This window comes from Ranitomeya variabilis, chromosome 1 (assembly GCF_051348905.1).
Source record: "Ranitomeya variabilis isolate aRanVar5 chromosome 1, aRanVar5.hap1, whole genome shotgun sequence".
Lineage (NCBI taxonomy): Eukaryota > Metazoa > Chordata > Amphibia > Anura > Dendrobatidae > Ranitomeya > Ranitomeya variabilis.
In genome coordinates, this window is record NC_135232.1 from 746,263,274 (window position 1) to 746,499,621 (window position 236,348).

The following is a 236,348-nucleotide window of genomic DNA, read 5'->3' on the forward strand; positions in this document are numbered from 1 at the left end:
CACAATCTGCGACGGATCCGGTTTTTCGACATTCGACGGATTGTGACTGATGGCAAAAAACTGATGTGTGAAAGCAGCCTAAGCCAGATAAGAATGACAAAACTCTCCCTCCAGAATGAGTTCACTGAAGGATTCTCAGATAACTCATTCTGCAGCCAGCAATAAACACTGATTTACATGAATACATCTATTTAAGTGAAAAAAAAAGTCCCTAAAGGTTGATTTCCTCTTTCAGCAAATACTTGTTATTCTCTGCGTAACATTTCGTTATACTTTTTTTTATTAATCTCAAGATCTCTGATTGCTGTCTTAGAATGTGAACATTCATGGATTATTTCAAGAAGATAATATGATGGACATTACGGTAAGGAGTTCTGCTCTCAGGACTAAACAATGAAGATTCCTCTTGTGTGACAGCAAGCAGAGATCTTGATCATGCATCTTTTAGTGGCAAATTTTTTTTTCTGATTTACAAGTTGCATTTGCTTTTTTTTTAGACTCCAAATCCTCTACTTCGATTCATACATCAAAACAGTTAAAGGGGTTGTCCAGCAACATAAAAGGTGGTTTTGGATGAGTTTAACCCCTTCATGACCTTGGGATTTTCCGTTTTTGCATTTCCGTTTTTTCCTTCCCTTCTTCCCAGAGCCATAACTTTTTTATTTTTCCATCAATATGGCCACGTGATGTCTTGTTTTGTTTGCAGGACTAGTTGTACTTTTGAACTGCACTATTGATTCTATCATATCACAGTGTCCTGGAAAACAGGGGCAAAAAAATTCAAATTGCAGTGAAATTGCAAAAAAAAAAGTGCAAATCCAGAATAGTTTTTTATTTTTTTTACCATGTTCACTAAATGCTAAAACTGACCTGACAATATGATTCTCCTACCAAACATGTATAGGCACTTTTGGATTTATGTGGTGAAAAAAATTCCAAAGTTTGTATAAAAAAAAACTTGTCACCATTTTCTGAGACCCGTAACATCTCAATTTTTCCTGATCTGGGTCTGGCCTTACTGTTTGCACGCCAAGCTGATGTTTTTATTTATACCATTTTGGGGTGAATACAATATTTTGATTTCCTATTATTAAATTTTATTGCAATGCTGCGGCGACCAAAAAAACGTAATTCTGGAGTTTTGATTTTTTTTCTCGTTACGCCGTTTACCGATCGCATTGATTCTTTTAGATTTTAGTAGATTGGGTGTTTCTGAAAATATGTGCATTTTTTATTGTTTTATTTTCAATGGGGCAAAAGGGTGATGATTTGAACTTTGATATTTTTTTAATATTTAAAAAAAAATCTACTTTTTACTTGCTTCAATAGTCCTCTTAGGAGACTTGAAGCTACAATCGTCTGATCGCTTGTGCTACAATGACTCCACCGTTTCCACAATCTCATTTCTTGTTTTGAGTCCTAACACAAATGAGCGTTTCCTTCCTCCTCCCTGAGTTAGTGCATGGCCAAAAATGAGTATAAAGGGGGCTGGCTGATGGGCTTCATCTATATATTTTTTTTCCCATTATCACTTATTCAGATAGAAAGAAAGGGGGCTTGCTTAGTTATTGGTAGTCAGCCTGCTTCAGGCATAGCATTGTTCACGTCAGGGCTGCCACTAGGAATTTCGGGGCCCCATACTGGCAAAATATTCGGGGCCCCCTTGAGACTCCGCCCAGGCACCACCCCAGCCCTGCCTCCACCCCTCGAACCTTCCACTGTCCACTCATAGAAAAACTCCACATCTGCACCACGTTCTCACTAATCACACATTAACAGTTCCCATCACCAGATCACATACATAGCCAGCAGCTTTTGTTTTGGCCAAAAGATGTTTTAAGCTGCCACCACAACAAGGTAGACTCTTTTGGGCGGGCCCTACTCTACTCTAACCTATTAAACATTTGTTAAAATATGCAATACAATTTAGTTATATTTTTATTTATTTTTCAATTTTTAAAATGACCAATAATATCACATACAAGGAACAAATACCACCACACCATGACCAGATCACATATTACCACCACAGTGACCGGATAATATCACATACAAGGGACAAATACCACCGCACCATGACCAGACCACATATTACCACCACAGTGACCAAATAACAGCACATACAAGGAATACCACCACACCATGTCCGGACAACATATTACCACCACATAGGGACCAAATAACAGCACATACAAGGAACAAATACTGCCACACTATGGCTGGACAACATATTACCACCACATAGTGACTGAATACTACAATACTGATGAAAAAACACAATACTAATATCACCATAAGTGCCATTATACACAGGAGATCTGTACTTAGTATGCAGTGTCCTGGTACAGGTAATACAGTGATTACTGGTGACATTATACACAGGAGCTCTGTATACAGTATCAGTGTACAGGTTATACAGTGATCAATGACATTATACACAGGAGATCTGCATATAGTGTCAATGTAAAGGCAATACAGTGATCACTGGTGACATTGTATACAGGACCTCTGTATATAGTGTCAGTGTACAGGTAATACAGTGATCACCAGTGACATTGTACACAGGACCTCTGTATATAGTATACAGTGTATAGTACAGGAAGTCCTTCATCTTCACTTTTCATCTTCATCCAGCACAGACCACCATCATTTCTTCCAGCCAGGGTCTCTGCAGGAAATAACACAGTTATCTAGAGCACCGCTTGCAGAACACATTACTTAATTTTTTCCCAACTTCTACACTACACCAGATAAAGAAAAAAAGGCGACATAGTGTCGCTCAGCACAGTAAAAGGACCACCCCCGCCCCAGTTAAAACAGTATCCTCAAAAAATAAAACAAATACGTCACAGCAGTAATAACATCCCTTAATTAGCCCCTATGATAATAATATACCCCATCCTGGCCCCCATGTGTCTCGTTCCTGGCTCCAGCCATATGTTGTCCCATCCTGCCCCCATGTGATGTCCCATCCTGCCCCATCTGTCCCATGATCCTGACCCATCTGTCCCAAGATCCTGCCCCATGATCCTGCCTCATCTGTCTCCATCGTATCCATCCTGCCCCATAATCCAGCACCATGTATCTCCATCCTGCCCCGTGTCTCCATCCTGACCCCGTGTCTCCATTCTACCCCGTGTTTCCCATCCTGCCCAATGTCTCCTTCCCCCGTGTCTCTATTCTGTCCAGTGTCCTCATCCTGCCCTGTGTCTCCATCCTGCCACCTGTGTCTCCATTCTGCCCCATGTTTCCCACCGTGCCCCATGTCTCCATCCTCTCCCGTGTCCCCATCCTGCCCCGTGTTTAAATCCTGCCCACTGGGTCTCTATCCTGCCCCGTGTCTCCATTCTGCCACATGTTTACCACCCTGCTCCATGTCTCCATCCTGTCCCGTGTCCCCATCCTGCCCCGTGTCTCCATCCTGCCCACTGTCTCCCAACTTGCCCCATATCTCTATCCTGCCCCGTGTGTCTCTATCCTGCCCCCTGTGTCTCCATCCTTCCCCGTGTCTCCATTCTGCCACGTTTCCCATCCTGCTTTGTCTCCATCCTGCCCACTGTGTCTCCACCCTGCCCCGTGTTTCCCATCCTGCCCCATGTCTCCATTCTTTCCGTCTCCATCCTGCCCCCGTGTCCCACATCCTACCCTCATGTCTCCCATCCTGCCCCTGTGTCTCCCATCCTGCCCTCATGTCTCCATCCTGCCTCCTGTGTCTCCACCCTGCCCCGTGTCTCCACCCTGCCCCGTGTCTCCATCCTGCCTCCTGTGTCTCCATCCTGCCTCCATTCTGCCCCATCTCTCCATTTTGCCCCCGTGTCTCCATTCTTCTCCCTGTGTCTCCATCCTGCCCCAGGTTTCCCATCCTGCCCCAGGTTTCCCATCCTGCCCCATGTCTCCATTTTGCCCTCGTGTCTCCATTCTTCCCATGTGTATCCATTCTGCCCCAGTGTCTCCCATCCTGCCTGTCTCCCATCCTGCCCTCATGTTTCCATTCTGCCTCCATGTCTCCTATCCTGCCCCGTGTCTCCATCCTGCCCCATGTCTCCCATTCTGCCCCCGTGTTTCCCATCCTGCCCCCATGTCTCCATTCTGCCCTGGGCTTGCTGCTTTCAATAAGAATAAAATATAACTTTTTCCTTACCAGGTCGCGGTCCAGCACCGGACATCCACCCCAGGCATTTCAAGCGCATACTCGCTGGCGAATGACAATAGCGTCATTCGCCGGTGATGTGTGCGCTGACGTCAACTGTCAGCCTCTGATTGGCTGGCAGCTTTTAACTATTGCCGTGCGGGCCCACAGGGCAATTGAGTTTAACTGAACTTGCGTCTTGGACACAGGTTCAGTTACCGTTCCTGCAGAAGCCTGCCGCTGGGCCCGAAGAGCAGATGCATCTGTAGCACCCCAGGAGTTCAGGCACTTCAGTGGTATTGCCTTCCTCACGGGGAGGGTGATGCCATGCCTGGAAACAGGAGGGTCCCTTTGACAGGTAACCTGTACATTCAACATGTTGTGACTCCAGGCCAGAAGGGGGAGCTCTAAACCTGGTTTCAGGGGAGCTTCCCTAGGTAGATATACATTCTGGTCTGGAGGAAGAGTTAGTCTGGAGCAAAGAAGGAACAGTGAAGGAGCCCAGGAGAAGTCAGGAGCTAGAGGAGAGCTGCGAGTGAGCTCCCTGTAAGCTGAGGCGCAAAAACCGGGCACCGGGAGCCCAAGGCTGTGTGGATCTACAGGTCCCACGGCAGAACTGGAGGACAGGAAATTGAAAGTGACTTACCCACATTACACCCTGAGGTAAAGCAACATCCAGAGCCCGGAGTCACCGTGAATATAGACCCCAATGAAACATCTCGCGTTGCCTACCATGCAGGAACTGTCCCAGGACAGGGAGTAAGAGAGGACCTTGACAGAAGCCACAGGCAGTAAGGGACTATTAGCGCAGAGGTGTCAAACTGCATTCCTCGAGGGCCGCAAACCATGAGTGTTTTCAAGATTTCCTTAGCATTCCACAAGGTGCTGGAATCATTCTGTGCAGGTGATTAAATTATCACCTGTGCAATACAAGGAAATCCTGAAAACATGACCTGTTTGCTGCCCTCGAGGAATGCAGTTTGACACCTCTGATCTAGCGCATAGTGGAAGGCTCCCAATCTGACCTGGCAAAGGGAATCCCACTCATTTTCAGGCTGCCTGGACTCCATCGACACCTGTTGCTGGTACCCTGGACAGAGGCTGTCTACATCAGCAAACCAGGTAAAGAGACTGCAACCCTGTGTCCAAACACATCGGGAGCCCTGGGGACTGAGCTTCACCTGTGGGAAGCCATACCATCCCTGCTGCCATAATACCACCCCAGAGGACCCCTTTAAGCAGCATCGGTCACTCCTAACCGAGTACCACAGGTGGCGTCACAAACTTTTATTATTTCACAGACCCCTTTAAAGACTGTCCCTTTTACTTGGGTGCCCAGGGCCACAGACCAGATCACCGCCGCCATGACACATCCCTTTAACTACTGGACCCGGTACCGAGTACCACACATCCCTGGCGGGCGTTCCAACTTGGCGTCATGAACAGGATTCGTGCCCTGGCATCGCTGGGTACTGTGTGCCATAGACTGCGTTGAATTTGTATGTGAGCCACCATTGCCATGCCGCGTGGAGCGCGAGGAGAAGAAGCGTACCTTCATGGGCGGAGCCAAAAAAGAGCGCGTAGAGGAAGCGGACGCCATGCAGAGAAATCCGCAAGTGAAGAAGCCGGAAGCCTCGGAAGGAGAACCAGGAGAAGCACCGTACCGAGCGCAGGAGGAACCGCTGCAGACTCCGGTAGTGAGACGTCAGGCCTGATTGAGGTTAGCACGGGGGGAAGGGGATATGTCCGACCCGGGAGGAGATTTGGCAGCGGTCACAGCCGCAGCCCCCACGATGCCCCTAGGCCCAGCGGTGGACGCAGCCGCAGGCCCCATGATGCCACCAGGCCCCGCGGTGGACGCAGCTGCAGGCCTCATGATCCCACCAGGCCCCGCCGTGGCTGCCGCTCTTGTAAATCGGCCGGACCATGCTGCAGCTACAGCTCCCATAATGCCGCTATCTCCATGCCCTATATACCGGAAGCGGCCTGGCTGCCACAATATTCAGGGGAGTCCCACACGCTGAGTGACTTTAAATAAATACTCTGCAGCCTATTTGACGTATACCCCCTGACGGAACATCAAAAGGTCAACATTCTAACTGGTCATCTAATTGGCGCAGCACAAAGGAAGGTAAAATCCTGGCTGGACATTGAAAAAGGAACTGTGTAGCAGATATTAGCCAAATTGAAAAATACTTATGACACCTGGACGGCTGCAAAAATTAAGATGAGGTTTTTCGGATGCAAACAAAGAGCACAGGATAGCATACAGGACTATGCCCTTAATCTCCAGGAGGCACTGCGGGCCATTAAACAGGTTGACCCGAACAGCGTGCAGGATGGGGACAAGTTAGTAAAGGAACAGTTTATTGATGGACTCCTGTCCAGCACCCACAGGACACAGCTGTTTATCCTGTCCTTGCAAAACCCTGACCTGGACTTTACACACTTCAAAGACAGGGCCATCCGCCTGCTACATGAACCACAGCCCAGCCGCGCAGCGTCCCCTAGGCGTCCAGCATTCACGTACCACCAGGAGGTGGCATCCTTTCATCAGGCCCCTTTTGAGGGCGACGCACAGATCCTGGACGATGATTTCTTAACAGAACTGTGCCTCCAGGCCCAGGAACTGACTAAAAGCGTAGCTGCACTAGCCAGAACCATGCAGTCCCTGCAGGAATCCCCAAAGAAAATCCAGCTGGCTTCCAGTCCATATGACGTCTCCTGGCGACGAGAGAAGAGGATCCCACCAATCAGAGGAAGAGACAATGACCTCTATCATCAGGATGGACGACTCATTTGTCGCCGCTGCAACCAGGCGGGACACATTGCAAGGTTCTGCGATTTAAAGCAGCGACCCCTGGGGCAGAGGGCCAACCCCAAGGAGTAGGATGACCTGGCCCACAAAACTGGGGAGCCAAGTACATCGGAGGACGACCTGTCCTCCCCATTGTGATCAACGGCATCCCGATTAACGCTTTACTGGACATCGGCTCTCAGGTGACTATGCCTTACATTCATTACAAACAGTACTGGGCTGACTCTGATATTACCCGTGGCCCAGACAGTGATTTGACAATAGTAGCCAGTAATGGTCAGCCTTTTCCACAGGTGGGGTACAAGGAGGTAACCATTAAGGTAGAGCGGGTAGAATTAAAGGCCCAATGACTGGTGATTGTCAATATTGACCGGCGAGAATGTAACCCCATGATGACCTTAGGTACTAATGTCATAGAAAACTGTCTTGCCGAGGTTATTGTCTTGTTACAACAGGTGGCCGAAACTGCTGGTTCCAGTGAGAATTGTGTCCTGCAAAAAGACAACAGGTAGAATTGTCTGGTGGAGAAGTTGACCGTGTCTGTTGTGAATTCCGCTCTTGGGCTCCCTCCGGTGGTTGTAAGTGGCACTTTTGTGAGTTCTGCACTTGGGCTCCCTCCGGTGGATTTAAGTGGAACTGCTGCTCCTTGGATTTAGCAGTCAGCAGCTGCTTCCACTGATCGTCTATTCTGGCTCGGCTATTTATCCTGGCTCTATCCTTCAGCTAGTGCCAGTATTCAATGGTTCCTGCTTGGATTCACATCTCTCTTGGATTTCCCTGATGTTCTGACCAGTTCAGCAAAGTTAAGTCCTTGCTTTGTTCTTTGCAGTCCACATTTAGTGGACTTTATCGTTCAGCACTTTCTATGTTTTTTCTTGTCCAGCTTGTCAGTATGGGTTTATTCAGTTAAGCTGGAAGCTCTGGGAAGCAGATTTACCCTCCACACCTTTAGTCAGGTGTGGAGATTTTTGTAAACTCTGTGGTGGATTTTTCTAGTTTTTAATACTGACCGCATAGTATTCTGTCCTATTCTATCTATCTAGCTAGAGTGGCCTCCTTTGCTTCATCCTGGTTTCATTCTGTGTATGTCATTTCCCTCTCCACTCACAGTCAATATTTGTGGGGGGCTGTCTTCCTTTCGGGTTTCTCTGAGGCAAGATAGCTTTCCTGTTTCTATCTTTAGGGGTAATTAGTCCTCCGGCTGTGATGAGGTGTCTAGGGAGTGACAGGAACATCCCACGGCTACTTCTAGTGTTGTGTTAAGATCAGGAACTGCGGTCAGTACAGGTACCACCTCCTCCAGAGCTCATCCCATGTTGCTCCTAAACCACCAGTTCATAACACGTGTCACAGTGAGTGATCCAATCCCCATTGCAATACCCCCCGAGGAGTGAAATGTTAATCTGGTGTCGGGCAGCAATAGGCATCAGAGGTAAAGACTACCAGGCCCTAATAGAACCTGTATATTCAGATAGTAGGCCCACCATCCTGACAGCCAGAGGGGTGGTTGATGTCCACAAGGGGAGGGTACCAGTACGTGTCCTTAATTGTGGAGAGAAAGAGGTCCACTTACCCAGATATGCCACAATTGCTAAACTGTTCACTGTTAAAGGGAACCTGTCACCCCCAAAATCGAAGGTGAGCTAAGCCCACCGGCATCAGGGGCTTATCTACAGCATTCTGCAATGCTGTAGATAAGCCCCCGATGTAACCTGAAAGATGAGAAAAAGAGGTTAGATTATACTCACCCAGGGGCGTTCCCGCTGCAGTCCGGTCCGATACAGGATACATCGGGGGCTTATCTACAGCATTCCAGAATGCTGTAGATAAGCCCCTGATGCCGGTGGGCTTAGCTCACCTTCGATTTTGGGGGTGACAGGTTCCCTTTAATGATAATGCAATACAAGCAACAGAACCCTTGGTCCCATCCAACCAGGCGGAGGACAATGGCTCTTCAGGACAGTTGGAAGATTGGTGCCAGAAGTTACATGTGGGCACTGACTCTACCCCTTCACACCAAAAACAGGGGGCTTACCGGGTGGTCAATGAGTATGAGCAGGTATTCAGTAAACACCCACTAGATTTCGGGCAGGTAAAAGGGGTTCAACATCATATCCCCACTGCAGGTCATCCACCCATCAAAGAGAGGTACCGGCCTGTACCTCCAGCTCACTACCAATGTGCCAAAAGTATGTTACAAGAGATGAAGGAGCCTGGGGTAATCAGAGACAGTTGTAGCCCCTGGGCAGCTCCATTAGTCCTCGTTAGAAAGAGGGATGGCACAATGAGGATGTGTATTGACTACAGGCAGATAAACCGTTATACACACAAGGATACCTACCCATTGCTCCACCATGGATGGGCAGAAACGCAGGATAGCGACCCAGCAGTCCGACTGGTAAAAGTACTGTTGACACAGGCTGATTCACACCCTGGTCCAGATGCTCCACAGGAGACTCAGCAGTTATAGAAGGAGAAGGGCAAATTGTTTATCTATGATGGTAAGCTGTGTCGGAGAAATATCGACCCACGCACTCACAAGCTAGTCTGGCAGGTGGTAGTCCCGAGACAAGGTGCGCCAATTGTCTTGGAAGCGTACCACGATGGAGCAGGACACTTCGGATGGAAGAAGTTAGAAGTCCTAATTCGTGGGAGGTTTTACTGGATTGGCATGAGAAGAGCCATTGAAAAGTGGTGCAGAGAGTGTGGCCCATGTAACCTGCGCAGAAAGGACCGTGACAGCCAGAGGGCTCCCCTACAGCCCATAGTCACCAAACAGCCACTTGAACTGGTAGCTTTGGATCATGTGAAGCTAACTTCAAGCTGGGCAGGCTATGTCTATGCTTTGAAGATAGTGGACCATTACTCCAGATTCCTTTGAGTCGTGTGTGTCTAGGATCAGACAGCGAAGACGGCAGCCAAGCCATTCTAACAACACTTTCGTCGACCACATGGTTACCCTGAAAAGGTACTCACCGACCAAGGCCCAGCCTTTGAAGCGGAAGTGTTCCAGGAGTTCTGTCACCTGTATGGATGTAAAAAGATCAAGACAACATCATATCACCCACAGACAAATGGCATGTGTGAGAAGATGAAGCAGGTGGTAATTGACTTACTGAAGACCTTGCCTTTGGAGGAGAGAAACTTATGGCCAGAGAAGTAGCCGGACTTGGTTGATCTGTACAATCATAACCCGGTGAATTCCACCAACTGCACTCCAGCCTACATAAGGAGAGGAAGACCTAGTAAATTACCTGTTGACCTTGATATGGGAGTCCTAACACCAGAAACAACCTCACCAGATGCAGATTGGGATACTGAGCGACAGCAGAAATACCGCCAAGTACAAGAATGTGTGGAAAGAAGCTTGTCCCAGGCAAGACAAAGACAAGAAAGAAACTCTTATCAATGTGCCCCTGCAATTCCCCTGTCACGAGGTGAACAAGTTCTAAAGCGGATGCACAAACTTGACGACCAGTGGGAAGCAGAACCATATACCATCAAACTTCGATAACACTAAAGTATGTCTCATAAGCAAAGATGGAGGAAAAACCTCAACTGCGGTATCAAGGGATCATCTTAAAATGTGCCCTGACCAACTAAGAGAAAGACCCAGGCACTTCTCAACCCACGGCAGAAGAGGAAAAGAGAATCCATACCGTTCTTGGAGACTTTCCCCAGTCATGGACTCAGGTATATCAAGCGATAGTGGTGCTTGTTTTGACCTTTCCCCAGTCGTAAATACCAGCAAGAGATGTGACTCAAAACCGTCCTGAAACAGAAGAGTCTCTACACCATCGGGCTCAAGCAGCAGACGTCACACCAGCAGTGGAGCAAGAGAATCCACCCCACCCCACACTATCTGTGAATCTGTCATGCCCACAGTGAGCAGAAGTACTCTTAGGAGATCAGGTACACCTGTGCTACCTAGAATCCCCAGTAGCGTAGCCGTGAAAGAGCGCATAACCCCAGTGATAGCAAGCCTAGTGAATCTGGTGAGATCACCCTTAATGCCTGTGCTGCGTAGATATACCCCGTAGTACCAGGATTAAGATCCCAGCCCATTACAGGGACTGAAAATGTAAAAATGTCAACAATTTGGTGTTACCTGTTTAAAAAATATTTGCTCATACTTATTGAAAATCATAGGTGGACAATAGGGTAATGGAGATGAATTGCTCAAAAACTTTACTGTAAATAGTTGGCACCTTCAAGGTGCACCTTTGGTTCTACCCACATTGCCAGCGTGGGTAGGGCCTTGTTTGTCCCTAGACCAAAGAAAAACCAAAGGCCAGGTCTGGATGTATGCCTTGCAGCCCGCCCAAGACCTACGTTGGGGGTTTATAACGGGTCCCCTGCATCAATACTGTTGTTCATTGACAAGGACACCCTGGTTTAAGACCACTCGTACTTATATAAATTAAGTTTTGCAATGTTAAAGCTAAAAGTGCCTCCCGTAAGGGAAGAAAAAGTTTGCACCTGTTTACCCTGTTTATATGCATTTCAAAAACCTTTGCACATTTCCTAACCGGTTTTGTTTATGTTTCCGTTTTCCCAGTCTGGGAGTACTGGATTTAACGGAGGGGTGGGGAATGTGGCACGCCAGGAGTTCAGGTACCACAGTAGTATTGCCTTCCTCTCGGGGAGGGTGATGCCATGCCTGGAAATGAGAAGGATCCCTTTGACAGGTAACCTGTACATTCAACATGTTCTGACTCCAGGCCAGAAGGGGGAGCTCTAAACCTGGTTTCAGGGGAGCTTCCCTAGGTAGATATACATTCTGGTCTGGAGGAGCTAGTTAGTCTGGAGCAGACAAGGAACAGTGAAGGAGCACAGGAGAAGTCAGGAGCTAGAGGAGAGCTGCGAGTGAGCTCCCTCTAAGCTGAGGCGCAGAAAATGGGGAATGGGAGCCTGAGGCTGTGTGGAACTACAGGTCCCACGGCAGAACCAGAGGGCAGGAAATTGAAAGTGACTTGCCCAAATTACCCCCTGAGGTACAGCAACATCCAGTTCCCTTACTCAGTCTCCGTCTGGCAGCCAGTAGGTTCCCTTATTCAGTCTCCTTCTGGCAGTCAGTAAATTTCTTTATTTAGCCTTCTTCTGGCAGCCATTATATTCCCTTATTCATTCTTCTAGCAACCACTAAGTTCCCTTATTCAGTCTCCTTCTGTCAGCCAGTAAGTTACCTTAGGCTAGGTTCAGATTGCGTTAGGGCAATCCGTTTAGCGCTAAGCGCTAGCGGATTGCGCTAATGCAATGTCTTTTTAGGGGTCGCGTTAAACGTCCCCGCTAGCGCAGATCCCCGATCTGCCAGAGCGGGGAACGGACCTCGGGCGCGCCACAAAAGAACGGCACATCGCTAGCGCGTGCCGAAAATGGCACGCGCTACCAATGCGATTTAACATTGCTGGCAATGGGAGCGCTAACGGACGCGTTGCGCGGCGTTAATTTCGCCGTTCAACGCTGTCCGTTAGCGCTCACACTAAAACGAAATGAGAACGTAGCCTAATTCAGCCTTCTTCTAGCAGACAGTGAGTTCCCATATTCAGTCTCCTTCTGGCAGCCAGTAGGTTCCCTTATTCAGTCTTCTTTTGTCAGCCAGTAAGTTTCTTTATTCAGTCTTTTTCTAACAGTCAGTAAATTCCCTTATTCAGTCTTCTTCTGTCAGCCAATAAGTTTCCTTATTCAGTCGCCTTCTGTCAGTCAGTAAGTTCACTTATTCAGTCTTCTGGCAGCGAGCAAGTTCCCTTATTCATTCTTCTTCTGTCAGTCAGTAAGTTAATTTATTCAGTCCTCTGGCAGCCATTAAGTTCTCTTATTCACTCTCCTTCTGACAGCCAGTAAGTTTCTTTATTCAGTCTTCTTCTGTCAGCCAGTAAGTTCCCTTATTCAGTCTACTTCTGGCAGCCAATAAGTTTCCTATTCAGTCTCCTTGTGGCAGCCAGTAAGTTCCCTTATTCAGTCTTATTCTGGCAGCCAGTAAGTTCCCTAAGTCAGTTTCCTTTGTCAGCCAGTATGTTTCCTTATTCAGTTTTATTCTCTGTTAGTAAGTTCCCTTATTTAGTCTACTTCTGACAGCAAGCAAGTTCCCATATTTAGTCTCCTCCTTGTGGCAGTCAGTAAGTTCTCTTATTCAGTGTCCATCTCCTTCTGGCAGCCAGCAAGTTCCCTTATTCTGTCTCCATCTGTCAGCCAGTAAGTTTCTTTATTCAGTCTTTTTCTGGCAGCCAGTAAGTTTCCTTATTCAGTCTCATTCTGGCAGACAGTAAGTTCCCTTACTCAGTCTCCTTCTGGCAGCCAGTAAGTTATCTTATTCAGTCTCCTTCTGGCAGCCAGTAAGTTATCTTATTCAGTCTCCTTCTGGCAGCCAGTAGGTTCCCTTATTTAGTCTTCTTCTGTCATCCAGCAAGTTTCTTCATTCAGTCTTTTTCTGATAGCCAGTAAGTTCCCTTATTCAGTCTCCTTCTGTCAGCCAGTAAGTTTCTTTATTCAGTCTTTTTTTCTGGCAGCCACTAAGTTCCCTTATTCAGTCTCCTTCTGTCAGCCAGTAAGTTTCTTTATTCAGTCTTTTTCTGGCAGCCAGTAAGTTTCCTTATTCAGTCTCATTCTGGCAGACAGTAAGTTCCCTTACTCAGTCTCCTTCTGGCAGCCAGTAAGTTATCTTATTCAGTCTCCTTCTGGCAGCCAGTAAGTTCCCTTATTCAGTCTCCTGGCAGCCAGTAAGTTCCCTTATTCAGTCTCCTTCTGGCAGACAGTAAGTTCCCTTATTCAGTCTACTTCTGGTAGCCAGTAAGTTCTCTTATTCAGTCTCCTTCTGGCAGCCAGTAGCTTCCCTTACTTAGTCTACTTTTGTCTGCCAGTAAGTTCCCTTATTCAGTCTCCTTCTGGCAGCCAGTAAGTTCCCTTATTCAGTCTCCTTCTGGCAGCCAGTAAGTTTCCTTATTAAGTCTTCTTCTGTCAGCCAGGAAGTTTCTTTATTCCCTCACTTTCTGGCAGCCTGTAAGTTCCCTTATTCAGTCTCCTTCTGGCAGCCAGTAGGTTCGATAATTCAGTCTTCTTTTGTCAGCCAGGAAGTATCTTTATTCATCTCCTTCTGTCAGCCAGTAAGTTCCCTTATTCAGTCTCCTTCTGGCAGCCTGTAAGTTCCCTTATTCAGTCTTCTTCTGTCAGCCAGTAAGTTTCCTTATGCAGTCACCTTCTGTCAGTCAGTAAGTTCCCTTACTCCGTATCTGTCAGCCGGTAAGTTCCCTTATTTAGTCTCCTTCTGTCTTCCAGTAAGTTTCCTTATTAAGTCTTCTTCTGTCAGCCAGTAAGTTTCTTTATTCAGTCTTCTGGCAGCCAGTAAGTTCCATTTTTCAGTATCCTTCTGGCAGCCAGTAACTTCCCTTTTATTCAGTGTCCTTTTGGCAGCCATTAAGTTTCTTTATTCAGTCTTCTGGCAGCCAGTAAGTTCCATTATTCAGTCTCCATGTTGCAGCCAGTAGGTTCCCTTAATCATTCTTCCTTCAGCCAATAAATTCCCTTATTCATTCTTCTGGCAGTCAATTAGTTTCTTTATTCAGTCTCCTTCTGGCAGCCAGTAAGTTCCCTTATTCAGTTTTCTTGCAGCCAGTAAGTTCCCTTAGTCAGTCTCCTTCTGTCAGCCAGTAAGTTCCCTTATTCAGTTTTCTTCTTTCAGCCAGTAAGTTCCCTTATCCACTTTTCTTCTTGCAGCCAGTAAGTTCCCTTATTCAGTTTTCTTCTAGCATATAATGTTCTCTTATTCAGTCTCCTTCTGGCAGCCAGTAAGTTCTCTTATTCAGTCTCCTCCTGGCAGCCAGTAATTTCCCTTATATGGTCTCCTTCTGGCAGCCAGCAAGTTCCCATATTCAGTCTCCTTCTCCTTGTGGCAGCCAGTGGGTTCCCTTATTCAGTCTCCTTTTGCCAGCCAGTAAGTTCTCTTATTCAGACTCCTTCTCCTTCTTGCAGCCAGTCAGTACCCTTGCAGATATTGTAGTTAGATAATAAATGAACCTTGGAATCTGCCACACTAAAGAGAGGCACTAGGTGTAGGCTGCTGTTTACTGAACAGAAAATGACCACATGGAGAATAGTAATAACACTGGATAGACTCAGATCAGTAGATGAACCTGCACCTTGCTGTACAATTGGGACACCGGATGGCCCTATACTATGTCAGTAAATCTTTAGTGGATATTTTTAATACAAATCAATGGAAAGTATTGTTAATGTGTCATGATCTGTACAAACATTATCTTTACAGATGAAAAGTCTCTTTTAAATTCGGTGGAAGATGTATAGGTCTTCGTGCAGGGAGCGCCCCCTTATGGCTTCTGTACATAAGCCGAATTATATCATTTTAATCAACAATAGTGAACTAGAAGACATAAAGGTTATTTTAAAAGGACCTTATCAGCACATAATGACTGCTCCAACTAAGCACAGGAGCTTGGTGCTGCCAAACAGCTCAGTGCATCTTACCACCTTCTTGTTTTCCCTCTTTTTTGATTGACAGCCCTTGATTTAAAGAGCCATCGAAAAGCAGAGAGAGCTGGGAAACCATCATGTGGAACGTGCACCGAGTGGTTTGGCAGCGGCATGAAGCACTGAGCACCTGTGCTTGGTTTGATCAGTCATACTGTGCTGACAGACTCCCTTTAAAGGGGTCTCTACCAGAAACAACAACACATTAAAACGAATGGTGCTGGACTACCATACTTTACACAATGTGGTTTCCGAAAGAAAGCATCCTTCTTTTTCTAATCCTGAGAAGTCCCTTTAAATTAATCTTTTATGCTGGACATTAGTCATGCGTCCATGTAAGGCTACGTTCACATTAGCGTTGCGTCAGGCGCAGCCGCAGTTACGCATGCGTCATGCGCCCCTATATTTAACATGGGGGGTGCATGGACATGCGTTGCACTTGCGTTTTGTGACGCATGCGTCACTGTGGTGCATGCGTCAGGGCGCAGAGGACGCTGCATGATGCAGTTTTTTCTGCGCCAAAAACCATGCAAAAGTGGACGCATGCGTCACAAAACACTGCGTTGTGCATGCGTTTACATTTGCGTTGTGCGTTGCGTCGCCGACGCTGCACCGCACAACGCAAATGTGAACGTAGCCTAATGGCGACTCGTTACATTTGTATTCGTCTGTTACATACATGATCAGATCAAGGTGAAGCACAGTGAGGATGAATGACAGATCTGTCCATGGTGCTGAACCCACCAGCCATCTTCTCCATCAATCGCTCAATGGATCGATCTCTCACATATCTACTATGTATAGATCTCTCACGTCCCTCTGTATTAATCATCCATTGATTTCTGTATCAGATCTGATCTTCTCTTTCACATGACTTCTATTTATTTTGCATCTATCGCCATTTATTTATCTTCCATCGTGCTGTGCAGCTATCAAACAGATCCGGGCATTTCCCAGCCCGGCTATAGGAGCTTGCAATCAGATGCCCAAACAACCTATCGAGGGTTTGTTAGTAAAGCTCCAACTGCTGAACTTCCACCTTGTACATCACTGACTGATGACTGTCTGCAGGGAGATGTCACTTAATGACGTGCGAGATAAAACGTATGATTGAAGCATCGGACGCTATATTTACTACACCCCCCTTCCTATTCAGCTTGGGCTTCGTGTTACAGAATTGGGGATTTTTACTCACACAATTGCATGGAAAGCAATTTCATAATCAGTATCTATTATTAGCCAGCAGGTGGTGCAGTTCCAGTGAATGTTTATAAGCAATATAATTGATTGCACAAACGAGTGTGGAAATGTAGCAGAGCCAGGGAGCGCAGCAGAGTCGGGGAGTACAGCAGAGCCGGATTTGCTTTTTTTGTGCACTGTGGTAATGTTAGCCCTCCCCCGTCCATAATTTTACATTATAGGGGGGGTCTCATGGCCTCACAGGCCCTGAAGGAAATGTATTATATAGTTTTTGGCTGAGGTAATGCTTTGGCTGGTTTGTCAAGAGCAGGTTTCATCTGGTTTGTCTTTGATTTTGGCGGTTAAATTTAAAGGAATTTCATTGGTGGTTATGGTCTTGGCGGGCTTTTTCCGTTGATATAAAAGGCCCTTCAGTTTGAATTCTCCTCAGTCAGCGGTTATTTTGAAGAAACCGATGATCGAGGAATGGATGACCTTTTGCAACAGCTGTTGCTGAGAGCCGGTAAAGAAGACGGAGAAAGATGGTTAAGAAGCTGCTTGGCCTCGGAGCCTTTACCTTCGTCAGTAGTTGCCGGTCCCCCTTCCACGGAGCCAAATTCTGAGTAACAGCCTCCGGTCCAGGCTATTGCTACGGCCGCTGTGACTCGCGCTCCGGGTCGTTCCAGTAAGAAGACGCCCCGGAGATCATTGTCCTCGTCACTTACGTCGACAAGCCCCGCCGACCGGAGGCCGGATGTAAGTAAGAAGCGGCGCCGTCCATCAAGTGTCTCCCGCAGTATCCCGCGAGAACCTCCCGTCCAGCATCAGGAAGCGCCTTCTACCTCATCTTTAAGCGCCACCTTCCTGCTCGCCGCTGGCAGCCGTAAAAGCGCTGCAGCGGCGTCTTTCACCCAGGCGGAGGTGGCGCTGTTATCCCGGGACTCCAGCCATCAGACTCCGGTGTCGGCCAGCAGGATACCGTCAGATGTCCAGGTCGGCTCTCGGTCTTCTTCTACCTCAAGAAACCCACAGCTGTGCTCGCTTTCCCTGCAAAGCTCGAGCGCTGGCTGCCAGCCTGACCAGATACCCAGAGGAAGTCCAGTTACAAGGGGTGAGGCAATTAATGTACCCCTGTCTGTTTACCCTGACCAACTGAGGGACATTATAAAAAGTGTTTTGGCAGAGTCCTTAGGGGATGTTGTTACTATATCCTCTAATCCTTCACCATCCCCGACTCCTGATTTTAACTTGTTACCTCAGAATACTTTCAAGGAGGCTTTGACGTGTGAGCTCTCACCACTTGGTTTTCACCTGAGCTCATCTGTCAAAGATCTTATTTGGAGTAATAGTTATGTGGACTTATTCTCTTTCGATTTCCCTTGCATTTCTGAAAGACCTTTGTTTATCCCTTCAGGAAGTTTGTACCAATTCATTCGAAACCGCTTTATTTTCTTCGGCTTTTTCTTTAGCGTATTTCGGGGCTTTACGGGTCGGGGAATTGGTTTCGGCAAAAAAAGGTAACCCTTTCGGGTTTAATGGTTTCAGACGTGTCAGTTATGGACTCGCATTTGTTTTTATTTGTTAGGCGCTCTAAAACTGACCAGTTGGGTAGAGGAGTTAGACTGAGAATCGAAGCTAAACCTGATTCAGCCTTCTGCCCACTAATTAATACTAACAATTGGCTTCGCATTAGACCTTCCCTTCCTGGTCCTTTATTTGTCCATTTAGATGGCTCTCCCGCGACGATTTTCCAATTCAACTCGGTTTTTAAAAAATGTTTGCGGTTCTTAAAGAAAGATCATTTGAAATTTACCTCACATTCCTTCCGAATAGGAGCAGCTACGGAAGCAGCGAGATCTGGTCTGCAAAATTCTCAAATTATGCAGCTGGGAAGATGGGAGTCGGGAAGTTTCAAACTTTATGTGAGACATGATCTATATGATGACTGACTTTGATTTAATTTCAGGTGCCAGGGTTGTATGGATCGTGGGACCCTCATATGTGTTTTGGGCACAGAAGAGAGCCAACCAACGTTTTTATTCTGAAAACCTTTCTTTCAGCCAAGATTCGGTCTTAATTTTATGGCACAGCGTTAGAGGCTTATCATGGTTTAATTTGGCTCCCGAATTGAATAGATGTTTCGTTAAATTTCCTCCCCCGGATTTGGTGATTTTCCATCTGTGTGGTAATGATCTTGGGAGATCCAAAACTTTGGATCTTTTATCTCGCTTAAGATCAGATTTTGTTTCTTTTAAGCAATCTTTTCCTTTTACTTGTTTTGCATTCTCTGAGATCATTCCCAGGCTAATCTGGTCTACTAAAGAGCTATCCTTTTTTGAAAAAATTCGGAAAAGAGTCAACAGAGGTTTATGCAGATTTCTCCCGATGATTAATGGCTTTTCTTTTAGACATGTGGAACTCGAAGGTTTTTTACCCGGTTTATACCGAAATGATTTAGTCCATCTTTCCGACATAGGTTTGGACATCTTTAATTTAGACCTGCAGACAATGGTGGAACAATGGCTGTGCTATGATGGGGGGGCCAGGTCTCTTTGATCCCTGGCTTATGGAAAATCGCCCTTTGGGTGGATTGGTGGTATCGTGGTAAAACTTTCGGTTATTTAAGAGTTATTAATTTAAAAAAATTGTAATGTGTTTTATGGTTCTTAAAGTTACTCAAAAATAAATGACACGGCCTTTACTTCCACCTATTGTCTCTGGTCTCTTTTTATTGTATGAATGGGCCTTGTGTGGCCATGTTAGCCCTCCCCCGTCCATAATTTTACATTATAGGGGGGGTCTCATGGCCTCACAGGCCCTGAAGGAAATTTATTATATAGTTTTTGGCTGAGGTAATGCTTTGGCTGGTTTGCCAAGAGCAGGTTTCATCTGGTTTGTCTTTAATTTTGGCGGTTAAATTTAAAGGAATTTCATTGGTGGTTATGGTCTTGGCGGGCTTTTTCCGTTGATATAAAAGGCCCTTCAGTTTGAATTCTCCTCAGTCAGCGGTTATTTTGAAGAAACCGAAGATCCCGCCCACCCTCCCCTATTTATGTACTTCCTTGTTGTGTTCATTTATTTTGCGAGGAAAATCGCCCTTTGGGTGGATTGGTGGTATCGTGGTAAAACTTTCGGTTATTTAAGAGTTATTAATTTAAAAAAATTGTAATGTGTTTTATGGTTCTTAAGTTACTCAAAAATAAATGACACGGCCTTTACTTCCACCTATTGTCTCTGGTCTCTTTTTATTGTATGAATGGGCCTTGTGTGGCCATGTACGGTAGCTATCTCAGTTACAGTGCAATGAAAAAAAAAACCAAAATGTAAAAAATTTTATTAATGTAATGAATTTCTTGCCAAACTGATTGCATCGTGTGAATATATACATGCATATGTGTTATGATCCTTAGTGGTTGAGGATCACAAAATACTCCAGCTAAGTAACAAAACATAGGACAAGCTCTAGGGAGGTGGTAAACTGGACTGACCGCAAATCTGAACCTATCCAACACACTAGAGGTAGCCGGTGAACGTGACTAAAATCCTAGACGTCTCGAGCCAGCCTGAGGAACTAACTACCCCTAGAGAGAAAGAAAGAACTCACTTGCCTCCAGAGAAATAATCCCCAAAGATATAGAAGCCCCCAACAAATAATAACGGTGAGGTAAGAGGAAGGCACATACACAGGGGTGAAAGCAGATTCAGCAAATGAGGCCCACTAATACTAGATAGCAGAAAATAGAAAAGGGGTCTGTGCGGTCAGTAAAAAACCCTTACAAAATATCCACACTGAGATTTCAAGAACCCCCGCACCAACTAACGGTGTGGGGGGAGAAACTCAGTCCCCTAGAGCAACCAGCAAGCGAGGAAATCACATTTTAGCAAGCTGGACAAGAAACATGATGAATGCTGATAATCAAAAAATAAACAAACAAAAACTTAGCTTGTCTTGGAGAGACTGGGAGCAAGGTAGTCACAAGGAATCTGAAGAGCACTGAATACATTGAGAGCAGGCAAGGAACTGAGTATCCAGGTGAGCTAAATAGGAAACCAACCAAGGATAACGAACCAGCTGATGCTGCCAACCTGCAGAAAGACAACACTACACAGTACCGCTTGTGACCACTAGAGGGAGCCCAAAAATAGAGTTCACAACAGTACCCCCCTCTTGAGGAGGGGTCACCGAACCCTCATCAAGACCCCCAGGGCGATCAGGATGAGCCGCGTGGAAGGCACGAACCAAATCGGCCGCATGAACATCAGAGGCGACAATCCAGGAATTATGCTCCTGACCATAGCCCTTCCACTTAACCAAATACTGAAGCCTCCGTCTAGAGATACGAGAATCCAAAATCTTCACCACGTACTCCAATTCGCCCTCGATCAGCACCGGAGCAGGAGGCTCAACAGAAGGAACCACAGGTACCACATACCTCCGCAACAAAGACCTATGGAACACATTATGAATGGCAAACGATGCTGGGAGATCCAAACAAAAAGACACCGGGTTAAGGATTTCCAAGATCTTATAAGGACCGATGAAGCGAGGCTTGAATTTAGGAGAGGAGACCTTCATAGGAACATACCGAGAAGACAGCCACACCAAATCCCCAACACGAAGTCGGGGACCCACACCGCGGCGGCGGTTGGCAAAGTGCTGAGCCTTCTCCTGTGACAACCTCAAATTGTCCACCACATGGTTCCAAATCTGCTGCAACCTATCCACCACAGAATCCACCCCAGGACAGTCAGAAGGCTCAACCTGACCCGAGGAAAAATGAGGATGGAAACCAGAATTGCAGAAAAAAGGCGAAACCAAAGTAGCCGAACTAGCCCGATTATTAAGGGCAAACTCGGCCAATGGCAAAAAAGTCACCCAATCATCCTGATCAGCAGAAACAAAACATCTCAAATAAGTTTCCAACGTCTGATTAGTTCGCTCGGTTTGGCCATTAGTCTGAGGATGAAAGGCCGACGAAAAAGACAAATCAATGCCCATCTTAGCACAAAAAGTCCGCCAAAACCTGGACACAAACTGGGATCCTCTATCAGACACAATATTTTCAGGAATGCCGTGCAAGCGAACCACATTCTGAAAAAATAGAGGAACCAAATCGGAGGAAGAAGGCAACTTAGGCAAGGGCACCAAATGGACCATCTTGGAAAAACGATCACACACCACCCAGATGACAGACATTTTCTGAGATACTGGAAGATCCGAAATAAAATCCATGGAAATGTGCGTCCAAGGCCTTTTCGGAATAGGCAAAGGCAAAAGCAAACCGCTGGCACGAGAACAACAAGGCTTAGCCCGAGCACAAATCCCACAAGACTGCACAAAGGAACGCACATCCCGCGACAAGGAAGGCCACCAGAAGGACCTAGCCACCAAATCTCTGGTACCAAAAATCCCAGGATGACCCGCCAACACCGAAGAATGAACCTCGGAAATAACTCTGCTGGTCCATCTATCCGGGACAAACAGTCTCTCTGGTGGACAACGGTCAGGTCTATCCGCCTGAAATTTCTGCAGCACTCGTCGCAAATCTGGGGAAATGGCAGACAAAATCACTCCCTCTCTGAGAATACCAGCCGGCTCAGAAACTCCCGGAGAGTCAGGCACAAAACTCCTAGAAAGTGCATCAGCTTTCACGTTCTTCGAACCAGGCAGGTATGAGACCACAAAGTTGAAACGGGAGAAAAACAACGACCAACGAGCCTGTCTAGGATTCAGGCGCTTGGCAGATTCAAGGTAAATCAGATTTTTGTGATCAGTCAAGACCACCACACGATGTTTAGCTCCTTCGAGCCAATGTCGCCACTCCTCAAATGCCCACTTCATAGCCAACAACTCCCGATTACCAACATCATAATTCCGCTCGGCAGGCGAAAACTTTCTTGAAAAGAAAGCACATGGCTTCATCACAGAGCCATCAGAGCTTCTCTGCGACAAAACAGCCCCTGCTCCAATCTCAGAAGCATCAACCTCGACCTGGAAGGGGAGAGAGACATCTGGCTGACATAAGACTGGAGCTGAAGAAAACCAGTGCTTCAGCTCCCGAAAGGCGTCCACGGCCGCAGGAGACCAATTAGTCACATCAGAACCCTTCTTGGTCAAATCCGTCAAAGGTTTAACCACGCTAGAAAAATTAGCGATGAAACGACGGTAAAAATTAGCAAAACCCAAGAACTTCTGAAGACTCTTAACAGACGTGGGCTGAGTCCTGTCATGAATAGCCTGGACCTTGACTGGGTCCATCTCCACAGTAGAAGGAGAAAAAATAAAACCCAAAAAGGAGACCTTCTGTACTCCGAAGAGGCATTTTGAGCCCTTCACAAATAAAGCATTAGCACGCAGGACCTGAAACACCATCCTGACCTGCTTCACATGGGACTCCCAATCATCAGAAAAGACCAAAATGTCATCCAGATAAACAATCATAAATTTATCCAGATATTCTCGGAAGATGTCATGCATGAAGGACTGAAACACAGAAGGAGCATTAGAGAGTCCAAAAGGCATCACCAAGTACTCAAAATGGCCTTCAGGCGTATTAAATGCTGTTTTCCATTCATCTCCCTGCTTAATGCGCACAAGGTTATACGCACCACGGAGATCTATCTTGGTGAACCAACTGGCACCCTTAATCCGAGCAAACAAATCAGACAATAGTGGTAAAGGATACTGAAATTTGACTGTGATTTTATTCAGAAGACGATAATCTATACAAGGTCTCAAAGAACCGTCCTTCTTGGCCACAAAAAAAAATCCTGCACCAAGAGGAGAAGATGATGGGCGAATATGTCCCTTCTCCAAAGACTCCTTTATATAACTCCGCATCGCGGCATGCTCTGGTATAGACAGATTAAAAAGTCGTCCCTTAGGGAATTTACTACCAGGAATTAAATTTATAGCACAGTCACAATCCCTATGAGGGGGCAGGGCACTGGACCTGGGCTCATCAAATACATCCTGGTAGTCAGACAAAAACTCAGGGACCTCAGAAGGAGTGGAAGAAGCAATAGACACCAACGGAGCATCGCCATGAATTCCCTGACAACCCCAACTTGACACAGACATAGCTTTCTAATCTAAAACTGGATTATGAGCCTGCAGCCATGGCAGACCCAAAACGACAACATCATGCAAATTATGCAGAACAAGAAAGCGAATCACCTCCTGATGTACGGGAGTCATGCACATGGTCATTTGCGTCCAATACTGAGGCTTATTCTCAGCCAATGGCGTAGCATCAATTCCCCTCAGAGGAATAGGAAATTCCAAAGGCTCCAGGACAAAACCACAGCGCCTGGCAAACGACAAATCCATCAGATTCAGGGCAGCACCCGAATCCACAAAAGCCATAACCGGGTAGGACGACAAAGAACAAATCAAAGTAACAGACAAAATAAATTTAGGCTGCATAGTACCAATGGTGACAGGTTTAGCGATTTTTTTTAAGCGCTTAGAGCATGCTGAGATAACATGAGTAGAATCACCACAGTAAAAGCACAACCCATTTTGACGTCTATGACTTTGTCGCTCAATTCTGGTCAGAGTTCGGTCACATTGCATAGACTCAGGTCTCTGTTCAGAAAATACCGCCAAAGGATGAGCAGATTTGCGCTCCCGCAAACGCCGATCAACCTGAATGGCTAAAGCCATAGAATCACTCAAACTTGTAGGGGTGGGAAACCCCACCATAACATCCTTAATGGCTTCAGAAAGACCTTCTCTGAAATTTGCAGCCAGGGCACACTCATTCCAGAAATTTTTGACAATACACCTCTGCTTCATCCTGACCTTGAGAGATAGCCAGCAACGCTTTTTCTGCCTGATTCTCAAGATTAGGCTCCTCATAAAGCAGTCCAAGAGCCAGAAAAAAATGCATCTACATTAAGCAATGCAGGATCTCCTGGCGCCAGAGAGAAAGCCCAATCTTGAGGGTCGCCACGCAACAAGGAGATAACAATTTTAACTTGCTGAGCCGAATCACCAGAGGAACGAGGTCTCAGAGATAGAAATAACTTACAATTATTCTTAAAATTTAGAAACCTAGATCTATCTCCAGAAAACAACTCAGGAATGGGTATCTTTGGTTCTGACATAGGGCTATGAATAACAAAATCCTGAATACTTTGCACCCGTGCAGCAAGATGATCCACACTAGAAGCCAGAGTCTGAACATTCATGTCTGCAGCTGAGCTCAAAACCACCCAGAGTTCAAGGGGATGAAAGAAGCTAAACAGACTGCAGCAAAGGAAAAGCGGGAGGAAAAAAAAAAAATGTACTCAGGTCTTCTTTTTATCCCACTTCTGCGATGCATTAAACACTTTTTGGCCTGCTCTACTGTTATGATCCTTAGTGGTTGAGGATCACAAAATACTCCAGCTAAGTAACAAAACATAGGACAAGCTCTAGGGAGGTGGTAAACTGGACTGACCGCAAATCTGAACCTATCCAACACACTAGAGGTAGCCGGTGAACGTGACTAAAATCCTAGACGTCTCGAGCCAGCCTGAGGAACTAACTACCCCTAGAGAGAAAGAAAGAACTCACTTGCCTCCAGAGAAATAATCCCCAAAGATATAGAAGCCCCCAACAAATAATAACGGTGAGGTAAGAGGAAGGCACATACACAGGGGTGAAAGCAGATTCAGCAAATGAGGCCCACTAATACTAGATAGCAGAAAATAGAAAAGGGGTCTGTGCGGTCAGTAAAAAACCCTTACAAAATATCCACACTGAGATTTCAAGAACCCCCGCACCAACTAACGGTGTGGGGGGAGAAACTCAGTCCCCTAGAGCAACCAGCAAGCGAGGAAATCACATTTTAGCAAGCTGGACAAGAAACATGATGAATGCTGATAATCAAAAAATAAACAAACAAAAACTTAGCTTGTCTTGGAGAGACTGGGAGCAAGGTAGTCACAAGGAATGTGAAGAGCACTGAATACATTGAGAGCAGGCAAGGAACTGAGTATCCAGGTGAGCTAAATAGGAAAACAACCAAGGATAACGAACCAGCTGATGCTGCCAACCTGCAGAAAGACAACACTACACAGTACCGCTTGTGACCACTAGAGGGAGCCCAAAAATAGAGTTCACAACACATATGTATATACAGCGAGATACTGTTTTACCATTTTAAAGTGGTTGTATCATCTTCTGTCTTCAGGTGCATAACGCTCTTCTATCTCCCGGCTCTCCACTTGCAGCATGGCCACATCAGCAGAGGTAGCACAGTTACACAGTGCAGATCCACCCATCTCTAGAGCAATGATCCACCCATCTCTAGAGCAATGATCCACCCATCTCTATAGCAATATTTGCAACTGTGCGCTCCTTGCTTGGGAAGCTGGCTAACCAGAGAATACAGCAGACAAAAGAATAAAACACAATAGAAATAAAAGTGCCTCCCATGGTTCTTGTTTCCCTACAGAATAAGTTAACTGAGAACCCATCAGTGAGCTCCTTCTGAGAGGTCTTTTATAACTCTTGTCTTTTTCTGTGCTTTTCTCCTCCTGGACTTATGACCACAGACCACATAAGAGAGTTGAACTTTGATGTGGTCATAAAAGGAAAACACGTATATTACTTACCAGTAATGTGGTTTTACAGAACCCATGACAGCACCAACGAGAGAGCGGATTCCGCCCTTCAAGGACAGGAAACCTTCAAGAGAAAACGGGTGGCAAAAAGGGTGGCTCCTCTCTCCACATCAGTGGATTACAGAGCATGTGAGGACCTCCGAGTTAGTGTACATATATCTATATACATTTATACAAACTATTTCCAACCAGAACCATAATTGGTGTTCTATATACAATAACCCACCAACCAGAAGGTGATAAACTTAGTAACGGGAGAGAATATAAGGGTGCTGTCATGAGTTCCGTAAAAACACATTAGTGGTAAGTAATATACGTGTTTACCAGTCACCTGTGACAGCACCAACGAGAGAATTACAGAGAATTACTCTATTAGGGAGCGACCACAGCCTGCAGAACTCTCTGCCCAAGCGCAAGATCAGAAGAGGAAGAAAGATCCAGTCTATACTGGCTATAAAAGGTGGAAGGTGACAACCACGTAGCTGCCCTACAGATCTGCTCAATGGACACATCTGCTCTTTCTGCCCAAGATGGTGCCATTGCTCTTGTAGTTTGAGCCCTCAGGGACTGGTCTTCCTGTGCCTGTATAGGCCAATTTGATAGCCTCACTTATCTACCTGGATAGGGTACCGTTGGAGACTCTCATTCCTTTCCTAGAGCCCTGAAAGGAGATAAAAATAGCCCTATCTTTCCTCCAAGGTTTTGTCACTGGTAAATAGTGAAGGAGACACCTCCTAACATCTAAGGTGTGAAGCTTCTCTTCCTTACCTTACGATCAGGACAGAAGGACGGTAGAGATATCTCCTGTGACCTATGGAACTTAGATACTACTTTAGGTAGTTAGGCAGGGTCAGGTTTTAAGACTACGCTATCATCCATAATCAGGGTAAAGGAGGGGGTCTGCTGACAAAGCCTGTATATCACTCACCTTACGAACTGAATTTAGGGCTACTAATAGTATAGTCTTCAGGGTAATCGATTTTATGGACCCTGCACTCAGAGGCTAAAAGGGGGCTTATGTTAAAGCATTCAGAACCAAGTTTAAATCCCATGGAGGAGCCCTGGCTACCAGGCCTGGACTGGACCTAACACACGCCTTAACAAACCTGGCCACCCACTTGTGAATCACAGGGGGGATATTTTTGATTATCCCACCGCTGCCACCAATATGTCATGAAGCGGGGGTGTTTGCTTGCACCAGTTCTTTCTTCAAGGATTTTTTTATATCCAACTTCCCAGTTCCAGTTTGGAACTTGCAGCTGTCTGGCGCCCCCCTTACCCTCAGGTCAGTCAGGGAACTGCACCTAGGATAATTAGTCGCTACAAAGGCTGCCCGGTCATGTACTGGCTATTGGCACACTACCGTGAGAGTGATATACCTATTCCCTGCTGCAGCCGGGCAATACACTTATAAAACCCTTTCTGTCACTGCCAGCTTTACCCAACAAGCTCAGGACACTCTGCTGCCACCAACTCCTATTCCTATGATTAATAGCAGGTCAAGAGCCAACCCAATCAGTAGCGTAATTGACTTAAGAGGATGTTGGAGGTACGTTTTAGAGCAAGGAAAACGAAGCTAGTAAATATAACTTTTACTCCAAAAAGAAATAGGCAGTGTTTACAAAAGGTATAAAAAAATTACAAGATGAGACAATTATAGCATGTACAAGCAATTACAAAATAAAAGGGATTAAAGAGGAAAAGTACTTACAGGTATCTCGTTCAATGGTGCCATGTGGTGGCAGGGGGAGAGGACCTTCCCAAATTATCAGGACAGATTGCGCAGCCTGACATAGCTGAATCCCCAGGCAAAAGACGCACTCATAACTCAGCAGGTTCAAGATATAACCTCTGGTCGTGACATCACTGAGTGAGTGGAGTTTTGAAATGCACTCCTTTTTTCTCAGAGGGACAAAAAGTTACTGAAAACTCATAGCAGTCGTAGCTCTGGGATGGGATGGAACCTAGTATAGCAACGATGGAACTATCATTCTTCCGAGCATGAGCTGGGCATTAATTTGAGCCCACACATGAAGTATCTGTATGACGGGGTTAAGTAGTAATCCATTTCTCGGATTCTGTTGGTACAGGAAATTAGAAAATGTACTGGTGTGTTGGCCCGCCCAATACAGAGGCCAAAAATATATTTGTCCTGCTTGCAGACCTAATCTGCGCGATTATATACCAGTTTAAGAGAGCAAAGGGAATGCCCCTCCGACCATGTTTTTTGCACATGGCTGAGTAGGCCTGCTTACAGCACACTGGTTTCACATTACAGCTGTATGCAGGAGGGAGGGAGGAGCTGGCAGTGAAAAGAAGAGCTACTTTGTACATAGACCTAATGGGGGGAAGGGAAGCATGTATATGCTGGCAAAGCAATGGACAATTCTAGGAGGGTACTTTTGAATATGAGCACATTCATGATAACATTAAACCTCTCCCCTTTGGATTGCGCTATGGAGGCAGGACCTCTCGGTACTCCTTCATGCTCACCTCGGCAGGTTCACCCTGGCGGGACAACCCATCTACATTGCCATGATCGCTGCCCTTTTTGTGCTTCACGGTAAAGTCGTACTGCTGGAGGGCAAGGCTCCAGCATAGCAACCTTCCGTTGGTACCAGACACAAATTGTAGCCAGCTCAGGGGGTTGTGGTGCGACCATACAGGTAGGGCTGCAAATGTTGCAGGGCCCAAACCATGGCCAGGCACTCCTCCATGGTGGAATAGGCCACTTCCCTCGGCAGAAGCTTCCGGCTCGGGTACAACATGGGGTGCTCCTGGTTCCCTGAGTCCACCTGGCTGAGCACAGCACCGAGGCCAAACTTGCTGGCGTCGGTCTGTACTAGGAAAGGCCAACTGCTGTCGACAACTTTCAACACCGGAGAACTGCTCAGGGCTGTTTTCAAAGCCCGGAAAGCCACGTCACAGCCGTCTGTCCATTCGACTGTTTGGGGTAGCTTCTTCCTGGTGAGTTCCATCAAGGGATTTTGCCAGGCTACTATAGTTCTGTACAAAGCGCCTATAGTACCCTGCAGTGCCCATGAAGCACATCACCTGTTTCTTGGTCCTGGGGGTGGGCCAGGACACGATAGCGTCCACTTTCCCATGCTCTGGCCTCATGGAGCCCCCACCTACCTGGTGCCCTAGGTAGTGGACCTCATTCATGCCCATCTGGCACTTTCCTGGCTTCATGGTCAGACCTGCTTGGTAAATTCACCTGAGCATCTCCTGGAGATGCTGCAGGTGTTCCTCCCAGGAGAGGCTGAAGACGGCAATGTCAGTCAGGTACGTCACCGCGTACTTCTCCAGCCTGAAGCAGGTGGTTGACCATCCGCTGGAAAGTGGCAGGGGCATTCTTCATGCCGAATGGCATGACCGTGGATTCGTACAGTCCAAAGGGGGTGATAAAGTCAGACGTTTCCTGCGCATCGGAGCTCAGGGGAATCTGCCAATATCCCTGACTCAGATCCATTATGGACAAATATTTCGTGCCAGCTAACCACTCAAGCAGCTCCTCGATGCGCGGCATTGGGTGCACGTCAGAGGCTGTGATGGCGCTGAGCCCCCTGTAGTACACGCAGAACCAGGTGTTCCGATCATTATTTGTGTGACCTCCACGTCCTCGATGGACCCAGCGGCCTTGTCTTGGACCAGCATGCCCAGTTGGGGATCTTCCTCCCAGTCTTCGGGCAGGCTGCAGACTGGTAGGATGCAGACTTCACATTCGTGATGAGCCTTCATCATATTGACGTGAAAGGCCTTTCGTCTACCCCAAGCATGGTCAAGCGTGACCACGTAGGTGACTGGGTTGAGCTATTGGTGGGTGATGTACGGGCCTTCCTAGGCTGCCTGAAGCTTATCCTTTGGTACGGGCACCAGCACCCACACCTTCTGACCTTGTAGGTCCGCTCTCGCGGAGTTCTGGTCTTACCAGTGATTCTGATCGACCAGGGCCTGCACCATGTTGTCATGCACCAACCGCGTCAAGGTCTGCATTTTGTCACGGAAGCGTATGACATACTCCACGATGGACACTTCTGAAGCGTTTGGCTCTTCTTCCCAGGATTCCTTTACCAACCCAAGGGGTCCCCGAACTCTCCTGCCGTACAAGAGCTCGAAGGAGGAGAACCCCGTCGAGGCCTTAGGAACCTCTCGGTAAGCGAATAGCAGGTGTGGGAGGTCCTTGGGTCTCAACCAGCATGCATAGCATCTGTTTGAGGGTAACGTTGAAGCGCTCACACAAACCATTGGTCTGGGGGTGATACGCACTCGATACCAGATGCTTCACCTGCATTTTCTTACAGAGAGCCTCCATTAGGCGAGACATGAATTGGGTCCCTTGGTCGGTAAGCATCTCCTTGGGAAATCCTACCCGTGAAAAGATGGCCAACAGTGCATCTGCCACCTTACCGCCACCTTATCCACCCTAGTTGAGGACAGAGCCATCACCTCCGGGTACCGGGTAGCATAGTCTACCACAGTGAGGACGTATTGCTTTCCAGAGCTGCTGGAGATGACCAGTGGGCTTACAATGTCCACCTCGATCCTCTGGAAAGGCTCCTCTATCACTGGCAAAGGGATCAGGGGAGCTTTAAGAGCAGGCCTGCCTTCCCCACTATTTGGCAGGTGATACAGGAGCGGCAGTAGTTTGTCACATCTGTACCCATCTTGAGCCAATAGAAGTGTTGAGACAGCCGGGCCTTAGTTTTGCTGATCCCCAAGATGGCCAACAGTGCATCTGCCACCTTATCCACCCTAGTTGAGGACAAAGCCATCACCTCCGGGTACCGGGTAGCATAGTCTACCACAGTGAGGACGTATTGCTTTCCAGAGCTGCTGGAGATGACCAGTGGGCTTACAATGTCCACCTCGATCCTCTGGAAAGGCTCCTCTATCACTGGCAAAGGGATTAGGGGAGCTTTAAGAGCAGGCCTGCCTTCCCCACTATTTGGCAGGTGATACAGGAGCGGCAGTAGTTTGTCACATCTGTACCCATCTTGAGCCAATAGAAGTGTTGAGACAGCCGGGCCTTAGTTTTGCTGATCCCCAAGTATACAGCGAGTGGGATCTCATGGGCAATCCGCAACAACTCACCCCTGAATTGGACGACCAGCTATCTTTCCCTCAACCACTCCTTTTGGGATTGACCGGGAACTGTCTCCCCTTATAACCTACCTCGTTCCCAGAACACCCTCTCCTTATCAGTCACGGAGGTGGGCATCTCGGCGAGGTGTCTCAAGTTCTCCAGGCTCCCATCTGAGTGCAGAGCAGCCTGGAACGCCTGGCTGGAGGCAGCTAAAAGTGACATCAGGGTCCCTTCTCCACGGGAACCCTCTTGGACCTGATCTGGTTCAGTCCCCCCTGTGACTGAGGAGGGTCCAGGAGGCAGAATGTTATCTGCGTTCCGGGCACTATGACTGCGGGTGACAGCAGCTACGTAGGCTGTCTCCCCGGGAATTTTCACAGACCCATCAGCCGGCGCTGCTATGGGTTCTATCTCCCCATCCACCCCACACATCTCAGGAGCAGTGCTATCTATGGGGCAGTTACCTTCCTCTGTGGTACTGGTCAGTTGGCACAGCATCACCTTCCTCACGGTTCCCATGCATCTCCCCATTTCCCTTAGCACCATCTCTTGCTCCTGTTCCTCACCTGTAGACACATCATCCTTAGGAAATAAATGGTTAGCAGGTAAAACATGCACATTTTCTTCATCATCATCATCAGTATGAGATAAATCACTCTCAGGTAGTGCATGCAATTTCCCGTCACTATCATCAGCATTAGCATCACCCTTAGCATCAGATTGGATACGGGGATCAGGGACGTAATATGCAAACATTCTCCCCAAATCTGTCCCCAATAAAACATCGGTGGACAAGTTATCTGACAACCTCACTTCCTTCACCCCGCTCCAGGCACCCCAATCTATAAACACCCAGGGTCATTGGCAGGGGACAGCGGATGCCCCCAATCCCGGTGACAGTCAGGGTTTTCCCCGGAATAATCTCTTCAGGGGCCACCAGTTCGGGTCGGATGAGGGTTCGTTCAGCCCCAATGTTCTTGAGGCCTGTAGTGACATGGCCCCCCACGGTGACGTGCTGCACGTTGTCATAGACCCTCCCAACCGCCACACACCCACCTAAAGAACTGCCGCATTAGGCCCTGGGGCCCTGGCTGGGGGGTTCTTCTGCTTCTCCTTCTCCGGACAGTTGGCGCTGATATGTCCCATTTTATTGCAAGCAAAGCACTTACGAAGGTCGGTGGTAGTTCTGGTGCTGGCAAACACAGCCTCCGGTGAGTCGGCTGGCAGGGGCACTGGGGTTGGTTGATAGCTTACCACCTCTCCAGCTGGCGGTGACTGGCTTCCGCACTTCCAATTTACAGTTGGCCTCATAGGCATCGGCAATCTGCACTACTTTATCTGCATCTTTGGGCTCTTGGTCCATCACGAACTGTCGCACCTCAGCTGGGCAAAGATGTAGAAACTGGTCTTTGATCATCAGGTCTCGCAGCTGCTGAAAGGTGCTCGCTGACAGTCCTTGGATCCACTGGTCAAAGTGGGTCCTGAGTCCATGCACCACATCGTTATTACTGTCGTGTCGCCAAGTTTGAGGTTCCGGAACTTTTTACGGTAAACCTCAGGGGTCAGTTGGTACTTCTTTATCAGGGCCTGCTTGATAGCCTCATAGTCTCCATCTTGGTCTGGCGGGAGAGAAGCAAACGCCTCCAGAGCCTTGCCTCTGAGCCCTGGGGTTAGGTATCGGGCCTATTCTTCCACAGGCAGCCGGTACTGTCTGCAGGCTTCCTCAATGGCCCTCAGAAAAGTGTCCAAGTCCCCGTCCTTTTACATCACAGGAAAGTGCTATGGCCGGGGTTTAGGGGACTGCGTTGCTGGACTCGCTGCCCCGGGTGGTGGATGGTGCTGCAAAGTTGTGCCATCTGCAGTTCATGGGCCCTCCGAGCTTGGGCCTCCCGCTCGGCTCTCTCTGCCTCCTGCTCAGCTTGGCGCTCAGCTCTCTCGGCCTCCCGCTGGGCTCTCTCCACTTTCTGCTGCTCCGCTTTCTCTTGGTATTGCTGGATCAGCCTCAGACGTCCATTACAGTCGTCGGCTGGGAGTTGTTCCAAGGCCACCTGCAGGTGGGGGTCCAATCGGCCCTGGTTGCAAGTAGGGCCGGCATTCAGTGGTTGGACTTCTGCTGCAGCACCATTTGCGCTTGAGCTGGCTTCTGCGTCTGCTGGGCTCTGAGCGATTTCCAGTTGCACCAGAGTTGCGACCAGTTGGCTTTTGTTTTTGCGTCAATCTGTCTCAGCCCGCAAAGGGCAATAAGAGTGTCCTTGTTATGCTGCTTAAACCAGCCTTCTCCAAGCATAGCCATAGTTGCCAAATAAAAGATAGGATAGAAAAACGAAGAGAAAGGAAGGTGTAATCGCCTATACACACTATTGTCTCAGGACTATTAAACACTGAGTTTGTTCTCCAAAACTTTTGCGCAGGGTCCTCGCAAGAACCATGCAAGTTTTTAGTGAGAGGAATGATTGCTCAAACCAGATCACTAATGCTCTATTATCCCACCGCTGCCACCAATATGTCATGAATCACAGGGGGGGTTATTTTTTATTATCCCACCGTTGCCACCAATATGTCATGAACCAGGGGTTTTTGGTTGCCCCAGTTCTTTCATCAGGCATTTTTTTATATCCCACTTCCCAGTTCCGGTTTGGAACTTGCAGCTCTCTGGCACCCCCCTTACCCTCAGGTCAGTCAGGGAACTGCACCTAGGATAATTAGTCGCCACAAAGGCAGCCCGGTCGTGTACTGGCTATTGGGCACGCTACCGTGAGGGTGATATACCTATTTACCCTTTCCATCACTGCCAGCTTTACGCAACAAGCTCAGTACACTCTGCTGCCACCAGCTCCTATTCCTATGATTAATAGCAGGTTAGGAGCCAACCCAATCAGTAGCGTAATTTACTTCAGAGGACGTTGAAGGTACATTTTAGAGCAAGGAAAATGAAGCTTGTTAATATAACTTTTACTCCAAAAAGAAATAGGCAGTGTTTACAAAAGGTATACATAGTGATATTACAAGATTAGACAATAATAGCATGTACAAGCAATTACAAAATAAAAGGGATTAAAGAGGAAAAGTACTGACAAGAATCTCATTCAATGGTATGCCATGTGGTGATGGGAGGAATTCCCCTGCAAAAGATGCACTCATAACATAGCAGGTTCAAGATATACCCTCTGGTCATGACATCACTGAGTGGGCTGAGTTTTGAAATGCACTCCTCTTTTCTCAGAGGGACAAAAACTTACTGAAAACTCATAGCCGTCGTCGCTCTGGGATGAAACCTCGTATAGCGACAACGGAACTACCATTCTTCCGAGCATGAGCTGGCCGTTAATTTGAGCCCAAACATGAAGTATCTGTATGACCCGGTTAAGTAGTAATCCATTTCTCGGATTCTGTTGGTACGGAAAATTACAAAACGCACTGGTGTGTTGGCCCGGCCAATGCAGAGGCAAAAAATGTATTTGTCCTGCTTCCAGACCTAATCTGCGCGATTATATTCCAGTTTAAAAGAACAAAGGGAATGCCCCCCGACCATGCTTTTTGCACACGGCTGAGTAGGCCTGCTCACAGCACACTGGTTTCACATTATAGCTGTATGCAGGGGGGAGGGAGGAGCTGGCAGTGAAAAGAAGAGCTACTTTGTGCTCTTTACACAGACCTAATGGGGAAGGGAAGCATGTATATACTGGTAAAGCAATGGACAATTCTAGGAGAGTACTTTTGAATGTGAGCACATTCGTGATATCATTACAGTATAGTCTTCAGGGTAATCGATTTTATGGACCCTGCACTCAGAGGCTCAAAGGAGGCTTTTGTTAAAGCATTCAGAACCAAGTTTAAATGAGAGCAGACTGAATAACCTTTCCTTCTTTTGATCCGGTAGGCGACACTCCTGCCGGCATGAGTCAAGTAAGAGCCCCAGAAAGATCTGTGTCCTTCGTTGGTTTAATCTTGATTTTTCTAGGTTTAAATGCCAACCTAAGTCTTCCAAGATTGTGACTCTCTCTCACTTGACTCTGACAATGACTGAACGAAAGACCCACTATTAGGAAGTTGTCCAAGTATCGGACGATCAGTCTGTTTTTTTCTCTGAGGTGGGCCGTAACCTCCGCTATTAGTTTCATGAACACACGAGGAGATACTGTCAGGCCAAAGGGGAGGGCCCTGCACTTGAAGTGCCTTGTGATGCCCCCTACTGGTAATGCAACTCTGAGAAATTTACGGAACGCTGCGTGAATTGGCACGTGGTAATAAGCGTCTTTCAGATCCAGGACGGCCAAATAGCAAACGGGAAATAGCAGTTTATACCAAAAAAGAAAAGGAGTACAAATAACCTAATATAAATCAATATGCAAAATTGGTTCAAGTAGACAGCTAAACCTTATACCTAAAAAAAACTTCTTGAACACGAAGATCAATCAAAAAAAGTAATACAAAAAATCTAATTCATAATTGACAAAACTTTATTAAGGACACCAATCAAAGATACACTACAAAAATGAGACTAGACATGATAAAAACATATAACAAGTAATTAAAAACAAGGGGAGCAGGGCATCACATGTAATACAAACATGATCTATGGTAAGATTAGGAGAATATCAGCCAAAAAAAATATCACTAAATTTTATTAATAAAGTGCTGTGTATATAATTGATCCAAATGGTACTGGAAAAAAAAAAAAAAAATATAAAACTAGACTGTGGCCCGATTCTAATGCATCGGGTATTCTAGAATATGCATGTCCCCGTAGTATATGGACAATGATGATTCCAGAATTCACGGCAGACTGTGCCCGTCGCTGATTGGTCGAGGCAACCTTTATGACATCATCGTCGCCATGGCAACCATTATGACATCTACGTCGATACTGTGCCCGTCGCTGATTGGTCGAGGCGAATTCACGGCAGACTGTGCCCGTCACTGATTGGTCGAGGCAACCTTTATGACATCATCGTCGCCATGCTGTGCCCGTCTCTGATTGGTCAAGGCCTGGCGGCCTCGACCAATCAGAGACGCGGGATTTCCAGGACAGACAGACAGACAGATAGACAGACAGACAGACAGACGGAAAAACCCTTAGACAATTATATATATAGATAAGTAAAAAAAAAAAGGTGCTCAATACATATAAAGCGGTATATATACGTTTATAGACACCGCAAAGTGCCAGAGTGAATCTAATGGTCTATAAATATCTCCATAAAGGATAAGGATACAGTGGATATACTAACCAGGATTCATCCTATATGTGGTGCTCGTACCCCCCACTCCAACGCGCGTTTCACACGTCGCTTCGTCAAGGAGTGATAAAGAAGGAGGGCTACAGCAAGGTCAATATAGGGCTGTACATACATGGGTGGCCAATGAGAACAATGCTACCCACATGCCTATTATCAGGCGCTTGATTCACTGCCGCGGCGATTGCATTCATATCGCAGGCCTCACGGCAACGTCACCAGAAGGTGCGGTCGCACCATCCGTGACGTCACAGGCGAAGCGCGCGATCAGGCATGTGCACACGATGGAAGCAGACCAAGCGCACAGCACACGGGCGGCCATAAGATATAAGGGCAAAAGTAAGTAAGCGGCCATAAGCTAGGAACGAAATAACGGACATCATACCATGCATCAGGGAATAAAGCCATTAAATTTTAACCATCCTAATAGAAATGTAAAGATACAATGAGACATGCAATCGAGCATGCGCATATGGCAAGGGCTAGCGCTCAGCACAATAGCGGTCATAAAATATATATGCAGATATATGGGCAAAATAAAAAAATATAATGAATATACAATCATAAAATATAAAATATGGATCCACTATATTCTGGCATACCACATAGAAATTACAAGTAAAAAGAGAGAAATATGTTTACATCAGTGATGAAACATAAATATGTGTAAAAAATAAATAAAACCAAAAAATATGTGAAGAAAAGTAAATAAATAAATGTGAATGTGTTATAATGATAAATGTGTGTTAAAATAAAAATTATAAGATAACTGAAATATAATAAATGTGAAATAAAATAAACATAGTGCATAAAATACATATAATATATACTTGATCAAAGTACATATATACTGTATATTTATATATAAACATACATATATAAAAATAAAAATAAATAAAAAACTAAAATAAACACAAATAAAAAAATAAACAAAATACGAGTGAAAAAAGAAACAAATATGCAAAAATATAAAAAATAAAAACATTAACAATGGTACACCAAAAATATTAGTTCATAATATTCAAATTCAGATTCCTTGCTGTAGTTCCATGTAATTTTCATAGGGAGTCAAACAATTACACATCAGTTGACCAATGTAGTGCTAAATAAAAAATAAAACAAAAAACAAAGTAATTTAGAATGACCACAACCCAAAATGCAGACCCTCCAAAATAAAAATAAAAAATTGGAATTAAAACATGTCCAATAGGTAAATATAGGGGAAACAATACTAATAATACATATTAAAATAACTACATATAACAAAACTTAGTAAATAAATGAATATATATATATATATATATATATATATACACATATATATATAAATATAGAGATAGATAGACAGCGACCAAAGGATCACTACATCCAAACAATGAGCACCACTCATAGGAAGCTGGAAAAACCCCATTGATCATTTAAGCTGAATGGTATCATTATTCCGAGTGTGGTAATCCAGCGACATTCCTTTTGGGCTAGCTTATTCATTAGATGGCCACCACGGGTACCAGGATGGACTACATCCATACCTCTCACTTGCAGGTCAATGGTTCCGGATGGGTGGAATTCTCGATAATGGGAAGGTAGTGTCTTCAATTTGGCGATTTCCTCTTTATGTGTATCATCAGGGCCAATCAATCTAGCTGCTCGTATATCTCTAGCATGTTCCATTGCCTTGACGTTAGGCCTATGTAAATAAGTCCGCATGGGCAAGTGAGATAATAAACTACAGATATTGTTTTGCAATTTATAGCATGAACAATTTTGAAAGTACGAGAATTTGAAGAATTTGTAAAGGTATCTGTTTTTACCATATATTTGCAAACACTGCAATCTCCACAAGATCGTGAGCCCCAGGTAGGACCTCTAGAATTAAAAATAAAATTGGTCTAGGGGGGACATAATGGCTGTGTGTTATCATCTCACCTATTGTCTTGTTTCTCCTTGCAACAATTCATGGTTTGTCTTCAATGAATTTAGAAAGTTCAGGGTCTTGTTTCAAAATGGGCCAAAACCGGTTCATGATGTTGGTCATGTCCCTCCATCTACTATTATAATTGGTGATGATACGCAAAAGTGACTCTTCTTTTTTTTGGTGTCTTGTTATAAAGAAGAGTATTGCGGTCCATGCTTTTGGCCTGTTGGTAGCCTTTTTCAATGTCCAAGGCATTGTAGCCGCGGCGTAAAAAACGTGAAGTTAAATCTTGGGCTTGAATTTCTAATTCTTCATTTGAGTCACAGATTCTCCTAGCTCTGATAAATTGCTCTTTAGGGATTGCTTTAATAGTATGGGATGTGCAGATTAAGCATGTAGTACGGAATTTGTACTCTTTTCTTTACGATAGATGGTACTGTGAATATTTCCTAGCTGGTCAACTATAAGCTGGAGATCAAGGAAATCAATTTTATCCTTGGTTACTTTAAAAGTAAGCTTAACATTCCAGTCATTGGTATTAAAATGTGTCAAAAATTCATCCAGCTCAGTTCTGCTTCCCTGCCAAATAAAAAGGACATCGTCGATAAATCGCATCCAGCTTAAAACCGACGGGCCTTCTAGATTAAATAAATAGGGTAACATATGTTCACGTTTCCATTGTCCCATAATTAAGTTTGCGTATGAGGGTGCAAAACACGCCCCCATTGCCACTCCCCGTTGTTGCAAATAAAAGCGATCCTTAAAGGTAAAATAATTATGCGTCAAAGCATACTCCAATAATCCCAATCAGTGCCCTTATTCATAAGAAAAAAATTAGCTGGCGCAATACCACGATCATGATCAATACAGGTATATAATGATTCAACATCTCCAGAATATGAGCAACATGTCAGACTCAAAATTTTATATCTTGTAGTCTCCGTAACACATCGCCAGAGTCTTTGATATATGACGGTAGTTCCACTACACATGGTTTGAGATAATAATCCAAAAAACGAGAGACCAATTCACTCAATCCTCCACACCCGGAAACGATTGGTCTTCCGGGAGAGCTTGTAAGATTCTTATGAACTTTAGGTAAAAAATATATTGTTAGTACAATTGGAGAAGTAACCCATAATCCTTCCCATACAGTTTTTGTGATACAACCCTTTTCCAAGGCTGTATCAAGGATATGAAACAGCTGCACCTGGAAGGTGGGTGTGCGGTCTGACGTCAATTTATGATAACAGGTATCATCATTAAGCTGTTTGAATGCCTCTTTTTCATATTGTTGTATTGGCCAGACCACCACATTACCACCCTTATCTGCAAGTTTGAATACAACTTGTTTCATATCCTTGAGTTCTTACAATGCCTGGCGTTGTACTTGTGTAAGATTGTCAAAAGGTCTTTTAATTTGTAGTTGATAAAGTTCATTGCATACCATCCTAACAAAACTCTCCACTGAAGAGTTCAAAGTTATTGGAGGGAAGGTTTTTGACTTTTTTTTTTTTTTTTTTAAGGGTATGTTTCCACGGTCAGGATTACATCAGGATTTGACGCACGTAAAATCTGCACCTGAGGTCACTGGCAGGTCACCTGCGTTTTTCATGCGGATTTGTGTGTGTTTTTGTAAGCTAAATAAAGATATACCAAAAAAAAGAATTGTGATGTCATTTCTTGTCCAACCTCTTTATTTACATACTCCATTGAAGAATAATGTTTACACACACAGCTAGATAGATGATAGATAGATAGATATGGGATAGATAGATAGATCTATCTTATTTATCTATTGTATCTATCTATATACCTATCTATCGATAGCTAGATAGATATATCGATAGATAGATAATAGATAGATACGATAAATAGATAGATAATAGATAGAAATAGATAGATAGATAGATAGAGATGATCGATAATAGATAGAAATAGATAGATAGATAGATAGATAGATAGATAGATAGATAGATAGATAGCCCAATGTTTAGTAATAAATATACCGTAATAAAATGGTACATAGTTAGGCCGGGATCACACATGCGAGAAACTCGGACGAGTCTCGCCTCAATACCCAGCACTGCCGACGGCACTCGGGAGCGGAGCGTGCTGTTGCATGTATTTCTATGTAGCCGCACGCTCCGCTCCTGAGTGCTGGGTATTGAGGCGAGAGACTCATGTGAGTTTCTCACAAGTGTGACCCCGGCTTTAAAAGCAATATGTTTAATTTTTTTTAAAAAAATGGCGTGGGCGAGGGAAAGCCAATGACTGGGAGACCGATGTTTGTAGCCTGGGAAGGGGTTAATACCCATGGATCTTCCCAAGCTATGAATATCAGCCCGCAGCTGTATATTTAGCCTTTACTGGCTATAAAAATAGGGGGACCCCCCAAAAAAAATGACGTGGGGTCCCCCTATAATTTATAGCCAGAAAGACTACGCAGACAGCTGCGGGCTGATATTCATAGCCTAGAGAGGGGCCATAGATATTGCCCTCCAGCCGCCCCAGAAATGGCGCACGCTTAGCCTCTCTCTTCCCACTCCTGAGTAGTGGTGGGATATGGGGTAATAAAGGGTTAATGTCACCTTTGTAAGGTGACATTAAGTCGGCTTAGAAATGGAGAGGCGTCAATAAGACACCTACCATTACTAATCCTATAGATGTTAGAGGGTTAATAAAACACACATGCAGAATAAAGTATTTTAATGAAATAAAACACCACACAGTTTTGACGATATTTTTATTGTACGCTCAATCCATGCGATGCCCTCGTCTCCTGGAAAAAATGAAAAATAATAAACCAACAGTATACTCCCTGAGTCCGATGCAGTCCTTAATAATGAGTGTCCCATGACGAGTCCAGCTCTGCTACATCTGCATGCCTGACATCCAGATGTAGCAGAGCTTGTAGATGATCGCTGGAGATAACTCTCCAGCAATCACCTACATTCTAGCACTCATGGTCAGCTGACAGTGAGAACCAGCCTAGTGTGACCGGAGATAACCCCCGGTCACGTGCACGGCAGTTCTCGCGGTAAGCCAAGTTATCGCGAAAACTGCAGTGGTCGCGTACCTCCGGCGGCGGGACAGGTAAGATCGCATGTAAATTAGGAGACATGCGTAGTAAGCTGCCTTTACGCAGTTACTACGCATGTGACTAATCATTAGATGCGGTTTTACCGCATCTAATGATTATCTATGGGACATTTACGGTGCGGCAACGGAGCGTTTCCACATTGTAAACAGACATGCTGCGTTCTGAAAAGACGCGCCGCATGTCCGTTTCCGCGGGTCTGCCGCCTGCGTGTTTTAACGTATAGTGGAGATGGGATTTCATGAAATCCCCTCCACTATGCTGTAACATCTGGACGCTGCGTGTTTGAGGCTGCGGCTCTACGCAGTGTTTCCTGACCGTGGAAACACACCCTATTAAAATCAGGAAACTTACTCTGTTCTGATTCCTGTTGCTCAAGAAGACCCTCTAACACCCGGAGCGCTTCCAATTCTGCCGCTTGAAATCATTGAAATCTTGAAATCAGCTGGAAGCTGTGATAAAGAACGCAAGTGAGCGTTCAAAACGTGTCTTGCTTCCTTGCCCTGTCTATGCAAACTTTGTAATTTTTGTAATTTTTAATGGACTTAAAATAAAGAAAACTATTTTACCAGACGCTGGAAGAACAACTTTTTTTCTTTGTTAATTGTTCTATATGATCAGTCCGGCTTCTTTATCAGAAGCAGGAGCGAATAACAGCCTTTCTCTTTTTCTTCTGATGGACCTTCTTGCAGAATGTTCTTTTCCAAGAGGCTTTGTACCTCTGATTCCAGGGCTCCTTGCTCCGAGATGGATGTCCATAGGGCCATCATGGTAAGTCTGTCTGGTGGATATCTCAGGAACTCCAGCCTTAATCCTGATCTAACCAGGCTGAGAATCCAAGTGCTGGAGGAAATTTTCTCCCAGGCTGGAAGGAAAAAGGAGAGTCTTCCTCCCACCTGGGGTACTGTCGTCATTTGGAGGGTTTCCTACTATCCTGGGAAGGATTTCCAAACAAGCACCCCTTGCCTTTCCACAGTCGGTCATCCCATCTACTGTGTTCCGCGGCCGGTCTCCTTCTGCTGAATTTCTTCTTTCCCAATGACTGCCAGAAGGACGAGAAGGGAAGTTTTCTTATCTGCAGCTTTTTCCAGGATGTCATCCAAAGCTGAAGCGAATAAATACCGACCATCACAAGGGAGAGAACAGTTTCCCGCTTGCTTGCACGTCCCCCAGGCAGCCTTTTAACCAGGCTGCTTTCCGGCCTGTGTTGGACAATGTAGCAGATCTTGTGGCTAGTGTGGCTGAGTCGTCCGATAAGAAGGCCGCAGCTCCTTTGATTACTGGAAGTGTGGCCAGAATGGAGTCTCTGGGTGAATTTTCCCTCAGCTGGTCTTCCAACCTACTCAGCCAGATCATAAGAGACCTTGCTGTACAGGTTGCCGCAAAGGCTGGCAACAGAGCGCCGGCCGATGACTCCCAGGTAGCCTTGAGAAAGGTGACAATCTTTCTATCAAGGGGATCTCTCAGTACGCCTGCGTCCTCAGAGGGAAGGGATGATCTCCTTGAGGCTTTGGATATAGCGACATCCACTTTTGGCGCTTTATTCCAGGATGACTTAGCCTCTTCCTCATAGGGTACTTCCTTTTATAGGAGGATGGCAGAGGGCCCTTCTTGTCTGGCCTCTCCCATTCTTTACTAATGAGACCAAGCACTTTCTCATTAACAGGGAAGGATCAACGATTCTTTCAGTCCAAAGTCCCAAACATTACATCCTGGACACATTTTTTGGCCTTTTGGTCAACTGGACCCATTGTGGACATCACGGCTTTGACTAAATTGTCCACTTCCTCAAGGGGGAAGCAATAGCCCGCTTCGAGAAGGATGACTGAATAATCCTGTAGAACCCCCTCGTCTGAGTCTATAGCCGATGACGTGGGAGATGTTTTAACCCTGTCTCTGCGGGGTGCTTCCTCTGAGAGACCAGGATCTTAATGAATTTTCTCCTTCCGTCCTGATATGAGGTTTTAAGGTGGAGGAATAATCTGGAGTCTCATTTGCGATTGTGTCATTAATACATGATTGGCCCAAGAAGCCGTGCCATGTACTAGATAGATCCTGATCTAGCACAGGCTCTGTGCTTCAATTTCCCTGCGCATTTCTAGGGGGATCCTACTAGTAAAGCAAGAGGACAAAGAAGGAGATAGGGAGAGAGATTTGCATTAAAAATGGCATTCTCGTAGCTCACTCACCACTCAGAGGAAATTGAAGGGTACCGGAACAGGAGGCAGAACGTCGTCCGAAAGGTCCCCCCTAAAGACCGCGGAATCCTCCATTCTGACAGAGCTGTGCCGACTTGTCCTGAAATCCTTGGACCTGCGTGCCCCGCTGGAGCGCCCGGTGCTCCTATCCTGGGGACGCATCTGACGCTGGGGTCGTTGTGGCTGCTGCTGTGGAGAGGGTTGCAGTGCATCCATATCTGCACTGGTGCCCCCGTCTGGCCAGCGATCCACCTTTAAGTACTGTACTGCAGGGGATCTGCCGACCGGCGCTCCTGCAGCTTCAAAACGACGCATCTGCATACACCCGCATGTCCTGCATACCCAATGTTAAAGATAGGTACGCAGGACGCATGCAGAAGTAGGTGGACCTAAACAGACGTGTGGAAGTGGGCAGAGCTTCAGGGAAGATGTACACAGCCATCCGCAAAACCCCGATACACAAGTGTGAACATAGCCTAACACGACTGCAGGATCTGCAGAGAAGCTGGAAACATGAAACGGGAGGACTATTTAAAAACTTGCTTTCTTGTTCTTTTTCAAAAGTATGCACACCCATAATTGCTTTCATTCAGAAATGATGAAGTTGCACAGGTCCTAAACTTCTGGCGGTTTGTAGCAGCAGGAGTATCAGCACTTCTGTAAGAGTCCAGGACGCAGAGCAGCAATATTTATTGAGGTCCAGCACGCAGCTTCTCCAGGCGAGACGGGTAATTTGTGACTAAGCGCCGTTGTGTCCCCGCATCTGTTTGCTTATTTACTAAAGCCGCCATGAAGTGCTAATCAATAGTACTGTCCATACAGTGGATGAGGTTTCTTAGCAACACGGTCAGACCCCGTCCAATACCTGTCCGGTCATTACGAGGCAATTGCCTCTGTCGCAGCGCGTCTCCCGCGGCCCCAGGTGCCATTGTTTTGCACATATTAATATAGAGATTTGTAAACAAGTGGAAGTCTGAGCAATCTCCACATCCAGGAGAAATTAATGTTGTTGTCATACAGAATCACATTACAATTATACAGATTCTGTGCCGCATCCTGCAGACAGGGAGATGGTGGGGAGTTTATTAAAGAGCATGGACATATATTAGATGATCAGAGCTTCAGGCTCTGTTCTTATTACACAAAGCTCCAAAATCCCTACTTAGATGTAGCATTAAATTATTTAATAAGCGCTTTATGGCCTCACCACTAATACAGTATGTAGTGAGCTCCCCCTAGTGGTGGCTAGGGATAAAAATTATATCATGTGTGCTACCTGCAACCACCACTAGAGGGAGCCCATTGCATACACCTGTTTTATGAGTGGTGTTTGCAGGCAGCACATTTTTATACTCAGGCACCACTAGTGGGAGCACAATTACACAGCATGTAGTCAGCGCCCCCTGGTTGTGACTGTAGACTTCAATTATAAAACTTGCAGCCACCACTAGAGGGAGCCAACTGCATATGGTTTTATTACTGAATACAATGTATGACCTGTATGCAGTAAGTGGTACTTGGACATAACAGCATACATTTCTACAAGAAACATAAGTATGCATTGAGCTCCCCCTAGTGGTACCCGCAGGTAGGAAAAAAAATGTATAATATTTATGCTATGCAGAATGTTGCATAAACCCTGTTTTACCGCAATTGCACAATCTGCTAAATAGAGGATGCTGGAAATCCAGTTTGCTTTCACTAGCTGGTGTATCTGGTTTCTTTTGGTTCAATTTCTTAAAGAATCCCGGGAATTATTCTTTCATTCACACTGGGAATATTCTGGTTTTTAACTCAAAGCAGTAGTGTGTTATGTCGCAAAGCACATCAACCCAAACCACAATGGGTTCAGGGCATGAAGACGCCGGTGAAGCAAGAATATTACGTGTCTGCAAATTGTATTCCAGGAATGTCCTGTGGAGAAGTAACGACTTCCAGCAGAACCAGAGACAGCTTGGATCACTTACCCCATGGCACCGCCATAGCTGCTGGCAGGGGACGCTTGGAGCTGGAGTTCTGCAGCCACCAATATGACCCTTGTGCCATAAATATTTAGGGTTCTGGAAGCTGAGATAGGAGGTCCTGTCTGCCCAATGATTGGTGAAGCGGCTCCTTTTCTCCCTGTCCTTAGGTCAGATATAAAGCGATTCTACAGCAAAATCCGCACAATTTTGGATGCACAATTCTTCCCCTACTGTCCGTTCTAGGGGTGAAATCCACCATGAAAATCTACTATATTTCTGCAGCACTAAGCATGGTGCAGATCAGAGGCCCAGTCTATCCACGTGTGGTGCGTTAAAACCGCCGTATCTGCATTTGCCCTGCCAGTAGATGGAGAACTTTGCGAACTTTTGTTTCTTTATCGCTTCATTGGGGGACACAGGACAACCATGGGTGTATGCTGCTGCTGCTAGGAGGCTGACACTATGCAAAAATAGGAAAAGGCATAGCTCCTCCCCGGCAGTATACACCCACCGACAGGCACCAAGCACCTCAGTTTGTGCTTAGTGTCTGTAGGAGGCGGACCTGGATCTTCAGATCCGCTGCTAATCTTGATTCCTTTAGAGGTTTTGTTGTTTTTATTAACATTTTGGCTTTTCTTTTTCAGATCACAGCATTCAGGGATTCAGGGTGCAATCTTCCACCCTGCCTCCCCAGGAGGACGGCTGGGCGAGCAGTGTGGTGTCGTCCACATCGCAGCTCTCAGACTGCCGGGAGGACATTATCCCCTGTCACCCTCCCAGGTGCTCCAGGGTCTTTATGGTGGCGGTCCTTGCCAAACAGTCCCCCTCACCCCTCTCCTCGGAGAGGGCTGAGAGGAAGACGGTCGTCACCAGCGGTGACTCTCCCCCTTGTCTTTGGGGTCGAGGCCGTCTTCTGGACGAAGGATTCCGTTTCCAGCGACCCCTCTCTCATTGGGCCCCTGGACGATCCTCTCTCCCTCTACAACCGGAACATGCAGGTACAGCGCTTCAGCAGCCGCTCCCCCTGTCTAGATGTGCAGCGCTCTCACACAGAGTCCCGGCCGTTTTACTTTCACTTACACCGCTGCGGCCGGCCACGCCCCATCCTCGGGCGCGCTTTTTCGGCGTTCTTTTCCTCCTCCATTCAGGAGGGCTCTTACATCTCGGGCACGCCCTTTCCTTTCGGTGCGACCCTATCAGGAGCCTTGGCTTATTCATCGCAGCACAGCACCGCTCCTTCACCGCTGGCACTTCCTGCCTCAGCAGCTTCGTACACAGGAGAATCGTGCGTTGGGGGACACAGATAACTCTGCTCTGCGGTGCGGTAGGATTGCGACGCTATATTGGCCCCCCCATCGGTATTATCCATACCACTGTAGGCCCTTTAGTCTTTTCTGTAGTATAGTGCGACAGAATATCCTTATGTCCAACTCTTCTGGAGCCGTCCATACCAAACCTACCATAACTCACTATGCCTGTGCTCGTTGTAAGATAAAGTGGTCAGTAGGCCAATCGTCGCCTCTGGCAGTCCTGCAGTACTCCTGCCATGTCTGCCCCGCAGGAAGCTTCTGACTCTCGGGATGGGGGCGCTCTCCCTCCCCCTGAGTGGGCCGTTGCTATCTTGCAGTCGGTCTCTGATTTGACTAAGGTGTCTCAGTCCCTGGTCCAGGTGCTTGAACGTCTTCCACAGCTTCCTTCAGCCACCAGTGCTCCGACCGTCTCCCGTGGCGAGTCGGCCGCACCTGACCCTGAACCACGGAGACAAATCAGCCAGCCGCTCCAGAAAGAGGACTCTGTCTGGCTCTTCGTCTGGTTCTCCGGGTCCCTCTGTAGCGCTCAAACTGCTCTCCTCCCAATTCCCCTCTTCGGAGGAGGACATTGGGTCTGATGTGGATTCCCAGTCCGGTTCTGACTCCGATTCAGACCAGGCTTCTAGCATGCAGGCTGTCATAGATAGTCTTATGTCGGCTATATCGCAAACCCTCAAACTAAAACAAGACGAGGCTTCCCCCAAGATTCCTCTGTCTCTTTTAAGCGGGTGAAGCGTCCCTCTCGTTCCTTTCCTACCCATGAGGAGTTTGAGTCTACCCTGTCTAAACACTGGGAACATCCTGAAAAACGTTTTTCGGGTAGAAAACATCTAGACGTACTCTATCCCTTCAGCGCCGATCTTCTCTCCAAGTGGGCTGAATCTCCCAAGGTCGATCCACCGATCTCCCGTCTTTCCTCCAAGATGGTTCTCTCCTTACCGGACGGCGCGTCGCTTAAGGACGCAACGGACAGACAAATTGAGGCACTGGCCAAATCAGCTTTCGAGGCAACGGGTGCTTCCCTCTGCCCCAGCTTCGCTTCCACCTGGGTGGCTAAGGCCATCTCTGCCTGGGCCAAAATTCTCCGTCGGGGCATTTTGGCTACGGTCTCCCCTTCCGAGCTGGCTGACCTCACAGACCAGATTAACCACGCGGGGAAATACCTTCTCACTGCCTCCCTAGATGCAGCAGCCTGTTCGGCCATGGCAAGCAGCAACATTGTCGCTATTCGCCGTATTCTTTGGCTCAAAGCATGGAATGCAGATGCTACTTCCAAAAAGTCTCTCACCAACTTGGCGTTTCAAGGTTCCAGGCTTTTTGGTGCTCATCTGGACCAAATTATCTCAGACGCGACTGGGGGCAAGAGTACCTCTCTCCCCCAGTCCAAGCCAAAATGCTTCTTTAACCCAAAGGGTCCTCGAATGTTTCGCCCCTTTGCAGCCTCAGATTTCTCATCGCAACAAGAGCGACCCGCTACCACGGGCAAACGTAGAAAACCCTCTTACAAGCCAGCTCCCATGTGGAGATCCAGGGCTCCACCTCCCAGGTCTTCCGGACCTCGTTCCAACAGATACCGTTCCAAGTGACGGGTCGCCCTCATCTGGGAGTCTTTCCAGGGTTGGAGGCAGGCTTCTTCTCTTCAAAGACACCTGGCTGTCAGTGATCAGCGATGCCTGGGTCAGAGAGATTATTACCTCCGGGTACAAGATCGAATTTTCTACCCTCCCGGAAAATCACCTTCTCTCTCGTCCCCCAAAGCAACCGTCCCATTTACCCGGCTTGCTTCAAGCCGTAACGTCTCTGGTCACCACCGGGGTCGTAGTTCCCGTTCCTTCCAAAGAATGTTTTTCCGGGTTCTACTCAAACCTTTTTGTAGTCCCAAAGAAGGACAGGTCTCTTCGCCCTATCCTGGATTTGAAGCTTCTGAACCGCCATGTCAGACCTCGCCACTTCAGAATGGAATCCCTGAGGTCAGTGATCGCCGCCATGGAACCCGGGGAGTTCCTCTGCTCGGTCGACATTCAAGATGCGTACCTTCATGTCCCCATCTGCGTACGGCATCAGAGATTCCTTCGGTTTGCAATCGAGGACAATCACTAATTCAGGGCTCTTCTCTTCGGTTTAGCGTCTGCCCCCAGGGTCTTCATCAAAATCATGGCGGCGGTCATGGCCCTCCTTCGTTCCAGGGGGATCCTCGTTATCCCCTACCTGAACGATCTGTTGATCAAGGGGTCCTCTCGTCTAGACTGTGCCCACAGTCTCCAGGTCTCCCTGGACACCCTGACCCGTCTCGGCTGGATTATCAACCGGACCAAGTCCTCTCTGATTCCGTCCCAACGACTGTCCTTCCTGGGCATGATGTTCGACACGAACTTAGCTCGGGTCTTCCTCCCAGAGGACAAGTTCTCCGTATTCCTCAAGGCGGTCCGCCTTCTCAAACGCCCAGCTCCTCAGTAACTTTGTTTCTGCATGGGATTCCTGGGAAAGAAGGTGGCCTCCATGGAGGCTGTTTCTTTCGCCCAGTTCCACACCCACCCCCTCCAATTATTCCTCCCTGGACCATCCCGTCCACCTTCCTCTCCAGGTCCGTCAGTCCCTAACCTGGTGGATGCTGTCCTCCTCTCTCCTGAGAGGAAGATCATTTCTTCCCCTTCAGTGGCAGGTCATCACCACCGATGCCAGCCTTCTCGGGTGGGGAGCAGTCTTCCGGCAACACACGGCTCAGGCCCGTTGGACCACCCAGGAAGCTCTCCTTCCCATCAACCTTCTGGAGATCAAGGCAATCTTCCTTGCGTTGATCCGCTGGCAGTCTCTTCTGACGAATCTTCCCGTCCGCATCCAGTCGGACAACGCCACGGCTGTGGCGTACTTAAACCACCAGGGCGGGACTCGCAGCGGCCAAGTAATGGCAGAAGTGGCAAAGATTCTTCGGTGGGCAGAACGCCACGTTCCGGCCACATCAGCCGTTCATATCCCCGGGGTTGAAAACTGGGCAGCCGACTTTCTCAGTCGCCAGGGACTAGCAGCGGGCGAGTGGTCTCCACCCCGCAGTCTTCGATCAAATTTGCCTCCGCTGGGGTACGCCAGATGTCGATCTTATGGCGTCCCGGATGAACCACAAGGTCCCTCAGTTTGTCGCCAGGTCCAGGGACCTTCTTGCCGTCGGCCATGATGCTCTGGTAATTCCATGGTCCCAGTTTCAGTTTCCCTACCTGTTCCCACCCCTCCCCTTGATTCCAAGGGTGGTAAAGATCATCAAGTTGAAAGGGATTCCAGTCATACTGATAGCGCCGGACTGGCCAAGGCGGCCGTGGTAAGCCGAGTTCGTAAACATGGTCGCGGACACTCTGGAGACTCCCGGATCGGCCAGACCTCCTCTCGCAGGGACCTCTCTACCACCAGAGTTCTCAGTCGCTGAGTTTAATGGCATGGCCGTTGAGGCCGCAGTCTTGAAAAACTCTGGTCTCTCTCCCCAGGTCATACAGACCATGATCAGAGCCAGAAAACCAGCTTCTTCCCGTATCTACCATAGGTACTGGAAAGCATTCTTCCGGTGGTGTGAAACTAATGAAATTTTTCCAATGTCCTTTTCTCTTCCGGATCTTCTCCATTTCCTCCAGTCTGGTCTCGATTCAGGCTTATCCCTCAGCACACTCAAGGAAAAAGTGTCCGCTCTGTCGATCCTCTTCCAGAGTGACCTTTCCTCCATTTACCAGGTTCGGACTTTTCTACAGGGAGTGGCGCATATCGCCCCTCCTTTCCGCCCTCCCTTGGAACCTTAACCTGGTCCTTGGTGCTCTTCAGGCTGCTCCCTTTGAGCATCTTCATGACGTGCCTTTTTCCCTTCTCTCTTGGAAGGTCGCCTTCCTCATTGCCATTACATCTATCAGGAGGGTCTTCGAGTTGGCAGCCCTGTCATGCCGTTCCCCCTTCCTGATTCTTCATCAGGATGTCGTTCTTAGGCTATGTTCACACGATCCTTTTTTCACTGCGGATTTTTCAGGTCCTTTTTTTGACAAATCCGCAGTGAAAACCGCAGTGCTTTTCACTGCGGGTTTTGATCCTTTTTCTACTGCCGGTTTCCAACTGCAGTTTCCTATTGGTGCTGTTGGAAACCCGCAGCAGAATCCGCAGAAAGAATTGACATGGTACTTCTTCTTTCCGCAGGCAAATCCGCGCTGATTTTCCTGGGGAAAAAAGGATCGTCGGCACAGCGGGTTTTGTTTTCCATTGGGTTACATTGTACTGTAACCTGCATGGAAAAAGGATGCGGATCCGCAGCTGCAATTCCGCTGCGGATCCGCACCAAAAACCGCACCGTGTGAACGTAGCCTTAGACCGGTTCCCGAATTCCTTCCCAAGGTGGTCTCGACTTTCCACATCAACGAGGACATTGTCCTTCCATCTTTTTGCCCTTCTCCGGTTCATCCCTTGGAGAAGTCCCTTCACAAGCTTGACGTGGTCAGGGCCATTCGGGTCTATCTTTCTAGAACCGCTCCTTTTCGTCAATCCGATTCTCTCCTTGTCGTTTCCGAGGGTCGTTGGAAGGGCTTTCAAGCGTCTAAATCCACTATTTCGCGATGGATTCGCTCGGCAATTTCAGAATCGTATCGTGTTCATGAGGCACGTCCTCCTCCGGGGTTGCGAGCTCACTCCACCAGAGCTGTCGGAGCTTCTTGGGCTGTTCGCCACCAGGCTTCCGCCTTGCAAGTTTGCAAGGCCGCAACCTGGTCGTCTTTGCACACGTTTACGAGGTTCTATCGGGTTCATACCCAAGCCTTGTCCGATACAGGTCTTGGTATGAAGGTACTGCAGTCGGCGGTCGCACACCGGCCGACCTGAGACCTTTTCTCTTTTCCTTTCTACCCACCCTTCTCCGGGACTGCTTTTGGAGGTCCCATGGTTGTCCTGTGTCCCCCAATGAAGCAATAAAGAGGGATTTTTGGTACTTACCGTAAAATCTCTTTCTTGGAGCCTTCATTGGGGGACACAGCACCCTCCCTACTTGTTTGTTCTGGTACTGTGTTTGGGGCCTGGAGGCCCTAGTTGAGTTGGTACTTTACTATTTTAGTTCTGTCGTTTCTCCTACTGCTTTTTGCACTAACTGAGGTGCTTGGTGCCTGTCGGTGGATGTATACTGCCAGGGAGGAGCTACGCCTTTTCCTTTTTTTGCATAGTGTCAGCCTCCTAGCAGCAGCAGCATACACCCATGGTTGTCCTGTGTCCACCAATGAAGGCTCCAAGAAAGAGATTTTACGGTAAGTACCAAAAATACCTCTTTTTACCTAAATAAATGAATTTGGGGCTATTTTGGGTTTCATTTACATTTTTTGTTTCCCTGCACAATGAGCTAACTGAGAAACCTACAGTGAGCTCATTCTAACAGGGAATGTGTAAGGCTGGAAATAGTTTGGGCCATCGGGCCTGCGGTCAGTCCGGGCATTGAGTTCGTACTGGGATAAGGCGAAGTTCACACGGTAAGTATTTGGGGCGTTTTCTGAAGCATTTCTGCCAATTTAGCCTTCATGACTTGTCTCCCATGCATTTTTTCTGCTTCGTTTTCTCTTTTTACATAAAACTACTTCACTTTGTGAACCTATTTGCAAAGTTCCCTACATGTAATAAAACTATTTCCATGTTTCCTTTTTAATGGTAATTTAATAAAGAGCTATTGTATTTTTATTTGGTTCTTGTAGTGCTGTCTTTTTTTCGTTTTTATGTTTACTCTTTGCTGCACTGAACCGCTCATATATATCCGTGCACCCTTGGTATTGGCAGTTGGAGGTGCATGTGTGGTCTGGTTTATATGTTTTGAATAAAACGCCATTGAGAGTTGTGCAGATGACATACGTTTTATTATCTGCAGATTTTCTGAATCTTATTCAATCCACAGGATTGGTGAAAACTTCTAGGTGGGTGCGGGTCCGGCCGATCGCCAGAACGGGGCACTCTAACCCCCATCAGAGTGCAGCAGCAATGCGAACGCTCCATCATAGCTGCATGAATTGCTCATGGACTGCTGCAGAGCTGCGTTCTGCTCGTTGTACAGTCCCCATGCCCCTGCAGTCTGTACCATGGATGGGACTGTTCGGTCATTTCTGAATGGACCAGGAATATAGATTAATCATTCGGATGATTGTGAATGTTTCTTCCCGTCATATTGGAGGCGACTGACAATGTCCAGATCCTAGAGAAGCGATTATCCTCCTGCACTAAACATCGATAAGGAAGCCGGATGCTCAGCATTTATGGCCTATTTCAGGTCATTACAGACATCATGGACAGGTGAATGACAGGAAAACGGGCAAAGACAAGTCCTCAAATGACACTCAAAAGGCTCTAAAAAAGCTGTAATGAATGCAGCTCTTGAGTATAATATAGCATGTAACCGAGGATCACTAATGTAATGTATGTACACAGTGACTGCACCAGCAGAATAGTGAGTGCAGCTCTGGAGTATAATACAGGATGTAACTCAGGATCAGTAATGTAATGTATGTACACAGTGACTGCACCAGCAGAATAGTGAGTGCAGGTCTGGAGTATAATACAGGATGTAACACAGGATCAGTAATGCAATGTATGTACACAGTGACTGCACCAGCAGAATAGTGAGTGCAGCTCTGGAGTATAATACAGGATGTAACTCAGGATCAATAATGTATGTACACAGTGACTGCACCAGCAGAATAGTGAGTGCAGCTCTAGAGTATAATGCAGGATGTAACTCAGGATCAGATTAAATACGGTTGCCTTATAATAAAATACAGCAGCACCCAGTGGTGCTGCCACCGTCCCATTTAGAGCTGCGGGCAGAAAGTTATGAGCATCCACGGTTCTAGCCAGAAAACCATGCTCTCAGATATGGAAGCAGAGAGGCTGCACAGCCCAGGTGTTGGTGCAGCGTGTGTGAGGGAGCAGCCTAGGGGATAATAGGCAGCTCCTCATTTTGGACTCTGCTCTACTGGCAGGAGGCTGACGCGGCCAGAGAATTACGTAACAAAGATTTGGACCTGTGATTCATCAGCTCCTCCCTGTGGTCACATGCTGCATAACACGGTAATTGAAATCTATTTGTATCCTACCCTTGTACTACACTCCTGACTGTATATTGTTCTTGTATACACTGTGTTCCAAATTATTATGCACAAAGAGTTTAGGAGTGATAAGGTTAGAATTTTTTTGTTTGTCATTTAAACTCATTGATGGTGATGTGTGTCAGGGCTCTTTATACCACTGAAAGCAATTGCAGATACCTGTGCAAATTAGTTTGGCAGGTGTGTCCAAATAAAAGCAAGACTACTTAAGAAGGCTGTTCCACATTATTAAGCAGCCTACATTTTTGGCCAAAATGGGGAAGAAAAAGGATGTGTCGGCTGCTGAGAAGCAACAAATTGTGGAGTATTTAGGTCAAGGCATGAAAACAATCAACATTGCCAAGACACTTCATCATGATCATCGCACAATCAAGAAGTATGTAGCTGATTCCCAGCACACACGTGTGCGTGCTGATAAGGAAAAATTGAGGACTCTTTCCAACAGGCAATTGCGTAAGGTTAAAAGAGCAGCTGCAAAAATGCCTTGTCATAGCAGCAGACAAGTTTTTGAAGCTGCTGGTGCCTCCAACGTCCCCAGAACAACAAGATGCAGGGTCCTTCAGAGGTGCGTAAGCCATCCTGTCGACCACCTCTATCCACTGCACACAAGCAGAATCAGCTCCAGTGGGCCAAACGATACATGAAGACTGACTTCCAAACTGTTTTGTTCACCGATGAGTGCCGTGCAACGCTCGATGGTCCAGATGGATGGAGTGGAGGATGGCTGGTTGATGGACACCCCATGAAAACACGGCTAAGGCGCCAACAAGGAGGAGGTGGAATAATGTTTTGGGCTGGAATCATGGGGAGAGAGATTGTCGGCCCCTTTATGATCCCTGAAGGGGTAAAGATGAACTCCATAATCTATGTGGAGTTTCTAAAAACACTTCCTGCCATGGTTCAAGAGGAAGAACCGTGCTTTCCGCAGCAAGATCATTTTCATGCATGATAATGCACCGTCTCATGCTGCAAAAAACACATCTGCATCTCTGGCTGCTATGGGCATAAAAGAGGACAAACTTATGGTGTGGCCACCATCTTTCCCTGGCCTCAACCCCATTGAGAACCTCTGGAGCATCATCAAAAGGAGTGTCTATGATGGCGGGAGGCAGTTCACATCTAAGCAACAGCTCTGGGAGGGTATTCTGTCCACATGCAAAACAATTGAAGAAGAAACCATCCAAAAACTGACAAATTCAATGGACGAGAGAGTTCAGAAGCTTCTTTCGAACAAGGGGTCCTATGTGCAAATGTAACATCACCTAAAATAAAGTTTTCACTTGAAAACTGTTTGATTTCATGTTGTAATAAGCTGATAATGCTTATAACTTCACAATTGAACATTTTTTTGTTCAAAATAAAATAAAAAAGGTTGAAAACTCTGCTGTGCATAATAATTTGGAACATGCATTTTGAGTGTTTATTTTTTTTTTTAAAAGATACTGTTTTCATAGGCAGTTTGTTCCAAAACATTGCAATTATACTAGAATAGTAGATGACTGGAAAATAACAATGACTGCAATTCAGATAGGTAATTTAGAGAAAATATGAGAAAATATTATTTGCATAATAATTTGGAACACAGTGTATACATACCTGTATCTAAGGTGCGCCTTTTGGCGATTAAATATAAAATTAATCTTGAGCTGCTCATTTACCTCGATTCACGAATCTCCACGTCCTCACGCTCGGTCGATTATTATACGCTACCCAGGTCTGGTTTCTGACCCGATATAAGCTTGTTGTCGGATGGGGTTTATATCTAATGAGGAACCGGTGGCAGCATAACGTACCGTGTTAGTGAGGAACTCTGAGTAATGGCCGGGAGGAAGGTGTGTGTATATATATATATATATATATATATATATATATATATATATATATATATATATATATATATACACACACATACAGTGGGGCAAAAAAGTATTTAGTCAGTCAGCAATAGTGCAAGTTCCACCACTTAAAAAGATGAGAGGCGTCTGTAATTTACATCATAGGTAGACCCCAACTATGGGAGACAAACAGAAAAAAAAATCCAGAAAATCACATTGTCTGTTTTTTTTATCATTTTATTTGCATATTATGGTGGAAAATAAGTATTTGGTCAGAAACAAAATTTCATCTCAATACTTTGTAATATATCCTTTGTTGGCAATGACAGAGGTCAAACGTTTTCTGTAAGTCTTCACAAGGTTGCCACACACTGTTGTTGGTATGTTGGCCCATTCCTCCATGCAGATCTCCTCTAGAGCAGTGATGTTTTTGGCTTTTCGCTTGGCAACACGGACTTTCAACTCCCTCCAAAGGTTTTCAATAGGGTTGAGATCTGGAGACTGGCTAGGCCACTCCAGGACCTTGAAATGCTTCTTACGAAGCCACTCCTTCGTTGCTCTGGCGGTGTGCTTTGGATCATTGTCATGTTGAAAGACCCAGCCACGTTTCATCTTCAATGCCCTTGCTGATGGAAGGAGGTTTGCACTCAAAATCTCACGATACATGGCCCCATTCATTCTTTCATGTACCCGGATCAGTCGTCCTGGCCCCTTTGCAGAGAAACAGCCCCAAAGCATGATGTTTCCACCACCATGCTTTACAGTAGGTATGGTGTTTGATGGATGCAACTCAGTATTCTTTTTCCTGCAAACACGACAAGTTGTGTTTCTACCAAACAGTTCCAGTTTGGTTTCATCAGACCATAGGACATTCTCCCAAAACTCCTCTGGATCATCCAAATGCTCTCTAGCAAACTTCAGACGGGCCCGGACATGTACTGGATCTGAGTCCATGGTGGCGTAGTGTGTTACTTATGGTAGGCCTTGTTACATTGGTCCCAGCTCTCTGCAGTTCATTCACTAGGTCCCCCCGCGTGGTTCTTGGATTTTTGCTCACCGTTCTTGTGATCATTCTGACCCCACGAGGTGGGATTTTGCGTGGAGCCCCAGATCGAGGGAGATTGTCAGTGGTCTTGAATGTCTTCCATTTTCTAATTATTGCTCCCACTGTTGATTTCTTCACTCCAAGCTGGTTGGCTATTGCAGATTCAGTCTTCCCAGCCTGGTGCAGGGCTACAATTTTGTTTCTGGTGTCCTTTGACAGCTCTTTGGTCTTCACCATAGTGGAGTTTGGAGTCAGACTGTTTGAGGGTGTGCACAGGTGTCTTTTTATACTGATAACAAGTTTAAACAGGTGCCATTACTACAGGTAATGAGTGGAGGAAAGAGGAGACTCTTAAAGAAGAAGTTACAGGTCTGTTAGAGCCAGAAATCTTGATTGTTTGTTTCTGACCAAATACTTATTTTCCACCATAATATGCAAATAAAATGATAAAAAAACAGACAATGTGATTTTCTGGATTTTTTTTTCTCAGTTTGTCTCCCATAGTTGAGGTCTACCTATGATGTAAATTACAGACGCCTCTCATCTTTTTAAGTGGTGGAACTTGCACTATTGCTGACTGACTAAATACTTTTTTGCCCCACTGTATATCTCCCCAGTTTGGGCTGGTGATATAAATCCCCACTCACTGGGAGCGCCTCAATAACTCGTACCTATAAGGGAAGCCTTTCCAGCGACTATTTGCCCTCGGTGCAGTTCCCTGACTGACCTGGGGTAAGTGGTGGCGCCAGAGAGCCGATCCCTGCTGGGTCATTCTCTTCCCTCCCCAGAGGTGAGTGAAGTTGACACATCCCACCCCTCCCCCTGTACGATCCGTCAGATTGGTGGCAGTGGTGGGATCCCTACTCCCAGACACTAAGGACTAACAGCAGTAGCTTTTGTTTCTGGGGTCCTAAGATCAGCTCAGCACTAGACAGTCCGAGTGCGGTGTGTAGGTGTGCGGGTGCACGGGCTGCCGCTGTGTCCATGACCGAGGGCTGAAAAGACAAGAAACGATGGCCGGGGAGCTATCCCATAATGCGGAGAATGACAGTACTGGTTCTGACTAGGGGGGTCCCGCCCAAGCGACTCGCCGCCAGTGCCCTACCCTGCCGCAGGAGAATGTCCTCCTACTGCCCTTCTCCCCGGACAGCTCAGGTCGGAGGCCCTCTATCAAGCAGCCCTGGCCAGTCTCGAGGCGGGTGCGAGGAAGCCTCTGCAGCCCTCCTGAAAGCGGCAGAGAACCAGGCAGATCGGGAGACGACAGAACGCCTAAGCAGAGTGGGATCGTGAAGAGGTGGAACGCCGTGAAGCTGCAGAGCGACAGCATCAGCCCCAGCACATCCAGAGCCCAAGACTGCCAAGGTCCGAGTTCAGGACTTCCCCTTGCTGGGGAACAGAGACCTGGACTCCTTTCTGCGGGCCTTTGAGCGGACCCGCCGACAGCACCATCAGGCCTCGGATTAGTGGGCCAAGTACCTGACCCCGTTTGAGGGGTAAGTCCGTGGCGGAGTAGGACTACGAGAGCATCAAACAGGCCCTGATCCAGCAGTTCAACCTCACACTGGAGTCTTACGGCAATAAGTTCTGGGGCCTGCAAAAAGGCCCCCAGGAAACCTGGGCCAACCACATGCGGGCCCTCCTGCGAGCTGCAGAGCACTGGACCAAGGGTCTGGAGCGCACCACCGGCCAGAAGATCCAGGAAGCATTTGTAATGGAGCAATTCTGGTGGAACTGCCCAGAGGACCTCCAGCAGCACCTCCGTGACCGGAAACCAGAGGGTGCCGCTGCTACAGCCAACCTTGCAGATGACTATGCCGATAAACGGGCCCCTGAATCCAAGAGGGCCGCCCACAGCACCTGGAGAGGGGGTAAGACTCGCCCTGCTCGTTTCCCCAGCCCCTAGAATGGAAGGGGCGCCCCCTCTGCAGGCCAGGGGTAGAACCCAGGAGGTGTCACCTCTGCAACCAACTCGGACACTTCAGAGACATGTGTCCCTAGCGCCCCAAGGCCCCGTCCTCACTCCCAAAACCGTCTCCTGTCATGTGTGTGGGTGGGGGTGGTGGGAGGTCCCGTGACAATTTCTAGCCCGTCACCATAAACCAAGCCACTGCTATGGGACTGCGGGACACCGGCGCCGAGATGACCCTCGTGAGGCCTGAGATGGTGTCCCCCCAGGACTTGATACCTGGAAAATATTATCCTCTCTTACTATATGCCACAACTCATTGATAGATTTTTTAATGAATTTGTGGTCTGTGCTGAATGTGGTTACAAAACTACAGGTGTATTCTTCTGGGCTGGCTACAAGGTCAGCTTTTTCTTTTTTTAGTAACAATTCTTGATTAAAATTCTTATAAACATGTTCAAGTGCTCTATTCACCAACTCTCTGGGGTATTTTTATTCTGACTCATGGGTATGTAGAACGCAGTGGTGCCTGGATAGACCTATTCTTTTGGGCGCTTCCGTATTGACCTGTACTCACGTTCATACCGATTTATAAGATAGCTTAACTCAGCCACGATCTCATGTAAGAAGACTCCAGGAAAAGAGGATTGCTTTAACTGAAATTCTTGTATTATGATGAAAGCAGCAGGTAAAAAGGAATATTCAACAGAGGACATGTAGTAGGATGCATACAGAAGAACAATTTTTCCTAATACGCATGAACTGGCTTTTTGGAATGTTACTAAGCCATTTATCAAGATGGTTGCTATTATAATGAACATAGCTATTACTATCTACTTTTTTGTTATTAATATGTGTTTTAAAGGTGTTTATGTATCATAATACAAGGGCCTTGGGGCCCCTCCCCTTCCCTTTTGTATAAATATACCCCATTTTTGTGTGTTGTACTATATGCCCTGAAGAAGAGAGCAAGATAGCTCTTGAAACGCATAGGCTTCAATAAACCACCCTAAATCTACCTCGTGTGCGCGGTCTTCAGTTCGCCTAAGACTATTACCTGGTCCATTTGAGCTGACAAGATGGCCACCGCCTTACTGGTTATTTTCTCCCAAGTGGGATTTCCCTAGGAAATACTCACCAACAGAGGGACCCAATTCATGTTGCAGCTGATGGAGTCCCTTTGTAAGCTAATACAAGTGCAACATCTGGTGGCCAGCCCGTACCATCCGCAGACTAATGGTCTGTGCGAGCTGTTCAATGGCACCCTCAAGCAGATGCTTAAGATGTTCGTTGACTCCTTCGGGAGCGACTGAGAACAGTACCTCCCCACACCTACTATTTGCCTACAGGGAGGCTCCAAAGGCCTCAACAGGATTCGCCCCCTTCGAGTTCCTGTATAGGCGGTGTGTACGAGGTCCCCTTGCTCTGGTGAAAGAGGCATGGGAAGGAAACTTGGCCACCCCTAGAGTGTCGGTCGTTGAGTACGTCGTACGCTTCCAGGACAAAATGATGGCCTTGTTGCGGCTGGTGCAGGACAATATGGCCCAGGCTGACCAGAAGCGCTGGTACGACCAGAATGCTTGTGAAAGCACCTACCAGGTGGGTCAGAAAGTGTGGATACTGGTCCCCGTAACACAGGACAAGCTTCAGACAGCCGGGGAGGGCCCATACCTCGTGCACCAGCAGCTCAATGATGTCACGGACCTGGTCACCCTAGACCACGACCGTGGAAGGAGGAAGGCCTTCCACGTTAACATGATGAAGGCACATCATAAGTAGGAGGTCTGTGCCCATTCCGTGTGCAACCTTCCCGAGGAGGGGGGAGTCGGAAACCCTCCTGGATCTGCTCACCCAGGCCAAGGCGGGCGGATCCATTGAGGACATAGAGGTTGGCCACCAGCTCTCCGAGGGCTAACGATCCCAGCTAGCGGTTATTCTACGCCCCTTCTGGGAGCTGTTCAGCAGTTTTCCCTGAAGGACTAATTTGGCTATCCATCACATGGACACAGGGGATCATCCCCCGATCTGGCGGTCAGCATATCTGGTCTCTCTCGAGGTGCGCCAGTAGATGCACCAGGAGATTGATGAGATGCTGAAGCTGGGGGTGAGCCAGGCATCCAACAGCGCGTGGGAGTCGCCCATAGTCCTCGGGCCCCAAAAACAACCGAACAATCCGGTTCTGCGTGGACTACCGGGGGCTCAACGCTGTCACGGTCAGTAATGCGTTCCCTATGCCACGCATCGATGATCTGCTCCATCAGTTGGCTGGGGCTAAATACCGGACCATCAAGGATCTGAACCGGGAATATTGGCAGATCCCTTTAACCCACGAGGTCTGGGAGCGCTCTGCCTTCATCACCCTGTTTGGACTGTACGAGTCCACTGTGATGCCATTTCTGAAGCCAGAACCCAGGAAAGTGGATGCCATCGCATCCTGGCCCACCACCAGGACCAAGAAACAGGTGATGTCCTTCCTGGGGACTGCTGGGTACTATAGGGGGCTTATTCGACACTATAGTACCCTGGCCAAGCCCCTGACGGACCTCACAAGAAAAACCTGCCTCTTGCGGTAGACTGCTCAGTCGCCTGCAAGACTTCAGGAGCTCAAGACTGCTCTCTCCAGCTCCCCAGTACTACAAGCTGCTGACTTTGTGTGGCCATTTGTAGTACAGACCGACGCCAGTGACTTTGGCTTCGGTGCCATGCTCAGCCAGGTCAACACAGCGGGCCAGGAGCATCCCATCCTGTACCTGAGCAGGAAGCTATTGCAGAGAGAAGTGGCCTACTCCACGATGGAAAAGGAGTGCCTGGCAATTGTGTAGGCCCTGCAGATTCTGCAGCCATATTTGTACAGGCATCCCTTCATCGTGGAGACGGACACGACCCCCTCAGCTGGTTACACATGGTCTCCGGAACGAATGGGAGGTTGCTGCGTTGGAGCCTGGTGCTACAGCAGTACCACTTTTTAATTCGCCACAAAAGGGGCCGTGACCATGGTAATGCTGACGGGCTATCCTGGCAAGGAGAGATTGTGGGAGTGCGCTCGAGGGAACACAGGAATGTGATGCCCCCTAGAGCCCTCTAAAGGGGGAGGAGGTGTGAGAAATGGGAAAAAGAAATCTAATTGTTATCATTTTGATATCAGATGGAATTCCTTATCAGATACAGTTTGGCCCAAAAATACTTGCTCCAATCTCAAACTGTGAACTCTTGTGCAGTTACCAGCTAACTGGCTTTCTTTGTTGGACTCAGATATATTGGCACCACAGACCCCGGCTCAACAGCACCAGGCTCTGCGATATTAAATCTAGAAAATGACCTACAATAAAAAGAATGCAATATCTCTGAACCTAGCTGAGCACATAATTGGAATCTGCATTCCTTCAAGCACAAGCCCATACAATGCAGCCACTTATAGAACTCTGTTATTGAGTTATAAAGCATAGCTGCCAGGAATTACGGTAGCCGTATTTGGTCTCCCCATACAGATAAAATCCAGCAGAACCCAGTGGCGCCAACGCCGTCTCATTTAGAGCTTCGGAAGGAAAGTTATGAGCATCCGTTTCTAGCTGGAAAACCATGCTCTCAGATATGGGAGGAAAGAGGCTGCACAACCCAGGGGTTGGCAAAGCATGTGGGAGGGTGCAGACTAGGGAATAATAGACAGCTCCTCATTTTGGACTGTAAACTTGTATATTGTTCTTGTGTGTATATATATATATATATGTATATATATATATATATATATATATATATATATATATATACACACACACACACACACCTGCATCGTCTAGTGTGGCTTTCGGCGATTAAATATAAAATTAATCCTGGGCTGCTCTTTTAACTCGGTTCACGAATCCCCAGGTTCGTTTATTATATACTACCCAGGGTTGGTTTCTGACCCAAGATAAGCCCGATGTCAGACGGGGTTTATATCTAACTGGTGGCAGCATACCGTATTGTGTTAGTGATGAGCTCTGACAGTGACGGGCGGGAGATAGATACATATATATATATATATATATACTAGACTGTGGCCCGATTCTAACGCATCGGGTATTCTAGAATATGCATGTCCCCGTAGTATATGGACAATGATGATTCCAGAATTCGCGGCAGACTGTGCCCGTCGCTGATTGATCGAGGCAACCTTTATGACATCATCATCGCCATGGCAACCATTATGACATCTACGTCGATACTGTGCCCATCGTTGATTGGTCGAGGCGAATTCGCGGCAGACTGTGCCCGTCGCTGATTGGTTGAGGCAACCTTTATGACATCATCGTCGCCATGCTGTGCCCGTCGCTAGATTGTGGCCCGATTCTAACGCATCGGGTATTCTAGAATATGCATGTCCCCGTAGTATATGGACAATGATGATTCCGACTGTGCCCGTCGCTGATTGGTTGAGGCAACCTTTTTGACATCATCGTCGCCATGGCAACCATTATGACATCTACGTCGATACTGTGCCCGTCGCTGATTGGTTGAGGCAACCTTTATGACATCATCGTCGCCATGCTGTGCCCGTCGCTAGATTGTGGCCCGATTCTAACGCATCGGGTATTCTAGAATATGCATGTCCCCGTAGTATATGGACAATGATGATTCCGACTGTGCCCGTCGCTGATTGGTTGAGGCAACCTTTTTGACATCATCGTCGCCATGGCAACCATTATGACATATACGTCGATACTGTGTCCGTCGCTGATTGGTCGAGGCCGCGGGATTTCCATTATGACATCATCGTCGCCATGCTATGCCCGTCGCTGATTGGTCGAGGCCCAGGCGGCCTCGACCAATCAGAGAATGAATAAACGGGACAGACAGACAGACAGACGGAAAAACCCTTAGACAATTATATATATAGATATATATATATACCGTATATATATATATATATATATATATATATATATATAGCCTGAGATGGTGATATATATCCCCCCTCACTGTGAGCGCCTCAATAACTAGTACCTATAAGGAAAGCCTTTCCAGCGACTATTTGCCCTCGGTGCAAATCCCTGACTGACCTGGGGTAAGTGGTGGCACCAGAGAGCCGATCCCTGCTGGGTCATTCTCTCCCCTCCCCAGAGGTGACTGAAGTCAACCCCCCCCCCCTCACGATCCGTCACAACTATAATACAGGACGTAACTCAGGCTCAGTGATGTAATTTATGCACACGGTGACTGCACCAGCAGAATAGTGAGTGCAGCTCTGGTGCATAATACAGAATGTAACTCAGGATCAGTACAGGATCAGTAATGTAATGTATATACACAGTGACTGCATCAGCAGAATAGTGAGTACAGCTCTGGAGCATTATACAGGAGGTAACTCGGGATCAGTAATGTAATGTATGTAACACAGAGACCACCAGCAGAATAGTGAGTGCAGCTCTGGATTATAAAACAGGATAATTAATGTAATACATTCACTCATTTGTTAGGTGAATACCATAAATATTGGTTGGATGAATATAAAAATGTAGAACCCAGATGAACAGTAATTGTATAAATCTTTATTTACAAGACATTCACATTGTGAGGTATAAAATATTTGTACAAAAATCAGTGAACAGAGAATCTGTGTAAAAACACAACATTGTACATTGCTTTCATTCCTTTCAGCAATGTACATAGTGTACAAGTGGTGCAGTTATGAACCAGCACTACGTTACCAGTTACAGCACCCGTTACCCCATCCGGAGACTTTTCCATGTTGGTCTCATAGACTTGCACTGAGAGACGCTGGATGATCGGGGTGGGGTAACGCGGTGCCAATATTCAGCAGTCGGTATAGCAGACCTTTCAACACTAAAATAGTGACAATGGGACTAAGAGATAAAACATTTTCTCCAGAGTGCTACTTTATAATGATTTAGCTTTGCTGTAAAGTAACTAAGCCCCCCGAATCTGTATCAGGGTTCAGTTCACGAGATGGGATGTGACCTGGGGACGCTGGACGTGTGTATAAGCTGTACTCTCATCTGTACACGATGGTCGGCAGAAGCTGTGTGACCCCTGAATCATGGCAGTGCACGCAGTAAATGCCCGTCATACAAGCCTCGGAGCCCCTGATACATCCCACACGTACTAACCTCGTCTCAGAAATGCCACTGTGTCATCAGCGCACCGGCAGACTGCAGCCCCACTCTTCTCTGTATACCCGCGACATATAGAGAAGGTTGCCTTTTCTGTAACCTCAGTCTTTCTTAAAGGCAAACGCAGAAAGCTTGTTATTTGTAGACTGGTCCAGAGATTTGCGTTTTTTCACACTGCCGCTATGGTCCTGAGCCTCCTCCTCGTCCGCCGCTTTCTGGGAGTCACCATTCTCTTGGTCTTCTCGCTTCCTCTTTTTCGGATCAGCAGAATCGTCTCCTTTGGCTTTTTCTGTCCACATCTATCGAGAAAGGAAAGGATAATAAAGGACGCTCGTTAGCGCTCGGCCTTCTATGCGGCTCTTATAACGACAGGCTTCAGTGATCACGGTAGAAAAATGGCGCTGAAATCACCATAATCAAATATGAATTAGTTACTTTATGTTTTGTAGATTCCACAATGGTGAGAAGGTAGACAAACTGGTTGTGACACTTTTCCCAGGGGGCATTTTCCATTGTGGATCTCTGAGACCATGGGTCGGGCAAGTCGCATATTTCGCCCTTTGCACTAATAACGGGGATGGGAACATCTGTGGCGCTGAAAGTAATGATTGCTGAAAAAATACTCGGGAAAACGCAGCATTAGACAGAATTCACTCATTGTGTGCAGCCGCCTTCTGTCAACAGCCTTCCATGCCAAGAGTGATACTAACTAGCATCCCCGACGGCCCCGCCTCTGGGCGCAAAGATTCATCCGGCCCCGCCTCTGGGCGCAGCGTCCCGAGGGGCCCCCTCCTCTGGGTCAAAGATTCATCCGGCCCCGCCTTTGGGCGCAGCGTCCCGAGGGGCCCCGCCTCTGGGTCAAAGATTCATCCGGCCCCGCCTCTGGGCGCAGCGTCCCGAGGGGCCCCGCCTCTGGGTCAAAGATTCATCCGGCCCCGCCTCTGGGCGCAGCGTCCCGAGGGGCCCCGCCTCTGGGCGCAAAGATTCATCCGGCCCCGCCTCTGGGCGCAGCGACCCGACAACCCACATCTGATGTTAAATACAATAGATCTGTATCTTGTGATCGTGCTGTTTGTAATCATGTAGCACAGGCAGACTGAGCCCTTACAGAGAACAGTCACTTCCATAAATGCGTGGCCTGGTCCCTCTGTCCTCCCTCCATCACGAGCCGCACATACTGGTACTTACCATCCGCTCTTCGTTCGTTAGTGCCCTGAATCGGCTCATTCCTTCCTTAATGATTTCAGACTCGTCAATGTCAGGATTCTCAGACAAGATGCTCTGACGATTCTCATCCAACCATAGCTGGAAGCCAGTCTTACATCTGCAAAGATATCAGCCACGATGACGGACGGAGTACAAACACAACCTGATATTAATGCCACTGGTCATTTCTACTGTATGCAAACGTAACAATCACTGACGCAAAATCTGCCGCTTTTCATCCATAAATAATAGGACTGACGTAGTTATAGTAGCAGTGAGTGCACGGTCCTCGCTGATGCAATGGGGTCTTTGATGTTTCTAACTGGCCATATTTCTGAGGCTCTGCAGACTGTTCTGGTTATGAGGATTTACGACACCTGTGACCACAGCAATCTGCTGCTCGTTATGGTGAATGCAGTGGTCGTGTTTATGAACAGAAGTCTGGAGGTCGAAGGGCCACATACACTTTGTGACCGAGAGGGGGCGCTCGTGCTGACCGAAAGGGGGCGCTCGTGCGGGCCGAGAGGGGGCGCTCGTGCGGGCCGAGAGGGGGCGCTCGTGCGGGCCGAGAGGGGGCGCTCGTGTGGGCCGAGAGGGGGCGCTCGTGCGGACCGAGAGGGGGGGTCTCGTGCGGACCGAGAGGGGGGGTCTCGTGCGGACCGAGAGGGGGGGGGGTCTCGTGCGGACCGAGAGGGGGGGGTCTCGTGCGGACCGAGAGGGGGGGTCTTGTGCGGACCGAGAGGGGGGGTCTCGTGCGGACCGAGGGGGGGCGCTCGTGCGGACCGAAGGGGGGCGCTCGTGCAGACCGAAGGGGGGCGCTCGTGCAGACCGAGAGGGGAGAGGGGGCGCTCGTGCGGACCGAGAGGGGAGAGGGGGCGCTCGTGCGGACCGAGGGGGGGCGCTCGTGCGGACCGAGGGGGGGCGCTCGTGCAGACCGAGGGGGGGCGCTCGTGCAGACCGAGGGGGGGGCGCTCGTGCAGACCGAGGGGGGGGGCGCTCGTGCAGACCGAGGGGGGGCGCTCGTGCAGACCGAGGGGGGGCGCTCGTGCAGACCGAGGGGGGGCGCTCGTGCAGACCGAGGGGGGGCGCTCGTGCAGACCGAGGGGGGGCGCTCGTGCAGACCGAGGGGGGGCGCTCGTGCAGACCGAGGGGGGGCGCTCGTGCAGACCGAGGGGGGGCGCTCGTGCAGACCGAGGGGGGGCGCTCGTGCGGACCGAGGGGGGGGAGGGGGCGCACGTGCGGACCGGGAGGAGGCGCACGTGCGGACCGGGAGGAGGCGCACGTGCGGACCGGGAGGAGGCGCACGTGCGGACCGGGAGGGGGCGCTCGTGCGGACCGGGAGGGGGCGCTCGTGCGGACCGGGAGGGGGCGCTCGTGCTGACAGGGGGGGGGAGGGGGCACTCGTGCGGACCGAGAGGGGGTGCTCGTGCGGACCGAGAGGGGGTGCTCGTGCGGACCGAGAGGGGGCGCTCGTGCAGACAGGGGGGGGTGCTCGTGCAGACAGGGGGGGGGTGCTCGTGCAGACAGAGAGGGGGCGCTCGTGCAGACACAGAGGGGGCGCTCGTGCAGACACAGAGGGGGCGCTCGTGCAGACACAGAGGGGGGAGGGGGCGCTTGTGCAGTCCGAGAGGGGGCGCTTGTGCTTGTCAGGATAGAGGGTGCAGATCGAGGGGGGTGCTCATGTAAGTCTAAGCATATAGCATGTTGCATAATGTATTTATATGCACGTTAGCAAACGCAGACTCTGAACGGGGAAGACAAAGTTCATGAGGAGGGTCTCTCAGGGGTGTTGTCTAGCCAATGGGGATGCAGAATTCCAGCATCCACCACATAATTGCTCAGAGGTCCTCATTATCGCCCTCGTAATAATCAGGACGACGCACCAGTACTATACAGATACAAGACAAAAGGTTTACAGTAGAGGAGGGTGTAGATAGTGTGGTATTATGTAGCGGCTATGGAAAGCATGATTTTTAAGTTAAGAATGCATTTTTAGATATAACGTATTTTTGCTTTGTTAGAGTTTCATTACCAGTTTGCATGATTTGGCTCCTACAGCAGCCTCTATGTATCTGAGTGCAGGGCAATCAGCAGAATGCAGTGAATCTGTCCATGATCTTGTCTCTTCTCTTCAGTCATCTTCATCAGATGGACTTTTGATGTGGTGATAAATGAGCTTAGATGAAAAGATCATTACAGACTCTACAGACAGTCGTTGAACATTCTGTTATGTACACTGATACATGGAGACTGTAGAAGCAAAATCAGTTACATTTTTCTTTATTAATAAAATGAATTACCAGTATCTTTTTATTACTTCTAAAAAGCAAAAATTGTACATATCCTTTAGAATTAAAGCAAACTTACTTCTTAGGTTCAGTTTTCTCTGAAGCAGCATTGGGCGGAGGCTGAGGTGTTGGATTTTCTTTTTTTTGTGTTTTCTTTTCGGTGAATTTAACCAATCCCTAAATAAAAGTTGCCACATTAGACTTTTTTCCGAACTCAAGAAGGAAGGACAAATGTTCATCTTTATTGGTTCGCGCCTTCAGATAATTTCAATATTTCTAAGCACTTGTTAAATAAAGAAACGTGTTTTTTTTTTCAGGAGAGTCTGTGGATCAGATCATCGATGCACCATAATCACCTGCTTGGGTTTTGCCTTTGGAGCCAGAGGTTTTATGATCGGAGACTCCGATTTCGTAGCATTGGGGGTTTTCTTGGTTAATTTGCTCATGTTATCGAGGATGCGGGATGAACCACCGGGCAGCGCCGGACTCTTCTGACTTGCAGATACCTTTTACCAAAAAAGAGATTTGGCATCATTTACCTTTTGCCACAGCTGTTAGGCAAAAATGTAATAAACGTCTCCAGAAAGCAATGAGGCCTCTGAAAGTCTCAATATCTCCTCAGTGACAGCGGGACTCATCTTCCTCCGAGACTATCTGTGCTACTAGCATGAGACCTTATTCCAGTCTACACAACACCAGCAGCAAAACACCAATATATCCCAAATCTCCTCTATCTCATGCCATCATTCCCTGCTCCAATATGTGCAATGTGGGTAAAGGGAAGGTGCCCTCAGACAGGGACCCATTGTAGATCAGGACTGTGTTGTGTGTAGTTTTTATATTGGTAACATTTCTCTATATCGCAATCTGTATTTTAAAAGAAACTTTCAATTTTCACACTGGTCACTAAGGGTACCGTCACACATTGAAATTTTCATCGCTGCGACGGCACAATTCGTGACGTCGCAGCGTCGTATGAATATCGCTCCAGCGTCGTAGACTGCGGTCACACGTTGCAATCACGGCGCTGGAGCGATGCCGAAGTCCCCGGGTAACCAGGGTAAACATCGGGTAACTAAGCGCAGGGCCGCGCTTAGTAACCCGATGTTTTCCCTGGTTACCAGCGTAAACGTAAAAAAACAAACAGTACATACTCACCCGTCGGTGTCCTTCAGGTCCCTTGCCGTCTGCTTCCTGCTCTGAGTGCAGCCGTACAGTGAGAGCAGATCGCAGCACCGCTGCGCTCTGCTCTCACTTTTCGGCCGGCACTCAGAGCAGGAAGCAGACGGCAAGGGACCTGAAGGACACCGACGGGTTAGTATGCACGGTTTGTTTTTTTACGTTTACGCTTGTAACCAGGGTAAACATCGGGTTACTAAGCGCGGCCCTGCGCTTAGTTACCCGATGTTTACCCTGGTTACAAGTGAAGACATCGCTGGATCGCTGTCACACACACAACGATCCAGCGATGTCAGCGGGTGATCAAGCGACGAAAGAAAGTTCCAAACGATCTGCTACGACGTACGATTCTCAGCAGGGTGTCTGATCGCAGTAGCGTGTCAGACACAGCGATATCGTAACGATATCGCTAGAACGTCACGAATCGTAACGTCGTAGCGATGGAAATTTCAATGTGTGACGGTACCCTAAGGATTTTTTAGACTAAATTCCTGACCTATCATGAAATTCACTTGCGCATTAACAGCATTGAACAACCCCTGATCCTATCCTTTGTATTGAAGCATCTAATTAGCATGTGCAAATATCAATGTGAAAAAAGGAGGAGTTGAGATGTGACATTCCCTTATTGTGAATGGTGGATCCTGTGTTATCTACTGTATATAGAGGTGTTATCAGTCATTGTACAGGAGGAGGAGGTGAACTGTGCCATCACCTGTTGTGAATGGTGGATCCTGTGTTATCTACTGTATATAGAGGTGTTATCAGTCATTGTACAGGAGGAGGGGGTGAGCTGTGACAACTATTGTGAATGGTGCATCCTGTGTTATCTACTGTATATAGAGGTGTTATCAGTCATTGTACAGGAGGGGGTGAGCTGTGACATCACCTATTGTGAATGGTGGATCCTGTGTTATCTACTGTATATAGAGATGTTATCAGTCATTGTACAGGAGGGGAAGGTGAGCTGTGACATCACATATTGTGAATGGTGGATCCTGTGTTATCTACTGTATATAGAGGTGTTATCAGTCATTGTACAGGAGGAGGGGGTGAGCTGTGACAACTATTGTGAATGGTGCATCCTGTGTTATCTACTGTATATAGAGGTGTTATCAGTCATTGTACAGGAGGGGGTGAGCTGTGACATCACCTATTGTGAATGGTGGATCCTGTGTTATCTACTGTATATAGAGATGTTATCAGTCATTGTACAGGAGGGGAAGGTGAGCTGTGACATCACATATTGTGAATGGTGGATCCTGTGTTACCTACTGTATATAGAGGTGTTATCAGTCATTGTACAGGAGGGTAGGTGAGCTGTGCCATCACCTATTGTGAATGGTGGATCATGTGTTACCTACTGTATATAGAGATGTTATCAGTCATTGTACAGGAGGGGGAGGTGAGCTGTGATATCACCTATTGTGAATGCTGTATTAACTACTGTATGTACAGGTGTTATTAGTCATGGCACAGGAGGAGGAGGGGGTGAACTGTGACATCCCCCTATTGGGAATGGAGGATCCTGTGTTATCTACTGCATATAGAGGTGTTACCCATCATTGTATAGAAGGAGGTGAGCTGTGATATCGCCTATTGTGAATGATTGATCCTGTGTTATCTACTGTATATAGAGATGTTATCAGTCATTGTACAGGAGGGGAGGTGAGCTGTGACATCACCTATTGTGAATGGTGGATCCTCTGTTATCTACTGTATATAGAGATGTTATCAGTCATTGTACAGGAGGAGGAGGGGAGCTGTGATATCACATATTGTGAATGCTGTATTAACTACTGTATGTAAAGGTGTTATTAGTCATGGTACAGGAGGAGGAGGGGGTGAGCTGTGACATCCCCCTATTGGGAATGGAGGATCCTGTGTTATCTACTGCATATAGAGGTGTTACCCGTCATTGTATAGAAGGAGGTGAGCTGTGACATTGCATTAGTGTATCCAGTGTTATCTGCAGTGTATAAAGGTGTTACATGTCATTGCAATCCTGTCTCTCACAAGGAAACAGTTGTAAACTCCGAATGGACAGGAAGCATAAGCTTTAAGGCCCCATAAACATTAGACTAATGTTAGCTTCACCCGCCAATGTGAATGGTTTCGGACGACAGTCTATTGTGTTTGGGGGGGCCCCGGCTGACTGGTGTCGATCGCACATGTATGATTTCTGACTGGAGATTGCATTGTCCTGCTTAAGATGAGCCACCAGCTTTAGCACAGGAACTCGTAGCCGACAGCCATCTAATAGGTATTGCAGTCTTAAAAAGCCGCAGTCACAGCTGTGAAAATTTCAAGACTTGTTTTTTCTATAACAGATTGTGATATTGGGAAAAAAACAAACAAAAAAAACCTAATATATTGAGAGGGGGAATTCGCTCCGCTTTACAGGAAGCTGTTTTGCAGGAGAGCTTACACTGCATGTGTATTTCACAGTATGCGCACATGTAAACCTTAAAGGGAACCGCAGCGCGAAGACAAGAAGAGGATGTCATCGTAAGAAGATGGGAGGCCCCGGACCGCGACGCCCATCGGACAGAACCACAGTAGGACCGCCCCTGGGTGAGCATACTCTAACCTCTCTTTCTCATATTTCAGGTTACATCGGGGGCTTATCTACAGCATTACAGAATGCTGTAGATAAGCCCCTGATGCCGGTGGGCTTAGCTCAACTTCGATTTTGGGGATGACTGGTTCTCTTTAACAGTGAATGTAGCAGAAAATTACCTATTTGAGGATTATATACAGTACACACACACATTTATACACATATACACACACATACACTGTGTTCCAAATTATTATGCAAATTGGATGAAGTGTCGTAAAGATTTAATTGTTTTGTTTTTCAAATAAACTAGTGAATGGTATTGTGTCTCAGGGCTCAATGGATCACTAAAATCAATCTGAAACACATGTGATAATTAGTTTTCCAGGTGAATCTAATTAAAGGAAAACTACTTAACCCCTTCATGACCCAGCCTATTTTGGCCTTAATGACCTTGCCGTTTTTTGCAATTCTGACCAGTGTCCCTTTATGAGGTAATAACTCAGGAACGCTTCAACGGATCCTAGCGATTCTGAGATTGTTTTTTCGTGACATATTGGGCTTCATGTTAGTGGTAAATTTAGGTCGATAATTTCTGAGTTTATTTGTGAAAAAAAAACGGAAATTTGGCGAAAATTTTGAAAATTTCGCAATTTTCACATTTTGAATTTTTATTCTGTTAAACCAGAGAGTTATGTGACACAAAATAGTTAATAAATAACGTTTCCCACATGTCTACTTTACATCAGCACAATTTTGGAAACAATTTTTTTTTTTGCTAGGAAGTTATAAGGGTTAAAATTTGACCAGTGATTTCTCATTTTTACAACAAAATTTACAAAACCATTTTTTTTAGGGACCACCTCACATTTGAAGTCATTTTGAGGGTTATATATGGCTGAAAATACCCAAAAGTGACACCATTCTAAAAACTGCACCCCTCAAGGTGCTCAAAACCACATTCAAGAAGTTTATTAACCCTTCAGGTGTTTCACAGCAGCAGAAGCAACATGGAAGTAAAAAATGAACATTTAACTTTTTAGTCACAAAAATGATCTTTTAGCAACAATTTTTTTTATTTTCCCAAGGGTAAAAGGAGAAACTGGACCACGGACGTTGTTGTCCAATTTGTCCTGAGTACGCTGATACCTCACATGTGGGGGTAAACCACTGTTTGGGCACATGGTAAGGCTCGGAAGGGAAGGAGCGCCATTTGACTTTTTGAATGAAAAATTGGCTCCAATCTTTAGCGGACACCATGTCGCGTTTGGAGAGCCCCTGTGTGCCTAAACATTGGAGCTCCTCCACAAGTGACCCCATTTTGGAAACTAGACCCCCCAAGGAACTCATCTAGAGGCATAGTGAGCACTTTAAACCCCCAGGTGCTTCACAAATTGTTCCGCAAAAATGAAAAAGTACTTTTTTTTCACACAAAATTTCTTTTAGCCTCAATTCTTTCATTTTCACATGGGCAACAGGATAAAATGGATCCTAAATTTTGTTGGGCAATTTCTCCTGAGTACGCCGATACCTCATATGTGGGGGTAAACCACTGTTTGGGTGCACGGCAAGGCTCGGAAGGGGAGGCGTGCCATTTGACTTTTTGAATGGAAAATTAGCTCCAATCGTTAGCGGACACCATGTCGCGTTTGGAGAGCCCCTGTGTGCCTAAACATTGGAGCTCCCGCACAAGTGACCCCATTTTGGAAACTAGACCTCCCAAGGAACTAATCTAGATGTGTGGTGAGCACTTTGAACCCCCAAGTGCTTCACAGAAGTTTATAACGCAGAGCCATGAAAATAAAAAATAATTTTTCTTTTCTCAAAAATGATTTTTTAGCCCACAATTTTTTATTTTCCCAAGGGTAACAGGAGAAATTGGACCCCAAAAGTTGTTGTCCAGTTTCTCCTGAGTACGCTGATACTCCATATGTGGGGGTAAACCACTGTTTTGGCACACGTCGGGGTTCGGAAGGGAAGTAGTGACGTTTTGAAATGCAGACTTTGATGGAATGCTCTGCGGGCGTCAGGTTGCGTTTGCAGAGCCCCTGATGTGCCTAAACAGTAGGAACTCCCCACAAGTGACTCCATTTTGGAAACTAGACCCCCAAGGGAACTTATCTAGATGTGTGGTGAGCACTTTGAACCCCCAAGTGCTTCACAGAAGTTTATAACGCAGAGCCGTGAAAATAATAAATGTGTTTCCTTTCCTCAAAAATATTTTTTTAGCCCAGAATTTTTTATTTTTGCAAGAGTAATAGGAGAAATTGGACCCCAAAAGTTGTTGTCCAGTTTCTCCTGAGTACGTTGATACCCCATATGTGGGGGTAAACCACTGTTTTGGCACACGTCGGGGTTCGGAAGGGAAGTAGTGACATTTGAAATGCAGACTTTGATGGAATGGTCTGCGGGCGTCACATTGCATTTGCAGAGCCCCTGATGTGCCTAAACAGTAGAAACACCCCACAAGTGACCCCATTTTGGAAACTAGACCCCCGAAGGAACTTATCTAGATGTGTGGTGAGCACTTTCAACCCCCAAGTGCTTCACAGAAGTTTATAACGCAGAGCCGTGAAAATCAAAAATTATGTTTTAGCAAGTAATTTTTTATTTTTGCAAGGGTAACAGGAGAAATTGGACCCCAACAGTTGTTGCCCAGTTTGTCCTGAGTACGCTGGTACCCCAAATGTGGGGGTAAACCACTGTTTGGGCGCACGTCGGGGCTTGGAAGGGCGGGAGCACCATTTGACTTTTTGAACGCAAGATTGGCTGGAATCAATGGTGGCGCCATGTTGCGTTTGGAGACCCCTGATGTGCCTAAACAGTGGAAACCCCTCAATTCTAACTTCAACACTAACCCCAACACACCCCTAATCCTAATCCCAACTGTAGCCATAACCCTAATCACAACCCTAACCCCAACACACCCCTAACCACAACCCTAACCGCAACACACCCGTAACCCTAATTCCAACCCTAACCCTAATCCTAACCCTAATCCCAACCGTAACCCTAATCCCAACCCTAACCACAACTGTAACCCCAACACACCCCTAACCCTATCCGTAACCCTAACCACAAGCCTAATCTTAACCCTATTTCAAACCCTAGCCCTAATTCCAACCCTAACCCTAAGGCTATGTGCCCACGTTGCGGATTCGTGTGAGATTTTTCCGCACGATTTTTGAAAAATCTGCAGGTAAAAGGCACTGCGTTTTACCTGCGGATTTACAGCAGATTTCCAGTGTTTTTTTGTGCGGATTTCACCTGCGGATTCCTATTGAGGAACAGGTGTAAAACGCTGCGGAATCCGCACTAAGAATTGACATGCTGCGGAAAATACAACGCAGCGTTTCTGCACGGAATTTTCCGCACCATGGGCACAGCGGATTTGGTTTTCCATAGGTGTACATGGTACTGTAAACCTGATGGAAAACTGCTTCGAATTCGCAGCGGCCAATCCGCTGCGGATCCGCGGCCCATCCGCTGCGGATCCGCGGCCCATCCGCTGCGGATCCGCGGCCCATCCGCTGCGGATCCGCGGCCCATCCGCTGCGGATCCGCGGCCCATCCGCTGCGGATCCGCGGCCCATCCGCTGCGGATCCGCGGCCAATCCGCTGCGGATCAGCGGCCAATCCGCTGCGGATCCGCAGCCAAATCCGCACTGTGTGCACATGCCATAACCCTACCCCTAACCCTACCCGTAACCCTAACCCTACCCCTAGTTCTAACCCTAACCCTAGTGGAAAAAGAAAAAAAAATATTTTCTTTATTTTATTATTGTCCCTACCTATGGGGGTGATAAAGGGGGGGGGGTTTATTTATTATTTTTTTATTTTGATCGCTGCGATAGAACCTACCACAGCGATCAAAATGTACTTGTAATGAATCTGCCGGCTGGCAGATTCGGCGGGCGCACTGCGCATGCGCCCGCCATTTTCCAAGATGGCGGCGCCCATGGAGAAGACGGCCGGACACCGGGAGGGACATCGAAGCTAGGTAAGTATGGGGGGGTGGGATCGGAACACGGGGGAGGGGGGGGGGGGGGAGCGGAGGACCGGGGGAGCGGACAAGAGGACCGGGGGAGCGGACAGGAGGGAGGAGGGGAGCGGACAGGAGATCGGGGCAGAAAGGATGACTGGGGGGGCGATCGGTGGTGGTGGGGGGGGGGGGCAGATCGGGGTCTCCAGCCATGGCAGATGCTATTGCAGCATCGGCCATGGCTGGATTGTAATATTTCACCATTTTCATAGGTGAAATATTACAAATCGCTCTGATTGGCTGTTGAAAGTGAAACAGCCAATCAGAGCGATCGTAGCCACGGGGGGGGTGAAGCCACCCCCCCTGGGCTGAAGTACCACTCCCCCTGTCTCTGCAGATCAGGTGAAAATGGAGTTAACCCTTTCACCCGATCTGCAGGGACGCGATCTTTCCATGACGCCACATAGGCGTCACAGGTCGGATTGGCACCGACTTTCATGACGCCTACGTGGCGTCAAAGGTCGGGAAGGGGTTAAAAATGATGTTCCACATTATTAAGCAGGTCACAGGTTTCAAGCAATATCGGAAATAAAAAGGATCTCTCTGTTGCTGAAAAGCATCAAATAGTGCAATGCCTTGGTCAAGGGATGAAAACAATAGATATTTCCTGAAAACTTAAGCGTGATCATCATACTGTGAAGAGATTTGTGGCTGAATCTGAGCACAGACGTGTTCGTGCTGATAAAGGCAGAATGAGGAAGGTTTCTGCCAGGAAAGTTCATCGGATTAAGAGAGCAGCTGTTAGAAAGCCATTACAAAGCAGCAAACAGATATTTGAAGCTGCTGGTGCCTCTTGAGTCCCTCGAACTTCAAGGTGTAGGATCCTTCAAAGGCTTGCTGTGGTGCATAAACCTACTATTCGGCCACCCCTAAACAGTGTTCACAAGCAGAAACAGTTGCAGTGGGCCCAGACATACATGAAGACTAATTTTCAAACAGTCTTGCTTACTGATGAGTGTCGAGCAACTGTGGATGGTCCAGATGGATGGAGTAGTGGATGGTTGGTGGATGGCCACCATGTCCTAACAAGGCTGCGACGTCAGCAAGGAGTGGAGGAGTCATGTTTTGGGCCGGAAGCATGGGGAAACAGCTGGTAGGGCCCTTTAAGGTTCCTGAAGGTGTGAAAATTACTTCTGCAAAGTATATAAAGTTTCTGACTGACAACTTTCTTCCATGGTATAAAAAGGAGAAACGTGCCTTCAGGAGCAAAATCATCTTCATGCATGACAACGCACCATCTGATGCTGCAAAGAATACCTGAGTCATTGGCTGCTATGGGCATAAAAGGATATAAACTCATGGTGTGGCCACCATCTTCCCCTGACCTCAACCCTATAGAGAACCTTTGGAGTATCATCAAGCAAAGGATCTATGAGGGTGGGAGGCAGTTCACACCAAAACAGAAGCTCTAGGAGGCTATTCCAACTTCATGCAAAGAAATACAAGCAGAAAGTCTCCAAAAACTCACAAGTTCAATGGATGCAAGAACTGTGAAGGTGATATCAAAGGAGGGGTCCTATGTTAACATGTAACTTGGCCTGTTAGGATGTTTTGGAGTTAAATAGCTTTTTTGTTCAGTGAATGTGACCTCCTAATGCCGCAAATTCCACAAATGAGCATTTTCAGTTCTTTAAAACATATCATATGTTTAGAAATTATACTGTGCCTAATAACTTGGAACAGTGCATTTTGTTTTTATTCATTTTGGAGATTATACTGTTATCATTGGGAGGTTTCTCCAATAAAATTCGATGTATATTCTAAAGGGTGATGACTTTTATTAGACTGACTGTCATTTGCCCCGACCTTTTAGGAAAATCCGAGAAAAATGTAATTTGCATAATAATTTGGAACATAGTGTATACACACACATGTATACACACATATACTCATATACCTACCTATACACACACATACATACACACAATACAAAATCCTGAATTATATAGGTAATTTTCTGTAGCGTTCACATGTCTGCATACTGTGAAATACACTTGCAGTGTAAGATCTCTTACAATCTCCTGCACAACAGCGTCCTGTAAAGCAGAGCGGATTCTCCGTCGCACAGATCGTCTGTAAGGGAACATAAGTGAAAGATGCACAATCAGGTGCTTGATCGATATTAAACCACAAAATAAGTTAATACCTTAAAAGGGTTAACTCTGCCTTGGCTGCTCGACATGATCGCACCTTTACAAGAGAAAAGAAAGTTAATGAAAACAGATTAGAGATTCTGCATCAGTTCAATGATCACGTGTCAACAGGTGTCCTCCATCCTAGAAAAATTAATGTGGTAAAGGTATGTGCACACAGTGTCTATTTTTGGAGCAGAAACTCCAAGTTTTCGAGGCAGATTTGGAGAGTGTCTGCTCTGAAGAATCAGTGCGCACGTACCTGGCAAACGCATGATAAAAAAATATAAATAAACTTTAAAAAAAAATTTAATTAAATTGTTGTAAAAAATCTGCAGCACCAAATACTCATCATGAGATCTCCGCTTAAGAGAGTGAACTTAGCCCGACCATGGCTGGTAAATCACCATTCATCTCCTACATAGAAGCCAATTGTTGGCCATTTATTGCCCGTTCAGACAGGCCGGGGGGCACCTCCGTGATTGTAGCCATGATCATTCTGTCCACATACACCATCACTGTTCTCGGCAGCATGTCTTCTTTACACATGCTGGGGGCACCTCCGTGATTGTAACCACCATTATTCTGTCCACATACACTATCATAGTTCTCGGCAGCACGTCTTCTTTACTCAGGCCGATTGCACTTCTGTGATTGTAACCACGATCATTCTGTCCACGGCAGCACGTCTTCTTTATACAAGCTGGTAGCACCTCCATGGCCGTGATCATTCTGTCCACATACACCATCATTGTTCTCGGCAGCACGTCTTCTTTACACAGGCTGGTGGCACCTCTGTGATTGTTACCACCATCATTCTGTCCACATACAGCATCATTATTCTCGGCAGCACGTCTTCTTTACATAGGCCGGTTGCACATATGTGATTGCTACCACCATCACTCTGTCCACATACACCATCATTGTTCTCGGCAGCAAGTCTTCTTTACTCAGGCCGACTGCACTTCTGTGATTGTAACCACGATTATTCTGTCCGCAGCAGCACGTCTTCTTTACACAAGCTTATGGCACCTCCATGATGGTAACCATGATCATTCTGTCCACATACACCATCATTGTTCTCGGCAGCACGTCTTCTTTACATAGGCCGGTTGCACCTATGTCATTGCTACCACCATCATTCTGTCCACATACACCATCATTGTTCTCGGCAGCACATCTTCTTTACATAGGCCGGTTGCACCTCTGTGATTGTTACCACAATCATTCTGTTCACATACAGCATCATTGTTCTTGGCAGCACGTCTTCTTTACATAGGCCGGTTGCACCACCACCATCACTCTGTCCACATACACCATCATTGTTCTCGGCAGCATGTCTTCTTTACACAGTATGATGTGCTGCCAAGAACGATTATTTTTAAGCAACCTCAATGATGTTACCCGATGAATAAAGTACCTTCATCGGGTGCTCGGCAGCCCGTTTACACCGCATCAATATCAGAAAACAAATGTTTGTAAAACATTAATTCCCAAAGGCTCCTATGGATGCACCCCCTCACAGCCACTATAGACCGTACGTCTGCAGACACCATTGTGCAAGTGGTACAGGAGCGTGACAAGTCTAATAATCCATAACACAGAGATACTATGGTCTGGAAACCTCTCTGCGTTTCTGCAACGTGTGAACTGTTCCCCACGTGGAAGGTCACTTACCGGACTTTGAAGGAGGCCGCTCAGGTGAAGCCACAGTTTTGCTGAAAGGGTTGTGTGCTGTGAAAAGGAGAATGTAATCCGATAATTTAATAGTGTAAATCTGACCGTAGAAAATGACTTCTGACAAACTATGAAAGAAACAGATGAGCAAGAAAACAGAAACCCTCCTGTCCCCATTACTACAGAAGAATGTGCACCAGACCCAGAGAGACATGTGGAAGCAATTACTCACATCGTTCTGAGAAAGAATAAAAACATCAAAAATGAATATAGTGACTATACTGTAGAAGAGGAAACCAGAGTCACAGAAGAAGCAGAGACGGCGAAGTCTGCCTCAGTTATTACACGTTGAACGAGGACGAAGTATGAGCCCAAGTACCTGCAGTAATCCAAAACCAAGAGCCCTAATCACAACTCTACAGGTCTCTGAGCTGTTAGGGTGCGACTGTAAGCTATGCTAACAGAATAAAGCAGAATACTGAGTGCAGCTCTGGAGTGTAACAAAGGAGGTGACGTATGTACACAGTGACAGCACCAGCAGAATAGTGAGTGCAGCTCTGGGGTATAACACAGGATGTGACTCAGGATCAGTAATGTAATGTATGCATACAGTGACTGCACCAGCAGAATAGTGAGTGCAGCTCTGGAATATAATACAGGTTGTAACTCAGGATCAGTAATGTAATATATGCATACAGTGACTGCACCAGCAGAATAGTGAGTGCAGGTCTGGAGCATAATACAGGATGTAACTCAGGATTAGTAATGTAATGTATGTACACAGTGACTGCACCAGCAGAATAGTGAGTGCAGCTCTGGAGTTAAATACAGGATGTATCTCAGGATCAGTATTGTAATGTATGTACGCAGTGTCTGCACCAGCAGAATAGTGAGTGCAGCTCTGGAGTATAATACAGGAGGTAACTCAGGATTAGTAGTGTAATGTATGTATACAGTGACTGCACCAGCAGAATAGTGAGTGCAGCTCTGGAGCATAATACAGGATGCAACTCAGGATCTGTAATATAATGTATGTACACAGTGACTGCACCAGCAGAATAGTGAGCGCAGCTCTGGAGTATAATACAGGATGTAACTCAGGATCAGTAATGTATGTACACAGTGACTGCACCAGCAGAACAGTGAGCGCAGCTCTGGAGTATAATACAGGATGTAACTCAGGATCAGTAATGTATGTACACAGTGACGGCATCAGCAGAATAGTGAGTGCAGGTCTGGAGTATAATACAGGATGTAACTCAGGATTAGTAATGTAATGTCTGTACACAGTGACTGCACCAGCAGAATAGTGAGTGCAGCTCTGGAGTATAATACAAGATGTATCTCAGGATCAGTAATGTAATGTATGTACGCAGTGACTGCACCAGCAGAATAGTGAGTGCAGCTCTGGAGTATAATACAAGATGTATGTCAGGATCAGTAATGTAATGTATGTATACAGTGACTGCACCAGCAGAATAGTGAGTGCAGCTCTGGAGCATAATACAGGATGTAACTCAGGATCTGTAATATAATATATGTACACAGTGACTGCACCAGCAGAATAGTGAGTGCAGCTCTGGAGCATAATACAGGATGTAACTCAGGATCTGTAATATCATGTGTGTACACAGTGACTGCACCAGCAGAATAGTGAGTGCAGCTCTGGAGTATAATACAGGATGTAACTCAGGATCAGTAATGTATGTACACAGTGACTGCACCAGCAGAATAGTGAGCGCAGCTCTGGAGTATAATACAGGATGTAACTCAGGATCAGTAATGTATGTACACAGTGACGGCATCAGCAGAATAGTGAGTGCAGGTCTGGAGTATAATACAGGATGTAACTCAGGATCTGTAATATCATGTGTGTACACAGTGACTGCACCAGCAGAATAGTGAGTGCAGCTCTGGAGTATAATACAGGATGTAACTCAGGATCAGTAATGTATGTACACAGTGACTGCACCAGCAGAATAGTGAGCGCAGCTCTGGAGTACAATACAGGATGTAACTCAGGATCAGTAATGTATGTACACAGTGACTGCACCAGCAGAACAGTGAGCACAGCTCTGGAGTATAATACAGGATGTAACTCAGGATCAGTAATGTATGTACACAGTGACGGCATCAGCAGAATAGTGAGTGCAGGTCTGGAGTATAATACAGGATGTAACTCAGGATCAGTAATGTATGTACACAGTGACTGCACCAGCAGAATAGTGAGCGCAGTTCTGGAGTATAATACAGGATGTAACTCAGGATCATTACTGAGGATCCTGATGTATGTACACAGTGACTGCACCAGCAGAATAGTGAGTGCAGCTCTGGAGCATAATACAGGATGCAACTCAGGATCTGTAATATAATGTATGTACACAGTGACTGCACCAGCAGAATAGTGAGCGCAGCTCTGGAGTATAATACAGGATGTAACTCAGGATCAGTAATGTATGTACACAGTGACTGCACCAGCAGAACAGTGAGCGCAGCTCTGGAGTATAATACAGGATGTAACTCAGGATCAGTAATGTATGTACACAGTGACAGCATCAGCAGAATAGTGAGTGCAGGTCTGGAGTATAATACAGGATGTAACTCAGGATCAGTAATGTATGTACACAGTGACTGCACCAGCAGAATAGTGAGCGCAGTTCTGGAGTATAATACAGGATGTAACTCAGGATCAGTAATGTATGTACACAGTGACTGCACCAGCAGAATAGTGAGTGCAGCTCTGGAGCATAATACAGGATGCAACTCAGGATCTGTAATATAATGTATGTACACAGTGACTGCACCAGCAGAATAGTGAGCGCAGCTCTGGAGTATAATACAGGATGTAACTCAGGATCAGTAATGTATGTACACAGTGACTGCACCAGCAGAACAGTGAGCGCAGCTCTGGAGTATAATACAGGATGTAACTCAGGATCAGTAATATATGTACACAGTGACGGCATCAGCAGAATAGTGAGTGCAGGTCTGGAGTATAATACAGGATGTAACTCAGGATTAGTAATGTAATGTCTGTACACAGTGACTGCACCAGCAGAATAGTGAGTGCAGCTCTGGAGTATAATACAAGATGTATCTTCAGGATCAGTAATGTAATGTATGTACGCAGTGACTGCACCAGCAGAATAGTGAGTGCAGCTCTGGAGTATAATACAGGATATAACTCATGATTAGTAATGTAATGTATGTATACAGTGACTGCACCAGCAGAATAGTGAGTGCAGCTCTGGAGCATAATACAGGATGTAACTCAGGATCTGTAATATAATATATGTACACAGTGACTGCACCAGCAGAATAGTGAGTGCAGCTCTGGAGCATAATACAGGATGTAACTCAGGATCTGTAATATCATGTGTGTACACAGTGACTGCACCAGCAGAATAGTGAGTGCAGCTCTGGAGTATAATACAGGATGTAACTCAGGATCAGTAATGTATGTACACAGTGACTGCACCAGCAGAATAGTGAGCGCAGCTCTGGAGTATAATACAGGATGTAGCTCAGGATCAGTAATGTATGTACACAGTGACTGCACCAGCAGAACAGTGAGCGCAGCTCTGGAGTATAATACAGGATGTAACTCAGGATCAGTAATGTATGTACACAGTGACGGCATCAGCAGAATAGTGAGTGCAGGTCTGGAGTATAATACAGGATGTAACTCAGTATTAGTAATGTAATGTCTGTACACAGTGACTGCACCAGCAGAATAGTGAGTGCAGCTCTGGAGTATAATACAAGATGTATCTCAGGATCAGTAATGTAATGTATGTACGCAGTGACTGCACCAGCAGAATAGTGAGTGCAGCTCTGGAGTATAATACAGGATATAACTCATGATTAGTAATGTAATGTATGTATACAGTGACTGCACCAGCAGAATAGTGAGCGCAGCTCTGGAGCATAATACAGGATGTAACTCAGGATCTGTAATATAATATATGTACACAGTGACTGCACCAGCAGAATAGTGAGTGCAGCTCTGGAGCATAATACAGGATGTAACTCAGGATCTGTAATATCATGTGTGTACACAGTGACTGCACCAGCAGAATAGTGAGTGCAGCTCTGGAGTATAATACAGGATGTAACTCAGGATCAGTAATGTATGTACACAGTGACGACATCAGCAGAATAGTGAGTGCAGGTCTGGAGTATAATACAGGATGTAACTCATGATTAGTAATGTAATGTATGTATACAGTGACTGCACCAGCAGAATAGTGAGTGCAGCTCTGGAGCATAATACAGGATGTAACTCAGGATCTGTAATATAATATATGTACACAGTGACTGCACCAGCAGAATAGTGAGTGCAGCTCTGGAGCATAATACAGGATGTAACTCAGGATCTGTAATATCATGTGTGTACACAGTGACTGCACCAGCAGAATAGTGAGTGCAGCTCTGGAGTATAATACAGGATGTAACTCAGGATCAGTAATGTATGTACATAGTGACTGCACCAGCAGAATAGTGAGTGCAGCTCTGGAGTATAATACAGAAGGTATCTCAGGATTAGTAATGTAATGCCTGTACACAGTGACTGTACCAGCAGAATAGTGAGTGCAGCTCTGGAGTATAATACAAAAGGTATCTCAGGATTAGTAATGTAATGTATGTACACAGTGACTGCACCAGCAGAACAGTGAGTGCAGCTCTGGGGTATAATACAGGATGTAACTCAGGATCAGTAATGTAATGTATGTACACAGTGACTGCACCAGCAGAATGAGTGCAGCTTTTGAACATTAGTGTCAGGCTGATACGCTGCTGTGTTAAAGTTTGCTGCCATGTTGTAGCCTGTCGCTATTTTATGCTGTCCATGAGTGGAGCTGTATAAATCTGCTGACAGGTTCCCTGTAAACTAATAAGTAAATTAATGATGCTTCATGTAAAACATTGATTTGCAATAAACATACTATTCTTCTTATTTAGGTGGGGAGTGTCCGGCTGCTGAACTTCATCTGTTTCTTCATCTCCATCCTCACAATTCGCCTCCAGTTTCCGTGTCGGTGGTTTGGAGCTCGGCCTCTCCCATTCTGTGGCCGTCCTGCTGTATCTATAAGAAAGTACCCGTCATATCGATTAATGAAATTCTGGAAAGTGACCCAAATCCTCCTATGTGACTGTTCAGATTATACACCTCGCAGACGGTGCAGCCATCTGTGTGAAGTATGGGGCGAGCTATGTTCAAACGATACGATGGCAGAGGCGGCATGGACCGGGGTGCCGCAGTCGTCCCCAACGTCAGGTCTTTCCTTCCATAGTGTGATGACTCTCACTGCAGTCACTTTGCATTTATGTAGCATCGAGCGCCTTAAGGCCAGATGTTAATAGCTTGCAAGCTGAAAGGTCACTGGACCTGGACCATGCAATGCAAAATAAGGCCAGATGGGCACACAACAAACATAAAGCCTAAGGAGAAATTGCTACAGAAAATGTGTAGCATGCTTTGAAGACCAAGGATGCTTTCTATTTGGCACCTCTTCACAAGCAGCATTGAGGGTCTTCCATGTGTAGAAATTGCAGCCAGATATCCACCTGTAACCCATCATACAACGTTCTCGGACTGTCCATAAATGGACATATATGCCTGCTCCACCTAGTGGTGAAAACGAGGAGCTGAAGACGGCCATAGAAGTAACAAAAAATAAATAAAATGTACTAAGGGCAGACGGCGGGTCACTGCTTTACATGAGAAAAAATATATTTAGTCTCTGGTGAATGCGGGACAAGAGTTATTGATCCCAGAGAAAGAAGAGACTATTGCTTTGAGCAGGGATCGTTTAAATGGCCGGTGTTCACATGCAACTACAGATTATTGTTAATCCTCAATCTCCTGAAAGCAGGACCATGACGCTGGTGCGTGGCGGTCAGTGTAACAATAGCAGTCTTGTTTGCAGATTTAGCAGTTCTTCTTAAGAGGAATTATTCTAGCCGCCTAATCTCATCAACCAGATCTCTGGATTTCTGCCGATCACCTTATAAAAGCAAGAGGTTGCGTGTGGCAGGTTACATGTCGAGGAGGGGTGAATGTACGGTTATAATGAGATCTAACCTTCCCGATGTGTTTCAGTACAGACTGAATGCAGCTCAGCCATTCAGAGTGTGGGAAAGCTGGGAAACCAGACTTTACACCACATTTGCATGAAGCAAAAATGCAACAGATTCTCATACAGAAAATGTGCCGGAGTTTATAACATTAAGCACAAGGTTATCGGACATCTCATGCAATGCTGAAAAAATATCTGCAGTGTAAACTTTACCAATGCTGTGGATTCATCAGTTTTACAATATGCGCTGCAGATGTCAGTGACCATTTCACCCGCTGCAACGCACGTGGCAAAACGCGAGACTTGATTGCAGAATCCAGCATGAGAATGAACCGAGGAAGCCGTGATGGCCGCCGTGTCGTTCCACAGCTTTCCCAAGAAGCTGAGAAACAGACTAAATCTAGACATTTCAGTTACAAGTTATATGAACGTTCAGCCTTTTATATTACATGCTGCAGAAATAAAAATATGTCAAATAAATGGGCACAAATTTGTAATATTTTTTTCCATGTTTGGACGAGGGAGATTTTAGTGTCCATCCTGCCCTATGTAGGACAGCTCGGTTACGACAGACCCTACTGTATTTACCCAGCAGTCAGCCCGCTGCGGAAATCTTCTACTTCTTCCTCCTCCTCATCTTCCTGTTGTTGTGCAGATGCCATTTCTGCGGCTTTTTCTAGAGCCATTTCACTGAGCCGCTGGGCCAGAATTAGCCTCTTGGAGCGCGAGGCGTACTTAATAGCCAGGTTCATCACGTTCTGAGACATGAGCTCGGCCAGCTCCACGCAGCGGAATTCACGCTCCAGTTTGCAGGACAACTATAGAACAGAAAAAAGTTATGAATATGTGTACAGGTGTGTGTATGTATGTGTGTATATGTGCATGTACGTGTTTATATATCTGTATATATTTGCCTATATACTGTATATATGTGTATGCATGTGTGCAGATATGTGCCTATACATGTGTATGTGCGTGTATATATATATATATAGATAGATACATACATACATACACTGCTCAAAAAAATAAAGGGAACACTTAAACAACAGAATATAACTCCAAGTAATTCAAACTTCTGTGAAATCAAATTGTCCACTTAGGAAGCAACACTGTTTGACACTCAATTTCACATGCTGTTCCGCAAATGGAATAGAAAACAGATGGAAATTATTGGCAATTATCGAGACACACTTTAATAAATGAGTGGTTCTGCAGGTGGGGACCACAGACCACATCTCAGTACCAATGCTTTCTGGCTGATGTTTTGGTCACTTTTGAATGTTGGTTGTGCTTTCACACTCGTGGTAGTATGAGACGGACACTACAACGCACACAAGTGGCTCAGGTAGTGCAGCTCATCCAGGATGGCACATCAATGCGAGCTGTGGCAAGAAGGTTTGCTGTGCACTGGGGCCCTGTGCTCTTCACAGATGAAAGATTCACACTGAGCACATGTGACAGACGTGACAGAGTCTGGAGACGCCATGGAGAGCAATCTGCCGCCTGCAACATCCTTCAGCATGACCGGTTTGACAGTGGATGAGTAATGGTGTGGGGTGGCATTTCTTTGGAGTGCCGCACAGCCCTCCATGTGCTCGCCAGAGGTAGCCTGACTGCCATTAGGTAACGAGACGAGATCCTCAGACCCCTTGTGAGACAATATGCTGGTGCGGTTGGCCCTAGGTTCCTCCTAATGCAGGACAATGCCAGACTTCATGTGGCTGGAGTGTGTCGGTAGTTCCTGCAAGATAAAGACATTGAAGCTATGGCCTGGCCCACCCGCTCCCCAGACCTGAATCCAATTGAACACATCTGGGACATCATGTCTCGCACCATCCACTAACGTCATGTTGCACCACAGACTGTCCAAGAGTTGGCGGATGCTTTAGTCCAGGTCTGGGAGGAGATCCCTAAGTAGACCATCCGCCGCCTCATCAGGAGTATGCCCAGGCGTTGTAGGGAGGTCATACAGGCACATGGAGGCCACACACACTACTGAGCATCATTTCCTTGTCTTGAGGCATTTCCACTGAAGTTGGATCAGCCTGTAACTTCATTTTCCACTTAAGTTTTGAGCATCATTCCAACTCCAGACCTCCATGGGATATTACTTGTGATTTAGATTGATAATTTTTAGATTTTATTGTTCTCAACACATTTCACTATGTAATGAATAAAGATTTACAACTGGAATATTTCATTCATTTATGCCTAGGATGTGGGATTTTAGTGTTCCCTTTTTGAGCAATATATATATATATATATATATATATATATATATATATATATATATATATATATACATACATACATCCACCTTTCGTGTCTCCCCTTTTCCTCATAGATTGCAGCTTGCGAGCAGGGCCCTCATTCCTCCTGGTATCTGTTTTGATCTATGTACTTATTGTTATGTTGTAATGTCTATTATCTGTACAAGTTTCCTCTAAAATGTAAAGTGCTGCGGAATATGTAGGCGCTATAGAAATAAAATTATTATTATTACATATACATGCACATACATACATATGCACATATATACACACATGCATACACATATAATAATAATTTTATTTCTGTAGCGCCAACATTTTCCGCAGCACTTTACAATTTAGAGGGGACTTGTACAGACAATAGACATTACAGCATAACAATAAACACAGAACAAAACAGATACCAAGAGAAGTGAGGGCCCTGCTCGCAAGCTACAATCTATGAGGAAAAGGGGAGACTCAAAAGGTGGATAGTAACAACATTTATACGCACACATATATATAAACACATACATGCATATACACACATATATATACGCACATACATACACATATATACACATACATAACCACTGTATTCTAATTACTCACAGCAAACATCTTCATTAACAATTCCTGCTGCTCCTTTTCAGCTTCAGTCTTCACATTTTCATCACATTCGTAACCATTCTTAGCCAAATAATCAAGATGGTTGGTGAAGATATGAGACCTCCAGTATTGTTCCTAGAAAACGAAAAAAAAGAGAAAAAAAAAACATGACAGTAGAATCAAAATATAATTCCATTTGCACTGCATATTATGTGAGTAGGCCCATAACGTCCTATTCAAGTGACAACAACAATAATTATTTTTTTTATTATATTAATTAATTCACCACCTTGAGATTTTTCATTTTTTCGCTTTCGTTTTTTTGCTCCCCTTCTTCCCAGAGCCATAACTTTAACCCCTTAGTGACAGAGCCAATTTGGTGCTTAATGACCAAGCCAATTTTTACAATTCTGACCACTGTCATTTTATGACATTATAGATCTGGAACGCTTCAAAGTAGCCCACTGATTCTGAGACTGTTTTTTTCTTGACATATTGTACTTCATATTAGTGGTAAAATGTTTTCCTTATAACTTGTGTTTATTTACGAAAAAAAAGGAAATTTGGCAAAAATTTAGAAAATGTTGCCATTTTAATTTTTGTACCCTTAAATCAGAGAGTGGTGTCACACAAAATAATTAATAAATAACATTTCTCTATCGCTTCATTGGGGGAAACAGGAAACCATGGGTGTATGCTGCTGCCACTAGGTTGACACTGCATAAAAAAAGTTATCCTCCTCCGCAGTGTACACCCCACCGACTGGCACTAGGTTAGTCTACGTTCACATTAGCGTTCGGCGCCGCAGCGTCGCCGCCGCATGCGTCATGCGCCCCTATATTTAACATGGGGGCGCATGGACATGCGTTGCACTTGCGTTTTGCAACGCATGCGTCCCTGCGGCGCACGCGTCATGGCGCAGAGGACGCTACAAGTTGCATTTTTTGTGCGTCCAAAATCAAGCAAAAAAAGGACGCATGCGTCGCAAAACGCAGCGTTGTGCATGCGTTTTGGTGCGTCTTTGTTTGCGTTGTGCGTTGCGTCGCCGGCGCTGCGGCGCACAACGCAAATGTGAAAGTAGCCTTAATCAGTTTTAGCTTAGTGTCAGTAGGAGGTGGACACGGGTCTTTCATTAGACCCATATCTACCTCGGTGTGCGTCATTTTCTTTCAGGTACCTGTACTCCCACAAAGAGACTGAGTACGGCGTGTACTGCCACCCCTTATCCTCATACGTCTACTCGGCAGGACCCCAGCCTCTAACACAGAAGCGTGTTTAGGTGATCCGATCGTCGGTCCTGCCTCCATCCCCTACCCACTTGCCCACCAGAGCCTGTCGGTTTGAGGAGACGCGGACGCCCCACAACGCAGGATTTTCGGACATCCAATATATCATGGATGGGGAGGTACATTTCTCTCACCCCCCAGGTGCTGGCGAAGAACAGAGTATAGAAAGAAGATAGGAAGATGAGAAGATGGTGGATCCGGCTGGCGATTTTCCCCAGAAGGTGGCGCTTGCTCCAGGTAACAGGCGGGGTGCAAAGTTTAAGCCAGGCACAGCGAAATATAGCTCAGAGGGGCAACACTATCTGCAGGCTCAGTGATTGGTGAGAGAAACCATCATTCCTAACGGTGCTGGTGTAATAACTACTCTAGAATCCTGCAGTCACTGGTGTAATAAGTGCTTTAGAGCAGTGCAGTCACTGGTGTATTAACCCCTTTCCTACCTCGAACGGGATAGTATGTCCGAGGTCAGATCCCCTGCTTTGATGTGGGCTCCGGTGGTGAGCCCACATCAGAGCCGCGACATGTCAGCTGTTTTGTACAGCTGACATGTGCGCAAAATAGCGGCGAGTGGAATCGCGATCCACCCACTGCTATTAACTAGTTAAATGTAAAACGCTGCCAGCGGCATTTAACTACAGCTTCCGGCCAGAAATGCGCGCATCGCCAACCCCCATCACATGATCGGGGGTCAGCGATGCGTCGGCATAGTAACCAGAGGTCTCCTTGAGACCTCTATGGTTGCTGATGCTGGCTTACTGTGAGCGCCATCCTGTGGTTGGCGTTCATAGCAAGCCTGTAATTCAGCTACATAGGAGCGATCTGATGATCGCTGCTATGTAGCAGAGACGATCAGGCTATGCCATGAAGGCTATTGAAGCATGGCAAAAGTAAAAAAAAAATGTTTAAAAAAATAGGAAATAAATAAAAAAATATATAAAAGATTAAATCATCCCCCTTTCGCCCCATTCAAAATAAAACAATAAAAATAAAATCAATTATACACATAATTGGTATCACCACATTCAGAATCGCCCTATCTATCAATTAAAAAAAAGGATTAACCTGATCGCTTAACGGCGTAGCGAGAAAAAAATTCTAAATGCCCGAATTACGTTAATTTGGTCCCCGCGACATTGCATTAAAATGCAACAACGGGCGATCAAAAGAACGTACAGTTAAGTCCATATATATTTGGCCAGAGACAACATTTTTTCTAATTTTGGTTATAGACATTACCACAATGAATTTTAAACAAAACAATTCAGATGCAGTTGAAGTTCAGACTTTCAGCTTTCATTTGAGGGTATCCACATTAAAATTGGATGAAGGGTTTAGGAGTTTCAGCTCCTTAACATGTGCCACCCTGTTTTTAAAGGGACCAAAAGTAATTGGACAATTGAATCCAAGGCTATTTCATGGACAGGTGTGGGCAATCCCTTTGTTATGTCATTCTCAATTATTAATAATAATAATAATAATAATAATAATAATCTTTATTTATATAGTGCCAACATATTCCGCAGCGCTTTACAGTTTAACAGCTTCAAACACAACAGTCATAAGTAACAATGTTAACAATACAATAATTATAGCAACACAAGACGACCCTGCTCGTGAGAGCTTACAATCTACAATGAGGCGGGGAAATACAAAGTACAGGTGTGTATTTACAATGATGTATTTACAATGATGGTGCAGCCATCTTCAGGGAGTGGGGCATAGATGGAAGCAGTGAATGGGCTACACACAAACAAAATAACTGATTAGGGAACATGATAGGCCGCTCTGAACCAAATGTGTTTTGAGGGAGCACCTAAAACTATGCAAATTGTGGATGGTCCTAATTTCTTGGGGTAGAGCATTCCAGAGGATTGGCGCAGCACGGGAGAAGTCTTGTAGTCGGGAGTGGGAGGTACGGATTAGTGCAGAGGTTAGTCGAAAGTCATTTGCAGAGCGCAGAGGTCGGTTAGGCCGATAGACAGAAATGAGGGAGGAGATGTAAGGGGGTGATGCACTGTGAAGAGCTTTGTGAGTGAGAACAAGTACTTTGAATTGTATCCTGTAATGAATGGGCAGCCAGTGTAATGACTGGCGAAGAGCGGACGGGTTTGAGTAACGATTAGCTAGATAGACGACCCTGGCTGCTGCATTAAGGATAAACTGGAGAGGGGAAAGTCGAGTGAGGGGGAGGCCAATTAATAGAGCGTTGCAGTAGTCCAGGCGGGAGTGGATCAGGGCGACAGTGAGGGTTTTTGTTGTTTCTATAGTGAGAAAAGGGCGGATTCTAGAGATGTTCTTTAGGTGTAAGCGGCATGAGCGGGCAAGAGATTGTATATGGGATGTGAAGGAGAGATCGGAGTCAAACATAACACCCAGACAGCGCGCCTGCTGCCGGGGTGTTATTATGGTGCCACCCACGGAGAGGAAATGTCAGGTTTAGGGAGGTTAGTAGATGGTGGTAGCAGAAGAAGTTCAGTTTTGGAGAGGGTGAGTTTCAGATAGAGAGCGGACATGATGTCAGAGATTGCGGACAGTCAGTGGTGTTCCGTAGTACAGGAGGAGTAAGGCCAGGGGATGACGTATATAGCTGTGTGTCGTCGGCATAAAGATGGTACTGAAAGCCCAATCTGCTGATGGTCTGTCCAATTGGGGCCGTGTAGAGGGAGAAGAGAAGGGGGCCAAGGACTGAGCCCTGGGGTACCCCGACAGTGAGAGGAAGAGGAGATGAAGTGGAGCCAGAGAACAGAACACTGAAGGAGCAGTCAGAAAGATAGGAGGAAAACCAGGAGAGAGCAGTGTCCTTAATGCCAAGTGACTGGAGCCTAGAGAGTAAGAGAGGGTGGTCAACAGTGTCGAAAGCTGCAGAAAGATCGAGAAGAATGAGCAGAGAGTGGTCACCATTACATTTTGCTGTCAGAAGGTCGTTGGTCACTTTGATGAGTGGAGTTTCTGTCGAGTATAGGGGGCGGAAGCCAGACTGTGAAGGGTCTAGGAGGGAGTGAATGGAGAGGTAACGGGTAACGCGGGAGTAGACTAGGCGCTCCAAGAGTTTAGAGATGAAGGGGAGATTGGAGACCAGTCTGTAGTTGTTTGTGCAGGATGGGTCGAGGGTGGGTTTCTTTAGTAACGGAGTAAATTAAGCAAATAAAAGACCTGGAGTTGATGTGTGTGTTGAGGTGTGGTGCTTGCATTTGGAAGGTTTTGCTGTGAAGTAAACATGCGGTCAAAGGAGTTCTCCATGCAGGTGAAACAAGCCATCCTTAAGCTGCGAAAACAGAAAAAACCCATCCGAGAAATTGCTACAATATTAGGAGTGGCAAAATCTACAGTTTGGTACATCCTGAGAAAGAAAAGGAGATTTTTGTGTACTCACCGTAAAATCTCTTTCTCTTAGCCTCTAATTGGGGGACACAGGAGCATGGGTGTTATGCTGCTGTCCACTAGGAGGCGACACTATGCATAATCTGAAAAAGATTAACCGTGGCTCCTCCTCTGCAGTATACACCCCTGGATGGCGTCAGCCTTCTCCAGTTTTGTGCAAAAGCAGTAGGAGGAATGTAACATGAATAACATAACCATGCCTATAAGAAGGCAACTATGTACGAGCTCAAGAAACACAATATGAGAACCCAACAGTAACAATGGCCCGGAAAGGGCAACAGGGTGGGAGCTGTGTCCCCCAATTAGAGGCTAAGAGAAACAGATTTTACGGTGAGTACACAAAAATCTCCTTTACTCTGTCACCTCATTGGGGGACACAGGACCATGGGACGTCCTAAAGCAGTGCCTGGGTGGGAAGCAATGGATGAATATTGTGCAGACAGGCCCCTATACTTGGGGCACCGCCGCCTGCAGAACACATCTACCCAGGCTCGCGTCCGCTGAGGACTGGATATGTACCCTGTAGTGTTTAGTAAACGTGTGTAGGCTAGTCCAAGTGGCCGCCTTACACACTTGTTGTGCCGAATGGCCCAGGAGGCCCCTACTGCCCGTGTAGAGTGTGCCGTAATACCGGTTGGAAGAGGAGAATTCTTAAGGCGGTAGGCTTCTTGTATGGTGGATGTGATCCACCTGGCAAGGGTAGCTTTGGAGGCTGGCAGACCCTTGCGGCTGCCTTCCGGAAGAAGGAAAAGAGAATCAGACCTCCGGAAGGACGCAGTCCTAGACACATATATACGCCATGGCCTGACAAGGTCAAGCGTATGCAGAGCCCTCTCCACTCTATGAACCGGGACCGGACAAAGGGAAGGCAGAGAAATTTCCTCATTGAGGTGGAAATTGGACACAACCTTCGGAAGGAAGGATGGGACCGTACGGAGAACTACCTTGTCCTGGTGAAAAGCCAGGAAGAGCCTTCTGCAGGAGAGTGCTGTCAGTTCAGACATCCTGCGTAGCGAGGTGATTGCCACCAGGAAAACCACCTTCTGGGATAGAAGGCGGAGCGGGACCTCCTTAAGGGGTTCAAAGGGTGGTTCCTGCAATGCTGTCAGGACCAGGTTGAGGTCCCACGTTTCTAGTGGTTGTCTGTAGGGGGGAACCAAATCGGGAAACCCCCTGAAGGAATGTCCTTACTTGCGGCTTGGTAGCAATGCGCCTTTGAAAGAGCACTGAGAGGGCTGAAACCTGGCTCTTAAGCGAGCCCAGGGACAGCCTGTCCTCCAGACCCGATTGGAGAAAACCAAGTAGTTTGGGAAGGGAAGAAGGGAATGGGGTCTGGCCACGAGATTCGCACCAGGTAAAGAAAGCTTTCCAGGTACGGTAATAGATCTTGGCAGAAGCTGGCTTCCGTGCCCTGATCATGGTCCCAATAACGTCCGGCGAGAGCCCTGCCTGGGTTAGAACCCAGGTTTTAAGGGCCACACCGTCAAATTGAGGGCCCCTGAGTTCTGGTGGTAGAATGGGCCTTGTGATAGAAGACCTGGGAGGTCGGGGAGGCACCAGGGGGCGTCTGCTGTAAGTTGTACGATGTCGGCGTACCATGTACGTCCGGGCCAGTCCGGTGCGATTACAATGGTTGGAACTCGCTCTTGCTTGATCTTCCTCACCACTCTGGATATCAGGGGTAGAGGTGGAAAAATGTACAGAAGCTGGAACTGGGTCCAGTCCTGAACCAGAGCGTCTGATCCGAGCGACCGCGGATTGTGTGTTCTGGCCATGAAGTTGGAGACCTTGGTATTGAAGTGGGATGCCATTAGGTCCACATCTAGGGTCCCCCAGCGATGGCAGATCTGGCGAAAAATTTCGGGATGGAGAGACCACTCTCCCGAGTCTATTCCTTGTCGGCTGAGGAAGTCTGCTTCCCAGTTGTCCACACCCGGAATGTGGACCGCCGAGAGAACCGACCTTGTGTCCTCCGCCCAGTGGAGGATGTGTGACACTTCTCGCATCGCCTGGGCGCTGCAGGTCCCCCCCCTTGGTGGTTCACATATGCCACAGCTGTGGCATTGTCCTATTGTATTCCGATGTGAGAGGCTTCTAGTAAGTGATGGAAGGCCCTCAATGCCAGGAGGATGGCCCGAATTTCCAGGATGTTGATGGGCATGGTCGCTTCCACTGGGGACCACTTGCCCTGTGCCCTGTGGTGTAGGTGCACCGCACCCCAACCCGTCAGGCTCGCATCGGTGGTCAGAACCTTCCATTGACCTGTGAGAAAGGATTTCCCCTTTGCTAGCGAGGTTGGCTTGAGCCACCAGTGCAGGGACCTCCTGGTTGATGACATTAGCTGGAACTCCCTGTCGAGAGAAAAGGGATTCCTGTCCCAGGACTTGAGAATGGCTAGTTGGAGAGGTCTGAGGTGAAACTGGGCCAATGGGACCGCTTCTATTGCTGCCCCCATCCTGCCGAGGACTCTCATGGCAAACCGGAGAGATCGAGGGGGTTTGTGGAGGAGGGTGCGAACTCCTAGGTGGAGAGCCAGTGCCTTGTCCTTGGGAAGGAGCACTAGACCCCTGGAAGTATTGAATAACATTCTCAGGAACGTCAGAGACTGAATCAGGGTTGGTGATGACTTTGGTAGGTTGACTAACCAGCCCATGCGACTCAGAGTGTCGATTGTGATTGAGATGCTGAGCTCGCAGACCTTGAAGGTTGAAGCCTTGATGAGTAGATCGTCCAAGTATGGAACGACTACTATGCCTCTGGAGTGCAGGATGTCCATGGTGGCTGCCATGACTTTGGTAAACACTCTGGGAGCCGTGGCGAGTCCGAACGGGAGAGCCACAAACTGGTAGTGGTCCTGGTCGATTGCGAACCTGAGAAATCTCTGATGGGCAGGAGCAATCGGTAAATGCAGGTATGCGTCTTGTATGTCTATAGAGGCAAGATATTCTCCCTTCTCCATGGACGCAATGATGGACCGGAGGGACTCCATGCGGAAGTGACGGACCCGTACATATTTGTTGAGTTGTTTTAGGTCCAGTATGGGCTGTACACTGCCTCCTTTCTTGGGGACTACGAATAGATTGGAGTAGAAGCGCTCGGCCGTGGGGACTGGTACTATGACTCCTGCTTGAAAAAGCGAGGAGACCGCTTGTTGAAAGGCACGAGCCTTAGCTGGTGGTTTTGGGGGAACAGAGGAAGAATCGGTCCGGTGGGTTGGAGGTGAACTCTATCTTGTATCCGGAAGACACTAGTTCCCTGACCCACCAGTCTTCTGTAATAGGCAGCCAGACTTGATGAAAGAGCAAAAGTTGTCCGCCTACAGGTGTGGTGTCTTCCGGAGTCCGTGAGTCATGATGAGGAGAAAGTCTGAGATTTTCCTCCTCTGGGCTTAGACTGGCCTGCTTTTGACTGCCAGGTCCTGTCCGACCTTTGCGTCGATCGTGAGTTGTCCCTGCGTGGGGAACGGTTAAGATTTTGTGCTGGACGCGAGACGGACCAGCCCGAGGAGTTTCGAAAGGATCGGAATCGAGTTTGGTTACGCTTCTTGTAAGTGCGTTTAGGTTTCTGTTGGGGAAGAGAGGTACTCTTACCCCCGGTGGCGTTGGATATCATCGTGTCCAACTGTTCCTCGAAAAGTCGCCCACTGAGGTAGGGGAGGTGTGTGAGGGACTTCTTTGAGGCTGCATCCGCTTTCCATTCCCGCAGCCAGAGGATACGCCGAATTGTGATGGTGTTTGATGCTATCCCCGCTACACCCCTTGCTGAATCCAGAGCTGCATGAAGCATGTAATCTGCTACCACTGCTATTTGAACCGCTTGGTCCAACAGCTCAGGAGTGGATGCTTGGAGGCCAGCTTGTAAATTTTTGGCCCAGGCCAGAATGGCCTTGGCAGCCCAAACTGAAGCGAACGCGGAGCCAGGGATGCCCCTGCAGCCTCGAAAATTGAACGAGCCATGCGTTCTACCTGCCGGTCTGCTGCGTCCCTGAGGGTTGAGCTATCTGGCAGTGAAAGGAGAGTCTGTGCTGCTAGTCTAGAGACTGGTGGGTCCACTTCGGGTGGATCTGTCCATTCCTTGGTGTCCTTCTGCGGGAAGGGGTACCACGCCTCCAGATATTTGCGATTAGTGAAATGCAATTAGCAATGTGGAGGTTAGGTTAGGTTATCTATAGACTGCGTCATAGATTGCGACATCTGAGTGACCCATTCCGGCGTGGCATTAGACACCGAAGCATTGGCAGGGGCTTCTTGGGGCTCTGACACAGTAGTCTTGATGCAGTCCTGGCAGTGTGGGTACGTGCTGCCACCGGGGAGAGCGGTCCTGCAGGCTGTGCAGAATGCATAATAGCAGTCCTGCCTGGTTCTCTTGGACCTTGAGCCCGGCATAGTGCAGAGTGCAGAAGGGCTGGCTATGCAGAGGACCCTAGAGGGGTGCCTATGCAGAGGAACCTATAGGGGAGCCTTATAGGGAATATGGATTCACAGCCGAGTAAAAAACCCAGCTGTGATCTTACCCCACCAGTTTGCCCCTAGGTCCAGCGCCGAAGATCCACAGTTCTGTGCCCCCCCCCGGAGACTAGCTGGTCTGGTCCTGGTCCGGCTGACCGGGAGATGCAGGGTTAATCTGCAGCAGAAATGGCCGCCGGGAAGAAGAGGAAGGGGGAGAAAGGGGGCGGAGAGCTGGAAAAAAAGGCAGCAGAGCTGTGTAAAAACGCGCCCTGTCTCGATCCGCCCCCTCTATGACACTGTAGAGTGTCATATTTGTCATCCGGGGGGCGGAGAGGAGGTGGCGGCTTCAGCTAGGCCGAAGCCGGGGCCTAAATTAGATGCCTCATGCCCAGAAAGGCTCCAGGCCGGCGCGAAAGTCCGGGAGGGGGGACGGATCTTAACCGGACCCCCCGGATTTAACAGGATAGCGGTGGGGCTATAAGCGGAAGGGGGGCCCGGTGAGGGGTCCCCCTGAGGCAGTATAGAGCTGGTGCTGCGGCAGAGACAGGGGCGCAGGAGGCCCTGTGTCTCTATTGTGCCATGCCTGCCTGCACTCCCCCTGGCCCCGACAGGAGCCCGCAGCTGGGCTGGGGTCCCTGGATGCAGGCGCAGTGTGCTGGCCCATTGCTGGGAGCTGCTGAGTGCTGCCTGTACAGGCCCTACCTGTGGCCTCTCAACCTAATGCCCCCAGAGGGGGATTAGGGAGGGTGCTGCTGTGACCATCAGGGGGCTTTATCCTCGCCTCGACCTCAACCCAGAAACGAAAAGGAATTGGGGAAGGAGGGGGGGGTCTCGACTTCGAACTAGCACCCGAGGGACTGGGGAAGGAGCGACATGGGGAAATAGCCATATCGACTTCAACCGGGCACCCCATAATAGGGGGCCGAGGAAGGAGCCATGCCGGGAGTCTCACAGGAGACCCACTTTTCTTCATCTGTAATCCGTCGGGGAAAAAAAAAAACAGAGTAGAAAAAAATTTGGTGTGCCTCCTATGCGACACTAAGCAAAAACTGGAGAAGGCTGACGCCATCCAGGGGTGTATACTGCAGAGGAGGAGCCACGGTTAATCTTTTTCAGATTATGCATAGTGTCGCCTCCTAGTGGACAGCAGCATAACACCCATGGTCCTGTGTCCCCCAATGAGGCGACAGAGTAAGAAAGCACTGGTGAACTCATCAATGCAAAAAGACCTGGGCGTCCATGGAAGACAAAAGTGGTGGATGATCGCAGAATAATCTCCATGGTGAAGAGAAACCCCTTCACAACAGCCAACCAAGTGAACAACACTCTCCAGGAGGTAGGAGTATCAATATCCAAATCTACCATAAAGAGAAGTCTGCATGAAAGTAAATACAGAGGGTTCACTGCACGGTGCAAGCCACTCATAAGCATCAAGAGTAAAAAGGCTAGACTGGACTTTGCTATAAAACATCTAAAAAAGCCAGCACAGTTCTGGAAGAACATTCTTTGGACAGATGAAACCAAGATCAACCTCTACCAGAATGATGGAAAGAGAAAAGTATGGCGAAGGCGTGGTACAGCTCATGACCCAAAGCATACCACATCTTCTGTAAAACACGGCTGAGGCGGTGTGATGGCTTGGGCATGCATGGCTGCCAGTGGCACTGGGTCACTAGTGTTTATTGATGATGTGACACAGGACAGAAGCAGCCGAATGAATTCTGAGGTATTCAGAGCCATACTGTGTGCTCAGATCCAGCCAAATGCAGCCAAACTGATTGGTCGTCGTTTCATACTACAGATGGACAATAACCCAAAACATAAAGCCAAAGCAACCCAAGTGGAATATTCTTGAATGGCCAAGTCAGTCACCTGACCTCAACCCAATTGAGCTTGCATTTCACTTGTTAAAGACTAAACTTCAGACAGAAAGGCCCACAAACAAACAGCAACTGAAAACCACCACAGTGAAGGCCTGGCAGAGCATCAAAAGGGAGGAAACACAGCGTCTGGTGATGTCCATGAGTTCAAGACTTCATACAGTCTTTGCCAACAAAGGGTTTTCAACCAAGTACTAGAAATGAACATTTTATTTAAAATTATTTAATCTGTCCAATTACTTTTGGTCCCTTTAAAAACAGGGTGGCACATGTTAAGGAGCTGAAACTCCTAAACCCTTCATCCAATTTTAATGTGGATACCCTCAAATGAAAGCTGAAAGTCTGAACTTCAACTGCATCTGAATTGTTTTGTTTAAAATTCATTGTGGTAATGTCTATAACCAAAATTAGAATAATGTTGTCTCTGTCCAAATATATATGGACTTAACTTTATCTGCATCAAAATGGTATCACTAAAAAACGTCAGCTTGGTGCGCAAAAATAAGCCCTCACCTGACCCCAGATCACGAAAAATGGAGACGCTACGGGTATCGGAAAATGGCGCAATTTTTTAATTTTTTTTTTAGCAAAGTTTGGAATTTTTTTTCACCACTTAAATAAAAAATAACCTAGACATGTTTGGTGTCTATGAACTCGTAATGACCTGGAGAATCATAATGGCAGTTTTAGCATTTAGTGAACCTAGCAAAAAAAAGCCAAACAAAAAACACGCATGGAATTGCGCTTTTTTTGCAATTTCACTGCACTTGGAATTTTTTTCCTGTTTTTTCCTGTTTTCTAGTACACGACATGGTAAAACCAATGATGTTGTTCAAAAGTACAACTTGTCCAGCAAAAAACAAACCCTCACATGGCCATATTGACGGAAAAATAAAATAAGTTATGGCTCTGGGAAAGAGGGGAGCGAAAAACGAACACGGAAAATCCCAAGGCCATGAAGGGGTTAAATGCTCTAGAGCAGTGCAGTCACTGGTGTAATAAGTGCTTTAGAGCAGCGCAGTGACTGGTGTAATAAGTGCTCTAGAGCAGCACAGTCACTGGTGTAATAAGTGCTTTAGAGCAGTGTAGTGACTGGTGTAATAAGTGCTCCAGAGCAGCGCAGTCACTGGTGTAATAAGTGCTTTAGAGCAGCGCAGTGACTGGTGTAATAAGTGCTCTAGAGCAGCACAGTCACTGGTGTAATAAGTGCTTTAGAGCAGTGTAGTGACTGGTGTAATAAGTGCTCCAGAGCAGCGCAGTCACTGGTGTAATAAGTGCTTTAGAGCAGTGCAGTCACTGGTGTATTAAATGCTCTAGAGCAGCACAGTCATTGGTGTAATAAGTGCTCTAGAGCAGCGCAGTCACTGGTGTAATAAGTGCTCTAGAGCAGCAGTCACTGGTGTAATAAGTGCTCTAGAGCAGCACAGTCACTGGTGTATTAAATGCTCTAGAGCAGCAGTCACTGGTGTATTAAATGCTCTAGAGCAGCACAGTGACTGGTGTAATAAGTGCTCTAGAGCAGCACAGTCACTGGTGTATTAAATGCTCTAGAGCAGCAGTCACTGGTGTATTAAATGCTCTAGAGCAGCAGTCACTGGTGTATTAAATGCTCTAGAGCAGCACAGTGAATGGTGTAATAAGTGCTCCAGAGCAGCACAGTCACTGGTGTAATAAGTGCTCTTGAGCAGCACAGTCACTGGTGTAATAAGTGCTCTAGAGCAGCACAGTCACTCGTGTAATAAGTGTTTCAGAGCAGTGCAGTGACTGGTGTAATAAGTACTCCAGAGTCGTGCAGTCACTGGTGTATTAAATGCTCTAGAGCAGCACAGTCACTGGTGTAATAAGTATTCGAGTCGTGCAGTCACTGGTGTATTAAATGCTCTAAAGCAGCACAGTCACTGATGTAATAAGTACTCTAAATTCATGCAGTCACTGGTGTATTAAATGCTCTAGAGCAGCACAGTCACTGGTGTAATAAGTACTCTAGAGTCGTGCAGTCACTGGTGTATTAAATGCTCTAGAGCAGCACAGTCACTGGTGTAATAAGTATTCGAGTCGTGCAGTCACTGGTGTATTAAATGCTCTAAAGCAGCACAGTCACTGATGTAATAAGTACTCTAGATTCATGCAGTCACTGGTGTATTAAATGCTCTAGAGCAGCACAGTCACTGGTGTAATAAGTACTCTAGAGTCGTGCAGTCACTGGTGTATTAAATGCTCTAGAGCAGCACAGTCACTGGTGTAATAAGTACTCGAGTCGTGCAGTCACTAGTGTATTAAATGCTCTAGAGCAGCACAGTCACTGGTGTAATAAGTACTCTAGAGTCGTGCAGTCACTGGTGTATTAAATGCTCTAGAGCAGCACAGTCACTGGTGTAATAAGTACTCGAGTCGTGCAGTCACTGGTGTATTAAATGCTCTAGAGCAGCACAGTCACTGGTGTAATAAGTACTCTAGAGTCGTACAGTCACTGGTGTATTAAATGATTTCTGCTATTACATACCTATGCCTTGATTTCAGCAGAACAAGGCTCGGCCGTTACTTTACACATAAGAATGCTAGTGACTGGGCATATCATATACTTCCGTGCTCACAGGCACTCCTCCTGCATCTCCCTGCAGGCCTCTCCTGATGCTAGCATTACACTGCTCTAAGCAGAGAGAGGAGCTGCTCCTACCCCTTCACAACTGCAGTGTTTGGGACCAACTTCTAGCTGGGTAAAAGTCTGTATCCTCCAGCAATGTCTGCTGTGGCTCAGTGAATAAAGAAACTGACCGCAAATCACAGACCCAAGGGTTTGAACCCAGGTGCACACCAGACAGTAGGGTTTAGTCTCCCTCTGATTCCAAGCCTACTGGTCTACCTTCAGGAGAAATGAGGACAGACTTCGTGGTGGACAGGACAGGATATCCTTCAGGACACCTTGTGGTGTGGCTCACTACACGTGAAGCTGTTATTCAAAAAGAGCCTGAAGACCCACCTCTTCCGACAAGCCTACAACCTGCAGTAACCACCGATCGACCAAACCGCTGCACGACCAGCTCTATCCTCGCCTACTGTATCCTCACCCATCTCTTGTAGATTGTGAGCCCTCACGGGTAGGGTCCTCACTCCTCCTGTACCAGTTATGACTTGTATTGTTTAAGATTATTGTTCTTGTTTTTATTATGTATACCCCTCTTTATATGTAAAGCGCCATGAAATAAATGGCGCTATAACAATAAATAATAATAATAATTCTGCCTAATGCCGTCAGGTATAAAGACCTAGACCACAACACAGAATCGTCTCTCTCCTATACCCTTCTTCAGGGTTCTCTCCACGCCGATTCAGTGGCTGGATACTAAGAGCCGATCACAGCAGCGCTCTAGCCACTATCCAGGTTTCAGATGCACCACCTACCAGGTACAGTACGGTAGTTTGAAACTGTCGCTCTTTCAGTGGATTAGATGTGTCTTGGGTTGACTGCTGCAGTGGTACTGGTGTCCTGTACTGTATTCAGGTGAGTCAGAAGCAATTTCCTCCACGTTCCTCACGTTCGATTGCAGCAGTTCTCTATCCGCTGTCCATGATTTAGATGTGTTACCTACCAGACACATTTAGTCGGTACCTGCCATCTTTCCAGTGGTTCAGACATGCCCGAGGTCGACTGCTGCATCGGTCCTGCTCTTCTGTCATATAGTCAGGTGAGTCAGAAGTTCCCTCTATCACGTACTCGGGGGATTTTGCAGCATCTGCCTATGCTCCCTCCTATTCATTCCTCAGTGAATCAGAGGTGCCTCGTATTCATCACTGCTGGTTGGCTGCAGCAGCGGTTCTCCGCTGCGTGTTTTCATGATCAATAACGTCTATGGTTTATTAAAAGTTAAATAAAAGATCTACCACGTTCCACAATGTTGATTTCAGCGGCAGCATAAGTGGCCAGTCCACTTTCAGGTAGGTCAGACACGTTGGTGTCAGGTACCGGTTGGTCGCAGTTTTTTCTTCGGCCACGCACTGGGCCCTGATTGCGTTTTGCTCCCCAGGTGCCTTTTCACACCATCGAGTTATTTAAGCCTACCACTAACTATTCAGTAGGTCAGTTTACAGTGCTATCCTCAGGCAGTCTTCACTATCCAGTGCATTACTCCTACCATCCATGATTTACCAATTGCTGTTTAAATGTTCTGGCTGTCTCTTACTGAGTTACAGCCTATATGTATACCATGACTCTCATGACTGTTCACTGTACGATACTAGTAGCCTTTTAAGCTACCTCAATACCAGAACTCCCTACTTATTTGTCAGTACTTACCTCTTCTCTCTTACAGACACCGGATAAAGCCTTGAGCAGCTCCGGGATTGGATTTCCGAGCATGGCAGGAACAAGTTCTCCCACACTGAATATGGATTGGTTCTTACTCTGCGCAAGCATCGACCAGTGTAGAAGGCTGCTCCAGGCCTGGATCCAATGAGGAGCTTGGTGATAACAGGTTTCTTCCTTCAAGAAGAATCGTATCCTTTTTCACTGTTCTCTTCGGTGGTGTGGGTCTCATACTTAGGTAAGCGGGTCCACACACGTCAATCCTCACCCCATTCCAGATGGTCCAGGACGGATAGGGTTGCCCTTGATGTCATGGTGATGGATCTTCCTTTTGTCAGTCAAATTTTCTTCTGGGGCCTATGTGCTCCTTCCTAGGGCCGACTTCCCATGGAGTGGACATACTCCAGGTTTTTCACAGACCTTTCCTCCTTCGACTGCTCATATAGACAACCTTTTCCGTAGTCCCTTATGGCAATCTTCATTCCAGTATGCTTGAGTTTAGCTTCCTGATTTATGAGAGTCTGCGAAGTAGCCCAGCAGTCTATGTTCTATCTGCTTAGACGGGAAAAAGGTTGTCTTTTCAGACAGTACTCCTTTTCTGAGATGTTTTTTGTTGATGAAACAGAGCGAGCATTGCTGTGATGAGATCCAAGGTACCACCCGAGGTCCCCTTCAGTTCAGCTTCAGCGTTCTGCTCTCTAGCAGGTTCACAGTAGCCTATTCTCAAGTCTTTCCTTGTTAATTCAGTTTAATAGTCTTTCCTTGTCATTTTCTCGGAATCGTTAGTCCAGCCGCTTCCAACGAGGGAAGCGTCTCGGTATCCCATTTCCCTTCTCTCCTGAGCTCACTGCGTACTGGACCACCTCTCTGACTGTGGACTCTCCGGTTTTCAGACTTCCTACCAATTCGGTCCTTCCTCTCCCAGATGGAGCACCCCTCAAGGATATCAACGGCAGACTCATAGAGTACTGGCAAGGTCAACCTTTAAAGCGGCCGCCACCACATTGTGCCCTGCCTTTGCCTCCACCTGGGTGGCAAAGTCTATAGACGCATGGGCTAAGGCTAGTTTCACACTAGCATTCGGCAGGGCTGCGGATGAAATCCTTCTTCCTCCGTTAAGCCCCGCCCACTGCCACGCCTCTTCCTTTATCTCCGCCTACGTCAGCATGCATCCTGCGTACCCTATCTTTAACATTGGGTACGCAGGCCATGCGGATGTATGCGGATGCATCGTCTTTACGCTGCGCTGACCTACGTCGAACGCAACATGTTGCATTTTGTTGCGGTCGGCGCAGGATCAAAACGACGCATGCGGAGGCATCTGCATGGCCTGCGTACCCAATGTTAAAGATAGGGTACGCAGGACACATGCAGACGTAGGCGGAGCTGAAGGAAGAGCTGAAGGCTCCGAGAAACAGATTTTACGGTTAGCAACCAAAAATCCTGTTTTTCAACTTTACGTCAGCACAATTTTGGAAACATTATTTTTTTTTGTTAGGACGTTATAAGGGTTAAAAGTTGACCAGTGAATTCTCATTTTGCTAACAAAATTTTTACAAAACCATTTTTTTAGGGACCACCTCACAACTGAAGTGAGTTTGGGGGGTCAATATAACAGAAAATACCCAAAAGTGACACCATTCTAAAAACTGCACTCCTCAAGGTACACAAAACCACATTCAAGAAGCTTATTAACCCTTCAGGTGCTTCACGAGAACTAAGGCAACGTGGGAGGAAAAAATGAACATTTTACTTTTTTCACAAAAAAATGTACTTTGGAACTAATTTTTTTTTTTTTTACAAGGGTATCAGGAGATAATGGACCACAAAATTTGTTGTGCAATTCCTCCTGAGTACGCCAATATTCCGCATGTCGGGAGAAAGCCACTGTTTGGGCGCACGGCAGGGCTCAGAAGGGAGGGAGCACCATTTGACTTTTTGAACTCAAAATTCGCTGGAATTAATGGTGCGCCATGTCACATTTGGAGACCCCCTGATGTACCTAAACTGTGGAAACCCCCCCAATTCTAACTCCAACCCTAACCCCACAACACACCTCTAACCATAACACTAACCCCAACACACCCCTAACCCTAATCCCAACCCTAACCACCAACCTAACTCTATTCCCATCCCTAACCCTAGCCCAACCCTAATTTTTGCCCAACCCTAACTCTAGCCCAACCCCAACCCAAATGGAAATAAATACATTTTTTGTTATTTTAACCTAACTAAGGGGGTGATAAAGGGGGGTTTGATTTACTATTTTTTTTATATTTTGATCACTGTGATAGGGTCTATCACAGTGATCAAAATGAACCAATAGGAAAAATTTCCTGCTGTTGCCAGGTGCCAGCCGGCAGATGTCGGCAGGCACACTGCGCATGAGCCCACCATTTTCTTCCCGGAAGAAGAAGCCAGTGGCATGGGGACTTCACGGGGGGGATGCAGGGACACCTGAGGTACCGTGAGGGGAATCGGGGGACCCCATTTCTCTCTCCTCTGATGTGCGATCACATTAGAGGAGAAATTAAATGGGAGATCGGACTTTTTTTTTTGTGTGTGGTGACCGTTATTCCATTAATAACGGCGACCACAGCACTGGTAAAAACTGACCCGAATCATGTTCTCTGGGGTCTCAGCTACCCCACGGTAGCCTAGACCCCGGAGAAATTCCGATGCTGATGGGGCGCTATACACTTATTTCTCAGCGCCGTTAACCAGCGGCGCTGAGGAATAAATACCCTTGATTGCCGCCGTTAAAAGGTGTATCAGCGGCCGTTAAGGGGTTAATATGTTTCAGTCAATATGGCCTAGTGAAGGCTTGTTTTTTGCGGGATGAGTTGTCCTGTTAAATGACACCTTTGATTTTATCATATAGTGTACTAGAAAATTAGAAAAAAAATTGTGTGGCGCAATTTAAAAAAAAATATGCAGTTCTACAATTGTTTTTGGGGTTTGTATCATGTTCACTAAATGCCAAAACTGGTACCTGCCATTATGATTCTCCAGGTCATTACCAGTTCGTAGGTATCAAACATGTGTAGGTTCTTCTTATTGAAATGGTGAAAAAAAATTCCGAAATTTGTAAAAAAAAAAAAAAAAAAAGTACCATTTTCCAAGACCCGTAGCGTCTCCATTTTTTGTGATCTCGGGTTGGGTGAGGGCTTTTCGTTTTGCACTTCAAGCTGACGTTTTTATAGATACATTGTTTTGATCGCCCGTTATTGCAATGTTACAGCAACAAAAAAACATAATTCTGGCGCTTTGATTTTTTCTCGTTACGCAATTTACCGATTGGATTAACTATTTTTATATATTGCTAGATCGGGGCGATTCTGAGCATGGTGATACCAAATACGTGTATTTTTTATTTTTAATGGGGAAGGGGGGGGATTTGAACTTTCATATATTTTTTAAATTTTTAAAACTTTTACTTCTTACATTCGTCAATAGTCTCCTTAGGAGACTTGAAGCTACGATCATCCGATCGCTTGTGCTACACATAGGGCTTCAGCCCTGCTCTGTGTAGCAGAAATCATCTCCTATGAAGTCATAGGTAGTGAAGGAGTGAGGTTTATGGGTATGGGTGAGAAAAAAAAAATTCCATTTAGTCATGGTAATTTCCACCAGAATTTGTAACTTGACAGCCAATATGTAACATATAATCATTAGCTCTGGGCGCTCAGTGATTCTGCCTATACCGACCATGATGCCCCCCGATGCACTTGTGTATCCCCAACCTGGCAGTGTTTATTTCTTACCTCCATCTGTCCTTTCTCTGTAGTAATTTGGCAGTAAGGAAGTTTGAAGGGCAAAATAGCCATTGCTGGACGGGGAAGTGTCGGTGGAAATCTTGACCCTTTGCAAGGGATACACCTTTAAATTGCAAAAAAAAATAAAAAAAAAAAAATGTATGAAATAGAAAAATTTAATAGTCAATATACATTTTATTTTGTTTTTGCAACGTGCAGTAGAAATTAGCTCCTACAATGTTAGGACTTGTCTACATATTTAGGGGATTCGGTTTACTAGCCAAAAATAGAGGCATGCAAGCCAACATAACAGAGGCATAAAGAGGTGGATCATCCCGCATTCCATGCTACGGTGACTGTGCAGGTAGAGTAACCAGGCAGTGCCAATCAGAGTGTCTGGATACTAACCGTAACTGCTGGGGGCTCTCGTGGACACCAACCACCCAATAGTGATCGGACTTTCCTTTGCAATGTTCCCTGGTGTTGCACACGGGGCTCCAAATATGTCCGAGAGATCTGTTCAGCAGCCGCACAACACCCTCCGAATCCACGTAACAGGGGCTCCCTGATAGGAGAATACACTGGTTACAATCATCCAGGCATACCGATAACAGGCTGAGGTATTATCATACGTTCGTGGAATTGTTCAGTCTCCAAAATTATTGCCTATCGACAGGATAGATAGTTGTCAGATCGCTGTGAGACCCCCATTAGTCATCAGGATGGGGGGGTGACTTATTTACCACCATTCTCTCTTAACCTTTTTTTTTTTACAATTACAATCGTGAGGCCATTTGCCTGCCATGGGTGAGCGGAGTTTGATCTGCGCTGCCTTCTTGCCTTATAAAAAGGCCGAGCAACCATTGATGATCACGATGTGCACTTGTGACTCGTGTTGCCAGAGAGTTTCACCATACAGATCCACATACATTGCTTTACTAGTTAACAGATTCAAACAGAACTATGCTGGGTTAATTAAAAAAAAAAAAAAGAATTAGAAACAGATCCAGAGCATATTTTGTTGCACAATTGTGGCTTTTCCTGGGAGCACATATCCGTTTGTCATCATAGGTCAGGCTGCTAATTAACTGCATATGCTAATTACACAAGTTAAACTAAAGGAAAACCCTAAGCGGTTTGTGAACCGTATACCCTGCTGCCATCTTGTGACCAACGACTAAATTGCATGAACCAGAAATAGAGGGATTTTTGGTTCTTTCCGTAAAATCTCTTTCTTGGAGCCTTCATTGGGGGACACAGGTAACCATGGGTGTATGCTGCTGTCACTAGGCGGCTGACACTATGCAAATAAGGAAAAAATAACTCCTCCCCGGCAGTATACACCCTCCAACAGGCACAAGTTAACTCAGTTGGTGCTAAAGCAGTAGTAGGAGCAGGTATAAACAAACTCAACCTATGTACCAACCCAAAACAACGGCACGTTGGCCAACACGGTACAACATAAAGGGAGGGTGCCGTGTCCCCCAATGAAGGCTCCAAGAAAGAGATTTTACGGTAAGAACCAAAAATCCCTCTTTCTTTCTCGCTTCATTGGGGACACAGGTAACCATGGGACGTCCAAAAGCAGTCCCACGGGTGGGGAAAATATTCAGAGAGGAGACTTAGGGTACTGTCACACAGTCACACTTTGATCGCTACGACCGTACGATCCGTGACGTTCCAGCGATATCCATACGATATCGCAGTGTCTGACACGCAGCAGCGATCAGGGATCCTGCTGAGAATCGTACGTCGTAGCAGATCGTATGGAACTTTCTTTCGTCGCTGGATCTCCCGCTGACATCGCTGGATCGTTGTGTGTGACAGCGATCCAGCGATGTGTTCGCTTGTAACCAGGGTAAACATCGGGTAACTAAGCGCAGGGCCGCGCTTAGTAACCCGATGTTTACCCTGGTTACCAGCGTAAACGTAAAAAAAACAAACAGTACATACTCACATTCCGGTGTCTGTCCTCCGGCGTCTCAGCTTCTCTGCACTGTGAGCGCCGGCCAGCCAGAAAGCGAGCACAGCGGTGACGTCTGACGTCACCGCTTTGCTTTCCGGCCGCTGTGCTTACACAGTGCAGAGAAGCTGAGACGCCGGGGGACAGACACCGGAATGTGAGTATGTACTGTTTGTTTTTTTTACGCTGGTAACCAGGGTAAACATCGGGTTACTAAGGGCGGCCCTGCGCTTAGTAACCCGATGTTTACCCTGGTTACCCGGGGACTTCGGCATCGCTCCAGCGCCGTGATTGCAAAGTGTGACCGCAGTCTACGACGCTGGAGCGATAATCATACGATCGCTGCGACGTCACGGATCGTGCCGTCGTAGCGATCAAAATGGCACTGTGTGACAGTACCCTTAGGTCGGCCGGTGGGAAACCGCCGCCTGCAGTATCTTCCTACCCAGGCCTGCGTCCGCGGAAGCCTGACTATGCACCTTGTAAAACAATACGAAGGTGTGAACAGACTACCAGGTTGCGGCCTTGCAAACCTGAAAAGCCGAAGCTTGGTGACGAACTGCCCAGGAAGCTCCCACAGCCCGGGTAGAGTGAGCCCTCACCCCCGGAGGAGGCTGTTTGTTTTGGACACGGTATGCCTCCAGAACCGCCGAACGAATCCAACGAGCAATTGTGGATTTAGAGGCGGAGAGTCCCTTCCGACGACCTTCCGAGACGACAAACAGAGGATCGGACTGGCAAAAAGAAGTAGTTCTGGAAAGATAGACTTGGATAGCCCTGACCAAATCCAGTTTGTGGAGAGATTTCTCCAAGGGATGAACCGAGGAAGGGCACAAGGAAGGAAGGACGATGTCCTCGCTGACGTGAAAAGCCGAAACTACTTTTGGTAGAAAGGAAGGAACAGGCCGCAGGACTACTTTATCCCGGTGTAGAATCAGGAAGGGAGAACAGCAGGATAATGCTGCCAACTTGGAGACTCTCCTAATCGAGGTGATGGCGACCAGGAAAGCCACTTTCCATGAAAGAAGGGAAAAGGAAATGTCCTGAATTGGTTCAAAAGGCGTACACTGGAGGGCACCGAGCACAAGGTTGAGATCCCATGGCTCAACCGGAGGATGGTAAGGAGGCGCTATGTGAGCGACACCCTGAAGGAAGGTCTTTACCTGGGGAAGGGAAGCCAGGTCTCTTTGGAAGAGGATGGACAGAGCGGAAACCTGACCCTTCAGAGAACCCAGAGAAAGGCCCGAATCGAGACCTGTTTGAAGGAAACAGAGGATTGAAGGAAGGGAAAAGACCATAGGGAACAAACTGTTGTCATCGCACCATCGGAAAAATGCCTTCCAACATCTATGGTAGATACGTGAAGATGCCGGTTTTCTAGCTTTTATCATGGTCTGTATGACCCTGTGGGAAAAACCTGCGTCCTTTAGTACCGCGGCCTCAACGGCCATACCATTAAATTCAGAGACCGAGAATTCAGGTGGAAGAGGGGCCCTTGCGATAGAAGATCTGGACAGTCTGGGATCCTCCAGGGAACGTCCGATAGCATGTTCACTAGCTCCGCATACCAGGCCCTCCGAGGCCAATCTGGAGCTACTAAGAGAACGGGTACCCCCTCTGCCTTTACCTTTTTTACGACCCTTGGAATCAACGGAAGAGGCGGAAACAGATAAGGCATCTGGAACCGGGCCCACGAGATCACAAGGGCGTCGCAGCTGACGGCCATCGGGTCCCGAGACCTGGATACGTACTGGGGAACCTTGTTGTTTGTTCAGGAAGCCCCATTAGGTCGACATCCGTAACGCCCCACCTCTGACAAATTTGGTTAAAGACAGCAGGGTGAAGAGCCCACTCGCCTGACACGAGCCCCTGACAGCTGAGAAAGTCGGCTTCCCAATTGTCCACTCCTGGAATGTGGACGGCTGATATGGAGGTGCAGCGCCCCAGAGTCCTGGTCGTTGCAGTGTTGTCGCTCTGCCGCTAAGGGGAGTGATGTTACGTCTGATTGCACTAAAGGAATTCACCTGACCAGGTATCACACACACACTACACTTCACACTCCAGCCACCAGGGGGAGTGGTTCTATCTAGTAGGCCACTCCTCACGCTCTGGTAAAACTGGGGGTTGGACAGGAAGTTAGGGAGAAAAGCAGCCCGAGAGAGTTCGGGAGAGGACCTGTCAGGGGTGGGATCCTGACAGTGGCCTAGCGAAAAGGACAGATCGTTACAGAGCCGTGCTTGAGAGATATAGCGGCAGGCTTCTTAGAAAGGACACGAAGCGAGGTTTATTGTGGAGAAGTGAGAAGCGAGATCACAGTACAAAGGAGAATAGAACCAGTAGGAGTCGTGCCTTAAGATCGTGGCAACATCCTACTGAGGCGCATAGCCGGTGGCCGGGGCACCGAGGAAGTAACACACTCTACGCATTACTTCGAACTACGGCAGGACAGTTAACTTCAGGTTGGTTGTCTCACCCTTTTTCACCTAACGAAGACAACGGAGGCAATCGTGGGAGAGGGGCGTCTCTAGGGTCCCAGAATAACTCCAGGCCTACCCCGTCATACGGGTGCATCCTAGCCATATCATCTGGGGGACGGAGAGAGAAAGAACATCAGAAACAGACACAATAGTTGTGAGGACTATCCCATGGTGCTCAGCAGGGAGGTACTACAACACACAGGCGCTAGAAGGTAGGCACTGATTTCCACCTGAAAAGGGAACTTTGGATGTGCCTTCGGACCGGCCGGTCTCAGCCAGCCCTGTTAGCAGTGCTCTGGATTGCAGATCCTGAAGCCTTCAGTAAAGAGGTAAAGAGACTGCAACCCTGTGTCCTCGTTATTCATCGCGCCTTGCACCACGCACCATCATCACACCTTTCATTGGACGCCCCTTAGGGTCACGGACCGGGTCTAGCCACCGTGACAACCCACAGGACCGAGACAGAGAGGCCCGGTACCGAGTACCCCGCGGCCCTGCGTTTGGGGGCGCTCCAGAGGGAACATGGTTCTCTGCCCACCGTAGGTTTTTTGCCACCTCCCTCATGACCTGCTTGCTGCGAGTCCCTCCCTGGTGGCTTATGTAAGCCATGGCCGTGGAGTTGTCCGACTGAATGCGGACCAGTTTTCCCGTGAGGAGGGACTGCCAGCGGAGGAGGGCCAGGAAGATCGCCCTGATCTCCAAGAGATTGATCGGGAGAAGGGTCTCCTGAACATTCCAGTGGCCGTGAGCTGTGAGAAGGAGAAAGACCGCACACCACCCCTGAAGACTGGCATCGGTGGTGATGACCTGCCAGCGGAGGGAGAGAAATGACCTCCCGCACAGAATGGAGGTGGATAGCGTCCACCAAGTGAGACACTGTCTCACATTGAGAGGTAGGCGAACTGGGCGATCTAGGGAAAGTGGGCTCCTGTCCCAGGCAGACAGGAGGGCCAGCTGGAGAGGGCGAGAGTGGAACTGAGCATAAGGTACTGCTTCTATGGAAGCGACCATCTTCCCTAGTACTCTCATGCTGAGGCAGAGGGGCAGGGCGCTTTAGGGCTTTGATGCCCTGCCGAAGAGAAAGGAACTTCTCCTTTGGGAGGAAGACCTGGGCTTGAATGGTGACGAAGTCTATGCCCAGGAACTCGAGACGTTGGGTCGGAATTAAGGTGGACTTCTCTTTGTTGATTATCCAACCGAGACGAATTAGCGTGTCCAGAGTGATCTGGAGACTCTAGCCGCAGTCCCGGCGAGACGGACCCTTGACCAGGCAGGAGTTCGTCGAGATCAGGGATTATGAGGATCCCCTTTGATCGAAGGATGGCCATGACCGCTGCCATTACCTTCGTGAAGACCCTGGGCGCGGACGCCAGGCCGAACGGGAGAGCTGCGAACCGGTAATGTTGCTCCTGGATCGCGAAACGAAGGAACCTCTGATGCTGTACGCAAACAGGAATGTGAAGGTAGTGAAGGTACGCAACCTGAATGTCCACAGAGCACAGATATTCTCCCGGTTCCATGGAAGCGATCACCGAGCGCAGTGACTCCATCTTGAAGTGTCGAATCCGAAAGTGGCGGTTCAACTGCTTGAGATCCGAAATCGGGCGAAGAGAGCCGTCTTTTTTCGGAACTACGAACAGATTTCAATAAAAGGCTGAAAACCGCTCGCGGTAAGGAACTGGGACGATTACCCCTGAGGCGAGGAGGGAAGCGACGGCCTGGAGAAGCCCTGGGACATTGGAGGGCTGCTTGGGTGGACGAGAGAGGAAGAAACGTCTTCCTGGGGTGAAGAAAATTCTATTTTGAATTCTATTTTGTAGCCCAATGTAACGATCTCCCTGACCCAGGAGTCGTCGCGCAAAAAAGGGGGCGTGGCCGGCCGCAAAGCAAAACCGACGTCCCGATACCTGCTTGAAGAGCCGTCCCTCTTCATAGCTGAGGGTTGTGTCAGGAGCCCTCGGAAGGTAGAGAGGGTCCTGGAAGAGAAGATCCTCCTTCCCGCACTGTATCCGGAACGGCGCAGATGACCACCGTCTTCCTCTCAGCCCTCTCCGAGGAGAGGGGTGAGGAGGGGAAAAGGCGAGGACTGGCCACCAAGAGTCACCCTGTAACACCCATAAGAGTGATCCTGCCAGCGGATCCGAGAGTGGGTGATGTGGGTGATACCACACTGCTCTCTCGGTCGCATAACGTGGGGAAAACAGAGTGAGAAGCTGCACCCTGTTACCCAGAGAAGTGAATCTGAAAGAGAAAGGGGAATGATTAATAAACACACACAAAATCCCTGAAAAAAAGATAAAGCGGATCTGGTCTTAGATCCAGGTCCGCCTCCTACAGACACTAAGCAAAAACTGAGTTGACTTGTGCCTGTTGGAGGGTGTATACTGCCGGGGAGGAGTTATTTTTTCCTTATTTGCATAGTATCAGCCTCCTAGTGACAGCAGCATACACCCATGGTTACCTGTGTCCCCCAATGAAGCGAGAAAGAAAATCCATTTTTTATCCAAACATGTGAAGATAAGTAGCAACATGATCTCAGCCCGTTTTAAAAAATGCTTCCAACTAATGTGAACGACGTGGAACAAAACCTCAACACTCTGGATAATGCTGGACCTTACCTTCAGCGCTGAACCCAAGCCAGGACAGGAAACTCTTCTTAGACAAGGGAAGAGGGTTTCCATTTAAGACTTGCCTCTTTCGTTTACCTAGCTCAAGAAGCTGGATTCCAAGGCACTGGTCTCCATCAAAGCCGATACCTGTAACAAAGGAGAGAAGGGGCTTTACTTCATTACTGAGCAACAGCCAACCCAGCACATGAGTAGCATGTGGATGGACATGGATAAAACGTCATTACACAATGAGGAAATGGTTTCTCAGTACAGAAAGGACCAACCTCTTTGATAAACTAGGACTAATTGCTCTCCGTGAGCTGCCATGCAAACAACCGGCCCGAGGAGGCTGAAGATCTCCTTCTGAACACCACCTACAGTGAAGACACGGACTAAGGAGGCACTTGTAGCACAGGCCACCCATCCCTGGCCCAGGCACACTGCTTGGATGTCTTCTCCTTTGGGCATGTCCACCATCCATTCTTTGCTGTTGTCCCATGAGCTGAAGTGCAGACACTGGAGCTTGCTGTGGAAAGAAAGAAACTGGATTAATTAGCACGTAAACGGAAAAATTTAGCTGGAAAGTCTCATGACAGATCTTGTCAGCATATTGTTAGGACATCCCTGAATTGTCCATCAAGTCACCTAAAAAAGCCAAGTACACAGAACCCCTTGCTCAGAGCCCACTGATTAGCCAGCAAGATGTCAGAAACACAGTCAAAGAAAGACACCAGGAGCGGTGGTGGAGACTCACCAGTGGGACCCAGGGAAGGTGCGTACCGCTGCCGCAATTGGAGAATCGTGATTACACGTGACGTGAGGATTCACAGGTCTGCAGTCACATAGGGTGATGGCAGACTTTTAACCTAAGGCTGGACCAGCCCACTAATAATAACCTGTGGCCATGTATTACATTTTTAATGAAAGGGAATAACCCCTTTAATCATTCTGATCTACATTCTGGGTAACGTTTCCGCAGCAGAACCCGACCATCACCGGATGTCTATATCTACTGCTCATTTTCAATACAGAAAATCCTGTTGAAACTCAACAAGCTCCGTGCTTTGTAGTGCAGATAGCGTCCAGTGTGAACTAGCCAAAAACAGATGATTTTTTTCTTGCATACCCAAAATGTGAAATTGTCATCTTTACTTGGTCAAATGTACCACATACATAATAAAATAAATATACTACAAAATGATATAAATATTGGGCCTTTATTACATGTTGCCGTATAACGGAAGCAGCATCACTCAAAGATTACAAATAATGATTAAACATAGAAACGCCTTTACATAAAACACTATCAAAAAGACCTAAAACAGAGTTTACCTGCGTTAACCCTCACCTTGCCAGTTCGTCAGTGCCTTCACAAGCCAATAATATGGCTTCTTGAGACAGGTCTGCTATAGTGTGGTTGAGTGAATTAGTCAAGTGCACAGCGTGGTGTATGGAGGTGTCGTGAAACTCTACGTCGATGGCGTTGTCTTGTTCATCATTGTAGCAGCGGATTACCCCGATTGAGTTCCACATCTAAAGATAAAATAAAAGAAGGTTAAAAAGACACAAAATGATGAAGCATGTATAGTCTTTTAAAGAGAAGCTCAACCCCAGACGACAGGGTGTTACACTGCACACAGGGGTCCTGGAAGACCAAAGCCAACTATAATAAAGTCTCTAAGGCTTCTTTCACACTTCCGTCGGTTCGGGGCCGTCGCAAACCGTCGGCCCGACGTACGTTGTGCTAAATTTAGCACAACGTGGGCAGCGGATACAGTTTTACAACGCATCCGCTGCCCATTGTGAGTTCCGGGGAGGAGGGGGCGGAGTTTCGGCCGCGCATGCGCGGTCGAAAATGGCGGACCCGTCGCACAAAAAAATTTTACATTGAACGTTTTTTTGTGCGTCGCGGCCACCAAAATACGACGCATGCGTTGCACGACGGATGCGACGTGTGGCCATACGTTGCAATGTGTCGCTAATGCAAGTCTATGGAGAAAAAACGCATCCTGCAGGCAACTTTGCAGGATGCGTTTTTTCTCCAAAACGACACATTGCGACGTAGGCCATAAGATGGAAGTGTGAAAGTAGCCTAACTTGGATGGTCACATGTAATACTGCATTTTCTCAAGTTTTGACAAGTTTTCCCTCTTGAGGATCTCCGTGGTGCCGGCAGTCTGCACAGACATCTACTTTTCTATAAATTTAGCAAACTTTGCATATATCAACCTGCACTTACCATAAAGCGGTGTAACAGATGTGAGGGTGTAGAGCCCGGCTGGAAAGGCTTTTGTGGAGGAGTTGGCATAGGACCACTATAAGAAGGCTTTGATGGATACAGACTAACTTGCTCCTTGATAGATTGATCATCCTCTTCCCCTTCCGGTTTCTCAGTTGCTTTCAAGGTTGGCACATCTAAACAGAAGCAGAAAAAAATGGGTGGTTGTGAATGAAATACCAAGATGTCGCATCTCCGTTCAGCACTCCGTCCATAGTCATGAGGGCCTACTAATCATATTAGTATAAAGCTTACAGTGATCTGAAACGGCCGACAGAGAGCACAGGCGAGGCGGCCGACAAGGAGCACAGGCGAGGGGGATGACAAGGAGCACAGGCGAGGCGGCCGACAAGGAGCACAGGGGAGGCGGTCGACAAGGAGCACAGGCGAGGCGGACGACAAGGAGCACAGGCGAGGCGGCCGACAAGGAGCACATGCGAGGCGGCCGACAAAGAGCACAGGCGAGGCGGCCGACAAAGAGCACAGGCGACGCGGCCGACAAAGAGCACAGGCGAAGCAGCATGTGCCATTATGGTAAGATTGGAAGAAAAAAAAAAAGCATCTGAACACGTTTTGGTGCAAATTCAGCCAATCATTTCTTTTTTATCTCCCCCCAATGACGTTTCTTATTGAAATTTTCCTTAGAGGAGTTTACAATCCAAATGTGGCACCTAAAGAATCATCATCATCCAAAATGGCTCGTTTTTTTGCGTGACCAGGCGTGGGGGTGATGTCGTCGTCATCTTCATTTCCTACAGAAGCCTGATGATCCATCATATCTCCATTTAGGAAGTCTTCATCATCGTCACCGTCGAAAAGCTCGTCATAATCTTTTTTTGTAGAGCTGGTCACCTGTAGAAGGGAACAGGATAACAAAATATTAACATTTTGCAACTTTATCATTCAATGTGCAAAACATTTTAATCCGGATTAAGGCAGGTTTTGATTTTTTAACTTTTTTTTTTTTACATGACGATACTGTGGACAGATGTCACAGCCTATTTTCAAACCCCTCCATGACATCCGCCACACATGTACGGCTCATGTCAGAAGTTGGTGTATGGAGCAGGCCCATCCAGGGAGCCCAATCCATACCAGACAGTTGATGGCTGTTATTACAGCAAGGACCTGCTGCTAACAATCTCTGGTGGTGTGATGCTCCGACCGCAATTATTAACCTGTTAAATGTCTGTGTCCGGGCTTCAAAGGAGACCGTGATTTCTGCTCCATGCATTAGCAATTGGATGATCGCATCTTCAAGTCCCCTAAAGGGGCTAACATTGACAGTTAAGAGTAAAAAAAAAAAAAAAAAAAAAAAAAAAAAACAGTTCAAGTCACCTTTTTCCCCCATTGAGAATAAGGATAATAAAAAAAAATACATGTGGCATCGCCACTTTCAGAAAAGTCCGATCTATCAAAATATAAAAACAATTAACCTGTACAGTAATTACAAAATTCAAGAACGCCAAAATTCCTTTTTTTCTTTTCACAGCAATTCTACAAAAAAAGGCTGTAACAATCAATCCAAAAGTCACATCTATGCCAAAATGGTACTACCAAAAATGTGGTCTCGACCCGCAAAAAGTAAGCTTCCACATCGCTCCATCGGCCAAAAAATAAAAATGCCACGGGTCTCGGAAAATGGTGACACAAACCCCCCCAATTTTTTTTTGCAAACTAACGATTTTTTCTTCACTACTAAAATAACAAAAATAAACTGGACATGTTGAGCATCGCCATAATCGTATTGATATCATATTGCATGGTCATTTTTACCACAAAATATACATCGCAAATACGATTCCCAAAAAACATGTCAGAACTGTAATTTTTTTTTAATCACCAGATAAAATCAGACTTGGATTTTTTTCCCCTGTTTGCCGCTACAATACGTGGTAAAATGAATGGTGTCAATCAAAAGTACAACTTGTCCTGCAAAAAACAAGCCCTCATATGTCTATGGACAGAAAAATCAAAGAGTTATGGCTCTGGGAAGAAAAGGAGGCAAAAACGGAAATTGTCCGTGGTGTGAAGGGGTTAAAATGTTGGACATTGAGGGTGCGAATTTGGCTGCGGATCTGCAGTGGACTTGGCCCTGTGGTTTCGCAGCAGTTTTCCATGCGGTGTACAGTACCATGAAAACCAAATCTGCTGTGCACATGCTGAGAAAAATTCCGTGCAGAAACGCAGTGGCGAATTTTCCGCAGCATCTCAATTCTTTGTGCGGAATCTGCAGCGTTTTTACACCTATTCCATTATAGGAATCTGCACGTGTAAAAACGCAGGCGAAATCCGCACAAAATCCGCAGAAAACCCGCAGGGAAAATGCAGGTCATTTTACCTGCGGATTCTACAGAATCCGCACGGAAAGAACCGCAGTGGAATCCGCAACGTGTGCACATACCCTTAACCAAAAACAGACGTGAATTGAGAAGGAATAGGAACCTAAAGGACGTCATGGCACGTCGTGGACGGGAGGACATTTTCTGTATTTGCAGAGAGCAGCCAGAAGAGTCATTGACTAATACAAGTACAGAGGTCTGAACATGGTGGTGCACATGTTCATTCTTACCGAGGGTCCTTTCCACTTACAAAAAGACGTTGTGTGCAAATACCCTGAACAAATGATTTATACGAATTGCTGATTCTACCTTTAACTTAAGTCTACGTTCACATTTGCAGTCTGCGCCGCAGCGTCGGGTGCCGCAGCGTCGCCGCATGCATCATGCGCCCCTATATTTAACATGGGGGCGCATGGACATGCGTCGCACTTGCGTTTTGCGCCGCATGTGTCCCTGTGGCGCACGCGTCCGGGCGCAGAGGACGCAGCAAGTTGTATTTTTGCTGCGTCCAAAATCAATCAAAAAAAGGACGCATGCGGCGCAAAACGCAGCGTTGTGCATGCGTTTTGCTGCGTTTTTGTTTGCGTTGTGCGTTGCGGCGCCGACGCTGCGACGCACAACGCAAATGTGAACGTAGCCTTAGTGGTTTTCTGTACAAAAAATGCTGTTTGTGACACCATCCTCATGGAAAGGATTTTATTTCCACCAGAACGAGCGGCATATCACAATAATCCCAGAAATCCATCACAGCTAAACATTAAGACCCCGCAGGACTTGCCTTGCTGCCAGCTGTCGAGCCGCCCCCTCGGCAGACATTCTCCAGCACCCCTAAATTGCCCTCATTGTCGGTGTAGGCAAGTTGCGGCAGCTTTGGGTGCCAAGACAGACAACATATTGTAAACCCTTTGTCGTGCAGCTCCCTGGTGAGACAGAAGAACAATCTATGAGAAGTGGTTTCTTTACACAGTTAGGCCTCATGCACACTGCCTTAGCCGCCTATTCTGGCTCATTCCCTCTTATTTTCTTTATTCTTTAGCATGTGGACTTATAATGTTTCCTAAAAATAATCTACGTCTTGGCCAACTATCTGAGCATGAAACACAAATGCACAATAAATCCAGACTTCATCCTTTTATTCTTAATGGGAGTGTTGGAAAGCAGCGAAGTGCAGAGCTGGGATGTCTCCGGCGGTCCCAATGAGAATGAATGGATCAGAGATCTCATGATCGAACATCGCTCCCTTCAGTGTCTCTTATCAGTGAAGGTCCCAGCGTTTGGCCCCTGGCTGGGGGATAACGTCTAATCTTGGGACATACCCGTGAAATCATCCTGCAGAGTGGTGTCGTGTTGTAGACACCCTGTCCTTAGTCTTCAGCACTCACCTTTCCAAGCAGGCTTTACTAATCACATTCCAAGCCACGATGCGGCCGTCGATACTTCCAGCTGCGATGAACTGTCCACAGGGAGACCAGGTCACCACGTTCAGAGGCTGAGATGCAGAAGAAGGAGAATGTCAGGTCAATCTACAGAACACACCTGTAAAAAGAGAGCTCCAGACATGAAAAACTGTGGCATAAAAGGTAAAAAGTGCTGGTTGTAGAGCAGCCGAACAGCCGAGATCCCCAATGACCGTTCTGGAGGCCATCACTCAGGAAATGTGCCAAGACAGAGCGCAAAATAAAGGCTCTTTGTGTAGTGCTGCGTGAAATGACAGCACCCATATTACCCTACTGATGGCCTAAATAATAGGTAACTGCCTATTAATATGGTTGTGTATTAGCGTTTGATCAGACACGCAGGTTAATTGGGGTAGTACAGGGAAATAAAAAGCGCCATAAACGTCGGCAGGTTGTGTGGTATTGCAGCCGAATCCAATATCAGACACATCTCGCGGCACACGACAGGGCCTGGTGAGGTGGCACAATGGACAATACATGGAGGGCGAGCTCAGCAAATAGACATACCTGACTTATGAAGTCATCAGAGAGGGTAAAATTCAGCATCCACGCATCCCTCTCATAAAACTGAATTGCTTTGTCAACTGGAACAGCAAGTAACTGCGGAGACGGGAATACAGACGTGTTACTGGCACTTAGTGGTCTACATGGCGACCTACAGGGAACACTGGTGGAGAGACTGCGGCCAGGAAAGGTTTACTCAAACGCTCAGGAGTTATCAGTTATCCTGTAAATGCCGGCTGGGAACTGTCTCAGGTGACTGATCCGTGGCACGTTCCCCAGCTGATGTCCCGTGGACTGACAGATCTTCCCAGAAGTGGGTGCACATAAGGAGAGACCTGTCAGAGCGATCAGGGTGGGGAGAAGCCGGCCGGGGATCTGTCTCTACGTCAGTCTAATGAGGGGCATGCGGGCATAGGGGGCTGAACTTAATGAATTTGCTGTATTTTAGCAGTGGATTGCACCATGTTACCCCCATAAGACACTGCAGTAACATTCCTGGAATAAGAAAAGCAGCCCCCTTTCCTCCGCTCTGCCAGCTCTGGCTGACCAAAAAAGTTGTGAAAACGCCAAAAGTCCAAACAAATTTGTGCAAACTTTGCACTCAGCAAACATTTCATGACTTTACAAAAGCGTTTTCCACTAGTTTTCTGGTGTAGACACGTTGACGCATCAGCCCTGTAGTCCCTGGTTGGCTCTTCAAAGTACGTTTCTGCCGTAACCGCCACACCATTTCAGAGTAAAACCTACCTGGCTGCAATCACACAGCCGCCGCCTGTCCATGGCTCAGGCAGCATGAATTGGATTAACAGGTTCCCTCTCACATTCCGAAACAGTGGGCGGTAGGGGCCACTGTGGAGGAAACAGTGACGAGGACACTGCATTACACCAGTGTACCAGAGTCTGAACGGCCACCGATCATGGAGTGACAGCAGATCCAACACACGTGTCATGTAAAACGCGATATGATCGTCAGTATGAGTCGGCTCACCTTTCCATTCTTGGGCTGCCATGCCAAACGACAAATAGACTTGGCATTGACCACATCATTGCACTTTGGCAGAAGGGACAGGTTTACTTCACAAATCTGAAAAAATGAAAATAATGGCAGTGATCAAATACAATGTCGGACCTTTCCACCTGCGAATACATTTCCTATGCACAGAAGTAATGTACCTGTTCTTCTATGTTCCATATTCTCACTGTCCCGTCACATCCTGCAGACGCCTGGGAACAAGAACAGACCCAAACAGCTGCATTATGAAACAAGCATATACCCGGCTCCCCATCCCACCATGTCCCAGATAACATAAGGTCACACAAGGGAGAAACAGGAAAGGAGGAAAAGCCACCCTGCCCGCTGGGACTTATGGGGTTTTAACAGCTGGAGAACTAGACAAAGGTGAAGACCACTGAGCTTGTCAAAGGAGGCTTGATGGCAGCCATAGTTCCAGGTTGCTTTTAGAGATGAGTATACACAAAATACCAGAAAACCACATTGTAACTATTCCATGCGTTAAATAACGCCAGACATAGCCTCAAAAGAAGAGGCATGAACTAACCCCACTCTAAATATAAACTGAATAAGTAGGAGAACCATAGAGTTAACAGGGTAAAAACAGGGTACTTTATTAAATAGAAATCAAGTGACAACAATATAATACAAAAAGATATAAAATATAGCAGGATGATGTACAAAAACACCAATGTCACCTACCCCCTTGTATAAGTGCAAAGTGCCTATAATAAATAAGGTCGTGCTCCCAATGGGAATATATGCCAGTTAGAGCCCCATAGTAGATAGCTGTAAGGGTATCCCAGGAGCAGCGCTTACCAGTATACAGGTAGTGGGGGAGGTGGCACCGAACGGTATCCCAGAGTGCCCCAACGCACGTTTCGCCTATTGGTATCCCGGCTTTATCAAGGAGATGACTCAAATGCCCTGCAAGGACCTTTTATCCCATAATGGGTAAGTCCCAAGCCGGTCACATGTTGTGATCCGGCGAATTGCTCCAGCGTCCGCGGCGCGTGCGCACTGTGTGCGGCAGGTCCTGATCCGGCCAGAGGCGTCAGGCGATCAGCGCATGCGCGGAGACAGTCGTCACCGCACACACACAGAGAGCCGGTGGACGCCCCGGCAGGAGGAGGAGCCGCCGCCACAACAGCGCGCACGCGCTCAGCTGAGCAAGCCCGGCCTCTTAATGTACCCGGATAGATCAGTCGCATCTCCAAATACGAAACAATACAAAGTAAATATTTATGACAGTCAAAATAATAATAATCATACAGGACCATCTTCATACAACAAAAAAAGGGGTCCTTATTCATGACATGGAATTTCTTTTTAGCACTTGAAGAGTTGCCCGATATACCGGGCTCGAGGTAAAAGGGGACTGAAGATATGGCTGGAGGCGTATAGAATGGCGATATGGGATGTTGTGATCCCTGCATAAATACCTGAAAATATAAAAACATATATAAGAAAAATTAATTAATACCATTTAAAAGAAAATTAAAGAGCAACATAGGAATCCAATTCCGGTGGTTTTAAGAGGGCGCAAAAGAAGGAATTATAACAGGAACGATCCTGTTATGATGATGAGAAACTTAATGTTTCATTAAGCCCATTTGGTACCATAGTATTGAGGCGAACAATCCAGTTCGCCTCTCGTTGGGCCAAAAGTTTCTTGTAGTTTCCACCCCTCACCCCCAGGTGCAGACTCTCGATCCCCCTGACCCGGAGAGACCCCGCATCACAACCGTGAAACATCTTGAAGTGACGCGGGAGTGTCCTCAGATCAGAGGGATCGACCACTATGGGATAAAAGGTCCTTGCAGGGCATTTGAGTCATCTCCTTGATAAAGCCGGGATACCAATAGGCGAAACGTGCGTTGGGGCACTCTGGGATACCGTTCGGTGCCACCTCCCCCACTACCTGTATACTGGTAAGCGCTGCTCCTGGGATACCCTTACAGCTATCTACTATGGGGCTCTAACTGGCATATATTCCCATTGGGAGCACGACCTTATTTATTATAGGCACTTTGCACTTATACAAGGGGGTAGGTGACATTGGTGTTTTTGTACATCATCCTGCTATATTTTATATCTTTTTGTATTATATTGTTGTCACTTGATTTCTATTTAATAAAGTACCCGGTTTTTACCCTGTTAACTCTATGGTTCTCCTACTTATTCTGCTTTTAGAGATGAGGCAATTGATTCGGAGGACCCTGTGAACCCTATCATACCTGCCGGCATCACTGACGACCCTCAAGATGGGCCCGGTGGGATGCCATGCGTACCACCACAACGATGATGTCACGTGGGGCTGACAAATTGTAAGAGGCGCTGGGGACTTCAGCAGGTAGGAGGCTGTTCACATGGCGCAGAATACAGACGTGGGCGCTGGACCAGGTTAATGCTCATTTATTTGCTCATCTCTAGTTGCTTTAATGCACTCAAGTATTCAGCATCTCGTGCTGCTCAACAAACTATTTAGCATTTTCCCGATGCAAAGCATAATCATATGTGGATGAGAAATTGGATACTTTCTTAGCACAGACTACATGCAGGGAAATTAATCATTAGAATACTCGTTAGAATGCAGTAAAGTGCTTCTCTGGCTGATGTGACACTATAACACCCTTCCAACTCTAACATTCTATGATTCTATCAAACAGAGGTTGGACAGACATCTGTCTGGGATGATTTAGTGAATCCTGCTTTGAGCAGGGGGTTGGACCAGATGACCCAGGAGGTCCCTTCCAACTCTAACATTCTGTGATTCTATTTCAAGAAAAGCACATCCAGCCCATGAATGGCAGCGCTTCCCAGGACTCACATTCAAAGATGATATTTCATATTTTTTTATTTCATAACTTAAAATAGAAGAGATACAACGCGTTTCGGATACAGTATATATCCTTCTTCAGGTATCATAAAAACACAGTACAAATGAGAGGATTTGTACTGTGTTTTTATGATACCTGAAGAAGGATATATACTGTATCCGAAACGCGTTGTATCTCTTCTATTTTAAGTTATGAAATAAAAAAATATGAAATATCATCTTTGAATGTGAGTCCTGGGAAGCGCTGCCATTCATGGGCTGGATGTGCTTTTCTTGAATTACTCATCCTGTGTGAGCCTTACTCTGGCTCTTTCACTTGGATCCACCCGAGGCAAGCTGCAAGCCCTGTATATTGAAAAGTATCTCAGAGGGAATTCTGAGGATACATAATTTAAAGCCATTTCAGTCTTTTATCAGGTGAGTGCATAAAATTGTGCACCCTTTAAAGACTATAATATTGTGTTTACGCACTTAGGGCGCCGCGATTTGTCTGTTCTTCTTTCCCAAACAGGGTTTTTTTGTATATTCTGTGATTCTAAGTAGCTACTTGAAGTTACCATTTTACAACACAAGTTCAACCTTATACAACAAGAAAACACACCAAATACTCATCCTTAGGATCAAAGGCAACGCTTAATACTGGAGCACTGTGTCCACGCAGAGTCTTCTGTACACTGCTGTCTTCCACCTGCACAACCTTCACCAAGAAATCCCTAAAAGAAGATCAAAATACCATTAATAAAGCAAATCTCAACATAAATTTAGAACCATCCTTAGGGGTGCACGCATGTGGGGGTGCACGCATCACGGAAGAAAAGCGTCACGGAGCTAAGTGTCGTGATACAGCAGTTATTCAATGGCAGTTAGTCAGGGCAGGAGTCAGGTAACCCACACTCTGCACTCCACTCTATCCATGTGCTTTATTTCTATCCTCCTATGCTCCCTTGCAGTCCACTTTCACCGACCAATCCCCCTTCCATCACGACTCATATACATCAACTCCTCACTCCTTCCCTCTCCCATGTACAGCACCCATACACTTCTCATCTTTCTGAAAAACCTGTCCATCTTGCCCAAACACACTGCATAAAAAACTTCATACAATTCCAAAAACTACTTGCTTTTTATCTTCCTACTCCTACTGATTTCAGGGGACATATCCCCCAACCCTGGTCCACCATCCACCAACCTCAACCCCTACCCTACCTCACATAGAAACCTTAATAATATTACTTATATTACTTGCACTCCTTCATCTCCTTCTTTTAATTGTGCCCTTTGGAATCCACGGTCTGTATACAACAAGCTTCCTTTCCTACACAATTACTTTCTGAAAAACTCTCTGAATCTGCTGGCCCTCACGGAAACCTGGATTCAGGATTCTGACACGGTCTCTCCTGCTGCCATTTCCCATGGTGGCTTACAATTCTCACATTCCCTGAGACCTACAAACAGATCTGGTGGTGGAGTCGGCATACTTCTCTCCCCACAATGCACCTTCCAGGTCATCCCCGCAGCTCCATCACTCTCATTCCCTTTTTTTGAGCTCCACACCATCAGGCTCTTTCGTCCCCTCTCCCTCAGAGTAGCAGTCATATACCGGCCCATTTCTCTGCCTGGCTGTCGCACTTCATGTCCTCAGAACTACCAACCCTTACCCTGGGAGACTTCAACATCCCCATAAACAGCCCCACGTCCACATCTGCATCCCAGCTTCTATCACTAACCGCTTCTCTAGGCCTCTCACAGCTCTCAACCTCTGAGACACACAAGGACGGTAACACCCTTGACCTGGTCTTTGTCCGGCTGTGCTCAATCTCCTACCTAGATAACTCACCGCTTCCCCTCTCTGACCACAACATTCTCTCCTTCATACTCGCAAATCCTCGCCCACCCCAGCACACTCCTACCTACCGCATTCAGAAATCTACATGCCATTAACGCTCATACACTTTCAGACTCCCTACTCATCATTGTCCCCAATCTCTTCTTTTTCCTGTCCTGATCTGGCTGTACATCACTTCAATGACACTCTTAGAAGCACCCTGGACCAAGTAGCGCCCCTCACCCTCAGAACCTCCAAACACAGAGTGAAACAGCCCTGGCTCACATCGCAAACCCGATTTCTCCAGCGATGCTGTAGGTGTGCTGAACGCTTACGGAGGAAAAGAGGCACCCCAGAAGACTTCATACACTTCAAATTTATGTTAAGGACCTATAACTCTGCCCTTCACCTCGCCAAACAGACCTACTTCACCACCCTGATCTCCTCACTAGCCAACAACCCCAAGAAACTTTTTGACACCTTTCACTCCCTCCTCAGGCCAAAAGCACAAGCCCCTATCACAGACATTTGTGCTGATGACCTGGCCTCCCACTTTATAGAGAAAGACAATATCCGTCAGGAAATCCGCTCCCAATCACAAAATTCAGTGACTCCCATCCCTCCCTGCATTTCTCCTGGCTCACTCTCCACATTCGATCCCATCACACAAGAAGAAGTTTCCAGGCTCCTCTCCTCTTCTCGTCCGACTACATGCACCACCGACCCCATTCCCTCACACCTCCTCCAGTCTCTCTCTCCAGTCATCACAACTCACCTAACTACAATCTTTAATCTCTCCCTCTCCTCTGGCATTTTCCCCTCCTCCTTCAAACACTCTATCATTACTCCATTACTAAAGAAACCCGCTCTCGATCCATCCTGCCCAAATAACTTCAGACCGGTCTCCAATCTCCCCTTCATCTCTAAACTCTTGGAGCGCCTGGTCTACTCCCGCCTTACCAGTTACCTCTCCACTCATTCCCTCCTAGACCCTTCACAGTCCGGTTTCCGCCCCCTACATTCGACAGAAACTGCACTGATCAAGGTGACCAATGACCTTCTGACAGCAAAACGTAACGGTGACCACTCTCTGCTCATTCTTCTCGACCTTTCTGTAGCTTTCAACACTGTTGACCACCCTCTCCTACTCTCTAGGCTCCAGTCACTAGGCATTAGGGACACTGCTCTCTCCTCGTTCTCTTCCTACCTTTCTGACCGCTCCTTCAGTGTTCTGTTCTCTGGCTCCACTTCATCTCCTCTTCCTCTCACTGTCGGGGTACCTCAGGGCTCAGTCCTTGGCCCCCTTCTCTTCTCCCTCCACACAGCCCCAATTGGACAGATCAGCAGCAGATTTGGCTTTCAGTATCATCTTTATGCTGATGACACACAACTATACATGTCATCCCCCCGACCTTAGCCCCGCTGTACTACAGAACGCCACTGACTGTCAGTCTGCAGTCTCCAACATCATGTCCGCTCTCTATCTGAAACTCAACCTCTCCAAAACTGAACTTCTTCTGCTCCCGCCATCTACTAACCTCTCTAAATCTCACATTTCCCTCTCTGTGGGTGGCACCATAATAACACCCCGGCAGCAGGTGCGCTGTCTGGGTGTTATGTTTGACTCCAATCTCTCCTTCACCTCCCATATACAATCTCTTGCCCGCTCGTGCCGCTTACACCTAAAGAACATCTCTAGAATCCGCCCTTTACTCACCATGGAAACAACAAAAACCCTCACTGTCGCCCTGATCCACTCCCGCCTGGACTACTGTAACGCTCTATTAATTGGCCTCCCCCTCACGCGACTTTCCCCTCTCCAGTCCATCCTTAATGCAGCAGCCAGGGTCGTCCATCTGGCTAATCGTTACTCGGACGCGTCCGCTCTTCGCCAGTCGTTGCACTGGCTGCCCATTCATTACAGGATACAATTCAAAGTACTTTTTCTCACCCACAAAGCTCTCCACAGTGCGGCACCCCCTTACATCTCCTCCCTCATCTTTGTCTATCAGCCTAACCGACCGCTGCGCTCTGCAAATGACTTCCGACTAACCTCTGCACTAATCCATACCTCCCACTCCTGACTCCAAGACTTCTCCCGCACTGCGCCAATCCTCTGGAATGCTCTGCCCCAAGATATTAGGACCATCCACAATTTGCATAGTTTTAGGCGCTCGCTCAAAACACATTTGTTCAGAGCGGCCTACCACATTCACTAATCAAACTCATTTTATATTTGTGTGTGTGTGTAGCCCATTCACTATCCCCATCTATCCCCCACCCCCTGAAGATGGCTGGACCATCATTGTAAATACATCATTGTAAATACACACCTGTACTTTGTATCTCCCCCACCTCATTGTAGATTGTAAGCCCTCACGAGTAGGGGTCTCTTATTGTGCTCTAATTATTGTATTGTTAACGTTGATACTTATGACTGTTGTGTTTGAAACTGTTAGACTGTAAAGCGCTGCGGAATATGTTGGCGCTATATAAATAAAGATTATTATTATTATTATATAAAGGATTAAGAAGGAGTACACACTTCACACCACGATGGTGCCACCAACATGGAGCGCACCCAGGCACAGCACGGCTAGGCCGCCGCCAACACGGGGCACCCAGGCACGGCCGCAGACACGGGGCACACAGGCACGGCTAGTCCGCCGCCGGCACAGGCCGCCCAGGCACAGCTAGGCCGCCCAGGCACGGCACGGGTCGGCCGCGGACTCGATACACCCAGGCACAACTTGGCCACCGCGGACCACACAGGCACAGCACCAACACCTATTCAATGAGTCTGTGAAAAGCCGTAGGCCGGTTTCAGACGGCTGTATTGAAAACCAGGCCAGTCATGTGCAAAAATTGTCTCCACTTTGTGCCAGAGTTGCGGTCACAGTGTGTGCAACAATTTGGTCTCAAAAGGACTAAAATATTGTGAAACGCAAATTTTATTCTTCCCACAGCAGGTCCAATGTGGAAAATTTGCCCTGTGCACTGGCACACTGGGTGTGTGCTGTTCATGGCGCACACTAACCGCCTACACTCATCTATAATAATAATCTTAATTGATATAGCGCCAACATATTCCGCAGCGCTTTACAGTTTAACAGTTTCAAACACAAGTCATAAGTAACAACGTTAACAATACAATCATTAAAGCACAATAAGATGACCCTGCTCATGAGAGCTTACAATCTACAATGAGGTGGGGTAGATACAAAGTACAGGTATTTACAATGATGTATTTACAATGATGGTCCAGCCATCTTCAGAGAGTGGGGGATAGATGGATAAAGTGAATTGGGCTTTACACGCGCCCTTACACATAAAATGACTTTTATTAGGGAACGTGATAGGCAGCTCTGAACAAATGTTTTGAGGGCGCACCTAAAACTATACAAATTATGAATGGTCCTAATTTCTTGGGATAAAGCATTCCAGAGGATTGGTGCAGTGCGGGAGAAGTCTTGGAGTCGGGAGTGGGAGGTATGGATTAATGCAGAGGTTAGTCGAAAGTCATTTGCAGAACGCAACGGTCAGTTAGGCCGATAGACAGAGATAAGGGAGGAGATATAAGGGGGTGCCGCACTGTGGAGAGCTTTGTGGGTGAGAACAAGTATTTTGAATTAGATTCTATAATGGATGGGCAGCCAGTGTAACGACTGGCGAAGAGCAGCTGCATCTGAATACCGATTAGCCAGGTAGATGACCCTTGCTGCTGCATTAAGGATAGACTGGAGAGGGGAAAGTCGAGTGAGGGGGAGGCCAATTAGTAGAGTGTTACAGTAGTCCAGGCGGGAGTGGATCAAGGCGACAGTGAGTGTTTTTGTTGTTTCCATGGTGAGAAAATAGAATTAGTCATACCGGTAATTCGGTTTCTAGGAACCTTCCATGACAGCAGCATCGGAGAATGTCTCACCGCCCTAATGGGGGACAGGAAACACAAAGAGGTTAAATACCCTCCCCTTCCTGCAACCACCAGTGTTTTTTCTGGCACAGTAGCATGAATAGTTACCACTCAAGTGCAGGAATCATCCAATAAGAATATCAGGTAGGGAGGGAAATTAGTGCTGTCGTGGAAGGTTCCTAGAAACCGAATTACGGGTAAGACTAATTCTATTTTCTCTAGTCACCTTCCACGACAGCAGCATCGGAGTAATACCAACAAACTAATTTCTTAGGGAGGGACAACAGCCTGCAGAACTCATCTGCCGAATGTTAAATCCCTATTAAAATCCAGTCTGTAGTGCCTGGTGAACGTATGGACTGAAGACCAGGTGGCTGCTCTGCATATCTGCTCCGTAGATGCGTCTCCTCTCTCCGCCCATGATGTCGATACCGAACGTGTAGAATGGGCCTTCAATGATGAAGGAGGAGATATGTTCTGAGATGAGTATGCTAGAGATATGGCTTGCTTGATCCAATTAGCGATCGTGTTTTTTGCCACCTTCTTGCCTTTGTTTCTTCCGGAGTGTTGAATGAACAAATTACGATCAATCCTCCAGCTTTCAGTCTGTTGGAGGTAATAGAGAACTACCCTTCGGACATCAAGGGTGTGGAAGGATTCTTGCTTTATATTGGAAGGATTTGGGCAGAATGAAGGCAACACTATGTCCTGCCCCCTGTGGAAATCTGAGGTTACCTTAGGCATGAAAGTGGGGTGTAGACGGAGGATGATACTATCTGTCGTTACAGTTAAGTAAGGCTCCTGCATAGATAGGGCCTGTAGTTCTCCTATCCGTCTAGCGGAAGTAATTGCCACCAAAAAGACAGTTTTAAGAGTAAGAATCTTCAAACTAGCATCTGATAATGGCTCAAATGGGTTTTGGGTTAAGCTATTAAGAACGAAATAAAGGTCCCAAGAGGGAGTGCGATTATGAATTCTGGGACGTATTCTAATAGCTGATGTCATGAAGCGTTTTACCCAATGGTGACTACCTAAGTTCTGGTCGTAAAAGGAACTAAGGGCTGAAACCTGCACCTTTAAGGTGCTAGGCTTGAGTCCTATATCAAGGCCCTTCTGCAGGAAATCAAGTATTTGGGAAATATTTGGATGGAACGGATCTGGAGTGTTCGGATAACACCACGATGTGAATTTTTTCCATACCTTGCCATAAATGGCATTAGTCACTGGTTTTCTGCTCTTTTGAAGAGTTTGAATCACTTCATCAGACAGACCCCTTGCTTTTAGTATTTTGGCTTCAGTAGCCAGGCCGCCAGGTTCAACCTGTGTAAATTCGGCTGTAACAGGGGACCCTGACGAAGGAGGTCGTCCTTTTGAGGTAATGGTAGTGGACACTCCTGGGTCATGTTCATCAGGGCACTGTACCAGCTCCTTCCTGGCCACATGGGGGTGATCAGAATCGTAGTAACCCCATCGGATCGAATTTTCCGTATTGTCCTTGCCATTGGAGGGAAGGCGTAGGCGAGGTTGAACCTCCAGGGGTGGGAAAAGGCATCTATGTCCCACACTCCGTCCGTGGCGTTCAGGGAGAAATATGTTCCTACTTTTGCATTCCGGCTGTTGGCAAATAAATCCACATCCGGGGTCCCCCATCGCTTCACTAGGGAGAGGAAGACCTCCTGGTCTAGGCACCATTTCACCGGATGTACGTCCTTCCTGCTGAGGAAATCTGCCTGGGTGTTGGCGGATCCTTTTAGATGGACCGCTGTGATGGATAGGAGGTGTTTTTCTGCCCAGGAAAATTTTTTTTGCAGCAACCAATTTTAATTTTGAGTATCTTGTACCCCCTTGGTGACGGAGGTACGCTACCGTGGTCATATTGTCGGAATACATGGTGACCGTGGAGGAGGGACGATGCAGCCTTCAGTGTCTGCTCTACCGCCTTCAGCGCTCTGAAGTTTGATGAGCTGGCTCTGATGTCTTGAGACCATATTCCCTGGAAGTGGGTCTTTCCCACTATGGCTCCCCATCCCCTTCGACTGGCATCTGATGTGAGTATCTTTAGGGGAAGCTGGTCCCAGCTGACCCCTTTTTGGAGATTCTGCCGGCGTTGCCACCATGTCAGGGATACCTTGACGTGATTGGGAAGAGGTACTTTTTTTGGATAGGGAGATCTACGGTCTGTCCCAGGATGAGAGTATTTGAATCTGAAGAGCTCTTGTATGGGCTTGGGCCCAGGGTACCATCTGGATGCAGGACGTTAAGGAACCCAGGATAGACATAGAGTGCCGAAGGGTGGGGGCCTTCAGGACTCTGTATTCTGAGATCTTCTGTACCAGATCGAGCTTACGCTCTCTGGGCAGAAAGGATTTCCTTACTTCTGAATTTAGCAGGACCCCTAGAAACTTCTTTTTTGTGAAGGGAAGAAGGTCTGACTTCTCCAGGTTTGGGATCCAACCTAAGGTTTCCAGTATCTCTATAGAGTTTTTGTCACATCGGAGTTTAGAAGGGAGGCCGTCTCAAGAAAGCGAAGGGGTTCCTGGCCGATGCCTCGGCGGAATCAGTTCGGGTGGCAGCCAAATCCGCGGTCCTCTCTAACTCAGCTAGAAGGGCCCTATGGTTGAAATCCTGGAGTGGCAACATCACATCAAAAGCGAAACTTTGTGCCATCCCATTTCAAGGTCACTATTTGTTTGGTCCAGCCCTCGACGATATCTTGGAGAAGGCTACGGACAAAAAGAAGGCGCTTGCAGAACAAAGGAATCCCAGAAAACGTTTTTTTTCGTTCCTCCAAAGATCAAACTTCCCAAAGGGAATTCAAGGGGAAAGGTAAAACAGGCCGCTGGAGTTATCCCAAAGGGTGGAAGGGCAGGAACATCCTTGTCCCCCAACACCAGCAAACCCCTGACAAACAGTGACTACTCTCGGCCTGTGGGGGGGTCGACTCTCGAACTTCGTCCACCAATAAAGTACCATCTCCTCAAACCAGTGGGTGCTCAGAACAATCCAGTATGGATTAGAACTAGAATTCGAGAGTCCTCCCCCTCAGTGCCTAAGGATCACCTCGTTGCAGGATCTCCATTCCCGGAACGCACTGGTTTCGGGTATTCAGGATTTGCTGCAGGCAGGCGTGATCTCTCCTGTACCGCCACAAGAGACAGGCAAAGGCCATTATTCTCGTCTCTTCTTGATCAGAAAACCTTCAGGGAAGCACAGGATCATCATCAACCTCAAGCCCCTAAATCGGGTGATCACATACAGGAGATTCAAGATGGAATCAATCAAGTCGGCAATTCCCCCTAATTGGCAAGAATTGGGTGATGGCTACGATAGATTTGACAGACGCTTATTACCATGTTCCCATTCATAATAATAATAATCTTTATTTTTATATAGCGCTAACATATTCCGCAGCGCTTTACAGTTTTGCACACATTATCACCACTGTCCCCGATGGGGCTTACAATCTAAATTCACCATCAGTATGTCTTTGAAATGTGGAAGGAAACCGGAGTGCCCGGAGGAAACCCACGCAAACACGAAAAGAACATACAAACTCTTTGCAGATGTTGTCCAAAGTGGGATTAGAATCCAGGACTCCAGCGCTGCAATGCTGCAGTGCTATCCACTGAGCGACTGTGCTGCCCATCAAAGCTACCGGAAATTTCTCAGATTTGCAATTGCCCAGGATTATCAAATCATCCATTACCAATTCAACGCCCTCCTGTTTGGCATCTCGTCAGCACCTCGAGTGTTCACAAAGATCATGATGGAAGCGGTTGATCTTCATTCGACATCAGAGGATTTGTATAGAGAAGTGGAAGGGAATCCAGAATCACCTCTCTAGAAGTACCCTGGGTTAGGTGACCCTCCAGGGTTCGGAGCCAGCGAAACAGTGATCTAGCCACACAGGTAAATGATACGTTCGTTTTTAGGAGGTTAGTGGAGGTATCCCAGGATATCCTTAGCAGGCTTTCAATTTTGCGATCCATGGGGTCCCTGAGTTGAGAGGAGTCCTCAAATGGGAGGGCTGTCTTTTTCGTCACTCTGGAGACCTGCATATCTACTTTAGGAGTATCCCAAAGGGAGATATCACCATCTAACGGGAAGCGATTTTTTAATTCAGAGGGAACACTAAGTCCCTTCTCCGGAGATTCCCATTTGTGAAGAATGAGGCTCTGCACATTTTCATGCACGGGAAATCCATTTAGCTTCCTAGGTTTGAGGCCTCCAAACATTTCGTCCTGCACGGATTGTTTCACCTCCTCTTCCGCCACACCCATTGTACCCCTCACCATACTCCTGTATGTTCTCAGAGGAAAAATAATATTTTTTAGTATCATCTCGGGGGGGGGGGGGGTGTAATTCACCAGAATCTGAATCAGACTTCACAGCTACTAATTTCCTCTTTTTTGGAGGAGGGGGCTGTGGCAATAAGGTATGGGACAGGGCCGATACCGAGGATTGAACCTCTTGTTTAATGAGGAACTTGATACTCTCAAGCAGGGAGGGTTGTTCGGCCCGTAACACCTCATCAGTGCAGGATTGGCAAAGCTTCTTGTTGGATGCAGAAGGAAGTCTGGCAGCACATACGCCACACTTGTGACTGGACGCTTTATCCTTCCTAGGGGCAGGAGCCTTGTCTCCCTAAAAAACGAGAGAGATGGGGCTAAGCCTATTAAACCACCTAGGGGAAAGGGACCTTCATCCACTACTTACAGTAGGAGGGAGGACGCTGGGCTCAGCAGAGGCAGAGAGGGGAATTTTATCGCCATCCATGGCCCTGTCTGTCCGTCAGTCACACAGAACAGTCAGAGGGTCTTACCTGGTGGCATTCCCAACCAGGATTAAATAATCGAGGTCACAGCGTCATTTGATCGTGCTCCTCTCCCAGGTCTGCAGGTGGTGCGGGGGGCACCCGGGAACACCCAATGAGGCTGCGGACTCCGTGAGACCAGCAGTGATGCCGGGCGCGCGTGCGTTCCACTCTGGAACGCACCGGAAGTAAATCGGAAATTCGGGATTGCGTCACTTCTGATGCGCGTGTACCACGCCGTCCAGAGCCAAGGAGAGGAGGAAGCCGGGGAGCTAGAGAGGACCCCGGTCGCACGTAACCGCCCCGCTTTCCCCCGGAGGGGGCGCGGGAGGGGTGGCAAAGGTGGGTCCGGAGTCACATAAGAACATGGAGACAGGAGCAGCGTACGGAGGAAGGAGAGCGGAGCCCCCGAACCTCAGCTGCATGGCTTTAGGTAAATGAAACTGGGTACTCCGGTCGCCGGCCACGGCAGCACCACAGTAGGACCTCTTCATGCCCTTCATTCCCCATGGGGGGACAAGAAAAACACTGATGGTTGCAGGAAGGGTAGGGTATTTAACCTCTGTGTTTCCTGTCCCCCATTAGGGCGGGGAGACATCCTCCGAAGCTGCTGTTGTGGAAGGTGACTAGAGAAAAGGGCGGATTCCAGAGATGTTCTTTAGGTGTAATCTGAAAGAACCCTACGGCAGAATTCACACACTGACCACAGTGCGTGGACTAATATATGTCTATGAGGCTGCTAGTTATGGTCACGACACTCAAGCAAGCACCGCAGCCCCTTCAGATAGGGGATCAGTGAAGATACAAGAGTAGGACCCCCATCAATCTGATACAGACAGCCTATAAGAAGGATAGGTCATTAATATCGAACGCAGCATTTATGAGCATGATGCATTCTCCCTTACCCGGAGCCAGCTGCAATCTTAGAGCCATCTGTGTTAAAGACTACGTGATTAGCATTGGTGGTGAAACGCGTCAGAATTCCATCCGGGTCGCCAGCGGGAAACGTGTGCATCTGAATTGCATTGTTGGAAGATGCTATGACCACTTTTCCATCCTGATTAAAAAAATTTACATTAAAAATACCTACAAGAACAAAAATGCATTACATGTGCAGGTAACTCCGAGGTTCTCCATACATCAAAGATAATGATTGTGCACACAATGTAGTGTGAACGGAGCCTTGACAAGGTGTAATAAAGGGGTTGCAGTGTGAATTACCCACCAATCTAAACTTTTCCAGGAATGACCTCTACTAACATGTTGGTTTCTATGAGGAGGTCAGTGCAGATCTGGATGCTGGTCGTGCGGCTGATGGCATTTATCTGGACTTTATAAAGACAACTGATCCTGTACCACATAACAGCCTTAAGGCGGGGTCACACTTGCGAGTTCAGCACAAGAAACTCACGCGAGTCTCTCGCATCAATAACTGCCACTGCAGCCGGCACTCGGGACCAGAGTGTGCGGCTGCATGTATTTCTATTCATCCTGCATGCTCCGGTCCCGAGTGCTGGCGGCAGAGCTGGTTATTGATGCGAGTTTCTCAAATTGTACTCGCAAGTGTGACCCCGGCCTAACACTGAAGCTACAAAGGCCTGAACTGGGGGAAACTATATGCAGATGGGTATGGAATTGGCTAAATGACAGGAAACAAAGAGTGGTCATAAATGGTACATTCTCTAAATGGGATATAGTCAGCAGTGGGGACCGCAGGGATCTGTACTGGAAGCAGTGGGGACCGCAGGGATCTGTACTGGGAGTGGTGGGGACCGCAGGGATCTGTACTCGGGAGCGGTGGAGACAGCAGGGATCTGTACTGGGAGTGGTGGGGCCCGCAGGGATCTGTACTAAGAGAAGGGGGGGCAGCAGGGATCTGTACTAAGAGAAGGGGGGGCAGCAGGGATCTCTACTGGGAGCTCTCATATTACAGAAGATGGAGGCCTCTCCTATATTACACGGGATGGAAGCCTCTCCTATATTACACGGGATGGAGGACTCTCCTATATTACACGGGATGGAAGCCTCTCCTATATTACACGGGATGGAGGACTCTCCTATATTACACGGGATGGAGGACTCTCCTATATTACACGGGATGGAGGACTCTCCTATATTACACGGGATGGAGGCCTCTCCTACATTACACGGAATGGAGGCCTCTCCTATATTACAGAGGATGGAGGCCTCTCCTATATTACAGAGGATGGAGGCCTCTCCTATATTACACTGGATGGCGACCCCTCCTATATTACACAGGATGGAGACCTCTCCTATATTACAGAGGATGGAGGCCTCTCCTATATTACACGGGATGGAGGCCTCTCCTATATTACACCGTATGGAGACCTCTCCTATATTACACCGGATGGAGACCCCTCCTATATTACACCGGATGGAGACCCCTCCTATATTACAGAGGATGGAGGCCTCTCCTATATTACAGAGGATGGAGGCCTCTCCTATATTACACGGAATGGAGGCCTCTCCATATATTACACCGGATGGAGACCTCTCCTATATTACACAGGATGGAGGCCTCTCCTATATTACACAGGATGGAGGCCTCTCCTATATTACACAGGATGGAGGCCTCTCCTATATTACACCGGATGGAGGCCTCTCCTATATTACACAGGATGGAGGCCTCTCCTATATTACATGGGATGGAGACCTCTCCTATATTACAGAGGATGGAGGTTTCTTCTATATTACACGGGATGGAGGCCTCTCCTATATTACACCGTATGGAGACCTCTCCTATATTACACAGGATGGAGGCCTCTCCTATATTACACCGGATGGAGGCCTCTCCTATATTACACAGGATGGAGGCCTCTTCTATATTACACCGGATGGAGGCCTCTCCCTATTATGTTTAGCTTAGAATACAGACGCCTCAGAGGAGATCTCGTTTACCTGTATAATATATGTGTGCTCAGTACAGAAGACGGCACAGGACTTATTCCTTCCATAGACCATACTAATTACTAGGGGGCACTCATTACGGGGGAAGAAAGGCGATTCTGACAGCTAAATAGGAAAGGATTCTTTACAGTTAGAGCAGTGAGCCTGTGAAATGCTGACCACAAGAGGTAGTAATGGTTGACACTATAATAGCTTTAATACATGGGACAGATGATTTCCTCGATACACAGAACATTGCGGGTCATAGATAATTTAGTGACAAAATGTAGAATTGGTGGAGAAAGGTTGAACTTGATGGACGGGGTCTTTTTTCAACCTATATAACTGTGTAACTATGTAAGGCCGGGTTCACACGTCCTAATATTTCTGTTAATGGAAAAAACAGTACAGGAGGAAGTCAGTGTCCGTGTGTGTAACACTTGCAGCAGACGTGTGGCAACCATGTGCCGCATCAGTACCACACATACTAGCGCCTGGGAATCAGCAGTACAGTAAGCGCTGTTCCACAGCACCGGGTGCTGAATATGGATCTCATCATTCTCCTTCTCTGTCGGCGATCAGCACGAGCAGGGGATAATGTTGAGTTATATTCAACTGATAACAGGGAGAGCAGGCAGCGGCTGATGGGACTATTACTTCCATCAGCCTACACCTGCTGTCGCAAATAACAATGAGAGCAGGAGCAGGGAGTATTCATCAACCTGCACTATAAATAAATAAAAAATCCGGCATGGGTTCCCCTGTATTTTCTATAACCAGCCAGGCAAAACTGACAGAGCCATCTTCAGCACCTGGCACTGGGGAACAGCGCTTACTGTACTGCTGCTTCTCAGGCACCGGGACATGTCACATGGATGACATCCCAGTGTGTCATCCACGTACAGGACGTTTTGAGGCCTGTGCTGCCACTAAAAAATGGACATGTCTACATGCGGGTCACACGGTCAGTGGAAACACACTGACATGTGCACAGCAACATAGATTTCAATGTGTCTATGTGTGTAAGTGTCTCCAGTACATGTGAAAACTGTCACCACATGTACCAGAGAAACGTACATCTGAAAGAGGCCTAACAAAGAGAACAGGAGCCTAAGGCCATGTTCACACGCTGCGGGTTCCTCTGCGGGTTAATCCCGCAGCGGAATTGAAAATCTGCAGGGCAAAACCGCTGTGGTTATCCCTGCAGATTTATCGCGGCTTGTTCCGCGGTTTCCGCTGCGGGATTACTGCTGTACTATTGATGCTGCATATGCAGCAATATGCAGCATCAATAGTAATGTAAAAAATAATAAAAATTGGCTATACTCACCCTCTGACGTCGCGATCTCCCCGGCGCTGCAAGCGGCTGTGCCGACAAGGACCTTCGTGACGTCACGGTCATGTGACCGCGGCGTCATCACGGTCATGTGACCGCGACGTCACCACAGGTCCTGTTCGGCACAGCAACTGAGACCGGACGGCCGCGGGCAGCGCTGATAGGTGAGTATAGCTTCATTTTTTATTTTAATTCTTTTTTTTACACTATTTTATGGTTCCCAGGGCCTGGAGGAGAGTCTCCTCTCCTCCACCCCGGGTACCACCCGCACATTATCCGCTTACTTCCCGCAACGTGGGCACAGCCCCATGCGGGAAGTAAGCGGTTCAATGCATTTCTATGGGTGCAGAATCGCAGCGATTCTGCACAAAGAAGTGACATGCTGCGGGTTGTAAACCGCTGCGTTTCTGCGCGGTTTTTCCCGCAGCATGTGCACTGCGGTTTGCGGTTTCCATAGGGTTTACATGTTAATGTAAACGCTATGGAAACTGCTGCGGACCCGCAGCATCAAAATCGCGGCGGTTCCGCGGTAAAAACCGCAGCATGTGAACATGGCCTAAGACATGACAGTAAATAGAGGTTTATAGGGACATAGCAAAATTAAACTTGTGCTTACTTTTAAAGCAAATGAATGCGCCTTTTCTCCAACACTGATGGACTTGGGGTCATCATCCTCTATATTTTCCCAGATGCGAATGTCTCCATCACTGCCGCAGGTCACCAGACAGCTAGGAAGCAATCAGAGGAACGTTACGTGCTGCAGACAGCCATCCGGGGTGGAAGTAAGCTAGGAGCAGGAGCTCAAGTTCACCATCCATGTGTCACCCACATATGTTTCAAGATCAGGAGGCGTTAGAGAAAAATGAATAGCGCATGGTTGCGTCACTTGAATAATGGTGTTTGGCACTCAGATTGGACGAGATCCCATTTCATGACAACTATCGAAAAATTTTGGATGCTTGACTAACCTATAGTGGGTTCATGTGCGAGTATGCGCCCAGACCTACCCCAGGGACGCACACTTGAGTCCTCTAGACCCTTGGGTATCATCACCACGCTTAATAATCAGTGGCAGGACATACGTAAAATTCTGGATCGGAATTGGGGTATCCTCCCGAATTGAGCCCATATTGATACCCCATATCTCCAAGAAACCGAATATAGTGGCAAGATGGGCAAAAAACCTGAAGGACACCCTGTGTCACAGCCATTATACCCGTCCTACCACCAGACTCAATTTTTGGTACATACCCCTGCGGCTATTGCAATATCTGTCAGCACACAGTTGTACAAGAAGGTTTTTCCATCTCTCTTTTTCCATTTCAGATTTCTCCTAAGAAAGTCTTCAACTGTAAGTCTTGGACTTTGGTATACGCTCTCATATGCAATTGTCCAAAAATCTATGTTGGACAGACAACACAAGAATTGCGTAGAAGACTACAGCAGCATCTCTCTAATATCTCCACTGCCAAAAAAGACCATGAAAAGGGTAAAAACCTAACAGCAACAGCCTTGCACTTTTTGGAGGCGCACAAGAGTTGTCCAACAGGATTGAAGGTAATGGGCCTGGAGGAAATTCCAACTAATATTAGAGGGGTGACATTATTAACAAATTACTCAGATGTGAATCCAAATAGATTCACAGTCTCCTCAGCCTGGCACTCCATGGGCTCAATGAGGAACTCTTATTTATGGGATTCTACAAAAAAGTTTAAAAAAATATTACCCATTTGGCAATCGTTTTCACTCATTTGCTCTCATCTTCTGGCATTTAGGATTGGACACGTAGAAGTATGGATTCAATCAACTTCAAGGACTGTAAACCCAGACTCTACTACTCTTCAGGATTCCCAGTGACTGGAAAAGCGGAACCATTGGACCAGGATTCCATGCACGCAAGAAAATCTGGACCACCCCTATCCTTATGTTCCTGCATACCGTCACTTTTGAAGAACAAGCATATCTCTGATTTCAGAGACTAATGGGACTGCATGACACTCTAGAAAAGGCTACTTTACTGTAAGCGGCTGTGATTCTTAAATATATCTTTGACCTTTATTAAATTTACCTTTCTGTCCATACAGCATTTTCCAACCTATATGAATACCATCTAAAATGCTCATTTTTTCAGCACGCCTATATTCTCTTGTAGGCTTCTAACCTCTATTAATCATTTAGTAATCTTAATTCCTTTGAAACTCACACCTTGGGTCATACTGCACCTTACATTCCGCCATCCTTCATACAGGGGTTGTTCTCTGGTTGTTGCCCTACTACCATATCATATATGACTCTCTACTCCATGATTATGACAGATATTTATAACCTATGCCACAGCACTGCAGCCATGGCCCCTGAGGAAGCCAATATACTGGCGAAACGCGTCGGGCGCACTTTTTGCCCCTATCTCCCCGCTCTCCATACTTCCAGCACAGCTTTCACCGCCTATAGGCGTCTTTCTTTTTACAAGCACCAAACACTGCTCCCCACACAGGTAGCACTGTGCTTCAGGACCCATACCAGGAGTCTGTCAGCTCTTGCCCTATTCTCTTCATTGCTTGCGGGCATTTCACAGTATTTGCAGCAACATTTCTGGTTAGCCTTATTTAGCTAGATAGAAGCCTGCCCACATCTCCTTTTAGGCGGTTGTGATTCTTTAGCACAGTAGCACTTTATTTATTGGTGCCATTTTTCTCTCTGTGCTAACTGCTATTGGCTATATGTGATTCTTATCTTTCTATGCTGTGTGTGGTCGCATGTTTCATTGTATTTTAGCCATGTGATCTCTAATCTTTGCAGTTACTTTGGTGGCGATTTAGGGTGCAGCCCTATTGTGGGCTTATACAGTTTTTTTTTGTTTTTAATGGTTTTAGCTTTTGTCAGTGTTGTATTTTGAATAAAGATATGTTGTAACTTATTTCTAGTGATCCCTGTATTACACATGCTTCTTTCCTCTCTTTTGCAATGAACTCTATTTTTGGCATGCAACAGGCGATCCTTCTATTTTGGTGGTGCCCTCCATCTTCCTGTTTGTTCTTAAGTTCATGTGCGAGACGCAGACACGGACGTCTGAATAAGGCTTATAGTATATTTAGGCTATGTGCACACGTAAGAAGAGGTGCAAAACTTTCTGCACAAAATCCGCATCTCCTGGCAGAATCCGCAGCCGTGGATTTGCTACGGTTTTTATGCGGAATTGATGCGGATTTCTATAATGGAGGGGTGCAGAAACGCTGCAGATCCGCACCAAAGAAGTGGCATGCACTTCTTTGAAATCCGCAGCAATTCCGCACCATCTGCACAGCTATTTTTTTATCTCATTGATCTACATTGTACTGTACATCACAGTGCGGATCTGCAGCGTTTCTGCGCGGAAAAATCCGCTGCGGACCCGCAGCAAATCCGCATTGTGTGCACACAGCCTTAGGCCAGTCTCATACATTCACAGTCCGAGTACACACTACCATGTCCGAACTGACATCTCCCTCCTCGGGCTGTGAATATCAGATGTGTGAAACCGACTACAAGGGATGAACTTTTTTTTTTTTTTTTCACATGGAATAAGTCTTTACCTTCCAGTTTCATTGAAGCAAACATCTGTGTGACCCTCGAGGTGCGCGTATCGCATGGGCTTCTTTTCGGCAGACATATTCTGCAAGACAGAGGTGACGTTTCAGCATAGATCGTGGAACAAACTAAAGCAGCACAAAAATATATATCAGGCATGCTGTGATTAAAAGCTAAAAAATAAAAAAGCAAAAAAATAAAGAAACAATGTGCGCATGGAGTCTTAGATGGTGGCACGGCCAACAAGTTTTAAAACTGTGTGTGAAAGCAGGAGAGCCGACTAAACCACAATACTGGACGGCCATAAAGTCTCCTTAGGCTACCGTACTTTCACACATCAGGTTTTCGCTGTCAGGCTCAATCCGGCTCATTTTCCTAAAAACAGATCCAGAAATGTTGCTGCAGGATCCAGTTTTTTTTCCCATATACTTGCATTAGTGCCAGATTGCACCTGATGACATTGCGTTTCGTCCAGATTTCACCGGATATAGCAAATCTGCCGTTTCCGGTTTCTTGAAAAAAACGTCCATAGCAACATTTTTTGTCTCCGGCGAAAAAGCCGAAAGCGCCGGATCTGGAAAAAGACGGATTCCGTTTTTTTAAACTGAACATGCTCCAAAAATTTTTTTAGCCAATAATCTAGATATGCTAGCCGGATCCGTAGAAAAAACAGATCCTTCGCATGTTTTTCAAAATCTGCGCCGGATCCGGTTTTTCCAACATTCGCCGGATTGTACTTGATGCATGATGCAAAAACCTGATGTGTGAAAGTAGCCTTATAGTGATTTGCTTTTTTATGGATGAAATTTTCCATCATTTCTTTCAAGCACTTTTTTTCTTAATTTTTGGGGCTTTTCAGAAACATCATGAATATGGTTTTTTTAGGGATAAAAAAAAAACGCGTTTCATATATTTTTATTTAATTTTAATGCAATAAATATCTAATTTTTCCAGTGTTTTTTTTTTAATTCACTCTCACAAAGAATTGTAAAGGATGGGGCAGAAAAAAAAAACAGAAAAAAAAAAAAAATCAATAGGCAAATAGATATTTTATTTTCGACTCGTTTGCGGACTCATGCCACATACATCCACCGGCAGGCTGGTCAGCAGGTGATGGCCATTTAACCCCTTGATGACCCACATTTACTCCATAGGTCGCTAATGAAAGCATGATCCAACTCAGGAGCTGATCCCGTGTCATATGTGGTAGGTATCGAAAGAACGGGCGCTGATCGCTGCAGTTTAACCATTTCAATCTCAGACTGAGGCAATCAAATGACATGGGTTTCCATAGCAACCAGAGGCCTGCTGAAGATCCCCCCCATCATCATCTAGAACCCATTTTGCAAAAATGTTTTGGTTTTTTTTGCCCCAAATACAGGAGCTATAGAATAGGAAAAAATTACTTTCCACAAGATGGACAATCCCTTTAAGAGTATGTGCGCACGTTGCGGATCTGCGTTTTTTTTCTGCGCAGAAACGCTGCAGATCCGCAAGTGATTTACAGTACAATGTAAAAAAAAAAAACGCTGAGCAGATCTTGCGGAAACGCTGTGGATCAAAAGAAATAGCATGTCACGTATTTCTTGCGGATCTGCAGCGTTTTTGTACCCATGCCATCATAGAAATCCGCAGGGGTAAAAACGCACCAAATCCGCACCTGCGTTTTCTGCCAAGAGATGCAGAATCCACACAATAAAATCCTTACGCTAATCTGCAACGTGTGCACATAGCCTAAAAATTATTTCTGGATCCAGTCAGGGGGACAAAGCAAGTGACAGCGTTATTCCTGGCAACAAATCAGATGTCGCCTCTTAGTTCTCGCAGGCGTGATGTACACTGTGAGCAGCCACCTGATTGGTCGCATCACTATTCCCCTTCATGAACATCTGTCTGTCCCCAAGAAGCCCATTGTGGAGAATGAGTGATAGACGAGGACGGATCTGTATCCGTAATAGCAGGGCTGCCTGCACACGTATAACAGGACATGGGGCACAACCCCGATAAGACCACATTATTCCCATATAGTCTCATCACTGAACACGGGAAGTGATAGCTCCGACACCCGGACAAGCCCTAAAGAATGGGCACCTGAGCAGTGAGGTGCGCGGATCACTGACAATGACAAGTCGCACAGAAAACGCAGACAATCGCACGTACCGGGTGTCGGCGCCTCCTCACTCCGCGTTTTCAACTTTCGCGCGTAATTTGCAAGTTGTTAGCGGGAATCTTAGTGACCGGAAACAGGAAGTTGCGTTCCACGACGAGCGTTCCAAACCTCGCTTTTCCAGAAACCACGCCCCCTCGGTATAAGCTATTCTCGGTGACGCCACTGGAGGACGCCAATGTTGTGTACCCGCTGGACACTTTCGGTTTAGCAGAAGGCGCAGCCGCCAGCTTTGTCCTAGCAGTTGTCTGTCTCCCAGCGGCTGGCTGCAGCACCCTGTGTCGCGGATGCTCCTACTCCAGATCATCTCACTACACGGGATGTGTTGTCTGTTACCATGGTGATACAAAGGCCTGCATTGGAGCTGTAGACACGAAATGACAATCTGTTCTTAAACATTTAATTTTTGTTTACAATCGAATTATTTATTACCACATTTCTTTGTGGAAACAACCCCTGCAAAGTTATGTGAACAGTCCACAAGAATGGGGTGGGCCTGCCGCCAAGAGCTGTATGGCTCTGCACCGCCGACCCTTGTGGTAATGGAGACCAGTTATCACTCGCTCGCCCATAGCAACCAGAGCAGAGCTTAGCATGCAGTGAAGCGTCTGGTTGCTATGGGCGACTACCTTTTTCTCTCAGTTTTTTTCTTTGTTGCAACAGTATAAAGTGCTTGGCAGTTAATGGCAATGAAGCTGATGTTCCTCTCTTCTTCACACAGGTAATTTTTCCATCATCCATGTGTGTGCTGACTGCAAGTGTGAACAGAACCATATTTAGCAAGCTTTGCTCATGGTAACTTTTCCATCACTCCTGTGCTTTTTTTTTGTTTGTTTTGTTTTTTTCTCTCTGTTTTTGGTTTCTGATTCAAAGTGTTCAAAGCTTTTTTTTTTTTTTTCTTCCCACTGTTTTATGGCCTTGTTGGTTGTTTACCCTGCATAGTAATGCCTGCTCTGGCCTTATGCTAATTGGTTAATTGCTGATAGTGGCCATTTGGTTCATGGTGCTAGCAGTAACTCCATTCATATATATTTAGTCTGGCTGGGATAGGACGCGTGCGGTGTCGCGTGTGCAACAGTATAAAGTGCTTGGCCTTTAGACAATGGCAGTTGGACAGGGCAGGAGACAGGTAATAGGTGCATAAGTTTTATAAACAATCATGCTTCTTGGTCAGTCATACTACATTATGCATTGATCATATCAATCTGCTTCTTATTTGTTTTTACTTCTGCTTTCTCATAACTCGCCTGCCCTTTAACACATTCTAGGCACTCTCTCTATATCCACCCCTCCCTTCTCCCCTCTCCCATGTACAGTGGGGCAAAAAAGTATTTAGTCAGTCAGCAATAGTGCAAGTTCCACCACTTAAAAAGATGAGAGGCGTCTGTAATTTACATCATAGGTAGACCTCAACTATGGGAGACAAACTGAGAAAAAAAAATCCAGAAAATCACATTGTCTGTTTTTTTATCATTTTATTTGCATATTATAGTGGAAAATAAGTATTTGGTCAGAAACAAACAATCAAGATTTCTGGCTCTCACAGACCTGTAACTTCTTCTTTAAGAGTCTCCTCTTTCCTCCACTCATTACCTGTAGTAATGGCACCTGTTTGTACTTGTTATCACTATAAAAGACACCTGTGCACACCCTCAAACAGTCTGACTCCAAACTCCACTATGGTGAAGACCAAAGAGCTGTCAAAGGACACCAGAAACAAAATTGTAGCCCTGCACCAGGCTGGGAAGACTGAATCTGCAATAGCCAACCAGCTTGGAGTGAAGAAATCAACAGTGGGAGCAATAATTAGAAAATGGAAGACATTCAAGACCACTGATAATCTCCCTCGATCTGGGGCTCCACGCAAAATCCCACCCCGTGGGGTCAGAATGATCACAAGAACGGTGAGCAAAAATCCCAGAACCACGCGGGGGGACCTAGTGAATGAACTGCAGAGAGCTGGGACCAATGTAACAAGGCCTACCATAAGTAACACACTACGCCACCATGGACTCAGATCCTGCAGTGCCAGACGTGTCCCACTGCTTAAGCCAGTACATGTCCGGGCCCATCTGAAGTTTGCTAGAGAGCATTTGGATGATCCAGAGGAGTTTTGGGAGAATGTCCTATGGTCTGATGAAACCAAACTGGAACTGTTTGGTAGAAACACAACTTGTCGTGTTTGGAGGAAAAAGAATACTGAGTTGCATCCATCAAACACCATACCTACTGTAAAGCATGGTGGTGGAAACATCATGCTTTGGGGCTGTTTCTCTGCAAAGGGGCCAGGACGACTGATCCGGGTACATGAAAGAATGAATGGGGCCATGTATCGTGAGATTTTGAGTGCAAACCTCCTTCCATCAGCAAGGGCATTGAAGATGAAACGTGGCTGGGTCTTTCAACATGACAATGATCCAAAGCACACCGCCAGGGCAACGAAGGAGTGGCTTCGTAAGAAGCATTTCAAGGTCCTGGAGTGGCCTAGCCAGTCTCCAGATCTCAACCCTATAGAAAACCTTTGGAGGGAGTTGAAAGTCCGTGTTGCCAAGCGAAAAGCCAAAAACATCACTGCTCTAGAGGAGATCTGCATGGAGGAATGGGCCAACATACCAACAACAGTGTGTGGCAACCTTGTGAAGTCTTACAGAAAACCTTTGACCTCTGTCATTGCCAACAAAGGATATATTACAAAGTATTGAGATGAAATTTTGTTTCTGACCAAATACTTATTTTCCACCATAATATGCAAATAAAATGATAAAAAAACAGACAATGTGATTTTCTGGATTTTTTTTTTCTCAGTTTGTCTCCCATAGTTGAGGTCTACCTATGATGTAAATTACAGACGCCTCTCATCTTTTTAAGTGGTGGAACCTGCACTATTGCTGAATGACTAAATACTTTTTTGCCCCACTGTATAACTCTCAGGCTATACTGACATTTCTTAACCACTCCAAACCAGCCACTATCTCAATGCAGCACTCAAAACGTTCATACAAATCATCCCACCACCTGCTCTTTCTGTTTTTTTCTCCTTCTACTAGTTGCAGGCGACATCTCCCCTAACCCTGGCCCTCCCTCCACCAGCATACATTACTCTCCTCCAGCTTCATATAGAAACCCTGCTAATCTTATTAACATTCAGTGCATGCCTTCTCCTATGGCTTTCCACTGTGCTCTCTGGAATGCACGGTCTGTGTGTAACAAACTAACTTACATTCACGCTCTTTTCCTCTCTAATTCCCTTAACCTTCTGGCTTTTACTGAAACCTGGATCCAGCATTCAGACACCACCGCCGCTGCCGCTCTCTCGTTTGGTGGGCTGAAATTTTCACATACCACCAGACCTGAAAACAGACAGGGTGGGGGTGTTGGTTTGCTCCTTTCATCACAATTTGCTTTCCAGGTCATCCCCCCGGTTCCCTCACTTACATTTCCTTCCTTTGAAGTCCACGCCATCAGACTCTTTAAGCCCTTCTCCTTGTGGGTAGCGGTTGTTTATCGCCCTCCAGGCTCCTCCCGCCTGTTTCTAGACCACTTTGCCACCTGGCTTACTCACTTTCTATCCTGTGACATCCCCACCCTCATCATGGGAGACATTAACATCCCCATCAATGATCCCCTCTCCCAATCTGCCTCTCATCTTTCTCTAACTTCTTTATTCGGCCTCTCACAGTTTACTAATTCTCCTACGCATGAGGACGGGAATACTCTGGACCTGGTTTTCTCCCGTCCCGGATCGCTGCACAACTTTACTAACTCCCCTCTCCCGCTTTCGGACCACAACCTTCTTTCCTTCTCTGTCAAGAATTGTCTCCTCACTCAGGACACCCCCACTTACCACACTTATCCGAATACACGTTCCATTAATACCCAGCAGCTTATGGACAATCTCCACACATCTCTAGCCCCCATCTCCTCCCTCTCCTGTCCAGACTTAGCATTGTCACACTTCAATAATACATTGACGAATGCCCTAAACGAAGCAGCACCTTCTACACGCAGAAAGACCCGACACAGACAACGGCAGCCCTGGCACACTATGCAAACACGCTTTCTTCAGCGTTGCTCAAGGTGTGCAGAGCGGCAGTGGAGAAAATATCTCTTAGCAGAAGACTTCATCCACTATAAGTTCATGCTCAAAACCTATAACTCTGCCCTTTATCTGGCCAAACAATCCTACTTCACCACCCTCATCACCTCACTATCCAACAACCCAAAACGACTTTTTGAAACCTTAAACTCCCTCCTGAAACCTAAAGTACAGGCCCCCATCACCAATCTCAGTGGTGAGGATCTGGCCACTTACTTCCTAGAAAAAATCAACCACATCCATCAGGATATCTCAGCCCAATCTCCTCAGGGCCTGGATCCCCTTCCCTTCCGCACCTCAAGCTCACTAGACATCTTTGAGTCTGTTTCAGAAGAAGTAGTTTCCAAGCTCCTCGCTTTTGCTCGGCCTACAACCTGCAACAGTGACCCCATTCCTTCACCTCTCCTGCAGTCTCTCTCACCAGTGGTCACCACTCACCTGACTAAAATATTTAACCTCTCTCTTTCTTCAGGTATCTTTCCCTCCTCATTTAAACATGCCATCATAACGTATTTACTTAAAAAGCCATCCCTGGACCAGAACTGCACTGCTAACTACAGACCTGTCTCTAACCCTTCCTTCATCTCTAAACTCCTGGAACGCTTGGTCCACTCCCGTCTAATCCGCTACCTCTCGAATAACTCTCTTCTCGACCCCTTACAATCTGGTTTTCGCTCTTGACACTCCACTGAAACTGCCCTCACTAAAGTCTCTAATGATCTAATAACAGCTAAATCCAAAGGTCATTGCTCTCTGCTGATTCTCCTGGATCTATCTGCCGCATTAGACACTGTGGATCACCAGTTCCTTCTCACTATGCTCCGCTCTATAGGCCTCAAGGACACAGCCCTCCCCTGGTTCTCCTCCTACCTCTCTGACGGCTCCTTCACTGTATCCTTTGCTGGCTCCTCTTCCTCTCCTTGTCCCCTTACTATCGGGGTATCAGGGCTCAGTCCTAGGCCCCCTCCTCTTCTCTCTATACACGGCCCCTATTGAACAAACAATCAGCAGATTTGGGTTCCAGTATCATCTCTATGCTGATGACACCCAATTATACACTTCTTCCCCTGTCATCACCCCTACCCTAATTCAAAATACCAAGAATTGTCTGTCTTTTGTCTCTAACATCATGTCCTCCCTCTACCTGAAACTAAATCTCTCCAAAACGGAACTTCTTGTGTTTCTCCCTTCTACTAACCTCACTCTTCCCAACATCGAAATTACCCTGGAGGGTTCAACCATAGCTCCCAAGCAGCATGCCCGCTGTCTTGGGGTCCTATTCGACACCGAACTTTCCTTTACTCCCTATATCCGATCACTCACTCGCTCTTGTCACCTGCATCTTAAAAACATCTCCAGAATCCGACCTTTTCTCACCTTTGAAACTGCTAAGACTCTTAATGTTGCTCTTATTCATTCTCGTCTGGACTACTGAAACTCTGTTCTGATCGGTCTCCCTCTTACCATACTTTCTCCTCTCCAATCCATCTTGAATGCGGCAGCCAGGGTCCTATTTCTGTCCAGCCGCTTCACCGATGCCTCCATCTTGTGCCAGTCATTACGCTGGCTACCCATTCGCTACAGGGTCCAGTATAAACTCATCTCTCACCCATAAAGCCCTCCACAGTTGTGCACCGCCTTATATCTCCTCTCTCATCTCTGTCTCTCGCCCTACACGTGCCCTCCTTTCTACAAATGGCCTAAGGCTAACATCTCCCGTAATCCAAACCTCGCACTTCCGTCTCCAAGACTTCTCTCGTGCTGCGCCAGCTCTCTGGAATGCACTTCCCCAGACGATCAGACTGATACCTAGCCCCGAACTATTCAAGCGCGCTTTGAAAACCCATCTCTTCAAACAAGCCTACCACATCAACTACTCAGTAAACTAACTTTGCCCTGTTCCATCCTTCCAAATATTATTCTAAATCTGCACCCTACTATTCATCTGTCTCCACACCCTCCATACACACGATTAACTGCACTTGATACTTGACTATTGCACTTAAACACACGGGCTGATGACCGGATCATGCAGCTTTATATGAAAATCCCTATTTTCTATTCGCCACGACAGCACCCACTAGAGAGGGGATCTGCCCCTAGGAACAGGAAACCTACAGAGAGATAAAAGGGGCGGCCCCCCCTCGCTCCTCAGTTGGTTTCCTGTTCCTAGAAGGGAACCCACAGAGAAGACTCTAGTGCAGTACTTGGAAGAGAAAGAACTCGCCTGGATGCCGCCTGTGCGTCTCTGCTGAGCGACAGGGGCTCCAGAGCGGGTGGGCAGAGTCGGGGGTTCCTGTTGGTTCCCTCCTCATCTGTTGCGGCCGGCTGTGGGGCCTGAAGTTAGCAACGATCTCCCTGCTGGGACATCGTTGTTGGGGACGGCCGAAGGAGTGCGATGGTACCTGGTCTGTCCCGGTCTGGATTGTCCTCCAGTTATGCAGAGCTGGATAGCGGCGGCCCCCCGGTCCCTCAGGTATGGTGGTGACGTGGTGGGTGGCCGTTCCCGGGAATCTGCCGGCGAGACGCTGGCGCATGCGCAGTGAGACCGGATCCCGGATGTAGTTACAGCCGAACCTCTGAGGTCGGCATTGTATTTCCGGGGGAACCGCCATGTTGGATTCCTCCAGGCGGTCCCATTTGCTCCCTGAATGCGAATATGGGCAGGTAAAAAAAAAAAAAAAAGACACAGCGGCAGGAAGGGGTGTGTGTTTGGAAGTCCTGCACTATAAATGATCATTTAGTAGTGCAGGCAGTGTGCCATTATGTCGTCCCAAGAGGAGGTCTGTGAGCACCCCGTGGGAGAGCCACTACCCAGTGGTGATGCTACAAAAAGGAATAGTGGACACTCTAAAAAGAGTGATTCCACTGACAAATCGGGAAGGAAGTCGTCCCGTTCCACACCCCAGGCCAGGCGAACAACCCAGCAGCCGGTATATAGTTATACTTCTGGGTGAGTGGATACACAGCCTCGCTGAATCTTATATTCGTTTCCTCTGCTTATGTTCCTTTTTAGGGAAAAAGCACAGGGAAGACTAAGCACAAACAGTGTGCTATATGTACCGAGCCCCTGCCTGACTCTTATTCTAAGAAGCTGTGTCAGGCATGTATAGATAACACCCTGCGACAGGAGGAGTCCGTTAAGTTAAATGAAATACGACTAATGATTCGGGAAGAACTCCAGTCGTTGGGAAGTGGTCCCTCCATACATATTGAAAAGAGGAGTAGAGTATCCTCACCGAGAGCTGACACATCAGCAGAAAGTGGGGAGGTTGACTCAGATGTCTCTCACCCATCTGGTTCATCAGATGAAGAGGACCATGTCTGTTTTCCAACTGATGGCGTGAACAATCTGGTTAAGTCAGTAAGGAGCACAATGGGGGTGTCTGAAGCAAAAGAACCCCAAACGCCACAGGAGGTTATGTTCGCGGGTCTCTCTCAGCGAAAAGGTCACGTTTTTCCAGTAAACCAGGCTATAAAGGACCTCGTTAAGAGAGAATGGAGTAAGGGACAAAAGGGGTTTGTGCCAGTATCCTGCAAAAGACGCTACCCCTTTGATGACGAGGATTTGAATTCCTGGGCTAAAATACCAAAAGTTGATGCGGCTGTTGCATCTATGTCTCGCCGTTCTTCTCTACCTGTGGAGGATGCAGGTTCCTTATCCGATCCCATGGATAGGAAATCGGACGCACTTCTTAAAAAATCGTGGGAAGCTTGTGTCACTGCATTCAAGCCGGCAATCTCAGCCACGTGTACCAGTAGGTCTATGCTAGTTTGGCTAGAGCAGCTGGACCAAAATATCAGAAGTGGCGTATCCAGGGAGAAATTACGTGCGTCTATTCCCTTGATTAAGGGTGCTGCGGCTTTTATATCTGATGCCTCTGTGGATTCTCTCCGCCTGGCGGCCAGGACAGCTAGCCTCTCCAATACTGCTCGGCGAGCATTATGGCTAAAAAACTGGAAGGGGGATCCAAATTGTGTGCCATACCCTTTCAGGGTGAGTACCTCTTTGGAACCGTTTTGGATGAGATACTCACTAAGGCGGGTGAGAGAAAGAAGGGGTTCCCTAATCACTTTGTTCCTTCTTACAGAAGGGCATTCAGGAAGCCATCATTTGGCAGAAAGGGAGGCTTTAAGGACCAATGGAGAAACAAGGAGTTCAGGCAGAATGGCAATTTGTTCAAGAAACGTCCCTTCAGGCCAGCCGAAAAATTCCGGGAACCCTATTCCACCAGTGGGCGGTAGACTTCTGGGATTTATTGATCAGTGGAAGAAGATAACCGTAAATCCATGGGCCATAAATTTAATATCTTCAGGCCTCACCCTAGACTTTATCCGGAAACCTCCGGATTCCTTCCTTCTCACCTCCCTAAATTCCAGACTACAGCAAGAGGCACTGGAAATTGAAATTAGGTCCCTTTTGGCCAAACGGGTCTTAATAGAGGTTCCGTCATCTCAAATAGGGAGAGGGTTCTACTCCCCCTTGTTTCTGATTACTAAACCTGACGGATCCTTTAGAACTATATTTAATTTAAGAAAGCTGAACACTTTCATAAAACCCAGACCATTTAAAATGGAATCCATTCGGTCAGCCATTAAAAATTTGTTCCCTAACTGTTACATGGTAGTACTGGATCTTAAAGATGCTTATTACCATCTTCCTATACACCAGTCACACCAGCAGTTTCTTCGGGTAGCAGTTTTTATAGACGGTCAGGTTCGTCATCTACAATATAGAGCAATGCCCTTTGGCCTATCTATGGCTCCAAGGGTTTTTACTATATTGTTATTGGAGGTAATGTCCTTTTTACGATTAAAGGACACACTGGTCATTCCATATCTGGATGATCTCCTAATTGTGGGAAGAAATGCCCTACAGTGTGAACAAAGGTTGGAGGAAGTGGCGTTTTCTTTACAGACGCTTGGCTGGATTGTCAACTGGGAAAAATCCAGACTCCAACCTGTTACTTGTCAAAAGTTCCTAGGGCTCCTTCTGGATTCAGTTGACCAAGTATGTTGGTTGCCTGATGATAAGAAAGTTTCCATAGTTGACAAAGTGGGCTTAGCAATTAAAAAACGTAGTATGTCACTGAGAAGCGCTATGTCGTTGCTAGGTTCACTGACTTCATGTATCCCTGCAGTTAAATGGGCGCAATTTCATACCAGACAGCTACAGAAATTTATATTATAGGAGGACATTAGAAGTCGAGGACATTTGGATCAGACAGTTTATCTAACGTCAGAAGTAGTACATTCCCTTACATGGTGGTTAAATTGGGAAAATCTATCGAAAGGGGTGCTATGGGTTATCACTCCTTCTAGTATAGTGACCACAGATGCCAGTCCTGAAGGCTGGGGGGCACATTTTCAAGATCAGGTGGTTCAGGGTCTTTGGTCCAGATCGGAATCTGATAAATCCTCTAATGTTAAAGAATTAAAAGCCATATATTATTTCCTACTCCACTTTCTTCCCCAGCTACGAGGCTCTCACACAAGGGTTTTCACCGACAACACCTCTGCCGTGGCCTATCTGAACCATCAAGGAGGTACACGGTCACACTCTCATGGAAGTTACATCAGACATCATGATATTAGCCGAAAATCATCTCTTGTCCTTGTCAGCGGTACACATCAGAGGCATAGACAACTTTCGTGCCAATTTCCTCAGCTGTCACACCCTTCATCAAGGGGAATGGATGCTCAACAGAAGAATTTTCAAATTGATAACAACCCGGTGGGGCATGCCTCAAATAGACCTATTTGCAACAAGGTCCAAACGTCAAGTCAAAACATTTGCTTCCCTATGCAGACTAGACAACCCGGACATATTTGATGCCCTTCAGGTGCCATGGACATTCGACCTGGCTTATGCATTCCCTCCATGGAATCTGTTACCTATAGTAATAAGAAAAATAAGGGAGGAAGGGGCAAGAGTTCTGTTGGTAGCCCCATTTTGGCCCAAAAGGCCATGGTTTTCATGGCTCAGGGCAATGTCAACTACAGGCCCTTGGATTCTGCCACAGACCAAGGACCTACTGTCTCAGGGACCGTTTTTCCATCCTCGGGTAAAGTGTTATGATCCTAGTGGCTGGGGATCACAGGAAATACCAGCTAAGTTACTAAGCAAAGAACAAGCTCTAGGGAGGTGGTAACTGGACTGACCGCAAATCTGATCCTATCCAAACACACTAAAGGTAGCCGGTGAACGTGCCTAAAATCCTGGACGTCTCGACGCAGCCTGAGAAACTGACTACCCCTAAAGAGAAAGCAAGACCTCACTTGCCTCAAGAGAAATAACCCCAAAGATATAGGAAGCCCCCAACAAATAATAACGGTGAGGTAAGGAGAAAAGACACACGTAGGAATGAAAACAGATTCAGCAAATGAGGCCCGCTAATACTAGATAGCAGAAAACAGACAGAGAACTGTGCGGTCAGCAAAAAACCCTACCAAAATATCCACGCTGAGAATTCAAGACCCCCACACCAACTAACGGTGTGGGGGGGAGAAACTCAGCCCCCTAGAGCTACCAGCAAGCTGGGAAATCACATATTAGCAAGCTGGACAAGAAACATATTGAACACAGATGATCAAAAAATGAACAAAACGGAAACTTAGCTTCTCTTGAAGAGACTGGTAGCAAGGTAGTCAGAAGGAATCCGAATAGCACTGAATACATTGACAGCAGGCATGGACTGAGAGTCCAAGTGAGCTTAAATAGAAAACCAGCCCACAGATAACGAGACAGCTGATGCCAGTCACAACCTGCAGAAAGACAACACTCACACAGTACCACTTGTGACCACAAGAGGGAGCCCAGAAATAGAGTTCACAACAGTAAAGGGCATGAATTTAACTGTATGGAATTTGAGAGGCAGTTATTAGCTCTAAGAGGTTTTTCTAGTGGGCTTATAGATACCCTCATGAAGAGTAGAAAGCCTTCTACTACCAAAATCTATGTCAGGGTCTGGAGGAAATTTCTTGAATTTCATACAACACAACTTTCTTCTGAGGTGCCTATATTTTCAATTTTAGAGTTCTTGCAAAAAGGGCTTGAATTGGGGCTTTCTGTAAATACTCTGAAAGTTCAGGTTTCAGCTCTAGGAGCTCTATTCGGTTATGATGTGGCAGGTGATAGATGGATATCTCGTTTTATATCGGCATGTGAGCGGTCAAAACCAATAGATATACCACAGGTGCCTCAGTGGGATCTGACCTTGGTCTTAGATGCCTTGACGCAGAGCCCGTTTGAGCCTCTTCATACGGCCGAATTAAAGAACATCTCGTTAAAAAAGATATTATTAGTAGCATTGGTATCTGCCAGAAGAGTGAGTGACCTACATGCCTTATCAATTGATCCTCCTTTTTTATCTGTGACATCTGATAGAATAATTTTGAAGACGGACCCTTGTTATCTCCCTAAAGTAGCCACTAGTTTTCATAGATCCCAGGAGATCTTATTACCTACCTTTTATGAAGAACACTCGACTCCAGAAGAAGTAAGACTTCATACCCTAGATGTAAAAAGGACTGTTCTAGCCTATTTAGAAAGGACTAGGGACTGGAGGAAGAGTAGGGCTCTCTTTGTGTCTTTTCAGGGTAAAACCAAAGGTCCCAGAGTCACAAAAAGCACGCTATCACGCTGGATCAGAGATGCCATAATCTTAGCGTATAAAGCTAGAGGAAGAGATCCTCCAATGCATGTGGGAGAACACTCCACAAGAGCCTTATCGACTTCCTGGGCAGAAAGGGCGAATGTGCCAATAGACCTTATATGTAAGGCTGCAACTTGGTCTTCGCCTAATACCTTCTATAAGCACTATAGATTAGACCTATCTGCTGCTTCTGATCTAACCTTTGGGGTTTCGGTTCTTGACTCAGTTAACCCACCCAGTTTATAGTCTCTGTAAATCTCTCTAGTGGGTGCTGTCGTGGCGAATAGAAAATACCGGATTACTCACCGGTAATGCTCTTTTATAGAGCCCACGAAAGCACCCATTCACATCCCTCCCTTTTCCTTTATTTAGTTGCACGTGGTGCCTTGGTAGGGAGATGTAAATAATCTAATATATAAAGGTGTGTGTGTGTGTGTGTGTGTGTGTGTGTGTGTGTGTGTGTGTGTGTGTGTGTGTGTATATGTATGTGTGTATGTCCGGGATTGGCATCTGAACCGTCGCAGCTACAGGCACAAAATTTTGCACAGTCACACGTCTGGACCCCGAGAGCGTCAAAGCTATGTTGTGAGGTGAAATTTTAACCCCACGCTTTCCAATTCACCAAACAATTTTGCCCCTATCTACATAATGGGGAAAAAATGAAAGGAAAAGTGTTGGAGGCAAATTAACAGCTGCCAGATGTGAACAAGGGGGACTTAAAGAATGAGAGCGATGGCGCCAAAGAGTATATACTGTACAGTTGCTAAGGTGAGGCCCCGACATGGGATAATCACCACACCACCACGGGGATATGAACACACACACAAAATGCGCCACACACTACCACGTGCTCGAACACATATACCACCCTCAGCGCACATTTCACCACACATACACCAACCTCGCCACATAAAAGTCGAAACACAAAAGTCGCCGCTCAAAACTCGCCACGCGCAAAACTCTCCACATGCAAAACTCGCCACATGTGCAAAACTCACCTCATGGAAAACTCGCCACACGCAAAACTTGCACACGCGGAAAAAATGCCACATGCACAAAAGTTGCAACACATGCAAAAGTTGCCTCACACAAAACTTGCACATACTCAAAAGGCACCACACATAAAACTCGCCACGCGCAAAATTCGCCATGCGCAAAACTTGCTGCACACAACTTGCTACACTAACCTGTCACATGCAACTCGACACACAAAAAGTTGCTACACGCATGTCGCCACACAAAACTCATCTCACAAAAGTCGCTACATGCATGTCGCCACACGCAACTCAACACACACAACTTGACACACGAAACTCGCCCTAAAACACACACAAGTCTGGTATTATCCTTCAAAAATAAAAATCGGATTAATAAGCAGACAAACTACAAGAGCAAGATATGTACCATATAGGAATCCGGCAGCTGTCAGTCACATGACCAGTCTATTATGTGTATGTGTGAGCTAATATATACTGCCAGGGGGTGGGCTTACTGTTGGCTGGGGATTTATCAGGCTGCCAATTTAGCTTACAAATACGGAGGTAAAAATACTGACCAAATAACGTGTGAACGAGGTCTAATACAGGAGGAGATGACATACAGATATATACTATATACAGGAGGAGATGACACACAGGTATATACTATTTACAGGGGAGATGACACACAGGTATATACTATATACAGGAGGAGATGACACACAGATATATACTATATACAGGAGAGATGACACACAGGTATATACTATATAGAGGAGGAGATGACATACAGGTACATACTACATACAGCAGGAGATGACATACAGGTATATACTATATACAGAAGGAGATGACACACAGGTATATACTATATACAGGAGCAGATTACCTACAGGTATATAGTATATACAGGAGGAGATGACATACAGGTATATACTATATACAGGAGGAGATGACACACAGATATATACTATATATAGGTGAGATGACACACAGGTATATACTATATACAGGAGGAGATTACATACAGGTATATACTATATATAGGAGGAGATGACATACAGGTATATACTATATACAGGGGAGATGACACACAGCAGGTATATACTATATACAGGGGAGATGACATACAGGTATATACTATATACAGGAGATGACATACAGGTGTATACTATATATAAGGGAGATGACAAACATGTATATACTGAGGTGAAAATGAGAGGTGTGAGGTGAAAATGAAAAGGTGTGAGTGCAAAATGAGAGGAGTGAGGGAAAATAGTGGAGTGATCGGAAAATGACAGATGTGAGGTCGAAATGACAAGTGTTAGGGGAGAATGAGAGGAGTGAGGGGGAAAATGAGAGGTGTGAGGGAGAAAATGAGAGATGTGATGGGGAAAATGAGAGGCGTGATGGGAAAATAAGAGAAGTGAGGTGCTATAACTAACCACAGATATTTACTATGCCCAGGCAACGCCGGGCTCTTCAGCTAGTAGAGTAATATAGTATAAGGTTGTAAATATGTATATATGTCTGAACCTGTTAACTAAAACCTGGCGGCGGTTCCTCCTTTTCTCTGTAAAACAACTGAGGAGCGAGGGGGGGCCGCCCCTTTTATCTCTCTGTAGGTTTCCTGTTCCTAGGGGCGGATCCCCTCTCTAGTGGGTGCTGTCGTGGGCTCTATAAAAGAGCATTACCGGTGAGTAATCCGGTATTTATTATAATTGCCAGATCTGAAATAACAAGCACTTTTCACCTATTGTGTCCCCCCCATTTCCTTGTAGATTGTAAGCTTGCGAGCAGGGACCTCACTCCTAATGTCACTGTTTAAATTGTCTTAACTTGTATTGAATTTGTCTGTACATGTCCCGAAAAATTGTAAAGTGCTGCGGAATATGTTGGCGCTATATAAATACAAATTATTATTATTATTAATTATTATTTGTTTATTAAATTTGTCAGAAAAAAATGGTTCTGGTTCTTGGAGTGAACGGTTCCATATATCGACCACGTGAGGAAACCGAGGAGCCGCTCATCCCACGACCTGTGATTACTCTCTCCACTGACTAATAGAGAGCAGGGACAGAACCTCGGGACATCTAGAAATGGCCACCGGGCTGTAAAGTCACTGACGGAGGTGACCGAGGCGCCCATGTGTCTACATACACATTTAGCACACACAGTATATACCGTATACACGGTATATTCACACAGTTTATAAACACAGTATATACACACAGTATATACAGTGGGTACGCAAAGTATTCAAACCCCTTTGAATTTTTCACCCTTTGTTTCATTGCAGCCATTTGGTAAATTCAAAAAGTTCATTTTTTTCACAGTAATGTACACTCTGCGCCCCATCTTGACTGAAAAAAAACCAACCAGAAATGTAGTAATTTTTGCTAATTTAATAAAGAAAAACTGAAATATCACATGGTCATAAGTATTCAGACTTTTTCCTCATATTTATGGCACATGCTGTCCATTTCCTTGTGATCCTCATTGAGATGGTTCTACTCCTTCATTGTAGTCCAGCTGTGTTTAAACTGATGGGACTTGATTTGGAAAGGCACACACCTGTCTATATAAGGCTACGTTCACATTTGCGGCCAGCGCCGCAGCGTCGGGCGCCGCAGCGGCGCCGCATGCGTCATGCGCCCCTATATTTAACATGGGGGCGCATGGACATGCGGCGCACTTGCGTTTTGCGCCGCATGCGTCGCTGCGGCGCCCGCGTCGGGGCGCAGAGGACGCAGCAAGTTGCATTTTTGCTGCGTCCAAATTCAATGAAAAAAACGACGCATGCGGCGCAAAACGCAGCGTTGTGCATGCGTTTTGCTGCGTTTTTGTTTGCGTTGTGCGCTGCGGCGCCGACGCTGCGGCGCACAACGCAAATGTGAACGTAGCCTAAGACCTCACCGCTCACAGTTCATGTCAGACCAAATGAGAATCATGAGGTCAAAGGAACAGGCCAAGGAGCTCAGAGACAGAATTGTGGCAAGGCACAGATCTGGCCAAGGTTACAACAGAATTTCTGCAGTACTCAAGGTTCCCAAGAGCACAGTGGCTTCCATAATCCTTAAATGGAAGAAGTTTGGGACCACCAGACGTCTTCCTAGACCTGGCCGTCCAGCCAAACTGTGCAATCGTGGGAGAAGAGCCTTGGTGAGAGAGGTAAAGAAGAACCCAAAGATCACTGTGGCTGAGCTCAAGAGATGCTATAGGGAGATGGGAGAGAGTTCCACAAAGTCAACTATCACTGCAGCCCTCCACTAGTAGGGCCTTTATGGCAGAGTGGCCAGACGGAAGCCTCTCCTCAGTGCAAGACATGACATGAAAGCCTGCATAGAGTTTCTTAAAAAACACATGAAGGACTCCCAGACTGAGAAATAAGATTCTCCGGTCTGATGAGACAAAGATAGACCTTTTTGGTTATAATTCTAAGTGGTATGTGTGGAGAAAACCAGGCACTGCTCATTATCTGCCCAATACAATCCCAACAGTGAAACATGGTGGTGGCAGCATCATGCTATGGGGGTGTTTTCAGCTGCAGGGACAGGCGACTGGTTGTCATTGAAGGAAACATGAATGCAGCCACATACAGAGATATCCTGGATGAAAACCTCTTCCAGAGTGCTCTGGACCTCAGACTTGGACGAAGGTTCACCTTCCAACAAGACATTGACCCTAAGCACACAGCTAAAATAACAAAGGATTGGCTTCAGAACAACTCTGTGACCATTCTTGACTGGCCCAGCCAGAGCCCTGACCTAAACTCAAGTGAGCATCTCTGCAGAGACCTGAAAATAGCTGTCCACCAATGTCCACCATCCAACCTGACGGAACTGGAGAGGATCTGCAAGGAAGAATGGCAGAGGATCCCCAAATCCAGGTGTGAAAAACTTCCCTGCATGCATCATTCCCAAGAAGACTCATGACTCTACTAGCTCAAAAGGTGCTTCTACTCAATACTGAGCAAAGGGTCTGAATACTTATGACCATGTGATATTTCAGGTTTTTTTTTTAATACATTTGCAAAAATTACTAATTTTCTGTTCTTTTCAGTCAAGATGTGGTGGAGTATACATTAATGAGAAAAAAATGAACTTTTTTGAATTTACCAAATGGCTGCAATGAAACAAAGAGTGAAACATTTAAAGGGGTCTGATTACTTTCTGTACCCACTGTACACACAAAGCATGTACACACACAGTATATACACACAGTATACACACACAAAGCATATATACACACAGTATATACACAAAGCATATGCACACACAGTATATACGCACAGAGCGTATATACACACACAGTATATACGCACAAAGCATACACACAGTATATACGCACAAAGCATATACACAGTATATATACACAGTATATACGCACAAAGCATATACACACACAGTATATACACACAGTATATACACACACAGAGTTGAACCTCCAAGTTGCCAAGCGACCGCCTCAAAATCTTAATGATTTAGAGATGATCTGCAAAGAGGAGTGGATCAAAATTCCTCCTGACATGTGTGCAAACCTCATCATCAACTACAAAAAACGTCTGACTGCTGTGCTTGCCAACAAGGATTTTGCCGCCAAGTATTAAGTCTTGTTTTCCAGAGGGATCAAATACTTATTTCTCACTGCAAAATGCAAATAAATGTATATCATTTATGCAATGTGCTTTTCTGGATTTTATTTTTGATATTTTATCTCTGAATGTTAAAATTAACCTACCCTTAAAAAATTATAGACTGTTCATATCTTTGTCTTTGGGCAAACTTACAAAACCAGCAAGGGATCAAATACTTATTTCCCCCACTGTATGCCATGTGTATATATCTATTCTATTCTAACCTGTCACTCTGTGATTTTATTGTATGCGGCACGTGAATTGACGGCTTTTCCAAAGAGATCCCGTGTGTAAAAATCAGACAGCGGTCGCATGGTCCGAGTGCTGTGCAATCTTTTTTTCGCACCCGTTGACTTCTATTGTGGGATGCGATCCGATTTTTGATTACAATCGCAGCATGTGGCGAGTTTTTTCCAGTCCAATTGTGTTCCGATCCGAGCTGGAAAAAATGCAGATGAACACACAGTGATAGAATAACATTGGTCCGAATGCAATCTGATTTTTAATCAGATTGCATTTGTTCGATTTCATCGCAAGTGGGAATAAGCCCTTTCCATTCTTGTTTGAGGGATTTTCCTCCATTCTTCCTTGGAGAATTCCTCCAGCTTTGTGAGATTCCTGGGGCATCTTGCTTCCTCTGCTATTTCGAAGTCTAGCCACAGATTTTCAATGATGTTCAGATCAGGGGACTGTGAGGGCCATTGTAAAACCTCCAGCTTGTGCCTTTTGAGGTAATCTATTGTGGATTTTAACTTCTGTTTAGGATCATTATCCCTTTGTAGAAGCCATCCTATTCCTCTTTTCACCTTCAGCTTTCTTTCACATGGTGTTTGCATCAAGAATTTGTTGATATTTCATTTAATCCATTCTCTCTTCCCGTGAAATGTTCCCAGTGCCATTGGCTGAAACACAATCCTAAAGCATGATTGATCCACCCCCCCACGCTTAATGGTTGGCGAGATGTTCTATTCATGAAATTCTGTGCCCTTTTTATCCACACATACCTTTGAGCATTGTGGCCAGAAAGATCTATTTTACCTCATCGGTCCACAGGACTTGTTTCCAAAATGCCTCAGGCTTGTTTAGATGTTCTTTTGCATACTTCTGATGCTGAATTTTATGTGAGAACGCAGGAGAGTTTTTCTTCTGATGACTCTTCCATGAAGGCTATATTTTTGCAGGTGTCTCTGAACAGTAGAACAAAGTACCACAACTCTAGAATCTGCTAAATCTTTCTGAAGGTTTTTTTTACAATTAAGCGGGGGTTATGATTTGCAAAAAATTTTACCAGCAGCTCCCACTGAAATTTAGCTTGGCCTTCCAGACCTTATCTTGACCGCCACTCTTCCTGGTAACTGCCATTTCTCACAATTACATTTTGAACTGAGGAAAGGGCAACTTGATAACGCTTTGCTCTCTTCTTACAGCCTTCTCCTGCTTTGTGGCCTCCACCAATTTCAGAGTTCTAGGCAGCAGCAGCTGCTTAGAAGAACCCATGGCTGCTGTTTTTGGCACAAGGTTAGAGGAGGCTGGGTTTTATAAAGCTGGGAAATTTCTATCACCTAGCCTTTCCTAAAGATGATTGTGAACAAGCTATAACCCTGCAAATGTATGGACAATGTTACATCATTTTTATTTTTTTTTTACTTTTCCTGTTTTTCTTGAAGGGCTGGGTTTACTTTTCCCTTCATGTTGGTTTATACAGTCTATATAATAAACCAACAGAAGATTTAAACAGACAGTGTTCATGTTTTCTATTTCCGTGTACCGCTGAGTGAGTTGAACTGCTACAAGATAGAGATATATATACACACACACATTATGTACTAACACACATACTGTATATAAAATACATCAGTAGAAGTCACTTTTGGAAACCCAGCCACTATTACACTGTACATTGCCCTTAACCCCTTAACATCCACATACGTATGTGTGTGTGTGTGTATGTATATATATATATATATATATATATATATATATATATATATATATATATATATATATATATATATATATATATATATATATATATATATATTTATATATAGATAGAGATATATATATATATATGTTCATGTATGTGTATATATATACATAAACATATATATATATATATATATATATATATATATATATATATATATATACATATATATATATATATATATATATACATACACACACACACACACACACACACACACACACACACACACACACACACACACACACACACACACACACACACATAGATATATATATATATAGATATAGATAGATAGATAGATATCCGTCATAGGGCGCCTCCCTCTCTTTGGTGCGGGCTCCGGAGATGAGCCTGCATCTTTTCTGGCACATGACCGCTGATCTGATCAGCGGTCATGTGCCTCTAAAGGTACCGTCACACTCAGCGACGCTGCAGCGATATAGACAACGAGCCGATCGCTGGAGCGTCGCTGTTTAGGTCGCTGTAGAGACGTCAAACACAGCAGCTCCAGAACGATGCAGGAGCGATCCTGTGACGTAACGGCGACTCACTTATCGTTGTCACAGGTCGTCACAGGTCGTTAGCTCCATGTAAATCATTGCTGGCATCGTTGCTTTTGCTGTCAAACATGACGATACACGCCGATCTGACGACCAAATAAAGTTCTGGGCTTCTAGCTCCGACCAGCGATATCACAGCAGGATCCAGATCGCTGCTGCGTGTCAAACACAACGAGATCGCTATCCAGGACGCTGCAACGTCACGGATCATTGTCGTTCTCGTTGGAAAGTTGTTTAGTGTGAAGGTACCTTAACAGACGCGGGTGGAATTGCGACACACCGGTGGCTGTTAACATGTTAAATGCTGCTGTCAATCTTCGACTGCGGCATCTAAGGCTACTTTAACATTAGCGTCGGCACGGGGCCGTCGCTATGCGTCGGCCCAATGTGCCGACGCCCGTTGTGAAAATAATGCCCGATGTGGGCAGCGGAAGCAGTTTTAGGCCGGCGTCACACTGGCGAGTTATCCGGACGTATGAGCGCAGAAAATACATCCGTAAAATACGCATAACACACGGCCCAATGATTCCCTATGTCCCAGCTCCTATCAGCCGTATTTTACTGATCCGTATTATACGGTCCTCTACGGCCGTACAAAATCGCAGCATGCTGCGTTTGTCACCGTATTGCGCAAATAAATCGCCAATGAAAGTCTATGGAGGCGAGAAAAATACGGATTACACACGGACCAGCAGTGTGACTTGCGAGAAATACGCCAGACATCTCCAGACATCGCCAGGTGCAAGGAATTGGGACAAACACTCAATCTTCAATCTCAGACATGCTAATTAGCTCAAAACGCCCCACACACATCCAGGAAGTCTGGTTCTCGCCTCCACGGAGTTACAAGCAGCATGGCCACCATTATCAACGTGGATATGCTCCTCATCCTGGTCCAAGAAAGGCCAGAAATCTGGGACCAGAGGGATGCAAATTATTCTAACAGGGCCAGGAAAGAGGCAGCATGGCGTGCAATATGTGGGGTCTTATTCCCTGACTATGGCCAAAGGCCACCTGCGGAGCAGACCCAACTCTGTAAGTACAATAATGTCTTCCCATTATGTCTCCTTCCCAAATGCTTCCCCATCCTTGTTTAGTCATAATTGAGGTCTTACTTTAGGATCAGATTTTCATAATGCTTTTGACGTTTCGTCTTTATAAACTCCAGAAATGTAACTCTGCAAGGACAGGGTCCTCTCCCCTCAGTACCAGTCTGTCACTGTAAACCTGTTTACTGTTATGGAGATGTAGAACCCTGTATGTAACCCCTTTCACATGTCCAGCACCATGTATTTTATGGTGCTATCTAAAAAAAAAAAAAAAAGATTGTTTTGAGATCAATGACAACTGTTTTAAGCAATGTGCAGAATGAGGGCTTGGTAATAACAAAATGTTGGACCATGTCATTGCAGTGGATGATGTTATGAGAAGATGGCGCAGCATCCGTGACCAGTACCGGCGGGAACGTCAGATGCGTGCAAGAAGTGGGTCAGCAGCACCACCCAAAAAAAGAAAATACATCTACTATGACCGTCTGTCGTTTTTGGATGGCAGTATGGATTTAAGGGCGTAAGTCAAAACCACACCACACTTTACGCCTTTTTTAAAAAATATTTTTTTGGTTTTTACGGTTATTCCATGGCACTTTGTTGGTAAGGAGTGGTAAAGATATGCTAAAGCAAAATGGCTAACAATAATTTCCAAAATATGGGCCAGGATGAGAGAGGACCCTGGCCGCCAAGCCTCACAAGCTCCAACAAGGGATGGGTGACAATACAGTAGGCGTGGGGCCAGCTGGTCATCCTTTTTTTCTTTTACCTATGTGGTTACTGCATTTTATGTGATTGTTGTAAGAGGTGGGTCTTCACTCTGTTTGGGTATCTTTTAAATGGTATGCGACAGTATGATGTGTTGTGGTTTAATTTTCCTCAGGTTGTGTTGCTCAATGACTAAATCTTGTATCACACTGTGTGAAGAGCAGATAGCATGGGTTTTTGTAATGATAGCTCTTGCTGCTCTGTCTTTTGTATGAAATATCTGAACTGACATGAGGTCACAGATGTTTTTGAAAATAATGTGTGGGAAATATTTACCGCTTTCCTGTTTTCTTTTTGTCTTTATTGTTTATTGACAGAACACACTCCAACCTCACAGAGAGGGAGACTGGGTCTGAATCTGAAGCATTAATTGATCCGGTTGGTGTGGATGAAGAGGTGGCAGGCCCATCTTCTTCATATGATCCCCCTATCAATCCAAGACAAAATGCTCCTGCATCCCAAGACCCAGCACCAAGTGGCCAAGATCAAGACCCACCACCCTCATCAGCACATGACCATGCAAGCCAGGAGGAGCAAGGCCTGAGCAGCAGTCCTACTGGCCCACCGGTCGCATCCCCACAGGCAGCTGTGCCTTTACCCAGAGGGCGCCGAAGGAGAGAGGTGCAAGCGACAAGGAGGGATGTGGACGCAGGTGTCCTTAATTATTTGGCCAGGGCAGCTACAGATGATGGTGAGGAGGCCTTTGCTCGCAGCCTTGCCCGCTACCTTCGTCCCCTTCCCCGTGAGGTCAGGCTACGTGTGAGAGGGTGCATGCAAATCCTGATTGATTTAAGCACCCCTCCAAATAACCCCTATGAGGTATTTGAATTCATTGAGATCAGGCAGCTTTCTGCCTCAAACCTTTTGCGCCTTCCATTTCCTCATCAGGGGCAGGTTCAATCAGGATTTGCACCACCTACTCCACGTAGGCCTCCACCTCAGCCCATCCCACCTCAAATTATGCAAAGGCCTGCACTGCAACAAATGGCCGCCTACAACCCCCAGTCCCAATATGGCCACTTTTCCAGACCCAGTGATGTAGGCTGGTCCCAACCTGGGTTTGGACAACATGGCCATTTTGGGATGGGGTCTGACTACAACCAATATCTGCGTCAGCAGGAGTTGCAGCGTGAATTTATTTATGGCCAACAACCTAATGCCCAATATGGACAAGGGCAGAGTTCCGCTACGCAACCAACTGCCTCCTCACAGGCTCAAGGACAATTGGTGCAGCCAACGCCCCCTGAACAGGACCCCGAGCTGCCGCTCTCTCCCCCGCCTACTTACAGGGATCTTTAATTTGGTGTGGCTTTTGTATGAGGACCATATATGTTAAGCCAACCCATGGCTGTTGTAGTTTTTGTTTTTTGTGTTTGTTGTTTCACCACAAAAACCATGTCAAAAAAAAATATGTTGGCAAGTTGGCCTAAAAAGGTTTACTCATTTTTTTTAAAAAAAGAAAACAAAACAAAAAATGTTTGTGGACTAATCATTTCAACACCCCACACATATGGTCTGCGACAAAAATGGTACTTAAGGACATCAGACACACACGTTACCTTTGAAAATGGCATAATACATTGTATTAAAGAAAGATAAGGGCAAAAAAATTTCATCACAACTGAGACACAGCATATTCTTGCCAGGGAGTGGCACCAGGAGGAGAGACAAAATAATTTGTGAAAACATCCCTTACTTTAATGCCAGAAAGGGGACGGCGCGGAGGAGGGCCATGTGGTGTAGGCCTAATCACATTGCTCAACATGTGTTCACCACTAGCATCTGATGAGCAATCATGTATGCGGGTGTAATTATGCAAAATTACACACGCTTTGATCACTTCGTTCACTGAAGTTTCACTGAGCTGAATGGAAGACTGGAGGACACGCCATTTGGCCACCAGAATCCCAAAGGCACACTCCACCAGTCTCCGCGCCCGAGAAAGCCGTAAATTAAAGATTTTCCTCCGGTGGTCAAGGTTGCGCCGTGGATAAGGCCTCATAACATGTCGGGTAAGTTGGAAGGCCTCATCTCCAACAAAAACAAAAGGCACGGCTTCTGCATTGGAGCCTGGGAGTTGTTGTGGTGGTGGGAGATCTAACAGGTTGTCACGTAGCCGCCGACCCATAATGGACGAATTGAATACCCTAGAGTCTCCAGTTCGCCCATAGGCCCCAATGTCTACAATTATAAACCTGTAGTTACTGTCAACTACAGCTAACAGAACTACAGAGAAAAACTGCTTATAATTATAGAATTGGGAGCCTGAGTTCGGCGGCTTACGTACCCTGATATGTTTCCCATCCACGGCTCCAATGCAGTTAGGGAAGTCACAATTTTGCTGGTAACCACGGGCTATTTGTATCCAATCAGCCTGCTTTGGCTCAGGCATAACAATGTCTTTCATTTTCTCCCAGATATGGCGACAGGTTAAACGGACAATGCCCGAAATTGTTGAGCGGCCTATTAAAAACTCCAGATGAAGTCCCGCATATGACAAGCCTGTTGTCAGGAACCTGAAAAAACAAACAAAACCACAAAAATAAGTTAGGTTAAACCAGTATACACAAAACCTTACTAGGCCCAATTTTGTGTTATTTCATGTAGAGCAGGATAAGGGCTTCAAAAGCCAAACTACAAAAAAATCAACTTGACTCTTAACTTAGTTTAAAGCTTAAATATATGTTTGTGACCTACTGTCCACATCTACCTGAAACTAAATGTTCTAAATGTTTGAAAAAACAAGATTCAAAAGAAAAACTAAACAGTATGTGAGTATGGTAAATATGTAATACATACCGTAAGGTTAGTAGAAGACGCTCCTCTGCGGATATGGCTTTGCGCAGCCTTGTGTCCTGATATGTTATACCAGGACGTAAAATCTCCAACAATCTATCAAATGTGGTGATAGTCATACGACAGTATAGATAGAATTTATCGGGATGTTGCCGCAGAGCTGTATAGAGCCTCTTGAAATGGCCTTTAGTTTGGCGTTTCATTAGAAGAGGATGCACCCACATTCTTGTTCTCCTCCTTCGCGGATCAGCAATAACTGGATAGGGATGGCCAAAGCGACGTGACAAGAGCCAGTTATACAAAACCCGCTGCGTTGGGGTGAAGTGGAGGAGGTCAGACATGCTGCAAAGATTGAGAGAATGCACCAACAAATGCCCAAACACAAAATGGACATGTGGGAGGGTGCCACCTGTTGTCGAGGCCTTAAATAGGGGTTCTGAGGCTGATTTAAATCAATTACAGCCTCAAAAACCGTTAAATGTCCATTTTGGAAGGTTGCGTGAAAAATACGCATTACGGTAGGAATACGGATTGCATACGCAACATTACATGCGCAAAATACGCAGACACACCCTGCCTACGGATCACTATTTTGGGAACATTTCACCGTATTACGGCCGTATTACGGCCGTAAAAAACGGACCGTATTGTCTTACGCCGAGTGTGACGCCGGCCTTACAACGCTTCCGCCGCCCAATGTGAAGTCCGGGGAGGTGGGGGCGGAGTTCCGGCCGCGCATGCGCGGTCGGAAATGGCGGTCCCGACGTAACGTTTTTTTCGTGCATGTAACTTTTTTTGTGCCGACGGGCCGACGCTTCCAGTGTGCGACGTATGGACATACGTCGCAATGCGCCGCTAATGTAAGTATATGGGCAAAAAAACGCATCCTGCAGGCACGTTTGCAGGATGCGTTTTTTGCCACAGCGGCGCATTGCGACGGAATCCAAACGACGCTAGTGTGAAAGTAGCCTAGCATGCACTCGCTGGAAGCGCGTCACTAATCAAGCACATTTGCGTCCGTGTCACATGATCGCGGGTCGCCGATGAGTTAGCTTGGCTACCCTGGGTCTGCAGGAGACCCCTGAGGTTGACATAGTCTGATAGCTATGAGCGCCACCCAGCGGTTGGTGCTAATAGCAAGTGACGATTTGTGTAACACGGAGCAGGGCTGCAGCCCTAAGTGTAGCACAGGTGATTGTATGATCGCAGCTTCTAGTCTCCCATGGAGACTATTGAAGCAGGTGAAAAGTACAAAAAAAAAGCTTTAAAAAAAAAATGTAAAAGTTCAAATCACCCCATTCACAATACAACAATTGATTAAAAATACACATATTTGTTGGTTTTGCTGGATTTACAATCGCCCGATCTATCAATATATAAAAAGAATTTATCGGAAAACTGCGTAACAAAAAAAACCTCAAAGCACCAGAATTATGTATCTATTCAAAAATGGTATCAATAAAAACCATCAGCTTTGCGCTAAAAAAATCAGTCCTATCCCGGACCCAGATCCCGAAAAACGGAGACACTACGGGTCTCGGAAAATGGCGACATTTTAACATTTTTACAAACTTGGGAATTTTTTTCATCCCTTAAATAAAACAGAACCTAGACATGTTTGATGTCTATGAACTCGCAATGCCCTGGAGAATCATAATGGAAGGTCAGTTTTAGCATTTAGTGAACGTGGTAAAAACAAAAAACAAAAAAATATTTATGGAATTGCACTTTTTTTTCAATTTAACCACACTTAAGATTTTTTTTCTTGTTTTCCAGTACACGATATGGTGAAATCAATGGTGTTGTTCAAAAGTACATCTCGTCTTACAAAAACCAAGCCCTCACATGGCCATATTGATGGAAAAATAAAAAGTTACGGCTCTGGGAAGAAGGGGGGCAAAAAATGGAAATGCAAAAAAATGGAAATACCCCTGGTTCTTAAGGGGTTAAACAGAATATTTCTATTATAATGTATGTAAAGCGCTGTGGAATTAATGGTGTTATATAAGTGAGTAAAATAATAATATAATATTTGATATTTATCATCCCTGTCTTGAAATATACTCAGACAAAAAATATGAACAAAAAAAAATCCTAACCCTTCAAAAGTCTAAAAAAAAAATTCCAGGAGATTATCAGGGGAATACACAGCATTACCATTCTATACCGTAATGATATGCTGACAATCTACTATATAATTGTCTAAGGGGTACTTCCGTCTTTCTGTCGGCAACTTCCGTCACGGAAATCCCGCGTCGCTGATTGGTCTCGCCAGCTGCCTGTCCTGGCTGCCGCAACCAATCAGCGACGGCCACAGTCCGGCTGAGAATTAGTCCCTCCCTACTCCCGTCCAGTCAGTGCCCGGCGCCCGCTCCATACTGCCCTCCAGTCAGCGCTCACACAGGGTTAATGACCGTGTTAATGGACCGCGTTATGCCGCGGATAACGCACTCCGTTAACGCTGCTATTAACCCTGTGTGACCAACTTTTTACTATTGATGCTGCCTATGCAGCATCAAAAGTAAAAAGATCTAATGTTAAAAATAATAAAAAAAAACAAACTGCTATTCTCACCTTCCGTCGTCCGCCGAGGCGCGCGCGGCTGCCGCCAGCTTACGTTCCCAGAGATGCATTGCGAAATTACCCAGAAGACTTAGCGGTCTCGCAAGCATGTGTGATACTATCTGCTGAGCTGTGTATCTAACCCTATAATGTGTGATACTGTCTGCTGGGCCAGTGTATATAATACTATCCTGTGTGATACTTACTGCTGAGCTGTATATCTAACCCTATCATGTGTGATACTGTCTGCTGAGCCGTGTATCTAATCCTATCCTGTGTGATACTGACTGCTGAGCCGTGTATCTGAGCCGTGTATCCAATCCTATCATGTGTGATACTGTCTGCTGGGGCAGTGTATCTAATCCTATCCTGTGTGATACTGACTGCTGAGCTATGTATCTAACTTTATCATGTGTGATACTGTCTACTGAACTGAGTATCTAATCTTATCATGTGTGATACTGTCTGCTGAGCCGTGTATCTAATCATGTCCTGTGTGATACTGTCTGCTGAGCTGTATATCTAATCCTATCCTGTGTGATACTGTCTGCTGAGCTGTGTATCTAACCTTATCATGTGTGATACTGTCTGCTTGGTCAGTGTATCTAATCCTACCATGTGATACTATCTACAAAGCCTTTATACCTAAGCTTATAATGTGTAATACAGTCTGTCATGCCATGGTATCTGAACCCATTGTGTGATACTGTCTGATAAGTAGTGTATCTAAATGTGATACTCTCTGATGAGCCATTATTTCTTATCGTACCAAATGTGATACTCTCTGATGAGCCATTATTTCTTATCGTACCATGTCTAATCCTATCTGCTGATCCACTGTATCTATAATGAGTAACACCACATGCTAAGCCATTGTATCTAAACCCATTGTGTGATACTGTCTGATACGTAGTGTCTCAAAACCTATCGTGTGTGATACTGTCTGATGATTCGATGTACAGTATCTAAGCCAATCATGTGTGATACTGTCTGGTAAGCCAGTGTATCTAAGCCTGTACAGTGTGGTACACACAGGGGTCCATTTCCTATGGCCACAATTATCGCAGCTCAGGGATCTTGACGGCGTCAGTCGGTGATAGGACAGAAGTCTTGTGTCTGTGTCAGACGTCGGGTACAATGACGCTTCTGTCTCATTTCTAGCAGGGCACTACCATGAAATAGGGATCAGACCACTTGAAATAAATGATCTGGGTGACGGCAAACTGGTCTCTGTCGCCGCTGGATAAACCCTTCTTCCAGTTTACAATTACAATACAATTCCTCTGTATGGCCAATCAGCCTTGTCATACAATAAAACATCCAGACTTTACATTCTGGATCTGACTACACAGGATTTGTTTGTAGTCTGTAACCATGGCGATGCATACCTCTGCACACAGCTGCAGGAGATCTTTGATTTCAAATTATTTGCAAAGTTGCTTCATTTTAATTATAGGGGCAATGGACAAGCAAAAAAATATCCATGAACGTGGACAACCCCTTTAAGGGAAGAAGCTTTTAGGATGGATGTTTATGGAGCCAAGTTTTGTGAACATTTTGTGGGTTGAACTGAAAGCAGAGAACACCAGTTTGCAGGTATCCCCGAAACTGTGACGTAAGAGCAAACCAATTCTGTGCCCAGATAGAGGAATAGAGGAAGCCCCAGTGCAAGCCGGAGGAAAACCGGGAGCTCCTGTGCCCCAATGCAGATCTGTAACAGGGAGCCACGGTGTGCAACGTGAGACACTGGGGTCCCATATGTGGCAGAGGGGCCGTTACACCCCACGGGACCCGGGTGTGCCTGCTACCACTGCACCTTCTATAGCTGATTCATTTCAGTATCGCTTTCCAAATTTCTTCCTCCGATTATCATTACAGAAAACAGCGGAGCTGGAGCTGAACTCCCCATATTGTGAAATTCTGGGAGTTTTCCGTAAAGATGATTCACCAATTATTTCACATTCTTTCAATGTTTGTATTATCCAATGGGAATAGAAAAAAAAGAGCAACGGAACAATACAGTCGTCATTAGCTGGTTATAATAATACCAGGATGGACAGAAGCGGCCAGCACTCAGCTCTCCCAAACTCCTGAATGGCAAATCTTGACACCATATTATCGGGAAAATGCACAAAACACTAATTCTAATCAGCTGTCTCTCATACCTGCCGTCTGTCTATATAGCATCTGTCTCATATCTATTCCTCTATCTGCAATGTCATCTCTCATATCACGTCTCTATCTCTCTGTATATCAACCTATAGCAGATCTAGCTATCTATTATCCAGTACAAAGTTATGGGCCCCGATGCGAACTTTCAAATGGGGCCCCCCACCATGCCAAAATATTTTCCACCCAAATTCACATTTTCCCTATTCATTTCGCATACTATAGCTTCATTGCAAAGTTGTATAGTGTGACCTCAGTGGCGTAACTATCCGGTGCCCCATCCTGGTATATATTTGTCCCCCGTACTGCCGTTGTTATGTAATGTATAAAAGAAAATAAACCATTATACTCATCAGGGGCTTACATAGACGTCATGGGGATCCATATAAGAAGTATAATGCACCCCCATAGTCCTCTATGTAGTATAATAATATAATAATAATAATATTATATACTGCACAGTTCATAGTCTTCCATATAGTATAATACACTCCCCATAGTCCTCCATTTAGTATAATACACTCCCCATAGTCCTCCATATAGTATTATACACTCCTCCGTCCTCCATATAGTATAATACACTCCTCATAGTCCTCCATATATTAAAATATACTCCTCATAGTGCTCCATAGAGTATAATTCACTCTTCATAGTGCTTCATATAGTATAATACACTGCTGAGCCCTCCATATAGTATAATACACTCGTCAGTCCTCCATATAGTATAATACACTCCTCAGTCCTCCATATAGCATAATACACTGCTCATAGTGCTCCATATAGTATATAATGCACCCCTCATAGTCCTCCATATAGTATAATACACTCCTCAGGCCTCCATATAGTATTATACACTCCTCATAGTCCTCTATTTATTAAAATACACTGCTCAGTCCTCCATATAGTATAATACACTCCTCATAGTGCTTCATATAGTATAATGCACCACCATAGTACTCCATGTCATACAATTCCCTTGCCATAGTATAATGCACTCCATAGTTCTTCATATAGTATAATGTATTCCCCATAGTCCTCGATACAGTATAATGCAGCCCACATATAGTATAATGCAGCCACCCCATAGAGCATAATGCTGACACCCCACAGAGTGTAATGTAACCCCCATAGAATATAATGCAGCCCCCCTCATATAGTATAATGTAGTCTCCTCATAGAGTATGATGCAATCACCCCTCATAGAATATAAATATAATGCAGCCCCCCATAGGATATAATGTAGCCCCGAATAAAATATAATACATCCCCATAGAATATAATGTAGCCCCATCAAAGAGTATGATGCAGTCCTCCCTCATAAAATCTAATACAGCCCCCATAGAATGTAATGTAGCCCCATCAAAGAGTATGATGCAGTCCTCCCTCATAAAATCTAATACAGCCCCCATAGAATATAATGTAGCCCCATCAAAGAGTATGATGCAGTCCTCCCTCATAAAATCTAATACAGCCCCCATAGAATGTAATGTAGCCCCCATAGAATATAATACAGCCCACCTCCCCATAGTATATAATGTAGCCTCCCATAGAATATAATGCAGCCCCCCATAGTATATAACACAGCCTCCCCAATAGAATATAATGTACCCCTGATAGTATATAACACAGCCTCCTCCATAGACTATAATGTACCCCCCATAGTATATAACACAGACTCCCCATAGAATATAATGTACCCCCCCATAGTATATAGCACAGCCACATAGTATATAACACAGCTTCCCCCATAGAATATAATATAGCCCCTATAGTATATAACACAGCCTCCACCATAGAATATAATATACCCCCCATAGTATAAAAAACAGCCACATAGTATGTAACACAGCCTCCCCCATAGAATATATTATACCCCCATAATATATAGCACAGGCCGCATACTATATAGCACAGCCCGCATAGTATATGGTACTGCCTTATTACAGGGTCTGTCTATATGGGGGTGCTGCCTTATTACAGTGTCTGCCTATGGGGGCTGCCTTATACTGTAGAGTCTGCCTATGGGGAGTGCATCATACTATATTGTGGACTATTTGGTGCATTATGCTACTGTATATGGAGGCTATCTAGGGGGCCATCATACAGTACGGAGATTACAGTGTGGGGGTCATTATACATTGTTGGAGCCATCAAACAGTTTGGAGGCTACTAAGGAGTCAGAATACTGTGTGGGTGGTAATATACAGTGAGGGGGCATTATACTGTGTATAAGAGAGCATCATACTGTGTATAGGGGAGCAGTACAGGGGGGAGACTCGGGACATTATTAAATGTAAGGTGGGCACTTATTGTTATAGGGGAACTCAGGTTACTGTAGCTATAAAAGGAGCACACAGGGCAATATTACTTTCTAGGGGGTAAAATATGGGCACTGTTTTCTAGGGCACTTGCACCCGGCATTACTATATTATAGAGGGGCGCTTTAGAATTTAGAGGGCACAGAGAACCACACAGCAGGGACAGTAATAGGGACACATACGGCAGCAGCGGCTCAGTACTGGGGTATCAGGTGGAGTAATAGGGACACATACGGCAGCAGCGGCTCAGTATTGGGGTATCAGGGGCAGTAATAGGGACACATATGGCAGCAGTGGCTCAGTATTGGGGTATCAGGGCCAATAATAGGGACATACGGCAGCAGAGGCTGAGTATTGGAGTATCAGGTGTAGTAATAAGGACACATACGGCAGCAGCGGCTCAGTATTGGGGTATCAGGCGCAGTAATAGGGACACATACGGCAGCAGCGGCTCAGTATTGGGGCATCAGGCGCAGTAATAGGGACACATACGGCAGAGGCTCAGTATTAGGGTATCAGGGGCAGTAATAGGGACACAAGGCAGCAGTGGATCAGTATTGGGGTATCAGGGGCAGTAATAGGGACACATACGGCAGAGGCTCAGTATTGGGGTATCAGGGGCAGTAATAGGGACACATACGGCAGCAGAGGCTCAGTATTGGGGTATCAGGGGCAGTAATAGGGACATATACGGCAGCAGCAGCTCAGTATTGGGGTATCAGGGGCAGTAATATGGACACATACGGCAGCAGCGGCTCAATATTGGGGTATCAGGGGCAGTAATAGGGACATATACGGCAGCAGCGGCTCAGTATTGGGGTATCGGGCAGTAATAGGGAGACATGGCAGCAGTGGCTCAGTATTGGGGTATCAGGGCCAGTAATAGGGACACAGACGGCAGCAGCTCAGTATTGGGGTATCAGGTGTAGTAATAAGGACACATACGGCAGCAGCGGCTCAGTATTGGGGTATCAGGTGCAGTAATAGGGACACATACGGCAGCAGCGGCTCAGTATTGGGGCATCAGGTGCAGTAATAGGGACACATACGGCAGAGGCTCAGTATTGGGGTATCAGGGGCAGTAATAGGGACACACGGCAGCAGCAGATCAGTATTGGGGTATCAGGTGCAGTAATATGGACACATACGGCAGCAGCGGCTCAATATTGGGGTATCAGGTGCAGTAATAGGGACACATACGACAGAGGCTCAGTATTGGGGTATCAGGGGCAGTAATAGGGACAGACGGCAGCAGCGGCTCTGTATTGGGGTATCGGGCAGTAATAGGGACACATACGGCAGAGGCTCAGTATTGGGGTATCAGGGGCAGTAATAGGGACACATATGGCAGCAGCAGCTCAGTATTGGGGTATCAGGTGCAGTAATAGGGACACATACGGCACATCGGCTCAGTATTGGAGTATCAGGGGCAGTAAATAGGACACATACGGCAGAGGCTCAGTATTGGGGTATCAGAGGCAGTAATAGGGACACATACGGCAGCAGCGGCTCAGTATTGGGATATCAGGGGCAGTAATAAGGACACATACGGCAGCAGCGGCTCAGTATTGGGGTATCGGGGCAGTAATAGGGTCACATACGGCAGCAGCGGCTCAGTATTGGGGTATCGGGCAGTAATAAGGACACATACGGCAGCAGTGGCTCAGTATTGGGGTATCAGGGGCAGTAATAGGGACACATACGGCAGCAGCGGCTCAGTATTGGGGTATCAGGGGCAGTAATAGGGACACATATGGCAGCAGCGGCTCAGTATTGGGGTATCAGGTGCAGTAAGAAGGACACTTACAGCAGCAGCGGCTCAGTATTGGGGTATCAGGTGCAGTAATAAGGACACTTACGGCAGCAGCGGCTCAGTATTGGGGTATCAGGTGCAGTAATAGGGACACATATGGCAGCAGTGGCTCAGTATTGGGGTATCAGTAGGATGAGGAGTTTGTGCAGGTTGGGAATAGATGGTGATGGGGCTGGAATATGAGAAGTTAAATGTGTCTTAGTTGTATTCTCTGCAGACGAGTTGTAGCTGGAAGAAGTTGTCATGTCGGTCAGGGCCAGATGGAAAAGACGGGAAAAGTGAACGATTCCATTAGAAAGGACGTCAGCGGTAAGTCACCATCTGTAACTGTACTATGATCTCTTATATGTTCTGTAGGACTGGTATCTACCACTGACCATATGGCGGTAATATCCATATTGGTCTTTATATAGAGATTATTTTCAGTAACAGAGCGGTCATCTGCTGAGGTTCTCCTCCACTATTAGGGCGCATCACCGAGTTGTAATCAAGGCTACCTGGTTAGGGGCCCACTCAGAAGCTTCGCCCCCCCTGAACCAAAACCCTAGCTACGCCTCTGATTACCTATCTATTATCTGCTATCTGTCTATTATCTATCTATCATCTATGTAGATATCTATCCATCTATTATCTATCTTTCTATCCATTTTTCTATCTATTATCTATCTCTCTATTATAATAATAATAATCTTTATTTTTATATAGCGCTAACATATTCCGCAGTGCTTTACAGGTTGCACACATTATGATCGCTGTCCCCATTGGGGCTCACAATCTAAATTCCCTATCAGTATGTCTTTGGAATGTGGGAGGAAACCGGAGGAAACCCACGCAAACACGGAGAGAACATACAAACTCTTTGCAGATGTTGTCCTTGGTGGGGTTTGAACCCAGGACTCCAGCGCTGCAAGGCTGCTGTGCTAACCACTGCGCCACCGTGCTGCCTGTATATTATATATCTATTATCTGTCCATTATCTATCATCTATTATCTATCTACTATTTATCTAGCTCTCAATCTTTCTATTATCTATCCATCTGTTATCTATCTCTCTATCAGCTATCTATTTTGTATTTATTATCTATCTAATGTGCTTCTCACAAAATTAGAATATCGTCAAAAAGTTAATTTATTTCAGTTCTTCAATACAAAAAGTGAAACTCATGTATTATATAGAGCCATTACAAGCAGAGTGATCTATTTCAAGTGTTTATTTCTGTTAATGTTGATAATTATGGCTTACAGCCGATGAAAACCCAAAAGTCATTATCTCAGTAAATTAGAATAATTAACAAAAAACACCTGCAAAGGCTTCCTAAGCATTTAAAAAGATCCCTTAGTCTGTTTCAGTAGGCTCCACAATCATGGGGAAGACTGCTGACTTGACAGATGTGCAGAAGGCAGTCATTTACACACTCCACAAGGAGCAGAAGCCACAAAAGGTAATTGCTAAAGAAGATGGCTGTTCACAGAGTGCTGTATCCAAGCATTTTAATGAAAAGTTGAGTGGAAGGAAAAAGTGTGGTAGAAAAAGGTGCACAAGCAACCGGGATAACCGCAGCCTTGAAAGGATTGTTAAAGGGAACCTGTCACCTGCATTTGGCAGGACCTTTTTTCGGTCCGATGGGCGGTGTTTTCGGGTGTTTTATTCACCCCTTCCTTTCCCGCTGGCGCCGGCGCACTAATGTTTTTCGGGCAAAGCATACTGCGCGTGCGCAAGGCAAGATTGCCTTGCGCAGGCGTGATCTACGGAGGAAAGCGAATCAACTTCAAGGCAATATTGCGGGCAGCGTGCGGCCAGCGGGAAAGGAAGGGGTGAATAAAACACCGCCCATCGGACCGAAAAAAGGTCCCGCCAAATTCAGGTGACAGGTTCCCTTTAAGAAAAGGCCATTCAAAAATTTGGGGGAGATTCACAAGAAGTGGACTGCTGCTGAAGTCTGCTTCAAGAACCACCACACACAGATGTATCCAGGACATGGGCTACAAGTGTCGGATTCCTTGTGCCAAGTCACTCGTGACCAATAGACAACGCCAGAAGCGTCTTACCTGGGCCAAGGAGAAAAAGAACTGGACTGTTGCTCAGTGGTCCAAGGTGTTGTTTTCAGATGAAAGTAAAATTTTGCATTTCATTTGGAAATCAAAGTCCCAGAGTCTGGAGGAAGAGTGGAGAGGCCACAATCCAAGCTACTTGAGGTCTAGTGTGAAGTTTCCACAATCAGTGATGGTTTCTGGAGCCATGTCATCTGCTGGTGTAGGTACACTGTGTTTTATCAAAACCAAAGTCAACGCAGCTGCCTACTAGGAAATTTTTGAGCACTTTGTGCTTCCTTCTGCCTGCAAGCTTTTTGGAGATCGAAATTTCATTCTCCAGCAGGACTTGGCACCTGTCCACACTGCCAAAAGTACCAGAACCTGGTTTAAAAATAACAGTATCACTGTGCTTGATTGCCCAGCAAACTCGCCTGACCTTAACCCCATAGAGAATCTATGGGGTATTGTCAAAAGGAAGATAAGAGACACCAGACCCAACAATCTATCTATTATCTATCTATTAATCTACCGTACATACTTGAATATAAGCCGACCTAAATATAAACCGAGGAACATAATTTTATCACAAAAAAATGGGAAAATTTATTGATTTGAGTATAAACCTGGTATGTGTGGCCCCCTAATCCCTATCCTGGTATACATGGCCCCCTCATCCCCCTCCTGGTATGCATGGCCCCCTCATCCCTATCCTGGTATGCATGGCCCCCTCATCCCTATCCTGGTATGCATGACCTCCTCATCCCTATCCTGGTATGTATGGCCCCCATCAGAAAAAAAAAAAAAAAAATTAAAACCTCCTACTTACTTTCCCTGTGCTCCCTCGCAGCATCCTGTTCTAAAGCCAGCAGCTGATTTACGCTTGTAAGCAGCGCATGGCAGAGACGTCATGCGTTGCTTACAAGCAGAGGACAGCTCCCAGAATACTCACTGCTCTCAACGTCGGGACTATGCGTGTGGAGAGCAGTGAATATTAATTTCTCTTTAGCAGCGGGCACAGGGGTTTGCCACGGTAGCAGGCTCCTGCATCCTGTGACCCGCTGCTCTGCCGCTCCTTCTCCGCCTTGTGGGACCCTGACTCGGGTATAAGCCAAGGGGGGCTTTTTTAGCATAAAAAATGTGCTGAAAAAATTGGCTTATACTCGAGTATGTATGGTAGCTATCTATGAGGGGTGTTAATTATTTCCCCTGACCCACTTCAATTTATTACAGGACACTGAAACTGCACATGTGTAATGATATCAGTCTCTATAGGTTGCATGCCAATTTTCAGCTCAGAACCAATAACGATCTTGATGTTACAGGTGCTGAAGTGGTGTGAGGTTTGTTAATGGACCCAGTGGAATACAGAGCAGTCATACAGTTCCTTTACTTAAAAGGTCGCACACCAAAGAAGACATTCGATGAGACAAAAGAGGTTTATGCTGATAATTCCCTATCGTGTGATATAGTCAGGAACTGGCAGCATCAATTCAAATGTGGTCGGACTTCGGTCCAAACAGCTCCAATTCCAGGGTGATCCCACTCTGCTATTGATAAACACACCATCCAGCAAGTGAATCTCACAATTTTGGAAAATCGCCGCGAAACCTTTCGCCACCTAGTCCAAAATGTCAAGATTAGTGTGGGGTCTGTGGAAAAAAATCATCCAAGACCATCTTCACATGCCTAAGGTATCCGCTCGCTGGATTCCTGGCTGCTCACACCTTTCCAGAAGCAGGAACAAGTTGAATGCTCTCAGGCTCTATTGATGATGTGCCATGGAAACCAGGAGGAGACAACAGACTGATCACACAGGATGAAAGCTGGGTCTATCACTATGATCCTGAGACTAAAGTCCAGTTGATGCAATGGAAGCATCAGGACTCACCGCCTCCAAAGAAGGCACGTGCCCAACCCTCGGCAGGCAAGGTCATGCTCACAGTATTTTGGGACCAACATGGAGTAGTATTGATGGATTTCCTAGCAAAGGGTACCATGATCACTGGGGCAAACTATGCTTCACTGCTGCGGAAATTGGGGGAGGCCATCAAAACCAAGAGACGTGGCATACTCACCAAAGGTGTCTGCCTTCTGAAAGACAATGCACCAGTTCACAACTCACAGATCACCCGAGTGGAAGCATACTCCTGTGGCTTTGAAATTCTACTGCATCCCACTTATCACCCGACCTCGCACCATCAGACTACCACCGCTTTCCAACAATGATGTTATTTTTGAAGGGCAAGCATTTTCCAGATGATGAGACTCTGATCTCTGAAGTCACAAAGTGGCTTTTGGAGCACCTGTCGATTTCTACAAGTGAGGTGTTTACAGATAGAGATGGGAGAAATGCGTGTCCCTAGGTGGCACCTATGTAGAGAAGGACTAGTAACTATGCCAAGGTTCATTGCTCTTAGTCCACAGGAAGTGGGTCAGGGGAAATCTTTAATGAACGCCCCTCGTATTATCTATCTATCACTCATATCTATCACCTATCCATCTAATTCTCATCTGCCCTGCCCTCTGTATAATCTCTGTCCTCATCTTCTAACAATCTTATCTATCTCATTTCTTTTCAAATATCAGTATTTCTATCTATCTCATATTTGTCTTTTATCTAATCTCTCTTCTGTTTTTAATTTAATTTATCTAAATAGAGCTGTCTTGTCTGCCATATCTGCACTGGGGCAAGAATTCAGTTTGGCGCCCCCAACACGCCCCAAGCGGTTTGAGTAGTCGTCATCATATGACCAGTCATTCATATGTGATTTTCACACTTAGGCCATGTTCACACATTCAGTAGTTGGTCAGTATTTTACATCAGTATCTGTAAGTCAAAAACAAGGAGTGGAACAATCAGAGGGAAAATATAATAGAAACACGTCACCACTTCTGTATTTATCACCCACTCCTGGTTTTGGCTTCCAAATACTGATGTAAAATACTGAACATGTGCACACCCTTTGGAATAAATAACTGCAATCAGTCGCTTGCTATAAGGCTATGTGCACACGTTGCAGATTTTGCTGCGGATCCGCAGCGTTTCCGCAGCTGCGGGTCCGCAGCAGTTTCCCATGAGTTTACATTACAATGTAAACCTATGGGAAACAGAAAACGCTGTGCCCTTGCTGCGGAAAAAAACGCGCGGAAACACAGCGGTTTACATTCCGCAGCATGTCAATTCTTTCTGCGGATTCCGCAGCGGCTTTATACCTACTCCAATAGAAAACTGCAGTTGTAAAACCGCAGTGAAATCCACAAAAAACCGTGGTAAATCCGCGGTAAATCTGCAATAAATCTGCAGCAAAAACGCAGCGTTTTTGCCATGCAGATTTATCAATTCTGCTGCGGAAAAATCCGCGGAGGACCATTATACGTGTGCACATACCCTAACCATCCACAAGCTTCTTACTCTCACCTGGAATTTTTCACCACTCTCTTCTTTCACAAACTGCTCCCGGTCTCTCACATCTAAAGGCGTCTGTCCCTACATCAATTTTAAGATCTTTCCACAGGTGATCAATGGGATTTAGATCCGGACTCATTGCTGCCACTTCAGAATGCTCCAGCCCTTTGTTTCCTTCCATTTCTGGGGGCTTCTTGAAGTATGTTTGGGGTCATTGTTCTGCTGGAAGATCCATGACCTAAGACACAACCCCAGCTTTCTGACACTTGGCACTACATTGCGACCCAAAATGCTTTTGTGATCTTCAGATTTCATGATGCCTTGGACACAGTCATGACAACCAGTGCCAGAGGCAGCAAAACAACCCCTAAACATCTCTGAACCTCCACCATATCTGACTGTAGGTACTGTGTTCTTTTCCTTGCAGGCCTCATTCCGTTTTCAGTAAACAGTAGAATGATGTGCTTGACCAAAAAGCTCTATCTTGGTCTCATCTGTCCACAAAACCGTGTATAACAAACCATGTGTAATTGCGGTATTTTTCTGGGAGAAACACTTCATCTTCTGGAACAATTTGAAGGGTGTCAACACTTTCAGCCATGAGTATAGCTATAATCAATCTCATCTCTTTTTCTATTGAATATCAGTGTATGGCGTCAACTAATTATAATTCGATTTTCATCCGTGTGACGTCCGTTTTCATACAGCTACATTACAAAATGTACATGATCAAATACAGTTTCCTGGGTTTATAATAGAAGTCTATCCATTAAAATTGGATGCTGCACTGATGATCTGTGGGGAATCTGATTGTTTGTTCTTTTACGCATTCATAGATTTGAATGGATAAGTCTCATCTCATACATGCAAGAAAATAGTGTGTGCTGCGATTTCTTTCTCGCAGTCTATCTTTTCTGTTTGCTCACTTTGTTATAGCGATAAAATACAATGAAGAAAAAAACAGTAAAATAAGAAAATAACATGAATGAAAAAATGAAAGAGCAACTAAGTGGTTAAAAAAAAAAAATAGGTCTCAGAGCTCGAATTGCATGCTGGGAGCTGTGGGCTGCCTGACTCTGGGTAATGTAGTATTGTGTACAGGAAATGGCTGCTGCTTGCTGGGCTCTGTGGCTGCTCCCTGCCTGCTGCTGCTGCTCCTCTTCTCACATCTTCTTTCCTTTGTTCTTCTGGCCTCATAGCAGCGGATTGGATCCAGTGCTGGGACCCAGATAGAAGGTGAGAGGGGCACAGGGCAGACGTGGGGGCTTCACTGCTTCTGGGGCACAGGAGAGGTGTGTTCCCAGCTCTGGACTCTTCCTGCCCTGGTGCTGTACATTGTGATCCCCCATATTACAGCCCCACCGCCAGATATAGGGGCACAGAGGGTATTGTGGGTCTGTACTGTAATCAGCATCCTGGGCCATCAGCGCCGGTGGCTCGTAATCATCTAACAACCTATTTATATCTGAATTATTTGTGTCTTTATAACTCTGACACTTTCCGCCATATTTAGAAATTGCCTACATTTTCCTAATTATTTTTATTAGATTGCTATAACCGTTACAACCCTTATAAATTACCATTTGTAATGTTATTATTTGTGTTAGCACTGGTCGCAGGATTTTATTGTTTTCTGTTTTTATTTTGTATTTTCTGTAAGAAATGAACAAATTCTTAATGTGATTCATGTTATGTTACAAGAATAATATTTTGGGGGTTGTGATAATAACATAGGTAACATATTATTTTAAATTGGATTTATTTAATCTATTTATGATTTTTTTATATTTATTTAGAATCACGTATATATATTTAATAAATATAAAAATGCATAAATATATTTCTGTATTTCTATAAATAAATAAAAATGTATATATTTATTTTTGTTAGATTTTTTCCGAACCATCCTCTACTGTATTTTGTACCAAACTAACCCCGGACACGGAGATAAATTACCATTACCTCATTGAGGGACTTTCCAAACTGATTGCAAAGATACATTGACCTAAGGGATTATGAAATAGTCCCTAGATGTGAGATTAAATGCAAATATGACCAGGAATCATTGTGCAGCTTTCATTTTATTTTATTTTTTGTAAATGTTTTTGTTCTCCCAGTAAATCTGTAATTGAGCAGCTCCTGTGGTATTTTGTGGATATACATTTATTATTTTTGCGTTTTTTTTTTTTTTTTTTATTAATGGGTCATCAGACAATTATATAATAGAGCAATTAGAATTTGCCTTTACGATGAGTGTGACAGTGACTGCACGCTGTGTAAGTAACAGCGCCGACCACTAAATGTTCTCTAGAGGAACTACAGGTGCCAGACTTTCTGTCACTTACAGCAATGGCAGCGGATGTCGCTGGTGAATAATTTACGGTGAACTCCTAATTGTAGACACTGTATGGGCGCGGAGGTTACACTGCGGGGGTTTTCCGGAACGTAACGGTCCATTTACAAGATAGATCCGTTTTATGTCTTTGTGCATGGAGTCTCAGCCGGAGTTCCCATAGTATCAGAACATAATCCTTAAAGGGGTCCTACCCAGTCATAATAAATACATAATATAACGTTGGGGCCTCCCGACAAGATAGGCGCTGCCAGATAGCGGCTGTGCAGGGAAGTATAACAGCTCATGTAGGAAGCCTGGACTAGCACCAACCTCATGAACTGTGGCCCCTGAGTGAATGGCACCATAGTGCCCGTGGGACCACTGGTGATGAGCGGCCGTGCTCTGGTAAGGTGTTATCCGAGCGTGCTGAGAAATACTTTGGTTAGGCAATCCTTGCATGTGTTGCGGCTGTCGTACAGACACGAAACATGCGGGGACTCAAACATATTTTACGAGCATCACCTTATCACCCATCACTAGTGACAACCGCTACATTTACAGTGCATGTGCACTACCGCTAACATACTCCCATAGAAGTGAGTGGAGCAGAGGTCGCTTGTGCACGACCCCTGTTCTCATGAGCTCTGGTCATACATTCTGTGAATGGATTTCTTCCAGAAACCTGTCCAAACATTCCTGAATCTGCTAGATATCATCTGTAAGGTGCACCGCTTTCTTTCGGCCATACCGTGGGCTTCTCCTGGGCTCAGTACCAGCAGCCATTGACTATGTGCAGCTTTCTCCATGTTCAGGCTGAGCATCCTACAATTGTCTCATTGCTTCACAGCCGGAGTCTGTTTCATGTCGCCTCGCTGCATTTTATGGGTCATGATTTCCTGCATTAAATCATGTCCATGGCCGGGACTCTGAATCAGCTTTTCCAATTTTACAGTTGCTTTCTGTTAGGCCTTAGTCCTACCGACACCATCCCTTTGCCGAAATCAAGTGATATTTTAATAGGGAGAGATGGTCTGCTGCCAGACAGTACTTTGCCGCTTATCTCTATGAGGGGCCGCTTATCTCTGTAGGGGTGCCGCTTAGCTCTGTAGGGGTTCCGCTTATCTCTGTAGGGGTTCTGCTTATCTCTATGGGGGTGCTGCTTATCTCTGTAGGGGTGCCGCTTATCTCTATGGGGTTGCCACTTATCTCTATAGGGGTGCCGCTTATCTCTATGGGGGGTGCCGCTTATCTCTATGGGGGGGTGCCACTTATCTCTGTAGGGGTGCCGCTTATCTCTATGTGGTTGCTGCTTATCTCTATAGGGGTGCCGCTTATCTATGGGGTTGCCGCTTATCTCTATAGCGGTGGCGCTTATCTATAGGAGTGCCGCTTATCTCTGTAGGGGTGCCGCACATCTCTATGGGGTGCAGCTTATCTCTATAGAGGTGCCGCTTATCTCTGTAGGGGTTCCGCTTATCTCTATAGGGGTGCTGCTTATCTCTGTAGGGGTGCCGCTTATCTCTATAGGGGTGCCACTTATCTCTCTAGAGGTGCCGCTTATCTCTATAGGGGTGCCACTTATCTCTGTAGGGGTTCCGCTTATCTCTGTAGGGGTGCCACTTATCTCTATAGAGGTGCCGCTTATCTCTATAGGGGTGCCGCTTATCTCTGTAGGAGCGCCTCCTCCTCCCGATAGTGACTGTTCGTCAGTCTACACTAGATATTTGGCTTCATGCTTGTTTATGGGCATGCTGTGCATAATGGGCTCATCGTATGCCAACAGTTTGTCTTTTTTGCATACAGTTAGGTTGTATGTATCAGTATAATTTATTCTAGTTCTCAGTATTAAGAAAAAGTAGTCATCTACATACAGGGTATATATTAGAATAGGGCAGGTGCACTGTACCTGTGCACCAGAGAAAGTGTTGGTCCAATCAGTATACACAGCTATTCCTCCTAACCTCCCCCATATGCACAGCTTGGCCAAGACTGGATGTGTTTGCAATAGGGAGAGAGGCAAAACACCTGACAGGGACTTGTCTTACTTGAAAGCCAAAAGATCAGGCATATTGAAACCCAGTATGCCTTATCTTTCTTTATATCTGCTGTGGGTAGAGTCAGGACACCCATATATAAATAAATGGTCGGCCGGAGGCATTGCCACCATGAGAGTATCAGCAAATGTACGGTAATCCAATACGATGGACAAGACAATCCCTTTAACCTGTGTCTAAAATATTGTTAATACAGTCTCTTACATTGGTCGACCTGGCTCATACATGTGCAATAATAGCTTGTTCACTCCAATGGGCACCATGGAAAGGTAATTTTTTGCATAGGGCCTTTTTTTTTTCTTACGATGTTTCCTAGTAGGGGGTGGGACAGCAGAAGAACCCTGCACCCCCCACGGCCCTGCAACCAGGTGTACTGTACCTATAAATCAGCATCGTGTAGACATCCATAGATTTGCCGACTCTGTCATTCATCAGGCTCGTCATTGACATTCCCTGCACATTCTCTCTTGCATGAAGTCAGCAGAAAAGCTGAATGTTCTGTGAGTGAATTGTGTAGGTGACTGGAGCGGGTGATAGCAGCTCTGCAGAACATTTTCTGAATGGGCCCCGGAGTCATTCACAAGCTGCTCTGCATTCAGAGAACCGTCCCAGGCGTCCCTCGCTGTGCAGCTGCGGAAACGGTTAGTGTTAGACTGTGGCAGCATTTATTGCTTGGGTACATTGCCCCTTCTTTCCAAGGTCTTTATCCCCCTCTCCATTGTCTTGCTTTGTGCTTGTCTGGACTTGTAAGGCAGAGATCACTGCTGATGGAGAACATCCGAGAGCGTTCTTGTCAAATGGGGACAATTTCTTGTCATTTCAGTGTCTAGGTGATACATATATGATTGCTGGTGAGCAGTAAAATGGGGGTCTCCAGTTCCTTTTTCGGTGGCACTGTGATTTTGCAGACTTGACCCTTCCCAATCCCAAGAGTAAATTGTGTAGCGAATCAGCTCGTCTTGTGCAATGACATTTACTGCTGCAGATTTCTTTACGTATTTCTTTGCGTAATTTAGGTTTTGCAATTGTATTAGTTTAATCCCCATGGACCTTGCCTTGCAATGCTAGCATGCACCATGGCCGTGCACCAGTGCTCTAGGTGTCTTGCAAAGTCTGACTCGACGGAGGACATTAGATATGCAGAAAATTGTAATTATAAAGGGCGCCTGTCACTACCAAAACTTCATCATATTGGGGACTTAGCCCCGATGAAATTCATCCCTGTAATGTAGTTTTTACTTGCTTAGTTTTTTTTTTTTTAAATGCATTTTATGTCTTAGGCACTTTGGTGCACCCTTGGCATGGCCAAGTGCATTGTTATGCCCCACTCAGTCGGCATGCGTCATACTTCCCCTTGACGCTGACTGACAGCGCTCACTTGCCAGGAGTAAGTGCTCCCTGGACTGAATCCCTGGCCCTGCATTTGTGCACTGACACTGTGCAGCGGGTGCACAGTGTCAGTGCAGGCGCGCTCTCATCCCTCTCTCCTGTCTTTAGCTGCTGCTTGCTCACTGGACGTGTAACAAAGGGTAAATGAGGAGAAGAGCCCGTGAGCACTGTCAGTCCACATAAGCAGAGGAGTGCAGTATGGTGATTAAGTTTGGAAGGGTGTATTGAGTCTTGGCCACACCAGAGGTGCACCGAAGCTCTCTCATTTGCCTAAGAAATAAAACACGTATTCTGAAAACCTAAGCAAGCAAAGACTGTACTACAGGGATGATATATTGGCTAAATCCCATGAATTTTTATATGAGTAACAGGCTCCCTTTGATATTGTATGGTTGACTAGGGCTGTGGAGTCGGTAAACCAAACCTCCGATTCCGAAATTTCCATGACACCTACTCCACCAAATTTTGCTCGGACTCCTCGAGTCCAACTCTGACTCTACAGCCCTGCCATGGCTGTGGAGTCGGTAAGCCAAACCGCCGACTCCTCAATTTCCATAACGCTGACTTTGACTCCACCAAAATGGGCTCCCGACTCCACAGCCCTGGTTGACACCACGATCACACCATGCTTACTTGGACAAAAGTATTGCAGTCTACTATAAAGTACTGCTTGGATCGAAGTGGGTGAAAAAGTGAAATGGTGACCAATCCATGACGTTTAATAACCCTTGTAGGGGCAATTACTTGTGAATATCATCAGATTGCAGCTTTTCTAAGGCAAGAACAGAATGTTTGTTTTGTCTTATACATGAGGTTATTGCTGGAGCCTGTGTGATGGGAAGTATTGTGGGAACCCTGTAGAACCCAGTACATAATGTTTTTGGGTTTTATTTCTCCATGGGATGACCCGTGAGTCATCTCCACGCGGTGCTGGAGGTTTAGGAGCTGTGGAATTAGTTTGTGCTTCCCTTTTCAGCTTCCTCTGTGGTTGATATTACTAATATAATGTTAGTGAAGGTGTTTTCCAGGGCGGGAGCCCTCGCTTCTCCGTTATTTGACTTTGATCAGAAGTAGTCATTATTTTTTACTAACAGATATCGTGTTTGATGGGAGTTGTAGACAGTGGGCGCATGCTGTAGGTATGCTGTGAGTAGTTTAGGGGTCCAAGATGCAAGCCTGCCCTGACTGGTGACCCAAAATCAGAGTATCTAACACAAGTCATAAAACATTGTAAAGGTGCAGCGTCCATTATGGAACCCTAACCTTGCCCCGACCACTGGAGGCCAGACTCTTATTGTGCCTCAACCTTGTCTGTCCTTCTACAAGGTCCCATTTATCAGTCTTGAGAAGGAGTCTGATTTACTTGCATATTTTTGTAAAGGAATTTCTGGTTTTAGGTTAATAAATGAGAAGTTTTACAACTTTTTATAATTTTTTTTTTAATTCTTTGCCATTTTTATCATTTCTGCTTTCTGTGAATGAACTGGAATTCTTCTGCTTATGTCTTGAGGCTGAAAACCTAAAGCAAATCCTGTTCTCAGCTAAGAAATGGATGCAGTTGTATCAAGTAAAAGCATTGTGACTGCAGCCGGGCACATTGTATCAGCTTGCTGCTTTGTCCCCTGCTGATGGGTCCTCTCACAGAGGTGGTCCATGCCAGATACACCTGTATCCTGCTTTCAGCTCAGCCTTGCTGTGGACGTAGTTTGCTACTTCTGAGTGTAAGCAGAGATCTTGAATATTGTGAAGAAATTGGAGTGCAAATAAAATAAACTTCTTGTCTAAATCTGTTACTCTGTTCAATATGCAGATCCTGCTGGGAATCCAGGAAAAGGCGTGATCATCGCCATCATCCAGAGGGTTAACCATGGCTGAAAACATCGAGGAGAAGCTGGGCGATCTTGACGTCAGACCGAAGAGCAGCCGTAGTCGCAGTGCAGACCGGAAAGATGGATATGTCTGGAGTGGGAAGAAGCTTTCCTGGTCGAATAAAAGCGGCCACTTGGCTGATGGGGGTGCTGGCTGCTCTATGGACAAGGCAGAGGGGTCTGCACAGAGCCAAGAGAGGACGCACAGCTGTTCCTCCATAGAACTTGATCTAGACCACTCTTGTGGACATAAGCTCTTGGGTCGGTCTTTGAAGCAGAAGCTACAAGATGCTGTCGGGCAATGCTTTCCCATAAAGACGTGCAGCAGCCGTCACCAATCCGTATTGTCTTCCAAAAGGAAAATTCATATAAGTGAGCTGATGCTGGACAAGTGCCCCTTCCCCCCTAAGTCGGACCTGGCCTACAGGTGGCATTTCATCAAAAGACACACAGCCCCTGTAAGTCAACCGCACACCCAGTATGTGGTGAAAGACGCTCCTCAGGTGGAACCCCTAGCCATGGCCGAGGGGCAGGAGGACATGTTATCGGAGGGACAGATCCTGTCTTGTGAGGTTAATATGGTAGAATCGGTCACCACCAAAGCCTTGCGGGGCAGTAAGGAGGACAGTGACATTGACTCAGACGATGAAGTCCTCACACTTTGTACAAGTTCTCGAAAGAGGAATAAGCCCAGGTGGGATCCGGACGATGAGATCTTTCAGGCTGCGACGCCCCCAAAGTATCACACCCAGATAGATTACGTCCATTGTCTGGTGCCCGATCTGTTCCAGATCAATAATAACCCGTGTTACTGGGGAGTTATGGACAGGTATGCAGCAGAGGCCTTATTAGACGGAAAGCCGGAGGGGACATTTTTACTACGGGACTCGGCACAGGAAGACTACCTGTTTTCCGTCAGTTTTAGGCGTTATAGCCGCTCCCTCCACGCCAGGATTGAGCAGTGGAACCATAATTTCAGCTTTGACGCCCATGATCCGTGCGTGTTCCACGCGCCCAACGTCACGGGTCTGTTGGAGCATTACAAAGACCCCAGCTCTTGTATGTTCTTCGAGCCGCTTCTCTCCAGCCCTTTGCACAGGACATTCCCCTTTTCCCTCCAGCACATATGCAGAACCGTCATCTGCGGCTCCACAAACTACGACGGCATTGACGCCCTCCCCATCCCTTCATCCATGAAACTGTACCTGAAGGAATATCATTACAAGTCTAAAGTGCGGGTCCGCCGTGTCGACATACCCGAGCGGCACCACAAGTGACAACTGGACTTATTAATAACTCTTTTTTTATTGCTGTTTCACTCACTCATCAAAGTTGGTGACCCCCCTCCTCCCCGTGCATTGATGCTTCCTTAGCCGCAAAGCTTTAGTATTTTAGAAATGAGATTTACAAATGTGTCCTTAGCTTCCAAATTATCTAATAAATGACAGATTATATTTATAGTGATTGCAGCTGTATTTTTTTTTTCTGATACAAAGCTCCAAATCTCCAGTGTCGAGTTAAAAGATATGATTTCACCACTAGAGGGAGCTAACTGCAGACATTTTATACAATAAATTTAATAATAAAGCAGTATACAGTGAGCTCCCTCTAGTGGTAACTGCTGAATGTCACAAATGTATCATTTAAGCTGGGTGTCTGTGCAGGGGATTTGGAGCTCTGTGTCAGGAAAAAATTACTCTCCAGCTGTTTTAAAGATATATTAGAACTATTGCTGTAAATCCCATCATGTAGGGATTTCTTTTAACCCATTAATCACTATGCTATCTAGTACTGCCCTCCAAAATGACTGCTTTATAAAGATGAATGTCAGTGGAACCTGCCGGACAGGTCAACTAAGTCATGTGTGTGGATGGAAGGGAGGCCTCAGATGAAAAAAGGACATTAATGTAAAGCTGTACACATTTAGATATAGTCAACAAAGTGGTCTCTCATTTCAAAAGATGATCTCCTAAAGCAGAGGTCTAAAAGCTATGGCCCTCCAGCTGTTGTCAAACTACAACTCCAAGCATGCACTCACAGACGGCGGTATGCTCATATTTCCTAAGATAGTGTCTGTTACAAGTCAGTTAGATCTAGGGTGGAGGATGGGATTATTTTATTTGCTAGTTTCTGTGGATTTATTTAATCCCTATCCCTAATTAGAAAAATATATCCACTTCCCTTGAAAAACAGCATCCCGGGTTGTCTCTTGTGTTGTAGCTTAGGCTACTTTCACACTGGTGTTTTTTGTCCTCCGTCGCAATGCGTCGTTTTGGTCAAAAAACGCATCCTGCAAAAGTGCTTGCAGGATGCGTTTTTTGTCCATAAACTTACATTAACGACGCATTGCGACGAATTGACACACGTCGCAACCGTCGTGCGACGGTTGCGCCGTGTTGTGGCGGACCGTCGGCTGCAAAAAACGTTACATGCCCCCTCCTCCCCGCACTTCCCCGCACCTCACAATGGGGCAGCGGATGCACTGGAAAAATGCATCCACTGCCCCCGTTGTGCGGCGTATACAACGCTAGCGTCGGTAACCTCGGCCCGACGCACTGCGACGGGCCGAGCCCGACGCTAGTGTGAAAGTAGCCTTAGTCAAATTGAATTTTATGGAACTGCGCCTTAATACCAGACACAACCTATGGACAAGTGTGGCGCTGTTTTTGGAATAAAATAGTTTTTTTTTTTTAACCCTGTACAACCCGTAGGAAACGTCCTCATATATGATAGAGGGACCATTTTGTTCCTTTGGGCACCATGGCCTGGGTAACATGCTCCACTTCCTATAGCTTCACCATCTACAGATACAATTTTTGGCGATTTTTAATAACTTTTTGAATTTCATGGCTGCCAGAACAGGAGCATAACACCGTACCCTAGGGACCACTTCTGAGCCTGAAATGTAATGGTTCTCATGTAAAAAGTTTCCATACACATTCGATGGACGTCCGCCAAATCTGGCAATTGACCAACCATCTAATGTATGTGACGTGTCCCACCTTACCTGACGGCAGATTTTTGAGAACTGAAGGAATAGGAATGTTGGATTTCAAAATGCCTGATCAATTTTTTTTTTTTCTGTGTGAGTTTAAGCTGTCACTAGAGGCGTCTCGCAGTGGCCTATAATTGTCCCTACTGACAATACATGCATGCTTAGGCAAAGTGTGCATGCATGTTGGAAGGAATAGCAGTGTTGTGTTCCAATCAGGAGTGCACTGTGTCCCTTACGTCCTGTCTTCAGCTGGGCCAAAGTCCCGAATTAAGCTCTCCCTAGTGCTGCTAGAAGGGGTAGCTTTGCCTACGCAGCATGGGAAAAGTACAGGGGGACCGAAGCTGCCCGGTTCTAGCAACCTTCAGAGCAGAGCTTGCAAGCTGTATAGCATATATAGCTCCATACCTCAGAGGTGGTCGGTAACCTTGGCAACGATCAGTAAACTATAGAATTAAGTCCTTCCATTCTAGAGAACAAGAGATAACTTGCAAAATTGCTTGTTTTTACCTATTTAATAAGATAAAGCATCCCCTTCTATGCTGTAAGGCCAGCAACCTGTCTGTCCGCCATCCACACTGACTGCACCTTAATATATTTAGGACTATAAGTCCCAGCACAAATTATCGTGGCTGTGGAACCTTTTGAAGCTGGATCCAAGCAAACGTCTTTAACTTACACTCTCGCTGCCCTATAGTCTTCCCATAATCTCACATCAAACACTTTTCCTAAAGTTTACATGAACCTTTTTTCTGCCGACTTAAAGGGACGTTTACTCACAATAGAAATCTTGTGATATGTGATTGGGCTGAAGATAAGATGGGTGTGATCCCAGAGCAGGAATTGCCACTGATTTGTTACCCGGTAATGTGTCCAGATACCTCAGTACCGTACAGGAGACCTCCTGTTGGGGTCAGTGCTGACGGTGGTCTTTCATCATGGAGCTCCATTGCTGCATTCACAGAGACTTGTGTACAAAATGTAGTTTTCTGAAAACCAATCAAAATAAATAACGTTTATGGTATGTGACGTGTCCGACTCGCAAATTATGCGTTGTGTCTTATACGTACAGGCTGTGTTTCGGCTGGACGCTGTAGAGGCTTTGCTCTTCTTGCAGGCACAGTATGGGCTCTACATTGTAAATGTAGTTCTGATATCTGCATTCTATAACATACAATCTCCACATTATGAAGGCATGTAGAAAAAACAGCGCCACTCCTATGCACAGGATCTATCCGGTAGTGAAGTCCTCTTGCAGTATCCAAATTTGTTGGTGCGTTTGAGATATATGCTAATGAGTTGTTCCGTGCACAGTGGGCATGGCCAAGAAGTTCAATGCACCTTCTCACCTACTTGATTTACATCTTTCTCTACCTTCTGTAAAGTTAGAGCTGCCAATCAAGGAAAATGAGGGAGACAGATGAAAATCAAGTAGGTGGGAAGGTGTACCGAACTGCTCTGAACACATCATTTGCATAAACGGTTTCTAATAGATTCGGACAATAAAGGTACGGTTTTTTTTTATTAAGGCTGTGTTCCCAAAATGGTACAGTGCTTGGTTTGAACAGTCATTTTATACAGACAAAATATCTATGTAAATTCTCATGAAGGAAGCATTGTCTACTATGGATAAGTGACCGCCAGATGAACCTGCTGATCCTTATTGAGAAAACCTAGGATTGGAATATAGTATGGTACTAAATGAGTATTGTATTCCTCTTTGGGTTTTTTTTTTGCATCCTGGAAGTTTCATTGGCGATAATGCTGCAAATTCTGCTGCTTAATTGTCTTTTTTTTATTACATCCCCAGTGGGAGGAAATGACCTTTTGTGAGGGTCCCGCATTCCATTATGAGCCATCGTTACTCATCGGCCTCGCTGAGTTTCAGAAGCTCCAACCCAACAATATGCAATTAGATGAATGACCTAGGAGACATTTTACAGGGCACATGACAAATATCTTTCCAGTGAGGTGTCTAGAAGTTTGTGTTTTTTCTAAAGGGATTTTGTCACTGTGACGGACCGATGTGGCAGCCATATGTAATAACACAGTGGGGACCCTCCCACAATCTCTGTGGCTTAAAATGACACATAGATCAGTTATCTTGGGATTTTTGGCAGTCCTATTGGCTTATCATGGCTTGTACGCTTCGGTTGTTGGCCACCACAGCGCAGCCCTCCAGTCAGTATTCTTGTGCCATGTTTTTTCTTCACTATTAGTACCCAAGTGAACATGAAAATCACATGGTCCAAGAAATACAAATGGCCTCCATCCCAGGGGTCTCATGTGCTAAGTTGCTCAATGCAGAAATTCCGACATAGTTACAAGAGAATTTCTGGGAATTTCCTACAACCCGATCCTGGAAGATACACATTACAGACCCAGTCTCTTGGGGCAGGAGGAGAGGAAGCTTTCAGGGGATGGATTTATGGACTGTGGACAGTTCAATAGTATTTCCTTCATTCATACCCAGACTAGTGTGGCTTTTAAGAAGGCAGCTTCTTTTAAGATCTTTAAGTGGTCATGTCACGCAGAGGAAATCTGATTTCTGTCTGACATCTTATCTGGAAAGATTGTATGATCCCTGACCTAGGTACGTCAACGTTGTGCATTCAAGTGAAGCCTGATGCAAGCGGTCGCTATGTGCCATGACCCATTTTTTCATTTTTTTTTATATGTGACGCCACCTGTAAGGCTGGTCCCCAAACTTAGTACACGGATCTCTCATCTCTGTCCCTACCACGTCAGGCTGTGTGGCAATGACCGTCCATTTGTGACCCTATAGGTCTCTGGGAGTTTACCCTCCACCACAACTATGTCTGTGGAAATGGTCACTATAGTAAAGCCTCGTAGTGTTCCCACTCAGTAAAAAACCCTTATAATGGCCCACACACAGTGTGAGGCCTCTTGGGGGTCCCCACTCACAAAGCCCTCCACAGTCTCCCCTTCCCAATATGATGCCCCTACACCCCATCCTATTGGTGCCCTGGCTAAAGAAATAAATTCCCTGCCCCATTCCCAAAATGAGCAGCCTTTTCTCTGTGTGACGGTGCAGGACACGCGATTTAGTGACCTCATCGCGCCTGCTGTGCCGAGCTCACAGATACCGCCGACACCCTGGGCCAGCCGGGCCACTCCCCAAACCCCAGAAATGGACCTGGGACAGAGCCATAAAAGCCCTTCACAACAAGCGACAAGCAAATCAACTTTTGTTTTTGTGACGTATTAATTTTTGGGCTAGAAAACTGGTGAAAAAATCCTTCCTGGATTGGGGCCTACAGGCTTCATTTATGAAAATGTCCTAAAGAGAAATTATCTTTGTCACCTATGGCAACCAATCGGAGCTCAGCTTACATTCTACTAGAGCAGTTTAAAGACTGAAACCTGAGCTCTGATTGGTTGCCATGAGCAACAGTTTTTCTTTCTAAGAACTATGGTAGATTTTAGGGCCGTTCACACAGCATCATTTTGATGCAGATCTAGGCTTGTATTCTTAAGCAAAATTGTGCCAAAAACAACCACAAAATACCTCCCCATAGATTGAGGAATGTCTGTGCAAAACATGTGACGTTAAATATTCACACAGTATCTACAAAACAAAAAGCCGAATTTGGAAGCCGCATGGACTAATCCCATCCATATCACTCTCATCTATGTTGGCTATTTGTCTCACCCGCCCCAAGTGACGGCTCCTCCACATGTCTGGAGCGACGCCAGTGCTTCCCTGATGAATGGCCATGGTAATGCGATGGAAGATCGGGTCACGTGACTTCGCTGACCACGAGCGCAACCTTTATTTTATGGAAATATTAAGTGACATGTTAAGAAGCGGCCATAAAATCACATGTAGTAAAGTAATGTAGGAAGCCACAACACCAGGCAGAATTAAATACCTTTTGTCTGTTTTTTTGACACATCTTCTTAGTCTAATGATATGTATACATTAGGGACTTGGGATCCCACAAAAAGGTGCTATTTATGTTCAAGAATTAAGGGAACTGGTCAGAAAATGTTTACATTTGGAAGCAGTGGTACGGTTGTAAAGACACTTGTCCCCTATTAAAAATGGCACCTTATTATAGAGATTCGATGTGCCCGTCCTGAGAAATCTAGTGTAAGAGACAAATGCAAATCAGGCAGGAAGTGTCCTGGGGGCGTGTCAACGGTCTGCTTCTTCACTCCCCCAGGGCACTTCCAGACTCTTTTGCATTTGTCTTTTACACTAGATTTCTCAGGACGGGCACATTGGGTCTATATAACAAAGATGTCATTTATTGGGGGACGTGCGCCTATACAGCCATATTACTATTTCCATATGTAAAAACATTCTCACAGGTTCCCTTTAAGGGATGCTATTACTGAGGAATAAGGGACATTACTATATTTTATAACTACTGTGACATTGAAACATATGCAAAATGTTACTGCCACCCAGCTTTCCCACATTCCTGAAGGGTTAGCTTGCCTACATGTACAGTTATACCCTGGTATTAGTGAATATACTCTATACTCCTCCTCTTAGACCTGTCCTCTGTTTTCGACACAGTTGACCACTGCCTCCTATTACAGATCCTCTCCTTTGGCATCAAAGACCTCGCCCTATCCTGGATCTCTTCATACATTTCCAACCGCACATTCAGCGTCTCGCACTCCCACACTACCTCCTCATCCCACCTCTCTGTTGAGTCCCCCAAGGCTCTGTTCTAGGACCCTTACTCTTCTCAATGTATACACTTGGCCTGGGACAACTCATAAAGTCCCATGGATTCCAGTACCACCTGTATGCGGACGACACTCAGATCTACCTCTCTGGCCCAGATGTCACCTCTCTGCTGTCCAGAATCCCAGAGTGTCTATCAGACATATTCTCCTTCTCCTCCTGCTTCCTCAAACTCAATGTGGACAAATCTGAACTCATCATCTTTCCTCCATCTCATAGATCTTCCTTACCTGACCTATGTATCACAATTAACAACATCACGCTTTCCCCTGTACCGGAAGTCCGCTGCCTCGGAGTAACCCTTGACTCTGCCCTGTCCTTCAAACTGCACATTCAAGCTCTTTCTACCTCCTGTCGCCTCCAGCTAAAAAATATCTCCAGAATCCGTCCTTTCCTCAACCCTGAGGCCATGTGCACACGTTCAGTATTTTTCACGTTTTTTTCGCTATAAAAACGCGAAAAAAATGCTTACATATGCCTCCCATTATTTTCAGTGTATTCCGCATTTCTTGTGCAAATGTTGCATTTTTTTTCAGCGAAAAAATCGCATCGCGGAAAAAAAAGCAACATGTTCATTAAATTTGCGGAATTGCGGGGATTCCGCACACCTAGGAATGCATTGATCTGCTTACTTTCCGCATGGGGCTATGCACACCATGCGGGAAGTAAGCAGATCATGTGCGGTGGGTACCCAGGGTGGAGGAGAGGAGACTCTCCTCCACGGACTGGGCACCATATAATTGGTAAAAAAAAAAGAATTAAAATAAAAAATAGTCATATACTCACCTTCGATGGCCCCTGGAGTCTTCCCGCCTCTCAGCGGTGCATGCTGCCGCTTCCGTTCCTATAGATGGTGTGTGTGCAGGACCTGCGATGACGTCGCGGTCACATGACCGCGATGATGTCGCGGTCACGTGACCGCGACGTCATCAAAGGTCCTGCACACACACACCATCTAAAGGAACGGAAGCCGCTGAGGAGATCGGCTGTCTGCAGGTGAGTATAACCATTTTTTTAATTTTTTTTATTATTTTTAAGCATTCTATCTTTTACTATTGATGCTGCACAGGCAGCATCTATAGTAAAAAGTTGGTCACACTTGTCAAACACTATGACAAGTGTGACCAACCTGTCAATCAGTTTTCCAAGCGATGCTACAGATTGCTTGGAAAACTTTAGCATTCTGCAAGCTAATTACGCTAGCAAAATGCTAAAAAAAAAAACGCGAAAAAAAACAGGGAAAAACGCAAAAAAAAAATGCGGATTTCTTGCAGAAAATTTCCAGTTTTCTTCAGGAAATTTCTGCAAGAAATCCTGACGTGTGCACATACCCTCAATCTACTAAAATGCTTGTGCATACCCTAATCATCTCCCGCCTCGACTACCGCAACATTCTTTTCTGTGTCCTTCCTGCTTGCACCTCTCCAGTCCATCCTTAACTCTGCTGCCCGACTAATTCATCCCTCTCCTCGCTACTCCTCCGCTTCTCCCCTCTGGAAATCTCTTCACTGGCTCCCATTCCTTCAGCGTATCCAGTTCAAATTACTAATACTTTTGATCTCCCCGAGGTCATTCATCCTTATGTTCACAAATTACTAATACTGACCTACAAAGCCATCCATAACTTGTCTCCTTCGTATATCTCTGAACTAATCTCCTGATATCTTCCCTCACGTAATCTCCGGTCCTCCCAAGACCTCCTACTATCCTCCACACGTATTCGCTCCTCATGCAACCGCCTCCAAGACTTCTCCCAAATATCCCCCATCCTCTGGAATTCTTTGCCCCAACAACTATCAACATTCGGATCCTTCAGACTGAACCTGAAAACCCACCTCTTCAGGAAATCCTACAGCCTGCACTGACCCCGCAGCCTCCTCACCACTACCGGAGCCACCGCCTCACCAACACCGGAGATGCTGCAACCCTCAACCTATTGTCTCCTTCCCCACATTTCTATAGAATGTAAGCTTGCAAGGGCAGGGTCCTCTCCCCTCTGTATTAGGCCGGCGTCACACTCAGCGTATGAAAATATGGTCCGTTTTTTTACGGCCGTAATACGCAGAAATGTTCCCAAAATAGTGATCCATATGTCATCCGTAGGCAGGGTGTGGCAGCGTATTTTGCGCATGGCATCCTCCGTATGTAATCCGTATGGCATCCGTACTGCGATATTTTTTCGCAGGCTTGCAAAACCGACATCTAATGGATTTATGTGCTCAAATGTTCGTTAAAACATATATACAGTATCTATAATATATATATATGTCATCAGAGGCGTAGCTAGGGTTTCAACCTAGGGGGGGCGAAACATCTGAGTGGGCCCCTAACCAGCTAACCCTGATTACAGCTACGGTTGCGCACTCTAATTGCGAATATAGGGGAACCTCAGAATATGACCCTACTGTTATTGAAAATAAATCTTTATACAAAAACGAACATTGACTTTACCGCCATATTGTGACCATATGCAACTTTGATGGTCACAATACTCTGAGTGCCCCTATAACAATAATGCTTAAGTGCCCACTTAACATTTAATAATGTCCCCTAAGTTCCCCCATGTACTGCTCCATTATACACAGTATGGTGAGCTTAAAGCTTCCCTATACACAGTTTAAGGCCCCCACAGCTCCCCTATACACAGTATGGTGAGCTCAAAGCTTCCCTATATACAGTATAAGGCCCCCACAGCTCCCCTATACACAGTATGATGATTCTATAACTCCCCTATATACTGTATGATGTTCCCACTGCTCCCCTATAGATATGAGCCCAATGCTCCCCTATACACAGTATAATGCTGACAGAACTCCACCATAGAAAGTATAATGCCCCCCAGAGCTCCCCTATATACAGTGTAATGGGCCAACAGCTCCCATATGCACAATATGCCTTCACAGATTCCTATACACAGTATGATGGGTCTGCAGCTCCCGTCAAACAGTATGATGTCCCTCACAGTTCCCCTGTACACAGTATGATGGGCCCACAGCTCCCGTATACACAATGATGGGCCCCCAGCTCCCTTATACACAGTATGATTGGCCCGCAGCTCCCTTATACACAGTATGATTGGCCCGCAGCTCCCTTATACACAGTATGATGGGCCCGCAGCTCCCTTATACACAGTGTGATGGGCCCGCAGCTCCTATACACAGTATGATGGGCTCGCAGCTCCCTTATACACAGTATGATGGGCCCGCAGCTCCCTTATACACAGTATGATGGGCCCGCAGCTCCCTTATACACAGTATGATGTGTGCACAGCTTCCTTATACACAGTATGATGGGCCCGCAGCTTCCTTATACACAGTATGATGGGCTCGTAGCTCCCTTATACACAGTATGATGGGCCCACAGCTCCCATATACACAGTGTGATGGGCCTGCAGCTCCCTTATACACAGTATGATGTGTGCACAGCTCCCTTATACACAGTATGATGGGCCCGTAGCTCCCTTATACACAGTATGATGGGCTCGTAGCTCCCTTATACACAGTATGATGGGCTCGTAGCTCCCTTATACACAGTATGATGGACCCACAGCTCCCATATACACAGTATGATGTGTGCACAGCTCCCTTATACACAGTATGATGGGCCCGCAGCTCCCTTATACACAGTATGATGGACCCCCAGCTCCCTTATACACAGTATGATGGCCCGCAGCTCCCTTATACACAGTATGATGGGCCCGCAGCTCCCTTATACACAGTATGATGAGCCCGCAGCTCCCTTATACACAGTATGATGGGCACGCAGCTCCCTTATACACAGTATGATGAGCCCGCAGCTCCCTTATACACAGTATGATGGGCCCGCAGCTCCCTTATACACAGTATGATGGACTCACAGCTCCCTTATACACAGTATGATGGGGCCGCAGCTCCCTTATACACAGCATGATGGGCCCACAGCTCCCTTATACACAGTATGATGGGCCCGCAGCTCCCTTATACACAGTATGATGGGCCCGCAGCTCTCTTATACACAGTATGATGGCCCACAGCTCCCTTATACACAGTATGATGGGCCCGCAGCTCCCTTATACACAGTATGATGGGCCCGCAGCTCCCATATACACAGTATGATGTGTGCACAGCTCCCTTATACACAGTATGATGGGCCCGCAGCTCCCTTATACACAGTATGATGGACCCCCAGCTCCCTTATACACAGTATGATGGCCCGCAGCTCCCTTATACACAGTATGATGGGCCCGCAGCTCCCTTATACACAGTATGATGAGCCCGCAGCTCCCTTATACACAGTATGATGGGCCCGCAGCTCCCTTATACACAGTATGATGAGCCCGCAGCTCCCTTATACACAGTATGATGGGCCCGCAGCTCCCTTATACACAGTATGATGGACTCACAGCTCCCTTATACACAGTATGATGGGGCCGCAGCTCCCTTATACACAGCATGATGGGCCCACAGCTCCCTTATACACAGTATGATGGGCCCGCAGCTCCCTTATACACAGTATGATGGGCCCGCAGCTCTCTTATACACAGTATGATGGCCCACAGCTCCCTTATACACAGTATGATGGGCCCGCAGCTCCCTTATACACAGTATGATGGGCCCGCAGCTCTCTTATACACAGTATGATGGCCCACAGCTCCCTTATACACAGTATGATGGGCCCACAGCTCTCTTATACACAGTATGATGGCCCACAGCTCCCTTATACACAGTATGATGGGCCCGCAGCTCCCTTATACACAGTATGATGGGCCCACAGCTCTCTTATACACAGTATGATGGGCCCACAGCTCCCTTATACACAGTGTGATGGACTCACAGCTCCCTTATACACAGTATGATGGGCCCGCAGCTCTCTTATACACAGTATGATGGCCCACAGCTCCTTTATACACAGTATGATGGGCCCGCAGCTCCCTTATACACAGTGTGATGGACTCACAGCTCCCTTATACACAGTATGATGGACTCACAGCTCCCTGTCATGATTTGGATGCCCCCGGTCATTTACTCATCCTCCGGCGTATTCACTATTTAGTGCCGCTGCTCAAACTTGTGAGCGCAGCTTCTGACTGGCCAGAAGTTAGAAGATATGTCACAAGCGCTCAATGTAAGACTATGAGGCTATGTGCACTTGTTGCGGATTTGTGCGGGTTTCCTGTGTTTTTTGTGCAGATTTCACCTGCGTTTTACCACCTGCGGAATCCTATACAGGAGCAGGTGTAAAACGCTGCGGAATCCGCACAAAGAATTGACATGCTGCAGAAAATACAATGCAGCGTTTCCGCGTGGTATTTTCCGCACCATGTGCACTGCAGATTTGGTTTTCCATAGGATTACATGGTACTGTAAACCAGATGGAAAACTGCTGCAGATCCGCAGTGGCCAATCCGCACCGTGTCCACACAGCCTGAGAGTGAGAAAGAGGCCAGAACGAGGCTCCCACAGACTCACAGTGATTAGTGACCTCTGCGCTGCTCCATGAAACACTGGAGCCGTGGACAGGCCACAAACTGCAGGAGACGGAGCCGAGCGGAGACAAAAACAGATGAAAACGCCAGAAGGTGAGTATCAGACAGAGGGCAGGGGACGGGGATATTCAGCACCGCTCCAGCAATGAAATAAAAAATAATTCTGGAGTGGTGCTGTAAATGTGATGCAGCTCTTGGTTACTGTATGCGGCTCCTTATACTAATACTCATAAAAGACCCAGGTGGTCCGTATCAAAAGCCCCCTACCCCCCATCTCCAGCCTCCCCAGGCAGCAAATATTACATGATGGATCACATATAATATCATAACAAAACAATATAATATTCAGCCCCCAGTGACCTGTCCCCCCTCCCCCACTTAAGCCCCAATACCCCCATCATCTCACATCCACCCCTCAGTGCCCTGTCCCACCTCACCCACCTTCTGCCCTCACAGCACCCAAATGATCTTACATTCACCCCCCAGTACCCTGTCTCCCCTCCCCCACAATACCCCATGGTCTCCCATTCACCCCCCAGTGCCCTGTCCTCCCTCACTTTCAGCGCCCACACAATACCCCAACGGTCTCACAGTGACATACCTGAATTTAATAAACCTACTAAGTTCCATCCCCACTCACTGATAAAGTTTGCACTGCAGGCAGGACCAGGAAGTGTGAGTGAAATGCACGGTGGGCACTAGGACCCAGCGTGCCTGAGCCAATCCCAGCGTGCACAGAGTGAAGAAAACTGCAGCCGGAAAAGCTTCATGATCTCAGGTCAGAGGGGCGAAACCATTCACTGCAGGGGGGAGACTGCAGCCGACCACTGTGCTAATAGCAGCGTGCAGAGTCTCCGTCAGACGGGAGCAGACATTATACTGCTCTGCTCCTATGCGGTGTTCTGCCTCGTCACAGAAGTGTCCCTGGCTCCCAGTGGGCCCCTTCATGTGACAGGGCCCGGGGCGATGGCCCCCTCTGCCCCCCCTGTAGCTACGCTACTGTATGTCATTGAGACACATATATATATATTTATATTTAATTCAGCGCTAGATAGCATAAAAGCCGGTAATTCAATTGCCGGCTTTTGCTATCTCCTTCCCAAACCCGACATGATGTGAGACATGGTTTACATATATTTAAACATACAAAAAGACACGTATGCAAGAACAATGATAGAAAACTTTATTAGTACATATAAAAAGTCAGTAAAATATTGTAGCCAATAGTGCTTAGTGAGCCAAAAATAGCAACAAAAGGCGTCACCAACAGGAGGGCAAGATATTAACAAAAATAAATAAACACATAGCAAGACCACAATGGGATGAATAGGAAAAAAGGGATCGTACACAAAGGGTTAGTTGCTATTTTTGGCTCACTAAGCACTATTGGCTACAATATTTTACTGACTTTTTATATGTACTAATAAAGTTTTCTATCATTGTTCTTGCATACGTGTCTTTTTGTATGTTTAAATATCTGCTTTCACGTTGAACCTGTTTCCCATTAGTACTAATTTAGATACCACTATAGCACCTTCTGATTAGTGTACTTGACTATAGTATTATAATCCGAGGTATCTTTTTGCTGGAAATATCAATATGATGTGATGGTTTACATATAGTAAACCATCTCATATCCCTTTTTTTTTTGCATATTCCACACTACTAATGTTAGTAGTGTGTATGTGCAAAATTTGGGCCCTCTAGCTATTAAATTAAAGGGTTAAATCACGGAAAAAATTGGCGTGGGTTCCTGCGCAATTTTCTCCGCCAGAATGGTAAAGCCAGCGACTGAGGGCAGATATTAATAGCCAGGAGAGGGTCCATGGTTATTGGCCCCCCTGGCTACAAACATCTGCCCCCAGCCACCCCAGAAAAGACACATCTGGAAGATGCGCCTATTCTGGCACTTGGCCACTCTCTTCCCACTCCCTGTAGCGGTGGGATATGGGTGTCATGTCGGACGCTGTTCACACTAGGGCGTCCGACAGACAGTGGTAATTCCTCATTCGTCCACTATATGCTCAGTGGCGCCGGCTAGGTTGATCCAGATTGTCCGGGGTTAATCTGGCTGGTACTTGGGTTGGAGGCTTAGTCACGCCCATTGCCTTTAAATAGTTTTGCTGGGCTTTGGGCGTCGCCGATTATAGTTTGTGCATACAGTGTACGTCCCTATGTACCCAATGTTAAAGATAGGCACGCAGGACGCAAGGAGGCGTAGCGTAGGCATTGTTTCAGGGAGGAATAGGGAAGAAGTACGCTGCCATCCTCAGCACTCTTAGGGTATGTGTCCACGGTCAGTAAACGCTGCTTGTTTGACGCTGCGCAGAGCTGCAGCGTCAAACACGCAGCGTCCAGATGTTCCAGCATAGTGGAGGGGATTTTTTGAAATCCCGTGTCCACTATGCGTGGAAACCCGCGCGCGGCGGCCCTGCGACTCCGGACATGCTGCGCGTCTTTTCAGATCGCAGCATGTCCGTTCACCTTGCGGGGACGCAGCGTCCCCGGCGCAAGGCATAACACAGGGCCCTATGGGAGGGGTGCGATGATCCCGGATGTGTACAGTTAACACATCCGGCATCATCACGTCCCAGAAGGGGGCGGGGCTTAGCGCCGAGCGGCTTCGCCGCTCCGGCGATACCACCGGCCATCCTGAACGTGGACACGCAGCCTTAGGGTATGTGTCCACGTTCAGGATTGCATCAGGATTTGGTCAGGATTTTCCATCAGTATTTGTAAGCCAAAACCAGGAGTGGGTGATAAATGCAGAAGTGGTGCATGTTTTTATATTATACTTTTCCTCTAATTGTTACACTCCTGGTTTTGGCTTACAAATACTGATGGAAAATCCTGACCAAATCCTGATGCAATCCTGAACGTGGACACATACCCTAAGGGTATGTGTCCACGTTCAGGAAACGCTGCGTTTTTGACGCTGCGTTTTTCCGCAGCGTCAAAAACGCAGCGTCCAGATGTTACAGCATAGTGGAGGGGATTTCATGAAATCCAGACTCCACTATGCGTTAAAAAACGCATGCGTTTTTGCCGCGAAAACGCATGCGTGGTGCGTTTTTTCGAAACGCAGCATGTTGCTACTATGAGCAAAACACGCAGGTACCCTGCAGGTGACCTGCCAGTGACCTCAGGTGCAGTTTTGGTCAGGATTTTACCTGCATAAAATCCTGACCAAAGCCTGAAGCAAAACTGAACGTGGAAACATACCCTTATACGCAAGTCTGAAACCAGCCTAAGGGCTGTCCCACACGTCCAGATAATTCCGGTACCGGAAAATTCGGTACCGGAGTTATCCGTGTCCGTGTGCCCGTGAGCTCACGTAGGCCATACGTGCGGCACACGTGTGCCGCCCGTGTGTCGAGTGGGTACCACACGGAGCGTGCAGGAGACAGCGCTAAAGTTTAGCGCTGTCCCCTGCATCGTGCTGAAGCCGCGATTCATATCTTCTGTGCAGCAGCGTTTGCTGCATAGAAGATATGAATAATAGTGTTTAAATTAAAGATCTATGTGTCCGCCGCCCCCCCACCCCCTGTGCGCCCCCCCGCTGTTCAGAAAATACTCACCCGCATCCCTTGTTGGCTGTCGCTCCTTCCTGGTCTGGCCGCGGCTTCCACTGTATGCGGTCACGTGGGGCCGCTCATTTACAATCATGAATAGGCGGCTCCACCTCCCATAGGGGCGGAGCCGACTATTCATGATTGTAAATTAGCGGCCCCACGTGACCGCATACAGTAGGAGCCGCGGCCAGACCAGGAAGCAGTGACAGCCAACGTGGGAGCGGGTGAGTATTTTCTGAACAGCGGGGGGGGGGGGGGGGCGCACAGGGGGTGGGAGGGCGGCGGACACATAGATCTTTAATTTAAACACTATTATTCATATCTTCTATGCAGCAAACGCTGCTGCAGAGAAGATATGAATGGCGGCTTCAGCACCATGTGGGGGGACAGCGCTTACTGTAGCGCTGTCTCCTGCACGCCACAGGGACTGCACACGGAGACCGTCCGTGTGTGGTCCGTGTTTTACACGGACCCATTGACTTTAATGGGTCCGTGTAATACGTGTGCTCCCACGAACACTGTGTTTGGCACACGGAGACACGGTCCGCAAAAAATCTATGACATCTGCACAGATGCATTGATTTTTATGGGTCTACGTGTGTCAGTGTCTCCGGTACGTGAGGAAACTGTCACCTCACGTACCGGAGCCACTGACGTGTGAAACCGGCCTGAGAAAGCTGAATGACAGCCATTGTGGGAACTGGAATGGAATGGACTCAGGAGGCGGCCACCTAGCTTTTCTAGCCTTCTGAACAACAAGACCCAATTTGTCAAGGCTGGCGTCATTTATACCAGTCTTGATGAGCAATGCGATGGAGTAAGGCCTGCCAAATGTTGCAAACTTCTCAGGCAAAAATTTTGCAATATTTAAAAGTTTTACTCCAGAAAACTGCTTGATGAATGAGAGCCAAGGTCTATCCGCATAAACAGTGGAAACGCTGGATGACAAACCCCATTAATGCTGTAGAATATGCTGCCAATTTTCCATCCAGATTTGCAGGTGGAAATCTGCAGCGTCTTACAGTACTAGCAAAGTGGATGAGATTTTACCAATTGTTATCTACCTGCTGCTGAGAAAAAAAAAACCTGTAGAAATTAGATTATACTGTAAATCCGCAACATAGCAATTTGTGATGCGGATTGTCAATTAAGGGCTAAATACGTAGCAAATCTGCATGTAACATATGAAATGTTGCAGATTTAGATGTAGATTTGCAACAGAAAACTTGTATGAAGGTAGACAATATTGATTGTTACCCAGCTTTCTCATGCTCAGATTACGGTATATACGGTATAATTTTAGGGGAAAATTCTCATTACCATAAATTCATTTGTTAGGGTTCTGGTAGCAGCAAAATTTCTAAAATCTAATTCACACATTGCTTTCTTTTTTCCTTGTGTTTTTTTTAATTGAGGTACTATTTAAAAACAAAAACGCACCATGTACTGGGCAGCAAAAAACAAAAACATAAAAATGCAGCAAAAACCCTCCTATAATTGCTACTTAATTTTGATGACAATTGTTTGCCTTTTTTCTGAGGGAGGGAGAGATTAACAATGAAAACAAAAGAAGGAAAAATGCTGCATGTGTCCATAGTCTTAGGGCTCATTTCCATGTCCGATTTTTGCGTACGAGTGCCATCCCTGGTTTTCACGGATAACACCCATACCTTTGATAGTCTGTAGGGCCATTCACTTGTCCATGATTTTTCCGAGAGTTGGATCAAAATTGGCAATGCAAGTCTATGGATCCGATTCTAACAGACTGCCAGAGAGGAGAAGGTGGAAAACCTGTTTTTTTTTCTCCAGGTACGAGAAGAACTGATGACACTCATACCATACTCTGATCAAACTAATCGGTCCATTTTTCTTGTATGTGTGAATGAGCCCTTAGTAGGATCATTAGGCTCCTCTCACTTTCACAGTGGATGTGACCGGTGCCAATGATGTTACGACTAGTGATGAGCGAATAAACTCGTTACTCGAGATTTCCCAAGCACGCTCGGGTGTCCTCCGAGTATTTTTTAGTGCTCGGAGATTTAGTTTTCATCGCCTCAGCTGAATGATTTACAGCTATTAGCCAGGCTGAGTACATGTGGGGGTTGCCTGGTTGCTAGGGAATCCCCACATGTAATGAAGCTGGCTAATAGCTGTAAATCATTCATCTGCGGCAAAGAAAACTAAATCTCCGAGCACTAAAAAATACTCGGACACCACCCGAGCGTGCTCGAGAAATCTCGAGTAACGAGTATTCTCCACCATCTCTAGTTACAACCTCATGCCTGCAGTGATATGCACATGACCAGCAGATATGATCAGCCACGCACATGATGGGCTGGTACCATGCATGTTCTCCGGCAGGTTCTGGGGTCATAACGTTTGCTGCCGTGCACTGTGTTCACTATAGGTCTTTTCTATAAAAGATAAGGGCGCTCTGACAATAAGCTGATCACAAAGTGTCCCCCTAATGGGACTCACAGCGATCGGCTCTGACCCAGAGACAAACTTTGCAGCAAGTGTTCAATATCTCAACAGCGCCACCAAAGGGGAAATGAAGCATTGCACAGTTGCCATTCATAAATGCCCAGTTTAATATTTTGCATGCCAGATTAGAGGAATTTTCCTGTACTAAGGAGGCTGAGTAGCTGACGGGCAGCTGTCAGGATTCATGTCTGGGTTACGGCACCGACTGCCGTCTTCTTTATGAGAATCTGGAATTTGAGGAATATTTTCTTCCTCCTTTCATCTGTTTTACAGGAAGATAAATAACCTATGCGATTACTTATTTATGAAGTACGTCCATTAAGATGATAAATTAGATTATTGGCTTCCTGACTTGCTGCCGCTACAATCATCTCTATGGATCAAGTAATGCAATGACAATTTCCTTCCTGTGAAACTGTGACCTTTGGAGACCTCTCCGCGGTAAATGCAGCCATATTTCCTCTCTCCGCCAAGGAGACTGGACTAATTAGACTTTCTGCCAGTCCCATCTGTAATATAAGGAATGAGCGGTAATTTGGTTACAGACAGAGATGAGACGGATACGTGCATTGTGACCATATTACATGAGTCAAAAATATAATGGACACATGCATTGGAAATTATTATATTCTACAGGTAAAAATATTATAATATACAAGTTTGTAAAAAAAATGAAATTTTAAATGTTTATAAAGTTATTTATATAAAAAAAATATGCATAGATGAGTCCCAGTATTGCACCCCATAATGGACAGGGCATTGCATTTTTGCCCATTTTGGCTGAATGAGCATAACAATTTAAAGGCAAATCAGACATTCTAAAAAAATATATATTGCCAAATTTATTAACCCCTTCACCCCCAAGGGTGGTTTGCACGTTATGGACCGGGCCAATTTTTACAATTCTGACCACTGTCCCTTTATGAGGTTATAACTCTGGAACGCTTCAACGGATCCTGGTGATTCTGACATTGTTTTCTCGTGACATATTGTACTTCATGATAGTGGTAAAATTTCTTTGAAATTACCTGCGTTTATTTGTGAAAAAAATGGAAATTTGGTGAAAATTTTGAAAATTTTGCAATTTTCCAAATTTGAATTTTTATGCAATTAAATCACAGTGATATGTCACACAAAATACTTAATAAGTAACATTTCCCACATGTCTACTTTACATCAGCATCATTTTGGAACCAAAATTTTTTTTTGTTAGGGAGTTATAAGGGTTAAAAGTTGACCAGCAATTTCTCATTTTTACAACACCATTTTTTTTAGGGACCACATCTCATTTGAAGTCATTTTGAGGGGTCTATATGATAGAAATTACCCAAGTGTGACACCATTCTAAAAACTGCACCCCTCAAGGTGCTCAAAACCACATTCAAAAAGTTTATTAACCCTTCAGGTGTTTCACAGGAATTTTTGGAATGTTTAAATAAAAATGAACATTTAACTTTTTTTCACACAAAATTTAATTCAGCTCCAATTTGTTTTATTTTACCAAGGGTAACAGGAGAAAATGGACCCCAAAAGATGTTATACAATTTGTCCTGAGTACGCCGATACCCCATATGTGGGGGTAAACCACTGTTTGGGCGCATGACAGAGCTCGGAAGCGAAGGAGCGCCATTTGACTTTTCAATGCAAAATTTACTGGAATTGAGATGGGACGCCATGTTGCGTTTGGAGAGCCACTGATGTGCCTAAACATTGAAACCCCCCACAAGTGACACCATTTTGGAAAGTAGACCCCCTAAGGAACTTATCTAGAGGTGTGGTGAGCACTTTGACCCACCAAGTGCTTCACAGAAGTTTATAATGCAGAACCGTAAAAATAAAAAATCATATTTTTTCACAAAAATGATCTTTTCGCCCCCAATTTTTTATTTTCCCAAGGGTAAGAGAAGAAATTGGACCCCAAAAGTTGTTGTGCAATTTGTCCTGAATACGCTGATACCCCATATGTGGGGGTAAACCACTGTTTGGGCGCATGGGAGAGCTCGGAAGGGAAGGAGCGCCGTTTGACTTTTCACTGCAAAATTGACAGGAATTGAGATGGGACGCCATGTTGCGTTTGGAGAGCCACTGATGTGCCTAAACATTGAAACCCCCCACAAGTGACACCATTTTGGAAAGTAGACCCCCTAAGGAACTTATCTAGATGTGTGGTGAGCACTTTGACCCACCAAGTACTTCACAGGAGTTTATAATGCAGGACCGTAAAAATAAAAAATCATATTTTTTCACAAAAATGATCTTTTCGCCCCCAATTTTTTATTTTCCCAAGGGTAAGAGAAGAAATTGGACCACAAAAGTTGTTGTGCAATTTGTCCTGAGTACGCTGATACCCCATATGTGGGGGTAAACCACTGTTTGGGCGCATGGGAGAGCTCGGAAGGGAAGGAGCGCCGTTTGACTTTTCACTGCAAAATTGACAGGAATTGAGATGGGACGCCATGTTGCGTTTGGAGAGCCACTGATGTGCCTAAACATTGAAACCCAGCCACAGGTGACACCATTTTGGAAAGTAGACCCCCTAAGGAACTTATCTAGAGGTGTGGTGAGCACTTTGACCCACCAAGTGCTTCACAGAAGTTTATAATGCAGAGCCGTAAAAATAAAACAAAAATTTTTTCCCACAAAAATTATATTTTAGCCCCCAGTTTTGTATTTTCCCGAAGGTAACAGGAGAAATTGGACCACAAAAGTTGTTGTCCAATTTGTCCTGAGTATGCTGATACCCCATATGTGGGGGGGAACCACCGTTTGGGCGCATGGGAGGGCTCGGAAGGGATGGAGCGCCATTTGGAATGCAGACTTAGATGGAATGGTCTGCAGGCGTCACATTGCGTTTGCAGAGCCCCTAATGTACCTAAACAGTAAAAAAAAAACACAAGTGACACCATTTTGGAAAGTAGACCCCCTAAGGAACTCATCTAGATGTGTTGTGAGAGATTTGAACCCCTAAGTGTTTCACTACAGTTCATAACGCAGAGCCGTGCAAATAAAAAATATTTTTTTTCACAAAAATTATTTTTTAACCCCCAGTTTTGTATTTTTCCAAGGGTAACAGGAGAAATTAGACCCTATATATTGTTGTCCAATTTGTCCTGAGTACGCTGATACCTGACATCTGGGGGGGAACCACCGTTTGAGCGCATGGCAGAGCTCGGAAGGGAAGGAGCATCATTTGCAATGCAGACTTAGATGGATTGGTCTGCAGGCGTCACATTGCGTTTGCAGAGCCCCTAATGTACCTAAACAGTAGAAACCCCCCACAAGTGACCCAATATTGGAAACTAGACCCCCCAAGGAACTTATCTAGTTGTGTTGTGAGAACTTTGAACCCCCAAGTGTTTCACTACAGTTTATAACGCAGAGCTGTGAAAAAAAAAAAACATTTTCCCCCCAAAATTATTTTTTAGCCCCCAGTTTTGTATTTTCCCAATGGTAACAGGAGAAATTGGACCCCAAAAGTTGTTGTCCAATTTGTCTTGAGTACGCTGATACCCCATATGTGGGGGGGAACCACCGTTTGGGCGCATGGGAGGGCTCGGAAGGGAAGGAGCGCCATTTGGAATGCAGACTTAGATGGAATGGTCTGCAGGCGTGACATTGCGTTTGCAGAGCCCCTAATGTACCTAAACAGTAGAAACCCCCCACAAGTGACACCATTTTGGAAAGTAGACCCCCTAAGGAACTCATCTAGATGTGTTGTGAGAGCTTTGAACCCCCTAGTGTTTCACTACAGTTTATAACGCAGAGCCATGCAAATAAAAAAAAAAAAATTTTTCCACAAAAATTATTTTTTAGCCCCAGTTTTGTATTTTCCCAAGGGTAACAGGAGAAATTGGACCCCAAAAGTTGTTCTCCAATGTGTTCCGAGTACGCTGATACCCCATATGTTGGGGTAAACCCCTGTTTGGGCGCACGGGAGAGCTTGGAAGGGAAGGAGCACTGTTTTACTTTTTCAACGCAGAATTGGCTGGAATTGAATTGGGACGCCATGTCACGTTTGGAGAGCCCCTGATGTGCCTAAACAGTGGAAACCCCCCAATTATAACTGAAACCCTAATCCACACACACCCCTAACCCTAATCCCAACGGTAACCCTAACCACACCTCTAACCCAGACACACCCCTAACCCTAATCCCAACCCTATTCCCAACCGTAAATGTAATCCAAACCCTAACTTTAGCCCCAACCCTAACTTTAGCCCCAACCCTAAATGTAGCCCTAGCCCTAACCCTAGCCCTAACCCTAGCCCTAACCCTAACCCTAACCCTATCCCTAACCCTAGCCCTAACTCTAACCCTAACCCTAGCCCTAACCCTAGCCCTAACCCTAATGGGAAAATGGAAATAAATACATTTTTAAATTTTTTTAAATTTTTCCCTAACTAAGGCTACGTTCACATTAGCGTTCTGCGCCGCAGCGTCGGGTGCCGCAGCGTCGCCGCATGCGTCATGCGCCCCTATATTTAACATGGGGGCGCATGGACATGCGTTGCACTTGCGTTTTGCGACGCATGCGTCACTGCGGCGCACGCGTCATGGCGCAGAGGACGCAGCAAGTTGCATTTTTTGTGCGTACAAAATCAAGCAAAAAAAGGACGCATGCGTCGCAAAACGCAGCATTGTGCATGCGTTGTGCATGCGGTGTTCCTGCGTTGTGCATTGCGTCGCCGACGCTGCGGCGCACAACGCATATGTGAACGTAGCCTAAGCGGGTGATGAAGGGGGGTTTGATTTACTTTTATAGCGGGTTATTTAGCGGATTTTTATGATTGGCAGCCGTCACACACTGAAAGACGCTTTTCATTGCAAAAAATATTTTTTGCGTTACCACATTTTGAGAGCTATAATTTTTCCATATTTGAGTCCACAGAGTCATGTGAGGTCTTGTTTTTTGCGGGACGAGTTGACGTTTTTATTGGTAACATGTCCGGGCACGGAAGATTTTTTGATCGCTTTTTATTCCGATTTTTGTGAGGCAGAATGACCAAAAACCAGCTATTCATTAATTTCTTTTGGGGGAGGCGTTTATACCGTTCCGCGTTTGGTAAAATTGATAAAGCAGTTTTATTCTTCGGGTCAGTACGATTACAGCGATACCTCATTTATATCATTTTTTTATGTTTTGGCGCTTTTATACGATAAAAGCTATTTTATAGAAAAAATAATTATTTTGGCATCGCTTTATTCTGAGGACTATAACTTTTTTATTTTTTCGCTGATGATGGTGTATGGTGCCTCGTTTTTTGTGGGACATGATGAAGTTTTCAGCGGTACCATGGTTATTTATATCCGTCTTTTTGATCGCGTGTTATTCCACTTTTTGATTGGCGGTATGAGAATAAAGCGTTGTTTTTTGCCTCGTTTTTTTTTTATTTTTTTTACGGTGTTCACTGAAGGGGTTAACTAGTTATGTAGTTTTATAGGTGGGGTCGTTACGGACGCGGCGATACTAAATATGTGTACTTCTATTGTTTGATTTTTTTTTTTATTTAGATAAAGAAATGTATTTATGGGAATAATTTTTTTTTATTATTTATTTATTTAGGAATTTTTTTTTTATTTTTTTTTTACACATGTGGACATTTTTTTTTTACTTTTTTACTTTGTCCCAGGGGGGGACATCACAGATCGGTGATTTGACAGTGTGCACAGCACTCTGTCATATCACCGATCTCACTTACATCGGTGTAGGCTTACCAGCGCCTGCACTGAGCAGACACTCGGTAAGCCACCTCCTTCCCTGCAGGACCCGGATGCCGCGGCCATCTTGGATCCGGGACCTGCAGCGAGGAAGGAGGTAGGAGACCCTCGGAGCAACGCGATCACATCGCGTTGCTCCAGGGGTCTCAGGGAAGCACGCAGGGAGCCCCCTCCCTGCGCGATGCTTCCCTATACCGCCGGTACACCGCGATCATGTTTGATCGCGGTGTGCCGGGGGTTAATGTGCCGGGGGCGGTCCGTGACCGCTCCTGGCACATAGTGCCGGATGTCAGCTGCGATAGTCAGCTGACACTCGGCCGCGTTCCCCCCGTGAGCGCGGCCGATCGTGCTGGACGTACTATTCCGTCCTTGGGAAGTAGGGCCCACCCCACATGGACGGAATAGTACGTCCAATGACAGAAAGGGGTTAAAAGGCACATGCCATTTAATCAACTGAATGCATTAGAGACTGTGTATTGCAGGCACAGATGTGCACCAATATTTGCTCCATTTCCTAGTAGGTCACCCCCGCTATATCATAACTACACACCCTTTTTTTGTTGCACTTTTAAAAACTGGGAAATGGTGAGAAAAAGACGAATTTTTTTGCAATTTGTGACTTTTTAGAGCTCAGTTGATGACAAAATTGGGAAAAATAATGAATAATTGTGGGTGTGTTTGTACAGCCTGGAATAATGTCATGGCTACATTAGCGGCATTTAACAACTTTGAAACAGATCACAGAGGCAGTGGTTATTTTTTTGCACAGACACTGGATAAATGCCCTTTTATTTAGGACGGATTCACACGTCAGTGGCTCCGGTACGTGTGGTGACAGTTTCCTCACGTACCGGAGACACTGACTCACGTAGACACATTAAAATGAATGTGTCTCTGCAGATGTCAGCGAGTTTTCACGGACCGTGTGTCCGTGTGTAAAACACGGAGACATGTCAGTTTTTGTGGGAGCTCACGGATCACATGGACCCATTAAAGTCAATGGGTGCGTGTAAACACGTACCGCACACGGATCACATCCGCGTGAGATCTGTGTGCGTTTTTAAATGTATAGGGTTAACTGTTATGATCTGGTGGCCTAGGAGCAGCATGGACGAGCTCTGGAGTAGGTGGCCTCTATACTGACCGCAGACCCTGAACTTAACACCGCAACTATAAGTAGCCGTGGGATGTTCCTGTCACTCCCTCGACACCTCGTCACAGCCGGAGGACTAATTACCCCTAAAGAAAGAAACAGGAAAACTATCTTGCCTCAGAGAAAATCCCCAAAGGAAAGACAGCCCCCCCACAAATATTGACTGTGAGAGGAGAGGGAAATTACAAACGCAGACTGAAAACAGAATTTAGCAAAGGAGGCCACGCTACCTAGAAAGAAAAGACAGGACAGAGTACTGTGCGGTCAGTATTAAAATAATACAAAAATCCACCACAGAGAATACAAAAATCTCCACACCTAACTAAAGGCATGGAGGGTAACTCTGCGACTCCAGAGCTTCCAGCTTGGCTGAATAAATCCTTACACAGACAAAGCTGGACAAGAAAAAACATAGCAATGCACTGAACTATAAAGTCCACCGCATGTGGACTGCAAAAACAAAGCCAGGACTTATCTTTGATGATTTGGACAATCCAGCAGGAGAAAACCAAGCAGAGATGTGAATCCTCCAGAAAAACAATGGACAACTGGCACTCACTAAAGGGTGAAGCCAGACTAAATAGCCCCGTCCAAAGTGGAAGTACCTGATGACTGCTGTGAAGGACACACAGCAGCACTACCACTTATAACCACCGGAGGGAGCCCAAGAGCAGAACCCACAACAGAATTCACAACAGTTAACATTCTAAGCAATTGTATCAATATCAGACAGGTGTCTAGACATTGCTTGGGCCAAAGTTTGCCATAAGCCTAGACAGCATTTTAGGCTCTGAGGTGAAGTTGGCAAGTTATCAGAGTGCTGGCATCTTTCTACTCTGGTGATAATATTATGGCCCACCCCCGTGTGGACAAAGAGCGGCTAATAAGTTTGGTAGAGCAACATCCTGAACTTTAGGACACACGATTCGAAGGCTACCATGACAGGCTGGCGATTGAACGTAGTTGGTTTGCTGTAGCTGAGCAGCTCTACCCCAGACCTTGTTGGTCCACATATTCCCCAGCAAAGCAGGCAAAGTTTGGTAAGTTACCCCATAGATGTTCCTTGTTTAATTTAACATGGAATTAATATAAACATTTTAAACTACTTCACATTGTGCTTTATATATGTTATGGTACATGTCTTACCATCCTAAACATTAGGCTTATGTGTTATTATAGGGAACCTGTCACCCCCAAAATCGAAGGTGAGCTAAGCCCACCAGCATCAGGGGCTTATCTACAGCATTCTGGAATGCTGTAGATAAGCCCCCGATGTATCCTGAAAGATGAGAAAAAGAGGTTAGATTATACTCACCTGGGGGCGGTCCCGGTCCGGTTCTGGTCCGATGGGTGTCGCGGTCCATTCCGGGGCCTCCCATCTTCTGCAACAGGGCAGACAAAGTACACCTGTGCCAGAGCCGCAGCATGAAGACAAGAAGAGGACATCATCCTATGAATATAGGAGGCCTCGGACCGGACCGCAACGATCATCGGACCGGGACCGCCCCTGGGTGAGTATAATCCAACATCTTTTTCTCATCTTTCAGGATACATCAAGGGCTTATCTACAGCATTCCAGAATGCTGTAGATAAGCCCCTGATGCTGGTGGGCTTAGCTCACCTTCGATTTTGGGGGTGATAGGTTCCCTTTAAGCTTTGTATTTACAAGCTTTGTATTTTTGCCGGATCCGTCAAAAAAGCTGTTTCCACCGGACGGAAAACACATATAGAGGAACGGTTTTTCTGTCCTGCGAAAAAAACGCACAGCGACGGATCCGGCAAAAAACGGATGAAACGTGTAGCCATCAGGCACAATCCGGCACTAGTACAACTCTATGAGAAAAAAACAGATCCGGCGGAAAAAAACGGATCCGTTTTTTTTTTCAAAACTCGCCGGATTGTGCCTGACGGCAAAAACCTGATGTGTGAAAGCAGCCAGATATATGGATAGATACATCTATGTATCTATAGATATATCTATCTATAAATATATCTATAGATAGATATATCCATAGATATATAATAGAAAGGCCGATGTTTCTAAGGCTACTTTCACACTTGCGTTTTTAGCAATCCGTCGCAATTCGTCGTTTTGGGAAAAACGGATCCTGCAAATGTGCTCGCAGGATGCGTTTTTTACCCATAGACTTGTATTAGCGACGGATGGCCATATGTTGCGTCCGTCGTGCAACGGATCCATCGTGTTTTGGCGGACCATCGGCACGAAAAAACTTTCAAGTGAACGTTTTTTGTCCGTCGCGTCCGCCCTTTTCTACCGCGCGTATGCGCAGCTGAAACTCCGCCCCATCCTCCCCGGATTTCAGAATGGGCAGCGGATGCGTTGAAAAACTGCATCCGCTGCCCACGTCGTGCATAAATTTCATAACGTGCTTTGGTACGTCGGCCCGACGCACAGCGACGGACCCGTACCCACGCAAGTGTGAAAGAGGCCTTAACGAACATTTAATTTAAAAAAAAAAACGGCGCCAGAGGGGGAAAGCTGACGGCCGGGGGCCAATATTTGTAGCCTGCTATGAATATCAGCCCGCAGCTGTCTGCGTAGCCCTTACTGGCTATTAAAATAGGGGGACCCCCCAAAAATGATGTGGGGTCCCCCTATATTTTACAGCCAGAAAGACTATGCAGAATTTTATTCTGCAATTTATGCTGAGTAGGCTGATACCCCATATGTGGGGGTAAACCACTGTTTGGGCGCATGGCAGAGCTCAGAAGGGAAGGAGCGCCGTTTTGGAATGCAGACTTTGATAGAATGGTCTGCGGGCGTTATGTTGCGTTTGCAGAGCCCTTGATGTACCTAAACAGTAGAAACCCCCCACAAGTGACCCCATTTTGGAAACTAGACCCCCCAAGGAACTTATCTAGATGTGTGGTGAGAACTTTGAATGCCCAACTGCTTCACAGAAGTTTATAATGCAGAGTCGTGAAAATAAAAAATATTTTTTTTTCCACAAAAAAGATTTTTTAGCCCCCAAGTTTTTATTTTCACAAGGGTAACAAGAGAAATTGGACCCCAAAAGTTGTTGTCCAATTTGTGCTGAGTACACTGATATCCCATGTGTGGTGGGGACCACTGTTTGAGCACATGGCAGAGCTCGGAAGCGAAGGAACCCCATTTTGGAATGCAGACTTTGATAGAATGGCCTTCGGGCATTATGTTGCGTTTGCAGAGACCCTGATGTACTTAAACAGTAGAAACCCCCCACAAGTGACCCCATTTTGGAAACTAGAGCCCCTAAGGAACTTATCTAGATGTGTGGTGAGAACTTTGAATGCCTAAGTGCTTCACAGACGTTTATAATGCAGAGTTGTGAAAATGAAAAAAAAAATTTTTTTTCCACAAAAAAGATTTTTTAGCCCCCAAGTTTTTATTTTCACAAGGGTAATAGGAGAAATTGGACCCCAAAAGTTGTTGTCCAATTTATCCCGAGTACGCTGATGCCCCATATGTGGGGGTAAACCACTGTTTGGGTGCACGGCAGAGCTCGGAAGGGAGGGAGCACCATTTGACTTTTTGAGCGCAAAATTGGCTGTGGCGTTTAGAGACCCCCTGATGTACCTAAACAGTGGAAACCCCCCAAATCTAACTCCAACCCTAACCCCAACACACCACTAAGGCTTCTTTCACACTTCAGTTGTTTGGCGGCAGTCAGCTCCGACATAGTGACGGATCGACGGATCCGTCACAATTGTTGAGAAAACGGTTCTAACGGATCCATTTTTTTGACGGATCCGTTACTTGGGGGTTGTCTGGGAAAAGTATCTACTTTTTGGAGCATGCGCAATTGAAAAAGTGGATTGGGGCAACGGATCCGCCGAAATGATGGTAACGACGGATCCGTCGCCCATAGGCGGCCATTATATGGAATGATGAACGCGACGGATCCGTCGCGAACCGCCATTTCGGCGCAGACAAAAAACGTTACAATGGCCGTCAATGTCTAGATGACATGCGCCAAATCTCGACGGATCCGTCACATGGCGGATGGAACGGACGACCATCCGCCACAATCCGTCGCTAATGCATGTCTATGGGAAAATAGCGGAACCGCCAAAAAAAAAAATGGCGGATCCGCTATTTGATGAAAATGGCGGTTTCAGACTGACGCCGAAAGACTGAAGTGTGAAAGAGGCCTAACCCTAATGCCAACCCGATCCATAATCCTAATCACAACCCTAAGGATAATCGCAACCCTAACCTCAAAACAACCATAACCCTAATCATAACCCTAAATCCAACACACCCCTAATCCTAATCTCAACCCTAACCTCAAACCTAACCCTAATCCCAATACACCCCTAATCCCAACCCTAACCTTAACCCTAATGCAAACCTAACCCTAATCCCAAACGTAACCCTAATGCCAACCCTAATCCAAACCCTAATCCCAACCCTAACCCTAACTTTAGCCGCAACCCTAGTCCTAACTTTAGCCCCAACTCTAACTCTAGCCCTAACTTTAACCCCAACCCTAACCCTAACCCTAAATTTAGCCCCAGCCCTAACCCTAAATTTAGCCCCAACCCTAACCCTAAATTTAGCTCCAACCCTAACCCTAAATTTAGCCCCAACCCTAGCCCTAACCCTAGCCCTAACCCTAACCCTAGCCCTAACCCTAATTTTAGCCCCAACTCCTCTCTCCTGCCGGCCGGCAGATGGCAGCAGAGAGCGGGCGCATTGCGCATGCGCCCGCCATTTTCTTTCCATAGGAAGAAGCCGGCGGCCAGGAGAAGACACAGGAGGACCCAGGGACACCGGTAAGTATGATAGGGTCCCCGAATCCCCCTATTTCTCTGTCCTCTGATGTGCGATCACATCAGAGGATAGAGAATTACACATCACTTTTTTTTTTTTTTTTTTTTTTGCGGTCGCCGGTAAACAGTTAATTACCGGCGATCGCAAAACAGGGGTCGGTAAAAACCGACTCCGATCATGTTCTTTGGGGTCTCGGCTACCCCCTCAGCCGAGACCCCAAAGATCTCCCGGGTGCTGGCCGGCAGGCGCACTGCGCATGCGCCCGCCATTTTTAAGATGGCGGTGCCCATCGGGAGCCACGAGGAGCACCGGGGGAGACAGGTGAGTATCGGGGGGGGCATCGGGGACCCCATTTCTCTGTCCTCCGATGTGCGATCAAATCGGAGGACATAGAAATGAAATGGGAAATCGTTTTTGTTTTTTGTTTTTTTGCGACCGCCGGTAAACGGTTTATTAGCGGCGATCGCAACTCGGGGGTCGGTAAAAAAAAACCCGAATCATGTTCTCTGGGGTCTTGGCTACCCCCAGTAACCGAGACCCCAGAGAAAATCCGACTCTGGGGGGCGCTATTCACTTTTTCCACAGCGCCGTTAATTAACGGCGCTGTGGTTTAAGTACCCTTAGCGGCCGCCGTTAAAAGGCGTATCGGCGGTCGTTAAGGGGTTAAATCTAACATAGCTGAACACATTGTGTTGTTGTTTAATGAATATTTTGTTATTTGCGGGAATGTGACTTATTGTTGTTTTTAAACTTTCCCAACAGTTGATTTGGTTAAACGGCGATGGCACTCAGCAAGGGACCAGTTTAGGCGGGAATGTAATCCCCTCCACGGCAGGTGCTTCCTAAAAAGCATCAATATGTATCAATATGTGTTCTACAGAAACTTAGCCTTTCTTTGCCCAATCCTGGAGCTAAATCCGTAAGTGTCACTGTGTATGATTTTATCAACATATTAAACTAACTACACTGTATTTTACCATATAACAGAATATTAAACATTTCAAAACATTCATGTAAATCTGTGATCAATAGTTATCTTTCATAAGTACATTTGTGTTTTAAATAATACTCATGTTTATATGTTCAATTACCAAAAAGCAACATGTTCCAGACATAGCTTAATTTGTTCTCAAAAACTAGGTTTTTTGAAAGTTATTTTGGATTACTTATAACATTAACAGTTTATGTCAAATGTTATTTATCCTAGGACTGATGACAACCTTGAAGACTCTGATGAATCGCCAACAACAGCAAGATCAGTACCATGTACATCAGCATCGGAGACCGAAGCCCCAGCAGACCCACTCCAGCAACACAGCCTGATGAACAGGTGTCTGATGCTGCTGAACCCTCCACTGATACTGGTCCTGGAAGCACCCAAACAACAGCCGCAACAACATCACAAACAGCAGCCCCAGCACCACAGGCAGCATCAACATCCAATCTACCTCAGTATCTTTCACACACTCTCCGAGATAGGCGAACCAGGCGACACGAACAGCCACGTATGCTGCAAGAGCTCATTGATGCTCGAGATTTATCCATACTAAATTCCATGACACCTGAAAATTCAGCAGATCTGTTTTGTTGCTCCCTCTCTCCTTGCCTAGGCAAAGTTCCTGATGAACGGCAGGAACGGGTACGAGCTGCAATCTTGACCCTCATTGCTGGAAACCGAGGAGAGCAGGACCCAAACCCGATGCTAGGGCCCATTGAACAATGGTGAGCTGCCCAGCATCAAATACAGATGCCATCTCCTACCAACATAACACATGCAAAAAATGTAGGTATACTATCTTCAGGGGCCAACCCTGGGGCCGAAACACAACAATCACACCAAATGCCTGCACCCTCGTTCATGCTTCCACCTCCTGCCTCCAGAGATCGTTATCCACAGATGTATGCTCCTGTTTGGTTTCCTGCTGCCTGTTGCTACACCCATGATTATGTGCAAATGTCTGATCCAGCCTCAGTGCCTCATGCCCGTGCCAGTAGTCAGCAATATGGGCAAATGTCTGATCCAGCCTCAATGCCTCATGCCCGTGCCAGTAGTCAGCAATATTGACAAATGTCTGATCCAAGCACAACCTACAGCCAACATTCTGAAACAGTCTCCTCCAGCATGTCTGTGGGTGATAGTAGTGGTGCTCATTTTGCTGTGCCACAGCCCTACAATCTGCCATCAAGGCACCAGACACCTGTGGTGAGCCAATTTGGCCTGCACAACGGTATGCCAAGAGGTGATACCTATAGTAGTTCGCAATCATATCTGAGCCAGATTGTTGACTCACAAGCTAGTTTACCTCAGCCACAAAGTGTTTCCCAAACATTTTTGGATGAGTCTTACAAAACACAACCTTATCCCCCATCTACATCTGTAACAGCACCAGTTTTGCAAAATCAACCTCCTCAAACAACCACACGCCAGACTACAATGCCTACAGGACAAATGCCCACACAGTCCTCCAGCCTCGAATGTGTAAGCGCAGATAATACCACGGATTAATCTTTCTCCAGTCATGGTGACTTTGTATATTTATGACTAACCTAACTAAGTAGGTGACCTTCATTATGTTGTTAAAAAATTTGGTTTATTTTTGCTACACCCTCGGATTAATACATGCGTTGTAAGAAAAATAAAACATTGGTAAAGTGTTAATATGTCTTGTTTATTTGTCAAAGTCTATGCAATTTTTACAATAATTAATTGATATGACCGAAAAAAAAAAAAAAGCAATATACCATACCTGTCCACTGTTATGTCCCACAAAGTCGTCCATATCTGGCCCACAATTTACAACCAGGATGGTGGTAAGATTAATCCGTCACGGATTAAAAATAATGGGAAAGGAGGAGATGGTGGTGGTGCACACAGCTTCATTGACTAGCAGTGAGGTCACTGAAGCTGCGCCCCCTCACAGCCTCCACTGCATAGAACTATTGACCGTGGTCAAATGGCAGTGAAATTGTACACTTCAAGTTCAGTATGTCTGAACAACATGATCGCAAGGTGACCCACTCCCCTTACGGAACACAGTCAATGAGTGAGGGTCTTAGGTATTTGGTGTTAGTCTACAATTGTCAGACCAAATACATGCTTTAATACATGGCGTATTTATCACACCCACACTAAACACATTATAATGAGGTATTAGTTATTTGTTATGGGTAGCAATGAGGCTTTGAGATGGCCATGAATCAGTTATCCACATCAAATGTAAGCTTGCAACCAACGTCAAGGGTCCTCATTGCCTTGCGAGTCCCTAACCAATTTGTTAGAAAAGAGAACAAAAAAATGGTATAAAAAAATACACTTTTTGGACAGAATACATATTTAAATGTAACATTAGTTGGGCTTCTTCATTTGCCATGGCACACTACCCTCTGGTGTTAAAAGAAAATCAAAAATATTCCTGACTATAAGGGCAGAGTGAGCTACTCGGGGAGCATGCTGTCTTTCCTCTGGTAATGCCACATTAACCACTCTCCCATCATTAACATCATCCAAGGATGGTTCTTGTTGTCGGCAGAAATTATGCAAAATAACGGTAGCCTTTATGACTGCCTGGACATTTTCTGGATGCATTTGGATTTGATTTTCAAAAATACGCCATCTTGAAGTCAAGATTCCAAAAGCAAACTCAACCAATCGACGGGCTTTCATCGGTCGAGTGTTAAAAATTGTTCTCCTGTTGTCCAAACCTCGACGTGGAAATGGTCGAAGAACATGCCTTGAGAGTGCAACACCCTCAGCAGCAACCATGATAAATGGTGCAGGTGGGCCTGACGCACCAGGAAGCACACATAGTTGTGACAGATTTAAATTAGTGTCAGCAAGTAGCCAAGCTAATCTGGAAGCTCTAAAGATGCGAGCATCAGAGGCACTCCCATATGCCCCAATGTCAGCAAGAACAAAACAGTAGTTGCTGTCAGCTACAGCCAGCAGCACAACGGAAATGTTTTTTTGTAATTAAAATAACGAGAATCTGAGTTTGGTGGCTTCTTGACACGAATGTGTTTACCATCCAGAGCACTAATGCAGTTTGGGAACTCAGTGGCATCCATGAAACCCTGTGTTTTTGGCTGAGGCATGAGGCGGCTTTTTAGCTTGTCCCAAATCAGATCACAAGTTAAGCGCACAATCCCGGATATGGTTGACGTGCCAAGGAGGAACTCATAATGAATTGAAGAATATGAGTGGCCAGTAGCCAGGAATCTGTTAACAAAACCATAGTTTGGATATGAAACATTTGCCATCAATTGTGGATTATGTTGATAAATCAAACAATTTTTACCTAGTGAAGGTAATACAGCACAGATCAACATAAAATATATGTTTTGTCCAATATAACCCACACCCATTAATGCACCACACAGGTGTCCCTTATAGTGTACATTTCACAATGTGGCCATGTTAAGAGTTTAGTTGTGGGCCCTACTATTAGATTGTTAATTAGAATACATATCCAAAATGTTTATTTCTATGCCAATAGTTAACAAAGACATGTTTGGCAGTTACGATCAGGGCTGCCATCAGGGCATTACTGCCCTGACTGGCGTATGGGGCCCGGTGGGCAGAGGGGGCCTGTTATGACCCCAATGGCGAGGGTCTCAGAGATATCAGCAAGTCTGCGAAGTACAAAAATCCAGCAAGGCTAGGATACAGATTATGTACAAGCTGGACAAAAATGCAAACAAAAACAATAGCAAAAAGCAAGTAAGCAGACTTAGCTTAATCAAGCAGGAACCAGGATCAGTAGACAAGAGCACTACAGATTAGCTCTGATATCAACGTTGCCAGGCATTGAACTGAAGGTCCAGGGAGCTAATATAGCAACACCCCTGACCTAACGACCCAGGTGAGCATACAAGGGATGATAGACATACCCAGAGTAAAAACACTAGTAGCCACTAGAGGGAGCCAAAAGGTAAATTCACAACAGTACCCCCCCCTTAGTGAGGGGTCACCGAACCCTCACCAAGACCACCAGGGCGATCAGGATGAGCGGCGTGAAAGGCGCGAACTAAATCGGCCGCATGCACATCAGAGGCGACCACCCAGGAATTATCCTCCTGACCATAGCCCTTCCACTTGACCAGGTACTGAAGCCTCCGCCTGGAGAGACGAGAATCTAAGATCTTCTCCACCACGTACTCCAACTCGCCCTCAACCAACACCGGAGCAGGAGGCTCAGCAGAAGGAACCACAGGCACAACGTACCGCCACAACAAGGACCTATGAAATATGTTGTGAATGGCAAACGACACCGGAAGATCCAGGTGAAAGGATACAGGATTAAGGATCTCCAATATCTTGTAAGGACCAATGAATCGAGGCTTAAATTTGGGAGAGGAGACCTTCATAGGAACAAATCGAGAAGACAGCCATACCAAATCCCCAACACGAAGTCGGGGACCCACACCGCGGCGGCGATTGGCAAAACGCTGAGCCTTCTCCTGTGACAACTTCAAGTTGTCCACCACATGATTCCAGATCCGCTGCAACCTATCCACCACAGAATCCACTCCAGGACAGTCAGAAGGCTCCACATGTCCCGAGGAAAAACGAGGATGGAAACCGGAGTTGCAGAAAAATGGCGAAACCAAGGTGGCAGAACTAGCCCGATTATTAAGGGCAAATTCAGCCAACGGCAAGAAGGTCACCCAATCATCCTGATCAGAAGAGACAAAACACCTCAAATACGCCTCCAGAGTCTGATTAGTTCGTTCCGTTTGTCCGTTAGTCTGTGGATGAAAAGCGGACGAAAACGACAAATCAATGCCCATCCTACCACAAAAGGATCGCCAGAACCTGGAAACAAACTGGGATCCTCTGTCCGACACAATATTCTCAGGAATGCCGTGCAAACTAACCACGTTCTGGAAGAACACAGGAACCAGATCAGCAGAGGAAGGCAGCTTAGGCAAAGGAACCAGATGGACCATCTTGGAGAAACGATCACATATCACCCAGATGACAGACATGCCTTTAGACACCGGGAGATCCGAAATGAAATCCATAGAGATGTGTGTCCAAGGTCTCTTCGGGACAGGCAAGGGCAAGAGCAACCCGCTGGCACGAGAACAGCAAGGCTTAGCTCGAGCACAAGTACCGCAGGACTGCACAAATTACCGCACATCCCTTGACAAGGAAGGCCACCAAAAGGACCTGGCCACCAGATCTCTGGTGCCAAAAATTCCCGGGTGCCCTGCCAACACTGAGGAATGAACCTCGGAAATGACTCTGCTGGTCCATTTAGCAGGCACAAACAATCTGTCAGGTGGACAAGAGTCAGGCCTATCAGCCTGAAATCTCTGCAACACACGTCGCAGATCTGGAGAAATCGCTGACAAGATAACTCCTTCCTTAAGAATACCCTCAGGTTCAGCGACTCCAGGAGCATCAGGCACAAAGCTCCTAGACAGAGCATCGTCCTTCACATTCTTAGAACCTGGTAAATACGAGACCACAAAGTCAAAACGGGAGAAAAACAATGACCAGCGGGCCTGTCTAGGATTCAGGCGTTTAGCAGACTCGAGATACATCAAATTTTTGTGATCAGTCAAGACCACCACCCGATGCTTAGCACCCTCGAGCCAATGACGCCACTCCTCAAATGCCCACTTCATGGCCAATAACTCCCGATTGCCCACATCATAATTTCGCTCTGCCGGCGAAAACTTCCTAGAGAAAAAGGCACAAGGTCTCATAGTAGAGCAACCAGGGCCTCTCTGCGACAAAACGGCCCCTGCCCCAATCTCCGAAGCATCCACCTCAACCTGAAAGGGAAGTGAGACATCAGGCTGGCACAAAACAGGCGCCGAAGTAAACCGGCGTTTCAACTCCTGGAAAGCCTCCACGGCAGCAGGAGCCCAGTTAGCTACATCAGAGCCTTTCTTGGTCATATCCGTCAGCGGTTTAACAACGCTAGAGAAATTTGCGATAAAACGACGGTAGAAGTTAGCAAAACCCAAGAACTTCTGAAGACTCTTAACTGACGAGGGTTGAGTCCAATCATGAATAGCTCGGACCTTGACTGGATCCATCTCCACAGCAGAAGGGGAAAAAATGAACCCCAAAAAGGGAACCTTCTGTACACCAAAGAGACACTTTGAGCTTTTTACAAACAAAGAATTTTCACGCAAAATCTCAAAAACCATCCTGACCTGCTCCACATGCGAGTCCCAATCATCAGAAAAAAACAGAATATCATCCAGATAAACAATCAAAAATTTATCCAGATACTTCCGGAAAATGTCATGCATGAAGGACTGAAAAACTGAAGGTGCATTAGAGAGCCCAAATGGCATCACCAAGTACTCAAAATGACCTTCGGGCGTATTGAATGCGGTTTTCCATTCATCGCCCTGCCTAATGCGCACAAGGTTGTACGCACCACGAAGGTCTATCTTGGTGAACCACTTGGCACCTTTAATCCGGGCAAACAAATCTGACAACAACGGCAAAGGATACTGAAATTTGACAGTGATCTTATTTAAAAGCCGATAGTCAATACAAGGCCTCAAAGATCCGTCCTTTTTGGCCACAAAAAAGAATCCCGCACCAAGAGGGGAAGAAGAAGGACGGATATGCCCCTTCTCAAGAGACTCCTTGATATATGAACGCATCGCGGTATGTTCAGGTACCGACAGATTAAACAGTCTCCCCTTAGGAAACTTACTGCCAGGGATCAAATCTATTGCACAGTCACATTCCCTATGAGGAGGCAGTGCACTGGACTTAGACTCGCTGAAGACATCCTGATAATCAGACAAATACGCCGGAACTTCCGAAGGCGTAGAAGAAGCAATAGACAAGGGCAGGGAATCTCCATGAATTCCATGGCAGCCCCAACTTGACACCGACATAGCCTTCCAGTCCAAGACTGGATTATGGGTCTGTAACCATGGCAAACCCAAAACAACCAAATCATGCATTTTATGCAGAACAAGAAAACGTATTACCTCCCGATGTTCGGGAGTCATGCACATGGTAACCTGTGTCCAAAACTGCGGTTTATTTTTTGCCAATGGCGTAGAATCAATACCCCTAAGAGGGATAGGATTTTCCAATGGCTCAAGAACAAATCCGCAGCGCTTGGAAAATGACAGATCCATAAGGCTCAGGGCCGCACCTGAGTCCACAAACGCCATGACAGGATACGATGACAGTGAGCAAATCAAAGTTACAGATAGAATAAATTTAGGTTGCAAATTACCAATGACGACCGGACTAACAACCTTAGTAAGACGTTTAGAGCATGCTGAGATAACATGTGTTGAATCACCACAGTAGTAACACAAGCCATTCTGGCGTCTATGAATTTTCCGCTCATTTCTAGTCAGGATTCTATCACATTGCATTAATTCAGGTGCCTGTTCAGACAATACCATGAGGGAATTTGCGGTTTTGCGCTCCCGCAACCGCCGGTCGATTTGAATAGCCAGGGCCATAGAATCATTCAGACCTGTGGGAATGGGAAAACCCACCATCACATTCTTAATGGCTTCAGAAAGACCATTTCTAAAATTTGCAGCCAATGCACACTCGTTCCACTGGGTCAGCACGGACCATTTCCGAAATTTTTGGCAATACACTTCAGCCTCGTCCTGGCCCTGAGACATAGCCAGCAAGGCTTTTTCTGCCTGAATCTCAAGATTGGGTTCCTCATAAAGCAAACCGAGCGCCAGAAAAAAACGCATCAATATCAGCCAATGCCGGATCTCCTGGAGCCAGCGAGAAAGCCCAATCCTGAGGGTCGCCCCGTAAAAAAGAAATAACAATCTTCACTTGCTGAGCGGAGTCTCCAGAGGAACAGGGTCTCAGGGACAAAAACAATTTACAATTATTCCTGAAATTTCTAAACTTAAATCGGTCTCCGGAAAACAGTTCAGGAATCGGTATCTTAGGTTCTGACATAGGATTTCTGGTAACATAATCTTGTATGCCCTGCACACGAGCAGCAAGCTGGTCCACACTTGTAATCAAGGTCTGGACATTCATGTCTGCAGCAATCACAAGCCACTCAGAGGTAAAGGGGAAAAGAAAAAAAAAAATGAGAGAGAGAAAAAAAAACCTCAGAACTTTCTTTCTTATAATCCCGCTTCTGCAATGCATTTAACATTTAATACGGGCCTGGCAAACTGTTATGACCCCAATGGCGAGGGTCTCAGAGATATCAGCAAGTCTGCGAAGTACAAAAATCCAGCAAGGATAGGATACAGATTATGTACAAGCTGGACAAAAATGCAAACAAAAACAATAGCAAAAAGCAAGTAAGCAGACTTAGCTTAATCAAGCAGGAACCAGGATCAGTAGACAAGAGCACTACAGATTAGCTCTGATATCAACGTTGCCAGGCATTGAACTGAAGGTCCAGGGAGCTAATATAGCAACACCCCTGACCTAACGACCCAGGTGAGCATACAAGGGATGATAGACATACCCAGAGTAAAAACACTAGTAGCCACTAGAGGGAGCCAAAAGGTAAATTCACAACAGGGGCCCGCATCAGGCCCCGTCTCATCTGCTCACCGGGCCCCTACCGGCAGGCTAAACCGGGCCCTTAGCGGCGCTGTGGCAGCAAAGCTATTGATGTGCAGGTCCTCTGTATAATGTCACCAGTGATCACTGTATTACCTATACACAGGGCTGCCACTAGAAATTTCGGTGCCCCATACTGGAAAAATGTTCAGGGCCCCCTTGAGACTCCGCCCAGGCTCCACCCCTCGAACTGTCCACAGTCCCACCACTCTATCTTGGAAAAACTATATGCCCCTGAGGTGGTAATCAGTTACTGCACACAACACTATTTTTATCTTGTTGTTTTGAGATATTTTTTGCATCTGAGTTGTTTGATTGCACGCACACTTATTATTTATCTATATATTTATATATATTTTTTATTCATCCATCTAATTTTTTATATTTTTGCTGTTGGATAATATATGCTATAGATTGCCCCTTATCTGGATATAAATTGGCTGGCCCTACTATATGCGGCGTAATTTGTGCACATTTGTATTGTATAATATTTATAATTTTTTTTAATATATATTTTTAACCCCTTCACCCCCGGAGCTTTTTCCGTTTTTCCATTTTCGTTTTTCGCTACCCTCCTTCCCAGAGCCATAACTTTTTTATTTTTCCGTCAATTTGGCCATGTGAGGGCTTATTTTTTGCGGGACGAGTTGTACTTTTGAACGACATCATTGGTTTTAGCATGTCGTGTACTAGAAAACGGGAAAAAAATTCCAAGTGCAGTGAAATTGCAAAAAAAGTGCAATCCCACACTTGTTTTTTGCTTGCCTATTTTGCTAGGTTCACTAAATGCTAAAACTGACCTGCCATTATGATTCTCCAGGTCACTACGAGTTTATAGACACCTAACATGACTAGGTTATTTTTCACCTAAGTGGTGAAAAAAAATTCCAAACTTTGCAAAAAACAAAACAAAACAAAATTGCGCCATTTTCCGATACTCGTAGCGTCTCCATTTTTCGTGATCTGGGGTCAGGTGAGGGCTTATTTTTTGCGTGCCGAGCTGGCGTTTTTAATGATAGCATTTTGGTGTAGATACGTTCTTTTGATCGCCCGTTATTGCATTTTAATGCAATGTCGTGGCGACCAAAAAAACGTAAATCTGGCGTTTCGAATTTTTTTCTCATTACGCCATTTAGCGATCAGGTTAATGCTTTTTTTTAATTGATAGATCGGGCGATTCTGAACGCGGCGATACCAAATATGTGTAGGTTGGGTTTTTTTTTTATTGATTTATTTTGATTGGGGCGAAAGGGGGGTGATTTAAACTTTTATATTTTTTTTATTTTTTTCACATTTTTAAAAACTTTTTTTTTTTACTTTTGCCATGCTTCTATAGCCTCCATGGGAGGCTAGAAGCAGGCACAGCCCGATCGGCTCTGCTATGCAGCAGTGATCATAAGATCGCTGCTACACAGCAGATTTGCAGGTGTGCTGTGAGCGCCGACCACAGGGGGGCGCTCACAGCCACCGGCAATCAGTAACCATAGAGGTCTCAAGGACCTCTATGGTTACCTTCCTGACACATCGCCGACCCCCGATCATGTGACGGGGGTCGGCGATGCGCTCATATCCGGCCGCACGGCCGGATGCGGTAGTTAAATGCCGCTGTCTGAGTTTGACAGCGGCATTTAACTAGTTAATAGCGGCGGGTGATCGCGATTTCACCCGCCGCTATTGCGCGCACATGTCAGCTGTAAAAAACAGCTGACATGTCGCGACTTTGATGTGCGCTCACCGCCGGAGCGCACATCAAAGCGGGGGTCCCGACATGTGACGTACTATACCGTCACATGTCGGGAAGGGGTTAATGCTTGTCACTATTGTTACCAAATAAAAATCAATTTTGTTATAACTATTCCCTGTCACTCTCTCATTGGTCCAACTTTGTGTTCGGAGCAATTCCTTTCTTTTTAGTGGTTTTACACTATAATCTTGGCACATGTGGTGACCTATTGATCACAATTTTTGGATATTAATTTTAATTTTAATAATTTTCTATCTAGGTGTCATTACTGTGTCTGTTACTAATCTTTCATCCAGCACAGACCGCCATCACTTCTTCCAGCCAGGGCTCATCTCTACAGGAAATAACACAGTTGTTATCTCGAGCTCCGCTTGCAGAACACATTACTTAATTTTTCCCAATTTCTACATTACACCACATGAAGAAAAAAAGGCAACATAGTATCACTCTACACAGTAACAGGACCGCCCCCCCCCCCATTTAAAACACTATACTCAAAAAATAAAATACATACATCACTGCAGTAATAATATCCCTTAATTAGCCCCATGGTAATAATATTCGCCATCCTAGCCCCCGTGTGTCTCATTCCTGGCATCAGCCATATGTTCTCCCATCCTGCCCTCATGAGTATCCATTCTGCCCCATATGATCTCCCCATCCTGCCCCATCTGTCTCCATCGTATCCATCCTGCCCCATGATCCAATCATGCCTCGTATCTCCATTATGCCCCTATGTCTCCAGCATTCTGCCCCCAATGTGTCTCCAGCATTCTGCCCCAGTGTCTCCAGCATTCTGCCCCAGTGTCCCCAGCATTCTGCCCCCAGTGTGTCCAGCATTGTGCCCCCAATGTGTCCAGCATTCTGCACTTAGTGTCTCCAGCATTCTGCCCCCAGTGTGTCCAGCATTGTGCCCCCAATGTGTCCAGCATTCTGCACCTAGTTTCTCCAGCATTCTTCCCCAGTGTCTCCAGCATTGTGCCCCCAGTGTGTCCACTGTCCATGTGTGTTCATGAAATCCCGTCTCCACTATGCGGTAAAACACGCAGGCGGCAGACCCGCGTAAACGGACATGCAATGCGTCTTTTCAGAACGCAACATGTCCTCATAATGCGGCGACGCGTCAAAAAACGTATGAAAAACGCAGGTGACCTGCCAGTGACCTCAGGTGCAGATTTGGTGCAGATTTTACCTGTATAAAATCCTGATCAAATCCTGATGCAATCCTGAATGTGGACACATACCCTTACAGTTCCCATCACCAGATCACACATATAACCGGCAGCTTTTGTTTTGGCCAAAAGATTTTTTTAAGTCGCCACCATAACACGGTAGACACTATTCACCCGGAGTGTGAATAAATCAGAAGACACTGCGGGGCTGGGATTCCCAGGCAGGGCGGCCGCACAGGCGCAGTCAGCTAGACTGCATAGGAGGACAGAGGACGGGGAGCGCTCACTGCGCCTGCCCAAGGCAGGAGAAAAGAGCGCAGGCGCCGGCTGATTTCAAAACAGCACTGAGGAGGCGGCGCCCGGCGCCAAGAAGACTTGCGTGACGGCTGTGTGGCCTCTGCAGCAGGGGGGGAAGGCCTGCCTC

General features: G+C 46.2%; 3 protein-coding genes across 6 annotated transcripts; 2 read left to right on the top strand and 1 right to left on the bottom strand.

Moving 5' to 3' along the window:
- Window positions 1-64,423: 64,423 nt before the first annotated feature.
- On the bottom strand, window positions 64,424-189,731 carry WDHD1 (WD repeat and HMG-box DNA binding protein 1). 3 transcript variants are annotated; one of them, XM_077269941.1, is made up of 26 exons: window positions 189,710-189,731; window positions 143,948-144,027; window positions 140,992-141,103; window positions 137,038-137,189; window positions 126,186-126,297; window positions 122,907-122,957; window positions 122,722-122,817; window positions 121,737-121,829; window positions 121,155-121,261; window positions 120,551-120,692; window positions 118,102-118,282; window positions 117,392-117,567; window positions 116,501-116,685; window positions 115,437-115,678; window positions 115,162-115,299; window positions 108,512-108,668; window positions 108,113-108,227; window positions 89,054-89,185; window positions 86,778-87,007; window positions 85,056-85,195; window positions 80,110-80,166; window positions 78,447-78,490; window positions 68,876-69,025; window positions 68,599-68,696; window positions 66,214-66,349; window positions 64,424-65,324 (listed from the first exon to the last, which is right to left on the bottom strand). In XM_077269941.1, the coding sequence occupies exons 2-26, from the start codon at window positions 144,022-144,024 to the stop codon at window positions 65,127-65,129; spliced, it is 3,321 nt and encodes a 1,106-aa protein (XP_077126056.1). In that variant the 5' UTR covers window positions 144,025-144,027; window positions 189,710-189,731; the 3' UTR covers window positions 64,424-65,126. The 3 variants fall into 3 exon arrangements, with proteins under 3 accessions (XP_077126056.1, XP_077126039.1, XP_077126049.1); XM_077269924.1 differs by lacking the exon at window positions 189,710-189,731 and adding an exon at window positions 146,103-146,231; XM_077269934.1 differs by lacking the exon at window positions 189,710-189,731 and adding an exon at window positions 146,034-146,073.
- SOCS4 (suppressor of cytokine signaling 4) lies at window positions 160,453-196,602 on the top strand. 2 transcript variants are annotated; one of them, XM_077269962.1, is made up of 2 exons: window positions 160,453-160,533; window positions 192,530-194,001. In XM_077269962.1, exon 2 carries the CDS (start codon window positions 192,587-192,589, stop codon window positions 193,862-193,864), a length of 1,278 nt encoding a protein of 425 aa, XP_077126077.1. In that variant the 5' UTR covers window positions 160,453-160,533; window positions 192,530-192,586; the 3' UTR covers window positions 193,865-194,001. The 2 variants fall into 2 exon arrangements, with proteins under 2 accessions (XP_077126077.1, XP_077126069.1); XM_077269954.1 differs by lacking the exon at window positions 160,453-160,533 and adding an exon at window positions 186,024-186,177 and having other exon boundaries at window positions 192,530-196,602.
- On the top strand, window positions 167,279-169,294 carry LOC143782452 (uncharacterized). The gene is made up of 2 exons (XM_077269915.1): window positions 167,279-167,595; window positions 168,161-169,294. Exons 1-2 carry the CDS (start codon window positions 167,417-167,419, stop codon window positions 169,140-169,142), a joined length of 1,161 nt encoding a protein of 386 aa, XP_077126030.1. The 5' UTR covers window positions 167,279-167,416; the 3' UTR covers window positions 169,143-169,294.
- Window positions 196,603-236,348: the final 39,746 nt, after the last annotated feature.

Excerpts from the sequence above, each read along its gene's own strand:
- WDHD1 (XM_077269941.1), bottom strand. The coding sequence starts at position 144,024 with ATGTCTGCCGAAAAGAAGCCCATGCGATACGCGCACCTCGAGGGTCAC. Across the intron at positions 108,228-108,511 it reads GAGAGCCCCCAGCAGTTACG|GTGTATCCCTTGCAAAGGGT; the intron begins GTTAGTATCCAG and ends TGCAATTTAAAG. Across the intron at positions 66,350-68,598 it reads GAGAAAACTGAACCTAAGAA|ATGTAAGACTGGCTTCCAGC; the intron begins GTAAGTTTGCTT and ends ATATCTTTGCAG.
- LOC143782452 (XM_077269915.1), top strand. The coding sequence starts at position 167,417 with ATGTTGGACCATGTCATTGCAGTGGATGATGTTATGAGAAGATGGCGC. Across the intron at positions 167,596-168,160 it reads GGCAGTATGGATTTAAGGGC|AACACACTCCAACCTCACAG; the intron begins GTAAGTCAAAAC and ends GTTTATTGACAG.
- SOCS4 (XM_077269962.1), top strand. The coding sequence starts at position 192,587 with ATGGCTGAAAACATCGAGGAGAAGCTGGGCGATCTTGACGTCAGACCG.